The sequence below is a fragment of the Schistocerca cancellata genome, chromosome 4, assembly GCF_023864275.1.
Source record: "Schistocerca cancellata isolate TAMUIC-IGC-003103 chromosome 4, iqSchCanc2.1, whole genome shotgun sequence".
NCBI lineage: Eukaryota > Metazoa > Arthropoda > Insecta > Orthoptera > Acrididae > Schistocerca > Schistocerca cancellata.
In genome coordinates, this window is record NC_064629.1 from 708,004,198 (window position 1) to 708,292,555 (window position 288,358).

The window sequence follows — 288,358 nt, forward strand, 5'->3', positions numbered from 1 at the left end:
ATTCATTTACGCAACTGTAATGCCTTTTACACTAGTACAGAGACGTTGAATTTTTGAGTTGATATTGTTACATGAATTATAAAGTTTTTATGAGTACTGTGTAGGTAAAATAGTATATTATTTCATTACATTTAGCTTTACTAAAATTATAGAAACATATAAATTTTCTACTTGATCTGCAGATAGGCGTACTAATATTATTTGCGTTGGAGGTTGGAAAATAATGTACGGGAGAGTAGCATATCTGGGTTTGGCAACTGTGGTACACTGATTTCGCTTGAAGTGACTGCTGTGAAGTGGATCTGTGGGTTTTGTCTGCATTTTGTTGTGGAGTTTTTGATTATTGTGGGTTTATATCCATTATTATGAGCAACTTTTAATTATATTGATTTCACTTTGTTGGTTTGTGTCACTCATTGGTACTTTTTTAATTCGGTGTAGCATCGTTCTGAAATACGCCATTTTTTGTTGGTGGGGGTGACAAGATGATAGAAAAACTCCACAACAAAATGCAGACAAAAACCACAGATCCACTCCACAGCAGTCAATTAAAGCCAAATCAGTGTGCCACAGAAGCCAAACCTCAATATGCTGCCGGCCGCGGTGGTCTAGCGGTTCTAGGCGCGCAGTCCGGAACCGCGCGACTGCTACGGTCGCAGGTTCGAATCCTGCCTCGGGCATGGATGTGTGTGATGTCCTTAGGTTAGTTAGGTTTAAGTAGTTCTAAGTTCTAGGGGACTGATGACCACAGCCGTTAAGTCCCATAGTGCTCACAGCCATTTGAACCATTTTTTGAACCTAAATATGCTACTCTCCCATGCAAAGGCCCACTTTCATACCAAATAGCAAACTTATTTAAAAAGAAAAATATCACAATCAGCTTTTCCACAAATAATAATTTACAACAAAAAGTAATCCATGATGCAAATACCTCCAAAGAGTCCCTACCGTAAATCAGGAATATACAAACTCAAATGCGATACATGCCCAAAATTCTACATTGGCCAGACAGGTAGAAGTTTTGAAATTAGATACAAAGAACACATTGATGCTTTAAGACTTGGTAACTTGAACAAATCCGCATTTGCAGCCCATATTGCTGAAGAAAACCATTCAGTGGGAAACATTGAGGACAACTTAAAAATTTTACATCTAGCAGAAAAAGGAGCCACTATGAATATATTAGAAGAAATAGAAGAAATACACACACACAAAAACAATACCCCAGACTATATCCTTAATGACCAAACAGAGTTAGCTAACACCCCTTTCCTGAAAAATTTCAAAAAATTATTTTCCAGCCTCCAAAGCAAATAATATTAGTACGCCTATCTGCAGATCAAGTAGCAAATTTATAGGTTATTATAATTCTCATGATGCTAAATGTAATTAAATAATATACTATTTTACCTAGACACTACTATATATATATATATATATATATATATATATATATATATATAATTAATGTAACAATATCAACTCAAAAATTGAATGTCTCTGTACTAGTGTAAAAGGCATTACAGCTGCGTAAATGAATATATGATCCTTTCCAAACATAGGACATCATCGTCAAATGTTACTATATAACATAGCATCTTTGATACTCATATGTTTGTAAGCTCTTTGTATGTATCAAAACTTGTGGTGCGTGGTCTAAATCTTCTCAGTGACAGATATACAGTGCTCAGTGAGAAAAATTTATGTGTGCAACAATAAGAATGCAGTGGGAATGTATTCACTTCTGTTGGACGAATGTTATGAAAACAAACACTCCAAACCGACGTTTCACGTAAGTGACTTGCAACGAAAATCTGTAACGCAACCATTTGTGTGTGGCGTGTTTATAATTATGTATTATTTATATTTTAGGACAATTAATCTGTAAGAAATACACCACATGTCATAAAGAAATTGTGTAAACCGTCTGAGGATGAATCACAACGATTCGAAACCGGTAACGGTACCCTTTGAAAAAAGGAACTGAAAGTAGATTTGTGGCTGGTTGCTGTCCTAACACCATCAACATTTGCATTCAAACAACAGCCACAGTCTCCATCATGTCATCATATGACAAAATTGCTATACCGTAACATTTTAAGTAATAACACGTGTCCTTCTTCGTTACACCAGGCGTGTACTTTCTCTTATTCTGTACCATCGTAATAATATACATGTCCACAAGGAGAAGCTTATTTTATCGTAGGTGAAGAAAGTTATGTCGAAGTATCGGACTACGTTGCTCAAAGCCCCCACCTGAACCTCACCAAATATCTCAGAACTAAACTATGTGTAGAATTTCAGTTGCGTTCGAGATTAATTCGTCAGAAAAACAAGAAATACCTTTTGAGTATGCTTCAGGAAGAATAGAAAAAAATTCATTTTAAGTTCTAACAAAAGGCAGCCCTACATTTTATTAGACAGACTGCTTATGTCTTTGAAACTTTCAGCGGTGTCCGAAGAGTTTAAACACATGCGTACATTGTGCTTTCATCCTGCCTATATTCCTGTTATCGATTCTCCAATCCGGTGGCACAGTGACTCTGTAACAGAATACATTTATTTACAACCAAAAATCGGTTTTCCATTTTATACAGATGTGATGAAAGTGAATTTTCTGTAATAGATACTGACAACCAGGACGGCTGCGGTGCTGCAGAGTGAGCTCTCCTATCGCCGTTTAACGTGACTGCAGAATTGTCAGGCGTTGTACTCGGCGTCAGTATCACAGACGAGTGTAGGACGAGCAAGACACTACGCCAGCGCATTTAGTCGCTGCCATTTCGAGGGTAGCACGCGGATGGGACATTTTATCTCCAAGGTTCAGCAGCTACTGAGAGTCTCACGCACCAAGGGAAAAGGGTTTAGTGTGAATACATCGATTCTAAGCAAAACCAGCAATGACAGAATCAGCTGCCGTGGACAACGATGTATTGGTGACAGCGGGTATACGGGCCAGAAAATCACTTGCAAATTCGTTGCTGGATAACCCACAACTGCTGAATAGGCAAACCATCTAGAAAAATATCCTCGTTCGGTACAGATGTCACTTCCTCACACGTATACCTGTGATGACCTCAAATAACAGGACACAGAAATTAACACTGTCACAGGACCACTACCGATGAATATTCTAAGCGTTAGGATCGCCTGGGATAATGAGTCATGGTGCACGTTGATGCACGTTAATGGTTTGGTACGAGTGCTTCGAAGATCGCCGGAGGGTTTGCACAGTGCTAGCCAGCAGATCACGGTTCAGGTGTTCTCGAATGCGAAATGTTGTCGTCTCCCGTGGGCGAGTGACGCTATCTGATCATACGAATTCGTTTCTTGGTCTACAGCTCCCCCCAAGCGACCGAAACCTTGAACAAGATAAAGCAAAACCACATAGTTCAACGTAAGTGTCAGACTGGTTTGAGGAACATTCCATGGTCATGAGAGTTCTTATGTAGCCACTGAGGACACCTCAGTCTTGTTGAGCTCATCTAGACTGTTACTGAGCGAGATGTGCTTACCTTGGCTCAGCCAATATCAGGTAATTGATAGGTCGTGAATTAGTATGGCTCCTCCATTTTCTATGTTTTGTGTATTAAGAGACACGACGTCCTGTCACCTACTGTCTAGGAGTCTCCAGTCCGATTTTTCGTAAATGGAAAGAAGTACCGAAACGGTAAACTCTTGTCCTATCGCGCTTAGCTGCTTAAGGAATTCTGTGTAAGTAAGAAATCATGAATTCCTCTGAAAGTTTTTGAGGCTTTGAGGGAAAAGGCACAAGAATCACATCAGGGAATAGGCTCTCAAAATTCATATCATTAGTATTTATTGTTGTAAGTTTAGTAGTTTCAATAAAGAGAACTTTGCGGATGTGCAGCAACGCCTTGTAGCGGGTGTGAAGCGTACGCGATGGAATGCCGATATCGTTCATGATCATTGTTTCTCTTGTCTCTGATGTGGTGATTTTACTGTCATTCTTCCTATAAGTGGCGTGCAGCTAGATGTTACTTGACTGTCATCGATTTGCCTCTAACAATGCTTCGTTGCCTTTCAGCCTCTATTATCTTGTCAGAAGAAAATGAAAACTAGCGTCCTAGTGAATTCTATTGCATCTACAAAATGTACTTACATCAGAGACCGAGAGAACGACGTAGTACAGAGTGTTTCGCACACGACACAAGTGTTGTGTCAGGAGTCGTGCAGGTATCAAAACTGGAGAGGAAGGCTCCGAGCACAATATACACACTGGCCCGTTCCTCGGACTTTGGATGGTAGCATATCTGTTTTAATCAAAGTAGACGAATTTAGGAGCCTTAGAAAGAGTTTACGAAAGATCTTTGCACCATTTAGCAAATCAGACTGAGGTTTCTGCAAAATCTGCTCATAAAGTAGTCCACGAACTTAAACTGCCTTCACTTTGTAAAGCTTCAGTTTATCGATTGACCAGATTCCACACTGTTGTTCCGCGTCAATACTGTCAGAGCAAACACCACCAATGCGTCTATGACACTATTACGAGACTAGTTTCTCTCATCAAAAACATCTCTCAGTATCCTAATACGAGGACACATTGACGGTGTGTGTTCTTGCGTTGCCCCATAGAAAATAATGTAGATATTTTCATTAGTTGGTGGGTCGCTGAAAACTGATTGCAATATATTGCCAGCATACCTAAACAAACTTATGGTTCGGTCGAAAAAGATCTGCCCAGTGTTTCGAGTTCTACTAACTGCAGAATCCATTCTTCTTTTCAAATAGTGCAGAGGCTCTTATTGTAACTGATGACTGTAGGTAGTCCATCCGCAACTATTCTTCGAGCTCACGTACCTTAACTGAAGAAGCTATGCTTCGACAGAAAGAAAGGTCGTTTCAGGATAAACATCTCCATCATGCATGGACTGGGGCAGCCAACTGCAATACTTAGGCCTAGCTGCAGTATCTGAAATTATTTTGTAAGGATTCAGTGTGAGTCTGTGCACAGTTGGACTTTGTCGTGCTCATCTAAAGTGCGTGGGCAGTACCGAGTGTGTTGCCGAAATATAGGGTCTTAGAGGGACCCTTTGCCGTTTTACTCACGCACAAGTCAGTGTTGGATCTCTTTACGACCACGCCACTGAAAGGCGCGAAACAGGAAGGCTGAAAACGCACAAATATTCTTTGCTGTTTCAGATCACGTTCAGATTTCGTAGAATGGTTTTGAAGTGGCCGTGAAGGTTCCACCCTGCATACCAGAGCAAAAGTAGTGGTCGCACTACACTCGAAAATGGCCAGACCGTGTTCAGTGGGGTGCCCACGATGTCCTTAGAGTAGTGTTGAATTGCCTGGGGAATGTCAGCACTGTCGAAAGTTGCAAGAACGTGGTCCTGTTGTTTGTCGCACTGCGAATTATCGTTTTCTACCGCGAAATGTGTGGAAATCAACATCCCAAGGGCAAGTGCGGTTTCACTGACGTCTTTTAGGTCCCCTCCTGAAGCATTTTCATTCGATTCTGAGTGGCACTGTGTCTGAAGTGTTTTCGTCAGCCTCCCATTAAAAAACCACGTGATTTCAACGGTGGGTGTCGCGGTTCTGACCCCCATCGCAGAGGCCGTAAAATAAGGGAAGAAATGTGGTAAGACCTTAAAATCGTGTGGCATGTCCACGATGGCGTTGGGCAGAGTTTAGCTGAAATTTCTTGTCAATGTAACATCATTAATCCACCTTACATCTCACATGAACTTTTTCCGCATGTGTTGCTGTTTGAACCGTCGCCGTGCCACAGAATGACGTCACAGGGCGTCACCCTTTTGCATAATTACAGAGGAAGGTTACAGGCACCGTTGAGACAAATTTCAAACTTACGGGTGGCAATAGGAAAAAATTACGGGATTTCGAAAAAATAATTCTCTAATTTAATCACTTATTTACTTATTTATTATTATTTATTTAGTTTTGCGCTATGTAACTCACAAACTCTACCATAAAGTGTTTTCTATGACTTTGAAGGAAGGAAGTCTAGAGTTTAACGTCCTGTCGATATAGAGGTCATTAGAGACAGAGCGCTATCTCGAAATGTTTCAAGGATGGTCAAGGAAATGAGCCGTACCCTTTCAAGGGATTTAGGGAATCAAAGAAAACCTTAACCGTGGTCCTCCCACATGAGAGTCCAGTGTGCTAACGATTGCGTACCTCGCTGGTTACATGATTTAGGGCATCTGAATCCCCTGGGTGTAAACGATAACTGTTTACAACGTACTACTGTGATGTAGGGAACGTCGAGGCGAACAGTTTGACGTCAGACACTTGTGGTCTATCAAGCCGGAAACAACTTCAAATTGGCCAAAAAAAGCCAACTAAGCTACTGTGCAAGCGCGCCGCGCGTGATTTTTAATCTTCCCTCGCACTCTTACTCTTCCGGCTTTGTCGTGCACTTACAAATTGTAAAACTGAAATTTACGCATATTTTACGTCAAAATTTTGTGAATTTGAAGAGTGTAAAGTTAACAAACGAATCACTATGTTTCTGTGACTTTTTTATCACGTGACTACTGTGCATGTCAATGCTAAGTTTAGATCGAATTGGCAAGGTAATTAGTTTTTGCATAAGGTGTTCAAAAGTCTTTCCTTTCATTACATTCATAGAAAAAGTTGCCGATGTTAGCGCAAACTGCTGACGGAGGGGGCTAGGGGGGACCGGGGGGGGTGGGGGGGGTGGGGGGTAAAAAATTCACTTGGTGCGCAAACGCTGTAGCTTAGGTGCCTATTGAAAGCCAATTTGAGGTTGTTTCCAGCTTTTCATTTCAGCTTTACAGAGTTTCCCGTCTTTTAGAGATTATTGCGGGGTCAGTAATTAATCCTTTATTTCGATTTTCGTTTATTTTCAAAGAGGTTTAGTGTTTTTTGAAGTCATGGTATTTATCTAAGGACGTATAAAATGGCAGCTATCAACGGGAGACTGCCGTAGCCCTCTTAAAATCTCGTTAATTTCTCGAAATGAGCGCAAGTACTAGACCTCTTATTCTATCGACCATTGTCCGTGAAGCACAAGAACAATGGCTGTTGGCGAAACTAGGCTGCCTCCTCTTCTCTAATGGGCTCGGAGTGGGCGCCGGACGCGCCGCTAAACAGCACGAGCAGAGCACGCAACGGGGCAGCACTGCGCTCGACACGCTGATTTAGAGGGCTGCGCCCGCGCCACACGGATTAACACGCATTACCCTTAATTGCTGGCTGATGGACGGTTGCGTGGCAGATACGGCCAGGCAGTTCCCGTGACGTAGTGCCAACCCGTCTTCAGCGCCAGCCCTGGGCGAGGTCTGCGCCGGCCCCCGTGCAGGGCTGCTGCCTGCCTGCACATCACTTGAGCGCGGAAAAAAATGTGCTTTCCAGTTCAGGACCCCACTTTTATTGACCGTGTGAAACAGAGCTAAATGTCCAATTAGTATTTGAAAGTGAAATGCCACCATGAAACACGGTTTGCAGAGCGCATTATGTCTTCAGCTGCTTGTGGTGTGCCTCTGCTGGATTGGAAACTGTTGTTGAGGTTCGGATACTTGCTTGGCTCTCCTTTTCTCGAGCCCAAGTAAGTGTTAACCAGAAATATCCAAGTACAATGCGTTTGCCTCATAGATTAACAACAGACAATTAGTGTCTGTAAAACTTCCACGCCTCTACACATGTTCCTGGACAAAGTGTGGTCCGAAATTTGAGCCCAGGTTAACTTGCGGGATGTCTTGTACTGTGCGTTCCTCTTACTGTAGCTATTTTTACTTTTTCCACGTCGACTCTCGATAGACTGAAGCCGGCCGGTGTGGCCGAGCGGTTCTAGATGCTTCAGTCTGGAACCGCGCGACCGCTACGGTCGCAGGTTCGAATCCTGCCTCGGGCATGGATGTGTGTGATGTCCTTAGGTTAGTTAGGTTTAAGTAGTTCTAAGATCTAGGGGACTGATAACTTCAGACGTTAAGTCCCATAGTGCTCAGAGCCACTTGAACCATTTGACAGACTGAATTTCCATCCGCAGTTCCAGCTCAGACAATCGTTACATCGCGGAAACGCTGTTACAATTAGATAGGAAAATGGACTGAAATTAATGCTCAGTTAATAGCACCATTTGTTCAAAATGGTTCAAATGGGTCTGAGCACTATGGGACTTAACTTCTGAGGTCATCAGTCCCCTAGAACTTAGAACTATTTAAACCTAACTAACCTAAGGACATCACACACATCCATGCCCGAGGCAGGATTTGAACCTGCGACCGTAGCGGTCGTGCGGTTCCAGACTGTAGCGCCTAGAACAGCTCGCCCACAGCGGCCGGCAGCACCATTTGTATGTGCACCGTTCGTATTTTACGTGCAAACACAGTCACCCTTAAATAACCTCGCAATGGATCGAGACTGATGGTTCCTATTTGGTCCACAAGTCCAGCAGAACTTGGTCTAAGATAAGTTTGAAGCAATTGAAAAATTGTGCTTCATTCGGATTTACATCAAAAAACACGTTATTCTGGGAGGTTTTTGAAGCGCACCATTTCTATCTAAACTTGTACTAATCGTCAGAAACTTTGAACGAAGGTAAATAAATGATTTTTTTATCCATTAAACTTTAACCGTAGTCGAGATACGATGGTTTAATGTCGAACTAAATGTAGCACGTAAAATTCGTTCTTACGTGAATTGAATGCACGCAAACGATTTTAAATGAATACAAAATTAAAGAACGCATTCTTACGATAAAATTGAAAACTCTGTTTCTAAAATCTAGCTTGATTGGGATTTTATGAGCAAAAAGCACGTTTTTTTAGGTGTTTTTATCCGCACCAGCCCTATGTATCAAACTCTGCGTGAATCGGTACAGATTTGAAAGGTAGATAAATGTACATAATTAATGGTCATCCTGTTGTTCCGTGAAAACTTTATCCGTTGCCACGATATAAGCAACGTGCTTCAAAAGATAATGAGAAAACCTGTACCGGATCAGTCGTCGCGCGAGTCAACAAAAATCTATGCCGGTTGATACGCTATAGCGGTCTAACGTCTAAATTATTGTAGAGTAAAAGTTGGGAACCAGAATGAAAAATGCTCGTATCGTAGCACAAAAAGGTGAATGTAGGATAGTATTAAACATTTTCCGTAACTACTCGCAGCTCAGATACCTTTCTCACTGCCTCTGAAAGTCCCATATACTTACGGTATATCGTATTTTAATAATTCCACGTAGATTCTTCCACTTTTCTATTCTAATAACAATAAATCTTTAAACATTCATAATACAAGTAAATCACTGAACGAATTTTAAACTGATACAATTAATTTATTGTCTCTGTAGCCATTAATTAATTTCTACTGAGACTTAAGGAGTTTCACATAACTGCATACGCTTCACATCCATGCCAGAACAGACGTTCTGGCATGAGATTAACGTATCTGTGCTCTAGCCAGCACAAAAGGTAACTTCAGATTTCAACTTCACGTTCCAGCCTTTTCAGTCGTACCTTCAACGGAACTCCATCTTCGGGATTTATAAATCTACTCAAAAACTCCACTTCACTCTCAACAGGATGCATCCAATATTCGGTCCTCTCAGCTCGACGTAACACTTCACACAGTTTGCAAAAGCTTTTCCACTGTGCATGCTACACTGCCTTTTCAAATTGCGACCCAGCACCTCTCCAAAATTATCTCTGTCCCAAATTCATCTCAGTCAAAACTTTGTCGCCTGGCAAAATTGTTTATGAGATATGAACACTCACAATTACTGCTTCTGTTCCCTCTAACATCAGTATCCAAACCTGAAGTACGTTACCCTCAACTTCAAGTTTTGAAAATGGCCAGGATAGTAGGTAACATATTCAAATGTCCATCTATGTCACATGAAACCTTAATAACTAGGCGTGGCACCAAGATCTAAGGGAAACAAGAACAATACTTCTCCAACATCATATACGGCGAATTCCGATCCGTTGATAAATTTTATGTCTGCAAGAACCCATTAGCAAAGTTTACATTTATCAAGAGAGACCCTTATCTTCAGATCCGAGGGTTGAAAAGCTACCTGCCAGAAAATCTTCCATGCGTAGCGTTCTGCTTCACAGAAACCTTAATCGTCCGTCTCCGCTGCTGGTAAAAACTCCTCCACTTACCACGTTCAGTCCACAACATTTCACTCACTCACAAATTACCATCGGCGTTGTTAATCCCTGACAATTTTAAATAGTGTTTCACAGTCTCCATACCTTCGGACATTCATTCCTTACCATAAAAGTGACGCAGTTTTCATGGTCTTGGATAATAGACAATTTTTTTCCGCTTGGTGCAGCTCTTTCGTGACGCATCAACTAATTTCTTTCCATGGGTCGTACGGCCCCTTAGCCGCTGTGTTTGGCTGGAAGGATTGAAGGAACCAGAGGCTAGTACATTAGTATCCGCCAACAGCCACAGCCACATACATAGTTTCCCGTGTCCCACCACGTGGAGGCGGGCCATACCAGTATCCCTCTTTTCTTGCCTATCATTCATATCTTTGTTTTATTGTCTGCAGCTTCATTTACCTTGTGAATAGTATAAAAATGAGGAGATCTGAAAATATAAAGTAAATATTAGGTTAAGAAGAAAAGAACAGATAACAAGAAAAATTGAGAACTGTTAGATCCGTAACCTTAATACTACTACAATCTTTGAATAACATTATAATTTTGTCTAAAGTGCTGAGAAGTATTTTATCCTTACAGACATGGTTTCTCAATATTGCTTAAGAATTATAGAAAGACAGGCTCACAATTTAATCTTTCTTTACAAATATTGTTAGCGATAGTGTTTTGTAACAACGCGTATGCAATAGTTACCCTAATTTGAATCTAAAAGTGTACATTTCTTAGCGATATATCCGGTAGACGCATAAATTACATTCTGCAGATACGCTACTCTAAATTACTATGTTTCCTGCTTACTTTACATTTTATAGATGTACAGAATTTAATTACAGTAGTATGAACTTCTATATTACTATGCGTTTTTTTTTTGTTTTTTAGTAGCAGAACATTTCCAATTATAATATCTTCAATAACAGACCTTCAGTACTAAGTTACAATGTTTTATAGTGCAGTCTTTGATTTTATATTATTCTCCACTTTGTGGTATCTATTCTAGTCATTCTTTATTAATCTACGTCGTCGAAAATTATTAATCATCAACTTTAACACAATGTCTGTTAGTGTGTTAAATGTTCCCCTTTGTTCAATGTTTATGACTATATTTTATAACCTTTCATCTGCAGATAATTTGACGTCGTTTGCTTGTCTTGTGTCCCTGTAATTTCTACAGTGTAGAACCATATGCTCAGGGGATCCTTTTTCCCCATATCTTGTAATTTCACTTCTATCACTGTTTAAATCCAGAACAGCATAAAGAGTAGAGTTTGTTTAAACGTCGTCAGTGCAGTTACATACTTGTTGTTCCTAGCATGTATGTTGCTGATAAAATGGAAATGCGATGCTGCATCAAAAAGTTTACTGAAGTCACGAAACACAGCATCAGTTTGTCCTCTGCTACCTACAACCTTAAGGATGATGTGACCGATAGAGGCGTACTGTGTTTCACGCGTTCATTGCTGGTGCAGTCCGTATTGATTCTTACAGAGGAGCTGTTCAGTCTCCAAAGTCGACATCATACACTGACACGCATCTTGTTGTATAATTCTACAATAATTTGAGGTTACCGATATAGGTCTATATTTTTCACATTTATCGTGTGAACTTTCTTCAACTATAGAGATATTGCAAAAATATTAACGGTAAAATACTTTTTGCTCATAGTTGAGCGAAATTTGAAGCACCAATTTTTGAAACTTTATTAAGAGTGGTACTAAAAAATTTAATTTATCACTAGGAAAATTTGTGTTCTTTCCTGGACATTCAATTGTCATTTTTTAATTATTTCCTGACGTCCTTTACAAGCAAATAGCTTTCACATTCGTAAATTCAAACCACTAGTGCTGTCGAAACAGTAAATAAACAACTACCTCTTGGTAACACTACTGCCTTATTAGGTAGAGATCTTGGCTACAAGTATTATCTACGGAATGAGTATGTGATTTACAGGTGGGATCAAAGAGCTTGTATCCCATTCAAGGTGGTGATGCGAATAACAGCTGAATCGTTAACAGAGGACTACCAATACGTTATAGAATCTCCATAAAAATAACACTGTGCTCAGATGGCCAACAGATGGAAAGCAGAACCAAAATTAGTTATTGGAAGCAAAAGCGATAAAAATGTCAAGCTTACTTAAAGATATCCAGTTTACTTTCGGGGACTACTTTTCCCCAATATGATGAAGTTGCACTTGATTTTGAATCCTATTAACAAGTTTTTTAATCAATAAAAGTTATGCTTCACATACGCCCGTGAGAGATAAAATCTATTTATTCTTTTTGTTTGTCAAGCCGTAAACGTTCTCATAGCAAGCTGTAATCTGGTACTTGTTGAAATAATCCTGAGTGTTTCACTAAATTTGCATAGAAGTGGCAAAATAATGAGCAATCGCACTATGTGATATTTTCGATTACTTATAACTGAAAATCAGCTTCACAGAACAAATCTGAAGTTTCTATCATAGCCATGGTTTTCACTTGTACATAAATGTAGCCGAGAATTGCTGACAAAGTTTACGTAAGTTACAAATAAGTAGACAAAGAAAGTACGTTTCAGGGCTTTTCTCTTTGATTCGACTGAATCTGTATGCACAGTCCAAGCTTGAAATTTATTTTGAGAAATGCTCTCGAAAACTGTAAAATCGTCCATGTCAATAGAGAATCCTGTTCAAATCTGTTACATATTGATTTACAGAATGAAACATCCATTACTTATAACCTGGGAAAGCTCTGTGAACAAATCCCATTTCACCCACACCGTCTGCTTTTTACTGGGCACGAGCTCAACATTTCGCTGAGTTGTACGCCGGCATTTCTAATTTCGCCGTCTCAGCGAGCGTCCATCGCGCACGCTCGATCAGGCCAAACGAGAGCCCCAGGGACAATATTTCACTCACGGTCAGCAGCCCGTGGAGAAAGCACTCCACAGATTAGTTCCGTGCCAAAGTGGCCCCTATTGCGGCTGTCTCACACAACGCCTTCCATAAACCCTTCTGGTTGAACTAGTAGCCACGCTGTTTCGAATTAAAAGGAAATCAACCATTATTAACGTTACGTTCAATAAAAATTCTCCGCGGGAGCCGTCCCCCTGCGCCGTCTGAAAATATTTGTCGCAGGGTTGCACGCTCGAGCGGCGCGCACTCCCCCGGCTCGCAATGAACTCGTATCTGAGAGGCGCAGCGATCCGGTGTCAGCTCGATTAGTTTTAATGAAACGAACAAGTGAATCACATTCCACCCACCGACACCGTGCCCCGAAAGTTGGCTGTCGGTGCGAATAGGCCTTCACGCAGAGAAGATCCTTTCATTATATTTCATTTACCACAGACGCACTCTGTAAGTGTTACTAGATGTGAATCTAACATTACTTAAACATTTCTTATGAATTCAGAACTGTATTCCGGAGCAAGGAAACGTATTGGGATGATGGCCATCGTGAAGAAATTTAGCAAGAGGTGACTAAATTCATACATCTTCATTTACTCAGTCATGCATCATTTTTTTCTCTTTATGAGATACGATTCTGACATCTCCTATTGTTATGAAGTTAGACTCAAAATAGAAGTGTAATTTAACAGTCTTACACTAAACCTCTGCTTCTTTCGTGAGAACGAATTTTACTTTTGCGGGAGTATTTATATGAGGGTTTAAAAAAATTGAGATATTACAGTACTGTTGTTTTCTATATCTCGGAAGAAGTTGTCACGTCCTTGAACTACTTATCTTATAATGAGTTAGTGTCACTTTAGGTACACAGGGTCTGGTCGGTAACAATAACTATTTCATCACGTACACGCAGACGTGTGGGCTCATAGTGGCAACGATGAATTCAGTAGTGACAACAACAAAGAGACGACTAGGTTTCGCTGGGTATATTTCGAGTATGGTCGTGCAGTTTTTAAGGAAGTTGAATGTAGATTCTGAGCCGGCCGGAGTGGCCGAGCGGTTCAAGGCGCTCCATCTGGAACCGCACGACCGCTACGGTCGCAGGTTCGAATCCTGCCCCGGGCATGGATGTGTGTGATGTCCTTAGGTTAGTTAGTTTTAAGTAGTTCTAAGTTCTAGGGGACTTATGACCACAGCAGTTGAGTCCCATAGTGCTCAGAGCCATTTGAACCATTTTTTGTAGATTCTGATGCAGTCTCTTTTAGACTACAGTTACAGGGCCTTTGGCCCATACCAGTTCGATGTGACTGAGGATACTAAAACAAAAATCACTGACACTGTGCTAGAATTGTGGCGGATGGGGATTTAAATGGGAATCGTGGGAAGAAACGCGATATTGTTCTCTGGGAAACCCTCTTGGAACAATTTAGGGATTATCGGTATTTGAAGTAAAGGTATACTTGCATAAATTCAATGTTCTCTGACATACATGTCGTGTAGGGTTCATGCTAATAGCAAGGAAAAAAAGTAGGGGTCCGCATGGATGCTTGATGGAATAATTTTTCCCTTTACTCTTCACCACCAGCTCTACAGTGGTCCGTGCGGTACATAAGGAGAAATAATGTGAAAATTGGAACAAATAGCGATGTGACTGATGGATCAATAGGTATTGAGCCTTCGAGAAAGATGGGTAGTGAGTAAACGAGACAAATTGTCGGTGTTTGGATGAGGACGGAATGGGAGCTCCCTATGGCCGTTACATCATTTACGCCACTCCGTGGACATCTTTTCAACCCTAAGATTACCCTGCATGGATGTTGTTCACAATATAGGTTATGGAGAAGCTCATTGTACCGAGTGGTCCGTCCTCGAGCGCAAGCAGTGAAACCATCAAGCCAGAAAAAAAGAAGAAGTAAGTAGTTCAAATGCAATATACTGATACTTATCCATCTTATGCTTTTTTGGGTGCGATGACACAACATGTCCACTCCCCGAGTGTGATAAATGTCGTGAAAAATTCGGTAACGTGCAATGAATCTCAGTAAATTGAATCGACATTTTTCAACAAAACAGTCCTCTCTGTTAAGTAATGATGTGAATCCTTTTGATCGGTCCTTGGAACCAAATAAAAAGCAAATGAAGCTAACAACAACGTCGGTACATATTTCGCAAAAAGTACAAAATGTTAGCCGAATATGTAGTAAAGGCCAAAAGATCACATGCTGTATCAGAAACGTTATTAACATCTTCTAGTAAGAAAATGGTAAAAAGAGCCCTTGTTTCAAAAGGTGCTACTGAAATTGTAAAAATTCCTCTCTCTACTGGCACAATTAGCCGCTGTATAAGATATACGTACAGTGACATCGAAGATATTCTGAAGGAAACAATAAAGAGCAATCATAAGTTATCAATTCAAATCGATGAGTCCACCGATACTGACAGTCACGCACAACTTTTTTCCTGCACAAGGTATGTTTAAGGGAATGTTCTTACAAGTAATTTTTTGCAAAGAACTTCGCTAACGAAGAAATATTTCGTGTGAGTAATGAATATTTGGTCTGTAATGAATTAACGTGGGAGGACAGATAGGGCCGCGTCTATGAAACGCCGAGTGAAAGGACATGTGGGTAAAGTAGGCGAAGTAAATCCTAACGTCAGAAGCGAGCATTTTATAATTCACCGCGAAGCTATAGTTGCTAAGTCTTTGTGGACTCCTCTGAAAATTGTGATGGACGAAGTAGTAAAAGATATGAACTTCATCAAATCACGGCCCCTGACTTCTTAATGTTTTGCGTCGTCCGCCCCCGGTAGCTGAGTGGACGCCGGCACGGTAGCTCAGCGTGTTCGGTCAAAGGGTTTGCTGCCCTCTGTAATAAAAAATCTGAGTTAATTGATCAACAACGAACTTAAATGGATGTCTTACGACGTCCGCCCCGAGCAGATGCAACGAACCAAAGCGAACGAAACAGGTTAAAAAAAAAAAAAAAAAAAAAGTGGTCAGCGCGACTGTCTGTAATCCTAAGGGCCCGGGTTCGATTCCCGGCTGTGTCGGAGATTTTCTCCGCTCAGGGACTGGGTGTTGTGTTGTCCTAATCATTATCATTTCACCCCCATTGATGCGCAAGTTACCGAAGTGGCGTCAAATCGAAAGACTTGCACCCGGCGAACGGTCTACCCGACGGGAGGCCCTAGGCACACGATGACAATGTTTTGTGTCAAGAAATAGACGCACAGCACACTACACTTCTGTTACACACACAGAAAAGTACGATGGTTATCTGGAGGTAAGGGTTAACGCAAATGTTTGAACTTAGAGATGAGATAACCGAATTTTTTAGTATTGAGGTGTAGGAGTATACGGATTTACTTGCAGATGATGAATAGGTATCTAAGTTGGTATATCCTTCGTATATTTTCGTACAAGTAAACGAACTAAGCACAAATATGAAATGTAGAAACGAAAATATTCTGACTAATACGGATAATATTTAAGGATTTATTAATAAGTTAAATTTGTGTATACAGGCAATAGAAAACGGATTGTGTTTGTGTTCCCAGCTGTATAGTCCCTTACTGACGATAATAAGAAGTTGATGGACTCGCGCAAGTGGAGGCGGACAGCAAGGAGTTTGCCTGAACAACCTATGGTGACTGAGCAGTTCCACGGTCCCAGGCTCAAGCTGTAGATCACCAGGGTAGAAAGCCGACAGCAGCTGAAGTACGACCGCAGATGGCCCTCTAGTTGGAGGGCACTAAGGCAGCAGAATCAGATTCAGAGCAAACAACAGGGCCAAAGCTCTCGGTGGTGGGATCCAGAGTTGGTGGCTAGCTGATCCATGCAGACTCGTAGACCGTTCTCGGTCCTCCCTCAGTTCTGGTGGCTGTCAGCCTGCACACTTCTGTCCAGAAATGTGTAGTATTTGTACAGACTTAGCACGTCCCCGTTTTGCCAAGGCATCGGTTTCCATCACGTAATCAACAACAGAGCCGTGGCTCGAACGTGAAGCAAACAGTTCACCAAGGTTACAGGGGCTCTGCCTTTCTGCTGTCTTAATAATATTACGACTATGGTCTCTCTGCAGAGTTGGGCGAAGTGGTAACTGCCCGAAGCAGGTTGCTGGTGAAGTAACTATGCCTGTCTGGCCCCAGTTTGGCCTGTTTCAATGAAGCTGTTGCATTAGCCGTGGTGACCCTTTATTTTATTCAGCCGAGCCACGTAAAATAGTGGCACAGCAACTATTGTGAGCCATTCATTTAAAAATTCGAGTGCAGCAATGCCAGTGGTCTTTGTTTCATTCTGAGAATTTCCAACTACGATCGTTAAAATATTGTCTGCACTTCTAGCACTGCTTGCTCTGACCATAAGTCTCTGGTCCAGAAGACTGACACGCAGACAGAGACTTATGGGCAGCACATCGTTATAGTCACGGTAACTCCCATGATCACGCCACAGTAGCCTTTCCATCATAACTACAGGCTATGAAGAACTTGTACAGAGCTTCAGGACACTTATTCTCCCAGGATGATTAATGAAGTGTGCGTGTGTGTTAATATCTACATGGCAAGTCAGCACATTGACACAATTAACAACGTCTGCCTACAAGCCGAAAGCTCGACAGTCTATCACTTACCTCACAGTCAAGTTTTACCGACACGATCCCGCCAGTCTGACGGCAACTGACCATGCGTTGTATCAGCTTGGATTTACCATTTGGCAGAGTCTCTATGACAGTTACCAGCATCTCTGAACTGAGGCGATCTACTACAGAAGAGGGTGCAAAAACTCCCTGTCGCTCCGACATATCATGTATATTCTGGTCTAAAGTGAATGCTACACCAAACTGGCATTGCAATTTAGGTAAAATTGTAGGTCTTACAATTTTAATAGGATGTCGGTGAAGTGCTGTCTTATGATCATTCATTATGTTGAGAGTGAGTTTCTGCATTGTATTCTCTCTGAGAAATTAATTTTCCTTTAGTGTGTATACAGGGTGAACCTTAACTCCACTAACGAAATTTCGGAGGCTGTTCAAGGATACTCCCTGAGTGGTTTGGCATAAGGTTCCCGTGGTCTCTGGCAGCTCGTTACGGAGTAATAATGAAATTATGATTTGTCTGCGGTACAATAGTGAAAAAAACCTGTAATATGCAGTCACGAAATTATGCTGTGTATCACTCTTAAGGTACAACTAACAGTGCGGGAGAAACAAAACGAAGTAAAGTAGGCAGTATTGTTGTCAAGAGCAGATACCGTCTGGCCTGAAGGTCTAGTGGTAAAGCGCATGCATGGGTACAGAGAGGTGGCGGGATCGAATCCCAGTCGGACTTCGGAAATTTTCAGTCGGTCTTTCATCCAGCCTTCACCTCTCAACGACGTAAGGAGTCAACAGGAACGGCACGTGGTTCAGATTCCGCATTAAAGTGTAGTTCCCCTTCCCCTGTTGGATAACACGGGTAAATTAGGGACACGCAAGTCCAATTGAGAGATTTGTACGGGTCAATTGCGTCACACGAAATAATCATCGAGACAACTATCGTGAGTGAATGGTGTCTCCAAACAATACATACTGCTCATAATGTCGACATTTCCGCAGTCGCTCAGATATTTTCTGTCTAATATGGACACAAAGGTAAGGAGCGGTAAGAAATCAAACGAAATGCCATCACTATGGCCGGCCGGTGCGGCCGTGCGGTCTAGGCGCTTCAGTCTGGAACCGCGTGACCGCTACGGTCGCAGGTTCGAATCCTGCCTCGGGCATGGATGTGTGTGATGTCCTTAGGTTAGTTAGGTTTAAGTAGTTCTAAGTTCTAGGGGACTGATGACCACAGATGTTAAGTCCCATAGTGCTCAGAGCCATTTGAACCATCACTATGTAATGAGCCCCCCGGATATCACGAGTTGTTTATGTCAAAATCTCAAACGTCACAGAACAGCCTCCGAAATTTTCCCTGCAGAACGCACCGTCACGAGTAGAATACAGCTTTAGGAATTGTTATAAAGTGAAGTTTGTAAATGGACACATTCATATGAGATATTGGCAAATAAGTTTTCGTTTCATGTGAGGGGATCAGTTGGGGCATAAAGGTAAAGAATCGTCTGTTAGTGTTCGTTAAGTTAGAAGTAGATAAATGAGCTGAAGAAACGTGCAGCGATGTATCTGGAGTTCAAAGGCCAAAACGGAGAGCTGTGAGCTATCGGGCGGGAGCAGAATTGTGGGGCAGGGTGCGGCGGTCCCCTTCTGGTGGCCGCTGGCACAGTTTAATTTAGGGGGACGCGCTGACAGACTATTCGTTCCGGCACAAGAAACAGCGCCGGAAAAACTATGCAAAGTGCTGATTGAGAAAATGTGCTCCGCCAATATCCCTCCCCTGCATGCGCCATTAGCCACGCATTCTCGCCTTATCAACTGTTGCACGTCCGCAGCCGCGCGCACTGCCCGTAAATTTTAGTACTGCCCTCCTCCTCGCCTTTTTCCCCCATGAAGGGGAATTTTTTTCGAATTGTAGGGTAGGTTCCGTCTTAAAACACTATCTGGAAGGAAACGTGTCTTCGTTGAACGCGTCTGCCGCATCAGAAAAGCTCACACTGCAATAATTAGTTTAGTAACTTGCCACGTTAGAATATGCATGCGTGTGCCTGGTGTATGTCTTTTACATTACTTGTGAAACCTATTAATGATGGAAAAGAAGCCCTACACGCCAGGATAGCTGTGTGTGCTAAAGCGCATCTTCCGGGTCGAGTAGTGCGTTGTCCTGCATCGAGTCCGCCCGGTGGATTAACAGCGAGGGTCGGTGTGTCGACCAGCCTGGATGTGGTTTTTAGGCGGTTTCCCACATCTCACATGGTGAATATTGGGCTAGTACCCAAGTCCCGCTTCAGTTACACGATTTGTGAACCCATCGAATATTCAGTAATATTCCGTAGCACCACATTTCAAAAACACCTAACCTCCTCTTGTCTCAACAGTTTATCGTCCACGATTTGACTTCCGTGAATAGTTAAGCTCCAGACGTATATCTCCTAACACTTAAATTTAGATTCGGTTCCAACAACTAACCATTTTGCAGAAGCACTTTCCTTCCCACTGATAGTCTGAATTTTATTTCCTCTGTGCTTCTCCGATCGTCAGTGTCTTTCTCTGCCCAAATGCCAAAACTAGTCAACTACTTGTAATGTATTATTTCCTAATCTAATCCTCTTAGCACCACCTGATTTAATTCGACCAAATTCCATTACCTTTGCCAAGCTAGGTAGCCGAGCGGTCTGAGGTTCGAGTCCTCCCTCGCGCACGGGTGTGTGTGTTGTCCTTGGCGTAAGTTAGTTTGATCCCTTAAGACCTTGCCAGAAATTTCCAATTTTTCCATTGCCCTTGTTTTATTTTTGTTTATATTTGCCTTACAACATCGTTTCAAGAAACTATCCATAGCTTTCAACTGATATTCCAAGTTCTTCGGTGTGTCTGACAGAATTACAATGTCATCAGCAAACCTCAAAGGTTTTATTGCGTCTTCCTGATCTTCAGTTTCCTATCCAAATTTCTCCAGGTTGCCTTTACTGGTTGCTCCGTATACAGATTGAATAACATTTGGGGTGGGCTACAAGTCTGTGTCACTCATTTCCCAACTGCTGATTCTCTCTTATGATCTTCGGCTCTTATAGTTACAGTCTGGTTGATGTGCAAGTTGTAGATAATTTTTCTCTTCTCGTAGTTCATCCCTGCTACGTTCAGAATTTCAAAGAGTGTTTCCTAGTCAGTTTTGTCACTCACACTGGTTCAGGTTGTAGAGGAAATTTTCCAAAAACATCACATTTTGCCAGTGAGCACACCAGCGACAGGCTTCACATGCCTACTTCTGCCTGAGTATTTATGACTTCTGGGTAATGGAAACCTACACAGTGCTGTGTATGCACAAGTCCGTCCGACAGAAGGCGGCGTCGAATTATCGATGCAGACAGGCGCACGCCCGTTGCCGTCCTGCAGCGTCTAGCTAATACTGTTAACGAAGGATCACGGGACGTTACGTCTATATGGACAAGATTTAACAGCACCAGCTCTGCTACCCTCTCCGGTGGGCGCTGTTGAAGAACAAAAATCAAAACACGGAGGACCTACTTCCTAGAGATAAATCACGCTGATATTACGTTGTTTCAAGTCAAAGAGGCATACTAGCAATTTTTTCACATTTCTAACTCGTGTGGAGACTCTTCACTACCTGATCTTGTAGTACTGATCTTTCTGTTCACGTTAGGCTTGGCGACGCTGGACCTTTCTCTGTAATCATCATCATTTATACCTAGCGCGGTGGTGCAACGCCGGAACACTTAACTTGCATTTTGAAGAAAGACAGTTCAAATCCAATTCCTACGTTCAGGTTTAGTTTTTCCATTGTTTCCCTAAATCTATGATGGCAAATTCCATGTTGATTTCTTTGGAAAAAACTGACAGACTTCTTTCTCACACCTTACTCGATTCGATCTTAGATGAATAGCGTTTCTACCGTCTTTTCGCTGTTGCACTTTTTACGCACGCTAATCTTGAACTGAAGACGACTGACTGAACGACCGGTGGAGAATTACCCTTGGTTTCCACTTGCTTACTGTCAACTTCAGCAAGTGGAAGTGCTACTTAACTTCAGTACCTCCACTGTGTGCTAATACGGGACAGTCAGTATCAGCTTTGTGTTACTTTTTAATGTCATCTTCACGTGGATGGTACAGTGTGATACGTTTGTAAATAGTTCTTGAGGAGAGGAACTGGACTATCGAATAAAAGATATATGGTCCTCTTAAGAAACGACATACTTGCTGTTCATACCTTCGCAACGAACGAAGTTACAAGAAAGGCAGTCATGCTAGTTAATGTCCTCCTCGTAGCTAAACAACATTTGCTTGCTACATTTATTTTTTATTTTTTTTTTTAATTATGGGCAAGAGGTTATTTGGTGTGGTCATGATAAATGGGATACTTTGTATAATGATAATGATAGGACAACAAAAGGTAATATCAAACATTTCGAATAATATTTGACAACTTGGTCATTTTTAAGCCTTATTTGTATCATCTTAAATTGTGGAATTGTTATAGAAAAGAATACTCGAGTTATATAGAAGTTGCTGTTCAGGGGCAGAGAGGCACTTCGTTAAAGTAGCGGGCTCTGTGCATAGCGAGCGGGGGAACGAAAAACGTGGGAGTAGATGCAACTATAGACAAGTGTTTGGAAGATATATCTGTTGTGACTGGAAGTGGACCATAAACTGTTGTCTAACGCTGGAGAGCTCTGTAATTTTTCTGAGATGCTGAAGTAGATCATTCCAGCGAATCCTATGAAACAGGAAGAGTCTGAGATAGTGCTTGTTTTACCTTGTAGTACGAGAGGAGTTTCCTGTGGTGCTTCTGGCCGCTAATTAACGATATTTTACGCATTAATATTTACCTATTTCCCAACAGAACGACAAATTCACTAATTAGTGTAATACTTCTTCCTTTATTCCGTGTGCGTAACAGATGGTGCTTGGAACGATTTTGTTAAATACCATTGGATGTGATTCCTCACTTTAAAACTAATCTTAAGGAGGCTGACAGGCCACAATAGCTCAAGCACTATTCGATAGTCTGATAATTAAATGAGGAAAGATCGGTACAGCTGCATCTCTAGCATCGATACGTGCGATTCATAAGTGATCGTTTCAGGTATTGTATAAACTGTGTGGTTTCAACAGTAATGGCTACGTCTCGTTCGAAGTAAAGCAATCAGAAAAATTCATTATGTGGTGCATACTCCCTCGGTGAATGCTTTCATGTACTTTAGAGAAGTCAGTGTCGGATAGACCGTCAATGACAGAGCACCTCGCGTTCCTGCTGCTAATAAGGCGAGTACACAGTTCATTTGTAACATATTTTTATGAGCTTCCAGCAGGAGCGTCTTATTTACAGACAACTGTGTAGTTACTAGTTTATTTTTGTTATTTCTTGCGTGTTCGAGTGTTTACTATGCACAACCTTTTATTTTAATAACAGTGTAGCGTACAGTACCGCTGTTGTTATCGACCCTCGTATCGTACAAGCTTTTGTTTGTTTTGGTTAGTGTAGCTCACTGTCGGTTAGACCATCAGTGAGAGAGCTCATAGAATTCCTGCTGCTAATAAGGCGAGTACACCAGAGGAGCGACTTCACTAATGGATACGAACTGTGATTGCTGTGTGCAGATGCGAGATGAGTTGGTGACCCTTCGCTCACAGCTCCAGGCTGTGTTGGCTTCTGTCACACAGCTGAGTCTGTTGCCAAGGTGCATCACTATGGGGGGGCAGAGGGGGAGGGGGCGGACTCGGGGATGCGAGGGACGTCGAGCACGTCCCACATGTCCCCCGATCGGTCCACTGCTGTGGCCGCCTCGGGTACTGCCTGCACTGAGGTTGACCCTTCACCTGTGGTAGAGTGCAAGACCATTCCAAAGTCTGGCAAGCAGCGAAAAACTTTCCTAGGGGCCAAGTGTAGGGTCTCCTCAGTTCGTTTGACGAACAGGTTTCAGGAGTTATCTGTGGCTGACGAAGTCTCTAAGCCGGATGCAGTCGCCCACCGTATTCCAGAAGAAGCTTCTCGGCCCGCAAGGTCTGGGCATTCACAGATGGTGGGTTTGCTGGTAGTTGGGAGCTCCAACATTAGGCGCGCAATAGGGCTCCTTAGGAACATGGATGCCACGGAGGGGAAGAAAGCCAGTGTGCACTTCGTGTGCATACTGGGGGGAGTCATTCCGGATGTGAAAGGATGCTTCCAGATGCCACGAAGTGTACAGGGTGCAGCCAATTGCAGGTGGTGGCTCATGTCAGTACCAATAACATGTGTCGCTTTGGATCGGAGAAGATTCTCTCTGGTTTCGAGCGGCCAGCGGAAATGCTAATGACTGACAGTCTTGCTTGTGAGATTAAGGCGGAGCTTACCATCTGCAGCATCTTCGATACAACCGACTGTGGTCCTACGGTGTAGAGCCGAGTGGAGGGTCTGAATCAGAGGCTCAGGCGGTTCTGTGACCGTGTAGGCTGCAGATTCCTTAACTTAGGCCATCAGGTGGTGGGTTACCGGATTCCGCTTAGTAGGTCAGGAATCCACTACACACAGGAAGCGGATACACGGATAGCGGGGGCTGTGTGGAAGGGACTGGGCGTATATTTTTTTTTTTTTTTTTTGGTTCAGAGGGTCTCAGGAAACCACGGAAAGGGGTCCGTCTAAAGGGGGGAGGGGAAAAACACAGTAAGGTAGTTGTAGAAACGACGGGTGTTGTAGTTGTAATTTGTCGTAGCTGTGTTGGGAGAGAACCAGAGCTCCAAGCCCTAAGAGAAAGCACTGAAGCTCAAATAGTTATAGGTACCGAAAGCTGGCTAAAGCCGGAAATAAGTTCAGCCGAAATTTTTTCAAACGACCTAACAATGTTCAGAAAGGATATATTAAATGCAGTTGGTGACGGAGTATTTACTGCTGTCAGAAAAAGTTTACCTTGCAGTGAAGTTGAAGTAGATAGTTCCTGCGAAATAGTATTGGCAGAGGTTATACTTGACAATGGGACTAAACTATTAATTGAATCGCTTTACCGTCACCCCCGATTCAGAAGATATAGTTGCTGAACAGTTCAAAGAAAACTTGAGTCTCATATCAAATTGGTACCCCACTCATACTATTATAGTCGGTGGTGACTTTAATCTACCCTTCATATACTGGAAAAATTATACGTTTAAAGTCAGCGGCAGGCATAAAACGTTATCTGAAATTGTACTGATTGCTTTCTCAGAAACTTATTTTGAACAATCAGTTCATGATCCCACTCGAAGCGTAAATGGTTGCGAAAGCATGCTTGACCTCTTAGCAACAAATAGTCCTGGACAAATAGTGGACCGAGCGAGATGGCGCAGTGGTTAACACACTGGACTCGCATTCGGGAGGACGACGGTTCAATCCCGCGTCCGGCCATCCTGATTTAGGTTTTCCGTGATTTCCGTAAATCGCTCCAGGCAAATGCCGGGATGGTTCCTTTCAAAGGGCACGGCCGACTTCCTTCCCCTTCCTTCCCTAATCCGATGAGACCGATGACCTCGCTGTCTGGTCTTCTCCCCCAAAAAACAACAACAAATAGTGAGTATCGTGACGAATACAGGAATTAGCGACAAGGCAGTTGCTGCTAGCCTGAATACCGTAAACACCTACAACCATTAAAAAGAAACGCAAAACATCCACCTAAAGAAGCTGATAAAAATCCTCTTACCGCCTTTTTAAGAGACAATCTGTACTCCTTCCAATTTCTTGATGTAAGCGTAGAATAGATGTGGAATGGTTTCAAAGAGATATTATCGACGGCAATTGAGAGATATATACCACATAAATTAATAAGTGATGGTACTGATTCCTCGTGGAACACAAAATGGGTCAGATCGTTGTTGCAGAAGCAACGAAAAAAGCATGCCAAATTTAAAAGGACGCAAAACTCCAAAATTGGCAAAGTTTTGCAGAAGTTCGAGATATAGCGCGTACTTCAATGCAAGATCTTTTTAACAATTTCCACAGCGAAACTATGTCTCGTAATCTGGCAGAAAACCCAAGGAGATTCTGGTTATACATAATGCACGCCAGTGGAAAGACGCAATCAGTACCTTCACTGCGCGATACAACGGTGAAGTAACTGATAACAGTGCCACTAAAGCAGAGTTATTAAACACGGTTTTCCGAAACTCCTTCACCAAAGAAGACGAAGTAAATATTCCTGAATTCCAATCAAGAACAACTGCCAAGATGAGAAACATAGAAGCAGATATCCTCGGTGTAACAAAGCAGCTTACATCACTTAAAAAGCCAAGGCCGCCGATCCAGATTGTACACCAGTCCTTTAAGAGTATGCTGATACAATACCTCCATATTTAGCAATTATATACAACCGCTCGCTCGCTCACAGAAAGATCCGTACCTAAAGACTGCAAAACTGGTTAAGACACACCAATACCCAAAAAGAGAAGTAGGAGTAATCCGCTGAATTACAGGACCATATCACAAACGTCGATTTGCAGTAGGTTTTTGGGACATATACTGTGTTCGAACATCATGAAGTACCACGAAGAGAACGATTTATTGATACATACTCAGCACGGATTCAGAAAATATCGTTCTTATGAAACACCACTAGCTCTTTATACTCATGAAGTAATAAGTGCTATCGACAGGGGATGTCAAATTTATTCCATATTTTTAGATTTCCAGAAGCCTTTCGACACGGTTCCTCATACGTATTTTCTAACCAAACTGCATACCTATGGAGTATCGCCTCAGTTGTGCGAATGGATTCGTGATTTCCCGTCAGAAAGATTACAGTTCGTAGTAATAGACGGAAAGTCATCGAGTGAAACAGAAGTAATATCCGGCGTTCCCCAAGGAAGTATTATAGGTCCTCTATTATTACTCATCTACACTCATGCTCATAAATTAAGTATAATTGCATAATGTGGTGCCACACAACGTAACAGTACAAATAACTGGCGCTAATAGCGTAGGAACATAGGGAACACACACGGCACAGATCTGTAAGTGCACGGTATTGGTGATAAGTTGAGAAAACCGTCCCAAAACACATGTGCTACAAAATGCTACTGTTTCCTGCACATGTACCCCGACGTCAATATGGGATATGATCACCATGCACACGTAGACGGGCCGCACAACGGGTTGGTTTACTCTGAAACAGGTGGTCGAGCAGCTGCTCGGGTGTGCCTTCTCTTTCTTGCACCAGTGCCTGTCGGAACTCCTAAAGTGTCGTAACCGTGCAGCGATTTGTCGACCGAGAGCATCCAAGACGTGCTCGATGGGGTTTAGGTCTGGAGAACAAGCAGGCCACTCCATTCGCCTGATATCGTCTGTTTCAAGGTACTCCTCCACGATGGCAGCTCGGTGGGGCCGTGCGTTATCATCCATTAGGAGGAAGGTGGGACCCACAGCAACCCTGAAAAGGCGGACATACTGGTGCAAACTGACGTCCCGGTACACCTGACCTGTAACAGTTCCTCTGTCAAAGACATCCAGGGGTGTACGTGCACCAATCATAATCCCACCACACACTATCAAACCACGAGCTCCTTACAGGTCTCTTTCAAGAACATTAAGGGGTTGGTACCTGGTTGCTGGTTCACGTCAGATGAAAATCCGGCGAGTATCACTGTTCGGACTATACCTGGACTCGTCCGTGAACATAACCTGGGATCACTGTTCCAATGACCATGTACTGTGTTCTTGACACCAAGCTTTACGGGCTCTCCTGTAACCAGGGGTCAGTGGAATGCACCTTGCAGGTCTCCGAGCAAATAAACCATGTCTGTTCAGTCGTCTGTAGACTGTGAGTCTGGGGACAACTGTTCCAGTGGCTGCGGTAATGCTCCGAGTAAGGCTACCTGCAGTACTCCGTGGCCGTCTGCGGGCACTGATGGTGAGATATCGGTCTTCTTGTGGTGTTTTACACTGTGGCCGTCCCGTACTGTAGCGCCTGGACACGCTTCCTGTCTGCTGGAATTGTTGCCATAATCGTGAGATCACACTTTGTGGCACACGGAAGGCCCGTGCTACGACCTGCTGTGTTTGACCAGCCTACAGTCCCCCTAGTATTCTATCCCTCATAACGTCATCAATATGTGTTCTTTGAGCCATTTTCAACACAGTCACCATTAGCACGTCTCAAAACGTCTGCACACTTACTCGCTGCACCGTACTCTGCCATGCACCAACACACCTCTGCGTATGTGGACTACTGCCAGCGCCACCGAGCGACGACCGCAGGTCAAATGCACCGCGTGGTCATACCCCGAGATGATTTAAACCCGCAAACCGCCCACCAGAGCGCTGTTTCAGCATGTATCATCATTATTCTTAATTTATGAGCATGAGTGTATATAAACGACATAGGAGACAATCTGAGTAGCCCTCTTAGATTGTTTGAAGATGATGCTGTTATTTACCGTCCTGTAAAGTCATCAGATGACCAAAATGAATTGCAAAATGATTTCGATGAGATACCTGTACGGTGCGAAAAGTGGCAACTGAACCTCAATAAAGAAAAGTGTGAAGTTATTCACATGAGTACTAAAAGTAATCCGTTAAATTTCGATTACGCGATGTCACACAAATCTGAAGACTGTAAATTCAACTAAATATTTAGGGATTACAATTACAAATAACCTAAATTGGACCGATCATATAGATCATGGTGTGGGTAGAGCAAACCACAGACTGCTATCCATTGGCAGAACACTTAGAAGGTGCGAATAGCAGAGTAATCACGGAGATGTAGATGTAGAATAATACACTCGTAGAATCACGAATACTTGTAATACTTGACTATGGCGGTGCTGGTTATCAAGGATTTTGATCTTCTCGTGTAGCGTAACGTGCAACGTAGTGGAGTGAGAGATGGAGAAGTGGGCCAAACCCTGATCGACTCCATGTGGTCGATTAACGAACGTTGGCTCAGTGTGGTTTTTATGCGGTTTCCCGCGCTCTTTTAGGAAAATGATGTGCTTATCCCTATCTTCCGCCTCAGAGGATACGATAAACAAACGATTAGAACACGATAACATAAGACCCAATGTTTATTTGATTGACAGACAGATGGCGCACACACCTAACTTCTATCAGTTTAGGTTGACGACTCCAACGTAGGAAGACCATCCACCCATAAAGTTAAATATTAAACAAAATTTGCCAAAAACTGAAAATGCAGACCTCATACTAGACGGGAAAACACTGAAGAATGAAGATTCTTCAAGAAATTTCGTATGACAACTCACATCGGTTTGAACTGACGTTGAAAGCCTGTGTGCGACATATTTGTGACGTTTTCGTTTTACACCATATAACTCCTGCCTACGAACAACTAACATGGCTAAATGCCGATAAACGTAGAGATTGTTATATGACGTGTTTGCTCTATTGCCTTCTCAGTCATTGCACTCTCTCTTATTTATCTGCATCTCTTACACTGTTACATGAATTGCACTGCATAAATACTCGTTCTCAACAACTTTAAGTCTTTCTATACCATTACACAGCACTATCACCTTCTCAAAATGATGTTCTGTATCAGGAACCGACTTTCGAAAGGTATTTCTCAAAATCTCAGTGAAATTACTTTTCTTTAAAAGTTCAAAAGACAACTAATTGTCCACCATTTCTACATTCCAAATACTTGCCTGGAGCTCACTCTTGTCAATACTCTCTTCCCTACGTCTTTTCCCTCCCCCTTGTCACAGATTCCACTATTTATTTTCATTAGTTTTTGTCCATGACATCATACAATAGTAACAAGACAATTATTGAGCAAAACTGTAATTGACACTATTAAAACTAACTTAGCGTATCCGAGTCAATATATTAACACCATATTAAATAATACTATAATATGTCATGTGGTAAAAAAAATTGTGTCCAACAAGGTTTTCAGCTGATCAGATACCAAAATTAGTCCAGAAAACAGCAGCCTCAATAACTCTGTTATCTGCTGAAACCCGATTCGTCTGCGCTGCACGGTTCATCCAAATTTCTGAAAAAATCATGTGAGGTCATCTTGTAGTCTGGCATATGCTTAGCGCCCATCAGTACTAATGAAGTTACATGTATTCAGAATTTCTTTACATCGGTTTACGCCTGTCCTTCGGTGATTCAGGACTTTCAAAGGCGTATAAGAGAGTTCAAAAGCTCCCAAAAATTTCTTCTTCGGATTGTTTCATGAACCCACTGGGGACGAGTCCCTCCGCAGTCCTCTATTGAATGTCTGATCTTTCTTCATAGCCATTATCACTGTCGTTTTCTGTCTTTTCCTGTTTCATTATGCCTTCGTTTATTGATGATACTAGACACGGCTTCAGATGTGCTAAACTAATCAAGACTAATGTTACTCTTTATGCCTTCCTTTATTATTATTATTATTATTATTATTATTATTGACGATAAATATTATGTTATTATTTCTGGTGTTAATTATAATTGTTTTCATAATAATTATTCAGATGTGCATAACTATGCATAGAAATTGTGAATGTTCTGCAATATTTTATGGTATGTGCTATTCCTGGGTCGATGTAACAGACGGTCTTAAGGCCCTAATCTGGTTAGGCTAAATAAACGACAAATAAATAAATAATTTCCCCATTCTAAATATTTGGCCCAACTTTCCTGAGTTTATCCCTCTACTTCTCTGTATGTTGCTTTATGTTCTGATGCACCGCTACTTACAGATTCCATGGCATGGTTAATAAATGGTTGCGTCTACAGTTACAGCTGTTAATTTCGTTATTTCTCGAGGGTGTATATGTTATTACTTCTACTTCCTACTTCATTTTAAAAAATGATTCAAATGGCTCTGAGCACTATGGGACTTAACATCTTAGGTCATCAGTCCCCTAGAACTTAGAACTACTTAAACCTAACTAACCTAAGGACATCACACACACATCCATGCCCGAGGCAGGATTCGAACCTGCGACCGTAGCGGTCGCACGGTTCCAGACTGAAGCGCCTAGAACCGCTCGGCCACACCTGCCGGCCTACTTCATTTTAAGTACTTTTTTTCAACATTCTGCTAATTAAATGGTATATATCCTTATGTCACATTTTTGCTCTCCTCTGTCGTAGCATAATGATTATTTTTAACTTACTTATCTTCTCGAACATACTATTATTGTTCCTTTTGTGAAATTTCCTTCTCCGTCTGTTCGGTTAACTTGCCTTTTTACACTTCAAATCACTCTTGCAGTTCTACTCTCAGATCCGAGCTCCCCTCCCCTTTTTCCTTTTTTTCCGTTTACTGTGCCCTACACACATATTTCTCCGACTGGTTTTTTCGATGTTACCACTTCTTCCCACAATATAGCAACTATTAATCTTTACGTTCTCTCTTCGATGAACAGTTGTCTTTTTCCTTTAAACACTTCAAATAGTTGCTGCGGTTTTTCTCCTACCATATTGGAACTATTCTCTCTTTTTCGTTTATTGTGTCCTATAAGCATGCTGCTCCTACTAATTTACTTGATGTTACTATCTCTCACATTACGCTGTTTCCGGCTCTACATTCCGCTTCTCATTTACACGTTTAGAATAGTAACAGTTTTATTGGTGCAATGCGCTCAGAAGAAGAAATATGTGCTGCCTTCAAATGACAAACCGATGCGGAAAGCAGTCTTACGAGTTGGAGGTTAAAACATCTAAGGAAAGAGCAGAGGTGATACAAATAACAGACGAACATTAAGTGGGAATTATTTTCCGTTTCTTTAAATGATCTCGTGACTTGGGGAGAATGAACTCATGGGATGAGAGTCTGTCCCAGGCCTTCACTCTTATACTCAGGGCATCAACATTAAGGAGAAGAAGCCTTCTCGGTTTAGACATGTGTCAGTCCATATCCACTGACAGTAGGAAAGAAGTTCCATTTGGGAGAAGCGTAATATGTTGCTGGGTTAACATTCCGCGTATAAATATTCTCTAAGTATGTTTCGTATTATATACGGAGCCAATTCTGGCTGACATCATAAGCCATAGAGCATGCTTCCGTACTATAAATGATCCTTCCCAGAATCATTTGTTCCAAGATTGTTAGATTTACTTCTTGTCTCAAGCCTCCACCTTTTACGGTCGGGTTCATCTGATAAAGCGAACACAACTCTTATTCTTAGCCTTCTGAATATGCGATTCCCAGTCCCGTCGTTTGTCAGCGGAAAACCTCAGATATATCACGGAGTCACCACACTGCCAGACCACACAGCACAAGAGGTGATTTGACGGTCGAGGACACCGAATTTTTTTCGGGGGTCATTGGTGATTACTCAAGTGGAACTCTATTCCCATAAAGTTGCGAAGGTTATTTTGCAATTTTTACACTAAAAATTAAGATTTCTGACGTTGGTCACTGTTTCAAAGGCGCTTAGTCGCAATTATTTTCTCTGACGCATTGCTGGCGACAATAACGAGATAAACTGGATTCAGCAGTCCACTACACAGTATTTTGGGAACAAGCCAAGAGCAAAAATTGCGCTGAATCAGTTACATTAGTGACGTTACGAGTTCTGTTGTCATAACTGGCCAGATTTAGGGGATGAGAACGACGAAGAATGGGTCTCTAATGAAACGCCTACAATTAATCTTTGTATATTGTATGTAGCAGTGTAAGGGGAATGATGGGAAAAGTTGGGTAATTTTTCGCTTTCTTCGTTTCATATCATCAATGAACAAGCAAAAATTAAAATGAAATGAGCCTCAGACGGGGACTGACATAAACCGAAGAGCCAAAGAAAGTGTTACACATGCATAATATCGTGTAGCGTCCCCGCGAGCACGCAGAAGTGCCGCAACACGACTTGGCATAGACTCGACTAATGTTTGATGTAGTGCTGGAGGGAAATGACACCATGAATCCTGCAGAGCTGTCCATAAATCCGCAAGAGTACGAAGGGTGGACATCTCTTCTGAACAGTACGTTGCAAGGCATCCCATATATCCTCAATAATGTTCATGTCTGGGGAGTTTGGTGGCCAGCGAAAGTGTTTAAACTCAGAAGAGTGTTCCTAGAGCCACTCTGTAGCAATTCTGGACGTGTGGGGTGTCGCCTTACCCTGCTGGAATTGCCCAAATCAGTCGGAATGCACAATCGAGATGAGTGGATGCAGTTATCAGACAGGATGCTTCGTAGGTGTCACCTGTCAGAATCGTATCTAGGCGTATCACGGATCTATATCACTCGAACTGCACACGTACCATACCATTACCCCTCCACCAGGTTGAAAATTCCCCTGATGACATGCAAGTTCCATGGATTCATGAAGTTGTCTCCGTACCCGTACACGTCCATCCGCTCGATATAATTTGGAACGAGACTCATCCGACCAGGCAACATGTTTCCAGTCAATAACAGTCCAATGTAGGTGCTGACGGGCCCAGGCAAGGCGTAAAGCTTTGGGCCGTGCAGTCATCAATGGTACACGAGTGAGCCTTCAGCTCCGGAAGCCTATATCGATGATGTTTCGTTGAATGGTTCGCATGCTGACACTTGTTGATGGTCCAGCACAGAAATCTGCAGCAGTCTGCGGAAGGGTTTCACTTCTGTCACGTTGACCGATTCTCTTCAGTCGTCGTTGGTTCCGTTCTTTCCGGCAGCAGCGATGTCGGAGATTTAATGTTTTATCGGATTCCTGATATTGAAAGTACACTCGTGAAATAGTCGTACAGGAAAATCCGCACTCCATCGCTACCTCGGTGATGCTGTGTCCCATCGCTCGTGCGCCGACTATAACATCACGTTCAATCTCATTTAAATCTTGATAACCCGCCACTGTAGCAGCAGTAACCGATCTAACAACTGCGCCAGACACTTGTCTCACATAGGCATTGCCGACCGCAACGCCTTATTCTGCCTATTTACATATTATCTCTGTATTTGAATACGCATACTTATAACAGTTTCTTTGGCGCTTCAGTGTGGGAACAGATCGGACACTTCTCTCTGCTTTAGAAGTTTCGATGTATCACAGGATGTTCAACCCGATGTCCAGATTTAAGAAATACCAATGTGAAAGTAAATAAAACAACATTTCGTTATAATTTTTAATTGATGGAAGTCCAGCTTAAAGCTCAAAATCGCAAAACGAGTTGCGCTGCGTAATTAAGAAATTGAAAAAGTACTCTAAATTATAGGAAAATATTATAATTTTAAAAGCGTCAAATAGCAGCCCCTAATCCAATGTAATAGGTACACCATGAATAAAGATTTTTGATTGTTCTTGTTTTCCTTTTGCATTTATCCCGTGCCTATATGGGGTCGACTTTTTAACTACTGGAAATGACATCGTTAATGACAGAGGGTGCCGGATGCCCTCTCTGTAACCACATCTTTATTCCACCCGCCGCGATGGAATTTGTGTATCCCATCTGTCTGCCTCTAGTATTACCCACGGGAAAGTGAGCGAACGTTTTCCAAAAGTTTGAGAGTCGTGTAACTGAGGCGGGGCGTGGGTGCCGGCCTGTTATTCACATCTAGGCTGGAGGACACACCGACCTTTCGTCATTAAACCGTCAAGGGGATTGGATCCGCCTTTCCGAAGACCGGAAGCGGGATGTTAACACTAGATGCTGTCCGGGCTGGTAAGGAGGTCATCGTTTGAAGAAGCTAATAAACTTACAAAGATAAAACATTAACTACCTAACTTAACAAAGATGCGAAGTAACAGCCAGAATTTTGTGACGTAATTATCCAATGAAAATCATTACAAGAATTCGGAATGATGACAAACTTCCTCAAGAGTGAAGTAATCTGGGAACTGTAAGCATTTCCAGAATGAGATTTTCACTCTGCAGCGGAGTGTATGCTGATATGAAACTTCCTGGCAGATTAAAACTGTGTGCCCGACCGAGACTCGAACTCGGACCTTTGCACACAGTTTCTAATCTGCCAGGAAGGTTCATATCAGCGTACACTCCGCTGCGGAGTGAAAATCTCATTCTGGAAACATCCCCCAGGCTGTGGCTAAGCCATGTCTCCGCAGTATCCTTTCTTTCAGGAATGCTAGTTCTGCAAGGTTCGCAGGAGAACTTCTGTTAAGTTTGGAAGGTAGGAGACGAGATACTGGCAGAAGTAAAGCTGTGAGGACCGGGCGTGAGTCGTGCTTCGGTAGCTCAGATGGTTACGCCGGCACGGTAGCTCAGCGTGTTCGGTCAGAGGGCCGGTTGGCCTCTGTAATAAAAAAACTGAGTGGAACGATCAACCACCGAACTTTAGCAGGATGTCTTGCGGCGTCCGCAACGACCAAACACAACGATCAATAATGAAATAATGAGAAAAAAAAAAGATGGTAGAGCACTTGCCCGTGAAAGGCAAAGGTCCCGAGTTCGAGTCTCGGTCGGGCACACAATTTTAATCTGCCAGGAAGATTCATGTAAGCATTTCCTTCGTAATATTACATTTTCCTCTTTTAACAGATGCAGCGGTCTACGTGTTATTCTGGCTAGGTTCTTCCATCAGGTTCCCGTGTTTTTACAACTAACGTGTTGTCAACATCATGCCGATGTAGAACACTTAATAATTTACCACCTTCTGGTTGGGACGATAGGTATCAAACACAAATCGCTCCAGCGGGCATTCGAATGAGTTCTCACGGTGGGTGTACAACAGCCAAAATATTCAACAGGAACAACTTCAGGTCTCAAGACTTTCTATGACAGCTTCTGAACGCACTAATTGTAAATCGGCGCATATTTTCACACATTACGCTTTTCATCATCACCATGAGTTGCTTGGTACATCCAGTAAAAACACTTCCGCGTAATGGCATGTGATGGTTACTAAACTGAGTTGCGTTACTTAATTAGTTCGTTTTATGTTCCATGGATCATTTGTACTATTAATCGTAATGATGTGGATTTTACATTCAGCCACTTACAATATATTTTTCTTTTTTCATCGTACAAATGTGAGTTAGTAATTCCTGCCTACCAACTTCCACACATTACATAAATAGAAATTCTTGTACGGAATAGAAGGAGTTGTCAAGGACAAGTTTTCAATTTATTTTCAAATTTAACCTCTCTGTCCATCGTACAGTTTGTATCATTGGGTACATGATCCAAAATTTTTGTGGCAGCACTGTGCACCCGTTTTTGTGGTGAAGACAATCTTAACGTGGAATAATGAATGACTTTTTTTCTTGTGGCACTGTAATAATCTAAGTTATTGTTTCGTTTGCAATATAATGTGTTATTTAGAGCAAACTCCATGAGGGAATAAATGTACTGTGAAACAATACACAAAATACGTAACTTTAGAAACAGATGTCTACAAGATATAAGCAGCACATATTATTCATGCAGCAGGCTTTTGTGCAATGAAAAACTTCCTTTCTTAAAGATGAGTTATACCTGAAAATTATTACGTGCTACAATATTGAATCAAAGTATGCAAAATATGTTAACTTATGATTTTTCCCTCCCACAAATTTGCAATGATTCGAAGTGCAGCTGTGGCGGAACTGAGTTATTTTATGAGTTGATATATGTGCATTTTCCAGTTTAAATGCTCAACAATATAGATATTTAAAAATTTCGAAGTTTCCAACTGATCATTTACTCATCATGTCTTAAATTTATTATTTGTGCAGATCCCTTAGATCAGCATGACTGAGTATGCTGCGCCTTTTCGAAATTGAGAATGAGACCAGTTACAACAAATTACTCAATAATACTCTTAAGAAAATTACTTACTATTTCTTCTTTTTCTGTATGTCTATTTGGACTGAATATAATACTAGTATAAACTGCAAAAGGAACTAATTCTTCTTCTTGTTTATTAGATGGAAAGTCGTTTATATGCGTGAGAAAAAATAGTATCTCTGAGAATGCAACCCCATTAGTGATTTTTGCCCCTACTCAGGAGATTCTCCCGTGTTTACATTAGTTAAATAATTTGCGTTCTTCTATTAGATAAGACGTTATCCATTGCTTGGCTATACCGTCGATTCCACAACATTCTTGTAGTATTAAACTAGCGACTCAGGTAGAAGATGTGTTATTTAACCACATTTGCAGCGAGTACATGCGTGGCATTGCCGTACCGTCTGTCGCTCGCGAAACTTAAGAGATTGGCGCGAAATGACTTTGTGCGCCTTATCTGAGGCTCAGAGATGGCGAGCAGAAGCGATCAGGTGGCACAAGTGGAGCAGATGCAGGCGTTACCGTGGGAGGTCCGACGACAATAGCAGAACCCTCAGCAGCGTTGATCTTATATCTTCATGAAAGATCAGATGGCTGGCGGCCGACAAAGGCGCCACAAAGCACGGCCTGGAGTGCGACATGGTCCGCCGGTCGCCAAAGCCTGCGGCCAGGTAGCGGTGGCCACACTGCGCAGCCTTCAGCTCTCTTAACCGCCCGCTCCCCGAGTCACAACACTACGCCGACAGATGGCCTGCTTTAGACTCGTGTCCACGTTTGCAGACGTTGGGGGAATGCGCGACGGGGAATATAGCCGTCCATGCTACATGCCTTTCTTTGGTCCATTTCTGTATCGTCTTTTCCATCACTCATGCTTGACAGATCACGTTTCATACTGATGCCAGGAAAGTCAGGTTTCCGCAAGTTTCATTCTTATCCAGGTTTAAAGGCAAATTTTCATATGATTATTCTAAGGAGCCGTAAATAGTTACCAGCATTCAACTCACGCAACTACAATATAAGCTCAGGTATGTGCTGAAATAGGTGACTATTGCAGAACCATCAGTTTAATAAGTCATGGCGCAAAACACTATTATGAGTTAGTTACAGAAGAAACGAAAGTGCGGTAAAAGCTGATCCCGGGGATGAGCAATATGAGTTATGGAAGAATATGGGAACACTCGAATCAGTACTGACCCTACAACTTACCTTAGAAGATAAAGTGAAGAAAGGCAGACATATGTTTACAGCACACGTAGATTTACAGAAAGCTTTCGACGCTGTTGACTGGAATACACTCTTTAAAATTCTGAAGATATCAGGAATAAAATATAGCGCGAAAGTTGGTCTACTGCTGTTGTAAATTCGGAGCTCATGTCAGGAAAGCGGTAGTCGAGAAGGTAATGGGACAGGCTTGTAGTCCGTCCTCCACGCTATTCGATCCGCACATTGAGCATGCAGTAAATGAAACCACGATCAAACAGGAAAGTAAATTAAATTGCAGTGAGAGGAAATACAAAAGGTAAGCTTTGCTGATGACATTGCAATAATGTCACATATGTCAAAAAAGTTGTAGTACAAGTTTAATGGAATAGACGTTGTCTCGAAAATAGCGTAAAACTTCGGTGTTAACAAAATTAAAAGAAGGAAAATGAATTGTATCCAAATTATAGCAATTGATGCCTAGGAAATTAGTTAGGAATGAAACATTAGAAGTAGTGATTTGGATTTGCTGCTTGGGAAGCAAAATACTTGACGATGACTGAGGTAGGGAAGATATAAAATGTCGACTGGCAACAGTAAAAACAGAATTTCTGAAATGAGAAATTTATTAACATCGTATGTACATTTAAAAGTTCAGAAATATTTTGTGAAGGTATCTGTGTGGTATGTAGGCTTGTGCGGTAGTGAAACATAGACGCTAAACTGTTGAGACAAGAAGAGATTAGATGCTTCTGAAATGTGGTACAAATGGAGATTGTTGAAGATTAGATGAACAGATCGGATAACTAATGAAGAGATATTCAGTCGAACTGAGGAGAATCTAAATTTATAGCACAAATTGACTAAAAGGAGAGACTGGCTGACAGGACATTCTGAGGCTTCAAGGAATCGCCAGTTGGGGAGTTGGAAGGTAAAAAATTGCAGTAGAATATCAAGGCTTTACTATAATAGTCAGATACAAATGGACATACACTCTGTGATCAAAAGTATCCGGACACTTGGCTGAAAATTACTTACAAGTTGGTGGCGCCCTCCATCACTAATGCTGGAATTCAATATGGCGTTGGCCCACCCTTAGTCTTGATGACAGCTTCCACTCTCGCCGGCATACGTTCAATCAGGTGCTCGAAGGTTTCTTGGGGAACGTCAGCCCATTCTCTTCAGTTGTCGTTGGTCTAGTTCTTGCAGGATCTTTTTCCGACAGCAGCGATGTCAGGGATTTGATGTTTTACCGAATTCCTGATATTCAATGTACACTCGTGAAAGGGTCGTACGGGAAAATCTCCCTTTCATGGCTTCCTCGGAAATACTGTGTCTCATTTCTCGTACGCCGACTGTAACACCAAGGTCAAACTCACTTAAATCATGATAACCTGCCAGTGCAGCAGCTGTGACCGATCTAACAACTGCGCCAGACATTTGTTTCCGACGGCAGCGCCGTATTCTGCCTGCTTACATATATCTGTATTTTAATACACATGCCTGTACCAATTTCCTTGGAGCTTCAGTGTAAATACACTGACAGAAAAAAGTGTAATAACAAGAAGTTAATAATGTAGATTAAAAAAATTTCGAGAATGCATCTGTGTAGGTAACATATTTAGGTCATTAACATTGCAAGGCCATAGCCTAATGTAAGCGTGAGATAAGCTATTGCATTTGTGAGATGCTGCTACATTAATAACAGGCGTAACCGCCAGAGCGCAGATGTGTATGCACTGTATTGTACAGGTGCCTGATGTCAGTTTGTGGGATGGGGTTCTATGTCTGTTACACTTGGTCGGTCAATACAGGTACGGTAAATGCCGGCTGTGAATGACACTGGAGTTGTCGTCTGATGATGTCCCATATGTGTTCCATTGGAGATAGATCTGGGGCTCGAGCAGGCCAAGGTAAAACGACGATACCGTCTAGAGCATGCTGGGTTACAACAGCGGTATTTGACCAAGCGTTATCGTGTTGGAAAACACCCCCTGGAATGTTGTTCATGGATGGCAACGTAACAGTGCTCTTGATATCATCCGAAATCCCACGCTAGAACATAACTCCAGATGTAAGCCCAGTGTGTCTAGCGCGCAGACAGGTTAGTTACAGGCTCTCAACTAGCCTCCTTCTAACCTATACACAGCCATCACTGGCACCGAGGCAAAACCAGCTTTCATCAGAAAACACAAAAGATCTCCACCCTGCCCTCCAACAAGCTCTTGCTTGACACCACTGAAGTCGCAAATGGCAGTAGTTTGCGGTCAGTGGAAAGTACGCTACAGGGCGTCTGGCTCGGAGCTGTCCTTGAAATAAGCAATGTGTAACCAACCGTCCGTTGTGTCAATGTGCTGCCAGCTGATGCCCAAGTTGCTGCTTCAACGGGATTAGCCGAGCGGTCTAGGAGCTACAGTCATGGACTGTGCGGCTGGTCCCGGCGGAGGTTCGAGTCCTCCCTTGGGCATGGGTGTGTGTGTTTGTCCTTAGGATAATTTAGGTTAAGTAGTGTGTAAGCTTAGGAACTGATGACCTTAGCAGTTAAGTCCCATAAGATTTCACACACATTTGAACATTTTTTTGCTGCATCAAATGCAGTATGATGCGCCAGAGCCGTACGCCGCAGACGATGGTAATCTCTCTCGGTAGTGCCACGTGGCAATGCGGGTACCTGTCTTCTTACGACCGTACATTATCGTGATCGCCGCTGCCAACAGTTTGTAGAGCGGCTACAATCCTGCCAAGCCTTACTGCAAGATCGCAGAAGGAATATCAAGTTTCATGTAGTCCCATAACAAGACCTCGTTAAAACTAAGTGAGCTGTTTATAATGGCGTCTTAGTCCACTTAAATGCATTCTTGACTAACATGAACTCACCACGTCCAGCCTCAAAGGTAACTAACGTTCACTACCGTTAGAGCGTATATTTAAAGCAAACCTGAAACGTGTCTTCATAGTGACGCTACTAACGCCACTCTTACGTGACTGGCGTGAAATTTTAACAGAACTCATCTTTCAGATATAGAAACACGCACTGCAAAGCGGGAGATCCGTGTTCAAAAGTTCCTCATGTTCCTTTTTTTTCATAAAATTATAAACTGTCCTTCCGATCATTGACGTCTCTGCTCTCTTTCTGTAGTCTTTCCAACTGTCATACTATACATTAGTTATAGAATATTTATTTATTTATTGTTCCGTGGGACCAAATTAAGGAGAAGTGTCCATGGTCATGGAACGAGTCAATACATGAAATTATAACACGATATTAGAAACAGATAAAATGAAATATAAAAAAAAACATATTCAGGTGACAAGTCGTAAGTTTAAATAAAGAAAATCAACAATGTAACAGTGGAATTTGCTTAATTTTTTAGCTCTTCCAGGAGCTCCTCGACAGAATAGAAGGAGTGAACCATGAGGAAACTCTTCAGTTTAGACTCAAAAGAGTTTGGGCTACTGCTAAGATTTTTGAGTTCTTGTGGTAGCTTATTGAAAATGGATGCAGCAGAATACTGCACTCCTTTCTGCGCAAGAGTCAAGGAAGTGCATTCCACATGCAGATTTGATTTCTGCCTAGTATTAACTGAGTGAAAGCTGCTAACTCTTGGGAATAGGCTAATATTGCTAACAACAAACGACATTAAAGAAAATATATACTGTGAGGGCAATGTCAGAATTCCCAGACTATTGAATAGGGGTCGACAAGAGGTTTTCGAACTTACACCACATATAGCTCGAACAGCCCGTTTGTGAGCCAAAAATACCCTTTTTGAATCAGAAGAATTACCCCAAAAAATAATACCATACGACATAAGCGTATGAAAATATGCGAAGTAGACTACTTTTCGTGTTGAAGTGTCACTTATTTCAGATACTGTTCTAATGGTAAATAAAGTTTCTGAACAAGATACTGGACATGGGCTTTCCACAACAGCTTACTATCTGTCCGAACGCCTAGGAACTTGAACTGTTCCGTCTCGCTTATAATATGCCCATTCTGTCTGATCAAAATATCGGTTCTTGTTGAATTGTGAGTTAGAAACTGTAAAAACCGAGTCTTACTGTGATTTAGCATCAAATTATTTTCCACAAGCCACGTACTTATTTCATGAACTACATTATTTGATACTGTTTCAATATTACACACACGATCCTTCACTACCAAGCTGGTGTCATCAGCAAACAGTAATATTTTTGAATCACCTGTAATACTAGAAGGCATATCATTTATATAAATAAGAAACAGCAGTGGCCCCAGCACCGACCCTTGGGGAACGCCCCACTTAACAGTGCCCCATTGGGACTGAAAATCACTACCACTCTCAATATTGTGGAGAATTACCTTCTGCTTTCTGTTCTTAAAGTAAGAGGCGAACCAATTGTAAGCTACTCCCCTTACTCCATAATGGTCCAACTTCTGCAGTAATATTTTGTGGTCAACACAGTCAAAAGCCTTCGTTAAATCAAAGAAAACACCTAGCGTTCGCAACCTTTTATTTAATCCGTCCAAAACCTCACAGAGAAAAGAGACTATAGCATTTTCAGTTGTTAAACCATTTCTAAAACCAAACTGAACATTTGACAGCAAATTATGTGAATTTAAATGCTCCAGTAACCTTGTATACACAACCTTCTCGATAACTTTAGCAAACACCGATGGCATAGAAATAGGTCTAAAATTGTCAACATTATCAAGGTCTCCATTTTTATAAAGTGGCTTCACTACCGAGTACTTTAATCGGCCAGGAAACCGACCACTCCTAAAGGAAAAGTTACAGATATGGCTAAGTACTGGGCTAATATACATAGAACAATACTTCAGTATTCTGCTAGATACCCCGTCATATCCATGAGAGTTCTTGGTCTTTAGTGATTTAATTATTAACTCAATATCCCTCTTGTCAGTATCATGGAGGAGCATTTCATGTAACAGACTCGGAACACTTTTTTCTACGAGCGCTAAATGATTCCCTGTTGGGACTAGGTTTCTATTTAGTTCACCTGCTATATTCAGAAAGTGATTATTAAATACTGTACATATATGCGACTTATCAGTAACACGGACATTCCCACTACGCACTGGTTCAATATCCTCATCCCGTCTCTGCAGACCAACCACTTCCTTTACGACTGACCATATGGTTTTAATTTTATCCTGAGACTTAGCTATTCTATCTGCATACCACATACTTTTTGCCTTCCTAATAACATTTTTAAGCACCTTACAAAACTGTTTGTAATGGGCTGCTGCATTTAGATTTTGACTGTTTCTAACGTTTTGATATAACTGCCACTTTGTTCTACAAGATATTCTTATCCCTCTAGTCAGCCACCCAGGCTGCCTGTTTGTGCTAGTACCCTGTTTTGAACGTTCTAACGGAAAGCAACTTTCAAAGAGCAGGAGAAAAGTCTTGAGAAAAGCATTATATTTATCGTCTACTGTATCAGCGCTATAAACATCTTGCCACTCTTGTTCCTTGATAAGGTTTACAAAGGTCTCTACAGCAACTGGATCAGCTTTCCTAAACAGTTGATGACTATATTTAACACGTGTTGCAGCACAAAAATCTTTTAGAGTTAAAATTTGTGCGTCATGATCTGAAAGGCCATTCACCTTTTTGCTAACAGAATGCCCTTCTAGTAATGAGGAATGAACAAAAATGTTGTCTATGGTTGTTCTACTGTTTCCTTGCACTCTTGTTGGAAAGAATACGGTTTGCATAAGATTATATGAATTAAGGAGGTCTACCACCATCCTTTTCCTTGCACAATCACTTATACAATTAATGTTGAAGTCACCACATAGTATAACCAACTTTTTGTATTTCCTATAAAGTGAACCAAGAACCTCCTCTAGCTTTAGCAAAAATGTTGTGAAATCGGAGTCTGGGGATCTATAAATAACAACAGTTACAAGTTTAGCTCCATTAAATCTAACCACACCTGCACAACATTCAAACACCTTTTCAGTGGAGTACTTTGAAACATCAATTGACTCAAATGGGATGCAGTTTTTCACATACATGGCTACTCCCCCACACCACAAAGAGCTCCTCGAAAAGCTGCCAGCCAACCTGTATCCTGGTAAAGGAAGTCTCTGAATTATCTCCTTATTTAAGAAGTATTCAGATATACCGATAATTTCAGAGTCAACATCTATAAGCAGTTCACTAACTTGATCTCTAATACCTTGTATTGTTGATGAAATATACTAATTCCCTCATTACTCGGATACCTAAGCTTTTTCAAAAGTGGTTCCTTTGTTAGAGAGAATTCCCTTAAGCAGGAATACCTATCAGCTGACTTCAATCTAAAAAAGGTGCAGCTCCAACACCCACTACTGCAGGAATTTTCCCATGAGTGATCCCACCAACCCCACCTATGCTGTCACCGATAAGCTTTGCCAATCTCCCCTTCCCATACTTGTTGAGGTGCAGGCCATGTCTAGTGGAACCCGTCCTGCTGATAGACTCCACCGACACCACTGAAATGTGACCCATGCTTTCTGTCATCAGCGCACCCCCAAGTCTCATGTTATTACGCCTGACGGCTGTATTAAGATGAGGCCGATCGTGGCGCTGAAACAGTTCCACGAAACGCACATTCGTGGTGCCAGTATGAGTGGCTATCTTTTCCAGGTCACCATATATGTCATACTCCCCATCCCTATCAATACTATTACCAGCCCCAACCACAATCACTACCTGATCCTCTTTAGTAAAATCCCTACGTAACCCCCCTAAGTTAACAGTCACCTGAGCCAATCCTGCCTTAGGCTTCACAATGCTGGTGACCTGGTACTCACTCCCCAGCACTTGCTGCAACTGCTGGTCTACACCTCTGCCATGAGAACTACCTAACAGCAGAACCTTCTTCCTCCTCTTCGACTTTGCAACTGTTCTAGCCACCGTAACTACTGAGGTCTGCTGCATACTTCCTACATCTACAGCTACTAGAGATTCCTCTCCACTAGACTCTGACAGTTGGTCATATCTATTGTAAACACCAATAGTAAAACTATCTGAAAATCTTCTTCTCCTAGCAGATCTCTTGCCAACAGCCAGCTCCCATTCCCCAACCCCCTTCTCCCTCCTCATCCTATCTAGCTCCTCCTGTGCGTTTTTCGACTGCACCTGAAGGGCACAGATCTTACGCTCCTGCTCCTCTATCAACTTACTCTTGCTACATAACCTGCAGTTCCAGGAGAGGATCTCACCAGAATGCCCACTGGCTTCCCCACTGCATTCCCCCCAGTGAAAATACTTCGAACAAGTCTCACACCGCAATCTACTACTCACGAACCTACGGCAAAGCCCACACTTCTCACTCATGGTAAAATTTTACTTTTTCTAAGTTCCGTTACTAAAATAATAAGATGTTAAAACCTGACTACGATAATCGCAAATTTACTCTACAATGGAAGTAACTACTATTATTAACAGTATTAATAAACAACAAATGTGAATATAACAAAAGACTAATACAGAAAGAGAGTCAAACGTCTAAAGACACAGTAACGAAGCTGAAAACAGTTCCCAAAAGGTTCTTCTGAAATTATTTCACCAGAAAACACAAAAAAAAACGATTGAAGACTGCTAAAGTTCCTAAATAAACCACTATACACAAACAATTAATTAGTACTAAGCTTTCGATGCGCCGCTACAGCTGCAACTGGTCAGCGCGGAATGTAAACACAGGTAAGGGGTTACGTTGCTCGATACGAAACACTCACAAATATCAGGTCACAACACAAGAAAGGCAGAGGTGAATGAAGAAACCACTAATAAGTCACTTATATAGTAAATATTATCACAAAAACCGTTAAAATATGTATCTGAAACCTAAAAATATAGAAAAACTTAGAGAGCGATCTCACACAGTCACTCGCTTATGACGTCACACCAAAGATCATGTGATAAGAATATATTACCGTCGCAAGTCGACAAGACTGATGAATAGTGAGAGTAAGTGAGATGCCGCAGAGACCTTTCCCAGAAACGAAAACAACAAATAAACGGATGTGAACCATGTTATAACAAGGGAATTCAAGAGTCAAAACTTCCAAAACGGAACGCAGGAGTCATAACATGTGGTAGAACAAATAGGAGGCACGTACGTCTTGAGGCTTATCGCCTTGCAATCAGGGAGTCCCAGTGTCGAGTACTGGTGAAAACACACAAGATGTTGGAATCAACTTTCATTATAGGTCCCTTCCTCACACCTCGCCGATGAAGACGGACGTTACACCACGACACAGATACAAATTTGAGTACAGCGAACAAACACGTCGATGATCGGACGAACAGTTCATAATTTTGTGAAAAAAATGATAGAGTACGAGGGAGATTTGAATAGGTATCTCCCGCTTTGTAGTCCAACGCCATGACCACACAACTACGAAGCCGTGGCTCTGCTGAGTCGCTCGATGTTGCATATCTTGAACTTTGGACTGTTCATTGTTTCAGTTTTGTGTGTGTGTCATAGTTTATTTAAAAACAATTATTTTTCTCTTTCCAACATTCGTAACCATATTCATCTGAAGGACAATCCAATCCAGATATGTGAGAATTTTTAGTATTGTACAAGGGGTAGTTCAAAATACCGAAACACAACAAACGCAATACATTATATTGCCCAATACCGTGTAGGATTACGGTTGGCAAACAAAAAAGATTCCACTCGCCTCTGAATGGATAAACACAGGTCCCGAATGGTATTCAAAGCGAATCTTATACTAATCTTCCTTCAAAATAGTGGCAGTTGTAGGTGATGATAATGGAGGTGGATAGCGACCACGCACCCCTCTCTCCAAAGTTGTCCACAAAGGATCAATTTAATATTCATGAATCGCGAGGAAAAGCTGGTGCTTGACTGTTAAATGATAAGTAATGTGCTGCGTGTAGAAATAATAATTTAGAAATGTTGATGTTTAGTAAGTTATTCTTTCTCTTTTCCTTGAAACAGAAGAGGGAAAGCTGCTTTTAAATGGGGAATCTACCTTACACCGTATCTGATACCAATAACAAGTTTTCCAGAAGAATGAGAAGTGAAAATTCGAATATAAATATTAGATATGGCTGAGTTCCTAGGTAAGAAATAGTTAATGATCTACATAAAACGAAAAAAGAACAATGTAATTTGGTAAAGAATGCATTGACGAATTATGATACCGTATTCATGTGCTTTTAATTTGCAAGATAACAGAAAGTGTAAAGTTTTTGATCGTACCCCTTGAATGTAGAAAAAACAAGGACTTTAATATAAGTGAAATGAATATTTTTTTCTCTCAATAAGCATGAACCATTTACCACAAGTTTCATTATTTACTACATTAGCAGACAATTCTTCATCAAGAGACCATTCTACAAGGTATCGGCCACTAGTTGTATGGTCACTGAAGTTAATATCTTACACTACTCCCCATATATTGTATGAGAAGTGAATGGTTGCCCGGTTCGACATATTGCACGGAGTTTAATCTGGTTCAAGCCCTCGTATCTAGCAGACGTTTCGGCACGGTAATTTTAAGCCGTCACTTTTTGTGTGACGTCTTTGGCGCAGGTCATTCTCGGGAGCACCTCTCCGAGTTAGGTAGCTGACTCAGACGAGCGGTTTCACTTATTAAACGGCCACCACACGAGCCCCATAAATGAAGCAGCACAGCACGACAGGATGCTTTCTCGTGCTGTTGCTGGCACTCGACTTCGTATACCAGTTTTCACAACGACCTGCTAAAATGTCACGGCCGAGCTGTAAAATGCTATATATTCTATATTTTATGTCCTTTCTAGGTTTCTACGTTCTCGAAGAAAATCGTGTAGGCTCGTATGAAGGACATGTTCCTGGCACAGATCAACAAACGCTGCAAGTAAATCAGTCTCTGTTGCGTAAATGCGGACCAAAACCAATGCTGATAGTCCTACTTGAATGACTGGGCACTAGTAGTATAGACTGTAGTTATAAACGTTTTAGGTAACAAAACACACATAATTTATCCTAGATCGTTAAGATATATGAGCTATGTAAACAAACGACAATAGTCTTAAGCCTGAGTGATCTTACGACTCATCATACAATGGGAATTATCCAAAAGAAAAACACATTTTCCAGAAAGCTGCTTTGGTTGTTGTCATGTAATTTAATTGCATCTGTATCAAATATACTGTCGTATTTCCTATAAAAATCGTACGGTAGAAACTTCTAGGAGTGAAGTATTGCTTTTCAAAGCTTTTTCACTTACCCTCCAGGTCTCCACTGTGTGGATCTCACTGAAATGCTTACATTGTCAGGGCAAAGAACGTAAACAGTGATGCACAAGAAGAGCCTCCAGACCTGCAGCTGCAAGAGAGCTATGGTTCAATTCAACAACTGTTGAAAAGAAAATAAAGTATACTGGTACAGATATGTTCTCTTCTTCCAGTGGAATTTATAGGATGACCAATCGAAAATTAACACTCCATACAGAACAATTACTATTGAATTCGTTAATATTTTACAAGATTATAAATTAATTTAACTAGAGTGGTTACTCAGAATTATCGCACTTACTCCTACCGGATTTGGTGAACGGTGATCGGATTTTGCTTAAGATATTCGCACTTAGGGCATCATTTGAAGGTTTGGGCATCTTTGTCACTTCCATGTCGGGTACTGTGAGGCAGAAGGAGCTTTTTTTAGCATTAGCTATGATGTTGCGTTTAGTTTGAATAATACCAATAAAATGAGTTGATGTATCCACTCGAGTTTATTCCAGACTTGGCATCCAGTTTAAACTTCTCCGATAGAAACCGAGCGAGGTGGCGTAGTGGTTTGCACACTGGACTCACATCCGGGAGGTCGACGGTTCAAATTCGCGTTCGATCAGCCTGATTCAGGTTTCCCGTGATTTCCCAAAATCGTTCTAGGCAAATGCTGGGATGATTCCTTGGAAAGGGCACGCCCGGTCTCTTATCCCACACTTCAATAATACCGAGCTTGTGCTTCGGCTCTAATGAACTTGATACCGACAGAACTTTAAACCCTGATCTTGCTACCATCCATTTTCTTAGGCAGGAGTTTTTGTTCAGATACTTTATGTTGTCCCTCGAAATAAAGGGACAATATCGAGTCCTATGTCAGTCCGCTCAATGTAAATCATCCAGTATCTCGTCCCGAGCAAGAAGCATATGTAACCTGCTCAATTTAGCATCAACTTCGCCAAGTACACGCTTCTACAAATAAAAGTTTGAGTGAAGTTAAGGGTGGTGTTTACACGGTTAAATTATTTCCGAACAAATAGCGTCCATCTCCTGACTGAAACTGTGTCGCCTGTTCCCTTTCTCATCTGGTTCCTTCCTAAAAATGTTCAAGTACGAAATGGTTACTATTAATGGAAACAAACTTAAATGTCTTCTTACAATCTGAACAGTTTTTCACGGACATGTTCGTCGCTCCCATACGATGAAAATATCACTTTTATTTAATATTTTAGTGAATATTAAGAAGTGAAGTGAAAACATCTGGTGGTGTTCTGGTTCGTGTTACTATTGCGTCTATAAAGAAACAGCACTAACTTTTCTTGGAAGAAATGGAAAGGTAGATTTCCATAGCCGTGTTGGGGAAACCTACTCTGAATTTTTCTAAAATAAGTTGGAGATATCAGCCAAAACTCTGAAATGAATTGTAAATCAATATTTGTGCTACTCAACCCCACAGTATCCTTCGACTATCCTACCTACGAGCATCGTTTTGTAATGAACACCGACGAATATTCTAAAGGTTAATTCTTTTAAATCATGACAGTAAGTAAATATAATGATAATGGCTGAAACTTGTACGTGACACACATCCCTAAATGTGACTGACAAAGAAAACTTAGGGTTTTCACCTAAGTCACGATGGACGTAGTTACTTCTCAGCTGTTTTAAAAATTACCTCTTTAGCCGAGATCGCTAAAGCACGCCTGTGCTATGACGCTTGACTCGGAGGTAAGGCGGTTAGAATTCTGATGGTGGATGGAATTTTCACTGTCAGTATCTGGTCAGCAAAGGGAGGAGAGGTGGTGGCGTAAAGTTCCTGATCCCTAGCCTTGCTCCAACGTCCTCGATTAAATTCCAAGTAATCTCTCCTGCATATGACTGCTGATGTCGATCCGTCGGTAGGATGAGGTTAAACTCGGAAACCCCCTTGGTATTATTCGGGAGGAAAAGGCTACGCGTAGGCACCGGATTTCATCTTCTTCCATCTCTTATCATCATCATACAAGATAAAAATACACTATACACGCATCCATTACAATCATCTACACTCTACAAATGCACATTCGACACGATTCTTAGATATGCGCAAGGAAAGGAGCCAAAGTGCGCGGACCCGGTCGGATAGCCGCGCCCGTTAACGCCACCGCTTCCGGGACGGGGAGGTATGCAGCCACGGATCGAATTCGCCCGGCGGATTAACGATGGAGTGTCGGTGTGCTGGCCAGCTTGGATGTGGTTTTTAAGCAGGTTACCACATCCCTCTAGGTGAATACCGGGCTGGTTCCCATGTTCCGTATCAGCTGCAAGCTATGCAAACATTCCTAGTACTTTCACACAAAATTTGCTCTATAGTAAGACAGACTGGGTATGTTGATTCTCTTATGGGATTGTAAGGGGGAGGGGGGGGGAGGTAGTGGTGGTGGTGGTGGTGGTGAATAGGACATTACATCTACATCCGCACAGATACTCCGCAAGCCACCGTACGATGCGTGGCAGAGGGTACCCTGTACCGCTGCTAGTCATTTCCTTTCCTGTTCCACTCGCAAGTAGAGTGATGGAAAAACGACTATCTATATGCCTCCGTACGAGCCCTAATTTCTCTTATCTTCATGGTCCTTACACGAAATGTACGTTGGTGACAACAGAATCATTCTGCAGGCAGTTCCTCTAAATTTTCTCAGTACTTTCCTCGAAAAGAACGTCCCCTTCCCTCCAAGGACTCCCAGTTCCCGAAGCATCACCTTAATACCTGCGTGTTGATCCAAACTGCCAGCAAGAAATCTAGTAGCCTCTGAACTGCTTCAGTGTCTTCCCTTAATCCGACCTGGTGAGGATCCCAAACTCTCGATCAGTACTCAAGAATGGTTCGCACTAGTTTCCTATATGTGGTCTCCTTTACAGATGAACCACATTTTCCTAAAATTTTCCCAATAAATCGAAGTCGCCCATTCGCCTTCCATTTCATATCGCTTAGTGACGTTACGCCTAGACATTTAATCGAAGTGACGTGAATAATGCTGTACTCCAACTTTCTGGATTTGTTTTTCTTGCCGGCCGGGATGGCCGAGCGGTTCTAGGCGCTACAGTTTGGAACCGCGCGACCGCTACGGTCGCAGGTTCGAATCCTGTCTCGGGCATGGATGTGTGTGATATCCTTAGGATAGTTAGGTTTAAGTAGTTCTAAGTTCTAGGGGACTGATGACCTCAGAAGTTAAGTCCCATAGTGCTCAGAGCCATTTGAACCATTTGTTTTTCCTGCTCATATGCATTGTATTATATTTTTCTGCATTTAGAGCTAACTGCCATTTATCACACCCACTATAAATTTTCTCTAACTCATCTTGTATCATACTACAGTCACTCAACACCTTCCCGTACACCACAGCATCATCAGAAGACAGCCACAGATTGCTGCTCACTCTGTCCGTTAGATCATTTATGTATACAGAAAATAACAGCGGTTCTGTCACAGTCCTCTTGTACACACCTGACGATACCCTTGTCTCTCGGAAACACTTTTCGTCGAGGATAATGTACTGGGTTCTGTTACTTAAGAAGTCTTCGAGCCACTAATATATCGGGGAACCTATTCCGTACACTCATACCTTCGTTAACAGTCCGCAGTGTGGCACCGTGTCAAATGCTTTCGGAAACCGTCTTGACTCGTGGACAGAAACCTTTCTGTCTGAAGGAAATTCCAAGAATTCTGCAGCAAGCCGATGTTAAGAATATTGTCCTGCTACTTTTTGGGTCAGTTCTTTTAACCTTTTCGTATTTAAAGGAGTCAATTGCGCTTTTTTCCACTCGCTTGTGATTTTGCCCTGGACGAGAAGTTCCCAATAGATGCAAGCCAAGTAAGGGGCCGTTGTCGTAGAGTACTCTTTGTTAAAGCGAATTGGGATTTCATCCGGAACAGACGACTTATTTGGTTTCAACTCTTTCAGTTGGTTCTCTACGTCAGGGATGTCTGTTAGTACGTCGTCCATACAGGAGTATGTGAGATCGTCAAACAACGGTATGTTTGGAGTATTCTCCTGCGTAAACGAGTTCTTAAATGCCAAATTTAGAACTTCGGCTTTCATTTTGATGTTTTCTACTGCAAAACCGGACTGGTCGACGAATCACTCGGTAGAAGCCTTAGATAAGCTTAGCGATTTTACGTGGGACCAGGATTTTCTCTGGCTCTCAGAAAGGTTTTTTGCTAAGGTACGACGGTGGTAGTTGTTGCACGCTTTGCGCATCGATCTTTCTACAGACTCACGAATCTCTACTAACTTTTGCCTACTGTCATTTCCGCGTTCTCTTTTAAACCGAGAGTACGACAGCCTTTGCTTCCTCATCATTTTCCAAATTTCGTTGTTAAGCCTTTTCCACCCTGAATCCACTTACTCGGAACGTACAATTTACAGTCCGTTTAAACTTTACTTCTACTTTTCCTGTACGTTTATCATACTGGAACTAAATGATGTCAGCTCATTATCTAAACGGGACCCTAAGAACTGCTTATCTGTTTTTCTAGGAGAAATAATCTCCTAGTTTTCTTCACTGACATATTAACTCTAGTACCCGTCGTCGCTATGGTGACATCATGATCACTAATCGCTGTCTCTGTACTGACGCCGTCGCTAAGGTCAGGCCTGCTTGTCTAAAATATTTCCATTGGGTGTGGGTTCTCGAACTAGCTGTTCAAGACAGTTTCGGAAAAAGTATTTCGCAAAACTGTCTGTTTGCCCCTGTAATGAATCCACAGAGGTCCCAGACTTTACTCTCCCCCAACTAATATTGTGTAATGTGGGTGTGTCCGCTCTACTGGCGTAGACTTCCTTTGAATAATCTAGAACTGTTCCAGTGAATTCGGGTTGCTGGTAAAATCGTCCAACAATTAATATGATTACACGTAGACCTGTAATACACGACCAGGTAACTTCACTGTTACACTTAAATTCGACCTTAATAGAAACAATACTTTTGTCAACTGCACTGAACACTCTTCCCCCTATGACATCTAGTCTGCCTTTCCGATAAACTTTCTATCACTCGCTGAATACGTCAGGGCTTCCTGCTTCTGGTTTCAAGCAGTTATCGGCCCCTAGTATGTTCTGAGTTCGAGAAATTTCCTGGAGGGCAGTAAATCCGAGAAATTTATTACTATGCAAATGAAATCCCTCCACTGCTATTTGAGACAAAGACAGACTGTCTCTTTTCAACACTATATAATAAAACATATGTAAGACACTTGTAAAAATACTACTCATCTACCAGTTTGAGCTGCCCCGTCCCTGTAACATAAAAGCCCCCCCCCCCCCGCCTCCCCCCCCCCCCAAATCAGTAGCGGTTTCTGTCACCCAATTTTGGTTGTTCCTCCAGCATACTTCTTCGATACTGCGCCACTCCGCTACTCTACTGCCCTCCTCTAGTGCTCGATACTCTATTATTCCATTACCATGTTACTCTATTACTCCATTACTGACTTGATACTGTCCATGATTGGCCATTAATACTCTTATTGAGGGCCTTTTCCCACTCGGATCAGGTTGCACACGACTTGCTTCGTTCTCTTTTTGGCACATTTCGTCCATATGCGATCGACTTAATTTAAGTCTAATAGCTAAGAATCGTAGTTTGTTGCTTCCTATCACGAACGTGACTTCGACCTTCGCCTTACTTGGCGATTTCATAAGTGGTAGCCACGTGCAGGCGCCTGGACCCACATTAGAGAGATCACTCGCTTCCAGCTGTGTCCAGAGCGTTGTCTGTAACAAACATCTTGGCCACCTGCGTGGCTCTTCACGTGCACACGTGCATGCCTGCCAGCAAGTTTCTTACAAATATGTTCCACCTCTTCCCTGAATTTAACTACAATAGTCTCCGGTCATGACATTACAGAAAAAAATAAGAGTTAAGGTATGCAAAATGCTGAATTCTATGCAGATTATTGAAGATATTGGTACTTGACGCCCCAATCACCCTTCTGGAGGAAAAACATTACAGTTTGAAAGAGAGGTTTTAATATGTTTCTTTTCGAAATGAACCAGCTGCTGGCCGCAACAACTTCAGTAACGATATCGCTTAGGATTGGCAGGACTGCCGCTATATTGTGTGTTTGAACCACTAGGCTCTCCAAACCCAATTTAAACTCGGAAACCAATTCTCACTGTCACTTGATGGTTCCTTCTTTACGAGGAGAAATTCTTCAACATAAACTTCTCCCACATAAATTTTCTTGTGTCACTTTAAATACGCATCAACACGTTCACCGTGATAAATGCCACTATTCAAGAAATACGTATTTCTTCTCCAAATATCCTTATTTATTTAATTTTATCTATCGACCTATGTATTCAAGAAGTACATTTTGTTACGGTGTAAAGTCAGCACCGGCACGCAAGTCGGGAACGACAGAGAAGAGACTACTGTGAAAAGAGGTCAGCCAATCACACTCTGACAGACCTCCCTCCAGGACGACAACGCGACAGCAGCGGCTCCTAGGTGAAGAGGACATATACGACGCGCCCGATTTTTAACGGCCCACTTCCATAGCAGCCTCAACGTTAACTACACTAATGGCCATTAAAACTGCTACACCAAAAAGAAATGTAGATGATAAAAGGGTAGTCATTGGACAAATATATTATACTAGAACTGACATGTGATTACATTTTCACTCAATTTGGGTGCATAGATCCTGAGAAATCAGTACCCAGAACAACCACCTCTCGCCGTAATAACGGCCTTGATACGCCTGGGCATTGAGTCAAACAGAGCTTGGATGGCGTGTACAGGTACAGCTGCCCATGCAGCTTCAACACGATACCACAGTTCATCAAGAGTAGTGACTGGCGTATTGTGACGAGCCAGTTGCTCGGCCACCATTGACCAGACGTTTTCAGTTGCTGAGAGAGCTGCAGAATGTGCTGGCCAGGGCAGCAGTCGAATATTTTCTGTATCCAGAAAGGCCCGTAAAAGGCCTGCAACATGCGGTCATGCATTATCCTGCTGAAATGTAGGGTTTCGCAGGGATCGAATAAAGGGTATAGCCGAGTGTCGTAACACATATCTAACGTAGCGTCCACTGTTCAAAGTTCCGTCAATGTGAACAAGAGTTGAGCGAGACGTGTAACCAATGGCACCCCATACCATCACGCTGGGTGATACGCCAGTATGGCGATGACGAATACACACTTCCAATGTCCGTTTACCGCTATCTCGCCAATCACGGATGCGACCGTCATGATGCTGTAAACAGAACCTGGATTCATCCGAAAAAATGACGTTTTGCCATTCGTGCACCCAGGTTCATCGTTGAGTATACCATCGCAAGCGCTCCCGTCTGTGATGCAGCGTCAAGGGTAACCGCAGCCATGATCTCCGGGCTGATAGTCCATGCTGCTGCAAACATCGTCGAACTGTTCGTGCAGATGGTTGTTGTCTTGCAAACATCCCCATCTGTTGACTCACGGATCGAGACGTGGCTGCACGATCCGTTACAGCCATGCGGATAAGACGCCTGTCATCTCGACTGCTAGTGATACGAGGTCGTTGGGATCCAGCACGGCGCTCCGGATTACCCTCCTGAACCCACCGATTTCATATTCTGCTAACAGTCATTGGATCACGACCAACGCGAGCAGCAATGTCGCGATACGATAAACCGTAATCGCGATAGGCTACAATCCGACCTTTATCAAAGTCGGAAACGTGATAGTAGGCATTTCTCCTCCTTACACGTGGCATCACAACAACGTTTCACCAGGCAACGCCGGTCATCTGCTATTTGTGTAGAAATCGGTTGGAAACATTCCTCATGTCAGCACGTTGTAGGTGTCGCCACCGGCGCCAACCTTGTGTGAATGCTCTGAAAAGCTAATCATTTGCATATCACAGCATCTTCTTCCTGTTGGTTAAATTTCGCGTCTGTAGCAAGTCATCTTCGTTGTGTAGCAATTTGAATGGCCAGTAGTGTACTTTGTTAGCCGACGCATCGTAGCCTCTTGATTAGTACTCTCTACGTAACACACACTTATGTTTGTCTATTCTGAAGAAGACTATTTTGTATGTCGCCCTTTGCTTGCGACACATGTATCAACCTTAAGTATTTGTACTTGTCTTGTTGCAATAAAACTCATTAATACGAGCTGTTTGTCTAACGAACCGAGTTATTTTATATGTAATACGTAATTTACTTTTATGAACAGTTGCTGTAGCAGAAAATAACACAACCTGTACGTGTTTGTGCAAGGTAGAGTAATTGAAATAATATACAAGCAGAAATACTTAAACAGCAAACCGTGGCAGCTAAGTACTCGAGGGAAGAGATTGGAAATTGTGGAACTGCTGAGGAACGAGGCTAATGTGACCGAATAAACGTAATGGAGCAAGAGAGAAAGAGTGAGGTGGGGAGGGAGGGAGAGGGAAATAAACAAAATGATGTGAGTGATTGAAAAAAATGAAAATAAGCAGAAGATGTAAGCCTTCGCTTCATAGTTTCGCAGAGAGAAATGGCCTTACTTGTCCAGTTTGAGGAATGGGATGGATGCGGTTTATGGATATGGCAGAGCAAAGTGCTTCAACTTTTTTAAAATTACACAGGATGTTAAACTGTAGATAGACTGAAAGATAGCCTGTTCCAGATGCGTGCATAAATAATGAAGAGGTTGTTTGAAAAGTGTTTAGTGTTATTGATGTTTATAGCTGTGATGCTAGAAAACGGAGAACTTGTGTTGCGATTATGACGACGCGATAGGTACTTCAAAATGGCTCTGAGCACTATGGGACTTAACATCTACGGTCATCAGTCCCCTAGAACTTAGAACTACGTAAACCTAACTAACCTAAGGACATCACACAACATCCAGTCATCACGCGATAGGTACTTGATCTGGAATCCGAGGTTCTGAGAGGTGTGCAGACTGATGAAGTAGATGTAGTGTACAGCAGTCATCCCAATTTCGCGTATGTTGCAAACGTGACTGACAGAAGCGTTCATGGTTATATCTAACAGTCTAGAGTTATGGCTACACATGCTCTGTCATGTTACGAGGTTTGGAACTTTAATAGTGGCAACTATTTATTTACAGCTCGAACAAAATAGATAAGAGTTTCAAAGTTTTACTGACCTTCAAAGCAGTCACCAGAATTGTGTATTGCCAGCGATGTGGAAGTCGTACGATACTCTTAGCAGTGCCAGTTGTGTTGACAGTTCGAGCGGCGCGGTCTATTGCCCGACGAATTTGTAGCAGTTCTGAAGCGAATGCCGTGAAGTGTTTCCTTCACTTTAGAAATCGAATTGAACTCACGATGGCTTAAGTCAGGGGAGTGCAGTAGGTGGTATAGCACTTAACAGCCCCATCAGTCAAACAAATCAGTAACAGTTTGCACTGTACGTGCTTGAGCATTGTCCTGCAAAATGATGGTCAGGTCCTGCAGAAAGTGTCTATGCTGTTAAATTTTGGAACACAACCTACGACCAGTTTAGGGCACAGCGACTGCAGGTTCCCTGGGTATAGCTGACGTGACGAGTTTGAGCACCCTTAGGCTGGTGCAAACACGCGAAACCGCCGTTTTACCGTCTCTAGCGTGAGAAAGTTCCGGAATTTTATACTTCTAATGTTATCAGCCGACCGTAGTAGTCAGCAGAATCGGCTCTGTGACGCTAAATCGGAGCCAATGAACGGCGAGACAGCAAACACAATGTACCAACCTGTGATTAGTTAATTGGCATGCAGTAAGCGCTAGTTGAGGAGTGTTGGCAGGCTTCCCCTGCGTTTTGGTGTATTCAGGGAAATTCTTGCTCGTCACTGTTGCGAAAGTTGCAAATTCTCCCCTCCAAATCGCCGGTTTTTGGGAGTGGAAAGAAACGTAGAAGACATAAAAAATGGCGTTTTAAATCTTATGGGACTTAACTGCTGAGGTCATCAGTACCTGAGCTTGCATACTACTTAACCTAAATTATCCTAAGGACAAACACACACACCCATGCCCGAGAGAGGACTCGAACCTCCGCCGGGACCAGCCGCACAGTCCATGACTGCAGCGCCTTAGACCGCTCGGCTAATAGAAGAGATCAAGAGACGATGTGGAGACGCATGGCTGTGAGGTTATATAAAGAAAGAGGTGCCCGGTTGTAGCCCGGCGTACTTTGCTGAGTCTCGACTAAGTGACGCTTTTTAGGGTTATTGCTGCCTTTGGTCTGAGCAGCTTACGATCTGCGCGGTCTATTCCACAACTTGTGTTGCTTCTTAAGTGGTTTCACTTATTTGGATCTTCCATCCATTTTTAACTTGCGTTTGTGAGCTGCACAGATTTCGAAAGCCAATAGTGGTTCTGTATCAATTGTTCCATATAGTTTGAGGTACCTAACAGTTATTAATAGTACATTATGTGCCAATTGAGCTTCACTCAAGCACTCATTTCTTGTGTTTTTGAATACATGAACATGTATTCCAGCGTTGAACTAACTTTGTTAATAAGTCAACTCCGATTTACATAAAATTTCGTGTTTAGCAAATTCATTTCGAGATCCACTATATACGTGAACTTCAGGTAATCAATCACTTTAGACATAAATACGTGGACTGATTTTTCATTTCTGTTTAAATAATTAATTGCAACTTATTTAATCGTGTTACAGACTTGAGGAAAATAAACTCATACATTAAAGTTAGGGATGTTTTCAGTTTTGTCCGACAACTGTCATAGTGAGGCATCCTTATTTAAAAACAAAAATATGAGCGGTTTCTTCTGCACAATTAAACTGTGCTTTCGCTGTGGCGGGGTTCCACTGTAAAACAGGTGCCCCTACTTGGAATATTTAATGTGTGCTGTATGAAATTTACTTCATTTTATATAAAAAATGATTAATGAGAATTGCTCTCCTTTGTATTTACCACAGTGTTTAGATTGTACAGAGTGTCATTTGCTGTAACTGGCACAGTTTGTTGGTTTAATGTTGTACAAGGAGTAAACTAGCTTCTATAGCGCTTCTGTGCTCAGTAGGTAACTGTGGTAGGCAGTTTGCACATTCAGCTGTTGTGCCCCAGCAAGTCATTGCACACACCCACAACAGGCAACAAAATTTCACTCAATAAACACAACTGTTTCTGTTCACTCTGCCACTCACTTTAAAAGTCGCTTTGTTGTTCCAGTGGATGCTTTTGTACATCTTGGGATTGGCTTCTAATAGGATTGTGTACAACTCAAAGAATATGATACGCCTGTCCTAACCATCTAATAGGCCTGGACTAAAATAGGACTATTTCATTTCAATTTCAGCTTTGTCTATACCCTTTGTTGGATTGTCCTTGCCGTTTTACACTCCTCGGACTCTTTTGTTTGAAATTTAGTTAGTGACTGCACAGAATATCACGCGACAACTTTAAGATTCTCTTCTGTAATAACAGACATTGGCCTACCTGAATGAGGAAGCTCCTGAAATCGCTAATTCAATTTGTGAATGCGTCGTTCAGATGGAAGTTGGAGTTTGGAAAACGTTCCAAAAACAAATCAAGAGCATCACTGTAATTATGGTCAGGTTTCCACCATGTTTGCATAACATATAACGCTATTCTGTGGTTACCTTTCTGCTCATTGTTTCTCAGGTGACAACAAACATAGCCTCAAACTGTTAGTGTCAACTGACTTACGGATAGTATGCACTACTCAGTTTTGCAAATGACTGCCACCCTGCTAGGTAAAACAAAGTTTTAAAATTGCTAGTGATAACTGGTTTGTGGACCGCCCTGTATATGTAGGTCCTTTTTTTTTTTTTAAGCTTTAGCTTAGAGCAATTAAATATCTCAAAAATACTTATCTTACGAAGAAATTGTTCCATGCGAAAAGCTAAATTTTCAAGGGGACATCCGTCTTTGCTAAAACTGGCCACGTTTTAACCTCCCTCCTCACCCCGCTCCCAGCCATCCTACCCGCAGCCCCCAGACGCCACCCCCCACATTCCCCCCATGTCCACATTTTATTGTCAAATGGGATCCCAGCATTTTTATTGCAGATTCGGATTCTATACTAAAAAATATCTATATTACACAAGATACAGTTTTTTATTCAGTGTGGTAGGTGGCACTATAATCAACAAACTTCAAGTATATGATGTTTACAGTTAAGAACTGATCCATATGATTTTAGATTACATTTACAATAAGACTGTTAGCTTTTTGTTTTGAACAGTTGATAGTTTTGTTAAGGATTAATTTAGTTTTCCAAATTTGATTGAACAGTCAAACGTTTACACTTAGACATTTAAACCATAGCAAATGACCTGCTTTTAACGTAGCGTAGTTTTCTGCTCCCTTCGGGATTGGGTTCTGTGGGTCCCCACACCATCGGGGTGCTTGATTTTGGTGAGTCCCCGTGAATCTCACCGTCACGGTGATCGATTTCGATGCGTACTTAACCTCTAACCGCCGTAACTCTCGCCCCGGCCGCTACACGGCTACCGGCGGAATAAAACCCACAACCATTGCAAGGAAAAATCTGCATAATAATAGTGGCAGACGCATCTGTCGTGGATACATACATACCGAGTGAACTCCTCCCATACGCACGCCTCACTGCTCAGCACCCCACCATGTGGGGCGCTCCACCACAGCGCCGGAGCTTTTATAATCATGAACACTGACCGAACGACTCGGCACCATTCCTCGAGGGAGATTTTTTTCTGGCACATCTGAAATAAAGAATGTTTTATCTGCAGAAGTAAAAATCGAAATAATTTTAATTTATGGCGAGGCTGCGAGAAATCTAAACGCTAATTGCCGGCCGTTGTGGACGAGCGGTTCTAGGCGCTTCAGTCTGGAACCACGCGACCGCTACGGTCGCAGGTTCGAATCCTGCCTCGGGCATGGATGTGTGTGATGTCATTAGGTTAGTTAGGTTTAAGTAGTTCTAGCAATAAGTTCTAGGGGACTGATGACCCCAGATGTGGAGTCCCATAGTGCTCAGAGCCATTTGAACCATTTTTTTTAACGCTAATTGGAAATTTGGAAATTTGTGGTTAAGTTCTATGGGACGAAACTGCTGAGGTCATCGGCCCCTAGGCTTATATACTACTTAATCTGACTTAAACTAACTTACGTTAAGGACAACACACACATCCATCCCCGAGGGAGGACTCGATCCTCAGACGGGGGCAATCCATGCGAACTGTGGCAAGGCGCCCCAGACCGCACGGCTACCCCGCGCGGCTCTGAACGCTACTTTTGTTCTATCTGCCGAACTTTTTGCTGATACGCCACGATCTCGTACGACTATTTATCGTTTTGTAAAACAATTACTACCTGAAAAAAGAACTCGTAGAGCAACTGTTACAGGAACAGCAACAGTAAAATTGCAATACTAGTTGCAGTGGATCATAATCCACGTGCTAGTACCCGACAAATATCTCACCAGTCGCGAATTGCTTACACAAAATGTCACTAACACCATCCCTACCATACCTCTACGTATCAAGAACTTCATGAGAATGATTTTCAGAATCGAATGCGGTTTCGCAATGAGGTACTAATGCAATTATAAAGATACTGCAATTGGTTCAAATGGCTCTTTGCACTATGGGACTTAACTTCTAGGGTCATCAGTCCCCTAGAACTTAGAGCTAATTAAACCTAATTAACCTAAGGACATCCCACACAACCATGCCCGAGGCAGGATTCGAACCTGCGACCGTAGCGGTCGCGCGGTTCCAGACTGTAGCGCCAGAACCGCTCGGCCACCTCGGCCGGCTATACTGCAATTCTTTTGTCGAGTAATAATCTCTGACGAGTCAACTTCTATCAATCATGACGAAGTTAATCGTCATAACATGCATTACTGAAGTGTTGAAAACCAGTACTGGATACGTGAAGTTGATCATCAGCGTTCTTGGTCTATTGACGTTTGAAGCGGTGTCATATGCGAAAAACTAATCGACCTCTCGTTTATAGAAATCACACTGTAAGCAGAAATACATTGGAACTTATTGCAAGATGAGTTACCGATTCATTTGGAAGATGTACCTCTCGTAGGGCGACAGAACATGTAGTTTCAACATTATAACTGTCCGGCATATTATTCCTCAATAGCCTAAGAAGCATGAAATGGAGATTTCCGTAGTCGCTGGTTCGATAGAGGTGGTCCGGCAAAGTGGCCAGCCAGATCGACTGACGTTACGTCAGAGGATTTTTTATTCTGGAATCACCTAGCAAACAAAGTATATGCAGAAGTACCAACTACTCGACAGAACATGACGGAACACATCAGAAATATTTAAGCAAATATCACACTAAACATGCTTTTAAGATGTGCACATGAATTGCAAACACGAACTAATAAATGTATCGAAATGGGAAGTCGTCATTCTGAGGATTTGTTGTGAGGGACTCACCGAAATCAAGGACCCAGATGGCAAGAGGCAAGATAACTCACCGAAGTAGTAAAGCACCCAGATGGCGAAACATATGAGGACCCCGGAAAGCAAGCACTCCAACGGGAAAAAACAACTATTACGTCCAACTCATTGTCTCTAGATCACGCTAAATGTGGTTTATCAAACAGACATGTAAATGTCCAAACGAAAAGTTTTCCTGTAAAATCGAATTTGCAAAGCTAAATTAAATTTTTAACAAAAATATCAACAGTTAGAATAAAACAGTTTATACTTTTATCGCAAATGTAACGTAAAACCAACTGAGTTTGTTCCTAAGCGCAAAAGCTGGAATGACTGAATTTTGTAGATCATAGCGCCATAAAAACATGTTTCGGGTAAGCCCTAGGAATAGAACTTGAATTTTCAGTGAAAATACCGGTTCCCATTTGAAAACAAAATGTTGAAGGTGTCAAGTCTTAGCGCAGGCAGCTATCCCCTTTGAAAATATTAACTTTTCATTTGTAACGGCTTTTTCGTACGATGGGTATTTTTGGAGACATTTAGTTTTTCCAAGTAAGTACAAACACTCTCCATATAAATATGGTAAAGGTGGAAAACTAGAAATTAAATAATAATAAATCAAGTGACTAATATGAGGAATAAAACTGATAGTAGCTTTGCCTTTTCCTTCGGTTATTTTAGATAATCTCCGGAAAAATCTGAGCGAGGAAAAACGCATCCGTGGATTTGTTTCGAACGAAAAGGTGCATGTCTGGGTACAATCATGGTGCCGCAGGCAATCGCAAACATTTTTCACTGAAAGCACTGACCGTCTTGTGCCACAGTGGGATAAGTGTATTTATAGTCATGGTGATTACTTCTGAAATAATAAACAGTTAACTTATTTTCTTTCCCACCTGTCCCTCGTATCAAAAAGAACAGCGTACAGCGTTTGCAGTCATTTACTAATAAGTTGAATCAAATTTCTATGTTAATTGTAAAGAATACTGGAAAGAGTATTTAACTAGAAGTTAACGTATGCTGTGGTGGAGATTTGGTTTAATTGTTTAATCGCCAGAGATCAAGCGGCGGTAGTTCCACAAAAAAAATTTATAGGGAAGGAAGGATTGTGCTACATAGGAGCTTTAGTTCAGCACGTGTGACAATAAAACCTACCTAACCTACAGCCGTAAAATAAAATCCTGATCTATTCATTTAGTAGCTGTTTTGTCTATATAATAAACCATTAATGGTATGCCAAGGAAGTTTGAATCCAGATTTTTATAAAAAGAACAGTAGTACTTACTAAAAATCTAACTCGAGGGAGAAGAGAGAAAGTACAAGGATAAAATACAGTTTTTAACGAGGCTTTCGGTTAAAAATAATTAAGAAACGCAGCCAGATTCTTAAAATTCGACGGTATACGCTAAGGGATGAATGAATGAATGAATGCTTTCCGTGCAAGCCCATAAAGGACATGGTTAAGAAAATTGGAGAGAGGTCAGTATCAACTCATAGGCAATTTAGCATATCAATTCGATACTATCACCAAGTGTGACCGCCTAATTGTTACTACGTGTATATGCGATAATTGTGCACTGTTACGTGGGAAAATCTTATTAAACTGTGCCATGGCCTACCACGGACCATTATCACACACACACGGCAATAAATGGAAGTACCAGACACTGTTCTTTCGAAACAGAGTACATTCGCCGCGGCTTTGTCGGCAGTTACATTCAGTATCATTCTGTTTCGGAGGGCCACGTATTTATCTCTATAAGAGATCGTAAATTAGACCTAAGCTCAGCTGATAGCTTAAAGAACTCTGGCATAAGGAAAAGTCAGTTTCCAAATACGTTGATGAGGACTAACTTTAAATTCATGTCATTCGATGCCATCAATCCACTGCTATTTATGGACCGAGTTTGACATAAACCTGGAAGGAGTTGCTGAGCGTTCTTTGTAAACAGACGGGAGAGTAACGGCGGTCTAAAAGTAATCTGAGTCGTAAGATACAAACATCCAGTGCCAGAGGCAGTTATAAGGAAGAAACTCAAGTGAATACACAAATAATATCAGAAAAATGAAGGAACTGTCCTGGAATTTTTAAACTTTGTTACTAAAAGAGTTCTGTTACAATGTCACAAATGAAAAATTAACGAAGAAGAAAGTAATGCACATCTTTTCAATAAATTTTAGGACGCGACACATAAAAAGAATGAGAAGCTGAGACTCTAGCAGTGAGCTATGAAACTCTTGTCTACAACTCTAAAAACGGGAGACACCTTCTCTACTGTATGAGAGAAAGCGGTACTTGAACCCCTTCAGATTTGTAAAGGGATTCGTTAAAGCTGCACTAACGATGACTTAGACAAACTCTCTTTTATAAAATGAATGTTGAAACTTTATGTTTAAATTTTACGCAATATATGAGCCACGTGTCGAAATCGTTGTAACATTGACGCAGATATCCACATGGAACATATACTGAGGATCTATACCAGATTTAAGGAGGACTTACCACTAAACGTGTGCTACTGCTGACAATGTACGCTGGGGCTAACATTTCATTTTGCTCTATACAGATATTTGCCCTCGGCTGCATACTGTTGATCTGCAAGTCAGGCGATACGTACAGTGTTTTCTGCTCACCCGATAGCAGCAATGGACATTGTTAACATGAAGTCAGAGCCACCTTCAGCGAACCATGGATCAGTAATCCCTCTCTGATCCTGACGATTTGCTGTTCAGTTCAGAGTGATTCAACATGCACGATACTCTACAGGGAACAGGGAACTCCTTTGGAAATAGGTATCTTCTATGGACTGTATCAATATATCAGGTTGTCTCAAAAACGCATTGGCTATGGTACAAGAGCGACTCCTGTGTAACCAATTCCAAGAGTACAGAGAGCTCGATGGCCTTAGTTCCTGCCAGTACAATTATAGAATATGCACATTAGATGACGACGCTATTAATGAGACGTTATGTTTAGTAAATACTTGTTCGCTGGATGTTGGTGTTATGAAACGTCCCCTTAGAAAAATTATACACGACTGTGCTTAAACTGACACACAATATTTTTTAGCGCAACGCAATCTGACTTTCAATAATCCCTACAAAAGAATGGCCCTGACTAACATTAACCTATACCTTTCACAAATCGCTTACCTCACAAAAATCTTGGTTACTCGAACTACTGCAATACAGCGAGCGCCACTACTGCCAGCTAAATAAAAGATTCAAACTACGGTAGGCACTAACTACTGATAGGGATAGTTAGCAAATGAAAGATTTTAATAGAGAACAAACAATGTATTTACCTTAATAGTCATAATATATATATCAGTTCATGACATCCAGTCTAACAAATTTCAAAACTACGCCATTTCTCTCCCCACATCCACCACTGCTGGCGGCTCACCTCCAACTGCGCAACGCTACGCGCTGTTCACATCCAGCTGCCGCTGCCCAACACTACAATGGCAGACAACAATGCAAACTAGCCACAGGCTGCACACAGCACAGCCAGTGATTTTCATACAGAGCGCTACGCAACGTTGCCAATAAGAAAATATAAACAGCCTACTTACAGTGTACTACTGACAACGTATACTGGCATGTTAAATTAGCTCCGACGCTTCAAAATTGGATAGCCAACTCCCTCTGCCATGCAGCTTCAAAAATTATAACGATGTTTATGCCGAACAGTGGAATGAGGATGAAAACAGACCAAAAGTAAAAGATTCGAGCAGTCTTTTGGTACATACATGAACGATTTTGAAAACGATGCGTGAACCGAAACAATGTGATCTCTCTGGTGTGCTCGGAGTGACTGATTAATTGTGTGTTACCGGGTGTTCTACTGAGCTGTCCTCTCCATTTTATGCACAATACTTCCAGAACTCGCTGAGTCCAGGCAGCGAAGCCACACAACAGCAGGACTCACATCTTAATAAGGGGAGTCGAAATATCGTGCATTAAATGGAAACAACAACTCGGTAGGACATCAGGATGCACGCAATTAAACTGAAATCATATTCATACCACGAATGAGGCATATTTCAATAGTCGGTATTATAAGTTATCTGACTTAAGTAATTAAGTATTCTGTGTAGTCCTCATGCGCTGCAACCAGAACCTCTGAACACAGTGGTATTGACTGGAGAAGGCCTGAGTGTTCTGCAGTGTCGGTGTCAACAAACTGGTCTCTCCTTGAGAGAAATGTGTTCATCACTAGGGTGACTAAGTTGAGAATAAGTGTGTAGACATAAAGAATGAAGAGAATGAAGATGTAGAATGTTATTAAAGCTTGTTTTATTTAATAAGCTGTACGAGTTTTCACAAAAAAAAATTCCAAGGTATTGCTTTTCAGCACGCTCTCGTAAATTCCCATACCCTCATTTAAAATACAGATCAGGTCAGCCTATAGACTGGCTGCTGCCCTCTCGGTATTATATAAAGGGCACTTGATAAAAATATCCCTTAACTTCATTAGAAACAGCCGGCCGGTGTGGCCGTGCGGTTGTAGGCGCTCCAGTCTGGAACCGCGTGACCGCTACGGTCGCAGGTTCGAATCCTGCCTCGGGCATGGATGTGTGTGATGTCCTTAGGTTAGTTACGTTTAAGTAGTTCTAAGTCTAGGGGACTGATGACCACAGATGTTAAGTCCCATAGTACTCAGAGCCATTTTTCACTAGAAACATCGCAGCATGGTCGGTCCTCACGTCGCACTTGGGTCACAGCGTGCGGTCCGGATGCCTCCTTGGGTGCGGCACCTGCCATTTTATTTCTCCGGCTCTTCCGAAGGCGTGCCTAGAGGGCATACAGTCCACATTAGCAAACATCATAAATGATTTCTTTAGTTCAATTATTTTCCCAGAGTACTTAAGCATTCACGAGATGTGCCCTTAAAAAGTAAAGGTAATGCGAAGGGTATTGAAACCTTCACGCAGGGTTCACTATTGTCTGCATTCTCAAAGACATTTGAATCAGTCATGGGTTACATGCATTAATACAATCTCTATAACGAGGTACATTTTGGTTTCAGAAGTGGGAGAAATACAATATCGCCCATTAAGAATTCACGAAATTGGTACTTCAAGCGCTTGACAAGGATGACTGTCTTATACTTGTCCAAGGATCCTGACTCTGTTCACTGTTAAGATTAGATTAGATTATATTAGATTAGATTCAGTTTTCCTACCATAGACCCAAGAAATTAGATGATTCTCGTGGGTGTGGAACATGTCAGAAAGTATAATATAAAAAAATGAAACATTTGAATATAATACTTACTATCCTGATCATTTGTCAGGAGATTGTCGAAATAGGTGAATACAATGCGCTAATCTGGACCAGCTAATATTTACAGAATTAACACGCTGTCAGAATGGAACATTGTTATGCACTGTTGTGACCAAGTGCTGTCAAAACTGAAATCTAACAGACACTTTTACTTAAGCTGGCTTAACAGTCTCTGTTAAAATTTTCATGTATAGAGTATAAGGAGATGCCTATCGAAAAGTATTTCAAAATATGTTCAAACCGAGATTTATCTGAAACCAAGTCTTTAATGGTTGCTATCAATTCATTGAAATGTGTATTCCTGAATATCGGACCCCTTTTTGGACCAAGGTAATTGATTTTAGATCTTTATGTAGAGTGTTCTTATTCCTGGTATTGATACTATGCATTGAGCTATTGGTTGGAAATGAAGATATATTACTTGCAACAAATTTCATTCAGGAATAAATATACTGAGAACCAGTGATGAGAATACTAAGTTCCTTGAACAGCTTTCTACACGATGTTCGTGAATTTACACCACAAATAATTCTCATTACACGCTTTTGCACCCTAAAAACTTTTGCTCGGTTTGATGAGTTATCCCAGAATATAATCCTTTATGACATAATAGAGTGAAAGTAAGCAAAGTATACAAGTTTTTTATATTTATATATCCTACATCTGACATCATTCTCACTACAAATAGTCTTGTTTAGGCGCTTAAGGAATTCTGTGGTATGCCCTCCCCAACTGAATTTATTATCGAGATGTAATTCCAGAAATTTAACACAGTCAACCTCTTCTATCTGCATGTCTTCATATGTTATACACATGCTGGAAGGAAATCTCTGACAGGTTCTGAACTGTATATAGTGGGTCTCCTCAAGTTTAATGACAGTGAATTAGTTTTAAACCATTTGTTAATATCAGTGGAAATTTGATTAGCAGCTATTTCTAAATCTGTACTTGTCTTGCTACTTACTGCAATGTTTGTATCATCTGCAAACAAAAAAACGTAGCATCTGGCAATGTAGCAGACGAGAGGTCATTAATGTACACAAGAAAAAGCAATGGATCCAAATGGAGCCTTGAACACCACATGTAATTAATTTCCAGTCAGATGAAGACTGATTGCTTACTGCACAGGTATTTTGCAACGACACCCTTTGTTTTCTGTTATATAGATACGACTCAAACCATTTCGCAGCATAATATTCTAATTTACTTAAGAGAATGCTGTGTTTCACACAGTCAAAGGCTTTTGACAGGTCACAGAAAATGCCAGTAACCTCTAATTTATAATGTAATGAATTAAGTACATTCTCACTGTAAGTGTAAATAGCTTTCTCTATATCAGAACCCTTAAGAAATCCAAACTGTGATGTGGACAATATATTATTTTCAGTCAGATGCTTAAGGAGACGCTTGAACACTAGCTTTTCAAATATATTTGAGAAAGCCGGCAAAAGTGAAATTGGTCGATAGTTTGATGGTATTCCCCTTCTTTTAAAGAGGCTTAACTTCAGCATATTTTAAACAGTGTGGAAATGTTCCGCTGATAGAAGATTGATTGCACAAATAACTTAAGATAGAACTCAACTCTCATGAGCATTCTTTGATTAACTTCGTTAATATGTTTTCATACCCACTGGAATACTTAGATTTTGAGGATTTTACGATGGATTCTACTTCGTTGGGAGACGTGAGTGTCATTTCCATTTTACTCAAGCTATTTTTAAAGACTGGTTCAGATACTCCATTGCACTGTTCACTGAAACTGATACCCCCAAGCTGTCAGTAACAGAAATGAAGTACCTGTTTAAGAGGTTTGCTAAACTACATGCATTTGTTACCAAAGTCTCATTTAGTTTTAGAGCTATCTATTCCTCTTCCTTTTCCCCACCTGTCTCTGTCTTCACTATATCCCATGCAGTCTTTATTTTGTTGCCTGATGTAATTATCTTTATCTCATAATCAAGCTACTTCGATTTCTGGATTACTTGCTTCAATATCTTGCAGTATTCTTTGTAATGCATTCAATTCTAACATCAAAACTGTTCCTAGATAGTAGACACAGTCTCCTTTTTGTCCCACATGATATTTTTATTCCTTGTGTAATCCATGGTTTACTTTCTGACTTCTGTGTGATTTGACCTACCTTTACGGGAAAACAATTTTCAAAAGAGGAGGTAACTTTATTAATGAATGCTTTGTATTTTCCATTTGAGTCATAAATATTGTAAACATTAATCCAGTTCATGTCTCTGAGCAATTTCCTGAATTTCTCAATTTTTTACTTATTTATTACCCTCCTGTACACAGATTTAATATATTTTTTATCCTGACAAGTTTCAAAATTTAACACATGATGCTGCATGTCATGAACAGATAGCCAATTTACTATTGGTTTTGTGATATTACTTTTTTCCCTAGATTTGTCTACAAAGATATTATCAATAGCAGTTTCAGAGCATTTACATATCCTAGCTGCAAAATTCACAGTAGGAACTAAATTGAATGATAGTGTTACTGACTGCAATAAGTGTTCACTGACAGATCTTTCCAATAAATCCACATTAAAATCGCCAGCAACCACTACTTCTTTGTTTTTTACCATGAAATGGGACAACAAAGCTTCTAGATTTTTTATGAGTAGGTTAAAAATTCCTGAAGGTGATCTGTATACACGTACTATTATAAAGGACTTATTATGAAATACTACTTGAAATGCACAATTTTTTAAGTGATGCTCTGAGCAAAATTTATTGATATCACTCTTCTACAACTCAAAACAGTTTCTGACAAATGTGGCAATTCCTCCTTTCTTCTCTATTTTCTCTACAGAAGTAAGAAGCTAACTTGAATCCTTTAACATTTAACATATCTATACCAGTGGTCACATGATGTTCAGAGAGGCATATTATATGAACTGATTTGCTCAACTCTAATTCTTCAACACAAATAAGCAACTCATTAAGCTTACCCCTTAATCTTCAGATATTCTGATGCAATAAGGATAACTTATTTTGTGCACTGGCTGAATTACAACTGGACTTTACAATTTTTGAATTTTTCTAGTTTCATTCAGAGGCTGCCTGCATGAATTGTGTACATTAAAATTTGCTTTCTGGCTGCCTGTTTTACCAATTTGAATGTCCTTTTCAGTCTGTTTCTGAACATCTTCTGTTTCTGCCTTCCTTACCCTAAAAAACTGATGATCTGTCACTTGCAACCGCTGGTACTTTACCACTTGTGACTGTCCCCCCCACCCCCTTAAGTTATTTGCTATTAGCCCAGACACTTGCTGATAGAGTCAACAGGAACGACACTGATATGAGACCCCATACCTGATCCAAGGCACCGTTCCATCTCTAAATTAACTCTCCTAACAGAAGAATTTAAATGAGGCTGGTCATGGAGCCTTAGGATAGACAAAAGCCCAACACCAGTATGTCTCTTTGCTGAAGCTACTGAACAAGCTAGAAAAAATGGTTCAAATGGCTCTAAGCACTATGGGACTTAACAGCTGAGGTCATCAGTCCCCTAGAACTTAGAACTACTTAAACCTAATTAACCTAAGGACATCACATACATCCATGATCGAGGCAGGATTCGAACCTACGACAGTAGCGGTCGCGCTGTTCCAGACTGAAGAGCCTAGAACCGCTCGGCGACACCGGCCGGCTAAACAAGCTAGAAGAGCTAGATGTAATAGATATAGCAAACGAGTGATTTCAGTCCTACTGTAAAACAGGTTGCGGAAGACATAGATATTAACACAGTTGCTGATGATAAATTTTTAGTAAAACAGTTGTCAGACAAGAAACATATAAACATAGGAATTAATCATGGCAGTGTATTGGATCCCGTTCTGTTAATATACATAATGACTTTAAAGACAGTATAAGACATCGAGAAAAAGTTCTCTTTGGTGATGACAACAACAATATGGTCACTACTAAAGACTCCAACTCCTATTAGAGAAAGCAAGTTTAGTTCTCAAGGGTGTTTACCATTGGGCTGCATGTAATAACTTAACAGTGAACATAAAGAAACTAAAAGGCATGCAGTTCAGTATAAAGAGGGAACATAACTGTCACGTTAAGCGCAAGTGATAAACTTACGGATAGTGTAACAAGCACAAGGTTTTTAGCGGTGAATGTTGATTGTCAGTTAACGTGGATAGAGCATATAAAGATATTTCGAAAATAATGTCATCTGCATGTTTTGCTCTTAGGGTTCGATCATCTATTTGTAACAGCCAGTGTCTTTTGGTGACATGCTATTCTTACGTACACACAGCCCTTTTCTGGGGACCGGAGACAAAAACATGGATACAATTTTTAAACTGCAGAAAAGGGCCGTAATTAGGACTATAACAGCTATAACTGGTAGTCGGACTTATTGCAGTGAACTGTTTAAAAAAATGGGTATCCATACTGCACCAAGTGAGTGCATGGACCAATCTGTTGCGCATATCGGGGAGAACATTACTAAGTATTTCACTAATAGTCATATACAGAATCGCGGAACAAGAATCAGTTGGGGCTTACGTTTATCAAGGAAATACAAACACTCAAAACAGTGTTTTCTATCAGGGCATAAAACTGTATAATAAATTGCCAAAGGAGATGAAACAGATTACTAAAATACTTATGTTTAAAGAGGCAGTTAAAACGTTCTTCATTACTAATGCATACTACACACTCAAAGATTACTTGGAGCATTCAGAGTAGTGATTAATAATGAAAGGGGTGATTACATCACTTTCTCGCATTATCATACAGTAATGGTTTTGCAAGAAAATCATTTGCCAAGATTTATAATCAATGATAGTAATATCTTGTCATTCTCCTGAATTCAGTATCTCGCTCATCACGGAGGGAGGCTGATTCAGTTTGTCAGGTGGAGTGAGGGAACGACATGAAAACGGAACTGGGAAATAGTGGCATGTTCACCGCCTTTGAGTCAGTTATCCAAATAGACTGGAGTTAGTGCAAGGGGTACAGCAGCAGTTTCGTGGTTCCGGAGTCATCAATTTTTGTATGCAGCGGTGAGGAGTAAAACTGTGTTTGTATCAAAGGACTTTGTACGATAGGGACCAACTGAATGAAACAGTGCAATTGTCAAGACGCTTACCTCACATTCGGGAGGATGGATCTTGCTCTATCCGGATATCCTGATTCAGTTTGTCCTTAATTTTCGCAAGTCACCTCAGGCAAATGGCGTGATAGTTCCTTCACCAAGCAGCAGTTGATCACATGTTCTATCATCTTAAAGAATACTCAAATTTTCTTTGTAGATGTATATTTTTTAGCTATTTATTTTCATTGCATTGTGATGACAAATCCTGTATTACTGGAAGATGATCCCTGGATGAACTAATGAATGAATAAAACGTGCCCTTGTACGCATAGAATGACACTTCTTTTCCCTATTTTTTATTGTGTAGATGGCATAGAGAGTTTTAGACTGTTTTATCTGTTGAGAATTAGTTATGGATTGTCCCCAGAACACTCTTGGCATCGGAACATTGATGGAATTTCAGTACTTGGTCTCATCTCTTCTGGTTTACGCTGAGAACCGCTTAGAGTTCAGAATCGAATATTCTGAATTAAATGGGGCACCGATTTCTGAGCAAACCGTCAGGAAAATGACGCAACGACCGTTGGTTTGCCCCCCTTCGATCTTAAGTCCCGAAAGAATGTTCACTTAAGGTTCTTCGTTATTAAACATTTTCATTAATGTTTTATTTCTGAAATGGGTTTAAACATCTCTAGTGGCTGAACACATTCGTGCTCGCATTAATTTCCGGGCTTTAAATATAGGACGTCAGATTCTGCAGTGTCAATAGTGTGCCTTCAACATTACGAACATTGCCTGTGTTCACAGCGTTTCTCGAGTTTCCGTAGTGTGCGAGAGCCACACAGAAGACTGTTTCTGTACTTTAATCAATTTTAAACTTCTTACTTCATTGAGAAAGCGGTCAGTCATCGAGAAGAGTATCACTCAAAATTCGTATATCATTTGAATCAAATACAAACTTAGAATTTTATATTTTAACATGAGCCTTCTGTTCTGCCTAGGAATCTCTCGGTCTCAACTGCCTCGAGTGTACTGTGAGCTATTCACCCATATCACCCTGATGGTTATCACCGCACATTTACCCTTAGATCCACGTGCAGGAAGAGAAACGATTCCACCATGTTGGATTGCAGGCTTTTTCGGATTCCCAATTTCACGTGTGCCATATTGAATGGGTCATCATGTAATTTAGGCGAACCCTTGGATACAAAAAAGTTAGTCCCCTCAAAAGTGACCGTACTTATAAATTCACATGGCTTAGGTTACAGAAACCTTCAACAATTTCGTGGGATCGCGTCTTGGAATAGCACGTTCCGTACATTCTAGTCATGCTTCTACAATTTTCGATACTAGTAGTTTACTTGTCCCGGTTTCGATTTGTGTTTCACTTATGTGTCTCACATTAGCTTTCTTTCTCATTTTTTTGGGGGTGTGTTCACTGATGAGGATATCTAATAGAATTGTTGAGACATTGTTTTGTAGTTCACTGTGCTATCGAAAGTCTGTGTAAGTACTAACTTGGTTGATAGATTATGTAAAAGGGGCTGGAAAAGTATATGTTAACAGCAGCGGCCTGTGCAATTGTTAGCATTATATGGACTTGCAAATCTTTCGTACCATACTGGTTTTATATCAGTTCGTCGTTTGTGTTAAAATACCCTAGAATACGTCACGAGGCTCTGATGAACATCACATACATTTATGGATACCTCCGACAACGCTAAATCACTTCGTCGTATACCAGAACCATCACCTTCAGAACTGATACTCCAGTTTGGGGAAGAGTTTATACCCGGAGATTTAGATGCAAGTTTTCTAATTTACGCTAAATAATTTCGTGTTATCGCTATATTAGCTTCTTTAAAATGGCACAGCCGATTTTTTCTACATATAGGTTCCTTCCTTTCGTTCATGAGATCTGGTTCCTAGGACAGACTGCAGCCCTAGGAATAATATCTTCTCAAACATTTCGTACATCTATGTGCACATTTATATGCACACAGACCCATTGCTTAAAGTCTGCGGTAGCAGCATTCATCAAAAACATATGCGCCCAATACGGTCTTACACAAAAGGGATTCAGTGTTACGTCAATGACCTATAACAGGTCAGTTTCTAGTATGTCCTGAGAGAGAAACCACTAGGTATACAGAATTATTTGGGGAAAGTAATCAAAAATAAGACGAATGACGAATGGAAAGCTGTGTCTTGCGAGAGAAACCACTGAGCATATAAACTGATTTGGGGAAAGTAATCAAAAATAAGACGAAAGGAAAACAAAGCTAACTCCACAAATAATTTCCTTCTTCAGTGGTCTGAACCTGCACCCACTTACAGTTCATGAAGTTCGGCCACATTTCTCGTTACGGAAGCCGATCACGTGATTAAAGGGACGAGACTGCAGGCCGTCAGATAGCATCACATTTCGGGCCTTGTGAACTCGGCCAGATGGCTGCGTTCCTTCGGAACGGGCCAGTGTTAACTGGATGGCCCAATGAGCGAGAGAGTCCGTATGGGGCGGCTGTCAGCAATGAAGATAAGTGAGGCGGCGCAGCGCAGCTCATCAGTCAGCGCGCTACAATGGTCAGACAGAAGCGCCTGGCCTATCTGCCATCGCCGCTACCGGCCGCCGCCAGCGCAGCCGCCGAGCGGGCCGTGTCACAATGCGACGTAGCGGCTCCGTCGCCGTCACAACATCGTCCGCGAATGTTATCTGCCCGAAATCGCTCTCCAGTCGGGCGACGATTAATCGTCTCCGGCAGCGGTCACACCTCGCGTGCACCATAGTTCCATCATTATGCCACGACCGTGTAAAACACGTGATACATTTCACAGCTCGTCGCCCGTGAAACAGGCGTCCCAAGTCTTCTCTACTTAAGATTATCTCAGCGACTGCCTGTGCTGAAATGCGGATAGCCATATCAAACCGTGTTACGTATTTTTAAGTTTGAAAACCTATACACTGACATTGTCAGCACATTGAAGCACTCCCTGCACTATTCAAATCAGTTCCATATTCTCTATTGATCTTCAACAACAGTGTAAACTCCTGGGCAGCTTTATCGCCTTCCTCCTAGTGGAGGTGCTCTGAGATTTTCTAGCCCCTGTTGGGCAAAAAAAAAATGGCTCTAAGCACTATGGGACTTAACATCTGAGGTCATCAGTCCCCTAGAACTTAGAACTACTTAAACCTAACTAACCTAAGGACATCACACACATCCATGCCCGAGGCAGGATTCGAACCTGCGACCGTAGCGGTCACGCGGTTCCAGACTGAAGTGCCTAGAACCGCTCGGCCACACCGGCCGGCCCCCTGTTGGGCAACTGTGCGTCAATTACTTATCTGTATTGCCCAGGTGACTGTAATGAGTGCTAGTACAGTGTATTGTTGAACTTGTGTTTCTGTGAAAACACAGAGAATGCGAGGAAGGAAGCGCCTGAGGAGCCATCTCTTCCATAATAATACCAATGGGCTCAAAGAGCTCAACATCCCCATGCCACGGACAAACAAGCATCCTTAGTGTCATACGTCCTTATTTCATGACACTCCGTGGAGATTTTTAGACAGTACTCAGAATATTGGAGCACAAGGAATTCCCACCGCTCTTCTACGCAGTTAGACAAATTATGTCGAAGAACATGTTTCTTTCTCATCACCAGTATTGTAGGAGACCGTTTACAAATTGAGTGTTATCGTTCTGTTCAAAGTATCTGCTTCGTTGATTCCCCTTCAGAACACTACAAAATTGAAGTATAGTCGTCGTCCTTCGTTGCAACTAATAATAACGCCCATAAACCGCCGGCCGCTGTGGCGGAGCGGGTCTAGGCGCTTCAGTCCGGAACCGCGCTGCTGCTACGGTCGCAGGTTCGAATCCTGCCTCGGGAATGGATGTGTGTGATGTCCTTAGGTTAGTTAGTTTTAAGTAGTTCTGAGTCTAGGGGAATGATGACCTCAGATGTTAAGTCCCATAGTGATTAGAGCCATTGGAACCATTGGCCCATAAACCGTAATATTTTGTATGATGCCATCTATTATTATTCCTCTTCAGCATCTGACGACAACGAACTGTGGTTTCAGCAGTCAACAAGCTCAGCAGTTCATCGACAGATGGTAGTATCTGTCTTTCCCATGTTCTAGAGGACTGTATACGGTTTATTGTAATAGCTTAGAAGAAACCAAACAGCCAAAGGCAAAAAGTTTACGTTTATCGTCCCAATACTAAAGTGATTGTGGACAACCGATTAGCGCCATTATAGGTAACCAAATCGGACGCAACAGTGTTAAAAGAATGGAATTAGCGTGTAGTTAATCTGGGAAAGTATAAAAAACCTAGTTCTGGACGACCGGACCTGAATTTGCACAACGCCGCACCAGAACAAAAATCCAAAGCCATAACTTTTACACCACGACGCTCATTTGTAATCAAAAGGTATATTGTTTTATAAAATCGAATTTCCTTCAGTTTTTTAGCGTTTTCGTGTAGGCTATATTTCAAATTCTAACGCCAGATAGTAACTAATGTCGAGGAGATCCGAAATACAGGGTTCTAAAATTTTAATTCCGCCTTTAGGAGATAAAACGTGACGATTGAGATATCACTGATTAATCAAAGTAAGCAATCATTACTTTATTTAGCACCGAGCATTTCGTACTTAAATTGAATAATATGACAGATACATTGATGAGCCAAAACATAATGCCCACTGTCCATCGCGAGGTTAAATGTCTCCTGGTGGCGTTGCGGACACGTGACGCAGTAAGAAGAGAACTGGGTCAAATGGCTCTGAGCACTATGGGACTTTACATCTGAGGTCATCAGTCCCATAGAACTTAGAACTACCTAAACCTACCTAACCTAAGGACAGCACACACATCCGTGCCCGAGGCAGGATTCGCACCTGCGACCGTAGCGGTCTCGCGGTTCCAGACTGAAGCGCCTAGAACTGCTCGGCCACAACGCCCGGCTAGAATAGAATGTAAGAAGAAGGGAGCCGAATGGACAGTCATTATAGCGAAGATACGGGCCGCAAATGCGGAAATCCGCTGATATAAGCGGTTTTGACCAAGTGCACATTGTTGTGGGCTACAACTGGAAACGAGAATAAAAAATCTGAACCCGCGAAGCTGGTCGCCTGTTGGCGTATTGCTGTCGTAAACACCAATGGTAAGTAGTTGACGGAAAGTGAAATAACGAATAGGCCGTATGGTATTGGACGACCACGCCTCATCACAGTACGTAGAGGTCGGAGGACCCCCCACTGTGTAATCCAGGATAGGCAGTGATCTGTAGAAGGTCTGACGAAACAATGCTGGTGCAGGCACAAGCGTTTCAGAGCACACCGTTCATAGGACTTTATTCAACATGGAGCTCCACATCACACAATCTCCAGTGTTCAAAAATTGTTCAAATGGCTCCGAGGATTATGGGACTTTACTTCTGAGGTCATCAGTCCCCTAAAACTTAGAACTACTTAAACCTAAATAACCTAAGGACATCACACACACCCGTGGCCGAGGCAGGATTCGAACCTGCGACCGTAGCGGTCGCGCGGGTCCAAACTGTAGTGCCTAGAACCGCTCGGCCACCCCGGCCGGCTCCAGTGTTCCTGCGTTGTCCAAACGACATCGTCAGTTGTATGCAGTGGGCTCAGCATCACAGACTTTTCACAGTGGATTCGTAGAAATGTGTCTCCATTCGAATGCATCGCATTTCTTGTTACGCTAGGTCGATGGATGGGTCGTTCCGCGCCGTCATCCAGCTGAATGGCGGCGCGAAACATACACCGTGCCAGAGATGAAGGGTGGTGAGAGCACAATTATGGTATGGGTACACTGAGTTGGGCTTACATGGGATCTGTGGTGGTAACCGAAGGTATCATGACAGCAGTGACCTACGTAAACATTACTGCGGATCACCTGCATCGTTTCATGCTCGAAGTCTTTCCATACGGTGATGACATCTTCCGATAGAATAATGGATCGTATTGCAATGACAGAATCGTACTACAGTGGCATGAGGGGCATTATAGTGAACTCACGTCGATGTCTTGGCCAGCAGATGTGCCTGATGTAAACCCACTGTAACCCATATCGGGTGCCAGCTGTGAGCCCGTAAACGACCATACCGTAATTTGCAAGAATTGCTTGACCTGTGGGTAGACATCTGGTGCCACATATTTCTGGAATCCTGTCAAAGACGTTTAGAATCCATGCCATGCATAATTTCTGTTGTACTTTGTTTGAAAAGTGGAACAACAGGCTATTAAACAGGTGATTATAATGTTATGGCTTATACCGCTGGTAGCAGATGACACACTACACTATTCCCAGACTTGCATTTAATTCTCTTTGTTTTCGATATTCGACAGTAATGACAAAATTCACCAGTACTGCTTAAAAATGATTATTAGCAAGTTCTACAACGCTTTCAACGTTAATAAGCTAGTCTAAAAGCGACATTAATCTTCAATGACCTTAAATGATGAATGATGAATAAAATTACATTAATCTTTCATGGTTCCCTAGAAACACAACATAGAACAGCGTCATATTAAACCCTAATACTCTTTAAGAAAAAAAAGGAAAACAACACATCACGAAGGAATTATTCGAATCGAACAGAAATCGGAAGTTGTGATGTACATGTACTGACAAACAAGTGATCACAATTTCACAAAAGAACTGAATGATTTATTCAGGAGAAAGATCTTCGCTAACTGAGCAAGTCAATAACCTTTGGTCCTTATGCAAGCAGTTCTTCTGTTCGGCTTGGTATGGATGGATAAAGTTGTTGGATGTCCTCCTAAGGGATATCATGTCCAGTTCTGTTCAATTGGCGCGTTTATCGTCAAAGTCCCGAGCTGGTTGGAGAGCCCTGTCCACAATGCTCCAGACATTCTCACTTGCGGAGAGATCCGGCGACCTTGCTGGCCAAGGTAGGGTTTGACAAGCACGAAGACAAGCAGTAGAAACTCTTGCCGTGTGCAGGCGTGTACTATCTTGCTCAAATGTAAGCCCAGAATGGTCTGATATGAAGGGCAACAAAACGGGGAGTAGAACATTGTCGACGTACCGCTGTGCAGTAAGGGCACAGCGGATAACTACCGAAGGTGTCCTGTTATAAAATGAAATGGCACCCTAGACCATCATTCCTGGCTGTCGGGCCGTCTCCAGACACTTCTTCGCTGGTCATCTGGGTTGAATTCGAAGCACGACCCATCACTGAAGGCCGTCCTACTCCAGTTAGTGAAATTCCAGGAAAGACGACAGTAGTGGAATACCAAACAGACCGTCGCCCGCTATACGGGCCGACAACCGTGCCAAACCGAAGAATTTTTTGCGTAAGGGCCAGAGGTGGACGAACACGTTATTGACTTGCTCAGTCTGTGAAGTTGTCTCTCGAAGAATTTCCGCCTGATTCGGATAATTCCTTCATGATACGTCGTTTTTTTTATTACAGTGTATTTCTGATGAATTTTGATGTCAGTGTGAGAGAAGGAAGGTAAGAAGCAACATTGTTCACACGTATGTAAATGTGAATTAGTATGCCATGAAAAGACACTCATCTTGCTCTATGAAACATTACATTGTACTACATGTTGATCCCGTGTCTATAATGCTGTGTTAATCGAACTAAATGTGCATATAATTCCGTAGAGTTAGTCACTGATTCATATTACGATACAATCCAGAAACTGAATTTCGTAACTCATTAAAAAGACGAAAATACTAATAACAATGTTCGTTACTGTGCATGTTAACACGTGCAGCCCACTAATGCCCAAGTAATTGTCTCCATTGTTAGGATACTTACCATAGTGAAGATTCACTTTTTTCAAGCCTTTGTGGTGAAAATTTATTCACATGTGCTAATAAGAGGTTTGTGACAACAGTCGTCTGCTTGATGACGGCCACTGAAATGTTATTCATCGTGAACGTTACCACCACCAACTGGCCAATTATTCACTCACTGTCTCGTTGCCGTACACGTCAGAGATTTGTTGGTGAAAATTTGCAGCTGTCATATTGCCTGTGTTTTCCAAATTAACCACTGGCTGAATCTTATGTATGACAGTTGCTTCCATTCTGTCCAAGTTTCACTTTCGTAAAGCCCCCTCACTTAAGAGAAGAGAAATGCTACGAGCACACGCTCCACATCTCCAAGTCCCTTATCCGCATTCGACGCCATAACCGAATTCGTTTATCGTCATCCGCGGATAATAAAATTTGGTAACAACTATAGCGCAATCAGTACACAGAACTGTGGTGGTAAGTTAGCGCCTGGGCTGAATTTTCCTCTGCAAAAGTAGAATCTCGTTATTAACATTCGTGAGATTAGGATAGTTGAGAATAATCATGAGTACGTTTTAATATAATATAGCCTGTCATATTTTAGGGTACGACTTCCTTATTATAGTGGCTTTCACAAAACTATTTTGGAACACTTCTACAACATCGTGAAGTCAAATTATGTCGTGTTACAAGCTGTTGTCACATCTTGCGTATTTTTAAACGTTCATCATGTAATTCGTTATTAAAATTTACGATAATTCACTATAAATTTAAATCATTTTAACGTTTTTATCTGTGAACTTTTAAATGCATTTAAGAGAAATTTTGATAGATTCATTGATCTTATACCACACATTATTTATCTTTATTTATCTGCATTTGACGTAGAGAAGCCATAATCATAATATTCACAGTGTCCTTTAACATTAACCACAAAGTAATTATTATTGCCGACATCTCCAGATCCTGCCGTATCGGCGACTGGTTATATCTGCAAAGTAGTTTTTACTGTTGATATCCGCGTCCGCGCACTCTTATGCTATTACTACTCCGTAGAATCTCACAGCTGGGTGGAAATAACATTTTTCTCTTCAGACTTTACACTTCCTTGTCCATTTATACAGCTCGATACGTCTGGTGTGATTTCAGAGTATTCTGTATACTACCTTCTAATTTCTGTGGAGGATATTTTCCATTGGTATGCATCTAACACAGTTGCTACCTTTGCTTGATGCACGCACAAAATGGCAACTGTAGGGCATTTTTCCATAATTCATCATTCAAATATACACTCCTGGAAATGGAAAAAAGAACACATTGACACCGGTGTGTCAGACCCACCATACTTGCTCCGGACACTGCGAGAGGGCTGTACAAGCAATGATCACACGCACGGCACAGCGGACACACCAGGAACCGCGGTGTTGGCCGTCGAATGGCGCTAGCTGCGCAGCATTTGTGCACCGCCGCCGTCAGTGTCAGCCAGTTTGCCGTGGCATACGGAGCTCCATCGCAGTCTTTAACACTGGTAGCATGCCGCGACAGCGTGGACGTGAACCGTATGTGCAGTTGACGGACTTTGAGCGAGGGCGTATAGTGGGCATGCGGGAGGCCGGGTGGACGTACCGCCGAATTGCTCAACACGTGGGGCGTGAGGTCTCCACAGTACATCGATGTTGTCGCCAGTGGTCGGCGGAAGGTGCACGTGCCCGTCGACCTGGGACCGGACCGCAGCGACGCACGGATGCACGCCAAGACCGTAGGGTCCTACGCAGTGCCGTAGGGGACCGCACCGCCACTTCCCAGCAAATTAGGGACACTGTTGCTCCTGGGGTATCGGCGAGGACCATTCGCAACCGTCTCCATGAAGCTGGGCTACGGTCCCGCACACCGTTAGGCCGTCTTCCGCTCACGCCCCAACATCGTGCAGCCCGCCTCCAGTGGTGTCGCGACAGGCGTGAATGGAGGGACGAATGGAGACGTGTCGTCTTCAGCGATGAGAGTCGCTTCTGCCTTGGTGCCAATGATGGTCGTATGCGTGTTTGGCGCCGTGCAGGTGAGCGCCACAATCAGGACTGCATACGACCGAGGCACACAGGGCCAACACCCGGCATCATGGTGTGGGGAGCGATCTCCTACACTGGCCGTACACCACTGGTGATCGTCGAGGGGACACTGAATAGTGCACGGTACATCCAAACCGTCATCGAACCCATCGTTCTACCATTCCTAGACCGGTAAGGGAACTTGCTGTTCCAACAGGACATTGCACGTCCGCATGTATCCCGTGCCACCCAACGTGCTCTAGAAGGTGTAAGTCAACTACCCTGGTCAGCAAGATCTCCGGATCTGTCCCCCATTGAGCATGTTTGGGACTGGATGAAGCGTCGTCTCACGCGGTCTGCACGTCCAGCACGAACGCTGGTCCAACTGAGGCGCCAGGTGGAAATGGCATGGCAAGCCGTTCCACAGGACTACATCCAGCATCTCTACGATCGTCTCCATGGGAGAATAGCAGCCTGCATTGCTGCGAAAGGTGGATATACACTGTACTAGTGCCGACATTGTGCATGCTCTGTTGCCTGTGTCTATGTGCCTGTGGTTCTGTCAGTGTGATCATGTGATGTATCTGACCCCAGGAATGTGTCAATAAAGTTTCCCCTTCCTGGGACAATGAATTCACGGTGTTCTTATTTCAATTTCCAGGAGTGTATTTTGCCGGTGAAGAATCGTACATATATAAGAAATACTGCAACTTCTGTTGTTGTACCACAACAGCAATGTGGTCAAACAATTATAGACAAATGCCATCATGCTAAAGAGATGAACTAACATTGAGAGAAATCGGGGATCAGGGCAGGACACCTGATTTATGTTTCGTGTTAATGCTATTAACTAATGCAGTAATCATCACTGCACTGAACATATGTATACATCTGTCCACAAACTGCTACATGAACCGGAATTATTTTTAGCAGCTGCAGTCTCCTGCAGAAATCAGGTGTTGTTGATCAAGTGTATACAAGACGAAAGTAATGGGCTCCAGCTTAAGCCAGCAGACATTTATTTCACGATTTTCTAAAATGATTTCGACTTAGCACTTTATCGAATCAGTGAGAAAGGAACACGTCGGAACTTATTTTGAATTTAAGGAATAGACTGCCTTTCAAAAACGTGAATCACACGGAAAACGTGGTCAAATGTCAACTTCATTACGTAGAAGTGCAAACACAGGCAGGTATGTAAATGATTGGAGCTGCAGTCCTCTGTGACAGATAGAACGGCCAACAGAATGCATTTGTATTGTTGGTATGTATTGTTTTTGGAGGGCTGATAGGGTAGTCTATATATGGGGTGTCGGGGGTCAGTAGCGTCAGACGTTAAATGATCACTGCGAAGGAAACGGAGATGCCGCTTACTCGTGTGAAGCACCATTATCAGCACTTGGTAGTGTTTGAAAGAGCCCTCATTGTGGGTCTCAATTTGACAGAATGGTCGACTCGAGCAATCTCTAGATCTGTGGGGCATTCAGATGTGACAGTGGTCCAAGGTTGGACTATATGGGAATGTGAATGCAGAATACACACGTCGTCAAGCTTCAGTCGACCACGTCGGACAGCCACAAGGAAGTATTTTGCATCAGGCCCATCGTAACCCCTTCACATCTGCACCTGCTATCCGAGAAGAAATAATGGACTCCCTACAACATTCTATGTCATCCCGCATTATTGCTCGGAGACTTGCAGAAACCCGACCATGAAATTACCATCTTATGCGTAGGCTGCCGGTAGCACCACAAAACAAACTGCATTCGCAGTGTTGCCGTCACAGGTGCACATCGACTGCTGAGACATGGCGTCACATGGTGTTCAGCGATGAATAGCGGTTGTGGACTGTATCAGACGCCCATCGTAAGTTACGTATCATGCGACATATCGTGGTGCCATTTTTCAACATGACAATGTATGTCCAAATTTCACGTGTCTCTCTGATCTGTCTACGTGATGCTGAGGTACTCCCATGGCCGTCTGACCTCACAGAACGTTTGTGTGACCAACTCAGACGTAAACTCCGTTCCAGTGCCGGGACCTTGGCTATCAAGGACCAGTTACAACAGTTGTGGGCCAACTCGCCACAGGAGAGGATACAACCAATGGCTTCATGACACCCTTCCCAACCGAATCAATTCGTGAATCTATGCCACAGGGAGCGCAACGTCATACCGATAAGTGGGCTCATACTACCAAGTTATTTGTAAATTTGACTATATTTTAGTCACTGAAATAATATTACACACCCTCTCAACCTGGGAAGTTTCATTCCGTTTCTACATCCACATCTAAACAGATACTCCGCAAACCATCGTACGGTGGGTGGCGGAGGGTACCATGTACCACTACTAGTTATTCCCTCCCTTGTTTCCCTCGTAAATAGACCGAGGGAAAAAGACTACCTATATGCCTGCGTACGAGCCCAAATTTCTCGTATCTTATCTCCCAGGTCCTTATTCGCATTGTTTGTTGGTGGAAGCAGAATCGTTCGGTAGTCATCTTCAAATGCCGGTTCTCTAAATTTTCTCAGTAGTGTTCATCGAAAAGAACGCCGTCTTCCCTTCAGGGAGTCCCATTTGAGTTGCCGAAGCATCTCCGTAACACGTGTTGTTTGAACCTACCGGTAACAAATCTGCCCTCTGCCCCTGAACTGCTTCGATATATTCCTTCAGTCCGACCTGGTACAGATCCCAAACACTCGAGCAGTACTCAAGAATAGGTCGCACCAGCGTTCTACATGCGGCCTACTTTACATGTGAACCACTCTATCCTAAAAGTCCTCCAATGAACCGAAGTTGACCATGTCGCTTTGCAGCGTCACCCACCCCCCCCCCCCCTCCCCCTGCTATTTAAACGATTTCACAGTGCCAGGCAGGAAACTACTAATACTTCACCCCTTCTGGTTTCTTCACTTTATTTTTTTTTTTTTTTTTGCAGGCGCTGTAGTAGAAAACATCACGTCCCGAGATAGAACACATGAGCTCTCATCAATAGACTAACAGTAGTTCATATTCTGCAGTAGATAATAATACACATCTACTTTCTGTGTCGCTTGACTATCTCTAACGTGATCTTGCTACTTCGATTCGGCACTTGCGTGGATCGAGTTTCACGGAAACGACCTTAGTGTCTGCAGTGAACCCCCAGTGAGCCATATTTAAACTCAGTCAGTCGTCTCACATGCTTCTGAATTCCGTCTACTCTTGCAGCAAACGACGCATAGCTATGTGTCTTAAATAATATGTTTGGTATCTCGTAGTAAAGCCCGTGGCAAATGCTCATATGCAGTGAAATATATTTATTTATAGCTGGGGAATACAGCCTAACTTCGACCATACTCCATACAATTCTGAATCACTGTTATTATTTATTGCTGAAAATTATCCAGAACCACGTTCCTAACAACAGCACAGACAATACCTGTCCTGTGTGCCTGTCGACAAAGTATAGGCTTGCAACGTTCCATTACCAAGTTAGCGATCCTTCGATCCTGCTTCCATAACACTGGATGGTGAAAAATTTGTTATCTCCGGATGTTCATCACCTGCGCGTGAAATTTCTGTTAGCCTCATAACATAGACAATATTTTCAAAACAAAATGTTGCACGAAATATTGTGGAAGGAATGTCAATTTAGAGAAATCAGAGTTAAGAAAAAATGGTTCAAAATGGCTCTGAGTACTATGGGACTCAACTGCTGTGGTCATAAGTCCCCTAGAACTTAGAACTACTTAAACCTAACTAACCTAAGGACAGCACACAACACCCAGCCATCACGAGGCAGAGAAAATCCCTGACCCCGCCGGGAATCGAACCCGGGAACCCGGGCGTGGGAAGCGAGAACGCTACCGCACGACCACGAGATGCGGGCAGAGTTAAGAAATATTGAAATCGTCTAGTGCTAAGTAGCCCTAATTTCTAATAAATTTTAGCTGTCAATATTGCCAATCATTAGAACACTTGATCCATATTATGGAGTACAACGGTTTAAATCACCTTCTAGAGGTCCATATTTACGTTCTGCATGATTTCCATAATGCGCTTAATGCTACTACCGCGGTGGTTCGTTTGAAAAGAGCACGGCATTTTTCCGAGTATGTATTCCTCCTCCAGTGGCCTCGTCATTGATGCGACTTAAGACGCTAACCTTCCTTCATTTTCTTTCTAAATCAACTAATAATAATTTCGTATGGATCAATGTCTTTGCGCATGCATTACAATTGGACTTAACTTACGCGACTTGCGAGTTCTTAATCTATCCAGTAACACTACCATGGAAAGTGGGACTAGAGTCCTGGCAGTTCACATCTTTGAGAGGAGAGGGCTAGGTTAAAGGCAGAATGAAGTAATCCGTGGTCTGATAAGTTCAGCATGCTACGTTTCGGTTTTCAGGCGCGCGCTTACCGTTTGACCTCTAGGTCCGAACTGAATCAGCCGATGCCTCAGTTACATGTGGGACCATGATAATGATCGTCAAGTATTTATTGCTTTAATTCAGTGTAGTATGTACACAGTTAACTATAGGGGTATGTCCTCTGAACAACATGTTATAAATTAAAGCCTCCACCTAGTTTCTCTGTTTGTATGTGAAAACTAATTTTAGAAACAACTGTACGGATTTTGATACGGTTTTCGCTAATAGATAGTCTGATTCATGAGGAAGCTTTGTGTACATAACTTATTACCACTACACCAGAAAAGGAGTCAAGAGGTAGATACGTAGTACCAGCCGTGTTCTGGCACCGCGCGACTGCTACAGTCGCAGGTTCGAATCCTGCCTCGGGCATGGATGTGTGTGATGTCCTTAGGTTAATTAGGTTTAAGTAGTTCTAAGTTCTACTGGACTGATGACCTCAGCAATTAAGTCCAATAGTGCTCAGAGCCATTTGAACCATTTGAACCAGCCTTGCGTAGCTCAGGCAGTTCTATAGTTAATCTACACTGCGGAACAAGAGAAGGTGAAGCATCGAAGGGGAGGAGCAAACGAAATGAGGCTTCCCAGGCTGAGAGGATGTGTGACGTTATTTCAGTGATTAAAAAACTGAGTCAAAATTGCGAAGAACTTGGCAGTATGGACCCATTTGACAGTGCACCGCCTCTGGCCTAGATAAATGCACTGATTTGGTTTGGAAGAGTGTCATAAAGCTGTTGCATCCTCTCCCGAAGCAATCCGGTTGACACCTGTTGTAACTGGTCTTTGATATCCAGCATACTGGCATTGTAACAGAGTCGACCTCCTGGCTGTCACATACGTGTTCTATCGGGGACAGATCTTTATCTCTTTCTAGCCACGTGAGGGCCTCAACGTCACGGAGGTAGTTCACAGAGACGCGTGCCGTCCGTGGACGAGCGTTCTACTGTTGATCCTCGCACCACGAAACTGTCGTATGAGACACTCGAGGATGCAAAATGATCGTGACGTACCGTCGTGCCGTCACAGTTCTCTGAATCACTTGCACCCCTGACATGAAGTCATATCCGATGGTGCACCGCTGTGGTTCTTCAAAACATTTTAAGAATGGGACCTCTACCCAGGTTAACTCAACACTCGACGAGTTGTGGCGGACGTTCCGACAGCGGACTTTGCGATCCACTACGCTAAAGTGTTGTTTCCGATCGCAAATATTTTAGCCGTGGATTTTCAAACTATTTGACCGATAAGAACATTATAATGAATTTTGAATGGGTCCACCTTTTTGCAAGTACATAATTCGTATTTTGCTTCAATATACAAATATGTTTTTAAAGTTAGGATATTCTGAGTGAGCTTTTTTGTTCATTTTTCAAAATTACATGTATATTGATTATATTTAGGTTAGGAAATATGTCACATAAGATGTTGTTCTTATTTAAATTGTATTGTGCTTTACTTTTTATTTTACACTTCGTGTATCTTGTGACTGCCAACCGAAATTAGCCACAAGTCTAAATTAGTACACCATATCGTCTGCAAACAATAAGAAATGATAGGATATCGTCTGCATTGAATTTTTGTTTATAAACCACCCTTTAAGACACGTATTCCGGAAAAATCGTTGCATCGCACCTCCATTTTGTTTTTGGTGTTACCATTAATGTATTGGGCTTGTTCTGAGCTGTGACTCATTTGTATTTGCGTGCCGTAAGTACTTTTTTTGTTTTTGTGTTGCTGACCTGTGGACATCATAAAAATCATGAAATTTTGGATCTGAGAACTATTTGGTGTGGTTTGTTATTCATTGGATTATAATGCGTATTTTAACAGCGTTTACTCACATACTCTCCTGCACATTTGTGAAACCTGCGTCATGTATTGCTGTGGGTTGGACACACTTTTCACTGTACAACTTACGTTTCTGATGCGCTGTTACCTGTCGTTTATTTCATTATTTTGTTTTGGTTTGATGGCAGTGAACTTTGATTCTGTTCGTTTTGCTTTCATTTTCTTTGTATAGTGTGGTATGTGTGTGTGTGTGTGTGTGTGTGTGTGTGTGTAGGTCGGTGGGTGGGTTGGTTATTACCTCATAGTTCGTTTAGAGTGCTGGATAGTGTTTTGTTACAGAGAAATGTTTGGTCATTGATGACTTTCTTGCACTGTGTGCTAGCATTTTGGATGTGGTAATTTTCTTCCGTTGTTAAAAAATTGCACGTATGAATAGTGTGTTTTACGATTTGGAGGTATGTTTCTATGTCATTAGGGTGGTGGTTGTTTTAATGAGGTCATTTGCGTGTGTGGAATATGTGTTGCCACTTTTCAGTACTCTTAAATGGTACTAGTGTCTCGTCATGAAATTCCTACATGTATGTACAGTGTATACTGGATCACAGTATTCGCAGGTTAGCTGGTACACACCTGCATTGTTGAATTTATCTACGGTGGTATTTGGTATTTTTAATATTTTCTGCAGTGTGTTGTTTGTTTTATATGCCGCCTGTGTATCTTGATTTCTCATAACGTTTCCTGTCTGTGTGTTATTTTGTTGTCGAACGTCAGTGTTTGGCATGGCTTCCTGTTGTTTGTGGATTCTGCATCTTGTGTGCGTCGTGTGTTCTCTGTTCTGTGGCTGTTACTCGTGTTTTGCTGTTATACTGCTGTGTATGTTCGGTGTCAGTTTTGTTTTCATTTATAGTTCAATTTGTCAATAGCGCTTATTTTGTAACTATTTTCTGTGGCAGTCTATCTGATTACGTTTCGTTCAATCTGTATAGAATGGTATTTGAGGCTGGACCATGTGTGAGCTGGTTTTCCATGTTGTGAATAACAGTACTTGTTGATGTATGTTTCCTGTGTACTGAGAACCGGTGTTTGCGTTTCTTATTTTCTATTGTGAAATCCAGGAAATACCTTTCTTTTCTGTTTTATTTTCAAGGGAGAAGTGTATTTTTGGGTGAGCAGTATTGATGTTTGTGTGCGAATGTGCTATCGAATAATACCCAATAAAAGACACACACACACACACACACACACACACACACACACACACACACACACACACAACCACACACAATAAACAGAATGAAAGCAAACGAAACAAACAGAAAATTCGCGGCCATCAATCCAAAATGAAACAGTGAAGCAAAGTACATTAAAAAGCACTTCAGGAACGTAAGTTTTACATTGAAAAGTGTCTCCAGGCCACACCAACATAAGACGATGCAGGTTCCACATATCTGCAGGAGGATACCTTAACAAATGCTTTTAAAGTACGAAACATAATTAAATTAATATCAAACCACATCAAATAGTTCTCCATACCAAAGCTTCACAATTCTTAGCGATGCCCACACTTAAGCCCAACTGCAGGAATAAAACAAAAACACTTTTAGCATACAAATACAAATCAGCCACAGCTCAGGACAAACCAAACAGAGCATTGATGAGGCCAAAAAAAGGAGGAGGGGAGGGGAGAATATGCAATGATTTTCACAGGAATATATATTTTAAGGGTTGGATTATAAATAAGAATTCAATGCTGACGATATACTAACATCCCTTACGTTAGCAGATAACGTGGTGTAGTAATTAAGAGCCGGCCGCTGTGGCCGATCGTTTCTAGGTGCTTCAGCCCGGAACCGCGTGACTGCTACAGTCGCAGGTTCGAATCCTGCCTCGGGCATCGATATGTGTGATGTCCTTAGGTTAGTTAGGTTTAATTAGTTCTAAGTTCTAGGGGACTGGTGACCTCAGATGTTAAGTCTCATAGTGTACAGAGCCATTTGAACCATTTGAACTAGTTAAGACCTGTGGCTGAATTCGGTTGGCATCTACAAGACACGCAGTGTAAAATAAAAGACAGATACATTCGCAGTTTAAATAACAAGAAAATCTGATGTAACTTATTTCCTAACCTAAATATAATCTGTAGGTATGTATTTCAGAAAAAGAAAAGGAAAAAGCTTACTGAGGATGCCACAACGATGGTGAAACATATTTGGGTATTAAAGCAATAGAATAACTATGTAGTTGCAAACAGTCGGGCCCATCCTTAATTTATTACTATTTTTTTCTCCTAGCATGGGAACTGAGTTCAAAATCCCAATTTGATAGTTTCAACGCCATGCCGGGCATTTCTCTACAATATTTACAAGAATAGAGCAATCCACTTCCACCAAACCATACTAAGTATAAGGTTTAGCACAATATGTTCACCTAACTATGTTATTCCAACAACGTCAAGGTTAATGTATACAACAGGTCATCTGCTGCATGATAGGCAAAATAAAAGCAGAATTTTCTTGGCTTAGAAAATAAATCCAAGAGCTGTACTCGATGGAACGACGGCTAAACATTATATTTAAGAACAACACACTTCCAACTGTGCAATCACATGAAACAATCTGCGATACTTGATGAAGTTACTAAGAATGTTAAATCTCAAATAGAAAGAACAAAACAAAAGAAACTTGGGAAACAGGACCAGAAACTAAAGAATCAAATCCACACAATACTAATAACCGACATAAGCACACATAACATACATTCTATGAAACAGTAGCTAATTTAACAGAAATAAAATTTTCAAAACAAGAAAAATACTGTTCTAAAAGCGTCCCACAATCTAAACACACGTGTCACACTGAGACCAACAGAAAATATCATTACAGAAAGTGAATGTACAGGATGTTTCTCCTAAGAAATTTGAGGTGCATTTTCTCTAGTGTGTCAGCTGATATCTGAAATTTAGTTTTTGCACTGTGTAGGTGCAGTCAGTTCAGACAAGTAATGCTCATGAAGTCTTTCATGCGGCGCCTATTGTCAGCGAAAAACGTCGGTTTGTTTCTCTTTACAAACAAAATAATTTTTAAAGCGGAATTTTACGTGCCCACTCTATAGAGCAGTCCCGTATTAGTATATTGCGATATCTGTTTGATCGAGAATATCTATTAACAGGGGCAGTAATACTCGATGAATAACTAGTACTCCAGCAGCGAGAACATTGCCCTAGCCCGCGCTGACTCCTGTCGCCAAGAATGCAGCGCTACCGAATCGTTGTTGGAGTATTGGATATTCTTCGTGTTTTACTGTCCCTCTTAACACATATCGTAAAGAACAAAGGTCTCATGTATAAAAGGAACCACACCAAGAAAACATTGAAGTTTACAACAGGAAACCAAATAACAAAACTAAAAAGTGATCCCGCTGGAAGATTACAAAGTGAAATAAATAACTTTAAAAAAAACGTCAAATCCAGTCTCCCACAAAGCCAAAACAAAATACCAACACAAAAGAACTCCAGGGCGCCCAGTCACTATTTTACCAAACAATAACAAGCCTGATGGTTCGACAAAACCTGTCTCGTTCTTCAGAACTGCACCATCATATCTATTAGCCCAACACATGCACAGTTATCTACAAAAACGCTACACTTATACAAATAACAGAAGTTTAGAAAACACTAACGACCTAATTGACTAGATGAAAGATATGAATATACCCAACACAGCTACACCACTCTCATTTCATGCGTATGTTTTACATTGCATCAGTCGCTCGGGGAGACCTGAAGGTTATATTAATCTTGAGGAATCAAGTTTTCCAATATCGCTACCAGTTCTACTTGCTAGCTGGTGACGGTGAAAATACAATAAGAAAACACTATTTTGGAGCTTTCAGAAGAGCCACCCTTCAAGTAGTGTTGTCTTCACAAGTCCCATCAAGACCACAGCAGACCACAGCAAGTATAAAAAGAACCAAGCTATTCGTTCCACTTGCCTAAGCAGGAGGAAGTGTGTTATGATCATACTGTGTCCCTGTAATGTAGGATTGTGACACTAAGACGATGCTTCTGTTGGGTATAAAAATGGTCCATAGTCCAAGAGCTATTCAAAACACTTGACCCTATCTTTTTATCACCAATAGAACCCGAGATATGAGAACAGGAAAATACTGTTTTTATGCGCGGCGTTTTGGAATATATGAGGCACATATGATGTCGCATGCACACCGATTATTTATTATTACTTTCGACACAATTATCTGGCTATTTCTGAGTTATTACTATGTTATTCATCTTGAAGAGACTTGATACTGGCATCTGAATAGCTGAATCGTTTTGGTTTCAAGAAATTTTACCTATGCCTCCTATTTGTTACCGACATCCCTTAGATAACTGATACGCCTAGCGCGTTCAAGTTTCATATAGCACTGACATCTTATATATCTTCCACAGGGGACACTCAAACGGTAAACGAAAGGTGTCGATCCGTACATGATGGACAGTTGTGCAATGTGTATCATTAAATTTTGACCACCTTCCTGATCCCATTTTTCTAGTCTACTTCCTTTAGGCAGCAATGAACTATGTACTGTTTTGATGAGAGGGTAGTAGTAGAAACTTCAGGTGTCTCACCACAGGCCTACTGCCAGCATTTCGGTCTTTAATGACACTCGAAATATCGTGTCGACAGACCAAAAGTATTAGTCCACGATGCCCCGCCGATGCTCAAAAGGAATTAGGTGTGGTGAACGCAGGAGCCAAGTAAAAATATGAAATTTCAGTCTGTGATTTCCGGAACAATCCAGCGGAAGTAGTTCTGCAGCCGCGCGTTCTATTGTGTGTAGTAAACTCTTTCACTCACCGTTCGGTGATTTCTTCTGCAGCATGCACGCCTGCCTTGAAGAGACGACTAATGTTTTTATAGCAAGAAAAGCTGCAAGAAAAATTAGCCGCTCTAGACGTGTCGACAGGCTGCAATAAATGATTTGTAGTTCCATATCTGGCTAACTACCAAATGAGAGCAGATCACAGAATGAAAACTCTGGTATATTATCACTTTTAAGTACAACTTTGCGTCGGCAAGTCCGTGCTAAATACAGTTTGAAATGTGACTTTCACGCGACGAACAGTTTAAGGTATTCATAATGACCTGTTACCAAAAATACACACGGACTGTCTGTGGATTCAAAGCTCGCTGAATACTCTTCAAACATCTTTCTGAACTCTTGCAGAATGAGTCTGACCGGGACGTAAGAAAACTGAGGTAGTCTAATGTTGAAGATCTATGGAATAATTTGCAAATGTGTTTGACTGCAATATCTGAAAAAAAATTACAAAATCGTATCTCCAATATGCCAAAAGTTTTTGCAGCTGCTCTGATGGTAAATTGTGATACTCTGATGAGGTTAAAATATAAACCATATTGTATTGTACTTAATGACAGAGAGAAAGAATATTTATTTGGTTTGTTTATTTAGTTTATACGATTTGCTGGTACACTGAAATAAGCTATACAGTTTTTATGGTGAGTGAACGAAAACTTATATGGATTGACGAGAGAACACGCCTTTGTTTTAGCCCTGACTTACAGTCAATAACTCTTGGTTTATACAATTTTTTTAGTTATCATACAGTGATTTCATGGTATTCAACAATTTTCTATAATCATCCATAACAGTACAAACTCAATAATGTGCATCACGAGTACCCTTACCAATCATCCACACATTGCTGGTAAGTAAGTGCGTAGCACACAACGCTGCGGAAATGAGTCTTCAATAACTCTCACGAGCACTCTGCTAACTCAGTTACAAGGCTGGGTTCGAAGTAATGATTATACGAGCTTGATTAGTTGGACTAACCTGGCCGTGATGAAGCAACTGCGCCTGGCAGGAGAAGCTGTGCGTGCGTGAAGGCGCGCCTCCTGAAGCTGGGGCGCCCGAGGCTGTCCGGAAGCCAAGCCACTTTTCTCTGACACTCCCAGCAGCGCCTTCTTGTCACGCACTTACCCGTGAGTGCCGAGTCTAACGCGCTGCTCTTCCCAAGATCAACTTTGCTTAACAAAGTGGCTCACACTGCTTCGCTGTAGTGCCCGTGAGGTTCTGGTAATCTTGTAGCAAGTTTGCTCTTCGGCTCGCGCACGCTTGTGTGTGTGCGTGCGCGCGCGTGTGTGTGTGTGTGTGTGTGTGTGTGTGTGTGTGTGTAGGTTTCAATGATCACAGTCAAGTGGAAGATTTAAAGAACGTGTTCTTCATCTGTAAAGGAGAAAGCGTATAGGACACTAGTTTGATTTATTCTTGAATATTGCTCGAGTATTTGGGATCCACACCAGGTCAGATTAAAGAAAGACATGGAAGCAATTGAGAGGCGGGCTGCTAGATTTCTTACCAATAGATCCAAACAACACGCAAGTGTTTCGGAGATTCTTTGGGAACTCAAATGGGAGGAAGGCGACGTTCTTTTGGAGAAACTCCACTGACAAATTTAGAGATCCGGCAGTTGAAGCTGACTGCAAAACGATCCCACTGCCACCATCGTACGTTTCGCATAAAGACCACCATAGTACGATACGAGAAATTAGGGTTCATACGGTGGCATGTTGACAGTCTGCGACAGGAAAGGAAACGACAAGTAATGGTAGCTCGCGGAGTATTCATGTAGATGTAGATCGTAATTAATGCACTGAATCAGAGTTAAATTCTCCATCCACGCTTACTTTTCGAGTAATTCTTATCAACTCATTCCAGCACCACTGCTCCCAATGTCCATTTAAAAGTCTTTTTCACGAAATTTGATGATAATTATTTCAATTTTTCAGCTAGTCACATAGCTATGAAGCAATACTGTACGAGAGAGAGCAACGAGTTTTTTTTTAAAAAAAGAATGGTTCTACATTGTATGATATAATGAGAAAAATGGTGCAAATGGCTCTGAGCACTATGGGACTCAACATCTTAGGTCATAAGTCCCCTAGAACTTAGAACTACTTAAACCTAACTAACCTAAGGACATCACACACACCCATGCCCGAGGCAGGATTCGAACCTGCGACCGTAGCAGTCCCGCGGTTCCGGACTGCAGCGCCAGAACCGCTAGACCACCGCGGCCGGCGCTATAATGAGAAAGAAGTTTTAATACTCACACTATTTCGTGAATGCATTTCTGGTTACAAACTTCTCCAGCTCTAGGGGAACATGTAAAGGTCCTGGTTTATCGAACATTAATGAAGATACTTGTTACATTTTCATAGTATTTTCTTTTATTTCCCATCCAGGCACGGAAAGTAATGAAATTTATACATCAGTTTTCTGCACATAACAAGACAGAGTCTTCTTTCGAATACAGAGTTCATAAAACATTCTAAATGTAGCTTCAGTTCAAACTACAGTTTTCAACACAATTGAGTCGTACTTGGCGCACATTCTGTCCACAGCACAAACACTAACTTACAACTTCGTGTCTAGAAGAAAAACTGTACCATTCCAAACTGTGACAAAGACTAATTACTTTTGGCAGATATGACAAATGATACCTTATAGCATTAAGTTCTACTTTGGTCTAGAACCAGCAACTGCTCAAATGAACTTTTGTACATGATTTTCTGTAAACAAGAGTGAACAGTTCAAAGAAAATATACATCTTGAGATTAGTCAAATTTATAAAACTAAAAACCATTGTATAATGTTGTACATAATTTGGAAGCAAAGTTGAAACTTATTAGCAGATTAAAACTGTGTGCCGGACCGAGACTCGAACTCGAGACCAGCGCACACTCCGCTGCAGAGTGAAAATCGCATTCTGGAAACATCCTCCAGGCTTTGGCTAAGTCATGTCTCCGCAATATCCTTTCTTTCAGGAGTGCTAGTTCTGCAAGGTTCGCAGGAGAGCTTCTGTAAAGTTTGGAAAGTAAGAGGAGACGAGGTATTGGCAGAAGTAAAGCTGTGAGGACGGGGCGTGGGTCATGCTTGATTAGCTTACATGGTAGAACACTTGGCCGCATAACGCAAAGGTCCCGAGTTCGAGTCTCGTTCCATTACACAGTTTTAATTTGCCAGGAAGTTTCATGTCAGCGAACACCCCGCTGCAGAGTGAAAATCTCATTCTGGTCCAAATGGTTCAAATAGCTCTGAGCACTATGGGACTTAATCTCTGAGTTCATCAGTGCCCTAGAACTTAGAACTACTTAAACCTAACTAACCTAAGGACATCACACACAACCATGCCCGAGGCAGGATTCGAACCTGCGACCGTAGCGGTCACGCCGTTCTAGACTGTAGCACCTACAACCGCTCGGCCACCCCATCCGGCATCTCATTCTGGAAGCAGATTTGTAAAATTTGCAATGTATGCCAAGTAGCCGAAGTAATAAACATTTCATATTTTATTTCACATTGCCTTTTTTAATGAAAAACAGAGTTTTCTTCCGAAACATTACAAAAATTCTTCATTTAATGCATAATAAAATGTTAAGAGAAAGTTTGTAACTGATATATTCTAAACTGGGAAATATGTGCCATTAATAGTCAAATAAAGCAGATAGAATTTACAGGACAATTAATTTCTTTTAAAATTAAAAACAGAAATACTGTTCCAAACTATGAAAGGAAAAATTGGAGAAGTATGAAATTTAAATAACCATTTCCATACAATACACGGATCTCATAGGCTTCCCTCTTGTACTTCAGACTTGGAATTTTAAGTATAACGTAGCTGCAAAAAAAATGGGATCACAAATTTCGTCATACAGGTTTCTTTGTATTGTAATCTACTTTGGAATGTTTGTATGATATTGAATACGTGGAAATTGTCGACGCAGCCCTAAACTTTGGGGCAGTTGGCAACTTTAATCTACTACTGCTGAAAACATTTTTGTTCAAAAAATGGGGCCACTCAATTTATTAATTAAAATTTAACTAGATCTCATGAAATAAAAAAAGATTTATAAATTTCAAACAAACATGTAAATGGTTCAAAAATTTAAAAACCTCTCACACACCTATATCTATATTAATTTATACACTGAAACGCCAAAGGAACTGGTATAGGCGTATGTATTCAAATACAGAGATACATAAACAGGCAAAATACGGCACTGTGGTAGGAAACGCTTATATAAGACAACAAGTGTCTGGTGCAGTTGTTAGATTGGTTACTGCTGCTACAATAGCAGGTTATCAAGATTTACGTGACTTTCAACATGGTGTTGTAGTCGGCGTACGACCGTTGGGTCACACAATCTCTGAGGTATCGATGAAGTGGGGATTTTTCCATACGATCATTTCACGAGCGTACATTGAATATCAGGAATCCGATAAAACATCAAATCTCCGATGTCACTGTAGCCGGAAAAAGTTCCTGCTAGAACGGGTTCAATGACGAATGAAGAGAATCATTGAACGTGACAGAAGTGCAACCCTTCAGCAAACTGCTGCAGATTTCGGTGCTGGGCCATCAATGTGTTTTAGCGTGCGAACCATTCAACTAAGTATCATCGACATGGGCTTTCAGAGATGAAGGCCCACTCGTGTACCCTTGATTACTGCACGACAAAAAAGCGTTACTCTTCGCCTGGGCCCATCAACACTGACATTGGACTGTTGATGCCCCTGAAACATGTTGCCTGGTCAGATGAGTCTCCTTTCAAATTGTATCGAGCGGATGGACATGTACGGGTAAGGAGACAATCTTATGTCAGCATGGGATTGTTTAAGCTGGTGGAGGGTCTGTAATGGTGTGGGACGTTTGCAGTTGGACTGGTATGGGACTCCTGATACATCTACGCTCATTGTGCATTCTGACTGACTTGGGCAATTCCAGCAGGACAACGTGACATCCCACACGTCCAGAATTGCTACAAAGTGTCTCCAGAAACACTCTTCCGAGTTTAAATGCTTTCACTCCCCACCAGACTCGCTAGACATGAATATTATTGTGCATATCTGGGCTGTCTTGCAACAAGCTGTTCAAAAGAGATCATCAACCCCTCGTACTCTTACAGATTTATGGACTGTTCTGCTGGATTCATGGTGTCAGCACCCTCCAGCACTATTTCAGACATTAGTTGAGTCCATTCCATGTCATGTTGCGGCACTTCCGTGCGCTCTCAAGAACCCTACTCAATATTGGGCGTATGTATCAGTTTCTTTGGCTCTTCAGTGTATATATCTATTAGAAATATATAAAATGTGTGAGGTAAATTATGCAAAAATCAAATTAAATACGGAATACCTTTTCGATTATTAATGAAAAATCACTAAAATAATTTGTTAACATCTTTGTAATCCTTACATTTTCATTATAATAGTTTTATTTTCAGCTAATTCCTCTCCACGCATAATTGCTAATGTATGAGTTAAACCTAAAAATCATTCTTCCAAATATATTCCATTGGTTTCTCTATACATTGTTTAACCATTCAGCAATTTTTTCACCTTCTCTTGAATTATGTCTAAAGGAAATTTATCTGAAAAATAACCACCAGCGATTTCCTTTTATGAAATATTTATATTTATTACCTTGATTGATTTCATTTTATTTGTATTATTATCAGAATATAATGCACCTTAAATATCTAATACATTCACATAATTTAATAAATATAGGAAAGAAAAAATGTAAAAATAATGACTTGCACAGTGTGGAATTCATAAATTAATATTTTTAATTTTTTAAAACTTTATTTTTAAATAAATTTCTGTATTTCATTTTTCAAATTTTAATTTTTACTACAGTTATTGGTAAGACTCTTATTAAATTTTTTCCTGACAAGTAAATATGCCAAAAAAACAGTATTAAATTATTAGTGAAGTACAATTTCATTTTTTTGTATAATAGTACTAACTTTCAATATAAAAATACTAAATATGATGAAACAATTTCTGCAGAACTCAATAATGAATTTAAAATATATTGTCAAGAAGATTTAATAAACTAATTAAGAAACAAAATTTAATTATATTTACAGTTAATCACAGAATAAGAAGCAAACAAATATATAAGGAAAGGTTGTAAACGATTATCTTATTTTCTAATAGAAAATGACCATGAAATGTTCAAAAATGACATAAACCCAGAAAAAAATATAGCAGAGATTGACATTTTCCCTTTTCATAAACTATATTTAGAAAACAAAAACATAGAAAAACATTTAACCATTACTGAGATGAAAAAAAAGATTACAAACTATAAAATTGGAAAGTAATATAAACTCAACTGCACTTAATCATTTTTTAAATGAGGCAAAACAATATATTATGAAAGCAGTGAAAACAAAATTTAAAATTATTTAATAGCTTTAAAATAAATTGTATTTTTTATGAAACATAATATAGGCAATTAATGAAGTTATGGAATATGGACATCAAACCCATAGTTAAGGGATTACTACAGAAAAAGGTATGACTAAAAAATTTAAGAGATGGAAATTACTTATCTTAATAAAAATGGCTATTTTCCAAACTCATGGTTGTCATTGGACATTAAATAAAATTATTGTAATATAGTTAGCAATAAATAGATATGTTCCTGTATTAGGGTTCATCTTATACTCAGCTACTTGAAAAATAAAAGGAGAACAAGCTTGTAGTAATGTAAGAACTAATGATCAATATTGTTTTCTGTGGTCTATAGCTTCGACATTAAACCTAGTAAATAGGCAGAAATGTAAAAACCCAGATAGTACAAGTAATTATAAGGAATTTGATAAGAGCTTGAATAAAAAATATATGTTATTTCAGTTCCTGTTGAAATTGACTGTATTCCAGAAACTGAGAGTAATATTAGCATATCTATTAATGTTTACTCTTTTGATGAAAAATGTCAAGCATCTTTATTGAAATTAACAGTTATAGAAATTTATTATATTTGAAAAAGAAACTTGTTGACATTACAGTTGGATAAGAGAGTTATCTAAACATGTTTCAGTAAAACTAATAAATATGGTAAACAAAAATTTATTTGTAATTTATTACATTTTAATAACAAAGAAAAATTAGATGAAACCAAAATAACTGTTTATTCAATAAACCAGTAAAAGTGAAACTACAAGAAAAAGGTTAATATATAAAATTTCAAAAGTCTAAATTTACCCAAAACATTCATTTTGATAATTATGCAGATTTTCAAAGTATATTATTAACACTGGATAACTGTCGACCCCATCCCAAAAATTCCTTTGTTATAAAATATCAACAACACATACCAAGTGGTTTTTGTTGTTTTACTGAATACACAAAATATACTGAAAATATAAAATATAATACATTATGAATTCCAGTTCTTTATTGGACTAAATTGCCACAAAAGGTTTGTAGAATATATTAAAAAATAAATTAAAATTATGGGAAATTTATGTTGAAACTGAACAATTGAAACTGCTAATGTCTGAAGGCCAATTGAGACATAATTAATCCCAAATTTGTTCTTTATGTAGAAAACATTTTACAAAATGTAATGAGAATGTAGGTCATCACAATCATTTGACTGGAAAATACATGAAACCAATATGTAATAATTGTAATTTACAATTAAACATGTTAATTACTCACCAATTTATTTGCATAATTTATCAGAATATGATTCTCATTTATTTGTAAAAGAAGTCAAAAGCAGTTATCATAAAATATGAGGGTCATTTTATAAGTAATGCTCCACATTTTTTTTTTCAGAACATATTTAATGTTAAGAGCCAGAATTTGGTAACAATATACATCAACATGTCCTGTCTGTGTCCTATTCTTCTACATAGTCTCCATCATGTTCGATGGCCATACGCCAACATTGTGGAAGAGCATGTATTCCCTGCTGCTAAAAGCTCTTGGCCTGCAGGGGTAGCCATGTTTTCACTACGTGAGTGACGCTTTAATCATCTTCAATGTGTGCCTTCCATACAGAATCTTTACGGGTCCCAAACAGATCGAAGTTTGCGAGTACCAGATCTGGACTGTAAGGTGGCTGAGGCAATCATGTCGAAACCCATTTGGCCATGTGTTCCTGGGATTGCAGACTTGTTTGTGGGTGTGCATCATCATGTTGCAGCAAGATTTCTGCTGGATTCTTGTGTGATCGAACATATCGGAAACGGTTCTTGAGTTTATTCAGAGTCTTCACGTATGCCTCTGAATTCATGGTTAACCCTCTTGGCATCACATCCACGAGAAGGACGCCATCGCAATACCAGATGACTGTCACCATGGCTTTACTGGCAGAGGCGTTGCCTTGAATTCCTTCTTTTGTGGTGAATAATGATGATGCCACTCCATTGACTGCCTGTTGGTTCCCAGCACAAAGTGGTGCACCCAGCTTTTGTCACCCTCAACACGGACCCATATGCAAGACCTGCTATATCCACCCACTAAGGAGCTCCTACTCCAGTCCTGTCACCATCCTCTCCCACCCCACGAGATGCTGGGCCGCCTGTGAAAGCAGCCATCTTATATGCCAGCTCTGCTGTAACCATTGCACAGCATTTTACACTGGTATGACAACCAACCAGCTGTCAAGCAGAATGAATGGCCACCGCCAAACAGTTGCCGAAAAAAAGGTGGACCACCCAGTGGCATAACATGCAGTGGAGCACAAAATACGAAATTCCAATGGTTGCTTCATAAACCATGCCATCTGGATTCTCCCCACCACCAGCAGCTATTCTGAGTTGTGCGGCGAGCGCGCGCGCAAGTGTGTGTGTGTGTGTGTGTATGTGTGTGTGTGTGTGTGTGTGCGTTTGTGTGTGGGTGTAGACACAGCATCCCCTGTCCCAGTACTCGTGCCCAGTATATGTCAGCTAGTTGTGTGCTGCCGTCTCACCGCCCAATCTGTGAAATCACATCCTCTGCTGCCTGCCACCAGCCCCTTAGTGAGCCCACAGACGGCTCCCCACTCTCCCACGAGCAGCCCCTACCTCCCATCTCTCTCCATCTCTCACCCTGCCCCACCCTGCACCCCCACCTCACTACAGTACACTCACTGTGGGTCAGGCAAGAGTTGGCAGTCTATTGAGCACAAATTAGGGAGACAGGCATGGTGCATGTGAGTGAGTGTGTATGTTTGTGTGCATGTTTCTTCTACAAGCTTGAGATGGGAATTTCATTCTGAAAGCTAGCAAAGGAAAGCTGTGTACCTTTCGTTTGTGTACCTGTCGAGGACGCAGTGCTTCTGCCTTTCGGTAAGTCAACTCTTTTATACCTAAATAATTCATTAACATACAATATGTTTTAAAGGAAACATTAAAAGGGTTATATGATAATTCTATGAAAATGTTAATTAATGCAAACATACATTACATATTGAGAATTATGATAATTTTTTTTCAGATTTTATTGAAGTAATGAATTTGAGAGATGAATATGATGGTTGAGAATATAGCTTTGACATAAAGAACACGTAATTGGTATATTTATCAATGGAAAACATAAATATAATAAATGTTACTTTTTAAAAATTAAAAAGTATTAGATTTTTAAAAATGAAAAAATTGTAATTTTTATTAACTTTTCAGAAAAATGAGAAAATAAAAAATTTTGTTAGATTTTAAAAATGAAAATATTTATTGGGTTTGTTTTAAAATGGAGAATAAAAAGAAATTCATGTGTGAGATTTTTAAATTTTTTAATCTTTTCATATTTGGTTAAAATTTATGTTTTCTGAGCTTTTGTTTCATGATATTTGGGTAAATTTTAATTACCAAATTGAGTTGAAATGCTCCATTTTTGTAACCAAAAGGTTTTCAGCAGTAGTATATGGAAATAGCCGACTGCCCCAAAATTTGGCGACGCATTGCCAACTTCCATCTCCTGTAATGGATACTTCAGCCTTACAGCTGACTTACTTTGGCTATCATCAATCATTAATTGCCATGCCGAGACCTTCGAACCGTATCTCGTTAGCTACGTAGTTGATGCGAATGGAAGAGTTTCTGAACCCATCTAAATCTCGAGTCTTTTTGGTGTGTTTATTATTATTATTGTGATTATTATTGTTATTATGTTTTCATTACGTTGTATAATGCATTTACGTCTGCAACTCATTAACTACTGTCGTACTTCTAGACATAAAAGTCATGCAACGACGAGAGACAACATGTGGACTGTGAAATACTGACACAGCTACTGAAAACAGAAAGGAGTTGTTAACCCTCGAGCGGGCGCGCCGTTTTTCATAACACGAGCGGTCGCGCGGGGCACTTTGTACACATGAAAAGAATAGGTTTCCTTATGTCCCAAGGTAAGTCATGTTGATGAAAATCACAGTTTAATCTTAGTTTATTTCAACAAGGAAAAAATAAACTTACGTTATATGAGCTAAACGACTGTTTTATTAAAAAATAATGAAATAAATTTTCACTATAACTCACTGTTGCCAAGGACAGGTGTTAAAGAGACAGTAACGTCGCATTCGAAGCATTAAGCAGTTGCATCAGATCTCGGTCACCTGCTTATTCGATCACTAATTACCTCGTAGACAACTGACTCGATGTGGGATTATGTTGCTACTTCGTAACTGGCGTCATTTTTTTGAACTGATAGTAAATTTTTTTCTCACCATGCTCGCTTTGTATTTTATATTACTGCTGCTCCCTTGGACGTACGAGAACGCAATTTATAACTGCGTTACCTGAAGCAATACTGAAGGAATGGGTATAGGTCTGCAGTTGTGAAACAAAAATAGAACCGCACAAAATCATTTTATTTTTGATTGGCGCGCTTTATGCATTGGCGCCCCCGCTTGAAGGTTAATAAATAATGGGCCTGAGTGATACAAGATTCATCGGAATTGCTTTGGGGAGAGATCTGTAGTCGCCTGCAGCCTCGATCATACAGGCATGCATCGCACGCAGGAAATTGAAGTCATGGAGAAGTACGGAGCTGTCGCTCAGCAGACAACAAGGTGCTCGTAGCCATTTCCATCGGTGCGCCACTCCCATGGCAGAGATCCACGCGGTTGGTCAGGGTGGCTGACGGGTTTACGAATGCTGTCAAGGCTAATGAAAGGTCTCATCATCGGCCTTGGAGATATCAAAGCCTACATCTCGGAAGTTCTGCACTTGCCCCAATGCTGCATCAAGAATCCAACAGTCCACCAATTTCCCGAAGCTGTTATCTTCGCGCCGACGCAGTATTGCATTAATCGCACTTGCGTGTGTTCCGTTACCGAGAGCTGTACCGAGATGAACCTGCGCCCCTCCCTCCAGAAAGCGACAAAACTACATTTATCCATTTTACATAGTTTTAGCTAGTTTTACAGCAGGTTTAAAAAAATAAATCATTACTGAAAAACATTACTTAAGTGAACTACATTTATGTAAAATGTGGCACACAAGTCAACTAACCACTGTATCAGGGGAGATCAAGAAATTTCCGTTCGAAGGCCGTTTATTCCAGAATCGATATGCCAATCAGGCAAAACCGCCGTGAGCATCCCATTGATTCGCCACGTTGAAGATACGTGTTTGGTAAAACACCGTGTCCTACTGCGTGAACAATTTGGAAGTTGCCTGCTGTACATCCTCGTCCGACAGCAATCGTCGACCCTTCAAGGCCTTTTTTAAAGGACCATAGGCGTATTAATGGCATGGGGAGAGATCAGAGCTATGGGGCGCGTGGTAACGTGTCTCACACTTGAGCTGGAGTAACTTCTGCGTTGCGACATTTGTGATATGGGCATCGGTGTTATCATGAATCTGCTGCAGCCCTTGTCGTAGCTTTCCTCCATGGTGGATGTCTGCTGATGTTTGTCATTCGGCAGCCAAGAAAGGAATAACAACAACACGTTGGTCCTGTTTGGACGCATTTGGAAGTAACGTCGCCATAGTTCACGTTTCCGCATTTACCGCATGCACGCCGGAAAGACACGAATGCCACACTTATAACTTGTCTGTATCTAGGTGCTAATATACCCACATCGAAATCGCGGTACCTTGCCTACTCACTGTAGCAATGTCCTCAAACGGAAATTCTGATCGACACTTATAGTAAATAAATCACATGTAATTTATATTTTATAGAAAAATTAAAGTAAAACGGCATCGTATTGTTTATGGTTACACTTTACACTAGTTTTAGTATGAGGTATAACAAAGAACTGATATAAGAACCATAGTAGACACTGTGGATAGTAGACATTGTGGATAAAAAGCTCACCAACGAACCATTAGCCATTTTCCAACACAGAAATTTATCATCAAGATTGGGGACGGATTCACTGCATTGTGTAGACAAAAAAATTTAAAATCGTGCTGTCCTATCTGAGGAAACATTTACAAATGCAAAAGACCTGGCGATAACTCATACAACTGCTTGATGAATATCAAATCCATCACATTGCCATCATATGCCATCCACAGAAAGAAATCCACGTATTACAAATCCGTAGAAAATCCTCCGCAAGCTACCGTACGGTTCATGACGATGGTAACCCCGTACCATTACCTGTCTTTTCCTTTCCTACTCCACTCGCAAATAGAGCGAGGGAAAAACGACTGTCTGTGTGCTTCCGTATGTCCCCTTACTCCTCGTATATCTTCACGGTCCTGGTCCGAAATGTTTGTTGCTGGCAGTAGAATAGTTCTGCAATCAGCTTCCAATACCGGTTCTCTAAAATTTCTCAATAGTTGTACAAAACATGTTTGGACTTCTTACTATATCAGTTCAGGGTAAAACCTCGAGCTTTCGACAATTATCTCCATAGTCTTCTTCAGGAGCAACTGATTTTCAAAACTGCTGCAGTGGTGGCGTTATATAGACCAAAGGCGGCTTCTGGTTGGTCGGTTATAATGTCATGCTGTCGCAGATGATGTCAACGTCTGCGCTGGTGGCGCCACCACTCCGGCCATAGCATAAACATTGCGACTGATATCTCTAGGTACCCTCTGCATCAAGAGCTCGCTTCCATGCAACGCTAAGACCATACCACAGTCACGTTTGAAGATTTCTTCTTATATTCTTGCTTGTACAGGCTCTTTAGTTGCAGAATCCCAGTATGAAGGAACCTGGGACAACATTTTTGTTCCGTCAATCAATATTTTATGTTTGTTTGTGAGGCTGTGCTCAGCAACTGCAGATTTCTACAATTCTCGATTTTTAGTACAATATTTGACGGAAAGAAGTTTTGGCTGGCTCTGAGCACTATGGGACTCAACTGCTGAGGTCATTAGTCCCCTAGAACTTAGAAGTAGTTAAACCTAACTAACCTAAGGACATCACACACATCCATGCCCGAGGCAGGATTCGAACCTGCGACTGCAGCGGTCTCGCGGTTCCAGACTGCAGCGCCAGAACCGCGCGGCCACTTCGGCCGGCAAGAAGTTTTGTCCCAGGCTCCTACAGATTAGGATTTTGTAATTAAGGAGGCTGTAGAAATAAGAATGTGTGATAAAATCTTAAACCGTGACAGCAGATATAATCTTAGGTGTGCAGAGAAGAGCCAGAGATTTTAGTCGCAATGCTTACGCTACGGCGGGAGTAGTGGTACCACCAGAGCAAACGTTGACATTATCTGCAACAGTATGGCGTAATTACCGGCCAATCAGAAGCCGTCTTTGAGCTGTATAAGGGCGTCACAAGAGCAGTTTTGATGGTCAGTTGCACCTGAGGAAGACGATGAGGATAGTCGTCGAAAACTCGAGATTTTGCCCTGAACTGACGCAGCAAGAAGTCCGAGAACGTTTTATACAACAGTACAGTCGCGAAAGACTTCGTTCTCATTTCTCAATAGTGTTGCTGTAAAAGAATGTCACCTTCCTCCAGGGATTGCCATTTGAGTTCCACAAGCATCTCCATAATACTTGTGTGTTGTTCGAACCTACTGGTAACAAATCTAGCAGCCCGTCTTGAACTGCTTCCTTTGATCTAACCTGGTACGTATTCCAAACACTCTAGCAGTACTCAATAATAGATCGCACTACCGTCCTATATGCAGTGTTCTTTACAGTTGAACCACACTTTTCTAAAATTCTCCCAAAACTGACCATTCGTCTTCCCTACAGCAAGCCTCACATGCTCCTTTCATTCCATATCGCTTTGCGACGTGACGCCCACATATTTAAACGACGTGACTGTGTTAAGCTGGACACTACTACTGCTGTACTCGAACATTCTGGGTTTGTTTTTCCTATTCATCTGCATTAAATTTAATTTTTCTACCTTTAGGACTAGCAGAAATTCTTCACAGCAACCAGAAATTTTCTCCAAGTCATCTTGTATCATCTTACAGTCACTCAACTACGACACTTTCCCGTACGCCATAGCATCATTATCAAACAACAGCAGATTGCTACTCACCGCGACCGCTAGATTATTTATGTACACTCCTGGAAATGGAAAAAAGAACACATTGACACCGGTGTGTCAGATCCACCATACTTGCTCCGGACACTGCGAGAGGGCTGTACAAGCAATGATCACACGCACGGCACAGCGGACACACCAGGAACCGCGGTGTTGGCCGTCGAATGGCGCTAGCTGCGCAGCATTTGTGCACCGCCGCCGTCAGTGTCAGCCAGTTTGCCGTGGCATACGGAGCTCCATCGCAGTCTTTAACACTGGTAGCATGCCGCGACAGCGTGGACGTGAACCGTATGTGCAGTTGACGGACTTTGAGCGAGGGCGTATAGTGGGCATGCGGGAGGCCGGGTGGACGTACCGCCGAACTGCTCAACACGTGGGGCGTGAGGTCTCCACAGTACATCGATGTTGTCGCCAGTGGTCGGCGGAAGGTGCACGTGCCCGTCGACCTGGGACCGGACCGCAGCGACGCACGGATGCACGCCAAGACCGTAGGATCCTACGCAATGCCGTAGGGGACCGCACCGCCACTTCCCAGCAAATTAGGGACACTGTTGCTCCTGGGGTATCGGCGAGGACCATTCGCAACCGTCTCCATGAAGCTGGGCTACGGTCCCGCACACCGTTAGGCCGTCTTCCGCTCACGCCCCAACATCGTGCAGCCCGCCTCCAGTGGTGTCGCGACAGGCGTGAATGGAGGGACGAATGGAGACGTGTCGTCTTCAGCGATGAGAGTCGCTTCTGCCTTGGTGCCAATGATGGTCGTATGCGTGTTTGGCGCCGTGCAGGTGAGCGCCACAATCAGGACTGCATACGACCGAGGCACACAGGGCCAACACCCGGCATCATGATGTGGGGAGCGATCTCCTACACTGGCCGTACACCACTGGTGATCGTCGAGGGGACACTGAATAGTGCACGGTACATCCAAACCGTCATCGAACCCATCGTTCTACCATTCCTAGACCGGCAAGGGAACTTGCTGTTCCAACAGGACAATGCACGTCCGCATGTATCCCGTGCCACCCAACGTGCTCTAGAAGGTGTATGTCAACTACCCTGGCCAGCAAGATCTCCGGATCTGTCCCCCATTGAGCATGTTTGGGACTGGATGAAGCGTCGTCTCACGCGGTCTGCACGTCCAGCACGAACGCTGGTCCAACTGAGGCGCCAGGTGGAAATGGCATGGCAAGCCGTTCCACAGGACTACATCCAGCATCCCTACGATCGTCTCCATGGGAGAATAGCAGCCTGCATTGCTGCGAAAGGTGTATATACACTGTACTAGTGCTGACATTGTGCATGCTCTGTTGCCTGTGTCTATGTGCCTGTGGTTCTGTCAGTGTGATCATGTGATGTATCTGACCCCAGGAATGTGTCAATAAAGTTTCCCCTTCCTGGCACAATGAATTCACGGTGTTCTTATTTCAATTTCCAGGAGTGTATATAGAAAATAATTGCGGTCCTTTCACACTTCCGTGGGGCACTCCTGATGATACCCTTGCCTCTGATGAACGCTCCCCGTCGAGGATAACATACTGGATCCCATTACATTAGAAGTCTTCGAGACACTCACACATCTGGAAATCTATTCCTTATGCTCGTGCCCTGCTTAACAATCTGCAGTGGTGTGATGTGTCAAATGTTTCCCGGATACCTAGGAATATGGAATCTGCCTGTTGCCTTTCATCCATTATTCGCAGTATATCACTTGAGAAAAGAGTAAGCCGAGTTTCACATGAGGGATGCTTTCTGAAACCGTGATGATGCGTGGTGGACAGAAAATTTTCGGTTTCAAGGAAATGTGTTATATTGTAAGTCATAATATGCTCTAGAGGTCTGCATTAAAACTATGTTAATGCCATCGGCCTGTAATTTTGCTGGGCCGTTCTTTTTCTCTTGCTATACACAGGAGTCAGCTGCGCTTTTTTCTGGTCGCTCAGGTCTTTGCGCTGGGAGAGGGATTGACGATAAAAGCAAGCTAAGTAAGGGGCCAGTGCGGTAGAGTATTCTTTGTGAAACCGAATTGGGTTTCCTTCTGCACCTAGCAACTTACTTGTTTTCACTATTTTAGTTGTCTTTCTACGCCAGGGATGCTCACTACTGTGTCATCCACACAGGACTCTATGCCATGGCCAAACGACGGTAAATCTGTACGATTATCCCGCATGAACGATTTCTAAAACGCATAATTTAAGACCTGGTCTTTCGTTTTGCCATCTTTCGCTGAAGTCGATTAGCGGGTTTAGAGGGAGTTATTGCATGCGTACGCACGTTTCAAACACATTCAAATATATTTAACATTCTCACACATACACTACTGGCCATTAAAATTGCTACACCACGAAAATAACGTGCTACAGACGCGAAATTTAACCGACAGGAAGAAGATACTGTGATATGCAAATGATTAACTTTTCAGAGCATTCACACAAGGTTGGCGCCGGTGGCCACATCTACAACGTGCTGACGTGAGGATTTCTCATACACAAACAGCAGCTGACCGGCGTTGCCTGGTGAAACGTTGTTGTGATGCCTCGTGTAAGGAGGAGAAATGCGTACCATCATGTTTCCGACTTTGATAAAGGTCGGATTGCAGCCTATCGCGATTGCGGTTTATCTTATCGCGACATTGGTGCTCGCGTTAGTCGAGATCCCATGACTGTTAGCAGAATATAGAATCGGTGGCTTCAGAAGGGTAATACGGAACGCCGAGCTGGATCCCAACGGCCTCGTATCACTAGCAGTCGAGATGACAGACATCTTATCCGCATGGCTGTAACGGATCGTGCAGCTACGTCTAGATCCTTGAGTCAACAGATGGGGACGTTTGCAAGACAACAACCATCTGCACGAGCAGTTCGACGACGTTTGCAGCAGCATGGACTATCAGCTGCATCACAGACAGGAGCGCGTGCGATGGTGTACTCAACGACGAACCTGGGTGCACGAATGGCAAAACGTCATTTTTTCGGATGAATCCAGGTTCTGTTTACAGCATCATGATGGTAGCATCCGTGTTAGGTGACATCGCGGTGAACGCACACTGGAAGCGTGTATTCGTCATCGCCATACTGGCGTATCACCCGGCGTGATGGTTTGGGGTGCCTTTGGTTACACGTCTCGGTCACCTCTAGTTCGCATTGACGGCACTTTGAACAGAGGACGTTACATTTCATATGTGTTACGACCCGTGACTCTGCTCTTCATTCGATCCCTGCGAAACCCTACATTTCAGCAGGATAATGCACGACCGCATGTTGCAGGTCCTGTACGGACCTTTCTGGATACAGAAAATGTTCGAGTGCTGCCCTGGCCAGCTCATTCTCCAGATCTCTCACCAACTGAATCCGTCTGGTCAATGGTGGCCGAGCACAATACGCCAGTCACTACTCTTGATGAACTGTGGTATCGTGTTGAAGCTGCATGGGAAGCTGTACCTGTACACGCCATCCAAGCTCTGTTTGACTCAATGCCCAGGCGTATCAAGGCCCTTATTACGGCCAGAGGTGGTTCTTCTGGGTACTGATTTCTCAGGATCTATGAACCCAAATTGCGTGAAAATGTATTCACATGTCAGTTCTAGTATAATATATTTGTCCAATGAATACCCGTTTATCATCTGCATTTCTACTTGGTGTAGCAATTTTAATGGCCAGTAGTGTATTTGTGCACAGAGTTCATCTGTATCTCTAGCGAATTTCGCACTGCCGTTTTGTTTTCCCGTAGGTCAGATTTATGTCGTCATATCTCCTGAACTATGTGTCTTACGATAATGTGATTTTGTTCGTACATTCAGCGGTATATGTGGATACTGTCAGCGAAACATGTTGCGGACAGTGTTGGTAGCAAAGACGTAATTAATTTAAAAGTCTTTCAATATGCAGCAGTTTTACTGCAGTAGCAGCGAATCGTTTTTCGCGGGTATTCAGAGAAACAAGTTTCGTAAAGGTTTAAAATTATGTGTAAAACTTATTACAAGTCGCTAACCGCTCACATTCTCAAATAAAGTGTGAGTAAAATCTGGGTAGTCGCACCTTGTGATCTACTCTACTTTTTCATCCCCACTCCCACTCCTTTGACAGGTAGATGCCTCTTATTCCACAGTGATTATTTCCAGACAGTAAATGGTATCTGTACCGTGTTTGGTTGAAATCGGTCCATTGGTTTAGGAGATGTAGAAGATACATACATACGTAATTACAGCCATGAATTCTTGGCGCAGTCAAAACGGAAGGCCGACAGAGATTGAAATCCCGTGAAACGACAGAGAAATTTTCAAACCTTGCAGCAGACATCAGAAAATCTTGCGGATATGGTCGAAGACTCCCAATAAGAATGTTTACACACAAGATCATAGCATACATCGGAAAGTTAAAGACAACATGCAAGTTAAAAAACACCTCGAAAAGCCTGGCTAGAAGCATAGAATCAGATTCTACATAAAACACTACGTACATTTTGTCTTAAACATTTGTTTTGATTCTTGGTAGTTGACGCTTTAATTCAAGAAAATCCATGTTCTCATTTTTGCGTGGAAAATAGTTACGGATAAATAAAAAATAATGATTTACTTCGCAATTTTGATTCGCTAAAACTAAGAGAGGAATTAGAGTATTACAAATGTTGACCCACATATTAATTTTTTCCGCGCATTCGTGTAAGTTTTGTTTGTTTTTTGAAAACTGTAATTCCTCTCTCTCAAACTCCACCCTATGGGGAGAGAGGGAGTGTTTTAGTTTTAGCGAATCAAAATTTACGAAGTAAATAAGTATTTTTTATTTGTCGGTAACCATTTTCCACTCAAAAATGAGAACATCGATTTTCTTGAATTACAGCGCCAACTACCAAGAATCAAAACAAATGTTTAAGACAAAATGTATGTAGTTTTTTTTATGGAGAATCTGATTCTGCGATAAAAAATTGGGGTTTCCATTTGAAATTTTAAAGTTGCCTCCCACCCCACCCTCAGGGGGTTGCGGTGACGGGCTAATTTTAGCAGCAGCAGATGTCCCCCTCGAAAATAATCAACTTTGGATTCTACACATTTTATCGTGTGAAGCTTATTTCTCGAATTATTCTAGTTTGTCAAATTAAAATTATGCCCAGTATGTAGACCGATCTACTTCTTCAGTCTAGAGATGGCTTCTTCCCTTAATTTTGAGGTATAACTCAAACAGCGGAGCCTGGACGTGAAATCAAGGAGTTGGCCGACAGCCCTCGCCTATGTAGGTAGTGTCCTGTGCCCTACGGGTTCAATGTGCCCCCTCCAGTTCTAAAGTGTGTTTCTGAAGTTAGTAGTTTGTGGCCTTAAGCAATCAGTCATGTTACTTTTCCAATACGGAAAGTGCATTTCCAAGAGCCAGTGTAATTGTGTTTAATCACTTTCCAGTTTTCTAGGCGAGTGTCGCTTGTATGTGAGCGTGTCTGTGGCCGGTAGATACTGCTATAACATATCGCAGAGCCAGTAGCTAACTGGAGGATGGTGTTTTACGTAGTGAACAAGAAGGACTTACCGAAGTTTAATAGAAGCCAATAAACTACTTTTTTTAGTGGAAATTCAAATGTTCAAATGTGTGTGAATCCTAAAGGGACCAAAGTGCTGAGGTCGCCAAAAAAAAAAAAAAAAAAAAGTGTGTGAAATCTTATTGGACTTAACTGCTAAGGTTATCAGTCCCTAAGCTTACACACTACTTAAATTATCCTAAGGACAAACACACATAACCATGCCCGAGGGAGGACTCGAACCTCCGCCGGGACCAGCTGCACAGTCCCTGACTGCAGCGCCCGAGACCGCTCGGCTAATCCCGCGAGCCGGCCGGAGTGACCGAGCGGTTCTAGGCGTTACAGTCTGAAACCGCGCGACCGCTACGGTCGCAGGTTCGAATCCTGCCTCGGGCATGGATGTGTGTGATGTCCTTAGGTTAGTTAGGTTTAAGTAGTTCTAAGTCTAGGGGACAGATGACCTCAGATGTTAAGTCCCATAGTGCTCAGAGCCATTTCAACCATTTTAATTCCACGCGGCGCTGAGGTCATCGGGCCCTAGACTTACAAACTACTTAAACTAACTTATGCTAAGAATAACACACACACACAGACCCATGCCCGAGGGAGGACTCGGAACCTCCGGCGGGAGGGGCCGCGCAATCCGTGACATGGCGCCTCAAACTACGCGGCCACTCCACGCGGCTGCCGTGTAAATTCGAGTGTGATGCTTTGCGTGATATTTTCCCTTATTAGCGGTGGTTTGTAATGTGGAGAGCTGGAAGTTGTTACGAGTCATTTGGAGTCGATGTAGAAATTGAAAGTTGTGTACATATTGCAGTTCAGTGGCTAGACCTCGGAATCTTGGATTGCTATAGGGCTTCTATTATTTCCATTGGAGTACTGAGAAGTTTAACAGTGTCTCGCGGGTGAAAGCTAGGCTGTCGATCCATATTTAGACTGGTTTGGTAGCGTAACAGAGCAGAGAATTAATTCCGGTCCGCCGATAATGTTTCCGACTAAATCCGCAAAACAGTACATCGCGTAATTTGTCTCGCTTGCAGCATGTCGAAATAGGTGCGATGATTCAGCAACGGCTCCGAATGTGACTTAGCTCGACGCCACGAAAGCTCGGAGTCACATACGAAAGAAATATTTCAAAAAATGGTTCGGAGCACTATGGGACTTAACATCTGAGGTCATCAGTCCCCTAGACTTAGAACTACTTGAACCTAACTAACCTAAGGACATCACTCACATCCATGACCGAAGCAGGATTCGAACCTGCGACCGTAGCAGTCGCGCGGTTCCGGACTGAAGCGCCTAGAACAGCTCGGCCACCGCGGCCGGCTTTTTGATTGATATTTCTTGTCTTAAAGCCCATTCTCTCTAATACCTTCATCCTCCCTACGTTCCTATCATTAAATACAAGAACTTCATCATAAGTTGCAATCCTGGAAATTATAGCAGATGAAAATGTGGTTTAAGAGCATCGTTTCCATATGAGTGAATTTAGAGGCTCATTTGGATTCTGCGATTTTCCATGAAAATACTTCTTTAGAAGTTCAGGGTCTGCCAGAGAGCTGTAAGTGGGCTTGAAACATCCAGAATACAATTTGGAAGTATCTCCTTCTGAATTTGGAGTTTTTTACCCCTCTGAGCCTGCAGATATTTACACCAGCTAATGTGGCACAGATGATGAATGGGATGTTCATGTGTTGACACCATGTGGAAATATATAGCCCGTACTGCACTTTACATGTCACTTACACTGGATAGGATCTGTCTGATAGTCTTGCCATAATACACTTGGAGAGCGTCTATCATCTTCTTTGTGAGTCCGTTGAGTCCATCAATGCCTTTTCCATTTTTCAACTTTTTGCCCTGCATATGACGGCGAAGTTTCCTCAGTCTAGAGCCCATTCTCTTCAGGAGTGTCCATAGTCGTCCAGATGTGTCCCATGAAAGTTGCTTGAAAATAATCCACGGAATCATTGTTCACTGAGCTAGTATTGAAGTGTTGCTTCTAGAAGTGGGCGTGGCAGAAAGATCACATCACTCATTTAATTATACACTACTGGCCATTAAAATTGCTACACCACGAAGATGGCGTGCTACAGACGCGAAATTTAACCGACAGGATGAAGATGCTGTGATATGCAAATTATTATCTTTTCAGAGCATTCACACAAGGTTGGCGCCGGTGGCGACACCTACAACGAGCTGACCGATTTCTCATACACAAACAGCAGTTGACCGGCGTTGCCTGGTGAAACATTGTTGTGATGCCTCGAATAAGGAGAAGAAGTGCGTACCATCACGTTTCCGAATTTGATAAAGGCCGGATTGTACCCTATCGCGATTGCGGTTTATCATATCGCGACATTGCTGCTCGCGTTTGTCGAGATCCAATGACTGTTAGCAGAATATGGGGACATTTGCAAGACGACAAGCATCTGCACGAACAGTTCGACGACGTTTGCAGCAGCATGGACTATCAGCTGACGCTGCATCACAGACAGGAGCGCCTGCGATGGTGTACTCAACGACGAACCTGGGTGCACGAATGGCAAAACGTCATTTTTTTCGGATGAATCCAGGTTCTGTTTACATCATCATGATGGTCGCATCCGAGTTTGGCGACATCGTGGTGAACGCACATTGGAAGCGTGTATTCGTCATCGCCATACTGGCGTATCACCCGGCGTGATAGTATGGGGCGCCATTGGTTATACGTCTCGGTCACCTCTTGTTCGCATTGGCAGCACTTTGAACAGTGGACGTTACATTTCAGATGTGTTACGACCCGTGGTTCTACCCTTCATTCTATCCCTGCGAAACCCTACATTTTAGCAGGATAATGCACGACCGCGTGTTGCAGGTCCTGCACGGGCCTTTCTGGATACAGAAAATGTTCGACTGCTGCCCTGGCCAGCACATTCTCCAGATCTCTCACCAACTGAAAACTTCTGGTCAATGATGGCCGAGCAACTGGCTCGTCACAATACACCCGTCACTACTCTTGATAAACTGTGGTATCGTGTTGAAGCTGCATGGGCAGCTGTACCTGTACACGCCATCCAAGCTCTGTTTGACTCAATGCCCAGGCGTATCAAGGCCGTTATTACGGCCAGAGGTGATTGTTCTGGATACTGATTTCTCAGGATCTATGCACTAAAATTGCGTGAAATTTAATCATATGTCAGTTCTAGTATAATATATTTGTACAATGAATACTCGTTTATCATCTGCATTTCTTCCTGGCGTAGAAATTTTAAAGGCCAGTAGTGTATTTCAAGTACTTCGAATGCGATTTCGTCATTGAAGCTCTGGAAACTTGTTCCCCGTGAGTTTTATTAATAAATAAAAAATAAATTTAAAATTGAGTTTTTCGATCAATTTCATGACATTAATGTTCAGATATAGCTTACTGGCATAATCCGTTGGCCGTTTCCGCAGTCAGCCTCTGCTCTATCTCACTGAGGAAACAGGATACAACCAAACGAATCTTGTGTGGTAGGAAGGTGGGACAAAGCAAAAGACAGGAAGAAACAATGTTTCCGTTAACACAAAACCGGTGGAGTGAAAGTAAGACAAAGTAAGTGCCCAGTAATTACCGCGCAGGAACCTGGACTCGGAGGGGCTTCAGCTGCCTCCGCGGCTGCAGCAGCTACTGTCGACGTAATTGAACATGCGCAGCGCGATTACGCTTGCCTAAGCCGAGCACGGAGCCTGGTGTGCGTTTACTGAGTGATACGTCGGGGCGGGCGCCAACAAGTGCGTATTGTTTATCACGTTCAGGCGCGGCGTGGGCACTTAATTCTGAGCGGAAAGCCGCATTAAAAGTGCGGGGCGTGCCGTATCGAGCCCCGCGCCGCCGACCGCCGCCTCATCTCCATGTGCGGTCACGTCCGCCAGAAGTAGATATCACCGCCATGCCTCACTTCACCCCTCACAATTTATGGCACAAATTTTGGCTCACGGATAAAAGCGAAATACGGTTTTATGGCGGGCGTTCCTTTAGAGCTGTCGGAATACCTTGTGAATCGCTTACCCGTATTTTGCGTCTTTGTGGTCGCGCGTGGGATAGCGTCGCAACCTCGCAATGTAGAAATACACTGTCCGGAGTTTCCGCTTAGTATTCCTATCGCTAAACGTGCTTCATCATACCAGAATCTGCTAAAATTATCTCGCGTGGAACCTTACTTATTCACTTCACGAGTTAAATAATGCATTCCGGATTATTTAATACGCCGAGAGAGTGGATATAGCAAAGCAAACGAAAAAAATTATTTATTGATCTATTAGGAAGGTGTAAAATGTTGCCAATTTATGTTGGTGTAAAATATTGCCAATTTAAGATTGCCAGAGCAAAAATAGACTTCTTGAAAACGTGGTGAGTAATGAGAAATACAATGCCGCTTCAATAAAAAACATTGCAAGTAGCAGCTTAATAAATAATTCCATATCGCTTCGTAATTAAATATTTAGTGATCACTTATGCTGATAATTTCTATTATTATCATACACTGAGGTGACAGAAGTCATGAAATACCTCCTCACATCGTGTCGGACCTTTATTTGCCCGACGTACTGCAGCAACTCGAATTGGTATGGATTCAACATGTCGTTGGAAGTACGCTGCAGAAATATTGAGCCATTCTGCCTCTGTAGCCGTCCATAATTTCGAAAGTGTTGCCGGTGCAGGAATTTGTGCACGAACTGACCTCTCGATTATGTCCCATAAATGTTCGGTGGGGTGCATGTCGGGCAATCTCTATGGCCAAGTCATTCGCTCGAACTGACCACAATGTTCAAAACAATCACGGACGGTTGTAAACCGGTGACACCGCGTAGTCTCAGCCCTAAAAACTCCATGGTTGTCTCCAGTTACCATTCCGCGTTGAAAGTCTGCTAATTCCCATCGTGCGGCCATGATGGTGTCGGAAACCTTGTCGCATCAATCATCTGAGTACAAATGACAAATTCACCAATGCGCTGCCCTTTTATACCTTGTATACGCGATGCTATCGCCATCTGTATATGTGCTAACCATCCCATGACTTTTGTCACCTCCGCGTATTTATTTTTATTGCCGTAACTTTTGTCAGTAAAGGAAACAAAAGAAAAATTCGGAGTAGGTATTAAAATCCATGAAGAAGAAATAAAAACGTTGAGGTTCGTCGATGACATTGTAATTCCGTCAGAGACAGAAAAGGACTTGGAAGAGCAGTTGAACGGAATGGATGGTGTCTTGAAGGGAGGATATAAGATGAACATCAACAAAAGCAAAACGAGGATAATGGAATGTAGTCGAATTAAGTCGGGTGATGTTGAGGGTATTAGATTAGGAAATGAGACACTTAAAGTAGTAAAGGAGTTTTGCTATTTGGGGAGCAAAATAACTGATGATGGTCGAAGTAGAGAGGATATAAAATGTAGACTGGCAATGGCAAAGAAAGCGTTTCTGAAGAAGAGAAATTTGTTAACATCCAGTATAGATTTAAGTGTCAAGAAGTCATTTCTGAAAGTATTTGTATGGAGTGTAGCCATGTATGGAAGTGGAACATGGACGGTAAATAGTTTGGACAAGAAGAGAATAGAAGCTTTCGAAATGTGGTGCTACAGAAGAATGCTGAAGATTAGATGGGTAGATCACATAACTAATGAGGAAGTATTGAATAGGATTGGGGAGAAGAGAAGTTTGTGGCACAACTTGACCAGAAGAAGGGATCGGTTGGTAGGACATGTTCTGAGGCATCAAGGGATCACCAATTTAGTATTGGAGGGCAGCGTGGAGGGTAAAAATCGTAGGGGGAGACCAAGAGATGAATACACTAAGCAGATTCAGAAGGATGTAGGTAGCAGTAGGTACTCGGAAATGAAGAAGCTTGCACAGGATAGAGTAGCATGGAGAGCTGCATCAAACCAGTCTCAGGACTGAAGACCATAACAACAACAACAACTTTTGTCAAAACATTGCCAAAAAATAAAAACATAGTCACAAGCAAGTATTTAATTTACACACTGACAGATACCTACTACAAGACATCTGTCAATCTGGCAACACTGCCATCTCATAAATATTTTTTTTCCGAAGGCAGTTATTTAATTCAAACCAGATACCAAGTATAAATAAAAGACGACTTGAACTTTTTGTTTTACGTTACACTCACAAGCAGCGTTTGTTGACAGAGACTGGTATATGGTCTTGCATCACACAAGTATTGCTTGAAGCCGGCCGATGTGACTGAGTGGTTCTAGGCGCTTAAGCCTGGAACCGCGCTTCTGCTACGGTCGCAGGTTCGAATCCTGCCTCGGGCATGGATGGGTGTGATGTCCTTAAGTTAGTTAGGTTTAAGTAGTTCTACGTCTAGAGCACTTATGACCTCAGGTGTTTAGTGCTTAGAGCCATTTGAACCATTTGTATTGGTTGAACTACTGTATAAAAACATACTGCGTGTTCCTGGAGGAATGGTCAGTATTCAGGGACATGACAGGAACGATCATTTGAAGCAAGAACACGTTTAATGTATATTGTTATTTATTTTGCGTACTATTCAATAAATTGTGAGGTGTACACGCGTACAACAATTTAGTAAACATTATGAGATGCGTTTTATGCAGTCTCAGTTGAAAAATACGTATTTTTAACACATTCACTTCTAAGCATTATCGTACACATCACGTTACAGCTGAACCACTTCAACAATGTTTTGCTGTTCCTGCACAGATTGTTCAACTACATTTTCGGAAGAAAAATGCGAACTTGGAAGCATATCTGATCCAACCACTGCGCCAAATAATATGGTAAACACTCTAGGATCAGGAATACGACATTTCGTAAAGCGAAGACGGTATTCTTCGATAGCAGCAGGGGCACCATCATCGCGGAAGCCGTAAACATACACTACATCTGCATATTCTTCATTAACGTAGATGTATAGCATTATAGCCAGCCTGTGTACATAGTTAACGGATATTTCTTTCTGATACACCCTCAGTCTCTCGCAGTACTTCACCCACAACACACCATGGAGAACTGAGCGTTCGACGTGTTACTTTAATGGCAGAAAAGTTCCGAGCAAAGAGGTTGAAAATAACGAGGTAAGTTGGGCTAGAGTAAGAAATCAAAGAGCTGGGTGGGTAATAGACATAAATGAATACAAGTATTCGCCGTTAGCCCAAAAACAAATGAACATTAAATTTGTTCTACCTCTGAAACTATTCGGAAAAGGGCTTATGTTCATTTGAAGTTTTGTGCTTCAAATGAACGCTCCTATCATATCCCTGAATATTGATCATTCCTCCTGGAACACCCTGTATACGTAATAGCGAATCGAATATGGATGTCACTTATAACTGGTCAACTTTCATTACATTATCTGCACCCTTGATTAAACATTCTTCACTGTAATATTCGGTTTCACGCAGACACGTTTCACATTGCATGTTTCTCTTTCTCACCCATCCCTAATTTTAGTCCGTTCAAATATTTTCAAGTAGATCAACCTAGGTTACCTTCATTAGATGAAACTCTGAAAGCTTCAGTCACTGTTGATATTTTTGGTTCACACTGCCTGGATTTACTGGGTAACTACTCTTACTTCAGTCTTCATATAATTGATTCATAGGCTACAGTCTTGTCTTAGTTCACCTCACTAATGATAGGACGTTAGCTCATAAGTAAACAACTAAACATCCGTCTCCTCTATTAGTGCATTTTCATAATCGATTACGAAGATTTGACTTTGGAATGTAAACTGGTTAAAAAAACTATATCGATAGTCATCAAAGGGAATTACTGATTTTGGTATCGTAGAAACATAACTACTTGATGAAACTGAAAATGCGCCGACAGATAACACGAAGAAAGAAATATGCTAAAAAAAAAAGAAAATAAATTGACGGAGGTATAAACTGTTCCGATACCATTAGAAGATAAGACTTCTTTTAGTGCCGATCGTTTGTACTCAATGAAATACGAACGTTGCAAGAAACGCGTAAACGAGTGCGGGACGACCGCAAAGTGTTTAATTAACACGGCTGACTCTCTTTCGGGAACTTAAAGGCTGTGGCATGCTACTTACAATTTGATTACGTCTAAACCTGTTCCTCAGCTTTTCTCATTAAATATCGTATATGCTGCAGACATTCCTTGGGAAGTGAAGAGCGATACAGTCATTTTTTATCCCTCAGAGTCGTCCTGTCTCGTTTGGAACTAAGGTGGCCAGTGCAAACCGGTCCCCAAGGTATAAATTTATACACCCGAGGCGCTACGTTATGTAAAATAAGGAAATCGTGTTCTCGATGTCTGCCTCCGTGTCGAAATGAGATCTTAATAATTCCATTCTGTGTACAGCATACAACGTAAATAGGCTCTGTTTAACCAAGATTTGACAATAATAAAACTGCGTGGGATTCGGATGAAGAAGAAAGTTTCCTGCCACTCAGATCAAGGAATAATTGAGCCTCTGAAAGTCGCTTACCGTCAAGCGATACATACCGCAACTTTGATGGACTTTACCTTTAGGGGATAGGTTAATGATACCCCAACCAAAGCTGGGAAAATTTTTGTTTTATTCCCGTTCTTAAGTTCCGTCATAGCAACCTGCTTCCAAATATTTTATTTAGCTCGGTGTCACACAGCAATATATGAACAAATAGTTATAGGTACGGAAAGCTGGCTAAAGCCGGAAACAAGTCCAGCCGAATTATTTTTTTTTAAATGACCTAATAGTGTTCAGAAAGTATAAATTGAATACATTTGGTGGTGGAGTGTTTATTGCTGTCAGAAGTAGCTTACCTTGTAGTGAAATTGTAGATAGTTCCTGCGAAATTGTGCGGGTTAGAGGTTATACTTGACAATAGGACTAAACTATTAATTGGATCGTTTTACCGACCCCCCGATTTAGAAGATAAGGTTGCTGAACAGTTCAAAGAAAACTTGAGTCTCATTTCAAATAGTTACCCTACTCATACAATTACAATCGATGGTGACTTCAATCTACCCTCGATATGCTGGAAAAAGCCGGCCGCAGTGGCCGGGCTGTTCTGGCGCTGCGGTCCGGAACCGCGGGACTGCTACGGTCGCAGGTTCGAATCCTGCCTCGGGCATGGGTGTGTGTGATGTCCTTAGGTTAGTTAGGTTTAAGTAGTTCTAAGTTCTAGGGGACTTACGACCTAAGATGTTGAGTCCCATAGTGCTCAGAGCCTTTTTTTTCTGGTAAAATTATACGTTCAAAGCCGGTGGCAGGCACAAAAGTTCATCCGAAATTGTACTGAACGCTTTCTCAGAAAGTTATTTTGAACAATTATTTCATGAGCCCACTCGAAGCGTAAATGGTTCCGAAAGCATACCTGACCTGTTAGCAACCAATAATCCTGGACAAATAAGGAGTATCAAGACGAATACAGGGATTAGCAACCACAAGGCAGCTGCTGCTAGGCTGAATACCGTAACACACCCAACCACTCAAAAGAAACGCAAAGTGCATCTACTTGAGAAAGCTGATAAAAATGCTCTTAACGCCTTTTTTAAGAGACAGTTTCCACTCCTTCCGATCTGATCATGTAAACGTAGAAAAGATGTGGAATGATTTCAAAGAGATAGTATCGACGGCAATTGAGAGATATATACCACATAAATTAATAAGTGATGGTACTGATCCCTCGTGGTACACAAAACGGGTCGGATCACTGTTGCAGAAGCAACGAAAAAAGCATCCCAAATTTAAAAGGACGCAAAACTCCAAGATTGGTAAAGTTTTGCAGAAGTTCGAGATATAGCGCGTTCTTCAATGCGAGATGCTTTTAATAATTTCCACAACGAAACTCCGTCTCGGAATCTGGCAGAAAACCCAAAGAGATTTTGGTCATACATAAAACTCACCAGTGGCAAGACGCAATCAATACCTTCACTGCGCTATAACAACGGTGAAGTCACTGATGCCAATGCCACTAAAGCAGAGTTATTAAACACGGTTTTCTGAAACTCCTTCACCAAAGAAGACGAAGTAATATTCCTGAATCCCAATCAAGAACAACTGCCAAGATGAGAAACATAGAAGTAGATGTCCTCGGCGCAGAAAGTAACTTAAATCACTTAATAAAGGAAAGGCATCCGGTCCAGATTGCATACCAGTCAGGTTCATTTCAGAGAATGCTCATACAATAGCTCCATATTCACCAATTATATACAACCGCTCGCTCACAGAAAGATTCGTACCTAAAGAATGGAAAATTGCTAAAGTCACACTAATACCCAAAAAGGGAAGTAGGAGTAAATAGCTGAATTACAGGCTCTTAGCACTAACGTTGATTTCCGGTAGGGTTTTGGAACGTACACTGTGTTCGAACATTATGAATTACCTCGAAGAAATTGATTTTTGACACATAGTCAGGAGGGATATAGAAAATATCGTTCATGTGAAACACAACTATCTCTTTATACTCATGAAATAATGAGTGCTATCGACAGGGGAACTCAAATTGATTCCATATTTCTGGATTTCCAGAAGGCTTTCGGCACCGTTCCTCATAAACGTCTTCTAACCAAACTGCGTGCTTATGGAATATACTGTAACCTCAGTTGCGTGACTGGAGTAATTATTTCCTATCCGAAAGGTCACAGTTCGTAGTAATAGACGGAAAGTCATCGAGTAAAACAGAAGTAATATCCGGTATTCCCCAAGGAAGTATTATAGGCCCTTTATTGTTCCTCATCTATATTAACGACATAGGAGACAATCTGAATAGCCCTCTTCGTCTTGTAAAGTCATCAGATGACCAAAACGAATTGCAAAGTGATTTAGATAAAATATCTGTATGGTGCGAAAAGTTTCAATTGACCCCGAATAAGGAAAAGTGTGAAGTTATTCACATATGTACTAAAAGATATCCGCTAAATTTCGATTACGCTATTAGCCACACAAATCTCAAGGCTGTAAATTCAACTAAATACTTAGGGATTAGAGTTACAAATAATGTAAACTGGAACGATCACATAGATAACGTTGTGGGTAGACCAAACCAAAGACTGCGATTCATTGGCAGAACACTTAGAAGGTGCAACAGGTCGACAGAAGAGACAGCGTACACCACGCTTGACCGCCCTATACTGGAGTAATGCTGTGCGGTGTGGGATCCGCATCAGGTGGGACTGACAGGTGACATCGAAAAAGTTCAAAGAAGGGTAGCTCGATCTGTATTATCGCGAAATAGAGGATACTGTGCCACAGACATAATAGGTGAATTGGATTGGTGTTTTTTATTGCGGCGGGATCTTCCCATGAAATTTAAATGATTAGTTTTCTCCTCCGATTGCGAAAACATTCTACTGTCACCCATCTTCATAGGGAGAAATGATCACGATAAAATGAGAGAAATCAGGGCTCGTACAGAAATATTTAAGTGCCCGTTTTTCCCGCTCGCCGTTAGAGAGTGGAACGGTAGAAAGACAGCTTGAAGGTGCTTCATTGAACCCTTTGCCAGGCACTTCATAGTCAACAACAGAGTAATCACGTAGATGTAGATGTAGAATCATGCAGCGTAACAACTGACCAAGTGAAATGGTGCAGTGCTCAGCATACTGGACTCGCATTCGATGGGACGGCGGTTCGAATCTTCTTATGCCTACACGGGTTTTGATTTTCCATAGTTTTCCTAAATCACTCCAGCCAAATTCTGGTATGGTTACTTTTAAGAGGCAAGGTAAATTTCCTTCCTCATCCTTGAGACGACAGATCCGTGTTTGTGCTATGACCTCCTTGTCGATGAGATGTTAAACCCTACTCTTCCTTCGTTTCTTCGATAACAACCGACATTGCGCCCAAAGCACTTCCTGATGCCACAACGCCACTGAAACTACACTAAGAGAGCAAGTCTTGCATGCTTACCCAGTACACTTCTTTAGAAATCTAGAAATGCCTTTGTGTGCTGGGTGGAAAATTTCATTCATAGCTAAACAAACGCCTCTTAGGTAGAAAATGTCTCAGAGAAGACAGGACTAAAGCGTCCAGCGGATAGCCTCTGCTCTACTGACTGTAAAAAGCTCCGATTCATTTCGAAAGTAATGTAAAGCTTGTTAAATGTGACATGTTAAAACTGTGTTCTGGACAAGAATTCGGAGCTGAAACCTGACTTTCGTAGGCAGTTTTTACAAACTGAGCCACCGAAGCAAGGCTGTCGAATCGTCTCCTACTTTCAACTAAAAATCGCTTCCTCTCCATCACTTATGAATACCACAAAGACTCCTGTAATGTTGTGTGACTAGTGCCTCCGGAAAAATTATTTTAACTTTATCATTATAATCAACATAACTCAATACAGTCGACTTAGTCGATTTCTGATTATGGTCACTCGTTACGTAGGTAATCAATTTGAGTCATGTTATTGGTAGAATTTGTAGTCACAGTTATTTGACCCAAGGTGGTTCACTGGTAATGGCGTGCATTTGCTGATAACCGCATTGTGCATAAAAGTCCTAGATTAAATCGCAAACATATCTGCACTGTCTCATGGTTTCTTATGATAATTCGTCCATCGGTAGACGACGGTAATTTCGTTCCGTATTACTCGAGAGGAGACGGGAATGCACGTTAATGTCGAGATTCACCAATATGCTACTCACTGTCGACATAATCAACAGCACAAACATGACAGTACACTCTGCAAACACTCATGGTGATTGTTTACACTGAACAGTTATGTTTACGATAAAACAATAATACTTCGCAGAAGAAAGGCATCTACACATACTAAAAAAGAAAAACTATTCATACAGTAGACTCAAAATCCCGTAGAGGAATCCCAGCCAATAATGACACGCAGCACTAACGTTTTTCTGAGCATGCATACAGTCCATACTTACAACATTCCCTGTATTACCACCCTGAAGTTACATTTAATTCAAACTAATTACTGAACCCTTTCTTCCACAAGTCGTGCTTGGATGGCTGATTAAGAACTGCCTGATAAACGCAGATGAGCGAATTCGACACCTAGTCTAGCACGCAGTGTCACCTCATCCCATATAAACACCACAACTTACACAAGGACAAAAATTACGGGATTCAACTCATAATATGTCTCCCGTAAGATTGAGATCAGAAAGAAATTCTGAAGTGATTCCGACATCGGAAGTGTCAGATAAACATTTAGTTCACTTCCGCAGTGGGTGGAGTACTAGAACTTTACAAAACGTACAAGATTTTGTTGAAGCTGCCCACGGGAAGCGGGATCATTGACCACTACATAGATCAGGAATAATGAGTAATTAAACTACTGGTCAATAGTTTACGCTACTCGCTAGTCCGCAATTATGAAAAGTCAATGAGTTCTCGAGACTATTTTGTGCACAGCCTCTCTCTTCGCTTCGTTAGTTGCCGCACTCTGCAGAACTGCCCCCGCCAGTGGCAATAACATACGAACCTCAAAATATTGCCGGTGTTCTGTCACTTTTAATGTAAATTCATCAAATTCGCCGATAAACCGAGCAATATGGCATAATGTTTAAGGCACTGTTGGAGCGGAGAACAGATCCCGTTCTAGTCATCCACACCCAGGCCCGAGGGAGAACTCGAACCTCCGCCGGGACCAGCCGCACAGTCCATGACTGCAGCGCTCGGCTAAACCCGCGCGGATCTAATGCGACTCCCGGGATGGTTCCTCTGAAAAGAGAACTCGGCCAATTTTCTTCCCCAGGGTTGTGCTCTAATGACCTATTCGTTGACGAAACATAAATTCTAATCTTTCTTTCTTTCCGTCCAATCTCTAAAACAATCCTTATTAGGAAAGATCTGATCACAGCCCATATACACTCCTGGAAATTGAAATAAGAACACCGTGAATTCATTGTCCCAGGAAGGGGAAACTTTATTGACACATTCCTGGGGTCAGATACATCACATGATCATACTGACAGAACCACAGGCACATAGACACAGGCAACAGAGCATGCACAATGTCGGCACTAGTACAGTGTATATCCACCTTTCGCAGCAATGCAGGCTGCTATTCTCCCATGGAGACGATCGTAGAGATGCTGGATGTAGTCCTGTGGAACGGCTTGCCATGCCATTTCCACCTGGCGCCTCAGTTGGACTAGCGTTCGTGCTGGACGTGCAGACCACGTGAGACGACGCTTCATCCAGTCCCAAACATGCTCAATGGGGGACAGATCCGGAGATCTTGCTGGCCAGGGTAGTTGACTTACACCTTCTAGAGCACGTTGGGTGGCACGGGATACATGCGGACGTGCATTGTCCTGATGGAACAGCAAGTTCCCTTGCCGGTCTAGGAATGGTAGAACGATGGGTTCGATGACGGTTTGGATGTACCGTGCACTATTCAGTGTCCCTTCGACGATCACCAGTGGTGTACGGCCAGTGTAGGAGATCGCTCCCCACACCATGATGCCGGGTGTTGGCCCTGTGTGCCTCGGTCGTATGCAGTCCTGATTGTGGCGCTCACCTGCACGGCGCCAAACACGCATACGACCATCACTGGCACCAAGGCAGAAGCGACTCTCATCGCTGAAGACGACACGTCTCCATTCGTCCCTCCATTCACGCCTGTCGCGACACCACTGGAGGCGGGCTGCACGATGTTGGGGCGTGAGCGGAAGACGGCCTAACGGTGTGCGGGACCGTAGCCCAGCTTCATGGAGACGGTTGCGAATGGTCCTCGCCGATACCCCAGGAGCAACAGTGTCCCTAATTTGCTGGGAAGTGGCGGTGCGGTCCCCTACGGCACTGCGTAGGATCCTACGGTCTTGGCGTGCATCCGTGCGTCGCTGCGGTCCGGTCCCAGGTCGACGGGCACGTGCACCTTCCGCCGACCACTGGCGACAACATCGATGTACTGTGGAGACCTCACGCCCCACGTGTTGAGCAATTCGGCGGTACGTCCACCCGGCCTCCCGCATGCCCACTATACGCCCTCGCTCAAAGTCCGTCAACTGCACATACGGTTCACGTCCACGCTGTCGCGGCATGCTACCAGTGTTAAAGACTGCGATGGAGCTCCGTATGCCACGGCAAACTGGCTGACACTGACGGCGGCGGTGCACAAATGCTGCGCAGCTAGCGCCATTCGACGGCCAACACCGCGGTTCCTGGTGTGTCCGCTGTGCCGTGCGTGTGATCATTGCTTGTACAGCCCTCTCGCAGTGTCCGGAGCAAGTATGGTGTGTCTGACACACCGGTGTCAATGTGTTCTTTTTTCCATTTCCAGGAGTGTAGAAGGCTTAACTTCTTGACACTTACTTATAGTTACCGTCTCATAGAGAGTCCATTCAACACAAAAAGTAGAAGATTGTCTCTTCTCTTAAACCATAGGAGATGTTGGGATAAGAATGATCTCCTAAATATTCCGTCATATTAGTAATCGTCTTTATTTTGCTAAAGGAAGATCGGTTCTTTTTTTCGGACAGGCCGTGTGGCTGTGTGGTGGTTTTAGGTTCGATTCCCGGCTGATACAAATTTTTAAGCAGGTTCTACCAGACCATCCGTGAAATTTAAAATACATAATGATAGGAAAAATCATTAGCGCTCGAAATTGGCAATCGCTGGTTCGAGTCACGTTTCGCTCATTACTTTTGCATTTTTTTCCATCAGTTCGAATACTTGTGTCATTTAAATATTTAAATTTATCAAATATATGGCAATTAATAGATATCTAATTGTTATTGTATGAAAATGCACGTTCTTACTTTTAATTACATATCCGACACAAAAATCCAGTTTCTATTCCAAATATAAATTCGCAATTACTGATCTTTTATAAAAGATTGTTCAAATTTTAAAAAATAATAAATTCAATTCTTTTTCATCGTTACGTATTTTACCCTTCAGTTATACATTCCTCGGACATGCACCTTTGTTTACATTTTTTCTAGGTCTAGGAATTGAACCTGCATTACGCATTACACACGCATTCTACTGCATAACCACAGGGCTTCTCGAGAAAAATCAACCTTGCTTTAGCTTATGAAAGACAGTTGGAAAACTTCAAAATCGATTTTCCCGTTACATTTTGAGAGTTGTATCTAAATTCTTCTGAAAAGTGATATTTCAGTTCTAATCTTCTCGCATCACACACATAAAAAAATACACAAATCCGATGGCCACGTGGTCCCGTCGTTAGATGCATTTACTTGAAGTTAGGTCAAGTGAAGCTACAGAGCCAATCAAGTATCCGCATTCCTCTGGTGTGTCTATCAGACATGGTTATCTGTCAGTGAAGTTGAGGGCTATCATGCTAAACGTACTGATTCAGAAGGGTGCAGTAAGGTAGCGAAGTCCTGCACACAACATGTTGGGAGCCTCCAATATCTTTCGTCTGTGATGGTGACGTAATGTTGTTCCACTTAATTACATGTAAACATTTCTCATATGAGGGCACCTGACGTCAACTCCAGTCTGTCGACCAAAGGGATCAATCACATCACGTACTTTTGAATGTTGCTTTGTTGGAATTCTGGGGCGCTGCTGAATCTCGTAACGATTCTACTATGGAACAGCGTAACGGTTGAAATGGCTCTGAGCACTATGGGACTTAACATCTGTGGTCATCAGTCCCCTAGAACTTAGAACCACTTAAACCTAACTAACCTAAGGACATCACACACATCCATGCCCGAGGCAGGATTCGAACCTGCGACCGTAGCAGTCGCGAACAGTGTAATGTTTTTCAAAATTTGATTTAGAAAATATTTAGTAACATAGATCAAAAGGTATAAAATGGACAACTTTGAAGCGTAAAAAGGTACCTAGGTGAGTTTCACACGGACCAACAAGAAACATGCCACTAGCGAAAATTTTGGGAAGCAGTTACAAGTTCGAATATTATAAATTCTTATTAAATGCGAAACCTATTGTTAATGAAATAGAGATAAGCTGATAAAGTTAACAATATATAAAGATTTACCATACTAAATTTTGGTGTTTCCGCATTTCGAATCAATCAGGAATTATCTCGAGGCTGAAGGGTGGTGAGACCGACGCCACGGAAGCCATTCTTCGTCAGACGGTAGAGAAGAGGTATCAGTGACAGGGGCTGGCGGTGTTGGATGTGGAAGACCCACGCCACTGAGAGGTGCCGTTGGCGACAGCGACTGCTGGAGCAGCCAACATTGCTGCTGCGCCACGCCGTATAGTTTTATACATCAGTTGAAAAAATTACGAGTAGTTAACACTTGCTTTAACTGGAATATTGCCATACCTACTGCTGTCAGTATCTGAGTTGAACATGGCTGCCACCCACATAACGAAGTAGAAGAGTGCAACACCATCAACGCTGAACTCGTAAAAATCCAGCATGGACGGAAATTATCAGTGAATAGTTGAACTGCTCAGAGTCGAGTATATGGTAGATCGGGTTTTTTGTTGTCACTTTCAAAGTTTTCAGAATGCATCTGCTTGGTCATTGTTATTGGTGGATTTCTGATGATCATATCTGCCTTCAAAGCGAGGGGGGCTCTGAGCACTTGCCCGCGTAAGGCAAAGGTCCCGAGTTCGAGTCTCGTTCCATTACACAGTTTTAATTCGCCAGGAAGTTTCATATCAGCGAACACCCGGCTGCAGAGTGAAAATCTCATTGTGGTTCAAATGGTTCAAATGGCTCTGAGCACTATGGGACTTAACATCTATGATCATCAGTCCCCTAGAACTTAGAACTACTTAAACCTAACTAACCTAAGGACAGCACACAACACCCAGCCATCACGAGGCAGAGGAAATCCCTGACCCCGCCGGGAATCGAACCCGGGAACCCGGGCGTGGGAAGCGTCCTTCAAAGCGAATAAACGTAATTTCAATGCTATCTTCCGAAATGCTCTGTTTTTCTAACATATTATCTGACAGTGACCAGAGGAAACGTACGGTTTCTGCAGACGTCTGTGCACCGAAAACGGCGGTGATAAGATATCACAAGCAAGTGAATTGAAGAGATACCAGGTGACCAGCACATTACATCAGTAGTGACATAGTTCAGTTTATTCATCTACATCCCTCAAGAGACCGACGCTACCATATTAACTTTCCAATGTATTTTAACTCCCTTTTTCAAGAAACTAATCCGGTTTCTATAATGAAACAAATTATTCGATACATCTAAGAAAATTTAATGTGTCAGTTTGTTGAGGTAATGCTGAGGGAGCTTACTCTTTCTGCAAAATGAGGGCTGCTTTTCATCGTTGTTGCATTCCCTATGTATAGTGCTCAGTGTTCGATCACGGGTGGAGGAATCATAATTATTTCATATAATTATTAGGCCTAATTCGAGTTTTAAACCGAAGTTAACTACAATAAACATTGCAAATGTGCTAAAACTATTACACGTGGGTTTCGTTCTGATCATCTGTCGCTAGCGAGGAGAGTATTTATAGCATCTCTGCACGCGAGGGGATGGGGCACGTTTTTATTACGTCATCAGGTCAGCGCACCGCTCCACCGAGGCATCACTACCTCGGTAATTTTACACCTATGACAATATGAGCGATACGCCGTGATACTTGACGAAAGAAAACCAAACTAAGAAAAAGTCCCATAGCCAAGATAGGCATTAATATCGTCAAAGAATCAGGGACGACTTTGTTACAATTGCCCTGAGGAAACCAAATTTCGTGATATTATCTCCTTGCCAGAAGGGTGCAGTGTTCCAACGTGACGCCTAGATATACGTGTGACTTGGATCGCGATGCGAAAGTTTGAGTCCCTGGGCTTATTGTAAAGTAAATTCGTACGGCATTAATAGCTGGGAGACCCCGAAGGACAGGTTCAGCTGGCTAATTGGAAAGATTATTCTTATCTTTGCGCTCGCACACGCCTTTCCATCGCTAAATACGAGAACTGTTTGGGTAGGTGTATTTTTTAAGCGCAGATTATTGCAGAGTGTGTGTGTGTGTGTGTGTGTGTGTGTGTGTAGTTACGTAGTGTCATATTCGTGTTGGAGGTTTGAGAGAGAAGGGAGAGGGTGAAACCCTGAGTCGTGACATAGCTCCATGAGGACCGCCGAGCTTAACGTCCTCATTCGCCGGACAGATCATCATCGACAGTGTTGCATGCCCTCACTTCATAGAACACTGTGGAGACGTCTGGAATTTATTCCAGGACATTGGCGCAAAAACGTGTGATCGGGGAGTTTACACCATCATCCCTCCTGTGTTCTCTGCCGTAAGGAAAGTTGACAATACGCGGCGTACCAGAACCGTCCTCCAACCAAATATCGGCCACTCTCATTGGTGCATAACTTCAGTGATCTGACGGGAACCGGTGTATGTAACGTCGTTGACGCCCACAGTTACTGATGCCCACTCGAGCTGCTTACCACACACATGAGCACAAGGTGCCGTTCCTGCAGTGGTTTGGCTGTGACATCCCTCGATGACAGACACAGTAGGTGGAGGGTGGTGCGTGACCGGCAGCCGTGGTGGACTGTGGTACAGGGTTATTACAAATGATTGAAGCGATTTCATAGCTCTACAATAACTTTATTATTTGAGATATTTTCACAATGCTTTGCACACACATACAAAAACTCAGAAAGTTTTTTTAGGCATTCATACATGTTCGATATGTGCTCCTTTAGTGATTCGGCAGACATCAAGCCGATAATCAAGTTCCTTCCGCACTTGGCGCAGCATGTCCCCATCAATGAGTTCGAAAGTATCGTTGATGCGAGCTCGCAGTTCTGGCACGTTTCTTGGTTGAGGAGGTTTCAACACTGAATCTTTCACATAACCCCACAGAAAGAAATCGCATGGGGTTAAGCCGGGAGAGCGTGGAGGGCATGACATGAATTGCTGATCATGATCTCCACCACGACCGATCCATCGGTTTTCCAATCTCCTGTTTAAGAAATGCCGAACATCATGATGGAAGTGCGGTGGAGCACCGTCCTGTTGAAAGATGAAGTCGGTGCTGTCGGTCTCCAGTTGTTGCATGAGCCAATTGTGAGTGCATTTCAAGCACGACATACGCTTTCTCGGCTCCTGTCGCCATTTTGTCTCACTGCACTCTAGAGCGCTCTGGCGGCAGAAACCTGAAGTGCGGCTTCAGCCGAACAAAACTTTATGAGTTTTTCTACGTATCTGTAGTGTGTCGTGACCATATGTCAATGAATGGAGCTACAGTGAATTTATGAAATCGCTTCAATCATTTGTAATAGCCCTGTAGAGCTCCCACCGTTTCCTGATTTTAACTGACAGCGGCTCAGGCTACAATTCAGACATCGATATCGACAAAGCCCGCGTTTGAAGATGCTAACAAGACACTACGGCCAGAGTTAGCAGTTGCTCACGACAAGTAAAGTGGTGTCCACAGAGTGTGACATCGCCGGAAAACTGATGGAGGAAACGTGCACTCGGATACATACTGGATTTCTACACAAGATGATTTAGCTATTAAGTCCAATATTATGGCTTTTGATGCGTGAACATTCTGGTTAAAGTGCTGTGTGCTGTTTTGAATTCTGGAGGACAATAGCTCGCGCGGACAGGTTATGAACTAACGCGCTTGTACTCTCACTGTTATTTCAGTGGTAAGAAATCAAAATATTCGTCAAGCTCAGTAACGAACACTGGCATTTCCAACGGAGTACTAAAAGCTTGTTCCCAACAAATAAGTAGGATTCTCAGCCGGATATGTAGTAGCTCATTGAAACAGGGCATTTCTCCAGATAGACTGAAATACGTTATTGTTAAACCATTGCATAAAAAGGAGATAGGACTGATGCTAACAACTACCGCCCAATCTCACTTCTGACAGCTTTATCCAAAATTCTTGAAATAGTAATGTATTCAAAGAGTAGCATCACATATTTGTAAAAATGAAGTACTAACAAAATGTCAGTTTGGTTTTCAGAAAGGCTTTCCCACAAAAAATGCTATATATGCTTTCACTGGTCAAATATTAAATGCATTGAATAACCGAACATCACCCATTGGGATATTTTGTGATCTCTCAAAGGCTTTTGATTGTGTGAATCATGAAATTCTTCTAGATAAGCTTAAGTATTGTGGTATGAGTGGGACAGTGCACAAATGGTTTAATTCATAATCAACTGGAAGAATGCAGAAGGTTGAAATTAACAGTACAGACAGTCTACAAAACCACCAGAGTCCTCTAACTGTGGAGGTATCAGGAATGGTGTCCCACAGGGTTCCATCTTGGGTTCCTTACTGTTCTTAATATATATTAACGACTTACCACACTCTATTCATGCAGATGCAAAGCTAGTTCTTTTTGCTGATGACACAAGGATAGTAATCACACCCAACAAGCAAGAATCATCTGAGGAAATTGTAAATAATGTCTTTCAGAAAATTATTAAGTGGTTCTCTGCAAATGAACTCTCGCTAAATTTTGAGAAAACACAGTTTATACAATTCTGTACAGTAAATGGCATAACACAATCGATAATTATAGACTATGAACAGAAGTCTGTTGCTAAGACAGAACACTCAAAATTTCTGGGTGTGGGCATTGATGAGAAATTGAATTGAAAGAAACACATCGATGAACTTCTGAAACTGTTAGGTTCAGCTACTTATGCTATTTGGGTTATTGCAAATTTTGGTGATAAACATATCAGTAAATTGGCCTACTATGCCTATTTTCATTCACTGCTTTCATATGCCATCATATTTTGGGGAAATTCATCATTATGAGAGAAAGTATTAATTGTACAAAAGCGTGTAATCAGAATAATAGCTGGAGCCCATGCAAGATCACCTTGCAGACATTTATTTAAGGAACTCGGGATATTCACAGTACCTTCGCAACACATATATTCACTTAGGATATTTCTCATTAATAATCCATTCCAATACAAAAATAACAGCGAAGTGCATAGCTACAACACTAGAAGAAAGGATGATCTTGACTATTCTGGATTAAATCTCACTTTGGAACAGAAAGGGGTGAATTATGCTGCCACAAAAATCTTTGGTCATTTGAAAAATAGTATTAAAAGTCTGACAAATAGCCAACCAACATTTAAAAGCAAATTAAAAGAGTTTCTGAATGACAACTCCTTCTACTCAGTAGATGCATTCTTAGATATGAAGTAGTAACTGCAAAAATAAATAAATAAATAAATAAAATAAAAAAGGAAAAAAAGGAAAATCGATTAATTATTTTGTGTAAAGAAACCTTATGTTAAAGTGACACGTTGCACATCATTACAAAATGTCGTATTCATGATCTATGGAACAAGGATTAATGTATGTATGTATGTACACTACGCTGACGTTAGCATGGAGGGCCATAAACAGCATAAGTTTCACATGTTTCGTGACCACCCAAGCAATTTACTCATTATTATTGTTTGGAAGTTATAAAGAGGCTTCCCATCTAGCACCTAAGCTGACTTAATGAGAGGTGATTAATGTCAAGTGGTGGACGCCACCAAAGCATGAGCGTGAATTGTTCACTATTGTCAATGACGATGGTATGACATTACCTCTGGATTCTGAGAATTTTTGTAAGGATCCGTAATGTTGTTCAGTTGCCTCATTCAGCTCATCCAACCTGGTTTCAAGTGAAAAATGCTTAAGTTTGCACAGTTATCAGAGTCACCACAGGAGTCAGGTTGCGTTCTGCGCTTAAAGTGATGACTTCTTGCAAGAGTTAAAGACAGTTTCAGAACAAAAGAAGAAAGTTCACTATAGATCGAGAAGAAAGGGCAACATTTACACGGTCTCCTGTCCAAATGTAGAGACAGACAGTTTCATGGGTGTCAAACGAAGGATCCATTCCAGTCCTAGTGGTAGTCTGTAGAACATACCCACCACCATTACACGATGTCAAAAGCAAAGTACCCTTGGAAGGCACCGTGCCTTCTTCTCTGGAAATCTGCAATAAGGGTGCAAGTGCTTATGGTACGTCACCACGTAAAACCTATTACCGTACAAGTGAGTGTGATTCCTTTTACACAGCGTAGCAAGTAGCTAGGGCCTACTTTTTTATTCTTCCTCTGGACAGATGAAGGTGGCGTACGCAATGGTGTACTCTGTGGTATCTTAGTTATTCTATAGCAAACTAGCAACAACTAAGAAGCGTCAGTAGTTCGTACAGGGTGGGACAAATAAAAGTGGCCCAGAGAACAGAATCCCAGGATACAAAGAAACAAAGCAGAGGAAAGGAATTACAGTACTATCTTGACTATAGCAGATGTTGAAAGTGACCACCATTCATCTCTTGGTACTTCTGGGTCCTGGTCAGCAAGTTGTTGAAGGCGGATCGAAAATGGATTGCTGAAATTACAGCACTCTCATCCGAAATGTTCTGCTGCATTTCTTGAAGGCTGTGACGGTTGTTGCGATACACCTTAGTCTTGAGCCCCCCCCCCCCCAAAGTAATCGCACACTGACAGATCAGATAACCTGGGTGGCCAGTTAGGACCGCTACCAGACTAATCTCTGTTAACAACTCTGTCAGGTGTGAAACTGTGTTAATGTGCTTGAAGGTAATGCCGACTGTACGGTCAGTTGCTCCATCAAGTTGGAAGTAACTGTAGGTCTTTTCGTCCTCCGTTAATGCATACACTCACGTCCAATCGTATTCTCTCGCCGGGACCACTTTTTTGCCCCATCCTGTACAAGAGTTTTGCGGCGTCTGTAGGTTGATTGACACGGGATAGTCTATAACTGGTGCTTTATTTTAAAATAAGTTTGAGTGTAATCAACTGAAATATGACTGTTTTATCACCTATTTTTTTCAAAGGAAAGTGGCGCCATATGCAGATTGAAAGTGGCATAGTAACTAATTTTACCTAATACGGATTACAGTTCTTTGAAATTCGTTATTATTGGCATTATGTCGATGGCAGTTAAAAGATGTTATGTTTGTCTGAAGTTCTCTTTGCTTATGACATTTCCTAAACATCCGACATTTTCTTAAAAGAATTCATAGTTTTGTACATGTCGCTACAGTGCAACTTCCAATAATTGTCTGAGTATGATGACAAGATTAGCCATTGTAGTTGCGCTCTACCAAAACTACGGTTCGGTAGCTTTGGTACAGGACATAAATTATGTATTAAATGGAAGGATTAACGGTAGCATTGGTAGTTCTGGTAAGGAAAGAAATATAAATGAATGTGTGGAAGAGGAAATGAGTTTCTTTGTTTCTTGTTTGTTTCTTTGTCTGTCTGCTTTGCACATAATTAGAACCGCACATCGTTCAGTGTTTGTCCATTAAGTATTTGAACAGCTACTTGTGTAACTACTGTGCTTTTACATAACCAAAGCAATTACTTTTGATGCACAAAAGCAGAAGAACTCTATAATTATTGTTGTTATTTTGTACTCAATTGAACATTGTTCAGAATGATCAAAGAGCAAGAGTTTCCTTTTATAAGTGATGATTGCGAAAGTTGTTTAGCAATAACAGAAACATGTTCTGTATAAGCTCGACGAAGTATTGGAGCGATGTTTGATATGTTCTTGGTATTAGTGTCATTTAGACTCGATACATTGAAGGTAGCAGTTTTTATACGTTTTATTAGGAAAAGTGATATTGACAGTGAATTCTAACATCACTTGTATACGTTTGACTAGCGCAACCTGCGACCGTTAACAGTTAAGCAAACATAAAAAACGTGGTAAATTAGTGTTACAATACAATATCTGAGTAAATCAATGTTACAATACAACTTCTGAGCCCTTCTTACGTACGGTTTAGTTAGCATACAGCTAAATTCACCTCGCCGTCTGCTTGAACTCCTTACCTTGTTGTGGGTATTATTGATCGTGTACTGTAAGGCCATCGGTTCCTATAAAGTAGAGTTCGTATTTGTGTTTCACATTCTGAACTCTTACTGTTAGCTTAAAGTTTTGTTTTATACCTGCACCTGTCAGTGTACAATACTCAGTATTTACGTTTATTAGTGTCATTTAGATTCGATACATTTAAGGTAGCTGTTTTTGTAGTTTTAGTAGGTCATTTTGGCGTGTACGTAAACGCTTGTTTACATTATAAATACGAGGGATAATCAGTAGGTGTAGCCTACCGTAGGTTATTGTTTAATTCGTTAATAATATTCACTATATGGCCCCTAGCAGTTTACTGTATGCCACTGTATTATTCTTTAGTATTCACTGGATAGACCCTAGCAGGAAAATAAGCACCAGATCTAGCTTCTACCACACATTTTTATTGTTTTTCATTGTCGAATGTCCTTTCTGCCAACTAGAGTGTAGCTGTTAACCTGGTGTGGCAGTAGGTTTCCTTAAATTTCTTACATTAAATTAGTTATTAGCTACATGGAAAGGGATTGTGTCTGTTGTGTGCTGATGCAGAAGAAGTTGGTCACAGTCCAAACGCAGCTGGAAGCTTTGTTGGCCACAACCAACAAGCTCCAGAGTGCCACCTTGAGGTGCGGTGGGGATGGGGTGCCTGGGGCAGCCTCTGCTGTACTAGATGTGAAGGGGGGATGTCACAGCTCTCTGCCACTGAGCCGATCTCAGGTGCGACTGAGCCGGCCGGCCCACTCTCACCTCAGTGTGGGTGGCGGACTGTGTCGAGGTCTCGAGCCTCAAGGCGAAGGCTGCACGGGTGACACAGGCTCCTGCCAAATCCCATGCACCTTGGTAATAGATTCAGTGTGCTATCTGATGCTGGGGGTTAGGCTGAGCCGGATCAGAATGCACCTTCTGCCAGGATTGTGGCCGCTCCTTCAGTAATTGTAGCGAAATGCAGGAAGATCTGAAGCGGATAGGCACTTGGTGCAGGAAGTGGCAACTGACCCTTAACATAGACAAATGTAATGTATTGCGAATACATAGAAAGAAGGATCCTTTATTGTATGATTATATGATAGCGGAACAAACACTGGTAGCAGTTACTTCTGTAAAATATCTGGGAGTATGCGTGCGGAACGATTTGAAGTGGAATGATCATATAAAATTAATTGTTGGTAAGGCGGGTACCAGGTTGAGATTCATTGGGAGAGTCCTTAGAAAATGTAGTCCATCAACAAAGGAGGTGGCTTACAAAACACTCGTCCGACCTATACTTGAGTATTGCTCATCAGTGTGGGATCCGTACCAGATCGGGTTGACGGAGGAGATAGAGAAGATCCAAAGAAGAGCGGCGTGTTTCGTCACAGGATTGTTTGGTAACCGTGATAGCGTTACGGAGATGTTTAACAAACTCAAGTGGCAGACTCTGCGAGAGAGGCGCTCTGCATCGCGGTGTAGCTTCCTCGCCAGGTTTCAAGAGGGTGCGTTTCTGGATGAGGTATCGAATATATTGCTTCCCCCTACTTATACCTCCCGAGGAGATCACGAATGTAAAATTAGAGAGATTAGAGCGCGCACAGAGGCTTCCAGACAGTCGTTCTTCCCGCGAACCATACGCGACTGGAACAGGAAAGAGGGTAATGACAGTGGCACGTAAAGTGCCCTCCGCCACACACCGTTGGGTGGCTTGCGGAGTATAAATGTAAATGTAAATGTCCGGACAGGCACGTGGGGGTAGGTGTTTGTTAGTTATTGGGAGCTCCAATGTTAGGCGGGTCATGGAGCCCCTCAGGAACATAGCGGCTAGGACGGGGTGGAAGGTTGCAGGACGCCCCTCCATAGATCAGGGGTGCACTACACACAGGAAGCAAGCAGCTATATGGACAGCACAGTACTTGTGGAATGTACATGGGGTTTTTTTATATTAGGTTCCTCCCTACGGTAAACAAACTGTTGCACTTAAAAAATTACCAGTTCATGACACTGATGTAGGTGTACAAACTGTAAAAATTGTTAGTTCGCCTAAACATGTCATTCCAAAGGATTTAAATGTGCTAAATCTCATGTTAGTAAATTGTCGAAGTGTCTGTAGCCAGATCCCCGAGTTACTCTCCGAAATAAACAGTAGCAATGCCAATATTGTATTAGGTACCGAAAGCTGGTTGAAACCAGGTATAAACAGCAATGAAATTTTGAACTCGGATTGGACAATGCTTAGGAAGGATAGGACTGATGATATGGGTGGTGGTGTGTTCATTGCAGTCAAAAGCTGTTTAAACGCAGCTGAGATCGATACTGGGTCGGACTGTGAAATAGTCAGTATAAAGCTGTCAATTAGACAAGGACTGACCATCGTATTAGGATGTTTTTATAGACCACCAGCATCCGCAACAAACGTCGCAGAACGTTTCAGGGAAAGTCTTGAGTACACAGGAAATAAATATCCAAATTATCCATTAGTTATATGTGGAGACTTTAATCTGGCATCCATTGACTGGGAAAATTATATTTATCACAGGGGGCAGAAGCAAAGACTCGTGTGAAGTTATTCTAGGAGCGCTCTCAACATACAACCTTGGGCAATTGGTTAGAAAATCAACTCGAAATGGGAACATATTAGATATTAGATATCTTAGCGACAAACAGACGTGATCTCTTGAGGAAGATAATCTAGAAGAAGGTATTAGCGACCATAATGTCGTTGTGGCTTCTATGTCAGTGGAAAGTGCAAAAAAAAAAAAAAAAAAAAACAGCGTATTTTCTTGTTTGGGCACGCAAACAAAAGTGTCGTTAATGAATATCTTTATAGTCAGATAAATGCATTCACCGCAGGACACATAGATATTGAGCATCTTTGGTTGGAATTTAAAGGTATTGTCCACCACATGCTAGAGAAGTATGTGCCTAGCAAACCCTAGGAAACCTGGGAAAGGATCCACCTTGGTACAACAACCACATTAGGAAGTTGCTGAGAAAGCGGAGAATTTTGCACAGTCGTTTTAAACGTAGTCACTGCGCCGCGGACAAACAGAAATTATGCGAAATGAAAGCAGCTGTCAAAAGGTCAATGAGAGATTCTTTTAACGAATTTAAAAGCAATATTTTATCTGCAGATTCTAAAAATAAACCCAAAAAATTTTGGTCGTACGTAAAATCTATGAACGCTACAAATAATTCAATACCTTCTCTTGCTGACAGTACGGGTAATATAACGGATGATGATAAACAGAAGGCCGAAATTCTAAACCTAGCTTTCAAAAACTCGTTTACGGTAGAGGACTGCAGCGCCATTCCCTCTTTCAGTTATCGAACAAACGCAAGGATGGCTGGCATAGTGTTTAGTGTATCTGGGAATGTAAAACATTTAAGATTCTTCGACGCCGGGAGGGCATCTGGCCCAGACAGTACAAATATAGCACCATTCTTATCCACCATTATCTATCAGAGATCATTGGAACAGCGGAAAGTTCCACGGGACTGGAAGAAGGCCCAGGTCATAGCAATCTATAAAAAGGGTAGAAAATCGGATGCACATAATTACCGGCCAAGTTCAGTGACATCAATTTTTGTAGAATCACGGAAAACATTTTGTGTGCAGACATAGTGACCGTTATAGACTCTGAGAAGCTCATCTGCAGAAACCAGAACGGTTTTAGGAAACAGCGGTCATGCGAGACATAGCTGGCCCTCTTTGTGCATGATATACAACAGGTTCCAGATACCGGCTCCCAGGTTGATGCCATATTTCTCGATTCAGTTCCGCACTGTCACTTGCTCCAAAAAGTGCGCGCTTACCGTCTATCCGATAACATATGCGGTTGGATAGAAAGTTTTCTGACAGACAGAGAGCAGTATGTCGTCCTGAATGGGGTGACTTCAACAGAAACAAGCGTAACTTCAGGTGTGCCCCAGGGCAGAGTAATAGGTCCGCTGCTTTTTACGATTTACGTGAACGATCTGGTTGATGGTACTGACAGCGGCATTAGACTGTTTGCCGATGATGCTGTAGTCTACAGGAAAGTAATATCACACGAAAGTTGTGAACAAATCAACGAGGATTTGCAGAAAATAAATGCGTGGTGTAATGACAGGCAGTTATCTCTCAATATCAGTGGTAACATCCGTCAAGTATTTGGGTGCGGCTATTCGAAATGATCTCAAATGGAATGATCAGATTACACAAGTAACGGGCAAGGCGAACTCTAGATTGCGGTTTATTGGTAGAATCCGGAAACGATGCAGTCCTTCAACAAAGGAAATTGCTCACAATACGTTAGTTCGTCCAGTCTTAGAGTATTGTTCGTCCGTATGGGACCCTTACCAGTTAGGTCTCATTCAAGAGATTGAAAAGGTCCAAAGAACAGCGGCAAGATTCGTGACTGGTACATTTAGCTATCACGAGATTGTTACAAATCTCATAGAAAGTTTTAAGTGAGATACACTTGCAGATAGACGACACGCTAAACGAAAGGAGCTGCTCAAATGGTTCAAAGCACTATGGGACTTAATATCTATGGTCATCAGTCCCCTACAACTTAGAACTACTTAAACCTAACTAACCTAAGGACATCACACAACACCCAGTCATCACGAGGCAGAGAAAATCCCTGACACCGCCGGGAATCGAACCCGGGAACCCGGGCGTGGAAAGCGAGAACGCTACCGCACGACCACGAGCTGCGGACGAAAGGAGCTGCTCACTAAATTCCGAAACCCGATCTTCGCCGAGGATGTAGAGCTTACATTATTACCACCAACTCTTTCAGATCGCGCAATGATCACCATTAAAAGATAAGGGAAATTAGAGCTCGTACTGAGGCGTTCCCTTGTACGATCCTCGAGTGGAACAGAGGGGGGGGGGGGGGGGGGAGAATATGACTTTCCCGCGAATTGTGCTCTCCGCCACACACCACTTAGTGGCTAGCGGAGTGTATATGTATATGTAGATGCATTTTTAAAATTATACCTTTCTTGAGGAAAACTCAAATTGCGATTTGTAGTGCTATATGGTAAATGTGTACTGTTTTAAAATTTTTACTACAAAACCCCTCTGTTCCAAATTACAAAACAATAATTTTTAATAGTACCTGAACTACCTAATGACAGTTCCAGTTTTGTTATAAATACTGTTTATTTTTAAGTAACAGACAGGAGGATGACTATGTAGAACGAAAAAATTCCATAGGATATGCGGCCCTTTTATATCCACTGTTCCGGCCTAACATCAAGAGCCGGCCGCAAGGGATTAGCCGAGCGGTCTTAGGCGCTGCAGTCATGGACTGTGCGGCTGGTCACGGCGGAGGTTCGAGTCCTCCCTCGGGCATGGGTGTGTGTGTTTGTCCTTAGGATAATTTAGGTTAAGTAGTGTTTAAGCTTAGGGACTGATGACCTTAGCAGTTAAGTCCCATAAGGTTTCACACACATTTGAACAACAACATCAAGCGCCGGCACGTCGGCCTGAAACGGTGGAGCAGAAAAGGCTATGAGACGACGTCAGCCAATAGAACGCTGACTAGGATGACACAACGACAGGAGCGGCACTTGTACGAAGAGAATATAAGCGCCGCTGCAGCGAGCGTCGGCCGCACTAGAAGAGCTTCACTGGAAGACGAGCCGTGATCCAAACGATTTAGCTGTGACTTGTGATCTATTAACAGCTTGCATGGAAATTTTATATATCGATGGACATTCATTATTTGCATGTCGCCAATTGCTTGCGACGCCTCCTGTAAAAAGGCAAAGTTAAGTATAGTCAATTTAATTTACTGTAATAAAATCCCTTAATAAGATTTGCTTGAATTGTTGTCTAGCTGTCCGAGAAAACTGCTTCCTAGGCACCCTATATTAGACGAGTGGGCAGGATCCCACACCCACATTCAGTTTCTAGATGGTTCACCGCTTTCGGTTTCTGGGGTACTTTAGTAAGGTACCATCTCATATACAGAGTAAGCAATTGAAATGAGGTAACGCGCAATAGGTATCCAACACATCTGACGTACTAATAACGCGGTTACGAATTCAACTGAACAAATGCACTAGAAAAACTACCGTAATCTACGCTCACTTACGATAGTCTACAGTAGCCTAAAGAGGTTGTGCAACTCCATTAGCAATATAATCTTGCTGAGTGACACCTCTATTTATAATGCCATCTCGTGACACCATATCGCTTCATAGAGGGGTTAGTTGTAGATAAACTCCAGGTAAATTTGTTTCGGAATAATAGTTGACTTCCACCACATTTCAATAATAGTTCTCCATACAGGATAACGGGCATGTACCAGTTATAGTCTCAGTGTTAATCGTTGCTTTAAAATATCACATTAAGGGTATGTGCAGTTAGGCTTTTTGGTTACTGCTGAAGGAGTTCCCCACTGGCTAGATGCAGTCGTTTTGATGACGTCGAATGTTTCTTTCTGGTCGAATTTTGTTTCCATGGTAGGTTTTACTGGAGTGAGTGCGGCAGAATTTCGACTCTGCTGAAGAATACATAAAAATATGTGCTTCATAGGCAATTACACAACCTATACAGGTAACCAAAAGAGGGACATAGTGCCAGCAGAGATTATAAAATGCCAGAAATGTAGTTACGTAAAAACAGAAAAAACATTAAGTCCAAAAATATTCTCAACTGTAGCATTGTTCTCTACGAGTCCATTGATAGGGTGAGACATTTTTCCGCGCAACTCTTCCATTTTGAACCGCTTCTTCAGCGAACTGTTTGATATTTGTAAGCGACGAAGTGACGACGGATATCAAATAACAGTAGATACAGGTAATAAGCCCGTGTTTCTGTATCTAAATGAAACTGGTCGCGGTAGCTACATGGCCCTGGTTCGGGCATCTGACCTCCTGATACAAATACATCACTGGAAGGGGCCACATGTCTCGGAAACTGGCAAAGCACAGAGACGGGGTTCTATAGACAAGTAGATACAACGCTCTTGTTAAGCAGGCTTTGTCCAATGAGGTTCAAATGGCTCTGAGCACTACGGGACTTAACATTTGAGGTCATCAGTCCCCTAGAACTTAGAACTACTTAAACCCAACTAACCTAAGGTCATCACACACATCCATGTCCGAGGCAGGATTCCAACCTGCGACCGTGGCGGTCGCGCGGTTCCAGACTGAAGCGCCTAGAAGCGCTCGGCCACAACCGCCGGCGTCCAATGAGGAGGTCACTGTACATGTTGAACGCAGCTGTAAGATAACGCGAACATCTGTTAATTCTTATGTTTCCAACAATTGCTGCTCCCCAGTCCACGTCGTACCAAAAGGCCGAACGATCCCTAAGACGTCTAACGAGGACGGGCAGTCCAAGAGCCTCTCTACTCACATTGTTGTCGAATCCGAACCCAAGTACATTGTTTGGACAAAAAATGTGGAAACACTGCGAGAAATGCATGCTTGAACATAAATGAAGACGGAAGCTTGCCCTATTGCATGTGACCATGAGCGGCACCTGTGTAATGTCCTTAATACGTTACAAATGTCAGTCGTGGTCACTCTAATGTTCTCTGTAGCTGTGAGTCCATTATGTCACAGTTAAGTGAATTCGAACTTGGGCAGATTGTTTGTGCTCGTGTGGTGGGTTCTTCCGTAAACAAGAGAGCCGAAATGTATGGTGTTTCAGGAAGCACCGCCTCCAAGATCCATACCGCATACAAGGAAAGCGGGAAAACATCATTTGCCTAGTCACAGCGCGGAAGAAAATGTGTGCTGAGTGATCGTGACAGACGGTAATTTAAGAGGACTGTGACGAAAAATAAGAGGATGAAAACTGCAAAAGTCACTGCAGAACTGTATGTCGCACCAAAACACGAAGGGAGCTCAATAAGCAGTGAATTGCAGGGCGAGCTGGAATTTCAAAACCAATCATCAGTGAAGAAAATGCCCGAAACAGGAAAAGAAGGTGCCGAAGGCATAAAAACAGGGTTTTTGAGCAATGGAAGAAAGTCATTTGGTCGGTTGTGTTTTCTTTCGCACTGTTTCCAACATCTAGCCGAGTTTACGTTCCAAGAGCGAAACATGTCGGAGGTTCGGTGATTCTTTGGGCAGCCATATCGTGGTATTCCATGGACCCCATGAGTACTCTGTAAGGTCGCATTACTGCCAAGGATTAAGTAAGCAATTTAGCTCATCAGGTTCATCCCATCGAGCAATAATTGTTCCCCAGTGGTAATGCTGTGGTCCAAGGCTACAGGGTCACTGTTAAAACAACTCGCATTATCCATGACTGGTCTTGTGTGCACGAGGATGAATTGTTGCACCTTTCCTGGCCACGACAGTCACCAGATCTCAATACTATTAAGCCTCTGTGGTCTACTTCGGAGAAAAGGGTACGTGGTGGCTATCCACCTCCATCATAGTTACAAGAACTTGCCGCTGTATTGTAGGAAGAACGGTGTAAGATTCCACGGAAAATCGTACAGGGCCCGTATTCCTACATCCAGAAATGTTTAGTAGCTGTTTTAAGTACCAACGGGTTTCTACTCATTGTTGTACATGGTTATGTGTTTTATTTGTAGTGTTAGCTATTTCAGTCTACTTCCTGTATTTCTCAAAGTTAACTCTTTATTCAGCACGGTTTAATGACTCTGACCGAGCTCACAAATAAGCTCAACGGGTAAAATATGAATCACTGATCGCTTTGAAGTGGCGTGGATGTTATGTATCTGATACCAGGCAGCCATGTGGTCCTTCACCGCCGACGTAGGTCATGGCAGTCAAGTAGTGTGTATGTATATATGAAGACGGTATCTGTCCTTTCGGACATGTCCGAAACAATCTTCATATATATATATTGTTAAGGCTCACCGGCCTTTGACCATCTTCTTCTGTGCAGATGCACAAACAGTGCCCGAACTCTTACGGGAATCGGTAGTAAAGCCGCGAGTAATGAGTATAATGGGCAGGGGCACTATGAATATAGTGTGGGGCAATAAGTTGAGAATGTGGGTCTCACGGGAGGCGTGCCAGAGATAAGTCCCTGCAATCGCACTATGCTCTGTGTCCTCGGTGGCTCAGATGGATAGAGCACCTGCCATGTAAGCAGGAGATTCCGGATTCGAGTCCCCGTCGGGGCACACATTTTCAACTGTCCCGTTGACTTATATCAACACCTGTATGCAGCCAGGGGTATTCATTTCATAGTGTGTATGTGCCAGACGAGACAGAATGACAGAACACAGTTATCGTGTTTAGACAGTGCCCGCGAATCTGCCGTGATGAAGTTGCCCGATTTGTTGATGTATCAACGTGGTATGTCCAACGCGCTTACAGGGGTGGCTTACTACTCGCAACCATTTACTATGGCATAAGAACAGTGATCGTGAAAAGATGTAACTATCAGGAATCGGTGACGAGCGACACCCCTAATCAACGACACTGTGTTTCAGACCGGCCAGGGCTTGCTCTGTCAGTGAATAGAGGTCCATCTCAACCAGTTTCCATGTGAATATTGTGAAAGGAGCTGCATACAATGGACGTTTGGAGTCTGAAACCTCACAAAATGCCATTTCTCACGGCGGAACATAAAACTGGGGCCAAATAACACCAAAACTTGAGGATAGTTAACTGGAGATATGTAGTGTTGTCCGAGAAGTAGCGATTTTTCTTCTTTATAAGTGATGCAAGGGGTAGAGTATACTGTTGGTCCAGTGAGTCGTATAACACGCCGTGTTGAAAGGTATGGTTTACTCACTAGATGATTCTGTGATGTTTTGGTTGTGCTTTTCGTACCATGAATTGGGTCCACTTACTCAAGCTTCCGGGAACATAAACCTATATGTTTATTTCAACATGCTCGGAAATAAAGTGTTGATCTTTTTCATTTTTATTTATTTTCTTCATCTGCATCCTGAATCCTATGTACATCCTCCCGTCTTCCATGGTGACAACAGCTCTTTTCACAGGGCTCCAGTCACACGTTTGTTGTCTGATGTACGCTTAGGCGTGCTGTCGTTCCTCGCCTGTCAGCTAAATCATCCCACATTAATACCGCAGAATATACCTGGGAGTATTTGGAAAGAAACGTAGACATCAACATTCCTGCAGTTTGGTAGCTCTGCGGTGTCTAATCGTCTATGAATTGCTTCAGCAGGATGTGGTAGACCTGAGGAAAGTTACGCTGTCTGTGCGTCGCCAGATTGAAGTCATTATCAACGCTTGAGGCAGCATTAGATTGTTTTAGCGACATGACTCCTGTGGACGATTAATAGTTTGCCTGATCATTTCATTTCACTGCGCAGAGTATACACAAAGGTGGAACTTCTCACTGCTTTTTCACATGCGTGTGCTCAGGTTAAGGACCGTAAAAATGAGCTCTGATCCGCAACACGTCAGCTCTCTACAAGAGCTTCGAAATGCATTGCAGCTGGCCGTTGCTGTTTTAACATATTTTGTGAGGAAATTTACACAATCAAACAAAACATTAGATCACAATGTTTCATTTACTATTACCTGCATTAGTCCTGTCCCCCCTGTTTTCGTTAGTTTCTTCGGAAACTGTTAAGAAAGTGACACATGTTCGTATAACATTTTTTGTTCAGAGTCGCTGATACTGTAATTCCTGAAAGCATGTACCTTTTATGCTGACTCACCTTGTAGCCACATTCAATTATTATAGATGGTAGTAGTAATAGTGGGTCCATTCTGAATCATAGTCCAGTAACATGTAGCAGTAGTTCTCAAACTGTGGGTGAACATCTTTAGGGAGCAGAAGGAACGATGTTCCTAAAATTCAGTACTGTAATTCTTCTTCCTGATTTCTTAAAATGTATTTAAAATTGTAGTAATTCCCAAAAGAGATACGTTTATTTAAGACACGTTAATTCTTGCCAATGGGGAAACAATGTGCATTAAAAAAAGTGTCGTGGTGTAAGAAGTAACTACAGTACTGTGATCCGCTTTCGTTACAATTGATCTTCGACGAGATTGTAAACGTAATGAAATCAAAGCAAAACATAAAATCTTTTGATTACTAATTATTGTAGTTTCTAGACGCGTGTAGTTTGATCGTGGTGAGTGAGTAAGCTGTTGCTTGCATGATTTTAAAGTAAATGAAAAATGAATTTAGGGCATGTGCAGATGGATTAAAACGTGTGGATTTAATGGAAGGTTGCAAACTAACGTGAAGGGCGTGCGTAGACCTTTAGACATGTCAAAGGGAGCGTCAGGTTCAGTACAGTAAGAAAGATGTCGATTGAAACCGACATTCTTAGAGCTGAGCTATTGTTCAATGTCGCCGTCATACAATTGAACGAGGACACTAGGATGGTATCCCATAAAGTAACACTAAATTTTTGTGGCTGATAAAAGAGATCATCTTCTTACCGCAGCAGTGCGGTTCTAGGCGCTACAGTCCGGAACCGCGCGACCGCTACGGTCGCAGGTTCGAATCCTGCCTCGGGCATGGATGTGTGTGATGTCCTTAGGTTAGTTAGGTTTAATTAGTTCTAAGTTGTAGGTGACTGATGACCTCAGAAGTTAAGTCGTATAGTGCTCAGAGACATTTTTTTCTTACCACAAATGAACCGCGGCGACCGCTTTTTCTTCACGTAGTCCGTACCGATAGCGTTGAGCGCTGTCTGTATATTCTTTAATTTATTTTCATTAAGGACAAATAAATAAATAATGGCCGCATGTTCTATCGAAGGTATTTAAAATTCCTCTTTACAACTTCTTAAGTGCGTATTTATTTTCACACGTTTTTTTCGTTTCTTTAATTTAAAATATCGTCACTGGTTGCATTTTTGTCTCATTTTCGCTTGCATCTGGAAATGTCGTCTACCTGCTCATTTTTCAGACGTTCCTGCCTTTGGCTCTGGTGTTTTTGGTATAATTCCACGTTAGTTTGCAGTGTTACACATTTTATGAACTGAAATACAACACAATATGAATCTAAATAGCGTCTGCTCACGTGAAGCCACGGATCGTAAATAAACACTAATGGTGCTATGTCTTTTCGTAGTAAGCCAAAGAAATGAGTGTCGCACGCAGGAATGCGTGGAAAATATGCAAGTAGACGCAGTTTCCAGATATAACCGGAAATCATACAAAAATGCTACCACTAACGCTTCAAATCAATAAAAAGTAACACTTATGGTAATATGGATAAGCATATTTAGTATAGTTTCAAAGACGGAAGTTAAATACCTTTAATAATTGTAAAGCAACTACAGAAACTACGGTACCACAAATGAAGAAATTGTATACTCTGTTTATGACTAGGATGCAGAAAATGAGAGACTGATTTACTCAATTCGCGGATATTCTTGAAGTGCCACATGCCCACTCATCTCGGGAGATGGAATTCCCGATGTGTCTGGCTCCATCTGGGGTCGGGCGTCATAACCAAGATGCAATTTATCTTGGTATCAAGCTGCTATCTGGCTCCATCTCTCCAGCGTGGCAGCTGCTTCCTTTTCGGTTAATCGTCAGTACAGTAGTATTAAGCTGTCAGCTGCTGGTACTTCAGTAGTAACTCTCGTCGAATTTCACTGTCTGCATCTTCAGCATTGTATTTCGCGCTATCTGAATAGTTCAGAATGAAATGGGACAATGTCGCTGCTAAGCAACTACGTTTCCACTGTAATAGTTTTAGAACAGCAGGATCACATATTTGTATCGCTAGTTCGTCACGTAGTTCTCTCTACACTCTAAACAGAGCGTATTGCAGCGTTTCTGAACACCTTTCTTCCATCAAGTGCAGGGGAGAGAGAGTTGTATATTGGAACTCTGTTCAGACTATCAAAAAAAGGCTCTGAGCACTATGGGACTTAACTTCTGAGGCCATCAGTCCCCTAGACCTGAGAGCTACTTAAACCAACTAACCTAAGGACATCACACACATCCATGCCCGAGGCAGGATTCGAAACTGCGACCGTAGCGGTCACGCGGTTCCAGACTGTAGCGCCTAGAAACGCTCGGCCACCCAGGCCGGCGTTCAGACTTTCATCTTTAGCAAACTTTGCAATACAAGTTTAATATATTTTCTTACTCCATTTTGAAATACTAGCATTCACTTTACGTGTGCTACAGTCTTTTTCTGAAATTACAAAGATTATTCCTGAAAAGTAAGCTTTTTACAAATGTGAAAACCGTTCCAACATACAACATGGTCATGTACCTAGGAACAAATATTCTGTTCGAATTTAAAAGTGTTGCACTCGAATAAATATTGTCAATACTGATTTTAATAGTCTATGTGTTACATTATTACTCTACTATATACCAATGATCAGTAAGTAAAATCATATTAAGAAGAAATATTATTAAAAATCAATTGCAAGTTGAAAACATTTTGAAATAGAAACTGTTATCAGCTAACACAAGTTGCCATTAGGGACGCAGGAAAAATCGTTAAGACATTAAAGAAACTAAGGTCATTTACAAATATCACTTGTTTCATGGAAAGAGACCTTCCGTTACAAGGTAAAGGATGATTCACGAGTGACGAAGATCGGCTTAACCATTAACACACCTTCAGGCGACCAAAGAGGTAAAAATCATACAGAGCCAAGTCCGGACTGTAGGGAGGATGGGGAACAATTTTCCAACCCATTTTCCTGATTTTCTCCTGCGTCGTAAGCGCTGTATGGGGCCTGGCATTGTCATGGTATAGTCTGATGAGCTGACCCTGAAACTGTGGTCTGTGGGTCTTGATGGCACGTCGCAGCTTGTCCAGTGACAAACAGTAACTCTCCCGGTGAAATGTGGAGCCAGGTTTCAAAAAGTCAATGAAAATGACACCACACTGATCCCATCAGAAGGAGGCCATCACTTTTCGGCTTGCTGTTCGTGAAAGTCTTAGGGTGTTTGTAGGGAAGCAGCCTACTCACGCTGTAGTAAATTCACATCAGTTTCCATTGTGTGCTAGCCAGTCTGCTGTAACTAGCTCTGACGTCATAAATGTTGCGCAATACCTTAAAAATCAAGCAAATGACCTAAAACTTTTCTAGCATGTCAGGAATAATACTACATTAATGTGTGTTAAATATCAGTTCGATAACTTCAGCCATTTTTTAAATTTAGACGTTTTTCTAAAAAAATCATTGGCGCAACAGAAAAGAGCTAGAGACTTCAAAATTTATATTTAGATTCATCTTTCATAATGATTTAATAAAAACAGTACTTTGGATTTCACAGGTTAAGACTTTAGTGGAGATTCATGATTTTCTGGTTTTAGTCTCAAAACTGAAGGAAGCAAGATAGATTAAGTAGGCTAATAAATAAGGCTAGGATGTTTAGATTTAAATAGGTTGGAGGTCCGCTATGACTGTGAAGATGTGAAAAGTTTCTTTTGAATACCTATAAAATTATAGCGATAGCGGATCTCAAAAGGGCCAGTTCAGAGCTCATCTACTGCGTGCAGTGTAATTTAATTAATTCTCTCGCCCAAAATATTTAACTTAGCCACGTCAAAATTTTATTATCAATACTTACCTGCGTGCTGAATGCACGTTTAAATTAAGAGCTTCATCGGCCATCAGCAAAAGAAGCTATAAATTATTATGTAACTTGAAGTGGTGCGTTACTAGCCCAGCGGCTAGTCGGGAGAGCCGATTTGATCAGGCGTTCCCTTAGCCGTCCGCACCGCGGCTATATATATATATAAGAGCGCTGCTCGAGGAAGGAAGGCCCCAGTTCTCTCCAGACGCTGAATAGCACGTCAGCTGTGTCAGGAGTCGCGTCGCTTCGGTATCACTGCTACAAACAGCCTCGGGTGCCGTATTAAGTTACTAGAGATACGCGGAACCATGAAATCATTTCAAGTGAAGGGTTAATTCTGGGATGATTTTCATTATCTAGCTTCAGTTTGCGTATTGTCATATTTCACGTGCCGTCGCGGGACAGACATTCTACCAATTATTTAGCGTGGCGTTTGATGAAATATTCTCATCAAATCTTGGCGAACATTCTTTTTTAACATTTAATTCGGACATTTATAGTTGCATCAGCGCATTAGACTCTGAACTGCTCTGTTAGTTAGGTTGTAGGGATACCTGTGTTTGTTATCAGTGAATTTCAGAATATACTCAACTATTTTGGAAAATCGTTTTTGATTAGAAATCCCGGACAATCTCCTAATTCCTCAGAGCTATAAGCTGCAGCTATAATGGTATTCTCAGATGAAGTGGGCACTAGGAACTCTAATTACAGGCTCCACGTTTTGTTAAATCACTTTCTGGGTGCTAAAAAGTAAATAGAGAGCCAGTGTTGAGAACGGCGAAAGACAGCATTAACAACATTCTAAAAGCCTGAAACTGATTCAACATTCAAACATTTTTATTTCAAACATTTATACAGCAAAATTTAATTTACAACAAGTTACTCGCCGCCCCACATATGGTGCATCGGCCGGGAAATCAACTAAGTGAAAGTGATTTTTTTTAACTTTTCTGATTCGCGAGTGAAATGCGACACGCAACTGGGTATAGAACAGTGAATGTGTTACGTGTGCATGTGGACGACGCAATTGGATTAACAACGCATCTAGATTGACGGAGCTGGCACTGAGTCTAGCGGTGCTGCCGGCATCGCGAGAAGCCAGTTTCGCCGTACCGCAGTCGTCCGCCGCAGCAGCCGGAGCCGCGCCTGCAGTTACGGGCCACGCAAACACACAACAGCCGTCGGAGTGCCGTCTGCAGTTCAACGTGCCACGTCGCATCAGTAATCCTGGTACGCCGCACCGACAACGTCTTGCAGAAGGAACTAAGTTAAGTGAAAAGCTGTTAAAAATTTTACTAACCTGCACTAAAAGACTGTCGGCGATGGAACCGCCAAAAGAAACTGAGTTTAAACTTAAATTAGAACCTATGTCTGTTGAGGGAACTGTAAATTCAGACAACGTTTCAAGTGTAAATATGCATGAAAGTAGTAATGTTAGAGTGAAATATGAAGTATTGTCTCCTGACAGTAGTGTGGGAAGGGGCAATGATTCAATAATAGAGACCCCTGTAGTAAAGCAGAAAGTAGAAATTGTAAATTTATTGGATGATAGTTTCTCTGATGAATTAAAAATGAAACAGTCATCAGAGATGGTAGAGTTTAAGAAGAAGAAGTTAGATATGACTAATCAATCAGAAGTTTCATTTAGTTTTGATGATTCTGGTGTTGGAGCTAGTTTTTCGTCACCTGAGTGTGATAAAAAGCCAGCTAGTGAGCAACCCAAAGATGCTGGGGCTATTGATTTAAATGTTATATTACAAGCAATAGCTGCCAGTAATGCAAAAATGTCTGCCAGTAATGCACAAATGACAGCTGAATTAAAGTCTGAAATAAGTGAGGTCAAAAGCAGTAATGCTGAATTAAAGTATGAGATTATGGCCAGTCAAACAAATTTTAATAAACGATTGGAGGTAATGGACGATACCTTCAAGGCTGGTTGCAATAAGTTGAAAGAGGATCTAGACAGTTTGAATTGTAAAATTGATTACAATCATGAGGATATTAAGAAAAAGGTTGCTCAACAGTTTTCTGAAATGTATAAAACAGTTAAATCCGAAGTTGCTGAGGTTCGCAAAGACTTCCAAATGGAAGATGCGAAGCTGGAGCACAAGTTAACAGAAAAGATCGAGGCGGAATCTGAACTGTGCTCAGATAGATTTAAAGATGTTAATATTAAAGTAAACATATGTCAAGCAGATGTAGATGCAATCAAAACTGATACTACTCATATTGTACAAAGAGTAGAAAATGTTGAAATGAAAGTAGAAAATATTAGTACTAACATTGCTAACATTGAGAGTAAAGTAGCTTCAGTAACTTCTGGTAATGGTAGTATACAACAAGTTGTAGCTGCAAACGCCGCTTTTATCGGGTGTCGGCAGTTCTTGCGGTTCGATCCAGATAAAAATATCCACCCGCTAGATTTCTGGAACGATTTTGAAGATGTGATTCCACCAACTTGGTCTGAACGAGAGAAAATCTCATTTATTAGAAACCATTTAGCAGGTGACGTCATGCGTTGGTCAGCTGATGTTATGTTGAAGTGTAAAACTTTAGCGGAGTTTAAAACAGCTTTCATTAATGAATATTGGTCTAGTAACAAGCAAAATGAAGTATTGAGAGAATTTTGGAGTGGAAAACGCTTCAATGCAGGCAAGGAATCTATTAAAGAGTTTGCTAGGTCATGGATTTCACGTTTGTCACATTTGGCGGATTATACTAGGTCTTGAAGCCAAACTGCCATGGTATTGACAAACTAGAATTATATCTGTCCCTAGAGACAATCTGGATCGTTTCATTGAGTATCTGGAACGTGTAGAACGTGTTGCGGCCAATGAGGAGCAATCACGTAATAACAGAAATTCTAATAATAATAGTAGTAATTTTAGGAACGAGCAAAATGGCAATGTAAACATCAGAACAGTAGGTGTTCGCCATCCTAAGAGAGGTAGGAATTGGGGAAATAATTATCAGAACCAACAATGGCGTCCAAGGGATAATAATTTTGTTCCAAACAGAAATATGCATGTAAACAACAGTACGGAAAGTAATGCTGTGCCAGTTAACTATAATGAAACTAAAGGAAACAGCAGTAGGCCGAGGCAGGAAAACTAGTTCCCGTCTATGAGGACACTGGCGCTCACCAGGCGGTTACTTTTCCTAAGCCAGTAGTTAAGGGAATTGGTAAGACAGATCAGAATACTCAGACTGAACATGTGGATGAAGTGTCGGTAGCATCTAAGGATACAACAGAAATATTAGATCACTCACAGTATTTGATAGATACCGTGTTAGAGACGCTTTCTAAGTGGGAAGAGAAAGAGAAGGCGCAGCAGTGTAACGATAGGGAGGAGCTACAAAATACTGAATTGACAGGTGAAGAAGCAGAAGAAATTCATGCTTATATTTACGATGAGGATGATGTGCTCTTATCTAAAGTGCCTGTGCAGGATGTTGATAATGTACTAATAGATTTAGGACAGGAGATAAGTGAGAATGTAGAGGGTAGGCTGTTGAGGGTCGATGAACCCAGTAGCTGTGACCAGTTGTCACTTCAGAAGGAAACCGACGATAATGGTGAAAGTTGTTTAGCTGTAACTAGTGTTATGTCCGGTCTGGAGACGCAGAATCGCTCAGACTGTAGTAATTTGGGTTATGTTCAGCAAACTAAATGTAATGAAGTCGTGCGGTGTTTCGATTTAAAATTAATAGACCGACTGGAAAAGGCAGCTGAAAATGTAATTCAGGAAACCCCTACACACTGTGACCTAAATGTAATGAAGACAGATGTCGATCACTTTAGTTGGAGACAAATCCAAAAGGAACTACTAGATGAATTTGAGGAACCACCTGTACAACCTAGAATAAGCCACCCTATAATAATAGTGAATATGTTGGGTATCAATGTACGTTGTCTCTTAGACAGTGGAAGTGAGGTGAGTGCAATATCTCAGTCCTTCTTTGATGCATTACCTGGTAAAGACAAGCTTACAGTAATGAGGGTATCAGAACTAAGAATAATTGGTGCTACTGGCAAGGTTTCAAAAACGGTAAAGCAAGAAGCTTTACTACCCTTTAACATTAATGGTAATTTAATTGATCATCCATGTTTAATTGTAAACAATCTCAGTATTGAGGTTTTAATTGGCATAGATTTCTTGTCAAAATATCAGGGTGTTGTTGACTTTGAAAGAAGCCAGTTAAAAATGGTCTTGCCAATAACCGGAGTAATTATAGTACCTTTTAGTGATAAACATGTAGTAACTGATCATGGAGCTGCCTATACGAGTTCTGAAAAATAGGAGGTATTGGGACGAAGGTGTTAATCTTAGTAACAGTAAGCTGAACACAGAAGAAGAAGAAGAAGCGATTATTTTAGACAAAATAGAAGCTAAATTGCAGGAAATCGATAAGATTTCAGACAATCAAAAGGAAGAACTGAGACAGGTTCTAAAAAGGCATCATAAGGTATTTTCAGATCGACATGGCATAGTCCAAGGTTATGAATGTCAATTAAAGGTGAAACCCGGCCAAGTGTTTTTCAGGAAGCCATACCAAATACATGTAGCTAGGAAGGAGGCGGTTCGAAAGGAAATACAGAGAATGCTGGAGTGGGGTGTGATTGAGAAAGCGGTCAGTGAGTACAATAATCCTCTTGTTGTTGTACCAAAAAGAGACGGGAGTGTCAGATTGGTTTTGGACGCTCGTTGGTTGAATGAAATAGTGGTTAGGGAAAGTGATAGACCGCAGAACATGGACGAGTTATTGCAAAAATTCCGGGGAGTAAAATTCTTAACTTCTATGGACATCACGTGTGGATATTGGAATTTGCCACTGGCGGAAAGTTCGAGGAAGTACACAGCTTTCTTGTACGAAGAAGTTTGTTACCAATACCGTGTGGTACCTTTCGGACTTAATATCTCTGTTTGTGCCTTCGTACGTGTGATGTGCCATGTTTTAGGACCAGCTTTAAGTAATAAAATAACAGTCTACGTAGATGATCTGTTAATAGCAACTCCTACCTGGGAAGAACACATAGCTTTATTAGAGGAAGTGTTAGAGGCTATTGAGAGAGGTGGCATGAAACTAAAGATTGAAAAGACAGAGTGCGTTAAAGAGGAAATAGGTTTCTTGGGATATAGGATAAGTGGAAAAGGTATTCTGCCTGACCCAGGCAAGCTAGCAGTCATTGAAAAATTTGAGGCTCCCAGAAACAAGAAGCAGTTGAGATCAATGTTCGGTCTGTTCGGCTTCTATAGGCGTTTGGTTAGTGATCAGGCTTTTAATGCTCCCTGTCTTCACCTCCTGCTGAAAAATAATACCCCTTGGGTTTGGACAGCAGAATGTCAACAGGCGTTTGAGGTGCTTAAACAATCTTTAATTAATAGTCCAATTTTACATCATCCTGATTTTGAAGAACCATTCTGTATGTCTGTTGATGCTAGTGGCTATGGTATAGCTGTGGAAATATTCCAGTTAGAAATAGAGAACGAACAAGAAGTGCACAAGACTATAGCTTTCGCAAGTCGATCTTTACAGGCAGCTGAGAGAAATTATGGCATCTCAGAACTGGAAGCATTAGCAATTGTATTTGGGGTACAAAAGTTTGAACAGTATCTATTAGGTCACAAGATAATTGTTTACAGTGACCATAAGGCATTGACCTTTTTAAAGACCTGTAAATTGAGGAATGCTCGTTTGGTAAGATGGTCATTGTATCTACAGCAGTTTGACCTTGAGATTAAATATATTCAAGGGAAAGACAATCTGGTAGCTGATGGGTTATCTAGAAGTGCGGAGCTCTGTGATGACGCGGGAATTACAGCAACAGACCTAAATGAAGTTCGTATGTTTGCATTGCACGAAGTAAAGGAAGAAAGTGTATTAAAGAGAGTGATTAAGAACTTGAGACGTGAGCAGAATGCAGATGACCAACTGAAATTAGTGAAGAGCTATTTAGGAAATGCGAGCTATCCTAAGGTTTCGCAATACTATTGTCTGCATAAAGGTATTCTGTTTAGGAGAAAAAAGGTAGGTGTTGCTGAATGGAAGCTGTGCTTTCCCTCACAACATGTAGACTTGCTAATCGACTATGTACACCTGAGGTATGGGCACTACGGTGCAAAGAAGTGCATTGCAAAATTAAAAGAGAAGGTTGTGTTTGACAACATGTACCGCCGTGTGGCCAAGCGTCTAGCTGCTTGTGTAGTGTGCCAGAAAGTCCGTGCTGCTAACACCAGAATACAAGGAGATATGCATTCAGTAGAGCCCACTGAAACCCTAGAATTACTGGCTTGTGATTTGTTTGGCCCTCTTCCTGTTTCGAGAGGTGGTTGTACCCATGTTTTTGTTGTTGTGGATGGATTCAGTAAATATGTTAAGCTATACCCAATTAAAAGAGCAAATGCAAAAACATTGGTTGAAAAGTTGGAAAAAGATTTCTTCGTGAACATTGGCGTTCCGAAGAATTTGCTGTCAGACAATGGGCCTCAATTTACTTCTGATAGATTTAAGGAATGTCTAGATAAGGCCGGCGTGAAACATCTGAAAATATCTGCGTATTTTCCCCAAGGAAATATGAGTGAACGTATTATGAGGGAATTGAATCGGCTTCGCAGAACTTATTGTGCTCGGAAACACTCAAGTTGGGCAGAGCACATTAAGTATTTTGAGAATGTAATTAACAACTTAAGACATGATGCAACTGGTTTTGCACCTTGCGAATTGATGTTTGGCCTAGAACCGCACAATGTGATTGCAAATATGGTAGAATTCCCTATTCTAACGCAAATATCCACAGATGAGAAGAAACTAAAGGCTAGGGCAAATATGAGAAAAAGAGCGTTGGAAAGGAAGAAGCGTCATGACGCAAAAGCTGTACCTACTAGCTTTGAAATAGGTCAATTAGTCCTTGTTAAAACCAAAGAAAAATCAAAGAAAGTAAATGCAGAAACAAAGAAATTCATGTTCGTATACCAAGGACCTTTCAGGATCATAGGAAAACCACATGCCAATGCATATAGGCTAGAGTACCCTAAAAGTAAGAAGCTATTAGGTCTCAGGAACGTGATCGACCTAAAGAAATTCATAGGTAGTGAATGAATGCTGTAGGGAGGAGGTTGTTCTGTAACCTCTACACAGTGTGGCAGCTGTGCAGTCCCAGCTGTGTGAGATCTTCTTTCCCTTTCAGGTCTCACTCATTCTTCCTCTTTTCTATCCACCAAAATTTCGACCTTTTCTTTCCAAATACTAAAATTTTCCATCATGACTATCAAGCCAGCATTAAGCCAATGAATGCTGTAGGGAGGAGGTTGTTCTGTAACCTCTACACAGTGTGGCAGCTGTGCAGTCCCAGCTGTGTGAGATCTTCTTTCCCTTTCAGGTCTCACTCATTCTTCCTCTTTCCTGTCCTCAAAAATTTCGACCTCTTCTTTCCAGACATGAAATTTTTCTGTCATGGCTATCAAGCCATGAGTTCTGTAACCATTCTATCCACCGATTAGTGAAGAAAAATACCTAATGTGACAAACCTAATAGTGACAAACAATAGAGAAGTATGATGTAATTAAGATACAATGTATTTGAGTAACAAGTATGTATAGAACCCTGGTAATATGGTAAGTACAAAGTGTTGTTTTATTGGAAATGGTCCACCAACAGTAATTTAAAAAGATATATGAATTCATATACAAGCAGGATCTGAAGTGGTAGTGAAACCTAGTGTATGCATTAGAGCTAACTAAGAAATAGTAAAAGAGATTGCTTAAGGTTAGGAAAAAAAATGCAGATAAGTTGTAAGATTAAACTCACCTGGTGTAGCAAGGAAAGGCAGTGTAATAGAATTGAGCAGTGTTTGTGGTTGAGACGTGAAGGACACGTCCCTGAAGTATTTATAAGGTTGGAGCTGGCCATTATTTTAGTGTAGTGTGTGACAGGATACACCTACACGTATTGAGGTTATGAGTTGGAGGCGTGAATGCGACCATAGGTACCCTTATGTTAGATGAGACAGAGCAGCTCATGGTGTCCTATAGGTTTAAGGAATTTAGCATTACGCTCGTCCATAATTACTTGATGCACTTTAGTGGTAGGTCTGAGAGAGACTACCTGAGGTTTCAGCGTCCGATCGAGTGGAAATGGTTTGCCAAGTGAGCAAACTGATCAGCTACAATACACTATGAATATGAAATAAATGTGCTATCCTATACTTTAAATATTAATAGAGTGAGTGTTAAATAAGTGCATACACTAGCAAAATAAATAAGTAACATACTGACAGACGTGAAACATTAATTTTAGCTCAGCATAAATACACTTCAAAGTAAGTAAGTACCTAATTGCAGATGTGGAACTGACAACAGCAGAGGACCAATAAGTGGATTTTGTAGTCAACTAAACGTAATGTGTTTTGAACACTCAGAACTGTACTATTACCAAAAGTTACATGTACAAAGAAGCTGAGAAAACAACCACTAATCAAATATACTCATACTATCTCTAACAATAAGGTAATCAAAGATGAGTCAGTTAAGTAAATAAAATGCAGGTTTGTCAGGAATGTACCGAGCATTGGTTCAGTGTTCTGGCCCAGAAGTAATAAATTGAGATTAAATAGGATTCGTCAATTGTATGCCTTGAGCATAAATTTTCTCTGGTACGTGACTAACGGCGTTTTGAGCCATTTGTTTACCGATTTTATGACAATTAAGTAACCATGAGAGTAAAATTGAAAAAGTTCTGTTAACTTTGTTCCAGTAATATATTGAAGGATAAAATGTATATAACCCCATTTCATTGTGACCCACCCTTAGATATTAAGTGAACAGAGTCTGAGGCACTCTTTTTGTTTGTTCTACAGGACAAACCAGATAATGGCAGCCTGGTAGCTGCGTGAAAGTGTGGAGTGACTTGGACACAACTCACAGTGACCCCTCCCCTTTCCCCCATGTAATTTAGAGAGAACGTGAAGGACGCACACCATAGCAACTTCCCCTCCTCTACCCTTGTGAATGGAAGTGTAGGACGCCAGCCAAAGCGGCTACAACCATGTGTGTAAAAATTATTTGTGAACTTTTCTTTCAGGTTTAGAAAAGACTGCTAAGAGATAATCATCTGTTTATGTATCATGTTATTTTCTTTGAATTTGTGTATGTAAAATTCTATTTAATGTATTTAATGGATCTAAGATTTTCATAATTTTTCAATTTGTATGTTTGCTTGTCTAAGGCAATATGTACGCCAAAATATTTCATTGACTTTGCTTAAAATTTTGAGTAATGACATTGTTTAAAAGGCAGTGAACATGCCTACAATTTAAATAATTAATGTAGGTAATCAGTTTTCTTTAATGTTTCTACATGTTTATATTTCAATTTTGAATTTTTATAGGGAGTTAAACTGTACTCTTGCTTCCCTTTTTGTAATTAAATTTTTTTTTTCATTCATTAACATTCATAAACAAAAAATTTAAGTAGAGGGTAATGTAGGGAAGCAGCCTACTCACGCTGTAGTAAATTCACATCAGTTTCCATTGTGTGTTAGCCAGTCTGCTGTAACTAGCTCAGACGTCATAAATGTTGCGCAATACCTTAAAAATCAAGCAAATGACCTAAAACTTTTCTAGCATGTCAGGAATAATACTACATTAATGTGTGTTAAATATCAGTTCGATAACTTCAGCCATTTTTTAAATTTAGACGTTTTTCTAAAAAAATCATTGGCGCAACAGAAAAGAGCTAGAGACTTCAAAATTTATATTTAGATTCATCTTTCATAATGATTTAATAAAAACAGTACTTTGGATTTCACAGGTTAAGACTTTAGTGGAGATTCATGATTTTCTGGTTTTAGTCTCAAAACTGAAGGAAGCAAGATAGATTAAGTAGGCTAATAAATAAGGCTAGGATGTTTAGATTTAAATAGGTTGGAGGTCCGCTATGACTGTGAAGATGTGAAAAGTTTCTTTTGAATACCTATAAAATTATAGCGATAGCGGATCTCAAAAGGGCCAGTTCAGAGCTCATCTACTGCGTGCAGTGTAATTTAATTAATTCTCTCGCCCAAAATATTTAACTTAGCCACGTCAAAATTTTATTATCAATACTTACCTGCGTGCTGAATGCACGTTTAAATTAAGAGCTTCATCGGCCATCAGCAAAAGAAGCTATAAATTATTATGTAACTTGAAGTGGTGCGTTACTAGCCCAGCGGCTAGTCGGGAGAGCCGATTTGATCAGGCGTTCCCTTAGCCGTCTGCACCGCGGCTATATATATATAAGAGCGCTGCTCGAGGAAGGAAGGCCCCAGTTCTCTCCAGACGCTGAATAGCACGTCAGCTGTGTCAGGAGTCGCGTCGCTTCGGTATCACTGCTACAAACAGCCTCGGGTGCCGTATTAAGTTACTAGAGATACGCGGAACCATGAAATCATTTCAAGTGAAGGGTTAATTCTGGGATGATTTTCATTATCTAGCTTCAGTTTGCGTATTGTCATATTTCACGTGCCGTCGCGGGACAGACATTCTACCAATTATTTAGCGTGGCGTTTGATGAAATATTCTCATCAAATCTTGGCGAGCATTCTTTTTTAACATTTAATTCGGACATTTATAGTTGCATCAGCGCATTAGACTCTGAACTGCTCTGTTAGTTAGGTTGTAGGGATACCTGTGTTTGTTATCAGTGAATTTCAGAATATACTCAACTATTTTGGAAAATCGTTTTTGATTAGAAATCCTGGACAATCTCCTAATTCCTTAGAGCTATAAGCTGCAGCTATAATGGTATTCTCAGATGAAGTGGGCACTAGGAACTCTAATTACAGGCTCCACGTTTTGTTAAATCACTTTCTGGGTGCTAAAAAGTAAATAGAGAGCCAGTGTTGAGAACGGCGAAAGACAGCATTAACAACATTCTAAAAGCCTGAAACTGATTCAACATTCAAACATTTGTATTTCAAACATTTATACAGCAAAATTTAATTTACAACAAGTTACTCGCCGCCCCACATGTTCTTCCGAGGGGAGCCCGAATGACGCCACTCCATGGATTGGGTTTTGCTCTCAGGTTCGCACAAAAACAACGATGTTCCATCCTGGGTAATGACGCCGTCAAAACAGTGTTTCCACTCTTCAGTAAAGGTCTTCATTAGATCCTCGCACACATTCTTCCTCATCGTTTTCATTTCTCTTGTCAATAAACTAGGCACCCAACGTGAACAGATTTTTCTGTACCCTAGTGACTGCGCCAGTGATACCACACTACCCAATGACAAACGAGTCGTTTCAGCAAGCTGTCATGTCGTCACACATCTGCCATTTTCGATGATTTGATCAATGATCTCCTTATTCACGTCACTCACTGCCGTCGATGGACTTCCGCATCGTTGACTGTCCAGTAGAGAGAAATCACCTTCTTTAAACCTCTGCAACCACCGCTGGATACTGCTGCGATCCACTGTGTCCTCCCCATAAACAGGGAGCAACGTCCTGTGAATCGATGTGGCAGAGTCATCGCCGGTCTTGAAGAGGAACTCCATCATCGGCCGTTGTCGCAACTTGACATCTATTTCACGGCCCATTACGGCTCACCCGTAAATAAAAGAAAATACTTTTATATACCAACTTATAGCTAAATGTTCCAAGTATGTTCACAAAAAATTTAATTCTCTTCCTGCAAAAAAATAAAAAAATTAGAGACGACCGTGCAAAACTTTTTGAACACCCTTTGCAGATTTAACATATTATACAGCACTTAAATATGACCAGGCCGGTTACCCGAGGGTGCTAATGCGCTGCTTCCTGGACTCGAGTAGGCACGACGGCCCCAGATCGAATGCACCTGGCGGATTACCGACGAGGGCTGGTGTGCCGGCCAGCCTGGATGTGGTTTTTAGGCGGTTTTCCACATCCCACTAGGTGAATACTGGGCTGGTCCCTACGCCCGCCTCAATTACACAACTCCCAGACAGTTGAAAATGTTCGCACTCTTCCATGGCTTACACTAGATGCAGACAGCTGGGGCACACTAATTTTGTCTTGGGGGGTATGGAGTGGCGACAGGAAGAGCATCTGGCCACCCTCCGCCACTAACATCGCCAAATCCATAGTAACTAGGCTGACCCCACGTTGAAGTGGGACAAAGGCCCAAAGACAATGATGTTATAGAGCTCTTAAATATGCAGAACCCAAAATATGTACAAACACTATACAAAGCACAACCTTACATCCCAACCCACAAAAATAGTAGAAAATGCCGGAAAATTGCTTATAACAGTCTCTATTTTCAGTCCGATCACTAGACTGACTCATCGACCAGGAAACATCATTTACCTCAAGGTACGCTATTCTCCAAGTACAATACTCTCCCCCACGTATAAGGGGCGATCAGGAAGTTGCCGATTGAGGGCGTTGCTGCAGCGTGTATGCAACGAATCGTGACTCCGATGCAGGTATTTAAGTACCGACATTTAAGTACCTACATTTAGGGATTAATGTGGCATCCGTGTCTTTCCGACGTGCGTGGTTTAAATGAGGAAATATGAACTACGGCGACGTTATTACCAAATGCGTCCAGACAGGAACAACGTGCTGTCGTTCTTTTCTTGGTTGCTGAAGTACAAACACCAGTAGATATCCATCGGAGAATGAAGAATGTGTATGAGGCAGCATGCCATTCGAAATCCACCGTTGTAGGATGGCGCGCCAAGTTCCGTGCTGGTGGCGATACGACACAAGACGCCTGTCGATCTGGGAGGCCAGCAGAAGTTACGCTAGCTCAAGTGGGAGACACTCGAGCACCCACTCTATAGTTCTGAGCTCTTCCCATGCGACTGTCGTGCCTTCAGTCCCTTAACCCTAGGACTCACTCTGGGGTCATAGGTGACCCCAATCATCTTTACTATGGATAAAATAATGTTTCTATTTCTTGTAAAAATCCAGAATTTTATGACTTTTACCACACAGTATTGTAGTTCTCTCACAAGAATTTTTAGAGCGCTTGACGCAACATTTAAATCAATAATTAACAAAAACTACTGTTGGGGTCAATTATGATCCCAGATAGATTATATGTAACATTCATAGAATGTATAGATTATCAACTATCAATCTCTTTCTTAGGTATTTTGAGTTGGTAACACTGAATTCAGGTGTTATTCAGGTGTTACTCAGAACTAACCTCAAACTGGAAGTTCGTTTGTACGTTTCTTGTACGTTTGTTGTTGCAGTGTAATTTCAGCATGGATGGAATACGTTTTGCTCCTGGCTATAGTGTAGAACAAGCTATGGAAGACTTATTTCGTAGCAGTAGTGATTCAGAAGGTAGTGACGCCGAAGATGATGGAACAGAGACACTGGTAGACCAAAGTGATGAAATTTGTTTACATGAATTAGAAGAAAATGATATTCTTGCTGAAAATGATGACAGTGGAGAAGATGAAAGTGCAGTACGGGTAAGCAGGGGTCGGGATATTGCATGGAGTACAAAAGAACCATCAATTCGTAGATTTCCAATCCGCAACTTACAACGATTTTCAGCAGGTATTCCTAGTACAGTTAGTGTTAGCTCAGCTGTTGACTGTTTCAGGCAGTTTATTACTAATGAACTGCTGGATATAATAGTTCAGTTCACAAATCAACGAGGAAATGAATTGAAAGTGTCTGGAAAATTAGTTGACTGGCGTGATACAGACAGATGCGAGCTTCTTTCATTTTTAGGCTTGCTGATTCTGTATGGCGTACAGAAGAGCCGGGGGAAACCTATTGACGAATTTTGGGACTCTGAATATGGCACTCCTCTATTCCGTGCTACTATGTCGAGGAGGCGATATCAGGATATCCTGCGTTCACTTCGTTTTGACGACCGCATCACTTGAAAGGAAAGAGAGGACTGGAAATAAGGCTGAAGCTGTACAGGAAATATTTGACTTGTTTGCCGTGCAATGTCAAACATCATTTATACCTTCCAGCAACATTACTGTTGATGAACATCTTTGCGTATACAGAGGTCGGTGCAGTTTCAAGGTCTACATTCCTTCAAAGCCAAGAAAGTATGGCATCAAGATATGGTGCCCAGTAGACTGTGAACATGGTTATCTGACAAATCTTCAAATGTACACTGGAAGGAGTGGTGATGTGAGAGAAGTGAATCAAGGCAAGAGAGTGGTCTTAGATTTAGTGCGTCATCTGACTGGCAGTGGTAGGAATATTACCACTGACAATTTTTTCACGAGCTATGACCTTGGCCAAGAATTGTTGAAAATGAAGTTGACACTTGTAGGTACTCTACGTTCTACAAGAAAAGAAGTCCCAAAAGAGTTTTTGCCTTCAAAAACTAGGGAAGAATGCACTACCAGATTTGCATACAGTGGTAAAACCCTATTAGTTTCGTATGTTCCAAAAAGAAATAAGGCTGTGCTACTCCTGTCAACACAATATCAATCATTTGAAGTGCCCAAAGAAAACAGCTTGAAACGAAAACCAGAAGTAGTGTTGTATTACAACTCTACAAAATCAGGTGTTGATACGCTGGATCAAATGAGCTCTTACTATTCTGTGAAAAAGGGTACAAAACGTTGGCCATTAGCAGTATTTTATGATCTTGTCGATCTAGCTGCACTCAATGTCTACAGACTCTTCTGTGTTGCTGTTGAAAAAACAGAGAGACATCTTTTTCTAATGAAGTTGGCCAAAGAAATGGCAAAGCCCCAAGTGGAACGTCGTTTGAGTTTACCACAAGCAAGGAACAAGGATATTATTAGCAGTATCAAACGGTGTGGATTTGATGATCTGTTAAACAATGGACATCCAGACATAATACCCGACAATCAGAAGAGAAAGCGAGGCAGATGCTCCATTTGCCCCCGATCAAAGGACACAAAATACAGTTCAACATGCAAAAAGTGTAACAAATTTGTTTGCAAGGAATATTCTGAAATAGTTACTACTTGCAAAATATGTGCAGATGACTATGGTACGGATTCCGGTTAGAATTATGTTTCCTGTTGAGTTGTTCATCACTATTTCTGTAAATTTGAAGCCATTGTGAAACATTTATGAGTGAAACAAATTATGACTTAGAGTAATATTGTAACTTCTGATATGTAATTACTCTGCCATATGTAATTTAATTCTACTATGTACATACCTGTTAAAAAGGCTGTGAAATGTGTCTAAATAATAAATTGTAAACAAACTGTATTAAACGACAGTACGTTGTTCTCTGAATGATTAGTACACACAGTCAATTATATAATGATTGGGGTCATGTATGACTCCAGATGGAGTACTAGGGAAATTTTAGCAGAGTGAGTCCTAGGGTTAAAAAAGGCCTTGAAGGGTCGACGTTTCCTGTTGAAGAAGATGTGCAACAGGCAGTTACGGACTACTTAACGCAGCAGGACTCGGTGTTTTACCAAACGATTATCTTTAACCTGGTATGTCCGTGGAATGACTGCCTCAATGCTCATGACGATTTTTCCTGACTGGCATACTGAGTGTGGACGTTAGGCCTTCAAACGAAAACTTTTTTATCGCGTGTTATAAGTCAAGTCCGTTATCTGGTTGGTCTGATTTCAGTGCACCCAACGTCGAGGTTATTAGAGCTACATTGCTGTTGTTGTTATTGTGGTGGTGGTGGTGGTGGTGGTGGTGGTGGTGGAAGCGTTGGTAGTTATCATCAGTCTGAAGATTAGTTTGCTGCAGCTGAGCGCCCCCTCCTCCCCTATCCACCCCCCCCCCTCCACACACACACAAACACACACACTTCCCCCAATACTAAACCGGTGATCCCTTGATCTCTGAGAATGGGTCCTATCAACCGAACCCTTCTTTTAGTCAAACTTAGGCCACAAATTCCCTTTCTCCCCAACTCCTTAGTTACATCTTCTACCTAGCTAATCTTCAGCAATCTTCTGCAGCACCACATTTTAAAAACTTGTATTCGCTTCTTGTGTGAACCGTTTATCGTCAACAATTCACTTCCCTGCAAGGCTAAACTCCAGACAAATAGCTGCAGAAAACATTACCTAACAATTATATGTATATTTGATATTAAAGAAGTCTCTTCTTCAGAAGCTCTTTCATCGCCATTCCAGTGTACATTTTATATCCTCTCTACTACGGCCATCACCAGTTATTTTAGTGCCCAAATAAAAAAACTCATCTACTACTAGTGTCTCGTTTCCTACTGTAAATACTTCATAATGAGCTGAATTAATTTTACTACATAACATTACCATTTTTGCTTTTCCTAATGGTCATCTGATAACTTCCTCTCAAGACACTTCTCATCATGATCAACCGCTGTTCCAAATCCTGTGCTGTCTCTGACAGAATTACATTTTCATCGGCAAAACGTAAAATTTTTATTTCTCCTCCGTGAACTTTAATTTCTTCTGCAAGATTTCTTTGGTTTCCTTTACTGCATGCTCCATGTGCAGATTGACTAACATTGAGGATAGGTTACAAACCTGACTCACTTCCTTCTCAATTACTACTCCCCTTTCATGCGCCTCAACCCTTTATAACTGCCGTTTGGTTTCTGTACAACCTTTCGTTCCCTATATATTACCATTGCTACCTTCAGAGTTACAAATAGTGTATTCCAGTAAATACTGTGAAAAGCTTTCTCCGAATTTACAAACGCTATGAGTGTAGGTTTGATTTTCCTTGACCTACTGTATGTTCTAGGATAATTCGTAGGGTCAGTCTTGCCTCACGTGTTCTTACGTTTCTCTGGAATCCTAACGGATTTTCCCTAAGGTGGGCTTCCACTACTTTTTCCATTATTCAATAATTAATTCGCGTTACTATTTTGCAACCATGTCTTATTAAACAGACAGTTTGGTAATATTCACACCTGTCAGCACCTGCTTTCTTTTGAACTGGAATTATTACATTATTCGTAAAGTCTGAGGGTATTTCCGCTATTTTATCCATCCTGTAAACCAAGTGGAACAGTTCTGTCATGGCTGGCTCTTGCAACGATATCAGTAGTTCTAAGCGCAAGGCGTCAACTCCACAGTTTTCTTTCGGCTTAGATCTTTCAGGATTCTGCCAAATGGTCCTCGTAGTATCGTATCACCTATTTTATCTTCATCTACCTGCTCTTGCCATTCTGTAATTTTGCCTTAAGTTCAGTTCCCTTGTATTGTCCCTCTAAATGCTCCTTCCACATTTCAAATTTCCCTTCTTTGGTTGGTACTGGTTTTCCGTTCTAGTACTTGATATTCATTACGTTGTTTCTCTTTTCTGCAAAGGCCGCTTTAACTTTCCGATAGGCGGTATCTATCCTCCCCAATAGCTATATGTGATTCTATATCCTTGTACTTTTCCTCTAGCTAATCTTCCTTAGTCATTTTTCACTTCCGGTCAGCCTCATGTTTTAGATGTTTGTATGCCCTTCCGCCTGCGTCTTTTGCTGCATTTTTATATTATCTCCTTTAATCAATTAAATTCAATGACCCCTGTGATATTCAAGGATTTCTACTAGGACTTCTCTTTTTACCTATTTGATTTCTGCTGCCTTCGGTATTTCATCTCTCAATGTTACTCATTCGTCTTCTACTGTATTCCATTTCCCTGTTTCAGTTAATCAGTTTATGCTCACTCTGAAACTGTCAACAACTTCTGGTTCTTTTAAATTTTACAGGTCATATCTTTTCAATTTCCTACCTTTTTGCAGTTTCGTCAGTTTTAATCTACAGTCCATATCCAATAAAGTGTGGTCTGAGTCTACATCTGCCACTCGAAATGTCTCACAGTTAAAAAGTTGTTTCAGAAATCACTGTCTTACAATTGTGTAACCAGTATGACTTTCCGCTGTCTCAAGGTCTCTTCCACGTATACAACATTCTTTCGTGGTTCTTAAACTACGTGTTAGCGATGATTACATTATGCTTCGTACAAAACTGTAACAGGCGGCTTCCTGTGCCATTCCTTCCTCCCACTTCTTGTTCGCATACTCGTATTATTTTTCCTTCTCTCCATTTTCCTACTATCGAACTGCTAATCGGCATATAAACTTGCACTAATGTGGTGGGTGTTGGCTTTGTGTCTGTCTAGGAAATAATAATGCGTTCACTATGGTGTTCGTAGTAGCTTACCTGCATTCCTATTTTCTGATTGATTATTAAACCTACTCCTGCATTATCTGTATTTGATTTTGTTTCAGTAATACTGTACGCACCTGACCTGACCTGAAGACCTCTTTATCCTGCCACCTAATATAACTAATTCCTAATATATCTAACTTCACCCTATCAGTTTCTCTTTTTAAATATTCTAACATACCTATCCGATTAAGGGATTTAACATTTCACTCTCCGACTCGTAGAACAGCAGTTTTGTTTTTCCTGATGACGACGCCCTCCTGAGTAGTTCCCGCCCTGAGATCCGAAAGGGGGAAATTTAACCTCCGGAATATTTTACCCGAGAGGATGACATCATCATTTAACCATACAGTAGAGCTACATGCCCTCTGGAAAAATAGCGGCTGTAGATTCCCCTTGCTTTCAGCAAGGTCATGTTTGATGTTACCAGACTAGATTAGTCAATCATCCTCAATGTAGCCCCCGCAACTACCGAAAATGCTGCTGCCCTTCCCCTGTTCAGGAAAAACACGTTTGTCTCGCCTCTCAAATGATACCCCTCCTTTGTGGTTGAAACTAAGCCTTTAATTATTTTTATCGTTTAAACATGGACATACAGAATTTTCCCTGACAAAAACAACTCAGACTTAACCTATTCATTTAGTAACCTCAATAAACAAGCTCAGCGCAGTATGACTGCTATACAGTGACATCAACTTCCAATAATTAACACAAAGAATGGCCCTGTATTGCAAGAAATTGTAACAATAGCCCATTCTTTTTCAGAAGTCACTTACCTCACAGAAAATCTTCATAACACCAACTACAGGAATTACAGCAAGTAGCAACAAAAGCCAGCTAAATAAAAAGATTCTAACTACTATAGACTCTAACTTCTAGGAGGCATATGGTTAGCAAAAGAAAGATTTTTTGAAGAGGAAACAATGTATTTACAAAATTTTAGCTTATTCATGTGACATCCTGACATCCAGTTCTAAAAATTGTGTAGTTGTTAATAATTCCACTGCCCAAATATTACCAAACAAACATTCATCATCCTACATTTCCTTGCGTCTCACTTTACAATGCATGTCCTACCAACACAAGGTCTCCACTAAGACAAGCGTGTCCATACACTTCTTTATCCACTCACTAACTGCTAGTCCGTCCAATCACAGAATCTCTTGGCGAGGGTGCAGAGCTCTGTCAGCGCTATTGACACAGCCTATAGCGCTGCCAACATACAGGCTACTTACATGGTTGCACCTACATCACTGCTATGTATATCATTCATCTGTGCAAGCCATACCAACACGGCGAGGTCCATAAGCCTCTGCTTATTTTAGACCAGATTACTTGACTTTTCAATGGCATACCACAACTCTTTCTAAGCATAATTGCATCTCGTCTCTGGAGTACATTGAGGATATATAATCAGTCGGACAGATAAACGGAACAACACTCTGCTTCTTCGGCTCTGCTCAGCTTATTCCGTTGCCCTCGTTCCGCTTCTGCACAGAGTCTGCATGGTTTTTAACGGAATTGGCCTGAACACTTTAAGACGTGGCCGTATACCCTAGGCGCTTCAGTCTGGAACCGCGCGACCGCTACGGTCGCATGTTCGAATCCTGCCTCGGGCATGTATGTGTGTGATGTCCTTAAGTCAGTTAGGTTTAAGTAGTTCTAAGTCCTAGGGGACTGATGACCTCAGATGTTAAGTCCCATAGTGCTCAGAGCCATTTTTGAATACCCTACCTGTTGCCATTGCGTAACACCCGGCACGCCACGGGAAGTGTGTAGCCCAGTTGTCTGCATGTTTGTGATTCATGTGAAAGTGTGCGAAACTTTTCGAATCATGTAACAGGCGGAACTTAGGTACCATCCTGGTATTCACGTACTGTGATGTTGGAAACCGCCTAAAAACCACATCCACGCTGGTCGCCACACCGACCCTGGTCGTTATTCGATACGTTTCTGGCACATCTCCCCATCTCGAAAGGGGCTCCGTAACACGCCCGGCTATGTGGGCAGGTTTAGACTCCACGCCGTTAAAGGTATAATATGTTTTGTCACTTTAAGCGTTAGATGTGCAGACTCAGAAGAGGGCGTGTCCAGGTTGGGCAAAATTTGGCAACTGAAGCGAGGTTTTGCAGTCAAAGAGTTTGTTAAAAGTTAACTTATTATACAGGGTGTCTCAAACCTTTTCGGTCAATTTGAAACAGATGATGGCGGGTCCACATCAGATTATATTCAGACAGGGAACCAATGGTCGGAAATGCATATTTACTGTGAATGGGTGTACTCAGCGTACACCACCTAACAACAACGAAGCTCACAGTAATTTGTTCAAAGTGACGACCGCCAGTCTCATCCCATGTATTGCAACGGTGCATGCAGTTCTGCCGCACTCTCGCAATGATCTTGGGTGTCTGTGGGTACACTGGAATAGTCAGCGGATGATGAACAGCATACATCCCTGTCCACCACACAGATATACTGTACACAACTTAGCATTTGTGTCATGTGAGGACCGCATGAATCGCACCGGCACATTAACCTGTGCCGCACGCACAACACTATTCCTGGTGTCAGCTGTCTATGGCATCAGACACAGTAACGCACCTCACCATGGACTCATTGCAAGCTGTCTGATCTAAAGGATAACTGACACCAGGGATAGTGGTGTACGTACCGGTACGATTCATGCGGTCATCATATGACACATGTGCCATGAGCTAAGTTGTGTACAGTATGTCTGTTTGGCGGTTGTACTCTGTTTATGACCCGCTGTCTGTTCCAGTGTACAACAGGCACCCTGGATCTTTGCTATAATGCAGCAGAACAACGTTATCTGTCGCAATACATGCGTTGAGACGGGCAGTTGTCACTTTGAACAATTACTATGAACTGCGCTGTTGTTATGCGGTGCATGACCACTGTCTCAATATAATCAGTTGTAGACCCTCTGCCACTTGCTTCAGTTTGACCCAAAAGGTTTGAGACATCCTGTATTCAGTAGACGGAATACATATGGGTGCTCATAGGCCTATGAGGCCGTCTGGCAGTCATGATGGTTAGAGAAAATATTAACTCCGGTGTCGGAACAACGTCCGATAAAGAAAGAAAGTAGGAAAGGATTCTCGTCATTGATAGATGAAAAACGGACCAAAGCGAGCTTGTAAGCAGATCACAGGAACAAACAGCCATCGCTGAAGCGACGATCCTACTCGGCATATAGGCTACAACGCATTGTACTTGAACATTACATGAAAATATTAAAACGAAAAATTATAGCTAAAATAAAATGTTTAAATATGAGTTAGACGGGCAAGGCGACCTGCACTTAGAATGAGCTCCAGATCCCTTACTTCATCTGCATAAGTCCGTCTCTAATTACGCTCTGCTTGACGGAACGTTGGCCGCTAGGCTCAAGAGCTAATAACTTCTGCGCCTTCTCACAGATCTGCTCTTAAGTTCAGTAAACTGCCTGGAAATAAACCAGCACTGCATGCCACGTTATCTAAAATATGTGTGCATAATCGTTAACTGCCCCACTGTCGACCAGATCCTTTTACGGAGCTACGAACTTTTAATGGCTTCTCTCGATACGGCTACTATCCACATGATGATCCCCTTAGTTCAGCTGATCAGTTCCATGAATCCCGTCCTTCCTCCCGTAACTCTTCATCGTACAGTTTTCCTCGAACCTCTACGCCGTAATATAAACTTCCTCTTCGAAAGTCAAGGGCTATGATTGATAGGTTAAGTGCAGCCAGACATAAGTATATTCAGTGACCGACCTGTTTTCAGAAATTATAAAGTCAAGTATTAATTACTAAACTAAACTGAAGCGTTACACTGTTAGTTTGCAACCACCAGCATATTTCTGCTTAATACCTAATTTTCTGTACGTCACGATCACTTTTAAGTAACATGGGGATACGAGTATTTGAATCTCTCATGAAACGTAAATGTATACTTACGTAAACTGACGTACTTTGATTTTAGCGGGAAAGAAGATTAGAGTTTAATTAGCGTTGACAACGAGGTTATTAGGGACGTAACACAAACTTGGGTAGGGCCAGAATGTGGAGGAACATTTCCTTACCGAATGATATATCGTGACATTCGCGCTGACGCGAACCACAAAGAACCTAAAGTAGATGAAAACTGTTCAAATGGCTCTAAGCACTATGGGACTTAACATCTGAGGACATCAGTCCCCTTGACTTAGAACTACTTAAACCTAACTAACCTAAGGACATCACACACATCCATGCCCGAGGCAGGTTTCTAACCTGTGACCGTAGCAGCCGCGTACTTCCCGACTGAAGCGCCTAGAACCGCGCGATCACAACGGCCGGCCCTAAAGTAGATGAACAGATTGTGACTGGAACCACGTTTTCTCTAGTTGGAGTCCGTTGCACCACATCCCGTTTAAACTTAGTGATAAGTAATTTATCGTAATCAATACGAAATAATTCCTAAAAACAAGGAAGGAATCTTTTTTTAAAAAACAAAAGAAAAAACAGGAATCAGCATGCAGCATCGTTTTCATTCAGATGAGTTTCTTGATACTTGGATAGATACATGTTTACCGATTTATTAATGTAATGAAATATTGTTGCTTTTCGGTATTCGTTCAGCAAACTTTTATATAATATCGCTTCTTGTTCTAAATTCATCGTTGTCGTTAATCCCTCATTACATGAGAGAAGATTTTTCCCACTGCTTTCCTGCTACTCTATCGGATATCTCTCTCTCTTCTCTATGTGGAGAGCGGTAGAATAGGGGAGAGTGTTGTACGTAGAAGATAGTGTACCTAGTAACACATAATGTTTATTGATTGATCGAGTGACTGATTTTTGAATCACATGAATCAATGCGTACTAGAGACCACCGTTAGCAGTTTCCGTCAATTTCTACAGTTTTGTTGTTGTTAGACGTGAGGTTGTGTTTTGTGCAAAATGGCTCTGAGCACTATGAGACTCAACTTCTGAGGTCATTAGTCACCTAGAAGCTAGAACTAGTTAAACGTAACTAACCTAAGGACATCACACACATCCATGCCCGAGGCAAGATTCGAACCTGCGACCGTAGCGGTCTCGCGGTTCCGGACTGCAGCGCCTAGAACCGCACGGCCACTTCGGTCGGCTGTTTTGTGCAGCATTTGTAAATATTTCGAGTGCTTCATATTTAAGAGCTGCATGACACAGGACGTTCGGACATTCCTGTTACAAGCTTCGAGAACTTGTGGAGGGGAGTGAGTATATAATATTTTGTAAAGGAACCCATGTCTGGAACCGTACCGTTTCCGTTCTACGACGGGTTCAATTCGGGTTTTTAACTCATCTACTTCTGCTTGAGGAACTCAGCTAGGCGTGACGCAGTGCATAATATTAGGTAACAATTCGAAAAGAAACATAACGAAACATCCATTTATCACCTAAGCACATTTGTTTGTATTAACGCTTAAGTATTACTTGTTTATGTTATTCTAAAACAAAAAAGAACCCAGCATACTGTATGTACAGAACACGACTGATACATTATAACAGCCGCTCCATGTTATGGCCACCAACGTTGTTGCAGACATTGTACCTACGAAGCATGTTCTGGTACACACTATCTACCCCACCTCGTGTCTCTTCAGTTTCTGGTGCAACGGCCAGAACCTGTGTCAGCAGATGTTCCTCTCCGTACAAGAGTCTCGGAGCAAGGCAGATGTTACGGGACGTCAGGTGACCGTCTGATATAGTGCACGTCATCCTATCTACCCTATGGCATAACAAGACAAGCAACTCTAAGGCTTTTCTCTTTCTCTCAACTCACGTGGACGCGTTACACATTTAAACTGAAACCGTCGTAGAAAGAAATGGTATGTTTCCGGACATGGGTTCCTATTCAAAATATTATGTACTCACTCCCCTCTACAAATCCTAGGAGTCTGTAACGGGAATTTCCGAACAACCTGTATATTAAATCTGTTTGGAATATGCTGTTAATTCTTCAATTCTAGATTTTTATGGCAATTAGAAATGGGATATTTTTAAAACCAATTATATAACATGCAAACAGGTAAGCCATAATTCGCCGATGGTGCACCATCTTGTACCTTGAAGCAGAAGGCCTTTTACCATGGAACATGTGATACTTGCAGATTAACTGAGTTTAGTTATGCCTTAATAATATACCTTTCTTGAAAATTGAAATTCGTGTCAGCTTCTAATTGTTTCAGTACCAAAATGTATTTAATTTGTAACTGGTCTTTGAGAAAACTTCTGCTTAATTCGATTTCACTTATTGATTATTGGTGTGTTGTACAGTAATAGCGTAACAGATAGACGACTAAATGAAGTACTCACAAGATCTTCTCTACTGAAACATTTTAAAATTGCGGTAGGATATTTGTTCCTAGGTACATGGCCATGTTGTACCTTGGAACATGTTTTCGCATGCGGAAAAATCTAAATTTCCCGGACTAATTTTCGTAATTTCGGAAAAATACTGCGACACATAAAAAGTGAATGCCATCTTTTGAAAATGTAATAAGAAAATATATTAATCTTCTGTGACATGCCTGGCTTGAAGCGAAAGTCTGAAAAGTGTTCCAAGCTACAATACGCTGTCCTACTTGGTACGTCATACAAAGCTACAAGTGCCTTCATACGGATTGGAGGCGAAGTGCATAGGTAGGACAACGACTGAAATGTATCTCGTCTATTTATATGTCTCATCTAGAATATAGCGACCAAAGCGCTCGTAGGATTTTTTTTATTTTCTTCCGGCCTTATTGGCACCACACCATACTTTCTCCTTCTTTCCTGTTCTGTGGACCACTAATTGGTAATAAAAACTGTTACTACTATTCTGTTATCAGCCACGAGACTTGTACAGAAATATCAGCGTCGAAAACATTGTGCTCCGGAAAAGAATCTATGTTATTTATCAACGAAGGAAACGATGTACCACACAAAAATTACAGCATTCTTGCTTTTGTAGTACCAACAGCGGGATGAAATGTTACGCATTTAAGAAAAAAAAAACCCTCATGGAATTCCCTTTGAACCGAACGTGCAACTATCGTATAGACGACAAGAGTAGTCTCTGAAATATCAGTCGTCACTATAGCAACGACTCAGGAGGGCGCCTCACGGCCTCTCAGAGGAATACAGTATCACCGCACTTGCCTCCGAACGTCACGTCTCGTTGGACTTCAACTTTCACTGTAAAACGGATAAACAAAGTCTGTCCAACAAGCAATCAACAGAAGGAAAGAAGCTGACTCACCGTCTGCAATTAGCCGTAGTGACAGCTCCACAAGCTACTGATACAAGCCGTTGCACATGAGTGCATTCCGGATGTTTCTCCCGAGGATTGTTTTCGGAACCTCTGTGATCGGAGGCGAGTGCCGGCGTTTGCGTAGCATTTGCCACGGTTCCTATCAATCCCATGGTAAGACATGCCGACAAAACCAACGTCCGGTTGCCTCCCAGTTCATTGTCAGAACGAGTAAATTGCTTCGCAGATAACTACTGTTGGGTTGGTGCCCGTACGAACCACCGGAAAACTTCACCGAAACAGATGTATCATTACCCATCAGCTGTTTATCAGCCTTCGTTGTTCGGCATCGTCGCAGTTCTACCTTTCTCTGTTCATACACTGTGACGAAAACAAAGCATTACAGTATGGAGCATCATTCAACTGTTAAATTTCATGGAGATGTTCATCACATTACAAGTATTACATGATTAAACACTAATTCCATTAGAAACTGACGTCCATGATCAACATCAGTATGAGGTGTGACTCCACGGGCTCGTATGCACTCTTCTTGTCATGTCCAATAGCTCCCAGCACTACGATATCAGAAGTTGAAAATGTACAGGATTCGAGAATCACTGCTACCTGTGGTCTTCCACCAGCATATCTACTGACACACTGGCGTCGATATGACCACCACAAACAGAAGTGAGTCACTCGATGTCTCACTCGCTTCTGCCTCTACGCCATGTATCTCACTGTTGTTTGTGGTGCAGTGTCAGCAGTAATCGACGCATGAAAACTCAAGATCTCAACCCAGCTTCCAGTAATCTGTTCCCGACAATTCGAGGTGACACAGTACCAGTTCGGATTTCAGTTGTTATCACTTAGCTACTCGTCCGAGCCAGTCGAATAAACCTACGATCTTCTCGTGATGTATTCATTCTATTCATCTTGCCAAACTGTTGTCTTGAGTCCATTTCCTCACAATTCATTATGCAGTCATTGCACTAAAGCAAACTGTCTGTACAATATGTCGATATGATGCTCCCATGTCCATCACGGCAACGATTTAACCTTCTTCAGTGTCCGAAAGATAGTTTTGAGCCGTAGGTGCATTTCTTCTGAACATGCTACGTTGCGATCTCCTCCTTAGTTCCAGGGTCGCTAGGCACATCCACTAACGATCATACATATACACTATTCTTCATCTGTAGCAATCCCTTTCGTCTGTAACGAAAATATAGGACGTATCGTATGAGGGTAAAATTTCAATCAACTTTTCCCACAGGCACGCCAATACTGGAGTACCAGTTTGGTACTGTTCAGTCAACTTTTCCATAGTATAATATTTTCCATTTCAGTCACTGTATGGTTACCGCCAGGTCAAAGTCGTGTATTGATAGACTGCACAATGTTCCTCTTCTTTCACAGATACTTCAGATATTAGATAAATATGTCAAGATGTTGAAGCAATATTTAAAAAAAAATGGTTCAAATGGCTCTGAGCACTATGGGACTTAACATCTATGGTCATGAGTCCCCTAGAACTTAGAACTACTTAAACCTAACTAACCTAAGGACAGCACACAACACCCAGCCATCACGAGGCAGAGAAAATCCCTGACCCCGCCGGGAATCGAACCCGGGAACCCGGGCGTGGGAAGCGAGAACGCTACCGCACGACCACGAGATGCGGGCAATATTTAAAATATGGGATATTAAACACAGGGGTGAGCATCTTTCTTTACTTTTTACGGATCAACATATTGATGCAGTTTTGTTCTCATTGGAAGTAACCGTTTATTTTCTTTAAGGTGGTCGACAGCTTATGGAAAAAGCAGTTGAGTGATACCACGTTTACCAGTCTTGGAATCTTTGAATTGGTTGTAGTCTCTCTCTTCGGCGATATGGTAATAGTAAGACCGGCGACCACTGACAGAGTCTAGTTGCACTTCCTCTGTAGGTTGTGACGCAAACATCGAATGTTCATGTGTGACATATACCACAAGTGAAAATAAAATTAGTACGACACTTCTTGAAACGTCGCGTTATCTTAACACTGCCACCTAGTTGGAAACACAAGAGCTTTTCATCATCACATGATTAGTCGCAAACAGCCGTGTGTCGTAATTGTTCATCCTCATATTTAGCAAATTTTCTGATAGTTCTTACGAAGCATTTGACTAAGAACAATAAGAAGCATAATCACATTGTATTCCTCTTATCAAGAGGTATCGACCGCCATGAAAAAGTAGACCACATTTAGAGGAAAACGTTTCTCCCATTTTTCGGTTAATAAAATAAGTATTCATGTGAAACATAAGGCAAACTACCTCACGCTTTGCTCACAACCGCTTCCCGAAAATCCTGCTTCACTATCTTGAAACTTTTATGAAATAGTAGAGGTAGTAACGCTCCGTGGTAAGCGTGTATAACTTTCTCAAAACAAGAATTATTTATTTTTTTTTTTAAAAATCGACACGTCTATGACTGTCATAGTTTCGGTCACTGACAATTCTTCGTATTTAATGCACGGGCGTACTGAAAGGTGGAAAGAACAAAAGCAGTCAGTGGCTACCTCATTTATTGTAGAACAGATTACCAAGCTAACGTGTACATTAATCTATTTAAAGAAAGGCTGAGCCAGACACAGCTTACCACGGTTCCTTTTTCTCCACTGACTTACCATAAGCGAAAGTACTTTGAGACCTTCCTTCCTTTCATCCGTTTTTCAAGAAACGGAGTTATAGCTTTGCTTTCTGACGACGTATGTTACTTCTCTGTCGAGTTGGTGTATAAAGTGCCTGGTAGCCGCTCTCTAGCTGTGTATCATCAGTTCAAATGAAATCACCGATAAGGCTCGTCCAGTGGTTAATAAACTGAATTTACGCTAGAGACAGAGGAGAACCAAATTCTCTCCGTACTCTGCGGTTTCCCTAAGTAACTTCGGGCCTGGATGGCCCCTCCAAACCGATCACAACCGAGTACAAGCTAGGTATTTACCCGTATGAATCCGTGGTATGTTTCCAACAACCTCGATATCGATAAGGCGTAGTTGTAACTCGATTGCTGCACTCCATTTAATGAAACTGTTGGCCGTATATGAGGCTGTAAGGAATAGGTGTATGAAACAACATGTCTGTTACCGAGCTATAGACAGAAGATTCTACGGATGGGATAGAAACGGAATCCTTTTGTTTCTGTATCAGACTTCATTACGGTACGAGGAGTACTGAAAAGTAATGCCTCAGAATTTTTTATATGAAAACTATTTAAAATTCTTTTAATAAAACAATCTTTATCAACGTTCTACACCTTCATTCTTCATGTTTACATATTTGTAGTCCTCTGCCGCTAGATAGCTCCTAATTGTAGCGTCTAAGATAGCTGTGTGAAACTTAGTTGCTGAGGCGTGGCGCCTTATACCGCTCCTGTCTAGAGCCTGTGTGTCGGGAGAATGACTCATGCGTGCACCGTGACAGATGGTCCGAAGCGGGTTCAGTCGAGTATGTAGTTCTAGTTTTCATCGGCTAGAGGACAGTAACGGACAGAGACATTCAAGAAACAGTTCAAGAGAATGTTTTTGTGAATTGTTCTGCTTATTTCTTGAAGGCTTTATTGTTTATTTATGTTTGTATAGCTTTGTATATGCTTTTAGTAAAGTGAATGATGCGTGAATATGGTATAAAGTAAATATGTAGATTCTTGTTCTACTGACGAACGTTATACGACGGGGAATTTTGAATCATAATGTGTTAAGTAAGTTTTAAAGGAAAGCTAATTCGAGTGCAAATGACAATAGTTAATAACGTAAAGTATAAACAAAACATCAGAGTGTTAAATATTTATTTCGGGAAAAAATACAGTTCGAAAGTGTGTTATTTGTTGATTGGCTAGTCATGAAATGCGCGGACTAACGTGGGAGGATAATTTTTTTCTATTGGCCTTAAAGAAAACTGACCAATCAGAACGGAGTATTCTTCACGCGTCTTTTCTCTTGGAGATATAGAATGCTTACAGCAGTCTAAGTGGTCGGAGCCCAGCATTTCAATGGTACGGTCGTGTTTAGTATGAGCTCCGAAGGAAGTTATAATTTGTCGGTTTTAGTTGTGTTACATGTTTCAAAAGTGTTTTAAAGTGAACCCTATTTATTCCGGTGTGTTTTTTTAGAAAGCACGGATTTTTTAAGTAATATTGTGTATGAGAAACGACAGTAATTCAGCGTCACATATTGAGCAGATCGGTGATTAAAAACTTTAGTGCATTGGGCGCCGATAAACTTAATAGTATGGCGAGCATTTCCGTTTAAGAACAATCCGTGCTTAGTGACTGTTCCGATTTCGGGAAATACGTTACCATGAACTTGCTAACGTGAATAAAAGGTTTTGTGCAGGACTGTTAAGATTAGCACGAGTTTGGCAGTGAAGTTGTACATTATCAAGGTTCAGAATATACCGAAGTTTTGCCAGTATTTCCACCTTTCATTCAAAATTAAGACCTTTTACCGATTCTTGGAAAAGATACGTTGTATGCAGCCTGGTTCGAGTTGCAGTACGTTAGGTTTCTGGTCTGCTTTCCTACCGGCGATCTGCTGCAACGACTTCACAGGTAGGTGCAAGGTAATGGACGAAAGGAACCGCGCCGCCGCACTGCGTCAGTCAGATAAAAAAAAGTGTACTGTAATCGAGTTTTGAATTCGAACAGTTCGACCACGCATGTATCATCCTCTCCTTCAGCATGACAACACCAGACCACACATGTGGGCTGTGACGTCTGCAACAATCCGACGCCTTGGGATCACTGTCGCCGATCATCTTCCATACAGTTACGACTTGGCCCCATCATTTTCATCTGTTTCCAAAAGGTAAAGAATACTTTTATAGCGATGAATCGGTGCAAGCAGAGGTGAGGTTGTGACTGTGAACGAAGTCAAACGTTCTATCAAGAAAGTGGTTCTCCATTGGGGGAAATGTGTTTATCGCTAGGATGGCTATGCTGAGAAATAAGTATCTAGACTTGATGAATAAATATGTAGAATGTTAATCGAGTTTGTTTTATTTAAAAAAGCTTTAAGAGTTTTCACATAAAAATTTGGAGCATTCCTTTTCAGCACGCCCTCGTATGATTATCACTATCGTCGTTAGTCATATCTGGGCCCTACTGCGTCACGCGATGTACGACATGGGGTATGTTCAGAGTTTTGCTTTAGCTTTCCTTTGTGTCCATATTACTTTCTTTCTCTTCGAATGGGCTCTTTTCTGCTCGTCCCACCCCTTAGGTTTTTCTGCCAGACCAACTATCCAGTCGTGAATTATCTGCCCAAATATTCTCCTGTCTCGTACATGAAGTTGTGTTATTCCTGCTTATTTCAAGCCATTTTTACTGTACTGATTAATTTTATTGTTTAAATTTTCGGTTTATTACGAGTTTTCTAGAATTCCACAACATGTTTAGTTTATCTGATTGTTTCAATTATTTTAATATGGCCATAGAATTTCAGCCTGCGTTTTCTCATTTACGTGTAGATACACTTTTCAAATTATTTATTTGCTCTTAGTTTGTACGTTCCTTCTTCAGTATAATTTGAACCTAAAATTTTCCTGATCGCATTTCTTTCTCTTTATTAGATTCCTTCAGTGCCTCTCATTTTGTCTCCGTCCTATTGTTTGATGACTTTGTTGAAGTATCTCAGTTTGGTGAATTTTGAAGATGTGTCTTTCCTTATAAGTGTCTATCGTAAGCCTGAAACCTGTTTCCATTTTGTCACAACGAAGTCTGTAACCAGTCTTTCCTAGGCGGTCTCTTGAATGGTTTCGTGTAAATATTTGAACCTCTATCGACTTTCCCATACTTAGTTCTTAAGAACTCGGGTATCAGGTTCTTCTTGGATGTGTATTTTGTTTCTTCAAACGATATTTGGAGCCCTGCTCTTCCTGTCCTTTCTACGTCTACATTCACACTCCGCAAACCACTGTGAAGTGCATGGCAGCGCTTACGTCTCACTGCACCAGTTATTAGGGCTTTTTCCCGTTCCATTCACGTATGTAGCACAACAGTTTGGTCTCCACAGCGAACTAAACTTATGGTAGCCTAGGATAATGCTTAAGGACATTTTCCTTGAAATCTGAGGCACATCTTCAGAAAGTTCAGAAATTATGAAACTACGACTCGCATGCATAAGTTAGTCAAATGTTGTACACACTCGTCAGTCACACCTGAATGACTTCTTCGAGCACATTCAACATGTACGGTTATGCGATCATACTTGAATTTTCAGCACCACTCCCTTACAGCACCATCGCTCATAACTCCATTCTCATACACATGACACTGTAGACGATGAATCTAGGTGCCATTGATTCCTTCTAATTGCAGGAAACCAAGGACAGAACGTAGTGCCATTGATTCCTTCTAATTGCAGGAAACCAAGGACAGAACGTACCTCACAACTGACGGGAGACGCAGCAAAACCGCCGGCCGTTGTGACAGAGAGGTTCTAGGCACTTCAGACCGGAACCGCACTGCTGTTACGGTCGAAGGTCAGCTGAAAACGTTACCAACAAAAATGAGGAATGCGTTTACATAAAACATTGCGACTTCCTGAGCATTCATCGCCTAACTGTTCCTTCAGTATCCTCTGTACTCTGCCCACTTTAGTTCTTCTCGAACCTTGCTCAGTCTTGTCCTTTTAAGTCCATGCCACACGTTCATTTCTCATCATCGGTATGTGGCATCATTTATTTACTGAACGTGAAAACTTTTTTTCTGGACAACAATTTGGTCCTGTACCATTTTATGAAGACATGTTACTTAAAAATATACTCAAAGACTAGGGTTTCGTTGACCGACATTGGACTGTTGATGACTGGAAACATGTTGCCTGGTCGGACGAGTCTCGTTTCAAATTGTATCGAGCGGATGGGCGTATACGGGTATGGAGATAACCTCATTAATCCATGGACTCTGAATGTCAGCAGGGGACTGTTCATGCTAGTGGAGGCTCTGTAATTGGGCATGTGCAGTTGCATTGATATGGGACACCTGATAGTCTAGATACGACTCTGACAGGTGACACGTACGTAAGCATCCTGTCTGATCACCTGCATCCATTCATGTCCGTTGTGCATTCCGACGGACTTACGCAATTCCAGCATACAATGCGACACCCCACACGTGCAAAATTGCTACAAAGTGGCTCCAGGAGCACTCTCTGAGTTTAAATACTTCCGCTGGCCACCATACTCCCCAGACATGAACATTATTGGGCATATTTGTTTATTTATTTATTTACTCGTCTAGTTCCGTAGGGCCAAACTGAGGAGCAAATCTCCAAGGTGATGGAACGTGTCAGTAAATGAAATTACAACATAAAAGTAATAATAGATGAAATAAAATGTTTGTGAACCCAAAAAAGTCACGCCATAAGTTTAAGTAAACGCAATCGACAATACAACATAAGAATCAGCTTATTTTTTCAAGGAACTCCTCAACAGAATAGAAGGAGTTGCGCATGAGGAAACTCTTCAGTTTCGATTAGAAAGTGCGTGGATTACTGCAAAGATTTTTTAATTCTTGTGGTAGCTTATTGAAAATGGATGCAGTAGTATGCTGCACACCTTTCTGCATAAGAGTTAAGGAAGTGTGATCCAAATGTAGACTGGATTTCTGCCGAGTATTAACTGAGTGAAAGCTGCTAATTCTTGGTAATAAGCTGATATTGTTAACAAGAAACGACAGTATATATATATATATATATATATACAGGGTGAGTCACCTAACGTTACCGCTGGATATGTTTCGTAAACCACATCAAATACTGACGAACCGATTCCACAGGCCGAACGTCGGGAGAGGGGCTAGTGTAATTGTTTAATACAAATCATAAAAAAATGCACGGAAGTATGTTTTTTTAACACAAACCTACGTTTTTTTAAATGGAACCACGTTAGTTTTGTTAGCACATCTGAACATATAAACAAATACGTAATCAGTGCCGTTTGTTGCATTGTAAAATGTTAATTACATCCGAAGATATTGTAACCTACAGTTGACGCTTGAAACCTCCGACGTTCAGTTGCGTGTTGGAACAAACACGGGCCACGGTCGGCGAGCAGCATCTGCGGGGACATGTTTACGATGACGACCGTTCTCCTGATCTTACACCTCTGGACTTCTTTCTGTGGGGTACGTTAAAGGAGAATGTGTACCGTGATGTGCCTACAACCCCAGAGGTATGAAACAACGTATTGTGGCAGCCTGCGGCGACATTACACCAGATGTACTGCGGCGTGTACGACATTCATTACGCCAGAGATTGCAATTGTGTGCAGCAAATGATGGCCACCACATTGAACGTCTATTGGCCTGACATGTCGGGACACACTCTATTCCACTCCGTAATTGAAAACGGCAACCATGTGTGTACATGTACCTCACCCCTCATGATAATGTACATGTGCGTCAGTGAAAAAGACCAATAAAAAGGTGTTAGTATGTGGACGTAATGTGCTGTTCCAGTCTCTTCTGTACCTAAGGTCCATCACCGTTCCCTTTGGATCCCTACGTAATTTGGTGCTCTCCGATACACACGATCGAACAGCGGAGGAGTGGTACTTAAGCGTCAACTTTAGGGTACAATATCTCCGGATGTAATTAACATTTTACAATGCAACAAACGGCACTGATTACGTATTTGTTTATATGTTCAGATGTGCTAACAAAACCAACGGGGTTCCATTTAAAAAAACGTAGGTCTGTGTTAAAAAACATACTTCCGTGCATTTTTTATCGTTTGTATTAACCAATTACACAAGCCCCTCTCCTCACGTTCGGTCTGTGGAATCGATTCGTCAGTATTTGATGTCGTTTACGAAATATATCCAACGGTAATGTTAGGCGACTCACCCTGTATATATACTGAGAGGGCACTGTCAAAATACCCAGACTTGTGAAGGGGGTCGACAAGAGGTTCTCAAACTTACACCACTTATTGCCCGAACTGCCCGTTTCTGAACCAAAAATATCCTTTCAGAATGGGAATTGTTACTCCAAACTATAATACCATACTACATAAGCGAATGAAAATAAGCAAGGCAGACTAATTTTCGTGTCAAATGATCACTTATTTCAGATACCATTCGAATAGTAAACATGGCAGCATGAAGTCTTTGAACAAGATCCTGAACGTCGGCTTTCCACGACAGTTAACTATCTATGTGAACACCTAGAAATTTGAAGTGTTCAGTTTCACTAATCATATGCCCATTTTGTCAAATTAAAACGTCGGGTTTTGTTGAATTGCGTGTTAGAAACTGTAAAAACTGAGTCTTACTGTGGTTTAGTGTTAGTTTATTTTCTACAAACTATGAACTCATGTCATGAACTGCGCTATTTGAAATAGGACCAGTGTTGCACACAACATCCATTACTCCCAATTTAGTGCTACAATCAAACGTAAATATTTTAGAATTACCTGTAATACTAGACCCCACATCACAGCCATTCTCAACACTGTGAATAATGACCTTTTGCTGTCTGTTGTTAAAGAGGTGAACCAATTGTGAGCTACCCCCCATATTCCATAATGTTCCAACTTCTGGAGCAATATTTTGTGATCAACACAATCAAACGCCTTAGTTAAATAAAAAAAAATATGCATAGCGCTTGAAACCTTTTGTTTAATTCATTCAGTACCTTGCAGAGAAAAGAGAATATAGCATTTTCAGTTGTTAAACGACTTCTAAAGCCGAACTGTACATTTGATGGCAAATTATGTGATATAAAATGATCAATTATCCTTACATACACAGCCTTTACAACAACTTTAGCAAACATTTACGGCATAGAAATAGGTCTAAAATTGTCTGCATTACCCCTTTCTCCTGTTTTATAAAGCAGCTTTACAAATGAGTACTTTAATCGTTCAGGAAACTGACCATTTCTGGGATGCCTTGCAATGTGCTGTTCAGAAGACATCTCCAGCCCCTCGTAGTCTTAGGATTTATGGATAGCCATGTAGAATTCATGCTGTCAGTTCCCTCCAGCAGTACTTCAGACATTAGTCGAGTCCATGCCACGTCATGTTGCGACACTTCTGCGTGCTCGCGGGGCCTCTACACGATATTAGGCAGGTGTACCAGTATCTCTGACTCTTCAGTGTGCATTGAACTTACCTTCTTTGCAGTATGCTGCTATGATCTCTCTTCCAGTTTTTATGAAAAAGCCTGTACATCCAGAGGTTTCCGATAGCAATATCGCTGAACAATGTTGAAACTCTTATAGGACGTAATCAATTTTCTTCGTTCGAACGTAATTTCAAACATGTCCTACCCACTAACTTGAAACAAATAGGTACCGTATTGAGTGTCATGTTGAATACTTTATATTTATCTTATTCAAGGTAGTTCGGAGTATTCTGCTTAGACGGGAAACGTCAGTCCATGCATCACACTGCGAAAGGTTATGAATGTAATTCATCTACCAGTCTGAACGTGTTTTTGTTCGGTGGAAGATTACTTGTCCTCACTCAGAAATACCTCTGTAGATTTATTTACAGTCTGTTACGCAAATGCAGAGGGTGTACAACCTTTGCGATTTTCTGGAACTTCCTCTGCAGGCACTGCATTTCGCTGCACTGGCCAGTATCCTGCCTTGTCTATTATATCGTGAATACTAACGGGCCAATAAAGCAACACAGCGGGATGTCCGACGCTATCTTGCCGCAGGATGAATATTCAGGCTGTGCGCGTTCTGTTTCTCAGCAGGGATGCGTGGGTGCGTGCTGAGCAGGGAAGCGATCCCTCACGTATATCACCTGGCATTACATCATTGGAAGGTACGCTAGAAATACTACCGGCCACCTCATGCCATCTTACATGACATAAGCAGTAATCTTTTTCATAACTAGATCTCCACCGTGCGTCTTGTGTCTCAGATTTTACCATCAGCATCTTGAATATTTGCTCAGTGGGCACTACACACCGCCATTGCAGCTTCGTCAGCACATGTATAGCCTAATGTAGTCTTACAGGAAGAAATGAGCTCTGTACAAATTCCACAATAGTCAAACCATAGCACCTCTGGTTGCATTAACTTATCGCAATGATGAGACGCCGGAATTATACAGATTGTTTAAAAAGAAGTGTAGTATATTGCTACAGGAGGTAGTATCAGTCAAAACTAGACGAAAGTTCCTTTAATTACACATCCGGACACCAATACCTGTTGATGTGTGGGCCGTTTTGCTTGTGACGACCAACGTGCAGTATTTACAGCTGAGGCAGGATTCACATGAGATGGCATAGTAAATTACCCCAATACACACGTGTGACAGATGTAAACCATCGACCAGTCATGGAGATCAGGCATCAGGATCGCTTCAGCATCAGTGTATTGTAAGTAGGCTGTTTAGGTTTTTATATTGGTAACGCCACGTAGCGCTCTATATGAAAATCACTGGCTATGCTGTGTGCAGTCTGTGGCTGGTTTGCATTGTTGTTGGCTATTGTAGTGTTGGATGTGAACAGCGCGTAGCGTTGCGCAGTTGGAGGTGAGCCGCCAGCAGTGGTGGATGTGGGGAGAGAGATGGCGGAGTTTTGAGAGCGGATGATCTGGACCTGTGTCCGTCAGAGAGAGTAAATTTGTAAGATTGGATGTCATGAACTGATATATATATATATATATATATCATGAATATACACTCCTGGAAATGGAAAAAAGAACACATTGACACCGGTGTGTCAGACCCACCATACTTGCTCCGGACACTGCGAGAGGGCTGTACAAGCAATGATCACACGCACGGCACAGCGGACACACCAGGAACCGCGGTGTTGGCCGTCGAATGGCGCTAGCTGCGCAGCATTTGTGCATCGCCGCCGTCAGTGTCAGCCAGTTTGCCGTGGCATACGGAGCTCCATCGCAGTCTTTAACACTGGTAGCATGCCGCGACAGCGTGGACGTGAACCGTATGTGCAGTTGACGGACTTTGAGCGAGGGCGTATAGTGGGCATGCGGGAGGCCGGGTGGACGTACCGCCGAACACGTGGGGCGTGAGGTCTCCACAGTACATCGATGTTGTCGCCAGTGGTCGGCGGAAGGTGCACGTGCCCGTCGACCTGGGACCGGACCGCAGCGACGCACGGATGCACGCGAAGACCGTAGGATCCTCCGCAGTGCCGTAGGGGACCGCACCGCCACTTCCCAGCAAATTAGGGACACTGTTGCTCCTGGGGTATCGGCGAGGACCATTCGCAACCGTCTCCATGAAGCTGGGCTACGGTCCCGCACACCGTTAGGCCGTCTTCCGCTCACGCCCCAACATCGTGCAGCCCGCCTCCAGTGGTGTCGCGACAGGCGTGAATGGAGGGACGAATGGAGACGTGTCGTCTTCAGCGATGAGAGTCGCCTCTGCCTTGGTGCCAATGATGGTCGTATGCGTGTTTGGCGCCGTGCAGGTGAGCGCCACAATCAGGACTGCATACGACCGAGGCACACAGGGCCAACACCCGGCATCATGGTGTGGGGAGCGATCTCCTACACTGGCCGTACACCACTGGTGATCGTCGAGGGGACACTGAATAGTGCACGGTACATCCAAACCGTCATCGAACCCATCGTTCTACCATTGCTAGACCGGCAAGGGCACTTGCTGTTCCAACAGGACAATGCACGTCCGCATGTATCCCGCGCCACCCAACGTACTCTAGAAGGTGTAAGTCAACTACCCTGGGCAGCAAGATCTCCGGATCTGTCCCCCATTGAGCATGTTTGGGACTGGATGTAGCGTCGTCTCACGCGGTCTGCACGTCCAGCACGAACGCTGGTCCAACTGAGGCGCCAGGTGGAAATGGCATGGCAAGCCGTTCCACAGGACTACATCCAGCATCTCTACGATCGTCTCCATGGGAGAATAGCAGCCTGCATTGCTGCGAAAGGTGGATATACACTGTACTAGTGCCGACATTGAGCATGCTCTGTTGCCTGTGTCTATGTGCCTGTGGTTCTGTCAGTGTGATCATGTGATGTATCTGACCCCAGGAATGTGTCAATAAAGTTTCCCCTTCCTGGGACAATGAATTCACGGTGTTCTTATTTCAATTTCCAGGAGTGTATATTATGACTTTTGAACACTATTAAGGTAAATACATTGTTTGTTCTTTATCAAAATCTTTCATTTGTTAACTATGCCTATCAGTAGTTAGTAACATCAGTAGTTAGAATCTTTTATTTAGCTGGCAGTAGTGGCGCTCGCTGTATTGCAGTAGTTTGAGTAACGAAGATTTTTGTGAGGTTAGTGAGTCATGAAAGGTATAGGTTATTGTTAGTCAGGGCCATTCTTTTGTAGGGATTTTTGAAAGTCAGATTGCGTTGCGCTAAAAATATTGTGTGTCAGTTTAGTGTTGATCAGAATAAGTAAAGAGAGTAAAGTCTGAGTACGTTCAGTTTTGCTCAGCTGTTTGAAAATCAAATAATGTAACAGGTTTATCAGCACAGTCCTTCATTAATTTTTCTAAGGGGACGTTTCAGTACGAGCAGAAATAGTCCGTGACAGATTCCTAGAACGATACTCTTTACCAAATAGTAAGACAGGTGCTTTGAACCACCGATGTCTGCTCGATGTATCACCAGCACTACTGGAGAACGTTATTCTTGCAAAAAGACAACGACAGTGGTTTATGCACGATGGGGCACAACTCTATTTTCTAAGGAACGTGCGACAGAACGTCACTGTAACCTTTAAGGGCGATGGAGGTCCGGTAGCATGACCTCCCCGTTCACAGGACCTGAATCAGTTGGATTTCTGGCTATGTGGAGATTTTAAGGTATTGGTGTCCGCCCAGGCCTTCGAAAACATGCAGATGTTGCAGGAGCCTGTGATCATCGCATGTGGCGCAGTCCGAATGTACCAGTTGTATTTGAAAGAGTACATGATTCACTGCAAAGAAGGGTAGAAGGACGACGAATGGTAACCATATGCAGCACCGCCTATTGTGTCAACTTCACGTACCAGACAGATGGTAATGAACGCCCAGATTGGTCCACAACTCAACAGTTATTTGTTTGTGGATATATCATTATGGGAACTTTTCTTATACTTTTGACCAGTACTACCTACTTAGGAGTGTGTGTCATTTTTTTTAGAAAAACCCTGTATTCACACTGTTTCGAGATCCCGGTCCATTTATTTGCAGTTAAACTTATTAATAAGTACGTAGTTGTTCAGTTGTGTCCCAGCTTTTGGATTGGAAAACTGGAATACAATCCATTTCGACATAGTAGACAAATAACATTGATGTCTCTAGGTGGTTCGAATGAAGTCATTCATATCATACAAATATAGCATTTCATTGGCTCTCCAGTTTCTTCCTCTCAATCTCAGTTGAAAACAATTTACTTACGGAAGTATTCCCCACCCGCACCAATCTTCAGATTTCATTTTTTTATGTACAGTACCTTGTATCCTGTTCTTTCATGCGATAACTCCTACAACTACTTCAGCTAGTAACTGAATTCTTTAATTACGCTTTTAATTTTGAGAACAATAGCCATTTTCCGTATCTGTTTTATACCTCGCGCAATAATATAACACGTAACATAAAGTGATATTAAAAAGCTGTAACAGTCACACTTTCTTTATTAAAACAACTTATTTGGTCATATCTGGTTGCAGGACTGAGCCTATATTCAGGTGGCAGCACATTTTTCCTTTTATCCGTACGTTAAGTTAATGACATTATAAGAACATTCGTTGTACATCAATTAAATATTTTTCAATTAATTGTTCACTGTCGAATATCACATTAGGCTACATATTTTAAAATAAAATTTATCAGAGAAAAATCTTGAATTTCCTTATGACCACTCTATACTATTTTTTACAGTTTCACTTTTTTTTATTTTGTTGCTGTTTTGCTTAGAGATCATTTTAGTCAGTTTTGCGAGATTAAATAACCTCGGTAAGGAGCTGAATGTATAAATAATGTCTAAATGTCACAGTCAACCTCCAAGAAACAGTGTAGTACCTACTTTAAGATATTCATGTGCAGTTTGTAAACTTGTCATTCACCATCGCAAGGAGTCCCAGACGTCCATTACTGCGTGCATACCTTAAATGAGGAATGTAGGTGCGAATTTATGGTTAGATAGTAATCCAGAAAAGTTCGATATGGATGAATTCTAGCCATCTAGGCGGAAAGTCAACAGAAAAAATTCAAAGCCCTTTCTTAACGACGGCCGGAGTGGTCGAGCGGTTGTAGGCGCTACAGTCTGGAACCGCGCGACCGCTACGGTCACAGGTTCGAATCCTGCCTCGGGCATGGATGTGTGTGATGTCCTTAGGGTTAAGTAGTTCTAAGTTCTAGGGGCCTGATGACCTTAGAAGTTAAGTCCCATAGTGCTCAGAGCCAGCCAGCCGGAGTGGCCGAGCGGTTAAAGGCGCTACAGTCTGGAACCGCACGACCGCTACGGTCGCAGGTTCGAATCCTGCCTCGGGCATGGATGTGTGTGATGTCCTTAGGTTAGTTAGGTTTAAGTAGTTCTAGGGGACTTATGACCACAGCAGTTGAGTCCCATAGTGCTCAGAGCCATTTGAACCATTTTTTTTTTTTTTTTTTTTTTTGCTCAGAGCCATTTGAACCAATCTTTCCATACCAGCAAACAACGACATTACCCCGGTGACATGCTGCACTGATATGAATGATTGTTACCCCAGTGAGCGATGCGTCGTGTCCATGATAGGGGAGCACATAACCACTTTGCAAGTGGCACTGTATAACAGGCACAGATGTACCAGAGAATGTACACTACTAATACGAATACACCACAAAATATGACGTCGCCAGTACGTTACACTGGCGTCAACTCGAGTGGTGTGCTCACTTTCAAGAGAATAGGGTTTCAGTGCTTATTCATAGAACTTCACATCCACATGTATAACTGTTGTGCACATAGAACCAAGCTTCAAAAATGACTTGTGCATAGTGACAAGGGGATCAGCCTTGTACATGAGGCCTGCAGGCATCACGACATCATATACTCAGCAAATGAGGATTTCCCAGGACGGCACACTGCGGATTAACTAGAATTTTAGCCGACATAGCAAAGGAAATATGTGCAAAAAGGAATATCACTGTTGGCTAGTATATCGCTGCACTTGTCTTCGATAAATCAATGAATGCAGAACTTAAGATGGGAATGGAGTTGCATTTCAGTCAAGTTATGAAAGCAGCTTGTCTTCCACTGAAAACAAAGAAGTAGTCCACCTCAAGGTTTTTAAAAAAATTCGGCCAATTATCCCTGATGACAGCTAAAACAGCATCAAAAGGGAAACAAATTAAATGGCCTGCTCTCCTACAACTGCACAGCACAATTATGTGGCACATTTTAGACTAAGAATCCGAAACAGAGTTTACTACTTTGATTCATTCAGCACTTGCGGCTATCAGAAGTATTACAGCATTAATTTACTGGTGACAACGTAGTCTACAATCTTCAGTGCTGCAAGGACTTCAATACATACCTGAATGATTACCTATGTCTCATGTTCATTCTAACAGCTATAGGAAAGGAGACATAGAAACGATACTCACACACAGTTCGTCAGTTGAGCTCGAGGAGCGGTGCCATATACTCTGGCTTTAAAAGATCGATCATTGGGACTATGTGGGAATTACTGCCCACCAATCACATTAAGCCAAAGAGATAGAAGTACTGGGTTGACAGGTTTAGAAATATGAAACATTATTCCTGATATCACAGCATCAAATTGCGATTTACATCTGGGTAGTGGTAAACTTGTGCAAATACTCTATGGTACATACAACACTGATGATGTAAACGTATGTTAAAAACAGGTTACACCTGGTGAAACGAGTCATTCTGTTCTGGACTGACTTGTTTCATTTTTATATTTTTATTTAATTGATTCATTTACGGATATAAGACATTCAGGTACCGAATAAATAAATCAATGCTGATCATGAGTAACCTCAGTGAGTTTAGCGATTAAACTGTTATTTTCTGTTCTGTTCCACACTTACAGGGTAACTATTACATATGAAATTTTCTGTAGCGTAGTTTACAAGAACACCGCTGTTAGTAATCTAGAGGCATATGGGAGTCCATTATTACACCTCCTTAGGCGGAAGACTACAAAGACAAGGATTGTTTGGTGTGTGCATTTGATAATGTACAACTTCCATGAAACTGGATAACAAATAAATGACTTTTATTCAACAAAAACAATATCTCATGTCTTGTCACTTCACAACTTCCCCCTAGCACTCCCCCCAACCACACCCCCAGAACCCCCTGCCTTATGCAGCCACCCTCAGTGAGTTACGCTACTACTGGTTGAAATCTACCCCCACCACTGCCCCCCTGGCTGCAACTATATATGGCATCATCTCAGTCCACATTTCACATCAGGTGGTCATAACATTTGTGCATGTCATTAACATTGTCAGCATCACCATTATGAAGAGATCCTGGAGCAGCAGAAGCAGTGGTAGCACCAATAAAAGCAGTAGTGGCAAGAAATGCAATCATTTTGAGGGTGATGGGGATGACAGAATACCGCCACTTCTCTGTAATGAAGACATATTTGAAGTTTTCATTAGGTGTGTTACAGATGAAGATCCTACACATTAAGCACCAGCTATTTTTTATACATGTGTGTTTACATCTATATAAATTATCGATACTTAGAGGTTGTTCTTGTTGTTTTAGGAATACTGAATAATGATGATTTGAGTGCAAGCCCTGTAGGTGTGGCCACACCACTTCAGGACCCTGATAATTTTTATGTGTGTATCGCAACACCAAGAAGAATTTGCGTAGCATAAATGACAGTTGGTAGGCATGTTTCTACGTCTAAACGATGCTGTCTATTCCAGTTTGCTTTAAATATACTCTGTAACGGTCGTGAGCATTAGTTACCTTTGAGACTGGACGTGGTGAGCTGATGTTAGACAAGAGTACCTGTAAGACGACGAAAATGCCTTTATCAATAGCTCACTGAATTTGAACGAGGTAGTGTAATAGGGCTATGAGTAGCTGGATGCTACTTCTGCGATATTTCGGAAAGTTTTGGCACTAATATAACCACTGTACATGACTGCCGCCAGCTGTAGTTACTAGAATGTAGATGCGCAAGAAGACTAGGTTCTGGATGGCCACGTGGCACTACCAAGAGGAAGACCATCGTGCTCAATGTATGCATCTGCAGCGGCAATTTGAGCAGCAGTTGGATCCTCACCGACTCAACGAACTGTTACAAGTCCGTTAGCTCAGGGACAGCTCCCAGACGTCCCGTAGCGTGCATTCCACTGACCCTAAATCACCACTTTTTGCGACTTCAGTGGTGTCAAGCGAGAGCTCATTTGACGGCAGGGTGGAGGTCTGTTGTGTTTTCTGATGAAAGCTGGTTCTGCCTCAGTGCCAATGATGGCCGTGTGTTGGTTAGAAGGAGCCCAATTTGGACCTGCACCTGACCTGTCTGCGTGCTAGACACACTGAATCTACACCTGGAGTTATGTTTTCCAACTGGGTAACACTCGTCCACATGCCGCTGTTGTAAATCAACATGTAAAACAGAGCGTCGACATGTTGCCTTGGCCTACTCGATCACCAGATCTGTCTCCAATGGAGCACATATGGGACATCGTCGGAAGACAACTTCAGCGTCATCAACAAACAGCATTACCTGTCCCTGTATTAACCGACCAAGTGCAACAGGTATGGAACTACATCCCACAAACTGACATTCAGCACCAGTACAACACATGAATAACTGGTTGCATGCTTGCATTCAACATTCTGGTGGTTACACTGGTTGCTAATGTACCAGCATCTCACATTTGCCATGGTTTATTTGCGCTTACGTTAACCTGTGATCTTCCAATCTTAATCACTTAAATATGTACCTAGACAAATGTATTCCCGAAATTTCATTACTCTAAATGAGTAAATTTTTTGTGTTGATACTTTTTCCTTCAGTATATGAACACTACTGGCCATTAAAAATGCTACACCAAGAAGAATGCAGATGATAAACGGGTATTCATTGGACAAATATATTATACTAGAACTGACATGTGATTACATTTTCACGCAATTTGGGTGCATAGATCCTGAGAAATCAGTACCCAGAACAACCACCTCTGGCCATAATAACGGCCTTGATACGCCTAGGCATTGACTCAAACAGAGCTTGGATGGCGTGTACAGGTACAGCTGCCCATGCAGTTTCAACACGATACCACAGTTCATCAGGAGTAGTGACTGGCGTATTGTAACGAGCCAGTTGCTCGGCCACCATTGACCAGACGTTTTCAGTTGGTGAGAGATCTGGAGAATGTGCTGGCGAGGGCAGCAGTCGAACATTTTCTGTACCCAGAAAGGCCCGTACAGGACCTGCAACATGCGGTCGTGCATTATCCTGCTGAAATGTAGGGTTTCGCAGGGATCGAATGAAGGGTAGAGCCACGGGTCTTAACACATCTGAAATGAAACGTCCACTGTTCAAAGTGCCGTCAATGCGAACAAGAGGTGACCGAGACTTGTAACCAGTGGCACCCCATACCATCACGCCGGGTGATACGCCAGTACGGCGATGACGAATGGACGCTTCCAATTTGCGTTCACCGTGATGTCACCATACACGGATGCGACCATCATGATGCTGTAAACAGAACCTGGATTCATCCGAGAAAATGACGTTTTGCCATTCGTGCACCTAGGTTCGCCGTTGAGTACACCATCGCATGCGCTCCTGTCTGTGATGCAGCGTCAAGGGTAACCGCAGCCATGGTCTCCGAGTTGATAGTCCATGCTGCTGCAAACGTCGTCGAACTGTTCGTGCAGATGGTTGTTGTCTTGCAAACGTCCCCATCTGTTGACTCAGGGATCGAGACGTGGCTGCACGATCCGTTACAGCCATGTGGATAAGATGCCTGTCATCCCGACTGCTAGTGTTACGAGGCCGTTGGGATCCAGCACTGCGTTCCGTATTACCCTCCTGAACCCACCGCTTCCATATTCTGCTAACAGTCATTGGATCTCGCAGCAATGTCGCGATACGATAAACCGCAGTCGCGATACGCTACAATCCGACCTTTATCAAAGTCGGAAACGTGATGGTACGCATTTCTCCTCCTTACACGAGGCATCACAACAACGTTTCACCAGACAACGCCGGTCAACTGCTGTTTGTGTATGAGAAATCGGTTGGAAACTTTCCTCATGTCAGCAGGTTGTAGGTGTCGTCACTGGCGCCAACCTTGTGTGAATGCTCTGAAAAGCTAATAATTTGCATATCACAGCAACCTCTTGCTGTCGGTTAAATTTCGCGTCTGTAGCACGTCATCTTCGTGGTGTAGAAATTTTAATGGCCAGTAGTGTATATACAGGGTGTCCCACATAACAATAACACCTCGTATATTTCTGAAATGAAATAAAATGTGGAAAATGCAATAGGCCAGGGATCTACCAATTTCAGGATCCAATAGAATGGGTAGGAATGCACAATCCATAAATATATACAATTTTTTTTTGTTTGAAAAATGATACATACATGTATTTCCTGCTGGAATGAAAACTAGAGGTGCAGTTAGTGACGGCAGACTTGTTTTCACTCTTCTAAAGGTCATACCTTCTGAAATACGTAAACTTGGTATGGCAATGTTGCCACAGTTTCTGCTGTAATGTGCAGAGCAATGGTTGCGTACTGTAGGATTCAGGACAGTGTAGGCAACCCATATTATTGCACTACAGCGCTATAGCAGAAACTGTGGCACTATTTCCGTTGTTTAAAGTGTAAGTATTGCTTAAGGTATAATTTTTAGAGCATCGAACCAAGGCTGCAGTCACTAATTGTACGTTTGGTTTTCATTTCAATAGAAAAATATGCATGTACCAATTTCAAAAACATAACTTTGTGTTGAAAATGATGTCTGTTAACTTGTAATAATTGTGTGTTCCTGCCTGTCCATTGTGGCCCTGACACAGGTGCATCCCTAGACGATTGCATTTTTCACATTTTGGCTCTGAGCACTATGGGACTTAACATCTGAGGTCATGAGTCCCCTTGAACGTAGAACTACTTAAACCTAACTAACCTAAGGACAGCACACACATCCATGCCCGAGGCAGGATTCGAACCTGCGACCGTAGCGGTCACGCGGTTCCAGGCTGAAGCGCCTAGAACCGCTCGGCCACTTCGGCCGGCTTTTCACATTTTGTTTCATTTCAGAAATGTATGAGGTGAGGTGGCAACTTTAGGTGTGTGTGTGTGTGTGTGTGTGTGTGTGTGTGTGTGTGTGTGTGTGTGTGTGTGACCTTACATTTAATGACTGATTTCTTTGTAGGATCGATTAATAATGTTGATGTTATGCTGTCCACTCCACTGTCGACTTCACTAGCAGCAGAGTGTTGGTGCTCTGATGTTAACTCAAGCACTGATAAGGTGGCCATGCCATCTCAAGGTTGCTAACATATATACATATCTGTGCAAGTCTCCTAACGTTAATCCATGCATAAAGGTGTTGGCCACTCCATCTCAAGATATTAATGATTGTGATGGTTTGTATTATATATCTCTATTTATATATGTGCGTACATGTTGAGTACTGTCGTTTTCATGTAGATTTAAAACGTGTCATTGTTTTGTCTGTTATAGTGTTTCATATGCAGGGAATGCAGTATGTAATGAGGCAATCCATCCCGTTGTGCCAGCTCATATCGTCGAAGATCTGATGATCAGACTTCTGAAATTTTCCCGGCGTATTTCTTCTTCCAGTAATATTCGGGTTTGCAGCCGGATCCCATCAACATTTTGCCACGATATTTCGGCCCAGAGACGTCCGGCCATCCTCAGGTGAGTAGACGAAGTACTGAAGAGACCCGATGCAGTCATGATATTTATAGCGAAAACTGTGCATGCGAATAGTACTGGCGGTTTGCGTCTCTTGCATTAGGAGGTGACATGCGCGAGGCAACTAAGTTGTGTGTGCTGCCCTCAGTGGTGAAGTAAGAACAGTCTAATCGCTGAGCATGTCGATTCCGCTGTGACCGCATAATTTTAATAATTGTATACCAATTTTATCCAGCTGAAAGCCGTTATCACGATTCATTAAATTATCAACAAGACGTATGTCCACGGATTCTTTAATTACAGAGTCCCAGAAGCTGGTAGCCGGTACTAAAATTTTGGTATTAGTGTATTCCCTTGCATGTTCTATGGAAATGCAATGTTCTACTACTGCTGATTTTAAGGGTTGCCGCAGACGGGTGTGTCGTTCGTGTTCCACACAGCGGTCCTAGACCGTTTGTGCCGTCTGACCTATACGTGCCGAGCCACACTCAGGGAATTTCATAAACACCCGCCTTCCTTAATTGGAAATCTTCTTTAAATGATCCGACTAAGGCTCTGCTCTTTGCTGGTGGACGGAAGATGGCATTAATATTATTCTTCCTAAGCAGTCTGCCTATTTTAGAAGATACGTTCCCGGCATATAGAGGGAATGCAGTTGATTTATAGTCTTCATCAGTCACGGAAACCTGGCTTTCCATATCTAGAACACGAGACAAAATGCTTCCATTCACATTCGTTCATGGCACTGGACTCACAAAAGCATTAACACCTCCCCGTCTCTCATTGCGAAAAAGCTTCTTCAAGCCTTCAGAATCCAAAATATTCGACTGTTGATAGCTATTGTTCACCTCATTTGCAGTACCCGAATCGGCTGTAGACAGCAACTGTCAATCGCTGTGGCCTCTCCACACGCACATTATTCCTGTCTCTTGATCAGCAAAAGCTGATTAAAGTCTTCAAAATTCAACATATTCAATTGTTCGCAGCTATTAACCGTCATATTTGCAGCATCCAAATTGGCTGCTGACAGCAGTCGCCAATCACGTAGTTGCTGTCTCCCTGAAAGCGCTGTGTCGTAGATCACCTGAATGTACCCTCACAATGGACGCACCTGAATCTCTATCGTCCCAACGTCCATGAATACCGTTTCCTCTACCGCCTCGATTGTGACCAAATAATCTACCATTCCAGCCGTCCTACCTCTCCTAGAATTGTTGCTTTCATTGTGGACAGGTGATTCTTCCCGATGCCTCCATCTATCATTCCTTTACTTACCACGATAATGCCGTCCATGATCATAATTCTGATTTCTTTGTGGCCTCCGACCGAGATGAAAAAATGTTTATCGCTCTTAGCACGGGACTAAATATGAAACCGAGCTCGCACCTCGTTACCAATTCAGAACTGAAATATAGCAACTCAGATGTGAAGTTACTAGTAACACCTGATTAAAATCTGTTATACACTCCTGGAAATTGAAATAAGAACACCGTAAATTCATTGTCCCAGGAAGGGGAAACTTTATTGACACATTCCTGGGGTCAGATACATCACATGATCACACTGACAGAACCACAGGCACATAGACACAGGCCACAGAGCATGCACAATGTCGGCACTAGTACAGTGTATATCCACCTTTCGCAGCAATGCAGGCTGCTATTCTCCCATGGAGACGATCGTAGAGATGCTGGATGTAGTCCTGTGGAACGGCTTGCCATGCCATTTCCACCTGGCGCCTCAGTTGGACCAGCGTTCGTGCTGGACGTGCAGACCGCGTGAGACGACGCTTCATCCAGTCCCAAACATGCTCAATGGGGGACAGATCCGGAGATCTTGCTGGCCAGGGTAGTTGACTTACACCTTCTAGAGCACGTTGGGTGGCACGGGATACATGCGGACGTGCATTGTCCTGTTGGAACAGCAAGTTCCCTTGCCGGTCTAGGAATGGTAGAACGATGGGTTCGATGACGGTTTGGATGTACCGTGCACTATTCAGTGTCCCCTCGACGATCACCAGTGGTGTACGGCCAGTGTAGGAGATCGCTCCCCACACCATGATGCCGGGTGTTGGCCCTGTGTGCCTCGGTCGTATGCAGTCCTGATTGTGGCGCTCACCTGCACGGCGCCAAACACGCATACGACCATCATTGGCACCAAGGCAGAAGCGACTCTCATCGCTGAAGACGACACGTCTCCATTCGTCCCTCCATTCACGCCTGTCGCGACACCACTGGAGGCGGGCTGCACGATGTTGGGGCGTGAGCGGAAGACGGCCTAACGGTGTGCGGGACCGTATCCCAGCTTCATGGAGACTGTTGCGAATGGTCCTCGCCGATACCCCAGGAGCAACAGTGTCCCTAATTTGCTGGGAAGTGGCGGTGCGGTCCCCTACGGCACTGCGTAGGATCCTACGGTCTTGGCGTGCATCCGTGCGTCGCTGCGGTCCGGTCCCAGATCGACGGGCACGTGCACCTTCCGCCGACCACTGGCGACAACATCGATGTACTGTGGAGACCTCACGCCCCACGTGTTGAGCAATTCGGCGGTACGTCCACCCGGCCTCCCGCATGCCCACTATACGCCCTCGCTCAAAGTCCGTCAACTGCACATACGGTTCACGTCCACGCTGTCGCGGCATGCTACCAGTGTTAAAGACTGCGATGGAGCTCCGTATGCCACGGCAAACTGGCTGACACTGACGGCGGCGGTGCACAAATGCTGCGCAGCTAGCGCCATTCGACGGCCAACACCGCGGTTCCTGGCGTGTCCGCTAAGCCGTGCGTGTGATCATTGCTTGTACAGCCCTCTCGCAGTGTCCGGAGCAAGTATGGTGGGTCTGACACACCGGTGTCAATGTGTTCTTTTTTCCATTTCCAGGAGTGTACTTTGTGTGTTAATAACCACTGTGAACAACTGAAGAGGTCTCACCAAATATCCGACTGCAATCACCACCTTCGAACTGTTTCCAGTTCATGGCATATCCAAAACCAAAGTGTGATTCTGAACTCGGTCGGCCACGTAACCCAAGTCAACAGCCGAAAGCCTGCTGGGACTGAGCGGAATTCTTCAGAAGTGAAACCATTTGCTACAACACTGGCTCACAGAGAGATAGCTCAAAGAGTTTGCATTACCTATCGATAACACTCACAGGCCATGCGAAAAGTATGCAAAGATTGTTTCGCGATCTCAAGAAACCAAACTGTTAATACAGTGAAAGTAATGTTTAACATGAACCGTTCAACTTTTAATATCGTGCGAGAAGCCCTTAACTTTCAGCATCATGTGAGAAGCCCTTATAAGCTTTCCACAACTTGTACCTTCGCCGGCCGGCCGTTGTGACCGAGCGGTTCTAGGCGCTTCAGTCTGGAACCGCAAGACCGCTACGGTCGCAGGTTCGAATTCTGCCTCGGGCATGGATGTGTGTGATGTCCTTAGGTTAGTTAGGTTTAAGTAGTTCTAAGTTCTAGGGGACTGATGACCTCAGATGTTAAGTTCCATAGTGCTCAGAGCCATTTGAACTTTTAACTTCAGTCAGTCCAGAACGCAATGTATTAAAAACGTCGGGAAGCTTTTTGTTTCCTCAGATGAACGAAAACGATTCAACCTCGGAGTTTGAAACCAGGAGTGTAACAGGTTGAATGGTTTGAGGGGGGTAAATAGGGAGGGAAGGAATGTTCGAAAATTTATGTGCTTGTGTTTAGATATCTGGACGCTGCATGCTGTAGACACTGAACACACATTGCTGTGAATAATTTCATTTTACGCTGACGGAAAAAATCGCAACACCAAAAAATAATTAACGTATTAGGTCTACAACTTTGCCTTCGTCGTTTAGCAATAGACGGCAGTAATGGAAAGTAGTGGTGCAAGTCGTTCGTCGTAAGTGTTATATAGTAAGCTTAGGCATTTGAGAACATAACGCCATCAAAATATCAGTCGATTTTTGATTGCATCATAAACTTATTCTCGACTGAATACGTCAACTTATGAGCGCAAGGTAAGCCACTGCAAATGTACAGGGTGTTTCAAAAATGACCGGTATATTTGAAACGGCAATAAAAACTAAACGAGCAGCGATAGAAATACACCGTTTGTTGCAATATGCTTGGGACAACAGTACATTTTCAGGCGGACAAACTTTCGAAATTACAGTAGTTACAATTTTCAACAACAGATGGCGCTGCAAGTGATGTGAAAGATATAGAAGACAACGCAGTCTGTGGGTGCGCCATTCTGTACGTCGTCTTTCTGCTGTAAGCGTGTGCTGTTCACAACGTGCAAGTGTGCTGTGGACAACATGGTTTATGGATTGATGACGGCGATATGCATGTGGGCAGCATTTGGTTTACTGACGAAGCTTATTTTTACCTGGACGGCTTCGTCAATAAACAGAACTGGCGCATATGGGGAACCGAAAAGCCCCATGTTGCAGTCCCATCGTCCCTGCATCCTCAAAAAGTACTGGTCTGGGCCGCCATTTCTTCCAAAGGAATCATTGGCCCATTTTTCAGATCCGAAACGATTACTGCATCACGCTATCTGGACATTCTTCGTGAATTTGTGGCGGTACAAACTGCCTTAGACGACACTGCGAACACCTCGTGGTTTATGCAGGATGGTGCCCGGCCACATCGCACGGCCAACGTCTTTAATTTCCTGAATGAATATTTCGATGACCGTATGATTGCTTTGGGCTATCCGAAACATACAGGAGGCGGCGTGGATTGGCCTCCCTATTCGCCAGACATCAACCCCTGTGACTTCTTTCTGTGGGGACACTTGAAAGACCAGGTGTACCGCCAGAATCCAGAAACAATTGAACAGCTGAAGCAGTACATCTAATCTGCATGTGAAGCCATTCCGCCAGACACGTTGTCAAAGGTTTCGGGTAATTTCATTCAGAGACTACGCCATATTATTGCTACGCATGGTGGATATGTGGAAAATATCGTACTATAGAGTTTCCCAGACCGCAGCGCCATCTGTTGTTGACAATTGTAACTACTGTAATTTCGAAAGTTTGTCTGCCTGAAAATGTACTGTTGTCCCAAGCATATTGCAACAAACGGTATATTTCTATCGCTGCTCGTTTAGTTTTTATTACCGTTTCAAATATACCGGTCATTTTTGAAACACCCTGTAGAATACTGGTATTCTGGGGGAGGTTTTAATTTTCTGCTTTGATATGAAGAAATCTGCGGCTGAGGCTCATAAAAAGCTGGGATGAGACGCCTGTTAGTGACAGAACTTCGCAGAAAATGGTTTCCATGCTTCAAGAACGGTGATTTTGACGTTGATGACCGGCATGGTCGTGAAAGAGAGAAAGCTTTCGATGCTACTGTAACCGACGGGAACAACCACAGGATATCGTTATCGAAAGCAATTGATGTGTCTGAGCTGAGCACTGAAAGACAAACGGCCACGCTACAGCGATAGACATGAAAAGATGATTTTGAAGCATGACAATGCACAACCCCATGTCGAAAATCCTGTCAAAACATACTTGGAAACGTTGAAATGGGATGTTCTACCCCACCCGCTGTATTCCCCAGATATTCTTCCCTATGACTGCCACCTTTCTCGATCTATGACACACGACCTAACTGACTAGCACTTGCGGTTATATGAACAAGTGCAAAATTGGATCGATTCATGGCTCCCCTCAAAAGATGCCCAGGCACTGCGGGATTCGTATGCTGTCCTAAAGCTAGGAGAAGGCAGTGGCCAACGATGGCCAATACTTTGAATCGTAAATTTTTTGTACGTTTTTCACAATAAAGTGTCGAACTTCGAGAAAAAAACGGCGGAAGCATAGTTGTAAACCTAGTAGAGTATGAAATTTCGGTAATGCAGTTGTCTAGGTAACACATTAAAGTGATTAACATTGCAAGCTCACTGATATATGTAAGCGCAAGGTAAGCCACTGCAAATGTGGAATACGGGTATATTAATAACCGTTATAACCACCAGAATATTGCATGAAAGCATGCAGACATGCGTGTATTGTGTTGTACATGTGCCATATGACATTTTGTAGGGTAGAGTTACATGTCTGTTGCACTTGGTCGGTCAATACAGAGACTGTCAATGCTGTTTGTGGATGACACTAGAGTTGTTGTCCGATAACGACCCATATTTGTTCGACTGGAGAGAGATTCGGTGATCGAGCAGGCCAAGGCGTCACGTAGACACTCTGTAGAGCATTACAACAGCGGTATGTGGACGAGCGTTATCCAGTTGGAAAATACCGTCTTGGAATGCTGTTTGACGGCCAAAGTGGCCGAGCGGTTCTAGGCGCTACAGTCTGGAACCGCGCGACCTCTACGGTCGCAGGTTCGAATCCTGCCTCGGGCATGGTTGTGTGTGATGTCCTTAGGTTAGTTAGGTTTAAGTAGTTCTAAGTTCTAGGGGACTGATGACCTCGGAAGTTAAGTCCCATAGTGCTTAGAACCGTTTGAACCATTTTGAATGCTGTTCATGAATGGCAGCACAACAGGTCTAAACACCAGACTGACGTAGAAACTTGCGTTTAGGATGCATGGGTTAACCACGAGAGTACTCCTGTTGTTATACGAAATCACACCCCACAACATAATTGCAGCTGTAGGTCCAGTGTGTCTAGCACGCAGACAGGTTGGTTGCAGTCCAAAACTGGCCTCCTTCTAACCAACAAATGGCCATCACTGACACCGAGGCAGAACCAGCTTTGATCAGAAAACACAACAGACCTCCACCATGCACTTCAATGAGCTCTCGCTTGACACCACTGAACGGCGGTCGTTTGGGGTCAGTGAAAAGCACGCTATAGGGCGTCTGTCACGGAGATGTCCCTGAAGTAACTGATTTGAAACGGTTCATTGTGTCACTGCAATGTCAACTGCTGCTCAGATTGCATCTGCATATCCAGTATGTTGCGTCACTAGTGACACGTGGTCGTCCAGAGCACAGTCTTCTTGTTACCGTACGCTCTCGTGAATACCACTACCAGCAATCATGTACAGTGACTATATTCCTGCCAAGTCTTTCTGCAATATTGCATTGGGAACATCTAGCTTCTCGTAGTCCCGTAACACGACCTCGTTTAAGCTCAGCAAGCTGTTGATAATGGCGTCTTTGTCGCTTAAAAGACATGCTTGACTAACATCAGCTCGCTACGTCCAGTCTCAAAGGTAAATAACGCTCACGACCGTTACAGCGTGTATTTAAAGCAAACCTGATTTGCATCCTCATAGTGACGTTACTAGCTTGCGCGATATTGGAATACACATCTTTCAGGTGTAGAAAAACGTCTACCAGCTTTAGTTTATGCCGCCCAACTTCTTCTTGGTGCTGCGATTTTTTTTTTCAATCAGTGTATGTGAAGTTATTTTTCCATCACCAGTCACAGTGAAGGAAAAGATTCCTTCCCATTCTTTCCGCATCGCAAATATACACTTGGACAACACTTTCTTAAGCATCCTATAGAAAGAAGTGCACTATTCAGTAGGTTTCATTTTCAATAGGCTTCCAGCAGAAGTTACAAAAATGTGTGATTCGCCCCAGGTATTCATATCCAAGTCGAGCGGTTGCCTCGTCGCACATTCCTTCCATTCTTTGCGGGAGCTCAACGTAATAAATTTTTTCGTGTTTCTTATTGGTTTCGCGTACTAAGGAGCACATGAAATTGTTTATGTCTACTTTCTTCCCTCCTTTCTTTATTTCCACTAGTTTTGCATTATTTTCCAATGTTCTTCTCTTCTTTCTTCTGCCCACATTGCACCTGTCTGTTTCTTGGTTTTCTGCTGAAAGTCCTCGAAACTTTTTTATTTTTGCTGTGAACTTCTTTCTTTCCCCAGCGTCTTCTTATATTATTTCCGATTTCCTAAGGTCTGCTTTAAGTTTTTTGATCCACGTTTCTCATGATTTTCTGTTTCCGTTAAAAAATTCCAAAATTCTTTCTGTTCCCATTATTTGTCCATAGAATACAAATCTTCTCTTCCTCATTGTATCTAGTGTTCGTTCATTTTTTACTATACTTCTTTTTTACTTCTTAATTTCCCTTTCCCATTGTCATATTTTGGTCCCAAGATTTTCCTGATTATCTTCCTTTCCTTCTTTTCTGTTTCTTCTAATTGTTTGGCTGTATTTAACGAAGGACATTCTGAAGCTTAAAGGAATTCAGGTATAATGACAGTGTTTTAGTGCCAGAGTTTTGCATTTATGTTAATATATTTCTTGTCACAAAGGTATTTAGTTAATTGAAAAGCCTATTCCATGTTCCTTACCCTTGCTAAGTTACCGTCTTTGTCCAAATAATTTTCTTGTATTATTTCACCTACATATTTACAAGTAGCCTTCTTTATTCTTCCATAATCAACTTCATTGTGTTTAAGAGCCTCCTTCGCACCTGACATGTACTATGTTTTTTCGTCCGCAGCTCGTGGTCGTGCGGTAGCGTTCTCGCTTCCCTCGCCCTGGTTCCCGGGTTCGATTCCCGGCGGGGTCAGGGATTTTCTCTGCCTCGTGATGACTGGGTGTTGTGTGCTGTCCTTAGGTTAGTTAGGTTTAAATAGTTCTAAGTTCTAGGGAACTGATGACCATTGCTGTTAAGTCCCATTGTACTCAGAGCCATATGTTTTTTTTTCGAAAGATATACATAGACCTGCTTTTGAAGCTGTCTCCTGTAGAAGATTTATCTGCTTTATTACATCTTCTACAGATTCGGATAAAATGTTAAGATTGGCTGCAAAAGCGAAACATTCAATGCTCGCCTTTTCTCCCGATTAAGATTTATTTGAATTCTTCTTCTTCTGTTATTTTCCTCCATTCCACGATTACATTCTCTAGTCCACGACTTAACAGCAGTGGGGATAATCCAGCTCCTTGTCTTACACCAGTTTTGACCTCAAAAGCGTTGGTGATTTCATTCTTCTGTTCAATCAGCTCTGTAAACTATGCACTGACACGTTCCATGAACTATATCTCCGGCTCCACGGAACTTGAGAGATAAACTAGCGAATAAATTAAAAAAAAAAAAAAAGGCTGCAGCAAGTTCCTATAACGAACACTCGACATTGCCTCAGTCGCAGCTTATCTCCCTAGTGCTCGGCGACGCCGTATTGAATCGGAAGAAAGCTTCTTGGAGAGTTATAACGCGGTGATGGGGCCACCGGCCGGCACGGATAGGGATTCAGTTTCCCCTACAGTGACGAACGACGCGGCGACGCGGCGACCAGAGCGCGTACAGCGCTGTGCGGCTACGGCTCCCGAGATAAGCTGCGCAGTCGCCGGGCCGCGTGATTGATCGGACAGGCTATGAAAACGTTTTGTTAGTTGGCGTGTCCGGCACCCAATAACACGTCTATCAGATAGGCGGCCGGCTGCTGCCAATGAGGTCGGGTTTCCCGTCCTGGGGGACGCCTCCCTTCCTTCGCCAAATAGACACTGGGACACCACTCTCTGCATTGCGTCGCTCAAAAATCCTGCCAGCGACTCGGTCTGTAGGACCGCACCGCTTACACTTTTTGGTTTGGTTTTTAGGAAAAAGTGGTTGTAGCTTTGTTCCGTGGTCGTAAATCGTAGGCGGTTTTTTGTGAGCCCCGTTCCACGGAAAGGTTGAACACAGCCGAGGGGTAGGGGGAGCAGAAGGGCGGTAGGACGTACACGAGAGGGAGAGGACTCTCCTCGTTTCCTCTCCCTCCTTTTTTTTTCCTTTTTCGCCTCCTCTCCTTTTTCTCTGTCTTTTTTTTTTCTTTTCCGTCTAAAATGCCGACATTGTAATATGTAGCGATGATGAGGTAGAAGGCAATTGGTTGCCAGGGAGAGGGATGGGAATGGGCCGAGCGCGCGCGCAAGAGAGAAACAGAGGCCGAAAGAAAGGGAGGGAGAGATGGAGAGCGAGCGAGAGAGAGAGGGGGAGAGAGCGAGAGAGAGAGGAACATGGACCGCGACTTGGGTGGTCCAGGCTGGCCGTGTTATTAGAATACGCCGCGCCACAAAACGGACGGAAATTACCGCACATCACTAGCATTTTATATTTCTTTTCCTCTCCTGGGAATCTTTGCTCTTTATTCGGTTACGGATTGTTTAATTCTGAGTAAACTGGTGGTACAAAGGCGGCAGCCGAGTAAGGACCGGTCGCCGGTGCCTTTGTCGTTGGCGCATTCCCCCCCGCCCACAGAACCTGACCCGCAGCGAGTTGCGTGCGCGGCCCGCTGTTGAAGATATCCTTTATCGAGAGAGAGGAGCCGCGCTCGGAATTCTGCATATCGGTTCCGAGCCCGGTGCCCAGCTGTAGCGGCCGGCCTATTCCTCTTAGGCTCAAATTACAGTCATCGGTGGCCCGGCGGCGCGTCGTTCTCCCACGTCGTGACTGAGCCACGTTCTCGATTTTTCCCGCAGGCTGTGATGTGGTGTACTTCCCGTATCGCCATAAAGGCGGCTTTGTGCTCGCCTTTACCGAAAGAGCTTAACACCTTACAGAGAATGTAGGTAACGACAAATGATCCACATATTGCTGGTTTGGAAAAAGGAAGACGTTAATTAATGCTTACGTGAATCAAATAGATATTTTTATGTATCGACAAATGCTTTCCCTGGCCTTTGTAGTCAATTAGTTAGTACTACTATGAAAGATCAGCTGCGTAGTACCGTCACAACCTGGAACATGTCTGCTTCCGGGAGTTACATAAGTATGATTAACCCTTAAATAATTAAATGCTTTTAATTTACCGACAATTAAGTTCAAAAACAATTAATATTTTAAAACATAGAAGTAGATACATCGTTCATGTGCACCATACGCTCCTGTAGATCATATTTAAAAATACGTCTGTCTACAGAAGATTTCACCAAGGAGGAAAGGTTTTAACGTTCATCTGAAAATTGCATCACAGGTCTTTCTTTTTTCTTATTGTTTCTTTTCTTTCCTTTTAACAATCAGGAAATGAGAAAAGATTTTACAGCATACTAAATTAACACAGAATTTTGGTGATTACAGAAGTGAAATCTTGGTTCTGTTTCCCCACGATACTGTATATTTCGTCGTTAATCTTACGCTGAAACCGAACTTGAGTAACAAAATTCGTTAATAAATAAGTATATTGTAAATGTGTTGTTACTTTGTGTAGCTGTATAAGCAGGAATTTATGATACGACAAACGGCATTATACTTACTATACTTCCATGCAGCACAGGCTTTCTGTCTAAATGTCGAATTAATGGGAATTGTCAGTTTTGAATACATAATGAAATTGGTGTGTTGTTTTATGCAAAACATTTTTATTTTAGTTAAAATTATCGTTAATGTGAATATTTGAAAATTTGGGTGGAACTTAAATTAATAGAAATGTCGAACAGTTTGATAAATTGTTGTTGCAACAGTTTTTAATTATTTCAGTAATTATTCATTGTTTACTGCATTATGCTTCCTCGCTCGCGCTAACTCAACTTTCTGTCTCAATCTACCGCTAGATTCCTGTTATTTACTCACATTGCCACTTCATACACTCAAATCATTTTAATATTGTTTGACATACTAAAATGTAACTATGTTGTAAAGAATGTACTGTATGTGTGAAACCATGGTTCGAAATAATCAGATCACGTTAAAGAAATAAATTAAAAATAAAATACACTGTTGGTAACATGCTATAATTTCTCTTGTTAGTAGATCAGTTCGCCATCCTTGCGATAGATTTTTTTTTTTAATTTTCTTACAGGGCGAATTATTAGTCCTTTAAGTGGCCAGTTCTGATCAGCGGTTCTGAAGTTCCGAGTGCAATTTAGTGCCAACAGATTTTTTTTTGGACACTCATTCAAATATTAATTACTATTGCCAACAATTAGGGAGCAGCTTGAAAGATGTCTAGGTTTTGCTTTTGTAGTCCTGGTCAACAATTTCTGTATCACTGTGATACGTTTATTTTGAGTTTCGGAGTTAATGATAAACTGTAGGTCACCCTATATGTGGCTGAGTAAATCAAATTAAAAGTCAGAGGAAAGTCATTGTAATACGTTCATTTTGAGTATCGGGGTTAATGATAAAATGTAGGGCTCCCTATGTGTGGCTGGGTAAAAGGGGAAAGTCATTGTAACACGTTCATTTTGAGTTTTGGAGTTAATAATAAACTGTCTGTGTCCCTACATGTGGCTGGGTAAATCATTTCAAAGTCAGAGGAAAGTCAGCTACACCACTTTCAATATGACCACGCCAATCAAAGTTTTGCCCCTTCAAAAACTCTTCAGTTGACGGCAGATTTACATACTTAGCAAGATCATCATTTCCATTCATTACTTTCCTACAATCACAATATGCAGTGGCATTGTTTACATACGGTACGGTATGCTGATACAGTCAACACCTCTTTACAGTAATTTAACCATATAAATGAGTTATGAACATTACATAATGAAAAAACCTCCAAAGATTGTTCTTTCGAAAATTTCTGCACTGTTGGCAAAAGAGATGTTAGTACAGATAGCTGATGAACCTAAAAAAATGTATCAGAGCCTCGATGCGTGTAACTAGATTAATCGAGTGAAATATTTGGCTGATTTAATTACAGTCAAGCAATGTACTGGGGCTTACACAAAACCTCTCTTTAATTAAATTACTATTTGACATTCTTCACAAATATTTTCTTGAAATTTTCTAGGGAACCTGTTACTTTTCACAATATCTTGTCCGTAAACACGCCTATAGATAGTTCCTTTTTCCAGCAGCAATCTGGACGTCAGTCTCTGAGGATTAATAAAGAGCAGGTAGGGCGTACACTTTCATTGCACACAGTAGTTACGGACAAAAACTGAGTTTCCGATAAACCAAAAATAAGAATTAACTTAGAATTTCCATTTTAAACTGCTAAGAACTTCTGCCACAATGATTCGTGACCAACAACATATAAGACAGCAGAACATGTACCGTGAAATTTGTATACGAACATAGGAACTGAGCCTCATGTTCCTAGACATATGCACGTAATGTGAGTACGATCAGTAACATTGAACAATAAACATAGAGACATATGTCAGAGCTGCATTTACTGGGTATGCGAAGGCTCCAACTGACACATTACTACCTAAATCAATAGCATTTTGTGTTTACAAGAGGATTACTTACGTACTGCAATTTTTAATAAGTCTGCGACATAAGGTAAAAGAACGCACATGATTACTTCACTGCTTTTTATTGCCCTATCTCTTTACAGATTGTTTTGAAATGTGAGCCTGGAGTAAGACAGCAAGAATGACTTGGAAATTCAAGTACTAAATCGAGAAAATTATGAAAGTTAATTACGTAAAGGTTTGTGAAAACAGATGCCCACAAGTATGAACATCTTAGTCCATCGGTATGGTGTCCACATCGGCACAGAATTCAGTGTTACGCCAAACTGACTTTGTAAGTAACCACCAAACGCAATGAAACCAAGTGCTGGCATGCGCCGTCAGAGGGAGAATACAGTAGCAGCATGTGAGTTCGAAATGGGAAAAGTGATTGGTGTCCAGGAATTGTGTTTTTCATACCTTGATATTTTGACTCGCATGGAGAATATAATCTCTCTCTCCCTCTCTCTCTCTCTCTCTCTCTCTCTCTCTCTCTCTGTGTGTGTGTGTGTGTGTGTGTGTGTGTGTGGAACCAATAGATAGAATAGGGTTCTGTACTTCGCAGTGACGGATGGGTCATGCATCACGTAGTGCGACAAACTTATAAAAGAGAGAAGGAAAGATGATTAGGGTGCGACGACCGGTCGACTAGGTCATAGGTCATTAGAGACTGAGAGCAAGCTTATATTCGGGAAGAATGAGAAAGGGAATCGGACGTGCCCTATTTAAAGGAACCATCATTGCATGGCCTGACAGGAATTTGAGCTCTTGTCCTTCCTAATACGAGTGTAGTTCCTTACCACTGAGTCACCGATCCTACATCATCAGTCGCAGGATGGCTTGTTGCTGTAGCACAGTGACGGAAGTGGACCTGTTTGCGTCGATGGTTTGACGCCTTATGCTGCAGACTGGAATGGTGGTAATCTGGTGCCAATGCCTTAAAGTCAGTTAGGTAACCACGGAGAACTTAGACGACTGAATCACAATGTCAACCACACTTTCAGAATATGGACCGCAGGGTTCTACTTCTAGGATACTTCGTGTCGCACATATCTAGAAATGAATTGCCTCAATAAATAATTCTCAGAGGAAGACAAAGCGAATCGCATTCCGATTTTATACCACAGATGGATTCAAGTCCACAAACGGGTTTTTTAGATTAGATTTTTCATGTTTTCTATAAATCACTGCAGATGAAACATCATTTCAGTACTTCAAAGAAGAACATTTGCAAATTCTTCTCCATCTATGTTAGTGTCCACTCAAACCATCTGGTTACGAACGGCTCCTGTGCTACGACGAAGACAGACGAAGAATATCTATGAGTAACAGAATTTCCTTCTTACTTTCATTTACTTCTTGCATCCGTTCTACATTTTTGTATTAGAGTTGTCCTTAGTTTTCCTAGTGTTTCAAGTCTGTTATCGGGTTAGGAGTAAGCAAAATATATATGACTGGCTGTAAATAACGCATTTATTTACATTTAATGGCACTACAAAGGACACACATGTTTTTTTATTATACATCTAAAATATTAGTTATTCATTTACTTATGTGACCCAGAAAATGAAATCTTGATCAATAAAAACACTCTTCGCTAACCCGAAGACAAAGAAAGCTTTGCATGTTTAAGCACCTGCCTGACACTTTCCTAAATAATAAAAGCTATTTTAAAAATCTCTAAAAAATGAAGATTATCATCTGCGAATATTTTTCATTCTGGCCTTTCCTTCCGCTGGAGAAAACTGGCAATGAGAGGAACTGATGTTTATAAAGAAAATCTTGAAAGAAATAACGATTTCTTAGAACGCATTCTTGATACTTCTTGGAGAAATCGCTTCCAAAGGAAGCAGCACACAACGACATGATGTAGTACTGCTTTCTCCTCGAATGTTCGATCGCTGGGGTTGACGCTGCATCTTTGGCTATTGCCAAAATTTGTTACTCTTGCGTTTACTTTGATGCCAGCTTCCGTCTGGAAGCTTGAAGCACGTCATTTATCTCTCCAAAGAACGTAGGCCTCTGCGTCCTAAAGAACATTCTAGAGTTTTCTTTTGAAAATTTGTCATACATTCTTGCATTTCGCAATACTAAAGGACGAATTGTCTGTGTAGTGTAGCTTTATCCATGATCTAAACCCAAGATAATTAGAAAATTTTAATGCTATCCCAGCAACAATCATGGACACTTCCAGGAAAAAAACGCAGGGGAAACACGACACATGCCACAATAAGAAATTGTGAAAAAAAGACAAACGTTTGCGTGTATCATGAAGGGAGACTCTCGTAAGGGACTGCAAATAAAGTTCGGCCCCACAATACATAAATTTTCCTCGATGGACACAAAAATACATACCAGTTTACAAGTACAGGGCATACAAATATATGCAACTTAATACTGACAAGGAATCGCAATATTCTGTGAAATTCAGTACACGGGTAGACAAGGACAATCTTTTTCGAACTATATACAAAACATTTCAGTATACAGTACCAGATAAGCCATACAAAACGTACAAATCACATTTGCATTAAACAATCTATTTAGTGGCAGAAAAATGACTCAATGATTCTCCAAAAATTTATACAGGGAGCGAAATTGATATAACTGGAGATTAAAAATTTTCATTAAACTTGTTAAATATGTTATATGCTAATATTGAGTACCCGATAATACTTTGAAACCTAATTTGCGACGACTTTTTAAGAAAGTAATTTCTTTGTGTAGGGATGTGACTTTTCTATTCCACGGTTTAAGTTAAATATCTCATTTTCCATTAGTAACTGGACAAGAAAACACCATGCACTGAGGTTACAAACTGGTGATTCACACCTCCGTAGATGGCCAAATGGCATTTACCTCCAATGCTGAAGATGCTAGTTACATGACTCGGAAGCTTTGGGGAAAGTATAACAACTGCAGGTCTTGAAATAAAGGAGTAATTGTTTGTAGTACCTAATAAAAAAGCCATTAATACTAACGAGAAAACAACAAAGGTATTTGGCGTTTTGGAGGTAAAACTGCTGTAAAATATCCGTTAAAATATTGATTACTGTCATCAAAATAGCAAAGGAAAAAGCTGGTATTCGGTCAACGTTTGTAAAAACTTTTGTAATACTCAACGAATATATGTGACAACACGCAGGAATACAGAAACATTATCGAATGTACAGTAGACAGTATATGTATATACATCTTTTTACAGCAAATATACTGCATAGTCTGGGTTATCTCAGAGCACGTATGTGCAGTTCATATAGATATAAATATTCATACAATATTCATTTTGACCATGTTTTGCACGTTTATTTACATGCTTAACAGGTTAAGTAGCAAACGCTATAGTACGTGTGTAGTCTGAAGTAGGCGCTGCCGGAAATATCTAGAGAAAAATAGATCTATAACGTCTTACTGCTGCAACACAGACTAATTTGTATACAGTGCTGAAAATGCTACAGAGCTGTAAAATACTGACGCAAGATACCTGGTGAAAGGATCATTCTGCTGCTGAAACACCGTGAAATTTATTCCGCAAAAAATTAGTATAATCGCTAAATTGTGGCATTTTATTGTGATATTTTTCTGAAGCTACATTCTAGCGTCTTTCGAAATTCATCCAAGGAAAAATAAATGACAAATCTGATTCTCAATTTAAACCTTCCAATATAAATACTTAGACATAATGTCAGTGTGAAACATCACCATATAGCGAAACAAGTAACACATTGTCCCTCTGAAAAGGATACACTATGTTTAAATTGGTTTTATTACGGCTGCGGCAAGTATAATTAGATGCAGAGGTTTTAGTAATTACCTTCCTCTACTGCAACATACTTACATAGCACAATGCTAGGAAGCAGAGTACACTCGAGGCGCCGAAATCGATAGGTTTAAGGAAACAATATTCTCACCTTAAGATTGCGTCCAAAGGGGCTGCTGAAATATTGTGTCAAAATGACTCTATGATCCGACTGCGGACCCGACAAGAATATAATATGATACGTTCCGTTATTTATACAGCAGGTATTCGTATTTTTATTATGTTTCATTCCTTACTTACAGGGAAAGTAAAAAAAAAAAAAAAAAAAAAAGGATAGAAATGCGTATTCGCTACGGAAGTGCGATGTCTGAGGCAACGTTCATTTCAGCAATTTCAGCAAAAATATGTAAACAACTCAGTTATGTGATCAGATGAATGTCATATACGTATCTAGTCTCTTTTGCAAGGAGTCCATTCCATCTGTCGACGGAATGCCTAACTTTAACTTTATTTCATCATTCGCTTAGAATTTTGATGTTGGTGATGAACAGTAAACAGGATTTTAAAGACGTCGAAAGGACGTTGAATCATAATTTTCCTTGTTTTTTTCCTTACACTGAATTTACGATGAACTGTTGTTTCCATGTTTTCTGGCATGTTTGAACAGTGTGTTCGTATCGATATGTTCCACTGAGGAGAAAAAAAGCTACCAGTAGTTAGCTGAAAAACAGCGTTTTATATTTACAGTGTAGTCTGCTTCACGTCACAGATAGTTTGACATAGGGGAAGAGATATGTAGTTCTAACTGCTCTAGTTCTCTTCTGATGCCTTTTAATGTTGACATCGGAAATTATTTAACATATACAGTTCTTCATGGTTAATAAGTGACAACAATTAACAAAGTAAGTCTAGGAAAAATGCACGAGTGACATATAAAAGCATCTAACAAAAACAATGTATTTTCCTTATCTTAATATAGGAACGTTCAATAAGTAATACAACACTTTTTTCTGAAAGCAGGTTGGTTTTTTCGAGATTCCAATACACCATATTATTCCCCACTCTTCTGGCTGCAAACCTCTATTTTTCAACATAATCTCCGTTGAATGCGACGGACTTAATTCGCATTACTGGGAGGACGTCGATTTGCAGTTGGGTTTTGGAACATATACTGTATTCGAACATTATGAAGTACCTCGAAGAAAACAATTTATTGACACATAGTCAGCAATGTTTCAGAAAATATCGTTCTTGTAAAACACAACTAGCTCTTTATACTCTTGAAGTAATAAGTGCTATCGACAGGGGATGTCAAATTGATTCCATATTTTTACATTTCCAGAAAGCTTTCGACACCGTTCCTCACAAGCGTCTTCTAACCAAATTGCGTGCCTACGGAGTATCGCCTTAGTTGTGCGACTGGATTCGTGATTTCCTGTCAGAAAGGTCACAATTTCGTAGTAATAGACGGGAAGTCATCGAGTAAAACAGAAGTAACATCCGGCGTTCCCCAAGGAAGTGTTATAGGCCCTCTATTGTTCCTGATCTATATTAACGACATAGGAGACAAACTGAGTAGCCGTCTTAGTTGTTTGTAGATGATGCTGTCATCTACCGTCTTGTAAAATCATCAGATGATCAAAACGAGTTGCAAAATGATTTAGATAAGATACCTGTATGGTGCGAAAAGTGGCAGTTGACCTCGAATAAAGAAAAGTGTGAAGTTATTCACATGAGTATTAAAAGAAATCAGCTAAATTTCGATTACGCGATAAGTCACACAAATCTGAAGGCTGTAAATTCAACTAAATACTTAGGGATTACAATTACAAATAACCTAAATTGGAACGATCACATAGATAATATTGTGGGTAGAGCAAACCAAAGACTGTGATTCACTGGCAGAATACTTAGAAGGTGCAACTGGTCTACTAAAGAGACTGCTTACACCACGCTTGTCCGCCCTATTTTGGAGTATTGCTGTGCGGTGTGGGATCCGCATCAGGTGGGACTGACGGATGACATCGAAAAAGTACAAAGAAGGGCAGCTCGTTTTGTATTATCGCGAAATAGGGGAGATAGTGTCACAGACATGATACGTGAATTGGAGTGCCAATCATTAAAACAAAGGCGTTTTCTTTGCGACGGGATCTTCTCATGAAATTTAAATCACCAGTTTTCTCCTCCGATTGCGAAAACATTCTGTTGGCACCCACCTACATAGGGAGAAATGATCATCACGATAAAATAAGAGAAATCAGGGCTCGCACAGAAAAATTTAAGTGTTTGTTTTCCCGCGTACCGTTCGAGAGTGTAACGGTAGAGAGACAGCTTAAAGGTGGTTCATTGAAGCCTCTTCCAGGCACTTTATTGTGAATAGCAGAGTAATCACGTAAATGTAGATGTAGACGTTTGTGCCCGCATGGTACCACTCTACTGGTAGACTTCAGAGCCAACGTCTTGCCGCATCAATAATATTCCCATCATCCACGTACTACTTCCCACGGAGTGCCTCCTCCTTTGGGAGGAAGGTGTGTGATCCGGGCTGTGGGGTAGTTGCAGAACGTCCAATGAAGTTTTGTGAGCGCCTCTCTAGTGCGCAAATCTGTGTGAGGCGTTGCGTTGTCGTGGAGAACGAGAAGTTCATTTGCATTTTTGTGGTAACGAACTCGCTGAAGTTGTTAATTCAGTTTCCTTAGGGTAGCACAGTGCACTTCAGAGTTGATCGTTGCACCATGAGGAACAACATCAAACAGAATAACACCTTCAGAGTCTCAGAGGACCGCCGCCTTTACCGGTTGAGGGTGCAGCTATGAAATTTTTCTTCGGAGGAGAGCTGGTGTGGCGGTTCGAAGTGATGAATCTCTGTTTCAACACTTGTGACAATGAAACTTCCTGGTAGATTATAACTGTGTGCGCTACCGAGACTCGAACTCGGGACCTTTGCCTTTCGCGGGCAAGTGCTCTACCATCTGAGCTACCGAAGCACGACTCACGCCCGGTCTCACAGGTTTACTTCTGCCAGTATCTCGTCTCCTACCTTCCAAACTTTACAGAAGCTCTCCTGCGAACCTTGCAGAACTAGCACTCCTGAAAGAAAGGATATTGCGGAGACATGGCTTAGCCACAGCCTGGGGGATGTTTCCAGAATGCTGTGAGACCGGGCGTGAGTCGTGCTTCTGTAGCTCAGATGGTAGAGCACTTGCCCGCGAAAGGCAAAGGTCCCGCGTTCGAGTCTCGGTCGGGCACACAGTTTTAATCTGCCAGGAACTTTCATATCAGCGCACACTCCGCTGCAGAGTGAAAATCTCATTCTGGAAACATTCCCCAGGCTGTGACTTAGCCATGTCTCCGCAATATTCTTTCTTTCAGGAGTGCTAGTTCTGCAAGGTTCGCAGGAGAGCTTCTGTAAAGTTTGGAATGTAGGAGACGAGATACTGGCAGAAGTAAACCTGTGAGACGGGGCGTGAGTCGTGCTTCGGTAGCTCAGATGGTAGAGCACTTGCCCGCGAAAGGCAAAGGTCCCGAGTTCGAGTCTCGGTCGGGCACACAGTTTTAATCTGCCAGGAAGTTTCATATCAGCGCACACTCCGCTGCAGAGTGAAAATCTCATTCTGGAAACTTGTGACAATTTTGCACAAAAAATTGTAACGATCAGCCTCGTAATGCACCTGCACTTCCGCACATATGGTCTGTCGTTGCTCTTTATTGTCTTCTGTTAGGCGGCGAGGAACCCTGAGGGCAGACACCTTTGAGTACCCTAACTCGTGGACGAGTGTGTCAGCACTACCAGCAGAGACGCCTAGTTAAGCAGCGAGATGTTTGATAGGGGTCCGTCGATCACCTCGAAAGAGAGTACCCGTTAGTTCCAATATTTCAGGAGTCAAGCTGTGTGCGGCCAGCGGACACGCTGGAGGTCTGCGCGATCGTCTTGCTGTGATGATAGTAGGCTCGCCAAACGACTCACCGTGCTTTTATTCACTGCCAATTCCCCGTAGACATTCTGTGACGCTCTGGTTTTCCGCCAAAAGCTCTGCTTGGAAGGCAGCCCCGTTGCAGACGCCATTTTGAAGGCTACATATGGCGCCGCCACCTAACGCAGCTTCGTGCAACTATAGGAGCTTCAGCGGGAATATTCCACGATGTCCCAAAACAAATTCCGCACCTTTGCAACTGAAACTAAACGAAAAGAAAAATGTGTTGCATTTCTTATTGCACGCCCTTGTATACTGAGTTCTTTGACAGTAAAGACAAAAATTTAACGTTCTTTGTCCGCAGCTCGTGGTCGTGCGGTAGCGTTCTCGCTTCCCACGCCCGGGTTCCCGGCTTCGATTCCCGGCGGGGTCAGGGATTTTCTCTGCCTCGTGATGACTGGGTGTTGTGTGATATCCTTAGGTTAGTTAGGTTTAAGTTCTAGGGGACTGATGACCATAGATGTTAAGTCCCATAGTTCTCAGAGCCATTTGAACCATTTTTTTAACGTTCTTGGAAGACTGTTAAGAAACGTTATCACTATATGAGGTGACGTAACGATCATCATTGACAGTTTCTGAAACGATAAAAGTTATAAAAACGAATCTTGACATTTTAAGGTTACAATTTTTATAATTCTTCAAATATTTTAGCAGCTTATTCTTGTTACCAGTGACAAGTGCCGATCGCATTCACCATTTTACAAACTATTCTCATATGGTACGGCTTAAGCATCTAATATGGAAGTGAATTCTGTCAGGAACCTACGGAAGTATTGAAGGATGTGCAATGAAAAAGAAATTAATGGTAGAAAGACCCGTAGTCCCTGTAACCTTATAACAGAGCAGTTTTATATTAATGTTTACTACAAGCATTTTTCACTTTGGATAGGCTCTGTTAGATTATAAAGTAAAGTTCGCCTTCTAACGCTTGTTTTCCTATGAACACAACAAACTTCGCAGAGTTGCGTACTGATTAACACATGGTATGGTGTCCCATGACGCTAAAACATGACTTTAACGTTTGTGCCAGTAATGCCTTCTAGGTTGTTGATCACCTCGGCTGAAGTGTCAGACACAAACCATTTCACACCAACTCACAAAAAGACTTCCATCACGCCTTATCTGTTACTCGAGCTGCCCACTAAATACTACCACAATGACTGATCCATCCTTTCACACATCCTTTGCTTCTACATCTACATCTACATCTACATTTATACTCCGCAAGCCACCCAACGGTGTGTGGCGGAGGGCACTTTACGTGCCACTGTCATTACCTCCCTTTCCTGTTCCAGTCGCGTATGGTTCGAGGGAAGAACGACTGTCTGAAAGCCTCCGTGCGCGCTCTAATCTCTCTAATTTTACATTCGTGATCTCCTCGGGAGGTATAAGTAGGGGGAAGCAATATATTCGATACCTCATCCAGAAACGCACCCTCTCGAAACCTGGCGAGCAAGCTACACCGCGATGCAGAGCGCCTCTCTTGCAGAGTCTGCCACTTGAGTTTGTTAAACATCTCCGTAACGCTATCACGGTTACCAAATAACCCTGTGACGAAACGCGCCGCTCTTCTTTGGATCTTCTCTATCTCCTCCGTCAACCCGATCTGGTGCGGATCCCACACTGATGAGCAATACTCAAGTATAGGTCGAACGAGTGTTTTGTAAGCCACCTCCTTTGTTGATGGACTACATTTTCTAAGGACTCTCCCAATGAATCTCAACCTGGTACCCGCCTTACCAACAATTAATTGTATATGATCATTCCACTTCAAATCGTTCCGCACGCATACTCCCAGATATTTTACAGACGTAACTGCTACCAGTGTTTGTTCCGCTATCATATAATCATACAATAAAGGATCCCTCTTTCTATGTATTCGCAATACATTACATTTGTCTATGTTGAGGGTCAGTTGCCACTCCCTGCACCAAGTGCCTATCCGCTGCAGATCTTCCTGCATTTCGCTACAATTTTCTAATGCTGCAACTTCTCTGTATACTACAGCATCATCCGCGAAAAGCCGCATGGAACTTCCGACACTATCTACTAGGTCATTTATATATATTGTGAAAAGCAATGGTCCCATAACACTCCCCTGTGGCACGCAAGAGGTTACTTTAACGTCTGTAGACGTCTCTCCATTGATAACAACATGCTGTGTTCTGTTTGCTAAAAACTCTTCATTCCAGCCACACAGTTGGTCTGATATTCCGTAGGCTCTTAGTTTGTTTATCAGGCGACAGTGCGGAACTGTATCGAACGCCTTCCGGAAGTCAAGAAAAATAGCATCTACCTGGGAGCCTGTATCTAATATTTTCTGGGTCTCATGAACAAATAAAGCGAGTTGGGTCTCACACGATCGCTGTTTCCGGAATCCATGTTGATTCCTACATAGTAGATTCTGGGTTTCCAAAAACGACATGATACTCGAGCAAAAAACATGTTCTAAATTTCTACAACAGATCGACGTCAGAGACACAGGTCTATAGTTTTGCGCATCTGCTCGACGACCCTTCTTGAAGACTGGGACTACCTGTGCTCTTTTCCAATCATTTGGAACCTCCCGTTCCTCTAGAGACTTGCTGTACACGGCTGTTAGAAGGGGGGCAAGTTCTTGCTTAACATAGTACTTGACATTTTTTGTACTTGTGCTCAGTAAAGGAAACACTGTTTACCTTATAACTGACGCGACAGAAGAAGAACTAGACTGGTGAGCGTTGGGTCGGACATGACAAGTGAAACTCCCGTAATCAGCTTAAAACCCAAACGCCCCCAGGCCTCCCCAAGGGTGCGTTATTAAATTAAATCGTAATGATCTGCCGGAGATAATGATAAGGACAGCGGCTGTCGTGCGACAGCCGGTGAAGTCATCACTGCCATTGGAGCAGAGGAGTGTCATTAAGAAGCGCGGCATTGTCTGCCGGGCCTCCGCCGTAAACAATAACAAAAAAACGACCGCTCGACGTTAACCACCCACTGCCAGGAAGCGCTGCTTGCCAATAGCTCCACCTCCTTATAAATGGCCCGTGTTCCTTCGGCTACACATGCCCGCTGTAAAAACCAGCCGCCGACTACCTTATAAAATTTAGGACACGAATCCTACAGCCGTCTATTCTTTCTTCGAAAAATTCGCGTATTATTCCCTGAACTACAACCTATTCTGGAAACAGGGGCCGCACTCACTTATGTACTCATACAATAGCATTCAGCTTAGGTATGTGTGAGTGATATCTTACAAGTTAAACGTGACTAGTTTAAATCGAGAGAATTGTAAATTAGGTCCAAAATAATATTCCACATCTGGTACTCCACTCGAATAAGCGTACTTCTGTTTATAGAGTATCTGTTGTATTATACAAAGAAGAATACATATTTTCTCATCTAAATATTACCTAGTCGCTGCTATTTTCCTTGTCACTCATTAGAACCCAACAAGTGTTATAAATTTTGTAGGCATTCTTGGAACATATTGGAACACGCAGGAAAAGCTCCTGTTCTTTTCAAAGCTAAATGTGTCAATAATGTTACAGTGTTATAGTTATGAGTGCACAGTTTTGAAACACGGAAAGGAAGAGAGTTACGGTTTTAATGTCCCGTCGACGTCGAGGGCATCAGCGACGGAGCACACGCTCTGACTGGGAAAGTATGGGGAAGGAAATCGGCTGTGCACTTTTGAATGAACCATCCCGACACTCACCTTACGTGATGTAGGCAAATCACGGAACACCTAACTCTGTGTGTTGCGACAGGGATTTGAGTAACCTTCCTCCTGAATACGACTCCATTCTGTCTTACTGTCATATGTCCTCACTTTGCCAGATACGGCACAAACATTTGTGATCATTCCTGGTCATCAGCAAACGATCTCGCGTTGACAGAGGTTGGACCATTATCCCTTTCACACCACTACAAAGGTAGTGATCATTTATTCAACCATTAAGAAAAGAACTTGAAGCCTGTGGGTAGGAAGCCATTGTGTTAGGGGTTGTTAGCGTTTGTTATCGACCTGTGCTATTATGGTTGATACGAGATTTGAAGAAATTAAAAGGAGCTGGAACATCGCCGAACTCTGAATTTGGTACATTAACGTAATGGACTGCTTGGCTGATTAACATCGAAACGTTTATCTCATGATCTTATCTTCCGTAGCATTTTCCAATAACCACAGCTCATTTATACGAAGTACTTTACGTTTATATATTTGTTAGCGTACACTCATTGTACCATATCTTCTTAATAGTGGAAGTGAGTAAAGTAGCGTAGTTCGTAAGACAGTACAGCCGAGTGCAAATCCCAGCTGGTCTTCTTCGTTCAAGTATACAATAGTTACCTTAAATTACTTCATAGGTATGCTGAGATAGCTCTTTCGAGAATTTGAGATTCGATCGCTACCTACGTGATTCTCCAAATAAGCTAGTACTCCATCTCTGTTAACATTGATATCGATGAGACGTTAATTTTAAATTCTACGTTTCTTCTGAATGATAAGAATTATGTATTTTGCGTGCGACATTCCGTCCAGAGACTAACGATACATTATCTGATAATTAGGACTGTGCTACCCATTACAGCCACGATATTCTTATGCCAATAAATGTCTTTGCTGGGAACACCTAAATAACGGATATAATTCTCCACTCCAGTAAAGAAGAAAGTACCGAATTTTCTTATAGCAACTATACAAGGTGGTCAGAAAAAGTCTGAAAAGCTTGTAAGGGCGTTGCAGGAGCATCGAAGTTGGCCAATCAGACCTTCCACACTCAAATTCAAGCGACCAGTCAGATAAAGGCAGTGTCCACTTTTTCTCATAGCACAGATGATAGCGCACGAGACTACTCAGCCTTTGCTCGGGTTAATCCCTACTACCGTCCCACGTCCAATTACTGTATTATTCAGTTTTAGTTAACCAAATGAAGAACATGTTTAGCGATACCTTCTCTAGCGCGCAACGACTTGATTGGCTAACTTCAGTGCTAATTAACTAAGAAATGGCGCAACGTATCTGTTGTGACCAGGTGAAACTACAAACGTACGACCACAGCTGTGGGTTCTTTGATTGCTCTGGGAGAAGGCCCATCATAGTAGAACACATGAAATATTGCTCCGCTTTATTTAATAAATGTATAAAAGATTGTATTAACTTAGATACACTTATTTGCCACAAGACTGTTGTATAATTTACAGCTGTAACTGACTAGCAAGGTATCACTTGATGCAATTATTAACAAACTGTTTTCTTGCAGTACAAATGCAACATTTACGACAGTGCCCATTCATCTGAAACTTTAACTACAAGTTGGTCCTACACTATGTTGACTGCTGTAGTTGAGGTCTCGAACTAGGCTGAGCACTTGCTTGCATGCTTGTTATCTTGACTTCAGCGTTAGGGCGCTGCTATGCTAATGGGGAGGCGTCTTCTTCTGGAGTGCCTTCCATTGTTTTTTTATTAATTGCAGCGATCCCTCGCTCATGTCAGTGGTATCGATTCGCGCTGCTTACTTAGGCATGGCACCGCGACCTCTGGACAATACCACAGTATCGAAGTGTTTTATTAACAATTATTTCTCAGCACAACATTCCCACCAACACTCTTACAAACTTTTCGAAAAATCTCTGAACGCCCTGTATTATTAACACAATGTGTTTGCATAGTTCATCTTCCTTTTCCTTAGCCCATCAGCAGTTTACCAGAAGAATTATAATTTATTCCATTTTCAGAACGCGAATTAGCAGTTGTTATTCTCTGAATGATAACAACGCTTTCAAAGCTCTCATCCTCAATTAACGGCACTGATATCACATCTGGATTGCGGTTACGATGCGGATGTGTACTTCTAATGAAAGACATCAACCTGTAGCTGACTATTTCTCTCATATTTTGACAATAGTCGTGACTTTTAATGATATAATGTTAAGTGACGGCCAACTGACTATGGGCACTTCGACTTTTTAAACGTTTTGCTCTGTTGGATGAAAAATATATTTCAGTGTGCTAGACAGCTACAAAGTTATTGTAGTGACAATACCAATATAACCAGAGACACAAGGAAACACCATGATTTATTGGCTTCCTCTCTTAGAGTTGAACGAAAGTATTGATGAGCTTCAGAATGCGCTAATATTCTTTATACCCTCAAATTTCATATAGATGTTCATGATCGCCGTAAACTCAAAACAACAAGACCTTGAAGAGGTGAAATGAGCCTGATTACGGTACTCATCAAAACATAAGTATTAATCGTATTTTTTGATTGTATTTTTGCTCTTTTCTGTTTTTTTTTTTTTCATTTTAAATACTTTTAGCAGTATATTTAGTGTGTGTTTATTGTGGGTTTGCCTGAACATTGAATTTCCGAAATCGTTTTATAGATCTGACTTTTGTTTACAGACTAAAATCAACGTTTGTGGTTAAAAAAAAAATGGCTCTGAGCACTATGGGACTTAACATCTATGGTCATCAGTCCCCTAGAACTTAGAACTACTTAAACCTAACTAACCTAAGGACAGCACACAACACCCAGCCATCACGAGGCAGAGAAAATCCCTGACCCCGCCGGGAATCGAACCCGGGAACCCGAGCGTGGGAAGCGAGAACGCTACCGCACGACCACGAGATGCGAGCTAACGTTTGTAGTACATACGAGCGTATTTTTAAAATACATTTAGCTATGAATAGCCGCATTAGTGTCTTTTTCCTGTCACACAATGGAAGATTTTCAACTTCTGTGTTAGGTTTCGGAAATATCTCCAGTTGTTTGTGACAAACGTTTCTTTACATTCGTCTGATCATTTAGAATAAATTTGCGTCTGAAGTTACTGAACTTGCGGTAATAACGAATTTAACTCAGTAGCGGTAGTTTTATTCCCTTTTTTAGTAGAGTAAACTTATTACAATTCATAATATTCCTTTATTTTTTCAAGTTTATGCATTTTTGGTTCCTATAAATATTGTTTTATCATGAGTGGAATCTATAGGAGATCTCATAGGAAACTGAGTAGTGGATGCATTTTGGGAGCTGTAATAAATGGTTTTATTTGACAATGTAGTGTGGAGGTCTCTGGGTGGAGCGCTGTGGCCCTCTTCTGAAATTGGAAAATATGTATCAGAAATAGATTAACAGATGAGCAGAAAGGTAGGATCTGTGCGCTTCAGGCACAGTAGGGTCAAAACCAGGAGAGAGCTTTTGAGGATGAGGGAAAGTAGCGGTGAAGGGGATGGGGGCGGGGGGGGGGGGGGGTTTGGAGACCGGGAGTTGGTAGGAGGGCTAGCAGAAGGACGTACTCTGACAGCTTTGTTGTGGCTGCAGTAACAGGTTTCAGCTGCCCGAATTGATGGGAGAGGAGCCTCAAGATGATGTAGGAGTGGGATACACGCAGAAGACTTTTCCCGTGATTAGGAAGGTTAGGAATAACATTAATGTTAGGAAGACGAGAGTAGTGCTACGTTAGCAGTCATTGAGAGGTGTGGGCACTCAATTACAGGAGAAATTAGGGGAGGAGCATCAGTTCATCAGCATTTCCAAGCAGTGTGCTGGACTGGATTAGGTGATCGAGAGTTTAGGAGCTTTATGGAAGACTTTCACAAAAGATGATCTGGTAGTAATAATGGCTGGGGCGGGAAACAGCTTGGACAGGGACGGGACAATCAACATATGTGGTAACTTGAGTAAGATACCTTCCCTAATTGTTTAGGTGGCATGATCGGCCTCGTCTTGGCAGTGTTATAAGAGTGTCACTACGGAGCTCTACATGGTGCAGATGACTACTGGCCAGGCGCACATTGTACTGGTGCCATTCGGGACTATTGAGAGATAGGGCTACATTAGGTACGGTCTGCACCTCAAATGGTTTAGGAAAGGGAGGTTAGTTGAGTCGATCACCGAGAGTATAGTGTGTGGGTGTGGAACTACACAAGGTCAAATACCCGTTATCATGATTAGGAGAACTACGCCTTTTTTAAATTCTCCTGAACCTTGTATGCGGGAAATAGAATATACCTCGCTGGAGTGCACAGGCAACACACAAATTTGCTCAGAATTATCTACTATCCATCAAAACGAGCAGTCCATCAAAAATAAATTGCACCAAACTGAAGTTGAATTGCAGCCTTTGAGCAGCATGATAGTATGCATTACAGACCACTGATGCAGAGATGGTGAATTGCAGCATATACAGAGTACGCCAGAAATATGTATACACTTTTTGTCAGGCTCTATCGAGATAACTATATTGTCGTTCGATCTGAGTTACGAGTGTGTTGTAGTATGGTCTTCGACTCAACAGATGTTAGTACTTTCATCTCAGTATTGAGAAAACAAGATGTTTGGAGCACGCTTGACATTCGAGCAGCGAAAATACACTACTGGCCATTAAAACTGCTACACCAAGAAGAATGGCAGATGATAAACGGGTATTCATTGGACATATATATTATACTAGGACTGACATGTGATTACATTTTCACACAATTTGGGTGCATAGATCCTGAGAAATCAGTACCCAGAACAACCACCTCTGGCCATAATAACAGTCTTGATACGCCTGGGCATTGAGTCAAACAGAGCTTGGATGGCGTGTACAGGTACAGCTGCCCATGCAGCTTTAACACTGTACCACAGTTCATCAAGAGTAGTGATGGCGTATTGTGACGAGCGAGTTGCTCGGCCACCATTGACCAGACGTTTTCAATTGGTGAGAGATCTGGAGAATGTTCTGGCCAGGGCAGGAGTCAAACATTTTCTGTATCCAGAAAGGCCCGCTACATGCGGTCGTGCATTATCCTGCTGAAATGTATGGTTTCGCAGGGATCAAATGAAGGGTAGAGCCACGGGTCGTAACACATCTGAAATGTAACGTCCTCTGTTCAAAGTGCCGTCATTGCGAACTAGAGGTGACCGAGACGTGTAACCAATGGCACCCCATACCATCACGCCGGGCTGATACGCCAGTGTGGCGATGACGAATACATGCTTCCAATGTGCGTTCACCACGATGTCGCCAAACACGGATGCGACCATCATGATGCTGTAAACAGAACCTGGATTCATCCGGAAAAATGACGTTTTGCCATACGTGCACCGAGGTTCGTCGTTGAGTACACCATGGCAGGCGCTCCTGTCTGTGATGCAGCGTCAAGGGTAACCGCACCATGGTCTCCGAGCTGATATTCCATGCTGCTGCAAACGTCGACGAACTATTCGTGCAGATTGTTGTTGTCTTGCAAACGTCGCCATCTGTTGCCTCAGGGATCGAGACGTGGCTGCACGATCCGTTACAGCCATGCAGATAAGATGCCTGTCATCTCGACTGCTAGTGATGCGAGGCCGTTGGGATCCAGCACGACGTTCCGTATTACCCTCCTGAACCCACCGATTCCATATTCTGCTAACAGTCATTGGATCTCGACTAACGCGAGCAGCAATGTCGCGATACGATAAACCGCAATCGCGATAGGCTACAATCCGACCTTTATCAAAGTCGGAAACGTGATGGTACGCATTTCTCTTCCTTACACGAGGCATCACAATAACATTTCCCCAGGCAACGCCGGTCAATTGCTGTTTGTGTATGAGAAATCGGTTGGAAACTTTCCTCATGTCAGTACGTTGTAGGTGTCACCACCAGTGCCAAACTTGTGTGTATACTCTGAAAAGCTAATCATTTGCATATCACAGCATCTTCTTCCTGCCGGTTAAATTTCGCGTCTGTAGCACGTTATCTTCGTGGTGTAGCAATTCTAATGGCCAGTAGTGTATATTGTGAAGTGGCTATTCAAATTTCATAATACCGCTGAAGTGCAATGTCAGCGCAGGTGGAAGTTTGAAACAGAGCCGCCAACCCGCCTAACAATTAAACGCATCATTGACAAGTCTGAATTGCATCGTACGATTTGTGATATTCACAAACGAAGATTAGGAAGACAGCGTACAGCTACTTGTCCTCGGCTCTCGTATTGGAAACGTTTGTTAATTTTCCACAGAAGTCTTCTACGCAATGTGCACGTGAAGCTGGGGTCAGCATTACAAGTGTACAAAGAATTCTGAAACTGGCAAAGTGGAATGTTTGCATACCACGTTTACTGCACGCTATTAATGATGACGACCCTGATCGCCGAATACAATTTTGCGAAAGGTATCAGCGAATAGTAACTGGTGACGAACAATTTGTGACGAAGGTAGGTTTGAGTGACGAGACACAATTTAAACTTAATGGAACCGTGTATCGGCATAACAGTATGTACCGGACACCGGAAAATCCGCATGTTTATATGGATAAAGCGGTCAATCTAACAGGGTTTCATGTGGGGTGTGGACTACCATCTAGGGGCTTAGTAGGACCCTTTTTCTTTGATGCTACTCGCACTGGAGAACTGTACCTGGAAATGTTACGCACATTAATTTTTCCAAGTATACGTGCACTTTATGGAGCTGATGAAGAGGTCTTCTACCAACAGGGTGCCACCATACTACCACCTAGCCGTACGAGCTTTCCGGGATGACAATTTTCCGGGACATTGGATTGGACGAAGAAGGCCCATTGAGTTCCCTCCACGGTCGCCAGATCTAACACCTATGGACTTTTACTTGTGGGCAACTGTGAAAGATAATGTCCCTCGACGTAAGTCGCGCACGCTGGAGGAACTTCGCCAGGAGATTACAGCGACATGTGCAGCAATCTCCACTGCAACATTGACTGACGTAGTTGCGTCGACCGCTCGTCGTTCCGTTATGTGTATAGCCGACAACGGCGAACATTTGAACATTCTGAACTTTTAAGGTAACCATGTGCTAAACTGAAGGTTGTACGACATGTTTTTTTTTTTTTTTTTTTTTTTAAGCGAGCAGTACCTTTGATAGTACTCAAGGAACTGTGGCTTAGGGCAGTGCGTTTCCAAAGAACTGAGAAATTGGGACTTCCTAATACCCGCAGTTACCCATCTATTTTCCTTAGCTGCTGCAGTAGAAATAGCTATTTTTGGAAATGTTTCGTCAAAAATTAAATTAAACAGTTTGTAGAATTTAGAGAATTTAGCTTCTACATTGCTTTCCATATGCATTTCATCCTAGGTTTGATTTGCAAGTGCCCTAGAAAAAGTATGTGTCTTATGAGTTAATAAAATCCTTTTGTAGGCCTGCAGTTTTGCAGGTTTCACAGAGCCTGTCTTCAGCTTCATTGTCTGAGAGTAAGGCAATCATCGAAGAAAAACTGGTACGTTGCATAAGTGTACACAACCTCTTTAACGAAGCATAGTTTGGTTTCGGAAATAGGAAAAGTAGAATACTGGTCATTGCAGAGTTCACAAAAGTGGTACTGGTCTCCAATTTCTGTATCATTGTAATACGTATATTTTGGTTTCGGAGTTAATGATAAACTGTAGGTCTCCCTATATGTGGCTGAGTAAATCAATTTCAAAGTCAAAGGAAAGTCATTGTAATATGTTCATTTGGAGTATAGGAATTAATGTTAAAATGTAGGTCTTCCTATATGTGGCTGGGTAAAAGAGGAAAATCATTGTAATACGTTCATTTTGAGCTTCGGTGTTAATGATAAACTGTAGGTGTCCCTATATGTGGCCGGGTGAATCAATGCAAAAGTCAGAGGAAAGTCAGCTACACCACTTTCAATATGACCACGCCAATCAAAGTCCTGCCCCGTTCAAACCAACAATGATTTCATTTCCCGCATTATACGGGAAATGAAATCTTTGTGGTTTGGGAACCATCGTAAAACACATATAGCACTCACAAAATGACTACACAGCAAGCACAATGATGTTGCTTTCCACGACAGAGCTTAAAATTAGGAAGGTAGTACAACAATTAAACAATAAGAAATCAGAAGGCAATCATCGAAGAAAAACTGGTACGTTGCATAAGTGTACACAACCTCTTTAACGAAGCATAGTTTGGTTTCGGAAATAGGAAAAGTAGAATACTGGTCATTGCAGAGTTCACAAGAACCTGTCTCTGTTCTAAAAGCGTACACAGATAGCACACAAGGCCCATTAACAAACGTAAAAAAAGAGTCCTTTAACTGGTGTTTTCTCAAAGTATGTAAGGCATACACGAGTGGTGCCTTCACTAACGAAACGTAATGCGGAAAACACTGAAAGCTAGGGGCCAGTTACAAGGCTGTCTTCATTCCAACCTGAAGCAATCACCGAAGAAAAGCTGATAAGTTGCATAAGTGTAGACAGCCTCTTTAACGAAGCATAGAGTGGTTTCGGAAATAGGAAAAGTACAATATTGACCATTGCAGAGTTCACAAAAGGCACTGTGGAGCATAAGGCACTATTGAGCAACCTAGAAGCGATAGGTATAAAAGGAACAGTGAATGAGTGGTTTCATTCTTACTTGGAGAATAATCTCAACTCTTAGCTATTGGATTATTTTCTGTGGATCGAAGGTACAAAATATGGACAAGGCCGTAATAACTAGAAATAGTGGTCACGCTCATTATAAAGAGCTATTTAAAAAACTGGGCATCCTCACTGCACCAAGTGAGGACATCTACCAATCTGTGGTTTATGTCGAGAAAAAGTATGGATCATGCTTACACTTTATATTATCTACTAGTTTTTGTTGTAGTTTATTACATGTAGAAAATCCAGTTTTTACTTTGTGATTTTTGAAAATATTTGCAATCTTCTGTGATACATTGGAAATGTATGGGATACTACTTATACATTTGTTTTTTTTTTCTTTTTCTTCTGTGGTGTAGTTTGTACCTGGGTTTTTCTTCACTTTGTTCAGGATTGTGTCAACCATGGAAGCATTGTAACCATTGCTAACTGCGATTTTTTTCTCTGTGTTTATTTCTTGTTGGCTGACGGCCTTGCCTCAGTGGTAACACCGCTTCCCGCCAGATCACCGAAGTTAAGCATGATCCATACTCAGACTCTGGAATATACAAGGTAACATGCCAGGAATGCTCCATGTTCTACCTAGGACAAACAGCCCGAAATTTCAAAACCAGGTGCACAGAGCACATAAAAGCCCACACACATGACACACACACTACATCAGCCATAGCAACACATATGCATAACACACGACACCCATTTGGAAAAACAGAGCAAAATGTCAAAGTACTCCACCCACTAAATAAAGGACGTAAAATGGATTTGCTAAAAGAACTAGAGATATATTCACATTACAGAAAATATGAAGATAAAATACTAAACGAAAATCTTTAAAGTGAATCAGTGAATTTCTTCAGGTGTTTCGATAGTATACTTAAATAAAAATTGTAACAGATAGAAATAAGCACAACTCTAAAATCGATATAAGTAAATTATGATCCAAATTGTTAAGGTAAATAACCTCTGTGCTAAAGCAAACCATACTCTGTAGAAGACCTATAATGTCATCTCTGTTGACTACTTGTAGGGACAAGACATCAACGTTAGTTCAATTCGATACCCTTAAAACCACAGCACCACAATCCTGGCCTTTTGTCGCGGTTAGTTATCCCGCTGAGCGATTCCACCACCGTCGTGCAGATATCAAGCACAATAGGATGCAAATGGTCCGCAATGGTGATCTCGTTGTCCACAGACGTAATGGTTTCTTCGAATACTACCACAGGTCCCATTGAAACACATAACATAATACTGCCCCAATTCGCTTGCGATGTCGCGAGTTGCACATTTCGAGCACCTGTTTACTTGCATGAAAACGTATGCGAACAAGACCATCGACCTGGTGTAACAAGAAACATAATTCATCTGATCAGACGACACCTTACCACTGACGCTCGATTGAATCTAGATGATCCGGTGCCAACTGGAATCAAAATTAACAGTTTTGTTGCGTCACCATGGGAACATGTAAAGATAATGGTTTCATGGTCCTCTAACCACTCACGACTGCAGCACGCGAACAGATGACCAACTTCGCCGTTTCTGAAATATCCGTTCCCAGGCGCCGAGTCATAACCTTTTGTCAAAGTCACTTATGTCAGTAGGTTTCCTCATTTGCGTCCACTAGAAAAATTTCCCCATTCTGTATTTTGCTAACTGATGTTTCAGTGCCCCACGGAAGTGCGGCCTGGCAACGAATCAAACAGCTCTTCCCCAAAGCCTTTACATACTTAACAGAGGTGTTGAAATATATAGAAGTCATGAGAAAATAACTGATGTTTTGTAAATTTTTGGGACAATTTTTATGATTAATTAAAACTTTTAGATGATTTTATATTACATTATTATATGATCATTGATGATAATAATTCTGTTATGGTGATGCTGGTGGAGCATGAAAATGAATATGGTCATGATGGAGATGGAATGATGAGCATTATTATGGAGTTTTGTGGAAGCGTAGGTAGCGACTGAAAGTCACTGACCGGGACGATTCCCCACTAGTTACTGCTCCATTTACGTTACTGCATTACGTGCCGTTCAGTCTGGCATCGAACAGTTGCCATAGTGCTTGGGCTCCTCGGTATATGTAATATGACTCATGTAAATCAAGTCATGTAATGCTCTGTGCAAGTAAGATGTATCGCGCAAGTACACGCATTGCTTGGAAAATATGTGTCGAACAGTTGGCTACAATTGAAGCTGGGTATGAATTAGGACACATTTATACTTAAAGATCATGGTCTCAAGCTGTGAATTTGTTAAAATATCGAGCTGTGCTAACTGAATAAAGTAGGATATCAACCTATATGTTTAAATTATGACACTGTTGAAATTCTTTAAAATTTTGTAAGTAGGCTGTTTAGGTTTTTATATTGGTAACGCCACGTAGCGCTCTGTATGAAAATCACTGGCTGTGCTCTGTGCAGTCTGTGGCTGATTGGCATTGTTGTAATATTCGCTGTTGTAGTGTTGGGCAGTTGGAGGTGAACAGCGCGTAGCGTTGCGCAGTTGGAGGTGAGCCGCCAGCAGTGGTGGATGTGGGGAGAGAGATGGCGGAATTTTGAGAGCGGATGATCTGGACGTGTGTCCATCAGAGAGAGTAAATTTGTAAGACTGGATGTCATGAACTGATATATATATATTATGACTTTTGAACACTAATAAGGTAAATACATTGTTTGTTCTCTATCAAAATCTTTCATTTGCTAACTATGCCTATCAGTAGTTAGTGTCTTCAGTAGTTAGAATCTTTTATTTAGCTGGCAGTATTGGCGCTTGCTGTATTGCAGTAGTTCGAGTAACGAAGATTTTTGTGAGGTAAGTGATTCGTGTAAGGTATAGGTTAATGTTAGTCAGGGCCATTCTTTTGTAGGGATTTTTGAAAGTCAGATTGCGTTGTGCTAAAAATATTGTGTGTCAGTTTATTGATGATCTGAATAAGTAAAGAGAGAAATGTCTGTGCACGTCAGTTTTGCTCAGGTGTTTGAAAATCAAATAACGTAAGGGGTTTATCAGCACAATCATTCATAAATTTTTCTAAGGGGACGTTTCAATTTAAAGTGTCATATTTGCGTATTTGTCTTAGGATGATGATCTTGAAATGTGGGAGAAAATCGGTGACATCAGATTTCCCCAAAATTGTAAATAGTGTGGGGGCTGGTCATACATTCGAATGCTAACAGAAAAAGTCATTGTTTTCAACGCACTGTAATTTTACGAGTTAATACTACAGAGACACGTTCCTTACAATATAACGTAGACTTCGTATGTAGCAATAGTTTATTTGTTTATATAATGCTCTACAGTATTTTTAAACATTACGTCTATGTATGTCTTTGGGTAACGATGTAGAAAAGTGGGAGAAAACTGTAACATATCCTAAAACTGTAATTAGCAGTGGTAGGTTGTCTTGGACTAGAATGAATAGGGGGCGAAGGGGAGAGGGTGGGAACCTGTTTGCCCACCAGTTTAAGTCATCCTATTGTCCTAGCTCGAAGGGGGAGGGCGACCTTGATTTTGAGGCCAGAACCGTAATTGTGAATGGGCGATCTTGGAGGGGTTATCTTGACACTCAGTTGTTATCAGGTTACATATTGACCTTGAATTTACCCTTGATGCTTCCAAAGAAGCTTGGGTGGTGTATCAGATTACATTGCAATCAGACAGCGTATACTAGATCTACAGACATGTACAGTCGTGGACAAAACGAGCGAGACCCCTCGCCTTTTCGTTATGCTGATCCGCACAGCTTTAAAGTCTTCTACACAGCATAACAGGCAAGGAGACGAAGTGCTACCAACATACTTTAAGTGTGGCACTGAATGTCTTTTAACTGAATTTCGTTGTGAATCTTCACGCATTGCTAAATTTGCACACTTTCATGGTAGATCAGCAACGGTAATCCAGTATCACTGGTCTGAACGTTGACACATACCGTTTCGCGGCCGAATGTGCATATTATTTTGCTAATTCGTAACGATTTGGGGTACTTTGTATTACTAAAACAGTTCTGTTATCTCGATAAGCTGAAATTCATTTTTGTTAGTAGATCTGATACCAATTAGCGTTTCTTCTTTCATTTATATCTTATATTTACGTGTTGTGTTTAACACACTAATAAGCATTAATATAGTCTTATAAATGATTGAAAACAGTCTGACATAGTTCGGATAGATTTTCGATTTCACGCCTGTGCATAGTATGTTGGTAGCACTTCGCCTCCTTGCCTGTTATGCTGTGCAGCAGACTTTAAAGCTCTGCGGATCAACATAACGAAAAGGCGAGTGGTCTCGCTCGTTTTGTCCACGACCGTACTTGCAAGAAAGTATAAAATGTATCACATATCTTTATTTTCCGAAGCAATAATGAAGACTTCATGAATACCCTTGTATTTATTTAATACATAACTCTGCTATACACTTAACAATAAGTTACTCGATAGCAAGGAGGACATGAAGGTTAGCATTTAACATTTCATTGACGATCAGGATATTACTCATCGAGCTCAAGCTTAAACTGGCCAGCCAGTTTTATGACCGGTAACTAGTAACGGCCTCTTCCCTGAAACCATTCCAGAATTCGCCTTGAAAGGTCAGTCAAATCACAGAAAACCTCAGTCTGGATGGCCAGACTGGTATTTGAGTCCATTCTCCCAAAGGTGCGTCCATTGCTTACACTATTGCACCTCTATGCTCTCTGACTCGTCACTTAACTGGCATGGGTTAAAATGGAACCCATCAGCATTGTTAATTATAGTGCCAAACCGGTGATGCAGTGTGTTTTACAGATCACTCGGTAATCGCTACTGTTTGAAGCAAAAACGTTTACAGTATTATCGCCTTGTTCAACATGAAACAGATGGTTAACGTCATCTAGAGATTAAAAAATTATTTTTATGTATTAAATAACACAATTCAATACACGCTGGAATCTTAAAGTTGGTACTATTATTGAACTGTCATTGTAACTACCCGAAGAAATTTTCTCAAACAACTTAATTTTAATATTGACACATTCCCGTAAGCGCACTGGTTTTGAATATATGAGTGTCTTTCTATTATTCATCTTGTTGCTATGTCCATGCAAATTAGCTCCATCCTATACAGTTTGGCAGTTTTCCTCAATGGACGTTCATTAGGCAGTGATCCACAGTAACGAAATTTCCTATAGTGGATAGGAACTAAAACGGTGCCGAAAGTTAGAAGTTGATGAGAATGATATGGTATTCAGTGTCGATGTGTATTTGTATAGTGTTTTGTACGACAAAAGAGTGGACGTTGTCATGTTATACGAAAGTGCCTGAACTCAGTCCTGAACATGAGAAGAACATTAGAGATGACATTTCATTTTATAAAATTCAGCATTACGTTGATTCGTTTCACTCGAGCGAAGGAAGAGAAAATCAATCACTCGTTATACGGCGACTGACACTGGGCACTGTCTCGAGGAAGGAGAGAGGGGGTGGGGGGTACTAATGAAGAATTTAGGTTAAGGTCCTGTCTATGACAGTTTCATTGATAACTAAACACAAATCAGCTAATATAAGACTCTGATACCAGATTTATGATTGTGTCGGGAGTATCTCATCTATCTGTTGCAGGAACCTAGAAGTAAATTCTTTGATAGTGACCTACCTAGGTCTGTTCAGTAGACTGCATCCTTTTCTTAAGACCTGTGGAATAATAGTATTTGCGGGAACAGTAGCAGCTTAAGGTGCTTTACCTTAAAGACCCGTAGAATAACAACAGTGACCCGTCCACCACATGCTGATACAATATATACGTGGATGCATATGGGTGGAAATGTGGATTCAGTACATCGAGGTTTGCATAGATTAACAGTATTACTCAGAATAATAGGATTACTGCACTCCTGATCCACATGTATATGGGACTGTACTTGGGATCCTTAGGCCGGGCCTCCATATTAACAGTAATTTCCCGAGAAGTGTATGAGATAACGTAATCTATCGAAAAGAAACTTTGTAAGCCACTTATTCCGTGGATGATGAATCGCATTCCCTTAAGACTCTACCAACTAATCTCAGCATGCAATCTGATTCTCCTACAAGTTGTAGCATGTATTGTAAACATTCTACATTAAGGTATCATAAGTTTGTTACTTGTTCCAGTGGCTTACTGTCAGTAGTTGAGTCACACAGCAATGGACCTCTTCATCTCTTTATATACTCAATATATTATATTTATATAGTGTCAGTCCCTACATCAATCGTCAATCCTAGCAGTTCTTACTGCTGCGTTTTGCAGCCCTCCTAGAGAGTTGTCTACATCTGCATCTGAACAGATAATCTACACGCCGTTGTGCAGTGCATGACGAAGGGTACCAGTATTATCAATTTTCTTGGTGGTGGTTACAGCGCAAGTGGGGTAAACTGTTTTGTGTGCGCTTTAGCGATGTCTTGCATATGGTTTTTAAAATGAAATACTTATCTGTAGAAACGCTCCTCCTCGGGTTTTTCGATTGTTATTTACAATTCTGCTATAATCCCCTAGTGTTCAACTCCTCTAAGGCATCCTGTTAGTGACGTCATTGTTTCTGACCCATTATGAAGTCATTTTTATGCCGGTGGTGATGGGTAGCAGCACACGTGTGATGGAGGGTAATTTTTGACAGTGTACTTGTAAATTTAATGTAGCAACGTTTTGTGTGTGTGTGTGTGTGTGTGTGTGTGTACATACATCGATTTTTCGACGTTGTTTACAAGTCCACTAGAATCCCACAGTTTCAGACTCCTCTAAAGCAGTCTTATAGTGACGTCATTGTTTTTAACACAGTAATAATGCAGTACCCTTACAATGAAAGGTAGACTTGTTACGTAACAGAAGCGTATCTGTTGCAGAGTGCTAACAATTTAACGTCGGATATCGAGATATTTGTTAAAATATTGAACGGAACTAATTGCTGAATGCCGAATATCAGTGTATTTGTTTGAATTATCACACTGTGGAACTTGTTCAACATTTATTTAAAGTCTCGTATTAATATTTGTTTTGGGATGATAAGCTTGAACAGTGAGGGAAGATCAGTGACATAACAACAAATTAGCCCAAAATTATAAATCGTAATGGTAGGTGGTCATATGTTGAAATGCCTACAGTAAAAGTCATTGTTTTTAACGCACTACAGTTTCGCGCATTAATAATGTAGGGACAAGTTCCTTGCAGTATAACACGGATTTTATATGTAACATTCATTTATTTGTTTACCTAATATGGTAAATGTTAAACATTAAAAGCCTCCTGTTTACTTGGGACTTTGGATTACGATCTTGAAGAGTGGGAGAAAATTTGCCAAAAAATGTAACAAATTATCTTAAAATTGTAATTAACAATAGGATATAGTCTTATGTTGGAATGCTTACAGAAAATGCGATGACATATTTGAATTATAGTAATTCAGTGGCACCCCTTCGAATTTCCCAGTCATGCACTGTAATGCCGACGTGTCTTCTGTCATAAATTAAGATAACATTTATCACCATTTTTAAGAAGACTAACTTTACTGCTAACAGTTTATGATAATCCTTTCACTACAGTGCACAGACCTCGAATGACGAGGCTAGAGAGAGAAGGAGGAGACGTGGGTGGGGGGAGGGTGATAGGAAACGGCAACTTGTTTTCCCGTCATTTTTAAGTCATCCTATTGGACTAGTTCAGTGGGGGGAGCGTGACCTTGACTTTGGTATGGATTACCTCGGTGAGGGTTATCTTGACACATGATTGGTAGCAGGTTACACAATGATCTTGAATATACCACCCGCAATTGGCTTAGAGACGTGGGGAAATATTAGGTTACGTCATGACCTTTAATTGAGCCCCAGAAAATACCCTATTTCTCTACATCTGGACACCCGCTAGTGGACATTAATACAGTGTACGTCCACTATCCGCCTTTTGACGGCTTGAAATCTACTGGAGACACTTTCAGTGAGGTGTCTGAATGGCTGTGAAGGTATGGGTGTCTATTCTTCCTCAAGATCCCAAACCAGGAAAGGTAGTGATGTTGGACACGGATGTCTGAAGTGAAGTCGATGTTCTAACTCACACAAAGGAGTTCAATTGGGTTCAGGTCGGGACTCTTGGCAGGCTAGTCCATGTCAGGAATGTTATAGTCCACAAACCTTTGCCTCAGAGATGCTGCTTTATGACATACTGATACAATCAGTCATCGTCTCCTAACTGTTCCTCTACTGTACGCAGTCCACTGTGCTGCAAAATGTGTTCGTATCCTTGCATACAGTGTTTTCTTAAGTGTAAAGGACCACACACTAAACTCTTTCACTGGATAGCCGCGCTCCAAATCATGTAACTGACCCGTACTCTTCCACAATAAACGTCTACCTTTTAAAAATTACGCTGTTTAGCTTTTTATCTAATTTTCTTTTCTTTCTTTGTGTATAGTGTTTCTGAAGCAGCGATGGAAAACGAGCCCAGTAGCTGTTTCACCGTATACGGCAACCCACCTGAACCGCTGCCAGAATGCTCAGGTTAACGTAACAAAAATCGTAACTCCGGCACGCAGATTCGATGCGCGTCTGGCGTATTTCTGCTGCTCACAACATAATGCTTTACATGTTACGTTGTACGAGCAGCTCAGTAACACTAAATTAAAACTACGTAAAATTATCTCCACACCTTTTAGACTCGGCTGACTAAAGAGCACATAGTTTAGGGAATTGCTTTTGTTACGGGAGGTAGCCACATAAGTAATGTCTGTAGCAAATAAAGGAGAAGTACTAGCCAATAAGCGAAAAGTAATTTCTATGTGTTAAACTGTTCTGCGTCATTCAACTGAAGACACTAAAGACACTCTCTAAGTAAATGAAGCTGCCACAAAGCGGTATGAAGTGAAATGAGCATATTACCTCAGTAGTAGTAGAAACATGAGGATGACAAATTTGTTGTATGTTTGCGGGAACCCTCTTAAGAAAGCACATAGTGTATAGTACTGGTCGAGTATTTGGGGCCTTATCAAGTCTCTCTTACATACAATTCAAAAATGTATGCCAGGATCGTTACAGATCAGCATACCCCTAAGAAAGTGTAACTGGGATACTCATGGAAATTAAAGTGGAATCGTTCAAGAAAGGCGACATTGTTCTTAAAACATCGTGTTCAGTAAATATAGAGAACCAGTAATCGAGGTCCACATGCAGCAGTTCTATTCTCTTCATCTTATATCTCGCCTTCGGACTATGAAGGTAAGATAAGACAGATTATGGCGTACACATAGGCGTATTCATATACTTCTACATCTACATCTACCTACGTAATCTTCAAGGCATCATACGGTGCATGGCGAAAGGTATCTTGAACCACTACAAGTTATTACCTTTTCTGTTCCACTTGCAAACAGAGCAAGGGAAAAAGACTATCTACAGGTCTCCATATGAGCTCTAATTTCTCTTATCTTGTCTTCGAAGTCCTTACGCGAAATGTATGTTGGTGGCAGTAGAATCGTTCTACACTCAGCCGCAAATGCAGGTTCTCTATATTTTTTCGATAGTGTTTTGCGAAAAGAACGTCGTCTTTCCTTAAGGGATTCCCACTTGAGTTGACGGAATGTTTCCATAATACTAGCATGTTAATCGAACGTACCGGTAAAAAATCTATCTGAGTTTCTTCAGCGGGCCGGAGTGGCCGAGCGGTTAAAGGCGCTGTAGTCTGGAACCGCACGACCGCTACGGTCGTAGGTTCGAATCCTGCCTCGGGCATGGATGTGTGTGATGTCCTTAGGTTAGTTAGGTTTAAGTAGTTCTAAGTTCTAGGGGACTTACGATCACAGCAGCTGAGTCCCATAATGCTCAGAGCCATTTGAACCATTTTTGAGTTTCTTCGATGACTTACTTGAATTCCAAACACTCGAGCAATACACAAGAGTAGATCACACCAGTGTTCTATACACAGTCTCCTTTATAGCTGGGATGCGATGCCGAAGTCGACCATTCGCCTTCTCCATACCGAACTTACGTTCTAGTTCTAATTCATATCGCTGTGCAACGTTACGCCAAGCTATTTAGTCTAAGTGGCTGAGTCAAGCAGCATCCTACTAATACTATACTTGAACGTTACTCGATTGTTTTTTTTACTCATCTACATTAACTTACGTTTTTCTACATTTAGAGTAAGCATCCATTCATCACACCAAACTGAAATTCTGTCTGAGTCATCCTGTATCCTCCCACAGGCACTCAACGACGACGCTGTCCCATACACTACAGCGTTATCAGCAAACAGTCGCAGATTGCTGCTCACCCTATCCATCAAATAGTTTACGTATATAGAGAACAAGAACGCTTCTATCACACTTCCGTGGGGAACTCCTGACGACATCCATACCTCTAATGAAAACTCACTATCCAGGAAATAGTAGACGGTTGTATTATTTAAGAAGTCTGAGAAACTATTCCGTATGTTGTGATCTTCGTCAAGAGGCTGCAGAAGAGCTCTGTGTCAGGCACTTGAAATCCATCTTTCACTCGTTTAGTACGGGAAAGCCATTGCACAATCAGTGGTTAACACTGGTACGAAATACCCTCCCTGATGGACTGTACACTGGCTTGTAGCGAGTAGCTGCCGATCTCTAGACTGTACGCCAATGTACTGGGTGAGCTGCAAAAACTGTACGCTATGAATTACGGAATGTGACATTATGGTAATGTGTATCTCCGACGGGAACATATAACTCGACGGCTCCATTGCTGCTATTAAAGAGGAGTAGAAAAGTGTCCAGCATCTGTTTCACATCTATCTCTCTGGATACTATAAATTTTCATTTCTCTAGTTTCTAATGTCATTTAAGAAATGGAGGATGATAGCATTCCCCACCTGGATGACAGAGAACATATTGTTCATTGCGGCACCAATCGGTCATATATGTGTAAGGAAATATAACGTCTTAACATTAACTGATACTAGTTATTTTCGTCGTTTCCCATCCTTGTGTTTGAAGTCAGTGAATAAACTAAAAAAAAATAATAGAAATTACAATAGTAGGTAAGAAGTACAATTTGTTGGCAGTTTGTGAGACTGAGAATATGAATGACAGTTTTTTATGAATATCATTAACTTAACAACGTTTCGTCGTGTGATCCTCACCCCAAGTAGAGATATATCTGCAAGTAATTCCAAAATATATTAGTGAAATTTAATTTCTTTCCAAATAAAACATGACGTTGACCAAAAATTCCGTGGTCAGAACTAATTAACTACTAGAATATCACTGTAATTCTTTTTAGTTTGACATCAGCAGAATACCACAGCGGTAGCCGCTATCATTAATTTATGGAATAAGCAAGAGGTAATTCAAATAATAAAGCTCATCAACGGACAGGTCTACTGAAACACAGGTGCGCGTAGATTGCAATAAACATTGTAATGTTCCGACCACAGGAAATCGCACGTTTCTGAAGTCATTGCTGAAATGTCACAGCGACTGAACTCGGATCGTGCACTGTACCGTTTCTTTCTTGGAGATAAGTGTGACCGGTTTCTCCCGAAGCGGAACGTTCAACACTCCGTTAAATGTCTCTTGACTGACAGGGAAACTTGTGGCACTCAAAATGGTTTCCTGGCAGCCCTTTATTCCTTGACCTGAGAGGATACCTACCGTCGCTGACTTCTTCTCCGTGAACTTCTGACAAGGAAAGCGCCAAAGCCACAATTTACGCAGATCTTGTCAAATTATGGTGAGACAACACTTGCACTATAAGAAACTCACATATAAAAAATAGCTACTTTTCACGCGTCTGTTTTGCAGCGGTTGCTAAGTTATGAGAAACGCAACGTATTTAAACAATTACAGTTAAAACCCGCCTTCTCTAAAAGCCACAGGTGAGATACGCTCTCGATTCGACGATAGTCAATTTGATTCTGGAATTGGAAGATATTTTCATTATGAATGCCTGGCAAGAAGAGGATACGTTGTAGCGAGTAGCTGCCGATCACTATATTGTACGCCAATGTACTGGATGAAGTGCAAAAACTGTACGCTATGAATTACGGAATGTGACATTATGGTAATGTGTATCTCCGACGGGAACATATAACCCGGCGGCTCCATTGGTGCTATTAAAGAGGAGCAGAAAATTGTCCTGCATCTATTTCACATCTATCTCTCTCGTCATCATCAACACAAAAGCTACGCTATAGTGCATACGCAACCACCCGTGGCATTTACACCTCAACAGTACTCTTGAGATTCAAAGCACGCGTTGCAAAGGAAAAGACCTGTGCCCTGTCTGTAGCGACCTCGTCGTCCTGACCTTCCAATAAGGCGCCTCAACGTATCCCTCTGGGTCTCTCATCCAACAATGCCACACGACTTTACTTTCTAGCTTGTTTCTTTTTCAATGGTTCAAATGGCTCTGAGCATTATAGGACTTAACATCTGAGGTCATTAGTCCCCTAGAACTTAGAACTATTAAACCTAACTAACCTAAGGACATCACACACATCCATGCCAGAGGCAGGAATCGAACCTGCGACCGGAGCGGCCGCACGGTTTCAGACTGTAGCGCCTAGATCCGCTCGGCCACACCGGCCTGCTCTTTTTTAATAGTCAAGCTATGAAACATAAATTTGCTTATAAATTGTCGAACTAGCTATGATAGATCAGTCTCGATATACTGCAGTGTCGTGTTTGTAGTGTCATGATTGTAATCCCCCACAGGCAATGTTTCTATAGCGCAGTCGACAACAATCAATTTTGATATCTCTCCAGATCTCGCTAAAATCATCAATTTTACCACGATTTCGTAACAAATGTGCCAATACACGCTCCAATGTAACTCTCAAAGGTTGGCCAGTTCGGGAATTTTTTATATACGAAGAACAACTGTATTTCGGTGTGGTTTTCTCGTGCTGGATTCGCTTCTGCACCATTGTTCAAAGGTAGTTTGCACATGTGGCACAAATACTTACATTGTAAAAAACGTTCAGCTACTCAGTAAAACTAAAGCAACAACAGCCCTCCGTTGCAAAAAAGAAGTCTTTTGACTAGGTTTCGGCGCTGCTATGAGTGTCTTCATCAGAAGCAAAACACTCGAACTGCCCTATCACATGCTATATGTAACTCGACATGTGTGAGCACCCCATAGTGACTTGCCTTCTATGTATTCTATTTTGCCGGCCAGGGTGGCCGAGCGGTTCTGGGCGCTACAGTCTGGAACCGCGCGACCGCTACGGTCGCAGGTTCGAATCCTGCCTCGGGCATGGATGTGTGTGATGTCCTTAGGTTAGTTAGGTTTAAGTAGTTCTAAGTTCTAGGGGACTGATGACCTCAGAAGTTAAGTCCCATAGTGCTCAGAGCCATTTGAACCATATTCTATTTTAAAAGTTTTGTGACTAAAGCTTTATCGCTTGATATTTAATTTATACGTGACATGTAAGTACTGTTTCCTTTTTGTACTGTTAGTCAGTACTAACACTTAAAAATGTTTTTCCTATAATTTTGTACTTATGATATAGGCTAGTTTGAGTGTTTTACTTCTATGCCGAAACCTAGGTCAAAAGACTTCTTTTTTGTGACCGAGAGCTGTTATTGCTTTAATTTTACTTTGTAATCGCTTGCTGACCACGCAGCCATGTTCAAAACTTTAATAGTTCAGTTTCTTATTTTGTTCAGGATGGCCCACGGTCAATACGACATTTGAAATTACCTACCCTGATAAGATGTGTTCGCGTTATCTACCGCATCTAATCGGACCCACATTGTAGGCCATTCAGTTCAATATGAAACGTTAGCCAGCGCAGGTGCACATGGAGGCAGGGCAGGAACTTCGCCACGTGCAATGCGTCGTGGAAGAGATCGACATTTCTGTATTACACACAGAAGGGTAATATCCAGATGGATAAAACAACAGAGTAAGACCTGTTCTAGAACCGATGTGAAGCACAAGACGCCAGAAATGACAGTCTGAACGGCGGAAAATATCCGATAAGTTCGTGCAGTTGTGCAACGAAGCACACGGTGATCCGTTCGTCGCCACTCCATATTCGCAGGTCCCTCGCACGTATTTATAGAAGATTGTGAAACAGATTTTAAAGTTTCATTCCTATAACTTGCAAGTGGCGCAACAGCTACAGCCAGGAGATAAAGACAATAGGCGCAATTTCTGCACGACTTTACTGGGCAGAAATGGCCAGGATGACGTGTCTGACAAATCTTGTGACATCTGATGAGGCAAACTATTATCTGCATGGTTGTGCCAATAAACAAAACTTCACATATTACTCGGACACATAGCAGCAGCTCGTTCATGTAAAGACCAAATTTCGCATCTAATGTGCTACTGGACAATCTGTTGAAAAAGTTGGGCGATCTTTTAAGACAACACCAGCCGGCCCTTTGAGTGTCCATTCCGAGCGGTTTACGGCCATGATAAACCATAAACCGTTTCTTCATTCCACATCCTCAGGGATAGTGCCGTCTAAAAGCGTTGTAGTTTCATAAGATGGAACTACAGCCCATACGGCCCGATTACTCTCATCATCTTCTGATACATTACCGGTGAGATCACCTGACCTTTCAGCGCATAAATTTTTTCTTAGGGGCATCTCGAGATCAAAATTTTTTCACAGCGATTGCATAACACTGATGAGTTGAACGCCACAATCCTGGACCAAATAGAGGCCATTCCTCAAGAAATGATTAAGTTGTGCCCCAAACCTTCTCTTCTCTCCAATTCTATTCAATACCTCCTCATTAGTTATGTGATCTACCCATCTAATATTCAGCATTCTTCTGTAGCACCACATTTCGAAAGCTTCTATTCTCTTTTTGTCCAAACTATTTATCGCCCACGTTTCACTTCCATACATGGCTACACTCCATGCAAATACTTTCAGAAAAAAACTTCCTGACACTTAAATCTATACTCGATGTCCCCCTACCTTCAGAGTTAATGAAAATAAAATTTTTGTTGCCTTCGCAAGCCGTTAAATAGGCAACCTGTAACAGGGACTAGGTTACTGCGACCAGAGTTTGTCGTTTAGTAATACAGATACCGCTGCTTTTCTCCGACCTTTGAACTGTCTTACCCATCCAGCTGAAGATGAGACTCTTCCTACGCACTGTATGGTAGTTTGTGAAGTATATATTATGTTGGTGCACAAGTTCGTAGCATTTATGTTTTGGATGTTGGTCTTCAAGTTGCTATGGGTGTAACACCGATTGTCATTTTTTATTTGTAGTTCATTTGTTGAAGATCGTTTAAACGCATTAATCCACAATAATCTGCGTCACTATACTCGAGAACTATCAAATATGATGAACTGTGATCAGTCCACCATCGTGCGACATTTGCATGCAATGGAGAAGGCTCAAAAACAGGTGTGTGTGTACCACATGATATAACCAAAACCACAAAAATCAGAGGGTTGCCATATGTGCAACTCTGCTTGCTCGTCATCAGTGAGTGACCCCGACCATTCCTGTCCTGTATCGTTACTGGTGACGAGAAATGGTAGCTTAATGCTAACATAAGGAAAAGAAAGGAATGACTGGGCCGCAACAAAGCAGCAAGTTCCGTACAAAGTACTGCGTGCATCCACAACAGATAATGCTACGCATCTGGTGGAAGAGCGACGGTGTGGTATACTACGAATTGCTTCCACGAGGCATAACCAGCACTGCTGACATTTATTGCAAACAAATGAGACGTGTTGTACACGCAGTCCGAGAACAACGACCAGGAAGCCTGTGTGAAGGGATGCTACTCCACTATAACGCCCCCCCCCCCTTCTCTCTCTCTCTCTTTCTGCTAGACTTTCAAACAACGCTATATAGGAGCTCACGAGATCTTGCGCCCTCAGATTTTCACTTTTCCTGCTCTCTATCGATCAGCCTTCAAGGAACTTCTTTTATGGATTAAAATGCGCTCATAACATGGTTCGATGCGTTCTTCCCTTCAAAACCAAGTGATTTCTACAGCCGCGCTATCGAAAAGTTACCTCATCTTTGGCAGACTGTTGTAAATAGTGAACGAGAATATGTTGTCGATGATTAACGTCTCTGTTATGCGTGTCTGTTGTGTTTATTACTCTTACGGAAAAACGCTACGAACTTGATGTACCAACCAAATATGCATGTAGACCTAAGGTGGTCTCAGAAGCACGGTGTCCGCCCCTGGCAGCTGAGTCGTCAGCGCGACGGAATGTCACACCTAACGGCACGGGTTCGATTCCCGCCTGGATCGGAGATTTTCTCCACTCAGGGACTGGGTGTTGTGTTGTCCTTATCACCATCATTTCATTCCCATCGACACGCAAGTCGCCGAAGTGGCGTCAACTCGAAAGACTTGCACGAAGCGAACGGTCTACCCGACGGGAGGGCTTAGCCACACGGCATTTCCATTTCAGAAGCGCGGTGCAACTCGGAATTTTTCCCTTTAATCAACGTTGCTAGATATGAAAGATGTGATAGGTGACATAAGAATCCTACGATTGGCCTTTGGATTCGTAGTCTAGCAATATAAGGTTGAGATACCGAGGCGCACATACCTAATTGAAAGGCGTGCGAAAGAAGAATCCGCTTTCTGATTAGAAAAGACCCCTAGCTGGTTACCCGATGTCGTGATTCTGCATGTGCGTGGTGATGGCGATGCAGACAGCGCTACAGCTATTTCGGGAGGGGTAGCTCTTGCAGCCAGTCGAAAATCACACGTCGATTCCATCCGTGCGGCAAATGTCTTAATCCTACTTGAGCGCGAAGTGGGCAAACCGGCTGTGTGTGAAGCGGTGCTGAGAGGGGAAGGGCAAGGGAGGGGGTATCGCGCTCGTGACTCTCCCTCGCGCTAAACATTCATGCGGAGAGCCCGCTGCACGCGCACCGGATCATCCGGCCACTTCTTCCGTGAACAGTGGGGAAAAACTGTCCGCCGCTGTCGCCTCTACAGCTTGCTGACAGCGGTGCCTCTTCCACTTGACGTTCTGATGACTAACTATGCTGTCTTTCACGGGTGATGGAGTGACAAGCGACTCAACTGCGTCACACAGCGGTCTACCAGTCCGCACACTCAGATCGTCTTTATTCCACCTCTCCACACACTTCGCTCACTTTGCAGACACTTATAACCGGAGAGCTGACACTGTTGTCTGTCGATGATGATAATATACTTGTCTGGTTTCGCGTCTGCCAGTGTTCACTGACGAGGTAGAACAGGTCGCTGATTGAGAAGCTCCGAGAACGAAATCTCTTACTCCTGACGGGGTATTGGCTGATATGCGTGGTGAGATAGCAGAGCTCGAACCTGAATCGCTTCTGCTAGCTAGCCGGGCGGTCTAAGGCGCTGCAGTCATGGACTGTGCGGCTGGTCCCGGCGGAGGTTCGAGTCCTCCCTCGGGAGTGGGTGTGCGTATTTGTTCAAATGGTTCAAATGGCTCTGAGCACTATGGGACTTAACATCTGAGGTCATCAGTCCCCTAGAACTTTGAACTACTTAGACATAACTAACCTAAGGACATCACACACATCCATGCCCGAGGCAGGATTCGAACCTGCGACCGTAGCGGTCGCTCGGTTCCAGACTGAAGCGCCTAAAACCGCTCGTGTTGCCTGTCCTGTGACCTATTCGCTATGGGCAAATTGTTGGCGCTCGTATGGTGGGTGCTTCCATAAGCACGGGAGCCAAAGTGTTTGGTGTTTCAAGAGACACCATATCGAAGATTCATACCGCATACAGGGTTAGCGGAAAAACATTATCCGCGAAGTCACAACGCGGACGAAATTGTGTGCTTAGTGATTGTGATTATGACTGACTGTCGTTGAAGAGGACTCTGAAGAAAAATAAGAGAACCAGAGCTCCAAAAGTCACTGTGTAACTGATGCAAATGGGTCTGAGCACTATGGGACTTAACATGTGAGGTCATCAGTCCCCTAGAACTTAGAACTACTTAAACCTAACTAACCTAAGGACATCACACACATCCATGCCCGAGGCAGGATTCGAACCTGCGACCGTGGCAGTCGCGCGGTTCCGGACTGAGCGCCTAGAACCGCTAGACCACCGCGGCCGTAGTGCGTATTTGTCCTTAGGATAATTTAGGTTAAGTAGTGTGTAAGCTTAGGGACTGATGACCTTAGCAGTTAAGTCCCATAAGATTTCACACACATTTGAACATTTTTGAACTTCTGCTAGCACAGCTCTTTCGAGTGGAGTACCCGAGCACGCCTCATCGTAAATCATTTCAGCCAATTGCTAGGATTAATTTCTCAGCAGTTCACGGCTCATTTCTTTTAACACCCTTCTCTAACTTTCCTTGCACTATACCACTAATGTACTAAACGCTGATGCGACGTTAGACTCTAAAATTCCTTTGTTCCTTTTTCAGTTGAACGATACACCACAATGATTTACTCACAGAATTCGTATTCAGAAGGAGTGAGTTTCTGATTGTTGTCCTCCCGCCCCACTTTAGAACAGCAGTGGTTTTCTTACATTACCTAAGGCAAATTCATGTATGTTTTCTTAAACTAAACAAGATCACTTCCTTTATTATGCCCATATATCTTCAAAGGCTCTCGATGGGTTCTCGAAATAACATTGAGAAATGTTTACTTAGCCATAATTCAAACTGCATTCTGGAAACCACGATTCCGAGACCATCTATAGCATTCGCCATTGTACTACGAACAAACACTGACAGGCAAATAGGACTCAACTACCTGATGAAAATCAATTAGACCGTTTCTAACTTGGCCAGCTATCTTGCACACTATAGAACTTGTGAAGTAACAGATTTTTGTGTTGTGATTTTTAAATATAGCTCTGGAACTATCAAATTTTATTTTGTAGTTCACAGTGTACTATTTCCTCCAACAACGATTTAGAAATTATGAAATGATTAAATATTTACAGCGCATAAATGCTGCTGTCATAGTCTCTCTGGTGCAAAATGTGGTACAACAAAAATTTAATGTAAATAGCTTTCAGATTACAAATTCACACTCCCGGATGGTCCCAGTGTTGTTCGTATCACTGGTAAAAAAACTCTCACTTCGCCATTGTTATTTGTACGTGAAAAGCGCAAAATTTCTCTGTGGCTCGAATCCCACGTTGTTATGAGTTTATGACTTGTGAACACTGTTAAATGTATTGTCATTAATAAATCAAAAACGAAGGATTTTAGTACTTACATTTACACGGACTTTTTCTATTTTGGTGTCCGAATACGCCTTCACTGTTTGTCACAGTAGTTCTGGTACATGAAATTGGTAAACAGTTTCAAATCCGTGAGAGAAAACGGAGCAAAGTAATGAGCCCTTAATTATTTTTCTGATACAGGCATCAGTAGCCAGATAATATTTACATTCAGCCATTGTGGCAGTCAGTGAAGATATGTTGTTTCTCTCCTTGTCATCGAATAATTCAACATTACAATTTCGTGAATGAGAGCATCTCGGAAGATGTAGTCTCCTAGTAAGGACAATCTCTACCTCAATCAATGAACGAACCCCCCAAAAGTTCTTTTATAGGCATTACCACTCAGACCTACCATCCTTTTCAGAGCGATCTTATAATCAACTAAAAACCAAGATACGATCGCTCTGACCATCCTGTGGGCATCCACTATGTGTCACACTGTACAAACGAAAGTCTGTGTTGTACAGTTCGCTAGGCACTGCCATACGTAATACAACCTGAGGTAGAGAAGAGTGCTGTGAGGCAGTATGTACCACACAGTTTTAATTTCACAGCAAAATTTTACAATTCAAGTAAGCCTTTCTGCTACATACTATATTCGGACAACTTTTTTTTCGCCACTGAAATATTTTCTTTGCATTCACCTGTTTTACAACGGTTCTGGCAACAGTAGTTGCGTTATAATTTTTTTCTCTATGCAGTCCCTGTCGTAATATTTTCGTTGACACTTTGCGCTCTAGAAACATATTAACTGGGCTCTGAGCACTATGGGACTCAACTGCTGTGGTCATAAGTCCCCTAGAACTTAGAACTACTTAAACCTAACTAACCTAAGGACAGCACACAACACCCAGCCATCACGAGGCAGAGAAAATCCCTGACCCGGCCGGGAATCGAACCCGGGAATCCGGGCGTGGGAAGCGAGAACGCTACCGCACGACCACGAGATGCGGGCAAACATATTAACTTCGTTATTCAATTTCATGTCTGTGGCCTTCTGATTGCAAGTAACAGTCTCATAAAATATGGTCGCGTCTAGATTAGTATGTTTAGTTTTATCTTGTACTTTTATATTCAGTGGACAAATTCCTCCACGAACTCTTCATGCTGTAATGAGAGTCTGACTGTAACATAAGAAGATTTGCGCCTTAAGTCATGGATGTATTATCGAAGTGGATACGTTTAATTACCCTTGTTGGATGCGTTCGAAGTCCGTCATGGCGGTAAATGACGTACTTGTACCTCGGCGTCTATTTCATTTTGTTTAACAGCTACTGGATCAATGCTTTTGAAATTTTGAAACGGGATAATCTGAATTAATTTGGTGTCCGGTGCGCAGGTTGCAATGTTACACTTCCTCGGAGAACTGAGATGTTCACACCCGTGCGGCTCATGTATGTACAGTTGTGAAATGTTCTTAGCGAGCGATAGGGTGTAGTGATTAAGTCTCTGGACTCTTATTTGAAAGGAGTGTGACTCAGTTCTCGTTCAGATATCTTAATTTAGGTTCTCTGTTGATTTTCTAAATTGCCTCAGGTATAATTCCTTCAATAAGGAGACTGTAGTTGCTTTCCTCGTCAGTACACCACTATCTCGATATCAACAAGATGCTGCACTCTGATCTTCATCTGCAGTAGTTTCTTTTTTATTAGAGAAGTTTCTAAGGTCGGCACTCGGGTAAGAGGGACCAAAAACCGTTCTATTACGATTCAACTCTCGGCATTTGTTTAAAAAAGTACTGGCATTACACATGTATAGGACTAGCATCACAATTTTTTTTTCTTTCCGAGATGAACTTGTTATAACTTTTCTATTTGAACCTTAAAAACTAGAAGACGGCCTGAAGAGGAAATATGTCCTTAAAATGTTTATTCTTACGTATCTTAAAATTGTCTTGGCTGAAATCGGTCACTGTCTTACAAAATTACCGTCGCAATATCAACTGGTTTTAGAGATACAATGGCTGGAAATGTTTGGAAAGGAAGTCGCTTTTAATATTGCCTGTATAATCAGGTGTATCGACAGGCATATTGCTTAGAAAGCCAGGATGGTAAACTGCTCTCTAAGACGGTCGAAAAAACTGCTGCACCTGTGAACTGAATCGCAGATGAACAACTTAGAAAGTCCGGTATCTTCTAAGCACCGACGTGATCAGGACGAGACTACGCATGAGTAAGTGAGGCTTCCACTAAAATGGGGGTAGCTCGTGTGTGTGTGTGTGTGTGTGTGTGTGTGTGTGTGTGTGTGTGTGTGTGCTCGCGTGTGATGAACAATCTGTACCGTACCTTGCCAACCACTCTTATTGTCCGTGTGCATTTACAGTAGGTCGTCTTATGGACGCAATGACACTGCACGAAATGTGCAAATTTTTTTTATAATGCTATAAAACTTTATTCTATTATTTTTATCTTCTTTTGTCCTCTTCGCATTCATTTCCGTGCCTATTTACGTATTCCGACGTCTTAAACACGAATTAATGTTGTTATTGATTCTTGGTCTATTTCCGGGCATCTTCTAAGCACGGGACACTGCTTTCATGTTGATGGCATTCACGATAGAGCCCCATTATGGTCAGGCTACATCGAATATCCACAGTTTTTTGAAATAATTACACATAAATACACGGACGATTCTATGAGCAAAGTCAAGGTCGAATAATTTCGATGTCTTCGTCAACATCTGCATTTTTACTCAAAATGGTTCAAATGGCTCTGAGCACTATGCGACTTAACTCCTGAGGTCATCAGTCGCCTAGAACTTAGAACTAACTAAACCTAACTAACGTAAGGACATCACACACATCCATGCCCGAGGCAGGATTCGAACCTGCGACCGTAGCGGTCGCTCGGTTCCAGGCTGCAGCGCCTAGAGCCGCACGGTCACTCCGGCCGGCCTGCATTTTTGCTTCTCATGTCACTTTACAGCATGTGAAGGACGGTAAAAGAGTACCAGAATGAAATTCCTCCGTTCATATTCCGTTCGTCAATGGCACACAGGAAGGACGATTGTCGGTAACCCTCTCTAAAAGCGCAAATGTCTTCAGTTATACCGTCGTTGTCACTGTGTGAGATCTATATTGGAGGAAGTAACATGATTTATGGCTTGGCGTATGTGGAATGCAGGTTATCGTAATTCTGAGCACAAGATTCTCCGCATTCACATCTTCTTCGCAGCTTCCCATTTAGATCTACTGAGCATTTCTGTGAAATTTGATTTTTGGGTATGCTTAAAAATAATGTAGTGTCCATGAGTGTGTATGTATGAAACCTTTACTGGTTACTACTATTAATTGTTGACCACAGCTTCGTCAGGCTTGATTATATTATGTGATTTCATTGAATTATTTCATTTCAGAAATACACACATGAAGGTAAAGTACTCGTACTAAGTGTGCTTAGAATACTTCGTTTTAAGACCACGTACTGTTCCGAATTAGCTTACAGTGAATATTCCTCCCTAGGAAAGGTATTTCCGTAGCAAAACCCAACACTTGCTGCACAAAGCCCGTGTTTCAGTTATTACATCAAGCTATGATCATCTGATAAATCTACATTCACTTAGTGACAATTTTACAACGACCTCATTGTCAGAGTGAGTATCTTCTTCCATTTCTGTCGACCAAATTGTCTATGGGATACTAAACTATAGCAAAAACTGGAAGATAAAAAGATTAGAAAAACCGCTAGAGTTCTTCAATTAAGAAGTAAGTAAGTACGCTTCACGTTTATCGCTAAAAGTGCTCATTAAAAAACAAAACAACAAAAGTCACACTAATACATCTGATTACCGACATATGAATTCTAACCATAGATCATGAACAAAGTGGTATCACACTGGAAGGTTGCAAAGGAAGTGCTTTGTAAGTACCGCAGTCAGCTGCGCGCTAGAAACCAAACGCTAAAGAAAAAGCGTGCGGTCGGCCGCAGCGAGGCAGCCGTTCCCCGCCACCAGGCGGTAATGCCTCTTCATTGGCCGAAATGGCTTCAAACGGCTGCACAGAGCTAGTCGTGTCGCTCTTAACTACCATCTCGTTTTCGGCGACCGCAAGAGCTGCTACATAACGCAGCCGCCTTCACGGCGTGCAAACTGGAATGAAAACAGCCACCAAACACTAAAAATAGAAGATGCTACTCTGCTATCATTGGTTGTCGAACGGCGGCATAGTTCGTCAGCGAGGTAACGAGGCGTCCGATCCAAGTTGTCTGCTCCGCTTCCGAGTGTTCTGTTACATGTTTGGTGTCTTTTGCGACCCGCCTCGTTGGCGTCGATAATCGAGATGATGGGCCAGCCGCTCGTTAATGTTACTTCTCCACGCGATATCGCTCGTTGAGACTGAGAATCTTCTCGAACTACGCACCACAGTGGAACTGGCTGATCTTGAACACAGACAAATATTTGACACCTGCAGCCACTGTCACTCTCTGGAAAAAAGAAGGAAGGAAGACGGGGATTCAACGTCTTGCAGACGGCGAGGCCATTACAGAGAGCACAAGATCGGGCTGGTGATGGATGGGGAAGGAAGAAGCCCGTGCTCATTCAAAGGGACCATCGCGGCATCCGGTTAAGTGATTTAGAGAAATCACAGAGAACCCAAATATTGGTGGCCTGACAGAGAGGTGAACTACCACCCTGCCGAATACGAGTCAAGAGTCTTACCACAGCGCTGCCTGACTCGGTGTCAGGAAATAGCCCGAGATGCTCAAGGTATTTCGTAATTTATGTTATATCTAATTTAAGAGGTGTGCTGCCTGTCCTGTGACCTATTCGCCCGCTGTATAAGTTCTCTCTTTCATCCCCCCCCCTCTCTCTCTCTCTCTCTCTCTCTCTTCCTCCCTCTCCGTCTTCTGAGCTTCCATCCACGTAGCTTTTATTTGGTGAAAATAATTTCTATCAGATCTTAAGTTTCGATCCTTACGATACGACACTGCTGAATGTTTTTTCTCCGCAAACAGACAGTTAGGGGGTAAAAGAAAGGACACTCAAAGTTACATCTACATATATACTCCGCAAGCCACCTTAATGTGTGTGGCGGAGGGTACGTTGTGTAACAATATCAGACCCCGCCACTCCTGTTCCAGTTGCGTACGGTTCGCGAGAAGAACGATTGGTGTTAAGCGCCCGTGTGGGTTCGAATCTCTCTAATTACATCTTGTCTTCTCGCAAGATATACGTAAGAGGAAGTAATACTGTACATTGGCTGACACTTCTTGAAATTTTATCAGTATACCGTAATGTGAAACAGATCGCCTCTTTTGCAGCGTCTGCCACTAGAGTTGGCGGGGCATCTCCGTGACGCATTCACGCTTGCTAAACGAACCTGTAACGATACGTGCTGCTCTTCTTTGGATCTTCCCCATTTCCTCTGTCAGTCCTGTCTGGTACGGTCCCATACTACCGAGCAACATTCAAGTATTGGTCGGACGAATGCTTTGGAAGCTACTTCCTTTGTTCTTGGACTACATTTCCTGAGGATTCTTCCAGTAATTCTCACCCCGGGCCGCGTGGGATTAGCCGAGCGGTCTAAGGCGCTGCAGTCATGGACTGTGCGGCTGATCCCGGCGGAGGTTCGAGTCCTCCCTCGGCATGGGTGTGTGTGTTTGTCCTTAGGATAATTTAGGTTAAGTAGTGTGTAAGCTTAGGGACTGATGACCTTATCAGTTAAGTCCCATAAGACTTCACACACATTTGAACATTTTTGAACAATTCTCATCCCGGCATGTGCCATACTCGTAATTAATTTTATGTGGTCGTTCCATTTCAGATTGCTCCGTACACATACTTCCAGATATTTTTTGGAAGTAATTGCTTCCAGATACTGTTCTGCGAGTTTCTAATCATACAATAAAGGATATTTCTGTCTATTTATTCGCAATACGTTACATTTGTTTGTGTTGAGGATTAGTTATCATTCCGTGCACCAAGAGGTCTGCTGGTCTTCTTGCGTTTGGCTACAATTTTCTAGCGTCGTGACTTCAAAAATTGGTTCAAATGGCTCTGAGCACTATGGGACTTAACTTCTGAGGTCATCTGTCCCCTAGAACTTAGAACTACTTAAACCTAACTAATCTAAGGACATCACACACATCCATGCCCGAGGCAGGATTCGAACCTGCGACCGTAGCGGTCACGCGGTTCCAGACTGTAGCGCCTAGAACCGCTCGGCCACACTGGCCGGCGTCGTGACTTCCCCATATACAACAGCATCATCCGCGATGGACCTCGTGGAACTTCCGACATTATCTACTAGATCATTCATATATATTGTGAAAAGTAGTGGTCCTATAACACTCCCCTGGGGGACGCCCAAAATTACTTTCACGTCTGAAGACTGTTCTGCGTTCAAAATAACATGCTGTGTTCTGTTTGCTAGAAACTCTTCAGTCCACTCACAGAGTTGGTCTGATATGCCATACGCTCGCATTATGTTCATTAGGCGGCAGTGCAGAATTGTATCGAATGCCTTTCGGAAGTAAAAAAACACAGTATCCACCTGGGCGCCAGTATCTACTGCTTCCAGACTCATACTCTTCACATCGCTACGCTGCAGAATTCTCGAACATATTCTACGTTCGATTATAATAAATTTCCTTGAGACAGAAAATCTTCCATCTACAGATCAACACGGGCTGAGAAAGCATCGCTCGTGCGAAATTCAGCTTGCTCTTTTCTCGCATGATATCCAGCGATCCATGGATGAAGGGCAACAGGCAGATTCCATATTCCTAGAATTCCGAAAAGCGTTTGACATGGGTCCGCACTGGAGACACTTTACGACTGTCCAAGCACATGGAGTAGGTTCCCAGATATATTAGTAGCTCTAATACGTCATAAGTAAATGAATCCAGTACGCTGTCCTCCACGGCAATTGTTCATCAGAGACAAAGGTATCGTCAGGGATGTCTCAAAAAGTATGATTGGATCGCTCTTGTACTCTGCATACATTAATTATCTGACGGTTATGGTGGACAGTATGTCTGATTGTTCGCTGACGACACTGTAGAATACGAGAAAATACCGTAATTGAGTGATTATAGAAGGATACAGGATGACTGCCTACGCTACGCATGTCGGTCCTCTTTTGGAGTCCTGCTGCTCAGTATGGGATTCATACCAGATTAACGGCGTACTTCGACAAAGTTCGAAGAAGGGCAGCACCTTTTGTACTATCGAGAAACAGGGGAGAGAGTGTCACGGACAACAGGATTTGTAGTGGAAATCGTTAAAATAAAGGCGCTTTTCATTGTGGCTGGTCCTTCTCACGAAATTTCAATCACCAACTTTCTCCTCCGAGTGCAGAAATATTTTGTTGATGCTGACCTACATAGGCAGAAACGATTATCATAATAAAATAAGGGAAATCGGAGCTCGTACGGAAAGATATAGGTGCTCTTTTTTCTGCGCTCTGTCGATTAAATAACTAGGCGAAACGTTGGAAAACGATGTGAAGTGAAACGAGCACGTAAAGGTGGTAGTAGGCAAAGCGATAATTCCATAAAAAAAGTCTGAGACTTACTGCACAAATTATACAAAAAGGTAGTGTTGCTACAGCTGTTACATAGACCAACTAAATGCGATAGAATTTCGTGGGGTGTGTTAAATCAACTCTCAAATCTGTTTTAATTTTTCTGTTTTTCAAAGTGATGGAAATTTTGGAGTGTGATTTATTGAACATCTTTCTTCCTTTAGCATACAATAACCGAGTACATTGGCAGTTGCTACCAAATTACCGGGAATTTGGCACCTTTCGAAAGGGTCAAAAGTTCTACATGCGAAATAAATGAATTGCGAATATATTATCGGAAGAAACCTAAATATTTTCAGACGTAACATTGTAAACCAAACTACTTCCCAAAAGAAAAGAGACATTAAGAGTATACCACAGTCCTCAGTACTTCTAAGAAAATTTTCTTGTAACGAAACCCCGTCCACTGTAGCTTTGTGTCACATCTTTGTCTTAGCAGAACAAATGAAAGTTAATTTATTCCTGTTACCATAACTAAAGAAAGCTTCAGACGGTCACATGTACCATAAATTTTTGATTGTGAATACTCTGTCTGTACAACAGCCCGATGTCCGTCTGTTGCAGGATCCTAAACCATATTCTAAACTCTACTATTACGACGTTCCTGTGATAAAATATGCTTCCGTCAAATAATCAGCTCTGTTTCAGAAAGAACCACTCCTCTGAAACACCGCATTGTGTATACATAGCTGATAGTTTATCTCTGAAGTTTGACACATCGTACAAACATTTTGTCTTACTAATACAAACACGTAACATCAGTGGATAAAGATTTAAATGTATAGAAAGAGTTTTATGAAAATGTATTACATCTGTAAAGGAAGCCGCATTTTAACACGCTTGTGCGCCAATTCTAGAATACTGCTCCAGCGTCTGCAGTCCTCAACAAGTAGGCATGACAGCAGATATCGAACGTATTCAGAGGTGAATTGCCACTATTGTAACAGGTTGATACAACACGTATGTAAGAGTCGTGCCAAGAGAATGGAAATGGAAATATTTTCAAGAAAGGCGAAGTAGTGCTCGCGAAATCTTCTTGGTAAGATTTAGAGAAGCATAAACGTGTCAATCTCTGCGACAGTTGTGCTGCCTCCATCGAATATCCCACGCAAGGGCTACGAAAATAACAAAATCGAAACTAGGACGAGAACCGAGGTGCATATATATTAATTATTTCCCTCGTTCCACACACAGATGAAATAGAGCAGAAAATAGCCTATACTGTTACCAAATATTCTCCTTTATGAACTATGTAATGGTTTTGGACTGTATGAATATAGATTTACATAGCTGTATAGTTGAACCAATTTTCAATCTCTCTTACTCACGTAATGCGTCCTTAAATATCTACAATTTCTTATTGATACATGTGCTGTAAACTAGCTGCTGATTTGATGAAGGACATTCCATATATATAGTTATTAATACGATGAAATGATAGAAAAATGGCATGTCAGGTCAGATTTACTTGTTCTGCATACCGTTTTTCACAACTCAATTAGAACTGCAGCTGGTGGAGACCTGATTTAAACTTTGCTAACGATTTTGCTCGCGGAGGCGTACTCTCCGTCACTAAAAGTGCGTATGCACAAGAAAGCATTACACATACAACACATAAGTTTTGAGGTTGATTAGTTTTTCGCTGTTCAGAGCATTGTCATGTTCACCCAGTACATACACATATTGTGAATCCGCTTCTAAATATACATTGTTATGCTATGGAAATCGATGAAAATGAAATAAAAATAAGTTCAGTTATCTTTTGTCACGCATTTCGGGCACTGAATCACATTGGATCTGAAAGAGATCTTCTGCATGTATCCAATTAAAGACGTCTGTACTTTCATTTCATAACGTAAAGAGTTTGCAAATAATACGCCGAACAGACCACCATATCGATTTATTGGCTATAAAACGGTTCTCTAGACTTTTTCAATAACTGACTCTAAATATTGCGCTGTAAACAAAAAATCACATCCACGCATAACGATTTTTTTGTTTGAAAAAAACATAAAATTTCTAAATGCAAAATATATGATACGAAGTACTTCGAGAACAGCCTTGCATGCGGAAAAAATGCCCCTTCCGAAAGATATTCTAATTATTAAATGACACTCAGGTGAAGTTATCACGTCAACATCAGGACAAGACAACGCTTATTCAAGCGAAGGTAAACGGGCTAGATGGGATGGCTGCTTCTTCAAACCAAATTAGTACAGTGAAATTCATTACCCCGTGATCTGAATTAAGGTCAGGAGGTTACTATTTTAAGTATATAAAAATCCGCTTCCGTTCTTAGCACAAGAATTTCTACCAATTTCCTAACTACTGATTGACTTCCACATTTGCTTAAAACTATGGAATGAAACACTTGAAGTGACTCATAATGATACTCTAACGAAAATCTTAAATTCGTGTCTGTGTCTGTCGTTATCGCTAGTGAATAATTTATGTGCCTGGCTAACAAGCGTCCCAGGCAGCATAAAGAGAAAATAGCAGAAGTTTCAATTGTGATATGTCACCTTAACTAGTTCAGTACAATAGATGATAAGTAGCCTTCCTTTCATGGTAGTTGCACCTTTTAAAATTTTTTGTCATTTTGTTTCCAGAGGCTTGAAAGAACAAAAAATAATAACTTGTTGACTGTGTGTCGTTGGGTGAACAGTGCAAATTTTTTCTTTCTTTGTTGCGGCTTGTTTCTGTTGTAGTGGAGGAAAGACCGTTGTAAGGTTGGCTTTTTCTCCCTTTTTCAGAGAAGAAGACCTGCAATCATTTCCTCACCTTTGTGCTTCACAGGTAAAATTGGGTTGTCAAGGTACGTAGGGAAGGTCACAAAAAATCCCTTCGCGTCTGTCCGTGTATAAGAGAGGAGGAAGGTTGCAGCATAACAACTATAGCAGCCCTGCCGGAGTTCAGTCTAACTACTCAAAAGTGCCCACTGTTAAAATACGCTATGAAATTTCTTTAGACAGAGTCAGTATGCCTTATGAAACAATGACCGGCTTTTAGATAAGCCGTTGTAGGTAATTATTAAGTTGTGCATTTTACAGAAAGTAGAAATGTGGTGGTCTTTCATCACTCACTTAATGTATCACATTTTGGTCAGATATGCTGAACCAATCATATCTGTTCAGTGGTGAATAAAGCGCTTAGTTGGCTTCAGTTCATTAGCACGTCACTGGAAAGTGAAACACTCTAGTGGTGTTCGACTATGTTGTGTCCATATGATGTTGGCTTATAAAATCAGTGCAGTCTGATTAGTTACCGTTTTGTTTAACCCACTGTGAATACAGAATGAGTTGGCGCACTGGTAAGAGACGCCACTCCTAGTCGGGAGAACGACGGTTCAAATGCCCTACGGGCCATCCGGATTTGGGTTCTCCGTGATTTCTCTGAATCGCTTAATGCAAATGCCGGGATAGATCCTTTATATGGCCACTGCCGATTCCCTTCCCCATCTTCCACTAATCTGAGCTTATGCTCAGTTTATAATGACCTCGTCGCCGATCGGGTGCTAAACCCTGATCATCGTTCCTTCCGTGTCGTGAAATATATCACAGAAATGGTGGAAGTTTTCGAGAAGCATATACTCGAAGAGAGATGACTAATAGCTCATTAAAACTGACATCGATATTAACTAACCGTCTTTATTGTGGAATCTAGGAGTGTTCTTCAGTCGTTCGTATACTGTTCTTATAGGGAAGATAGAGCTAAAATTTTGTTCCGCCTCACCACTGAGAGTGTAATAATACAGTTTGTTTTGACAATTCGGAGTTTACATTAGTTTTAGTAGTAACCCAGTACGAAGTTACATAGGCTTAACAAAGGCTAGAGTCCGACATAAAACAAATTTTACAGCCACTGCATTCTGAAAAGAATAAAAGAGATGAAAATGTAACACATGGTACACAGAGGTAATATAACATAAAAAATCTTACTGGTAACACAATAAGAAGTGACAAGTCGCTGTTGCTACACGTTTGGTATGTCCCCAGTTCAATCCTTATTAATGATTATGTATCTAAATTAGCAATCAAATGTTCTGTTGTATGTCCTGTAAGAATTGTTTCAAAAGCTGCCGATAGATACTTGAACATTTGTGCAGTTCTATAAGTAACATCTAGACAGAATATGAGCACAGTATACAGAAATCACATTTGGATATTACAGCCATACGTGTAGATACACTATATTCAGGCACATACGCTTAGGAGGTCCATAGTGACATACATTTATTGGCTGAGCGTTCCATATCATGCTGAGTATCACATGGGACTATAGTCATTTAACTTTGCTTTGGTCTTCACGTGTCATACTAATTACCAAAAGCAGTAGGTTAGTAACTCATGGAGCTATATCGGGATTTTGATACTGTTGACGAACGCGTACAGTATTTTATGCGTTGTTATGTCGTTGGACGCTAACAAGGTTTGGATGCTGCTTGGGAACCGATGACCAAGAGCCCGATGGTTATTTGCAAGTACGTTTATGCGATACGTGTTCCGGGAACACTGTAGGAGTATATGGTTTGGATCTTCTTTCCCTCTCGAAACACATTGAAGGGTGACGCTTAAGTTGAGCCGATAGCGGTGTTTCTTTAACTTCCAATGATGAGATTTCAGCCGTCCTATAACTGTCCACATGCTGCTCAATGTTTGTGGCTTATTATACCATGACACTCGTGGAATCGTGGGATGAATTAGTGCGTAGTTACTGTCTTTGATTTTCGATCTCCTCGACCATTCCTCTTGCTACTCCGATAACAACAGCCTTCTGAGCATGGGTATCATATCTGTGAGGCAGAGTTTATCGTATGTAATAGCTCCATGTAAGAATGCTTGTATTTCTAGGACATCGACTTGTTCATTTCCAGGTATCTCAGAGCGGTCTTTCATCGATACCATCGCGATGTTGCGATACTTCCTCTGCACCCGAAATACTACATAGTTCATGGCGGAGGATTATTTTACTGTCGGTTCAACCGTCAATTCAGCTGGATGAAACGATAAAAAGTAGCCTCCGTCAAACTAGCTCCTCGTCCAGGCCTTGGTGACCCAAGAGTGTGGCCGGCCGCTGTGGCCGAGCGGTTCTCGGCGTCTTCAGTCCGGAACCGCGCTGCTGCTGCGGTCACAGGTTCGAATCCTGCCTGGGGCATGGATGTGTGTGATGTCCTTAGGTTAGTTAGGTCTAAGTAGTTCTGAGTCTAGGGAACTGATGACCTCGGAAGTTAAGTCCCATAGTGCTTAGAGCCATTTGAGCCATTTGAAGCCAAGAGTGTCTACCGGCCGCCGTATCATCCTCTGCGTTGTGGCGTTATGCGGATGCAATATGGAGGGCATGTGGTAAGCGTGCCGCTCTCCCGACCGTTTGGCAGACTTTCCAGCCCGTGGAGCCGCTAGAACTCTGTCGAGAAGCTCCTCAATTGACATTACGAAGATAAGATAACCCCGTACCAGCCTTCCACCAAGGAAAAATCCTTGGCAGTAATGGAACTCGATTCCGGGTCCTCCGCATAGCAGCCATGTACCCAGAGCACTCAGCTACAGAGGCGGACTGCCCTCCGACAAACACTTAACCATAATTTGCAGAGTTCAGATATAGCTGCACATGTAGACAGCGGCAATCTGTGGAAAAATAAATACACTGAATAGAGCGCTCTTCATTCACGTGTGAAAGTAACGGTGAAACGAGTATTATTAGCAGACTGGAAATATTTCCAGGGTGACAGGTTCTAGACGGCTGAGTTATAATCAGTCAGCAGACACAGATGTGGGTTGACTTTCCGGATATGTTTATTTCTGATCTTGTCGCTACGTGTCATACAGGCTCATATGAAGTTAAAGTCCGTTTCATGTTCAGGTAATAAGATACGGGGAATGTACGGGAATCTCAAGTTGCTTTCTTAGATAAGGTCGTAGTAGAAGCAGTTTACCGTTGTCTTTCTTCAGCCTGTTTTGAAGTTTCAAGGCTATGTCTGTATAAGATGGAAGTCCTTGACGATCTGTTGTGCAACGTAGTGCTGATTTCATGTTACTATGGATGAAAACGCAATGAAAAGAATGAAGAAAGTGAAATCCCAGACCTAGAAATATCGTGCTACTTTCGGATAGAGTCGATTGGCCACCCAGGTTAACTCCCATCAGATGGACTCCTCATCATCTGTATGTTTCATGCAGTCACCGTCATACAGTCAAAACGGAGGGGCTCGTGAACAGTTAACATTGAGCTGAGAATGTAACGAATAACCCGCATCTTTCCTTCCTATCTCCACTCCCTGCTGATTATAATACCTGCACAACTCTTCATTCATGAATAAAAATCTTACTATACGTATAAGCACGTACAGTTATATGATTTCTTTATAAAAAGTAACTTATTGAAAAACGAAATGAAACTGGGAGACCCGCCTAGGGTGAGCAAACGTGTGTTATACTTTGGTTTACAACAACCAAAGAAAGCTCTAGAGAACCCAGCAGGATGCAGATGAAAACGCGGTGGTCCTTATGGGGCATATATTATGATCCTCCTATATGTTATAGATGCGATTGTTGTATAAAATGCAGGTCTGACCGTCAGATGCTTTTTCTATTAAAAACCTTGTATATTTGTGAATCTTCAATATAACAGAATAGTATTTGGTGATCTGAATTTGCTGTAAAGTCTTCAAGCTATTAGGCCTAGAATAAATGAGGAGGCTAAACAGTAAATAATATTAACATCAAGCGAAATTCATGCAAGAACTGTGCAAGGGTAGCATTTATCTCAAGTGATCTCTAAATAGGTAGGTATCATTACTTTTTCAGACAGAAACTGATAAAGGCTACGTTAGGGTTTTCCTCAGGCCACAGCATCTACATCGAAGTTTCTAAAGTAAAAATGGCTCTGAGCACTATGGGACTTAACTTCTGAGGTCATCAGTCCCCTAGAACTTAGAACTACTTAAACGTAACCAACCTAAGGACATTACACACATCCATGCCCAAGGCAGGATTCGAACCTGCGACCGTAGCGGTCGTGCGGTTCCAGACTGTAGCGCATAGAACCGCTCGGCCACTCAGGCCGGCTTCTAAAGTAAAAGTACAACGTTCGTTCAGTTAGTTGACACAGTTTGGGTTGTTTACTTTTTTCGGGGCATTTAGGTCTATGACATGTAATGGTGATATTCAAAATACTGTGCATAAAATTCCAATACTCTTGTTTTAGAACGGCGTGGTATAGGATTTCCGGTTGTGTAATGTTTGCATACATGTAACGTTTCGCACACCACGATATTGAAGCAACCATTCTATTAGAAAATGGAACTTTGTACCTCTTAAACGACAGTCAAGAGTAGTTGAAAACATACGTACGATGACGTATCGAGTGTTAAGGTTTACAATACATCTTGTTGCTGGAATAACCGGGAGCAGCGCTAGACTACTACAGGAGCTGCCCTATTTGCGACGTTTATGTGACTGAACGTGAAAATACTTGCCCCTTTGCATGAACCCTCCTTCCGTTTTATTATTTTTTTCGATAATTTTTTAATTTATTATCTGATGTTTTTTTTTTACTTTATTACTTATTTGTTACATTATTTTACTTTATTACTTCTTTAACAGCAATCAGTAGTGACTGAAAGCAGGACAATGGACGTATGCCGTATGCTATTACCTAACGAAAGCATTCTTTCAATTTATTAAACATTAATGGGGCCCAGGTTATGTGTAACACTACGGGTATAGAACAGTAAATAAGAATGAAGCGAACTGTTTACCGACTTAAATTTAAAACGATTCTCCTCGACTGTCGTCATTTACGGCACACAAATGCATACGTCATAAACGCCGCACGCGGCGGCGTGAAAAGCTGCCGCCACAATGCTGGCTTATGTCGCGTTGCCGGCTGGGCCGCGACCGCAGCACGAGGGGCGAGGCCTGAGGCTGAGGTCTGTGGACAGCAATGCAAATCTGAGCGCCGCCGCAGAGCGCCAGCGACGCCCTAATAGGTTTCCTGGCGAGATTTACGGGGAGCGCGCCTTGTACGCGTTAATAACGCGCGCGCCCGCCCGAATGCCAAAATATTTATAATTTGGAGCCCCGCGTCGGCAACTGGCAACGGTGCAGCCAGGCCCAAGCGCCCAATGGATGGCGCGCCAGACGCCGCCTCCTTTTACCTGCGGCTGAGGCTGCGAAACAGCGTTCCCTCCGCTTCCTTCGACCCAGTCACAAACAATCCACCTCTTCTGAACCTCAGCTAGTTCAGGAGGCAATGTAGCTGGGCGAAGCGAACGATTATTTCACTATGTTTTTCTGAGAGTACTCGACGTACGAAGTCAATACATTTGCTCCATTATTGTTATTATTATTATTATTGGCGAAATCTTCTAATAAATAGAAGACGTTAGGGAAATAACTCAATTAACTTTTTTTTAGGTTATTCTTGTTATTCCAATAGGATTTCATTCTTTCCGAGAAGGCTTGTTTATGTTCTTCCGACCACTTTGCTCTGTACTGATTTCATTAAGGTAGCTCTGATGCAACTTGCCATTCGTCTGCTTTGTGGTTAAAGATGTCTCTGTCTAAGATGTCGATTGGTCTTATGTTTGCGTTTTTGAGGTCCTTCCGAATTTCGTTCAGCCAGCGTGTTGAGTTCTTAAGCGATGTTACGGTGTGTTTGTCAGTTTGTTTGAAAACATTTCTGTTGTGTTGTTTGATTGTAGCCTGTAGCCGTCTTGTGTATGCCTAGCTCCTAAAATTTTTCTCGTGATCTTTCCCTTTTCTTTTTCGATTCCTTCAAGTTCGTGTTTTCTGCTAAGTGTCGGTGTTTCGCTGACTTAAAGGACTGTGGGTTTTATTGCTGTGTTGTAGTCCCGAATTTTTGTCTGTCTTGGCCTGGAATTTTTGTACTAGAAGTTTGGAACCAACCCTAATGCTATTTTTACTGTTTGGAACCGATTTTTCTTTGTGTGTTTTCCAAGGCCTGTCGGTTCGATGAACTCACAGACCTATTTAAAGTACGGGACTCTGTTTATTTTACTATTTTGTTTTTAGGCTCGCGATTTCTCTCTCTGATCATAAGAGTTCGGTTTTCCCGAATGACATTTGTAATCCTACTTTTTCTGCATATTCTTTAGATATCTCGATCTGTTTAGCGGCAGTCTCTTCGTTCACTATAAGTATCGCCAGGTTGTCCGCAAACGCGAGGTGTGGTATGTAAATGTTTTCTTTTTGGAAAGACCCGTAAGATTGGCTTCCAAAATCAACTTTCCTTTAGTTTTTTCTTCAATTCTTCCCTAACCTTGCCGGCCGGTGTGGCCGAGCGGTTCTAAGCGCTACAGTCTGGAACCGCACGACCGCTACGTCCGCAGGTTCGAATCCTGCCTCGGGCATGGGGATATGTGTGATGTCCTTAGGTTAGTTAGGTTTAAGTATTTATAAGTTCTAGGGGACTGATGACCTCAGATGTTGAGTCCCATAGTGCTCAGAGCCGTTTGAACCATTTTTTCCTTAACCTTCTCTAGGACGACGATGAACAAAATAGGAGAGAGACCACCTCCTTGTCTCACACATGTTTCAGTGTCAAAAGGTTCTGATATTTCCCCCATAAATCTCACTTCCTCCATTATTATTATTATTATTATTATTATCCACGTTCAGGTACTACTGGACGACGACGTGTACAACAAAGGGCATTCTCAGAGTCTTGGTTTAGTTTTTCTTTGTGCACATATTACTTTAATTCTCTCAGAGCGGCCTCTTTTCCGCTTTTCAGATCAACCTGTTCCGGTCTTCTTGGGGTTTTTGTGCCAGGCACACTGTCCAATCATGAGTTTTATGCCCAGAACCTTGTTAGTCTGGTATGTCGACTCGTGTTGTTCTTATTTCCTTTCGGTCTTATTATACTGCACAAATCCATCATATTGTTTCAGTTTTAGGTTTACTAATACTTCCGTAGAATTAGACAGTCTCTCTAGTTAATCTGTCTCTTTCGTCCTTTTCCTGGCCTTTGTCCCATATTTCCAGGAGGCTGGTATGTCGGCATGCTAATTATTAGATTTGGCAATGTTAGTGGTAGAGGGTGGCTGGATGCCCTTCATGTCGCAATGCCTACCCTTTATCTGTCTGCGTGTAGTGTTATCCCACGTGATAGTGTGCGAATGTTGTCTAAATGTTTGCAGATCGTGTAACCGAGGCGAGACGTGGGATCCAGCCCAATATTCATCTAGTCGAACGTGAAGAAACGCTTAAAAACCACATCAGGCTGGCTGGTAGAAAGGCCCTCGTCTTTAATCTGCAGGTCGGTCTCAATACGAGGTGGTACACCTCCCCGAATCCCGGAAGCTGCTTGCTAACGCGCGCGGTAGTACAAGCGGGTGTCTAGTTAATCTGGTTGGTTCATTACTTTGATATGCCCATAAAATTTATTACTATTGTTATTGTGAACGATACAAACGTCAACAGCTCTTCCGGCAGTAGAGGTTTCAGAAATAGCTCACAGAAATATTATGCCACTGCTGACGTTCTCAGATTACGACAATTATGATTATATTGATGATGATTAGGTGTTCCGCCCATTAGGCAACACTATGACTGCAATTCCAGCATTCCACCGTCCCTCCAGTTTTCCTTTCGAACCAGCATTTGCCTTGATGTCATCGATTAGCTGGTATGGTTATCTTCCTCTAGTCCTCCTCCGAGTCACGAATCCATCTAATGCATCCTTTAATATTCGTTCTCGTCTCAACTAACGTCTTAGCCATTTTTTTTTCATTTCCTATTTTCTCGCCATTTCACACCTTGCATTCTTCTCCAAATTCACATCCCAAAAGCTTCAAAGCATTTATCCTCTCATCGCTGCCGTATCCATGTTTCGACATCAAACAGGGCGACATTTCATACAAAACGCTTCTGTAATCTTTTCTTTAATTATTTAATTATTTATTTAATAAGCAATAGGAAATACTCATACCTCCGTAGAACATTTCTTCTGCAATAGCTATCCTTGTTTTTGTTATCGGCTACTTTGCGTCCTAGGTCTCTGCAGTTATCGACTTATTCTACTAACCCACCTCAGATTTTCACATTTTATCTTCCTTCATTTAGTTGTAAAAACCAGTGCCTTAGCCTTCGTTACATTTATATTCCATATTCCTCACAGCTGATGTTTGGTTCTTTTAGCATATTGATGACTGCCTTTCTGTTTTCACCTAGTAGTACGACGACACAAATAAATCATATATATATATATATATATATATATATATATATATATATATATAATTGTATTTCCTCCTATTCCACGAAGTTTAGGGATGCAGCTAGATCATGTCGAAATCTTGCCACGATATTTTGGAGTACAACCATTTAGTCTCCTTCAGGTGAGTTTTAACAGATGGCTGAATGGTTGTCAGCCGAAATATCATTCCAAGATTCGACGTTATCCGGTGGCGAACCCGAAACACCATGGAACACTCATTACGATGGAAAAATTTAAAGAATTATCCTTCCTCCTATTTTCACAAACTCGTTTGTTCGAAGCAGTTTTTAACGAAATCATCTAACCAGATATTAAATAACGCAGATGGAAGACAATAATCTTGTCTGATCCCTCTATGAATTTTAATTCCTTCTGTCATCTTCTATTCATACTCTTAACTAAAGAAAACATTACAATAGCTCCTCCACATTGTTCGCAGACGATGTTGTTGATCTCAAAAATTATTATAGTGAAAGTCATAAAGATTTTTAGACAGCAAGTTTTGATTCATGAACAGAAATGCTGACAGAAACCAGCTACAATAGCAGTTTTAGCAGGAAGATTGCTGGTTTCGGCCTCTAAGATCCTTCCAAAGAGGATGGTATATGTTTTAAATAATTCTCCATCTACGTTTATACACATGCTCCGCTAGCCACCGTATCGTGCATGGCGGAGGGTACTTTGTACCACTAATAGTCAACTCCTTTTCTGCTCCACAAGCAAACAGAGTGAGGGAAAAATCAACATCTAAATACCTCTTTACGAGTCCTGATTTCTCGTATCTTATCTTCGTGGTCCTTAAGTGAAATATCCGTTAGCGGCAGCAGAATCGTTCCGCAGTCAACTTCAAATGCCAATTCTCTACATTTTCTCATTTTTCCCAGTGCAAATGGTCGTTGTCAGTGGAATATGGATTCATTCGCTGTTGATTGTTATGAGAAAGATGGATACAGTCTGTGATTCATAGAAAGTATTCTGAGAATATATAGTTATCTACGAAACCCTCAAAGTTAAACTTAATGTTCTGTTCATCTGCCTGTGATCCATACCCAATAGCGATAACTGGAGTTTCTTTTTCCGTGGAGAATACAGAGCTGGCATACATAACAGCGCGTCTGTGAAGGTGTTAAACAAAAACTAAATAAAATACTAGATTTTAGCATTTTCTATGACTTCATTCTGAAAGATCTTATATTTACCATGTGGTCAACTGAAACGGACGTACATACTGATAGTATAATAGAGTATAAAATAAATTAAAATGGCGTACTGAGAGTGTACAAGATTCTTTTATTCCAAAATCCCTTTCCATTTCCTTTAGACAGTTGTGAAGTCCTTTCTATACTGGAAAGTTTGTAGTTGTGTAGTTGTTATAATTGTGGACATACATTTTGGTAAAAACTCTAAAGTTTCAAGACTAGATGGTCGACAACAGACAAAATTGTTCATTTCAGCTAGAGAGCATCACAGCAGCTCTGTAACGGTAACTAAAGATTTCATAATAAATATGTTGACGCCACAGAATGTCTAAGTAAACAAACGTTTCTCCAACGTGGTATTTGTATATGCGGCCCTTAGTGGAACAAATTATTACGATACCTTATTTCCTCCTGGTAATATACTAATAAATGAGCAAGTACATTTAGCACTCGTCTCTGAATTATTCTGAAATTAACTGTACGATCTTAAGAACGAAGCAATCACTGAACGCAATAAACGCTGTAGAGAAACTAACAGTTAATGTTTGTGAAAAACCAACTATTTATAACTCTGAATCACTTCTGATGTATTAATTTCTTAAATTGCACAATACAGTAAAAGAGGTCGAAACAAAATATGCATTCGTAGTATGTGAGGTATTTCTATGACATTATTTCATCACCGGTTTCAGTATGCAACGAACTCCTGCGTCAGATACATGAAAATCTCAGCAGGTTTTCGAACAATAAATCCTAATAGTGGTAAAAAAAATATAATTTTCAGACAGTGCTTCTTTGAGTAGAACATTACGCGTCCATCTTAGACGCAAAGAAGTTTCACGTTGAACGTAAAGTACTGTAAATGTTATTAGTTGTTCATTGTAGTGAACCATACATAATCAGTTGGGAGAATAAGAGATGCAAAGCTTTCATTTATGGGCAAGCAGAAAACGGCCGTAACTGAGAGGATAACAGTCGCTTTTAATACATTTCTTTTGTATAATTAAAATTTCAGCTATACAAGAAAATCAATTTTTCGGCGTTCATATTTCTTTCTGTTCCGCAAGCTTGTCGTAATGTCAGGTTTGAGCACTGTCACACTCTACAAGAAGACGAATAGTGCTGAATAAAGGACTCTTATATCTGAGTCTTTCAATACAGCTGAGATTATCGACGGAAAATAAATTTAAAAAAATGTCTGTTACTTTTTCTTCCTCTCTCTTTCTCTCTCTCTATCTCTCTCTCTCTCTCTCTCTGTGTGTGTGTGTGTGTGTGTGTGTGTGTGTGTGTGTGTGTAATCTACTGAAATTTGTGTATGTCTGGTGTTATTACTCCACTTCCGTGACACTTCCGGATGTGACTGGGTGATGAGATCTGATAACAAATAAAGTCAGAAAACAATAACACTGAGTTGATCCAAAGCTCATATAGACTATTTTACCTGAAAATGCTTCAGAAACAATAAAGCTAATTTGTAATCATAGTCACAGAAGAAAAATTTTTGGTATGTAAACTGAAACTTAAAATTCACAATTAAAGTCCCAAGTGGAGGCTAGTGTACACGAAGTCGAATATAGTGAACTACATCATGTTATTCTGTATTTTTCCTGTCTAAAATTGAGAACACAGTTGACATCGTTCTCGTAGATAGGATGCATGTATCTTCCAGCGTTAAAGAAGAAGAACAAATTATAAAAATATATCTGTTCTAACTCACGTCTGTCTCTCTGTCTGTCTCTCTCTCTCTCTCTCTCTCTCTCTCTCTCTCACACACACACACACACACACACACACACTATCTCTCTCTCTCCCTCTTCTCTGTTTCGCTCTGTCTCTCTCTCTCTCTCTCTCTCTCTCTCTCTCTCTCTCTCTCTTTCTCTCTTTCAGTGTTGCTTTGCTGAAGTAGACTCAATAATAAGAAAATTTTAGAAAATTCGAATAATTCCTAAATCTACCTTCTGCACTGAGCAATATCTCCTTTAATCCTTTAACACGTTGTAACATTCTTTTTCACACAGAATCTGAAAAAGATAATCAGTCAAGAAATGTGTCTTAGGAAGATCCTCGGACAGAAAGAGATTTGTTACTACTGTGGTGTTGACATATCCGGAAACAAGGTATGTCGTGAAGTGACGGTAAATGAGGCCACTGCACTGTGTCGGTAATAGCGTGTGCTTTCAGGTTCTGGAGCTGCCTTATCTTCGGAACATGCGTCATAATCATTTAGAAAGCACAAGAAATAAAGCTGAAAGAAAACCGACAGCGTCTACTGAGAAGGGAAACATTAAGCAGCAAGGAAGTAATTCGGGCCAAACAAAATTACATTAATCCTATCAGAAGCTAATCACCTACTACTGACTTAAATTTACCGTCAGATTCAAGTCGTAAACTCTTTCATTACGGTTACGTGGAAAGAGACTGCACACAATGTTCGTTTCCACATGACAATCTCAAAGCTCTTTCTTATCTTTGGGATACGTTCTGGCGCAGTTTGTATGAAATGTGATGGCCAAGAGCACATTAAGCAGAGTTTTGTTAATGGAGGGAAACAGTTCCGTTAGTTCTTTTTAAAGTGTTTAGCATATCTTTCATCCCACCAGTGTGAACGCCCTCATGATTTCATCGTTGTAATTACTGTTATAAATCTCAATGCTCTCGAAATTTATGAGCTACCTGTCTCAAATTTTCAGAATATTTTAAAATATGGCTCAACAATTATATTATAAGAATTGAAAAAATCTAAAAATACAAATCCATTAAGTAACGATTACCTCCTCATTAAATATGCTATTACCAGTTACAAATACTGGAATGTAGCACAGAAACAACTAAAATTATATACTCGGCATGTAAACATAGTCTTGATGTGGATAGTCTGTAGACACCTCTTGATCTACTGATTGAAATCTTGCATCATAAAAATTATTTCCGACACCTGCAACCCCACCGCTAATCGCCACTCATACGCTGTCTTACAGAGTAAATGAGATAATGCTCTTCATTTTGGAGGCAATAGCTTACTGATATTGGAAGTGTCCTAGAAGTGCGCCGTAAACCTCACTAACAGCGTCCTCGAAATAAGCTAATCAGATAGTGAATCGCACATTTCTTCACAAAATACAAGCATATGATGCTCATCATATAAAGTAAGCTTTTTTACCCGAACATTCATCCTTCTCGAAACTGAGAATGCATCGACTACTGGATAAAGATCCTAATCTGCTGGAGCCAAGAAATTTTTGTGTTTGTTGTTACTACGTAGAGATATGTAATGCATCGAATGATGAGTCAACCTGAGTTTCCTTCATGTCTACATATGTATTTCTCAACATGGTCAACCTAGCGATGAACACATGAGGGACCCGTTTGTTGATACCGTCAGTGTAGAATGTTTGACCTTGTTGGCGGAGCCACAGCCTTATCTCATCTTGCACAGCTCCATCACTATCAAAGTTAAGTCCTCGAAAGTATTCTTTAAGTTCTGGAAACAGATGAAAATCGGATGGGGCGAAGTCGGGACCGTATGGAGGATGATCGATGACAGTGAACCCAAGGTGCCCGATTGTTGCAGGTGTCGCAGCTCTCGTGTGTGGTCGGGCATAGTCATGCTGAAGGAAATGGTGTTCCATGTGTGGGCGAACTCTTCGAATTCGAAACTAAATTACAGTACGCTGTTTCTCACACACTAACCAGGTTATGTTACACACTGCCATGTTAGACGCTACATTTCAGTAGCTCTATCGTCAAAGGATGAAAATATGTAGACATGAAAAATACATATGTAGAATGTTTATAACGCTTGTTTTATTTAAAACACTTTAAGAAATTTCACACAAAATATTCGGTGGAATTACTTTTCAGCATGCCATTATTTCTTGACATGGGAACGTTTCATTGTAACAGACACAGGTCTAGGTTTTATAATTTAACATAAAACTTTCACCTCTGTCGTTGCACAATGTGAAATTTATATCTGCCATTCTAATTTCGCCGACAGAAGAAGAAAATATTTGTAATTTTGACACTTTGCGCCATACTTGCAATTTATATCGGAACCTCAATTGTATAGTTTGTTACTATGAAGTTGTGACTTTAATTATATTCTGAAGACAACTATCTAAATTACTTCAGCAGACATCAAAGCAAATTGCAGCACGTGCCTAAAATTTTGAGGAGTAAATTTCTTTTTGGATAAATCCCTATTGGAAACTCCAAAGCCATACAATAAACAGACACTAAAATTTAGGTAATCACCGTAATAATGATAATTAAAATCTTCCATCACATGTGTGAAGCGATGTAATTACTTTTTTCTGTGAACAGATCTGCAGAGTTCCAGTGTGTTGAAAGAACAGTCGTAATAGATACGTCGTTCAGTACGTAAAGGCAGCGTTCGGGACACTTCGTTTCGCCGTTGCATGCCCTTGTCTCAACAAAAGACAGATCGGCACAGTTAAGTGCCTTAGTCCTCCTGTTACGCCGAGATGAAGACACGACACCGTACTACCCTGAACGTCTGACAATCCGTGTTGTCAGATTTGACAAATATTCATCTCTTCATGAATAGAGCAATCACTAAAAAAAAGGAAAAGTGAGTTCTCAATCGTACGACCCAAAGAATTTAAACTTTCGCTGAAATTAGAATGATCAGTGTTCACGTGTTCTTATTACTGATATAAATAAATCCGGAATCGGGATAAGGAATACGTTTCTGTCTGGTCAACAATAGAGAATCTACAACGGTCCTTAGCTGCTATCCTCTATTTAAATATGACTCGTGTCGCACGTAAATGCTTTTCGCTCTAGAGTCCGCATATGACAAGAAAATTGCACGTTAAAGACCAACTGACAGGAAAATAGATGCTTCTAAGGATGCAATATCGCCATACGTTATTCCATTCATTAATTTCGTGACATGATCCCAGACCCACAAGAATCGTGCAGTATTACGCTGAGCGACGGGTCACGGCCGCTTCCCAATTGATGTAGCACGACTAAGCTACTAACTGCAGTATCTATTGCATTTGCTTACTGTCGAATCACACCAAGACAACACTGCGCATTCGCCAAAAATTAACTTAAGGTATTAGTCCAAACGGTATATAGATGAAAGACAAAGTATCCATCGTTCAAGTTTCTCGCATTTACGTAGACTAAAATATAAAGTATTCCGTCAAAAATTTTAGTTTGGGATCAAGAACATCTACAAGCAACTTTATAATCTTTTCAATTGCATCTCTTTCCACACTTCATACACCCTTTAAGAGATAACTGAGCAATGCCACGGATAAAAGAGCTCTTCACTAATTATTCCCAGAGTAATTGACACATTTTATTGTGTAGCGTGCACTCAGCGAATTATATGGCTTCCCTTACCTCCCTCAGGCGTGTAATCAAAGATATCGATAGACATCAAGTATGGGAAGTGCAGTGGACATAGGAGAACATATTCGTACCAATATTCTGAGAGTTTGTTAACATTGTGGCTGTCGAGATAGCAGACAATTCTTCGAGCCTTCTAAACGCGCCAAATAATAATGTTCTAACTTAGTTTCCATTGACAGCTGACATTGATGACATTTATTGTTTCTTGTTTAGCTGTGGCTTTTACATTTCGTATGAAGCGTTCTTAGTTCCCGAACACGCAGTTTTTGTAGTCTTATCAGCTGTAACCTAATGAAATATCAACGATTTTCACACACGAACTACGTGATAAGTTTTTATAGTAAACCTAGAACGGAACCTTGCTGCTGTGATCGAACGAATTCAACCATAAAGCGAATGATCTTACTCAGGTGCCTTAATCGTATTTAGCATACTACTTTCCCAGTGCTTCACTTGACAAGGAAATATTCTGCCTCTACATCTACATGACTACTCTCGAATTCACACTTAACTGTCTAGCAAAGAGTCCATCGAACCACTTTCACACTACTTCTCTACTGTTCCATTCTTTAACAGTGCCAGCGCATGGGAAAAACGAGCTCTTACATCTTTCCGTGACAGCTTTAATTTCTCGTATTTTATTACAATGATTATTTCTACCAATGTGGGTGACTATCAACAAAATATTTTCGCATTCGGAGGCGAAAGTTGGAGATTGAAATTGCTTGAAAATATTTCGCCACAACGAAAAACGCCTGTGTTTCAATGACTGCCACACCACCTTGCGTATAAGATCCGTGCCACTCTCTCACGTATTTCATGATAATACAAAACGAGCTTCCCTTGTTTGAACTTTTTCGATTTCCTCGCCAGTCCTATCTGGTGAGGATTCTATATTGCACGGCAATATTCCAGAAGCGGACGGAGAAGCGTAGTGTAAGCAGTCTTCTTAGTAGACCGGTGTTCAACCAATAAAGTGTAGTCCTTGATTTGCCTTCCCTAAAACATTATCTATGTGACCGTTCCAGTTTAAGTTGTTCTCAGGTGTAATTCTTAGGTATTTAATAGAATTGATAGCCGTTAGATTTATGTGATTTATCACGTAACCGAAATTTAACGGAATGCTTTTAGCACTTACGTGGATGAACTCACACTCATTATTTAGGGTCAATTCCCACTTTTCGCACCATATAGATATCTTGTCTAAATCGTTTCCCAATTGTTTTGAACTTCTGATGACTATGCTAAACGGTAAATGACAGCATCATGTGTAAATTTTGGTGTTAGGATGGTCCGGGGAAATTAGGCACGTCACTTTGTAAGGAAGAAAATGGTTCTTTCAGTAGGACAAGCTTATTAATCATAAGTTAAACGTAGACAAAAAATACCTAAATTTTCCTTTCATTGTCCATCAGTTACGTTATACAGATAGTTTTTTGCTAACTATGAGGCTGAATTGCATGGAGCAACTGAGGTAAATCCATCGCATGTGCTCAGAATTATCGTGGCGTAGCGATTAAGGGAGTCGTTCGTTATGAAAAAGTCGTTGGTTTTAACTCAAACGATCTATCCACATAATCCTTTTTAGTATTGTTATAGCTGCAGAAATAATCGTGGTCATGTTAATTTGCCGTGACAAACAATTGCAGTTCAAGAACAAAATTTCTAACTCAGCCTGTGTAAGTTAAGTTCCTGAATTCCCTCTAGCGAGGTGGCGCAGTCGTTGGCACGCTGGACTCGCATTCGAAATGACGACAATTCAAATATACTTACGGCCATTCTGATTTAGGTTTTCCGTATTTTCCCTAAATCGCTTAAGTCCAATGCGCGGACGGTTGCTGGGAAAGGGCACCGCCGATATCCTTTCTCAGCTTGTGTTCCGTTTCTGATGACCTCGTTGTCGATGGAATGTTAGAATATTAACCTTCCTTTTTTCCTGAGTACCCATTCGTGGTATCTCAAAGATATTTCGTGGTAACTATAGATTGATATGAGTTAGATATTTTCCCCAGGTATTAATCGAATCCGTGAACGAATAATTAATTACTTAGAATTTATCCAGCAATATGAACGTTAAATGGTGATCATTCTACAAGTCATGGAAACTATATCGTGCGAAAGTGTGGCGTCACCGTAATCGCAGTAAATTCGTCAGAAAGCCCGCGGCAAACCTAGCCGAAATCAACCGACATTTTGCGACTGCATGCGATGGTGGCTATATACCAGCGCCTGAAACTTTCAGTGTGCGACGTCATTCCATAACTGACGAAACCACTGCGTGGGAGGCCCTTTGCAAGCAGGGCGAGTGTCCGCACGGCATTTCGGCGACAGGTGGCAGACATTGATGGCAGTGCGAATGGCATTCAGGGTCTTCCCCATCCTCGGTAACGGTGTGTGTGTGTACTTGGCGACTGCTTAGATATACAGTAGTTGATTTTGCTTCATTTTTGTTCGATTTGTACTCTTGCACAATAAATTTACACAGAGTTCCGATGCGTGTGTTTCATTTCAACCTTTACTGTCACCTCCTGTACTGCAACCTTATTTTATGTTGGTATTCAGATACACACTGCCGTAACGGTTCAATGCACATCGTGGTCTTCTCATGTTGACGCATTATCACAAGATATATAGTGGTTTCCTTGACTTATGGAATGACCCTAGCATATTTCATGAAACAATCGTACCCAAATATTTCCTAGAAATTTTCCTTGGTAAAAATCTAACCCTGGAAGCAACATTCCCTACATTTAACGAAAAATTATGAAATCTGTATGACTTATTTACATCCTCGTGTGGTTCACAGACGAGATTCGTTTTTCCTTTTTTCTCTGGCTTTTGTCTGTTACCCGAGTTGATATACAGACGGAAAATACGTAATATCTACAGCCGAAAACTGACGGCACTGATTGCCCTACAAACACTGCATAAGGGTGAGAAACTGCATTGGGCGGGCAGTCTTCAACCTGACATTTATTTCGAACGATTTCATGACGAACATTAGCATTTGCTACACCACTACACTAGTCACTATAATGTCAGCTGAAAGTTTTCAGAAAGAAGTGTTACGATGTACGGTGAAAACTGCCGAGTATGTTCGAAAGCCAAGACTGCCGGCATTGTACAAATTCGTCTACTATTCGACACAAACATTGGGTAACTAGAAATGACATTTTATTTTCCCTTCGTGTCAGCTGAGAAAGCACTGCGAACCACAAAACTTGGTTCATCCCCTTCAGTTTATTTTATTCATATTTGTTTTTATTATTATTTCTTTAACCTCTCGTCGTGACTATAGAATCAACAAGAGCTTACAGGACATGAAAAGCAAAATGCACGTGTTAATATTTCGAAACCATCAGTTCAATAAGTCACAAATTATTTACTGAAGTATGGAAATCCTGGTAAAAGCCATCCTTGAGGAAGGTCAGTTTCGGTTCCGGAGAAATAGAGGAGTCTGCGGGGCCGTACTAACACTACAACTTTAAGTAAACAGTAAAGGAAACCACAAAGAAATCTAAAAATGAACTGAAGTAACTGAGTAAACAAAATTAAAGAACGAATGGGGAGGGGCTGGGTGCCATCGGATGAATGGTGAGCTGCAGGCAGGCTGCGGTATGTGCATCTCTGATCTAGGGATACAATGGACAACATATTCGCATAGCAGAGTAAACGTTTTCGTATTACGCTGTCCACTACCTCCTGCAATGCGCAGTCTTCCTGTGTCATTTTCACAAAGCTGTTTCACATGCATCTTCATTCTTGAAGAATTTAGTGAATTCTCTCAGTTCTTGTGTTCATGCGATTCCTTATTGATATCCGACAAATGAACTGCGTGCAAGTTTGCGGTTTACGGAACGTGACGTGGCTTGTTTCGAATCCACCCCAACGAAATTTGCAAGCAGTTTTACTATTTTATGCAATAGTGTGAGATAATACCGAGCTGTGCCGCGTGTTTCCATGGCAAATGTTCTAGTCCTAAATGGTTAGAATGAGATTTTTTTCCCATCAAAATTTACATCAACCACTAACAAATGAAGACATCTACTTTTGCGTTCATGGTAAAAAAAGTGACTGAAATCGCATATATTTGTTCAGTAGCTTCTTAAGGGTTAATAGGGAGTAAAGCAAAAAAGAAAAGTGATTCTTCCTGTTTTGCCAATAATACTCAACTTTCATGAAATCAAGTAACTCCACTTATCGCAATAAATAAGATATTTCTTAATCACAACACCGTTTATTTCCTTTTTCAAGAAATGCACAAAGGTCTTTGAATTTTTATTGGCCTTGTCCCTGTATCTCACTCCTAATACAAACTGTGTATATTTTTTTGTACTTATCGAAACAAGTATGGTATTAACGAAACTCACAAGGAGACCATACGGCAATCAGATTTTATATATATAAAGTGAAGTTTAGAACTGGAATATCAAATTACCAAAGCAGTTCGATACAACGGTCAAAAATTCTCGAGATAATCAACTTTAAGTTTTCCGAGTTTTCGTAATACCTTATAACAAAAGCGTTTTTCAGTTGGACCACATGGGTGTGTGGTACAATGCTTGTCTACCATGCGAGTGGCCTGGGTTTGTTTCCTACCCATGGTGAAATTTTAAATAAACTTTCATGTTCTATCAACGTTCCCGAGAAGCGCGAAATACACAAGGTTGAAAAGAAATTAATTTGTAATGTCTCATAATTTAAACAACCTTTAAATAAAATACCGATAGTTAAGAATTCATTTTTGTAATGAAAACAGGATTTTTGTGTACGATATCTAATTAGTAATAGGAAGACGTGTATTTTGCGTGAAAATGTGAATTAGATATCTTTATTTTACAGTATTACAAGCCTAGACAGGCAAAACCATGATAATAACATTGAACACGTATTTTCATTCTCCCTACTGTGTAAATCCAAGTAGCGTTGCGAGCGTTAGTGGACGTAACCAGTGCGGCACATGGAGGTTTGGATAACTACGGGTAGCTTGTACGGTTAGGCAGACGGGCTAGGGTGGCTGTCTGCAGTAAACGAGGAAATCCGGGTTCGAGTCCGTGTCTGGCATAAATTTTCATCTGTCACTAATAGGTAACACACCTATACATAATACAGCTGATGTCAAAGAAATTGCTTCCATTTATAACAATTAGATAAGCGTAAATTAGCTTACATTCGATGAATTTTGTATTTAAACGACGTGAGTATTCCAATTGAACTGAAAAAACGAAAAACGTAATGTGCGGAACCAGCGTTCACCAGTCCTGAGCGCTAGAGATCTTTGAGTATTTTACGCTTCACGGAAATGCTAGTAGAACGTGCACCTCTGTTTAAAACTTCCATCAGCCAGGAATAGATCCTAAGACGTCTCCATGGAAGAAGAACATTCTACCACAGAGGCACGATGCGCACGAGAAAAATCGATCTTACTTTTGCATATTACAGATGGTCAGAAAGCTTCAAAGTCGATTTTCTCGAGAATTTTTGAGAGTTGCATCCAACTGCTCTGGCAAATTGATATTTTATGTCTGAACTTCACCCACCATAAATACAAAGAATTACAAAAATCCGGTTGTTGTATAGCCTCCTTGTCACTGGACGTATTGGCGAGACAACAACTTGTAGTGTGCAGAAGGTCCTGTGAACAACGTCCTCGTTCGCTGAGTGAAACACGAAGACGCCTTTGTGAGCGGCACCCCGTTTCATCGGCTTCAGTTTCATTATAGCTGGGGCTATATACTCAGTTTGGAGAGGGTCAGGGTACAGAATAGGCGACGGTTTTTGTCGACGAAGCGTCCCGTCATTTACGTGGAGTGATTTATGATGCGCAGAGGATTGCCGTTTCCGCTGGTTAGCGACCCGTCGACAGCGAAGTGATCAGATAGGGTCCCACACATGGTCGCAGCAGGGGAAGCAAATCTTTGTTAAGGCTCGCCTGTAATGATTGACGAACACCTCATTCAGATGAGCTGTACCGGGAATAGTGACCGCACGGTTACAAACATCATACAACAACGTCGAAGTTACTCTCTGAGAGGCTCTCCGTATCTAATAACATGACAGGACGTTCTGCCTCGCGAAACTTAACTGCAGAATTTCACTCGAAAGCTTTTGTGTAGCAACTATCAAATGTGATAAAACTTACCGAATCTTATGTTAAAGCGCGTACGTTTTGCCCTCTCGACGACAAATTTTCCACGCATTCCGATACGGATTGATTGATTGTATTTTAAATAGAAAATACATTTGGATGAAATTATCCGCTCTCTTAATAAAAGAATCATGCTGAAATTCGACTTAACACACAAAGTGGAGGCTTGTAAATAACTGTAAATCTGAATCGGAGTAACTGGACTTGTATTTCAATACAAGTGCTCCAACATGCGCAGCAGTGTAAGGTAGTTTGCAAACGAAGACCCGGTATAGTTTTCATGCTCCATTACTGCTGAGCATCCTTCATTTTTGTCATAGAGTGGACTGTAAGGACACAATTAGATTCTGTTTTTGATTCACTTTTTGAGGCCAATATATACTCTTTACAATTAATCCTGTTATCAGGAGACAAGTAGATATATTCGTAGACTAAATAGGCCAGATATTTATTTGTCGAAAAGAAAAGGGAATTGCGTTAGACGATTATGTCGGCATCAGGCTGCCTCTCAATCATTTTGAACAAACGAAATTCATGCTTTCCAGTTGCAGATAAGCTTTAAGTGGGGTTCAAAAAGTTGCCAGGGGTGAGAGCGTTGCTGCAGCGTATATGTAACCCAGAGCGACCCAATGCTGGTATATAAGCACCGACGTGTAGGCAAGGGGTCAGTGTGGCCTTCGAACGGAAACTTTTTGATCGCCCCTTATAGAAAATAATACGACGCATATAATGTTGTTAGACAGTTTGTCTTCCTCAACACGAAAGGCTGCAACACAAGTTACATCTTGCAAGCGACAGCAAGCTTGTACACATCTTTACACTGCATATTTAGGAAAATGAAACATTTCCAGTCATGTCATGTACGGTTCCAAACTTCCGAATGATGTCTGATAGGTATCAAAGAATGATAAATGACCATTATCGTTTATAGATGTAATAACACATTTCAGATAAAATATTGTGACTGATTCACTGAACCACCATCTCCCAATTTTGTTACGGCTTCATATTTTGAAGTGCAATGATAGATTATAAAAGTATATAAAACTGACTTTAAGAAAACGGGTGTTAGATAACACACAAATCGACGGTATTCTGCGTTCCAAGAGTTTTCAATAAATTGATAAACAACGTCCTAACACGACAAGAATCAGTAATTCTAACAGAAACGACGCCATAAAAGTGACCCGTATATACAGACTGTGCTATAGGTTCTTTGTGGCAAGAAGTTTTTGAGACAGCCAAGGAGCCGCTTATGTGTAACAAAAGCTATTTTTTCGACAAATGACACCTTTTTCAAAAATTAATAACTAAATAAGGAACAAGGAAAGAACGGAAGATTACTTATAACATTTTTGGTGCATTGTAAAGCAATGGATACCTACGTTTCACTGCTTCGCGCTAAACTTATTTCATCAAAAACGTAAAATTTATTTTGTGAGTGATTCACAAGTACTGACTCTCACGAAATGAAGCAAAATGGTTGGACTAGTTGCCTTTAACGAAGGAAAGAAACAAAAAATAACCTAAGATGCTAATTATTTCCGTCTGTAATTTACACAAACTAAGTTATATGCTAATTACAATCAAACACAAAGCAACTGTGGGTATTCGTTAATACAGTAGCCATTTTGCCATTGTATTTTACGTTTCAAGGTCAAACAAGTAACTATCCTGTTTTCTTGTACTTAGATCATTGCGGGAAACTTTAAGCTTTTTCTTTTTTTTTCAGCTCCACAGCACAGTACTAGTCATCTGCATCGCAAATTATGATTCGAACTTCATAGGGCATTACAATGCTAATGAAAACACCACTGTTTAAAGCAGCTTATCATTTTCTCCGTTTTAACCGTTAACGACACTGCAACGAATTTTCCTCATAAGTAATCACGTGATCAATGCAACGTGTTTCGTTGAACGTTCCTGTACGATTCAGATAGGCTGATCATCTTTGTGTGCTTTCCTTGATGACCGTCGAGGAAGTGTAATGCCTTTTATACTTAGTAATCGCTCTCGTAGCAAATGTTCTTCCAGTAATTTATTTCAGTTGTTATTTCTTATGTAAAATATGACTGCCACAAGCCACATTAATTATGTTCCGTCTGGAAAAAGTTTTCCATTTACCTTTGAGATATAGAGATGCTCTAACATCTCGAAGTACGCTAGCAGCTGTTTTCATTTCTTTTTTTATATATGATACAAATTTATAGTAAAAAGCGTCAGTACTGTTCAGCCTCGACTTTGGTTATATCTTCAGACACTGCGATGTTCTGTTAACTCGACTCATGGCCTGGACGGATCAAACACTTGCGACAACACAATTTCACTGAAGTTGTCACTGCACGAAATTTTAGTGTTAGTACAGTTGCTTTTATCTGAAAGAGCAAAAATACGTCCACTGTATTTTTCGTACAGCAAAAACGAGAAAGTTTTCATTACACATTAGCACATAAACAAATGGTATATCCTGCTGGGGCGGATAATGCTGTCTGCACAGTTCTACAATATAGTTAATGACAGTTTTACATTCAAGTAATTAGTACATCAGTTCTAATTAATAAATATTTTTCGTTATTCTTAAATACTTAAAAATAATATTTTGTGTCGCTAGAGTCGCTTATTCTATACGTTGAATACGGTCTTAAAAATGTGATAAATGCATGCCACTTCCTGAAGATGGGCGTATGCCATAAACTCTTTATGTTAGAATAGTTAGCAAAAAAGCGCAAATGGTATGCGCCGTTGGTTGCACCGCTCTAATGATATAAACGGAGTTAAGAGTTCGTCAGCATGCCATATAAAGCACGAACTGCCAGAAAACTTTTCGTCCTCCAGAACACTGCGCAGAATATTCACAGCACAGTTTATTGTCGTTTAACAGTAAAATCAGGGAAAAAATGATTTTCATTCCAAGGAGAATCGTACGTTTGTATACTAACAGGTCAAATTATGATTTCGCAACATGTCGTTTACAGTTGCATCTGCGAAAATATAATAAATTCGTACTGAAGCAAATGGTGAATTTACGTTCAACTTTTGTGAGCATTTCTTTTACAAAGCAATCACAGAAAGTGATATCGCACTATACCTGTATATAATGCTGAAAACGTCGCTTCCTATTCCGGAACATTCATTTCGAAATATTAACTTTGCATTCTTTAATATAAACTGATGTACTGAGTTTTATAGTATTAAAATTGAACATTTACATTAATGACTTTTGTCTTACGATAACAAAAATCAATCTCAGTGCAAACGTCGAAGGGTTTCAGCTATGACGTTCGAAATTCAGAACTGATAGTGATGCTGCCTTCATAAACTTCATTATTTGTGGATCAGTATTAATTTCTAAACTTGTCATTGTAATGTGAAGTACGTGGATGAGTGTACTAGCTGAAAGACAATTACAGAAACCTACAGGCACCTAAGACGGTCATTCATCGTAATGCTTTTTGAGATTTCAAGTTGTTGCTGGTTTTGTTGAATCTTCCTCAAAATGGACGTTTTATCGAAAGAACCTGCTTCGGCCGTATGATATTTATTTACCTGAATTATTTTCGTTTTCAACTGTTATGAAAAAGCACCATTTCCAGGAACTTGTAGACAGATCCGGACTACTGGTATTAGAGTTTGATAAATCTGCCAGACAGTTTTAAGAAACTTCTACTCGGAAAACTAACAATAGTCTCCTCCACAATTGTAGCTGTATTAATATACTTACTTCATTATATTTATGTTTTCTGTGCTGCCTATCCAATGTGTGTAAATGTTTGACAACGAATATCAACTTATAACTCAAAACCTGGCTTATGCGATATATGGGAACTACATAAAACTTAAATCAAGATGGCCGGATGTCGATTTTCAACCTGCTTCTTCCAAATACAAATGCACGGCACTCCCGGGATCGGTAAGTGTACTTTCACAAATAATCAAATTTGAGATATTTACTTCGTGGGACCCCCAAGAAAATTTAAGTTAACACTGCGATGTAGTATTTTACCATATAATTTGTATAATAAGTGCTCATTATGAGATAACTGTAAGGTAAGAATAGCTTCTATGCTTTCCTCTCAACTTCCGAGCTGTTGATTAACGTCCATGTATGCCCACCCTCTGTGTATGATAGCAAACAATGGAAACACATGGCAAATGCACACGAGTCTTTCAGTAAACCGTCTGCAGCTGAATGTTTGTGTGAATGCAATGTGCACCTACGAAGAGAGGATAGAAATGCTATTCATCTACGGAGAATGTAAGTTAGAGGAACAGTAATTACGGTAATGTTTTCTAATGAACTATTCGGTTGTGTGTACTAAAATACTACAAAATGGCATTAAAGATCTCTGTTTGTTTTCAGTACCTTCTCTTCTTTGGTGTACATTGTACTCACATAATCCTTCAACTGAAGACAACTGACTGAATGACCCATGTGCTGATGGCGTGCTGTTTAAAAGAGACGTACCGCTGTCCATATCTTGGTATGCAAGAAGGCAGTCATGCTGGTTAATATCATTCTGGTAGTTAAATAATATTTTCTTCATACGTTTTTTATTTATCTTTAGAGTAAAAGTTATTTTGGGTGTTCAAGATAAATGGGACACCCTATCTATTCATAATTTACCCCAGTCTTATAACTTCATATACGTAAATACAACATCCAACATAAACCTATTCAAAGAAGCATAAGATCAGTTTAATATCGGAGACACAATAATCTGTAGCGAAGTATACATCTACATGACTACTCTGCAATTCACACTTTAGCGCCTGGCAGAGGCTCAAATGGTTCAAATGGCTCTGAGAACTATGGGACTTAACATCTGAGGTCATCAGTCCCCTAGAACTTTGAACTACTTAGACATAACTAACCTAAGGACATCACACATACCCATGCCCGAGGCA